The sequence below is a fragment of the Argiope bruennichi genome, chromosome 9 (assembly GCF_947563725.1).
Source record: "Argiope bruennichi chromosome 9, qqArgBrue1.1, whole genome shotgun sequence".
NCBI lineage: Eukaryota > Metazoa > Arthropoda > Arachnida > Araneae > Araneidae > Argiope > Argiope bruennichi.
This window is the reverse complement of record NC_079159.1, coordinates 107,658,986-107,908,903: the sequence shown is the minus strand read 5'-3', so window position 1 is coordinate 107,908,903 and position 249,918 is coordinate 107,658,986. Positions and strand designations below refer to the sequence as shown.

General features: G+C 29.0%; 1 protein-coding gene across 3 annotated transcripts; it reads left to right on the top strand.

Moving 5' to 3' along the window:
* The first annotated feature begins 17,541 nt into the window (after positions 1-17,541).
* Positions 17,542-245,831, top strand: LOC129985219 (uncharacterized). Of its 3 annotated transcripts, none has more exons than XM_056095160.1 (3): positions 56,362-56,400; positions 108,840-108,941; positions 243,310-245,831. In XM_056095160.1, the coding sequence occupies exon 3, from the start codon at positions 243,389-243,391 to the stop codon at positions 244,907-244,909; it is 1,521 nt and encodes a 506-aa protein (XP_055951135.1). In that variant the 5' UTR covers positions 56,362-56,400; positions 108,840-108,941; positions 243,310-243,388; the 3' UTR covers positions 244,910-245,831. The 3 variants fall into 3 exon arrangements, with proteins under 3 accessions (XP_055951133.1, XP_055951135.1, XP_055951134.1); XM_056095159.1 differs by lacking the exons at positions 56,362-56,400; positions 108,840-108,941 and adding exons at positions 172,213-172,256; positions 186,771-186,859; XM_056095158.1 differs by lacking the exons at positions 56,362-56,400; positions 108,840-108,941 and adding an exon at positions 17,542-17,711.
* Positions 245,832-249,918: the final 4,087 nt, after the last annotated feature.

Below are 249,918 nucleotides of genomic sequence, written 5' to 3'. Positions count from 1 at the left end.
TGGAATATTTTATCCCTTGTTTTATATAACCTGAGATATTGATAGGGAAAATATTTCCTCAAAGTGCTTATATACAATGAGATTTCAATAGGGATTTTCGCTACACGCGCCGAAGAGGCAGGGGAAACATTGGGACCTTTTAAATAGAATGCGCTTATTGGACATTTTTCTAGCCCTTCACGTGGAGTTTGGGAAAGTGAGGCTTTTATCCGATTCAGCAACTTTACAAAGTTTCTCTTGAATTAATTTAGAGAGACAGTGGAATTGGATCAGGAAATAAGAGAATATTTTAGAATGGAGTTACTATGGGCTAAATTAGGATAAAACCTTGGAAATTAAAATTTAAAATATCATTATATACAGGGGGTTATAATTAAAATTACGCTTTAAAATGGCCATAAAAGAGGAAAACTACTGGACCAAAAGTTGTCAATAGTTTAAAGAAAGTCGAGGGAATTTCTTTCCCGAAAAAAAAATTTAAAAATTTGCCATCAGGGGTGAAAGGCTGCTGCATGTAATATTGTTAAGCAAAATAGACATGAAGACACCGGTTAAAATGTGTTTAATCGTTTCTGAAACGTGTTACAAAGCTTGTTCAATGCGACGTCAGCCATTTTCTGAAAGCAAGTTAAATCGTACTATTGTATACTCAACAGTAACTCTTAACATATCAGGAGGCATGTTACGCTCATGTCGGTATATCGAATCTTTGCATACAGCGTCATTTCCCTCTCTAATGGTGAATTTTTTAACTTTTTTTGGAGGGGAGAGGAACAAATTCCTATGGCCTCCTTTAAACTATTACCGAGTTTGATAACATTTGATCCAGTAGTTTTCCTTTAATGACCGTTTCAAAGTGAAACTTTAATTATATCACCCTCTATATATAATATATGCAAGAGCTCTCGTGAAAGAAAGTTATTTTAATCAGTATCATTTTAACTGAAGCAACATTCTTAGTCTCTTTTAGATATTATATAAAATGTAATATCTAAATATTGAAAATTTATATTCTTAATGATATCAATTTTTATAAAACCTTAAAATTATCGATTTTTTAAATGTAAAATTACAGCTGATATTTTCAAGCTTTTGTTAATTAATTTTGTAGGAAGTTAAAAGAAATAGTAGTGAGAAATATTGCTTAAAATTTTCATAATTGTCTACCATCAACATTAAATTTACCCATAACCATTTATTACTCAGTATGTAATGTATATAGAGTATATTCCAAATTCTTTAATAGTAAATTACATGTATACTCTTTTATAGACACACCGTCTTCTCCAATTTGTTTACGCATTGTGCACAGTTCATAATAGTGATTTAACGCGAGAATTCCTGAAGGGAAATAAATTATTCACCAATAAAGGTTTTTTTTTTTTAAATTACATGGGGATTGGATATGGGGACCGCGGTGGCCTGGTGGTAAGGTCTCAGCTTCGGAACTGGAGGGTTTCACGTTCGTGACCCGATTCCACCGAAGAATCGTCTTGTAAGGGGGTCTGTTGCATGTTAAATCCATCATAACCAAACGTCCTCCCGCTGGCGTGGTGTGGTATGGAGAGGGGGGTGCTCATTCAGGTATCGTCCTCGTCATCTGACCGTGGTTCAAAATTACGAGGTCCGTTCCAAAATTGCCCTAGTGTTGCTTTAAACAGGATTTTAATATAACTAAACTAAACTAAAGGAGATATGATATGTAGTGCCCCAAAAAGATGGATTATAAAAATAAACCTAGATATTTTATTCTTTTACGTAACGGTTTCGATGATCTATTTTTTAAAACATCAACCAATTATATATATCCCACTCAGCTTCATAAATACAGTGTAACTTTTCTTGCAAGCTACAAAATATTGTCTAAGGATTTGGAGGTCATAATCTTCATGGCCCTCTCCCCCTCCCCCTTTTGTATTTACCCTTGATAATGGGAACAAAATCTCTCCTATCGGGGATTTTTAATGTATTTTTTTTTTCATACGAAATCCATCCCTCCATAAACTTGGTGTCATTCTCTTCATTATATTTAGTTGCTATCAATCAGATAATGTTATTTTTTGCCCACGCTGTAATATAGTTGAAATTCAGTTGTATTTGAAGGATGTTTATTAATTAATATAACAATTATTAAAGTTTCAGAATTTTTTCTATTATTAATGGCAAATATTTTGAAAATTTCAGCAGTTTTCCAGTCATATATTTTATATATAAGAAAATAAAAAGTCTGAAATACTTCAAATTTCAATAAAATGTAATAATCGAATCAACTATTGTTGAGACTTTCTGAATGTTTTTCCTTTAAATTATTAGCTAATTATACGTTCACTTAATGTTATTCATATCTTGAAGTTATAAGATAAATAATTAATCAGACACGCAGGGATAATTTCACATTTGGCAATATCTTATTATAATATTTTTAATTAACTGATTTTAATTTTCCAGTAATTTTTAACTTTTTCATTAAACGCACTTCAAGTTAAAAATTCATATTATTAAAATAAGTGAATATGGCTGACAATAACCCCTGTTATCAGTTGTCAGGAGACTTTCATGTCCTTGACATTCTGACAGCTTATTAATAAAGTCAATGTATGTCTGCTTGTTTTGCTACAACATAAAGTTTTTCTTAGTTATCATCACGTTTTTTGTTTCGAGTCTTCAGAAGTTGTCTTTGTAACTAACTACACTTCTAATATTTCTGTGATAATGATGTCAATCGAAGTTTTTTTCCTTTTATGTCAGAAACCTTCCAGGAAAGATGTTTGTAGACATGAGATGTTGACAGCTATTATATTTGTTTTGTACAGTTAAATCAAACTAACGTTTTTTTTTTTTACTTTTAATTAATTTGTTTTCTCTTATTTTCACAGTAAAGATAAAAATTATCCATTTATTGCTTGGTTTTAATTTGATTGTACATGTTATATTGAAGACAGTTTGAAGGAAAGAAATTATAAGTTTAAAAAATTATTAGCATAGATTGTTAAATATATAAAAGACTAGCCGCCTTTGGCGACCAGCCGGTTTGCCAATCATAATGTTCGTTTAAATTTTAATAATTAAATATTTTACGCAATTCCAACTTTAATAGATTCTTCATCAAAATATTTTTAAACTTCAAATTTTGATAGTCATATAATTCACTAATAATACTATAAAAGCCTTCAGTCATAACGTAATATGTATCTCTCTAATTTTCTGTTACCTCTCGTAGAATTTATGCTTTAAATTAAAGTGGAAAGAATTAATCTGCAATTAATATAATAATATTTTTTACTGAAACAAAGTATTTTTTTATAATATGATTACTGATAACAGAGTCACTGAGCGTTTAAACTTTATGGGCACTAAAGAATATCTTTCTTAATTTATATAATATCTCAAGAATTTGTCAACAAAATTTTCTCAGATTCATCATGAACAGATCGATTCATTAACAGCTTTTAATTTTAAATGCATCAAACACTAAGAAAATAAACATAATCGTTTGAAATAATCGGCCGAAAAATGTTAACCCTAGCCTCATTACTGTTGGGGAAAAAAAACTGAAGCCTTACTCATTTGGAGGTGGGGAAAATTGAAGTTTTTTTGGCGGGAAAGTTAGTTTTTGATTAATAATTAAAATTCTAATTAAAAATTCAAAAAAGGGACCCCAGGTGCACATTCCCGACCTCTAAGGTATACATGCACCAAATTTGGTAGCTGTAGGTCAAATGACCTGGCCTGTAGAGCGCCAACACACACACACATTAATCTTTATTTATAAGTATTGATTATAAGGCTAAAAATAATAAAAGCCATTTATCATTATAAATAGATGCAATTCAACAAACTATATTTCACTAAGTAAAACAAACTTCACTAAGTACTTTTGCACATTTGTTTGACTTTGAATGCAGTGTATTTTGGGTTCACAGCGGAAATGAATTAATTATACTAAAACTTGAGTCTAAATTTTTCGTTACATAGCATTTGCTTATCTGATCATAAAAACAAATTTATTCGATTTTCGAACTTTGAGCAGAGCAGACACCATGAAACGATGTCTCGTAGAAAAGGTCTAATCCCTGATGAAATTGCTCATTTATTGCGAGAGCTTACTGAGAATGAATCGGATGGTGGTGAGCTGTCTTGTTCTAATTTAGATTCCTATGAAGACATAAAATTGCGTGAAAGTGGCTGCGAAGAAACCAAAGAAAGTGCAGATGAAATTGGTAATATTATAATAATAAATACTGAATTTAAAGGATTTACAAATTCGCTAAAACGCAAAAAGTGCGAAATTAAAGAGTGTAATGGAAATGCAACTAAAAAAAAATGTGTGTGTCCTGCATGAAAATGGTGTGCGGAAAATGCACAGGAAAAATTGAATAACATTTTATCCGTTGCAAATGAGTCATGTACAAAACATAACTCATAGGTAATGATTAAAAAACTTGGATTCTCACAAAAATTACAATTTTGCTTATTATACTAATATATATGAATATTATTGTTTTATTTCATTTTACAAGATTAAGTAATTTGTTTTGTTAAGTTTTTATGATATACATGGTCATAATATATGATAATTACATGAAATAATAGTAAAAAATCTTAAAACTAAACCTTAATGAACAGTAGTACTGCAATTATTTAGCTATTACAATTATTTTATATATTTTATATCGTTGTGTCGAAACACCGGTTGATGTTTAAGGGTGATAGAAATTCCGGACGTTCTAGTGTTAATGTGCAAAATTCATTACTTTATAAAATGATTTGTCTTTAAGTGATATTAATTATATTTCTGAACATTTTTTTAAGTATATTCAATTTGTAAAATATTAAACATTTATTAACACACTTATTCTAGTTTATGCGTAATAAATGCTTTATAAATGATACATTATAATGATAAATATACTTTTGCGTTCATGTTATTGTTGATACAATTAAGCATATATTTTCCACTTATAAAAAAAAGACAGAGGACTCAATCTTCAAATGTTACATGCTAAGATGTTTTGGTAAATAAAGTTTAACCTTTCTTTTGTTTAAAAATATATTCCTGGATTTATACAAAAATCGGCATTTTTTTCACATCACTATATTAATGTATTTTTTTTAAATACTTCAAGTGTCGAATGACTCAGTTTTGAATTTATAAAATTTCTTATATATATTACATTTTAGGAATATTTTATATTTTAATATAAAAATAGCATAATATGTATATTAATGATCTATTTTAGAAACGTCTTTATGATTTTCCTCATCTGTTATTTTAAGGCAAATTTTAATTTCATTTTATTGAAGGTCCCTTGATTTTGAATCCTTGCCAGGTAGATAAGGTGAAATTTAAATTAATATCTTAATCTCCGAAATTCCCCACCATACCAACTTTGAGTGAAATGTTAGAGAAATAAACATTTCTAAACAAACTAATTCGAACACCATACTTTAAAAGGAGATCCTTGTCATAATCTATAAGAAAGTCGCCAAAATTAAACTTATATCGCCAAATTGATAGCGTTTTCAGGAAATAAATCTTCTTGCCATGATTGACAATATTTGGAGATAATTTAGAAATATTTGTATTTAAACAGGTCTGAAATATTTATTTTGCATATGATCCATGAAGTGGATATATCAGGTAGTTGGTTATTATGATGTATGATTATTATGATTATGATTTTGAGGGGAATTATAAATGATCCCAGCACCAAGAGATTTGGAGAGGTTATTTTTATTCTGGCTAATATTAAAGTTTGGCGTATTAAAAGTAGCAATTTATCATTAAAAGTACAAGAAGACATATGACAAGAACTAAATCTTATTGAAGTCCTCTAATCGGTACCCCAAACAATGAAATCCAAATAGCTAAACGAGTAGTAGCTGCTGAAGTACATGATGTAAAAATAAAACAAACAAGTCCATAAAAAATTTAAAGGTTCATTTTCTCTCATAAATTTCAAAATTAACTTGAACTATAAGCATTTAATCTTTAATGAATGTATTTAACTGATGTTTCTTCAGTAGAAATTTTACCGAGTAATGGCCTTCAACCAAACGAAAACTTGGATATGTAATAATTTTCATTTTTAATAACGTTTAAGAACATGAAACCTTTGTTGTTTTGGAATTGATTACTGTGAACATACCAGTTACAGAATAATTTTAATTTTCTAAAAGTTTCCTGTTCAGAATGGAAAATAAAGTTTAATTTTTTAAGAAACCTATTACTATTTTATTCCGCTTACATGAATTCACAAATTCTGAAAATATTAAAATATTTTTTTTTTCAATGTATGTCCATTATTTGATTTATCTTTTGATTATTTTAAGCACATAACCACCTTAAAAGTTCTGCTACAAGGTCTAAGTAAGCAAACTCTTATTAAACTGTAAATGTTCCTCCAAATGTTAAATAATGTCTTTTTTAGAAAGAATGTTTATTTTTCTCTTCGACAGGTTTCAGAGAGAATGTAATGTCTGTGCTGATGTCTCTTATGATGGATGGCCTGAAACTTTATGTCACATTTTCGCCCTTTCTCAGAGACATTAGGATTCACTGACCCTTTTTTTATTTCCGATATATATGAGGTTTTTGCTTTCTTGGAATTTTTTTTGCCATATCTATTATCTAGTTGAAAAAATATCTACTAAAATCGTCCCTAATAAAAAATATTAAAAGGAAAATACATTGTGCAGTTACAGTTTTTTTTTTCAACCTTCATTTTTGAGATTGCGATGTTTTGTTTCTTTGAGTTATGTTGCCATTAGTACCAAGATTACTAGTGGAAGTACAAATGAGTTAAATGCGTCTGTTGAATTCTTCATAGCAATCGGAAATTGAAAATTATTGCAAGTGTTTTATTTTTAATAAGACAGTATATCTGTTTTAATTTTATTTCTAATAGTACATCTTTTAGCAAAACAAAATCCACACTACTTCAGAATATTCGAAATAAAAATATTTGAATTCAATTTCAGAAGGAAACGGTTAATTTTGCAACCGCTAATCCCCCGGGGGAGGCACCTTGAAATGAGGATGAGATGCTTCCGATGTGGTGGTTGGATCTCGCCATCCTGGAGGGTATATGAAATATTGAGGATCTGGCTCCTCCCATTGATAATGGCACGTGCTTCTTTAGGGAAGGGTTGTACCGTGGCCGGTGATTGCCCTTAGGACTCAATCACAGTTCCCACCAGTGTTGTTGTTCCGGCGTCCGGTTATTCAGTTATTTTATCCGTGTGCCTTCAGGCAGGTTGGAGAGTCAGTGATATGACTTAATTAAACTGTAAATCAGGATTACATTATTTTATAATAATGCAATAACAAGTGATAGAATGATATTTAAGTAGCTTGAAAAATTTTAAAGCACTCAGCATCATTTATCTTTACTCGGAGCTTGTTTCTGATCTCATAATTTATTGAAAATAGTTAAAATAGTACTTGAAAAATTTCTTATCTCTTATTTTTTGACCAATCTTTCACTGCCAAATGAATTACTGGTCGAAAAACAGTTAATTTTGTATCTTTTCTTTGGAAATTTTGAAATAAGTTGGTACATTTGACGAAGGTAATGTAAATAATTGCAGCAAATTGCTGATTTATTCTATTAAGTTACTTCTTAAAATATTATAGTTGCCTCTTCGTTATTTTTCTCTACATTCTTACAGAAAATGAATTAAGATTTCTCTTTTAGAAAAATCGGTGAAATCTCAAATTTGTTTGCAATACAATACAGTTTGTCTAAAAATAACAATAAACTCCAATAAAAACAAAATTTTATAAAAAAAATTAAAAAAAACCTTGTAAAAATAAAAATAACTTTTGTTTATAATTATCATGTTTAAAATGGGATAAAGCGTGATAAGATTTATTTTTCTATTTACAAAGTGTTTCAAGATTTTTTTATTTAGTATTCCAGAATTAAAAAGATAAAGAAAATTTTGTGTTTATTTGCATAAATTAATTATATTATAAAATATTTATAAAAATAATTAAGATGTTAAAAGAACTTTATAAATCTTACTTTAAAACTCCATCAACAGTCTTTAATATATGTTCTATTTTTACTTCGACGATAATTAAAACGGCAACATGATGTATTCAATAACACTTAACTGGGGAGTGTGCTATCTCAGACCGCTAAGGATGGACTTTCGGTCACCTCTTTTTCTATTTCTAGCTCAATCGAATGAGTTGACCCTGTACCTTCTTATTTCGTTATCTTCACTGCTAGTGCACTTTTTCAACTAGTTTCAGCGCATGCTTTTAAAAATATTTCAGTCATTTCTTTGCGTGACGTCTGTTAGACCGCACCTCCCTTATTATTATTATACAATGTATAATAATAATGCACGAGTATTATACAAGGCTTAGCAGATGGTTATACAGATGATTGTACAGAAGATTTTTCCTACGAAAGTTCGCATTCGACTGATTCTGATATGTATGTTCAAATATAATTAATTTTTCTAGTGATATTGTATTTCGAGAAATTTCTAAAATATATTATTATATCAAGAGAAATATCTATAGAATTTACAGTCTGATTTTTATACTAGTACATAACCTATATGTTTAAAATGCCCTCTAAGACCGTGTTGCAAATTTTTACAAATTTCTGCGTAGAAATCATACTGATAAAAAAAGGGTAGATTTTACCCATTGTCACATTTTTCTTCTTCATATAATTGTTGAATTTTCCATTATTTATTTTTATATACCTTTATATATTGTAAAAATAAATATGATTTAAAAAGTAAAAAGTAATCTGGTTTTTTCTAGAATATTATTTGTTGTAACATATAATTTGAGAAGAAAATGTATGCTCATATGCTATCACTTTTTTCAATGATATTTTGAAAAATTTCTAAAACATACATATCCAGAGCATTTATATATCAAGAAAAATATCTGTAGAATATATTATCAGATTTTCATACTGATACTTTCATTAAAAAATTTAATTTGAGTGTAAACAAAATGCGGTATCGTAGACTGCACCTCCCTAGTAAAGTCCTAAATTTTCACCTCCCCATTTAAGGGTTAAAAAGATTTGCAACAAGAAAAATCTTTCCTACACCATATTGCCTTGAATAGTAAGTTCCACTAGTAATATATATATATATAATATAAAATCTAGACAGAAAGATTCAGTGGCATACGTTTCTACAGATAAACAGTTCAAAAAGAGCAGTTGGTGCTCACGATAATATACGCCACTGGAGAAACTGCCCTTTATTTTGTAGTATTATCATCCCTCCACAGCAGCAACACGGATCCTAAGCCCCCTATCATCTGCTGACGGCTACATCCAAAGAGAAGACTGCAAACACTGGAGTATTGACAAAAGGAAGTTGAGAGCGGAATTTTGAGAAGTATCTGCTTGACAGGCCGTGACAGAGTTCCCGGATGGAAATGTTTGTCCACGTGACAAAGCGGAGGACGGCTTGATAGTTATTGCCTGTCACATGATGGAGCGATATTAAGGTTATGTAATCTTTTAAATAGTTTTCGTATAAAACGTGTCAGATATGTATGACACGTCGTGGATTAGTTTATGTAAATTCTGTCGGCCTTGAATCCGCTTCGGAGACTAGAGATCTTTTTTGTATGATTATAAATATGGAACATTGTTTTCTATTAAATATCAAAGAGTATGGCGATGGAATTTTATTTTAGATGGCATATTTGATCATATTAGTGAAGAAAGTAAATACATTTTAGGAAAAATGATCATTAAATATTTATTACCACATGAAAATTGGTTAATTCATTAAAGGTAAAGTCTTTTTTTTTTAATTTTCTTGGATCTTTCAAAAATTTACTAAAACCATGGAGGTAAAAAATAAATATTTAAAAATAAAACCTTGGGAGCAATTGATGACATTGCCGTATTTAGTTAAATCTATTTAAGTCAGTAATATCGGAAAAGAATAAAAGGAAAGATTAATGTTTTCCTAATTTTATAAAGAATTTTCCAATTTCGTTTCTAAAATTATTTTTTAAATATTTTTTAGCAAATTAATTTATTATTATTTTGATAAGACAATAATAATATGTTAAAAAAGTTTTTCGATTAACATTTATGGCAAATTTTCGTAAACAGAAGTTCCATAGATTATCCGTGGGAAGACAGCAGAGATAAAACTGATTGCTCAAAAAACGCAAATGACTTTACAGCAGAAAAGTAGAAACATTAAAAAAAAGAATTCTTCATAAAACTTCTTAAAAAACTATACGTTAAATCATTATTACATGACAAATTAATAAAAACAGAATTAGCTTAGATTGATAATAATATTGTCCAATTCGCTAAAATTAATTTATTTGCCAGTAAATTACAGTAACAAATTTGGAAAATGAATAAAAAGCATTCACATTTTTTTTTTCAAATTACAAGTTATTACTTGATGAAAATGCTCAAATTTTAATTTTTTTTTCAAAAATATGAAAATAATAGTTGAAATGTTGTAATGTGCAAAATAAAAATATAAAATTTAACTTGTCAGAAAAATATATTTAATAGTTGATTTGTGAATGTTGTTTATCAACTAATATTTCCTGAAATGAACCAATGTGATTCACACATCAAAATGCGTTACTATTAAAAGAAAAGGGATTTTAGATGAATCTTATATTATGTTTAATTCTAGGAAATCTATCCATGAAGTTATTTATCGATAAAATATGATTAATTTATGAAAATTTTTGATGAAGTCCTTTTTAATAGCATAGAGAATATATGATTTTGCATCTTACAACAACACTCCAGCAACGTAAAAGTACATTATCAAAATGATAATTTCTTAATGGAACTAATAAGTAATATAATATGCAATTAAAAATTACATATTATGCAACTCATAGATTTTATATGCAATAAAATTAGTAAGATTGAACATGAAAGTTTACAAATGAAATATTTTTAGGAATTTACTTTTACTTTTATAGAAACTAATGGGGTGGGTTAGACGAAGAACTGAAAAAAGAGTTTAAATTCTGCTCTTATCAATTTATGAGTATTATATGTGTTCCGTGTGTCTGTCTTTCTTTATTTGGCCTTTCTCTCAGGGTTACCAAAAATGGATGAGTATGTCTGATTTGTGGAAACGCTTTTATATAAAGTCTTACAATATTAAACAATCGTGGGTTGTACACTCTTATCAAGACGAATATTGGGAGACAAGGTAGAAAATTGCATTACTGTAAAATAAACCTTCAATTGAACTTCACGTGAGCTGTCGAAAAGTTTATGCTCCTTTATAAATATATACTCATTTATTAGAAAATACGAAGAGGCGGAAGCTGGAGCATCAATATCCTCAGAAAAAAATCGACATCAACACTCAAATTAGATTACAGAAATCGTATTTATTCCTATATGGGGGGATAAAGCTGTAGAGACGAAAAACAACATAAAGAGACTAGAGTTACGAAAGTAGGTACAAATTACTTCTACAATTGAGTTCAAAGATGCTAAAAATAAGATGATATAAAAACAAAGAATGATTGAATTGAAATTGTGAAGCTGAACATTATTGATAGTCGGTTTTATCACAGTTGATGGCGCTATTTGTTAAATTTTCAAAAAAACTATCCTAAAACAAAGCATGTCGCCTTTCCTACATATATATAGTTCAAGCCAAAAACAAGATTTTTCCTACATTGAAAAGAATGTTAACTGCAAATTTTCTAACCTGCAAGATGCAATTAATTTCAATACGAAATCTAATTTTAAAAAATCTGTTGAAAATAAGTTTGCTGACTGGTATTTCTTGTGATAACCAACAAAGTGAATGGTTCAGCCTTTTTCTGCTTCGAAGACACACGCTATAATGTTTTAACCAAATTATAATATGAGAAAAAGAAGTTTGATCCTCAAAGAAGATATTAGGAGACCAGGATAGCCTGGTTGATTGGACGCGGGATTCGCATCCTGTAAGTTCGAACGCCACCTGGTAAAACTCTCCAGGTATATAGTGGCTGGTACACTCATAAATCTGCCGTAAACACAAAGTCCTCCAAGTCGAGACAATACCACTGGGCCACTGTATCAGAGGTGATAGTTCCCTGATTCAGGTCTAAATTGTTATTTGTGGATGAGTGAATGAAATGTAGGAATGAAGTCCGTCCCTAGTAAGACTAGTAGCTCAGACGTACTCTTGTTCCTAGAGGGCGCTAATGAAACAAGGGAGCTAAAATTCGGCTTAAAATCTCTTTCTTCGTCAACAGACTTATTTATGACAAGTGCCATAAACTACAATAACAACAGAATATATTAGAAGTGGCACATAAAGGAGTTAGAATTATTCGTCGAGATCTATGTCCTGTATTATGAGAGGAGGATAGTGGTCCTCATAAAACTAAATTGCTTTCTTATGTTTGCACCCATTTTCCTAGCTCAGTTTTTTTTTTTTTTTTTTTTTTGTTAAATGAAATCAACTTGAAAACTAGTGGTAGTGGTCCTCCCAAAACTTTCTCGCATACATAAAGTTTCGTATAAATATCAAGTGGCTTGCACGACTCATAGCCGGTAAATAAGGTGACGATTCGAAGTGAACAGTGAATTATACTGGTGGTTAACTTCTTTATTTACAATCCTTTTGAGATGAACAGTTCATATACAAGTGCAGGAATTGGAGTTGACATGAAATCATTAATACATGGCTGCTGCGGTATAGCATTGCGGTGGCTTTGTTAAGCCTAAAAAATGAAACCGTTTACAGCTTCTACAGTTGTTGTTGAGCCTATGCGGGTAAACGTTCTAATGAATCTCTGACAGACCCGACTTGGTAAGGCACGTGAAAAGGTTGCTGTAATTTTAAGATCGCCAAGTTTGGCGTTATGCTACGTTCTCAGTGAACATAAGGTAAAAGTAAAGATTACAAAGCAGACTTATTTATTAAGTCTAAAATATTGTAACTTAGTTAAATGAATAACAATAAGAGAGGCGCGTATAACATCTTATATCAAATCCCTTCAATACATCCGTCAGAGGTTTGATTTAAATAATGCACCCTGCTTATTATTATCGTAAGTCATGCATATGATACATGTGACAACGTTATTGTGCTTTTATGAATTTGAATTTCTTTAAACGCGTTGCACATTTAATCTAGTTTATCCAAGTTTTTCATTTAATTCCCTGCTAGTAGGTTTTGTGTCTATGAACCCAAGTTGTATTACTAAATGGCGTATTTCTGTATGCCCACTCAACCTATATTTACCCCATGAATTTAGAATTACCCTGTATGCTGATTATAGTAAAGGTTTATTTGAAACTATAAATTAGAAAGTAAATATTAATATATATTAGAGATCAAATCCATGTATATTAGGAAAAAATTAAATCTATGCTCTATCAGTGAGCAAGAAATGTCATAACAATTCAATATGTATTTATAAATGTGTGTTATAAATGCGTATTGCTAACAAATGTAAAAAAATGAAAATTATTTGAACTTTTGAATGAAAAATAAATTTCCATGGCAAAAAGGTAAAAGTGGAGTAGTGAGGATGCCCAGACGAGCAGGAATATTTATCACCGCCTTCATGAAAAACTGCCCAAAATCATCTATGCGTGAAGAAATGACCTTCGCCATAAATTTATTCTGATACTTTGAGGAGACTTTCGCACAGGCTCTCATATTTCTTGCTCCTAAAGTATCGCACTTATAAATTTCCCAAAAATTAAAAAAAAAAATTCCAAGAATATCTGAAATATTTTTACAGATAATCTGTGGAAAAGTCTTCTAGATTTATATTATAGCAATAATTTCTTTTCTTTTGTTTGCAATTTTCAAACACTTTAATTGTTGCTCTCTCTCTCTCTCTCTCTCTATATATATATATATATATATATATATATATATATATATATATATATATATATATATTACTTTCTCGTAAACGTAGTATAGAAACACTATAGTAATCATACAAAAAAAAATTTTTTTTAATAAATCTCCTCATTTCAATAAGTTCGAAAAACCTTTTTTTGGAAAATGTCTGTCAGTCTTCTTGTCTGCCTCTCTGTGACTAAGATAATATAGAAAGCTTTGGGCTGGACGGTTGAAATTTGGTATATGGTCTTTACACCAAATTTATAGATTTCTCTCAAATTCCGTGAAAAATCCGTTCCAAGAAAGTCTCTCTGTCCTTCCGCTCTAATATAAGTTAACGCTATAAAAACTAAATGGCAAGAGCTGGATAAATGAAATTTGGTACACCTACTTAACATCTCTACTGTATGCACCAATCAAATTTTGAGCCAAATTTAATAAAGGGTTACCCTCAGGAACATATAAACGCGTGAACACAAAAACGTAATGACTAAAATATATCAAATGTGGTGTATCATTTTGTGACTACAAGTTTTGTTCCGTGTTAAGTTTTTGCTTCAATCGGTTGGGAAAAACGCGTTTAAAAGATAAATTCATTTTTCGAATACAATTAACCGCATGGTTAGGAGAATTGCCAAAAAAATTCCCCAGTAACCCAGGATATATTAAATAAAAATTCTAAATTCACGACAATGGTTGATATTTCATAAGTATTGAACGCCAATGCCAAGCAAAGTGTTCACTGAGATATCACTTTTATTAGAGAATATGCGAGAAAGTTTTAGGAAAACCACTCCCGCTAATTATGTAGAAGAAAAAATGTGAAGTAAAATTTTGGCATCAATTTCTTCTAAATGACTGTCATTTAACTTTGTAGTGATCAAAATATTTATAAAAAAATATTATAAAAAAGGGGAACAATTGCTTCAAAAGTTCACTTAGAGGAAATAATCACTTGATAAAATACTTGTAGAAGAAAAAGAAATTACTTTGAATTTGAAATGTATCACTTTGTTGCAAATGTTAGAAGCAATTGAAACAATTTAAAGTAACAATTATCAATTAAAATGTATCAGTATTTATAAAATTGTATTAATTTCTTCTATCGATTGATGGGGAAGAATCGGAATTACTGATCTATTTAAATGTCGATGCTTTATTTATCCATGTTCTCAACAAAATAATCGTTTTTACTAATAATAAATTATGTAACTAGTACGATAATGGTGTAAACTGATGCAAATTAGAAGAGCCTTTTCCTATTTTCTTTATCGAAACCCTTCTAAATGGAATAATGTAAAGTTTAAAAATTCTTCCATGAATAGTCTTTTGGAATACTGTTTTTTGTATTGCCTGTGGTTTTTTAGCAACTTTTGAAGAATTATATATTGAATTAATTGTTAACTATATTGGTAAATTAACTAGAAAACAATTTGCTTTTAATCATTGAGTTGTTTTGATATCTACATCTGTTGTCGTTTTGTGGCGGATTTAGACAATTTCTGCCCCAGACCATGCGCATTATTAGATTCCTCTCTTAATTACTGTTGAATTTAATATTACATTTCAACGCATTTTAATTTTAAAATTATTTTGATCTCATTTTTTTATTTTACTAAATTTACAAATATATATAAATTTATATTTAATTTTTCATACGCATACCAAGAAAAAAAGTCAAAAATAATTAAACTATCAAAAATTAACAATTATTAATTCCTAATGGTTTTGCTAACTTTAAAATAAAAGCATTTAATAGTGACTGATGGATTGTAATGATATGATAAATATCAAATGAATTTAATATTAGAAATTATTTTTTTAAATATATGACAATTGCTATCTAATATAAGAAGTAAAATAATTAATATTTCAATCAATATATTTATTATACATTAACAATAATTCTTTAATTTAATTGCTAATAATTTTAATAACACAATGCAAAAATAAATTATGATCCTAATATTTTATAATTCGCATAATCTGTATTTTTTACATGTTTACTTATTTGAAAAATGGACTAATAGCACATTTAGTCGACTTAACTGAGCTTCTCTTTCATGCTCAGAAGCTTTGGAAAGATGCCAAATTCAGAAATCCTCCATTGGTTTTCATATTGACATATGAGATATTTATAAATTTCAAGTAATTTTTTGTCTCCACTTAAAACATCTTTGAATGATTTAATACTTTTTATAATAAAATAAAAATATTCATATTTCGATTTTCTCATGAAACTGGTTTTTAAAACTTAATGAACTTGACTTCAGTAATATATACTCCAATCAACGATTAATTTTATCATTTTTAAAAACTGAATTCAGACATTTTAGCTATTTATATTTTATCTTTATCAGTTTTATAAAAAAAATTGTGAAAAAAAAATGTTTTATAAAATAGTTCAAGATATTGAAGAAAGATAGTTTGGAAACTCTAATTCTGAACTTTCTCATTTTAATTAACTTTCTCATTATTTATGAATTTTCAAATTTCTTAAAAAAAATTTCTAAAACTCTTTGCTTCACCAAATAAAAAAAGGCACTAAATAAATACCTATTCATTTGTAATTAAATATATCATAATTAATAAAATTAAATACATCATCTATATCAAAATTATTTGAATAATGTCAAAAATGATAATAATACAAATATGAAGCACTATCCAATATAATTTATTGTCATTTTACAATGGAATTCAATCGGTCTTTTATGAATCATGCTGTGACCAACAAACCAATTTGATTTTAGAATCCATTATGAATCTCACAATAGATGAAGAGTATAACTTGATATTATAGTATTAGACAATCTGCAATTAGATGATACATGAAGTGACGCATGTGGCTTCGCATAAATTTATTTCGTTTATATATTTGAGATTGTTATTGGCGTAGCAAAAGTAAGTGGCGCCCAGGGCATAGTAAATTTTCTACCCTCTCATTATCATTGGTTTAGAAAGGATAAATAGTACTCGTGAAATGCAGTTATTTTTTCACCCCTTAGTCCATTTAGCTTTAAAAAATTGGTTTAAGCATGCTATTACTTCACGGCACTGCCACGCATTCACTCGGATGGCATTTCACTTTATGGACTTGATTAATTTTTGAGATATGTGATTTGCATGATAAAAGTAATCGTAATGTTTACAAATTAGATTTTATTTTTCGAAACATGAGACATTTTTCCGAATATCAGCGAATTCGAAGTTTTATGTGCCAGATAGGGAAAAAAAAAAAAAAAATCAACGATTTTATATTTTTCAGTCTTTATCATCTTTTATATCTTTGAATATGGAACACATATGAAAAGAAAGAAAAAAAAATTAACGAATAAATACACCACCACCAGGAAACAGACAGCATGTAAGTTAAATATAAAAAAAAAATAATAGATAAAATATTGCTCACTAGTCTACTGAACATGGAAGGGTGGGTAGCACAAAAGATCTCACAGCCCTATTTACTTAAAAATATAATCAAAAGAGCAGGAGTGAATACTCAGAAAGGAGCGAAAAAGAAAATTAAAAAAAAAATCAAAACTCCAACAACAATAAATCCCAATCCGTCAGGTCAGCTTTAAACTCTCCCCGCTTTTCATTGAGCGAATGAGCGGCGCATGCGTAAAGGGTGCGCTGCGCGGTGATCCGATTTGTGTCTGGAAGCAAAAGATTTCTCGTCTGCAGGCAGCCGCCATTGCCAGATGTTCGGCTGGGCAGCTAGCTGTAGATATTCGAAAGGGCAAAAACGCAAACAGAGGTGGTGTCTGCTACAGCATTATCGGCTGCTACTCATCCAGTAATCGTCTGCAGTTGAAGGAAGTTCATCTTCAGGATGCTAGCGCATAGGATCAAGAAATGAAAAGGTGAGTAGTTTCGCTCCTTTTTATCTCATGCATGGATATGCATTTTATTTTTTAGGGAAAAGGGTGATAATGAATAGGCAAGGAAAAAGTTCAATAGAGAGTCTATCAGCTGTTTGGGGTTGCCGTTAGTGTAAATAATTAGCAGGTGTTGTCGGTGATACTTGGGAGATAGTGGGATGGATGGGAAATTTTTGTTGTGTTTGACACGTGAAAGTCTCGTGTGTATAAAGTAATCTCAGGCTTCTCAAAAATGTAGCAACAACTTGGAATTCAAGCAAAAACTTAACTTTACGAAATGTTTGAGATGTTGCCTTAATATACGTGACATGTAATAATAAAAAGAAAACTCTTTTTTTTATATATATATCTGAACAAAATAATGTCGCAATATTTATCATTCTTATATGAATTTCATCAAATACTTTAATAAATTTTCAAAAAGGACGAAACTTAGTTCCAAGTTAATATTGATCTTAGTTATTTTAGAATATTTTTTTTTTTAAATTTTAAAATAGTTATTGATATATTTAAAGAAAACATTGCATGTACTTGTGCGGATTGAGGGTAATTAAAGTGTTAAAAAACTTGCATAACTTAGATTTTCAAAATGCAGCAATTAATCCCAGATAATTTAATTGATAAAGTTTTAATTTCTTTGAGGAAATTAGAAATTAAAATAGGAAAACGAAATTTATTTGTTTATTCCCATGAATAAATAAATGAATGATAGATTTTTTTTTTCTTGAAGTTGATGTATTTTTAGCAAAGCAAAGTTTTTTTGATTCGTCTCTAAACAATTTCAAAACTTAAAATATTAAATAAAAATAAATATATGGTATATAAACGGGCTTTGATTATGTTTACTATAAAACATATGATTATTTTTATTTTTGTTTCTGAAATTGTAATGTTATAAAGTTTATAAAACAATTTCTAATTCTTTTGAATTTTATGAAAATTTTTCAATATAATTATATTTTTCACCTGATTTCAATTTATTTTCAAAGATTATACATTTAAATTATAACCACTACTTATAAATAGATTTCAATAAAAAATTGTCGAAATAAGCGCATAACGAAATTAATATATCTTAAGTTTCACGAAAGTATGTTTGAATAAGTTTCAGAAGTTATGGATTTGCAGATAAAAAGACATACGACACTGAAAGTTTATCTTATTTATTGAATTATTTGAAATAATTTTTAATATTATAATCACCTATAACTTTTTTGATTTTTTAAACGTTAATATATTTAAATAAATATATCGGCATGTGAAAGCATAATTGCTTTATTTTGTTTTCAACATCATATTACAGTAAATAATTTTACTGTGCGCTATTCATATCATAATTTTTCATGCATCGTAACTAATCAAAGATATTTTTCATGCAGATTAAATTTTTCCGTCATATTGCTTTGATGATTTTATGTGTGTAAGTTTATGTTAATAAGTTTTTAATGCTACTCGATCTGTATTGATAAAGGAATGATTTTCATAATGGTTTAGAAGGCGAAGTGAAATGTTTGTTCATCAAAAAATTAATTATTAAATAATTTCCTAAATCTTTACTTATCAATCATCTGCCTTTTAGCGAATTAAAAATCATCTGCTTGTAAAAAGTAGCAGTAACCAAATATTTTATTCGGTCCGAAAATGAAAAATTTTTCTTCTTGTGAAAAAGTCATCAACTAATGTGTTTAGTATTTTTATTCCTAAAGCATATTCCTACTTATTCATTTATATGTATCTTACATAAGTCGATTCCTTTTTTGCTTATATTAAAGAAAAAAATTATCAAAATATTGTGTTTCTTTGAATAATCATGAAAAAAATGTAATGCAAATTATTGAAGTTCCTAAGTAGTTTGACATTTTTTCTATCCAATAAAATATTATGCTTCTTATTTTTTCTATCACTTTTTATTAAATACATGGTATTTATATTTTTATTTCTATGTATTTATCATCAAAATATGTTCTTAAAATAATAAGCATCAGAAATCTTTTCTTATTCATATGCATTGAATTTTTATTTGCGACTCAATCAAATCAGTAAGACTGAAATAGATATTTCATAGCTAAGCATTCATTAAGTAGTTATTGGAATTCATTTTATTTTTAAAGAAATGTTTAATATTGTAGATTAGTTTGATTTTTTTTTTGTGGATAGGCAAAGCATAGAAATTTTTGAAAATATTTTTTTTTTCTTTAACAACAAAATTTTAAAAGTTTTATAATTATAAAAACCAGAATAATAATAAACATAATATAATTATAAAAATAAAATTATAAATAATAATGAAACGAGGAATCCCGTCGTTCAGTTTCAGAGTAAATATGTCGATATGTTTTAAGAAATTTTTATAAATATTAGAGCATAATTATGGTACCTAGTCAACGATTCTATAACATGTTAATCCGAAATCCGAACAATTTTGGCTTTTCTTTATAAGCAATAAAAAATATATTGGATATATTTCTGTATAAATGCTTCGAATTTCAAAGTATATGAAAAGTTATTGCTTAATTTTATTCAATATTTTCTTAAGGTTTACGTACACATTTGAAATTTCGAAAATCGTCCAAAATATCGAATATTTTTTTTATTGCCTCAAAATGTTCTATGATCCTTTAGCTTTCAAACGATCCCAAAATGTTGTCAATATTCGGAATATTTCTCGAGTTATAATTATTTTTATTTAGGTACTTTCACTAAAAACTCTAGTTTCGTTTTTTTTTTTTTTTTTTTTTTTTTTTTTTTAACTCATTTTATGAAGAATGATATTTTTCCACTGTGTTGCTTCATTCTAACTATCATAACTCAACAAGAATTTAACAAAATACAATTATTTATAGATCAAAATAATCTGTATGAAATGGTGGATGTTTTGTGCCTCAATCAAAATTATATTTATAGAAATAAATTTTTAATAGCTATTTAAAAGTTAAAATTACGGAAAAAAATCTCGCTTTTTCTATTCATCATTGATGAAAAAATTGTTAAAAAACTATATATTTTTATAACTTGATTGAGGCAGACAACATGAAGACTAATTAGAATTTAAGATATCATGTTAAAAAAATATGCTAATTAGCTCATTAAATATTATTTAATTAATGAATAATTAGTGCAATATGGTTTTTTCTCACTGAAACGAGTTTAAATATATATTAATGATCTACTGTGAAAAAACTGGATTTTTAAAGTTAAAAAAAAATCTTCTAGTGTGTACGTACATCTTAAACACTTTTTTTTCTTATTCTTTAAAATAATAATTCCTTTGATTTAAATAATCTGTTTTAGACAATTATTTGTGGTTAAAGTGGAGGACATTTTAGACCAGGACGGACAAAATATTCCCAACTTTATCTTGAAGCCAAAGAGTGCGAAATGACAGAGGTGTCCACTAAACTTTCTCGCATACTTTCTAATGAAAGTATTATCAACCATTCTTCGCCAAAAAATTGTTGAGTTTGGTAAAGTAGAGAACGTCTTCATAGAATTGGCGTACAGCAGTTACAAAATGTGAGGTTTTGGCATTAATTTAGAATTTATACTGAAACTGTTGTGTCATTCTCGGAGAGTTTTTAGGGTATTAATCTCTGGCATTTGGTTAATAGTATCCGAAAATCGAATTTGTGTTTTAGTTACGTTTATTTCCTAAGCCAACATTTGGCGAAGAACTGCAATTGCAATCACAAAATCACATACCGAATTTGATATATTTAGGTCATTACATTTTTGTGTTGTCAAGTTTACTTGCTTCTAAGAGTAAAGTCCGACTGACGGTCAACCCCATGTTGGATTGGGCTTAAAATTTGTTAGGTATCTAAATATGTGCTAAATCTGTGTAGCGAAATTTATCGATCTAGCTCTTTATGCTTTTTAATCATTATTTTCACTTATACTCGAACAACCGGGCAGACAGATTTCCTCTGAACAGATTATGTTCAAACGTTGACAAAAATCTACGCAGGCAACATTGAATTGTCCATATGGAAGCATGATGACTCGAAGTAAAGTTTTGCCCATTAAAGAGGCCAACATTGGACCTTTTTAATTGTAATTGCGAAGGCAAATTTTATGGGCACATGAACCTTTCGAAGTGAAAAGAGACTTCTGATGATATTATAGGCATAATGTGACATGAAAATTTCTTCCGCTGTCTGATTTCATTGTAATACTTAGTTAAAATGGCATGCAGATGGATTTGTTTTATAATCAGACGTGTTCCATTGCATAATTATGGAAAATCCAGATTTCTAAACAGAGTTAAAGCGAATCCATATTTCAGCATTAGTTGATGCAGTGGAATATCAGGTGGTTCTAGTGAATTCAAGAATTTAACCAAATAATCGACGGCTTTCTTCTGATCTGTGTTTTGCCTGCATCTTGAGTTTGCTTACAGAATCAATTCAATTTATGCTGGTCTTGTAGTTAATTGAGATAAACTTATTTGTGTGTGAAGTTCCACAATAAAAATTTTTTTCGTACGCTCCAATTTCACATTCTTTTCAATATTTCTTTATTTCCGAAAATCAACTAATGATATCAGCAGAACCTTTTACCATAAAAATGTACAACAGCGGGATTTATACGATATAAAAGTGCGAGTACATATATATAAACGTTTTTTTATTGTCTAGTCACCTCTATTCTAGTCACCGTTAGTCACCAATGTCGTTATTTGTCAACGTTATTAGTCTTTTTATTTTAAGGGAGATTTACCAAGTGATTGTTTTTTTCAGGAGGGGGGGGGGGTATCAAAAATGTTGAATAAGATTATTTATTTAATGGATCAGCATATATAAGACGGGACCACTGAAGGATTTCACAATCACACTTTTGTGTGACTATTAAAATTAATGTTAACTTGATACAGCAGTAAATATGGAGATATTTCCAATAAATATAGATGTGTATAAAAAAGAATAAATAATTATCACAGAAGTAACATCAAATTCAAAGCAAATCGAATAAACAATTATCGCGGAAATAAAAATCAAATTCAAAGCAAATTATTGCAAATTCAATCAACGATAAAAAAAACTCAGAGCACCTTGATTGAGATAACGGCGGTTTTGATTGATTGGCAATCATTGCAGGGAAAAATACTTTCATATCCAATATCCTTCCAATATTTTTACTTTTTAAAAATTAAAATGAAATATGAGTTGAATCAAGCAATTTTTAAAATCGTGAAGTGTTAAATTTCTACAATTAATTAATATTTTAAATACTAATTATTTTTAAAAATGACAAAAAATTAAATTAAACCTTTCTATTGTGAATAAGAAAGCATATAAAGCAATGTTATTAATGTTATCAGAGTATTATCATTAAATAGGAATTTAAGGTTAAAAATAAGTGTTATTTTTCTACTAATACATGAATATATTTTCTATATTCTATATGAATATATATTCTACTAATCTACTAATATATTTATGATTTTTCATTTAGATAAAACTGTAAACACATTTTATATTGCATGCTGTAACATAAACGTTATATATAACATTTTATGTTACGAATAAGATATATTTTTTTTTGAAAGTAAAGCAAAAAAATGTTAACCTTACAAAATATGAGACGAAGATTTTAATCTTAATTTCACGTGCTTCAAATACGTTGCCTGAATTGCGCATGTACGATAGCAACTGATTACTAAAAAAATAATTATTTAATCAATTGCCATAAAATCTTCACTACTATTTCTTTATGTTTCCCAGTATTTAAGAACAAAATTTGAAGAAAATTGTTTTGATTTTTAAAGCTTTCTTTGTAAAAAAAAATCTTTTTCACGTTTTTTCATTTGGACACAAGTAATCCTTCCACTCACTCAACCGTCTCAATATTTAAATATACTTATTTGAAATCTATGCATAAAGAGTTTTAGAAAGAACTACGAGATCTCGACATTTAACTTTTTTTATTCCCAAAATGTATTTAAAATACCAGTTAATCATTAAAATAATGCTGTACTTGGGAAAATAAATTTTGGCTCCGCTATTTCTAGTCATCTTTAAGCAAATATGCCATTATCTAGAAATATTTATATTTTTTTTCCAGCCAAGCAGCAAACATAAGATTTGAATCTAATAATAAAAAATAATGGGAAATATGCTTCCATTATACCCATATTCATTATGAAATCAATTTAATAGTTCCTTCGCTTATAAATAAACTTCACAAATGGGAAAAAGTGAAAAAAAAATGAAAACGATTATAAACTTTAATTCCATATGTATTCAATCGATTGTCTGTCTAATGGAAATACCATTACAAATATATCCCCTAAAGATGCTAAGAAAAGAACATTACTATACGAAGAAAAAACGTTTTTATAATATTCCCAAAGTCTTTTAACGTTTTGAGTCGTTAAGTGTTTATGATCAAACGTGAAAATAACTAAAAAATAAATAAATAAAAACTATTTTCAGAAAGCATTAGTTACGAATTCCATTAAATAAATGCAGTTTTTACTTTCATAGCTGCCTCAATTTTATTGAATTTTATTCCGAATATCTCCATTAAATTCATTTTTCTCTTCTTGCGATAGATATATTTTCCATCATGCGTGAAATATTTTTCCATGAGCTGGAGAATAATCTTTAATTTAGCTTCTGTTTTGCTGAATATTCAGACATAATTTCAAGCTTATCTTTATCATATTTATATATCACTGATATTCTGCGAATACATGAATAATACATCAATCGAATTTAAAAGCAGAGCAAATAGCAAATAGCAGTATATTATTTGAACCCGTATTTTGATTCTACCCTAAAAATATCTAGATAGGACATACCTTCAATATTTTGATTTTAACTTTTAGGGAAAAATCAGAATATATCTAGAATTGTTCATGTTTCTTTTTGTGCTCTAAATAGAAGGCCAAAATTGAAAATTTTCAGTACGAAACTGAAGTATAGTAACCAAATAAACTCACGACATTATAGACAGCTTAATTTATTTTTATCAGCTCTTCAACTGAGAATTTATTTAAATCCCTAAGATTATATTTCATGTTATTTTCGTCTATATAGGGATAGAAAGGAATCAAAGACATTTAAATGCCTGATCAGTTTTTTAAAAACTTAATTGCTGTTTTCTATTAAATTCAGATTTAAATATTTAAAATTAATTACAAAGATGGACTTACCTGACATCGAAATTTCTGTACTAGGATTTAATATTCAGTCTTTTGATTGAGGCCACGGTGGCAAGTTCTCGGCTCATAAACCATAGGGTCTCAAGTTCAAGACCTTATTCCACCGAAGAACCGACGTGTAAGGGGATCTGTTGCATTTAAATCCGTCAGGGTCAAACGTTCTACCGATGGTGTAGTGTGGAGAGGGAGTGCTAGCTCAGGTGTCGTCCTCGTCATATGACCGCGGTTCAAAATTGCGAGGTCCTTCCCAAAATAGCCCCAGTGTTGCTTTAAAAAGGGGCGTTAATATAACTAAATTAAACTGATAATTTTTTGTTTGAGGACGAACCTCCTATATATGGGCTATGATCACAGGAAGTGAAAGACTTCAAGACGTAACTTTTGCAAAGCTCACATGCAAGGTGGAATTTCAGTAAAATATTTTCGAAATCCCACCAGTTCTCAATTTTGATCCTTCATATAGAAATTGAGAAATTACAACATTGCTAAATACTCATTGTAGCGGATTCATTAGTTCGAGTCAGAAACATTTTTCATGTATGATGATTTCACGAAACATACGCCATAGTTGTTCAGATACAATGAAATTATTGCCGTCTAAGATATTATACACCCCAGTAGCAGGCATATATTATACATTATTATATGCTACTATAAAATATTTAGAATATTTTCAAATATTGTTGAATATATGCTAATATAATATCGATATAATAATACTGTGGTATGCTAATATAATAATACTGTGCACTATTTTTTGTTATCTGGGCAATTCAGTTGTAATCTCTTATTGATACGCATGTAATCTGTATTTGTTTGTTCTTTTCAATGCGTTCTATGTTGAATTTTTCATAGGGAATCAGAATTAATATTTCCATTTGGACCGTTTTATCTAACTGTAAAGGAAGTATTATCAAAGTCATATGAACATTTCCGAATTAAGATTGGTTATTGTTGACTTCATTTATTGTTGTTGACCTGAAGTACGAAACCTATCATGTACTCAAAATTGATACGAAATAAGAGTATTAAGTGTACAAAATGGAGACAAAATAAAAGTACCAGGTACACAAAACTAGTACAGAATAAGAGAACCAGATACCCAAAACAGACATAGAATAAAAGCAGTCATATAAAATTGGTATTTGATAAGAAAATCAGGCACTATATATAATATTAGTTTGGTGTCTTATTGATAATATTCTTGACCTATTTTGTTTCTGATTGGGTGATAATATCTGATAAAAAGGCATTAGGTCGATATAGCCTACTTCACCGATACTACAGACTTATGTTTTCTTTTTAACTAAATTATTTCTTTCTACCCATTACTGCCCTAATTTCATGTACTGATGCCCATGAGACAGAATAATCCCACTTTAACTATACAAAATCCCTATATTAACTATATAATAAAAAAAAAACTTTCGTTTTCTCCTTTCATCTACCCATCAATCAGTGTCAAAATGAAGGCCATTGCACATTGCGAGTGAAACCAAAACCGAAAAAGCAAAATCCAATATGGAATCATATTCGTATCAGCTTCAGCTACTAGTTGGACTGAGATTGGTACTAATAATAATATCCAACCTGATATCATTCGAGATGTATCAGATACAACTGATACTGAAATTCGATATCTAGAGAGTAAGTACCCTGTTTAATTCAGACAAAAAAGGAATGGGCTACCGGCTGTATCAGGTGCCAAAATATCAAGTGCAATCAAATATAAGTATCAGTTTGGATCTGATATAGAAAAATTGTTACCAATCCAATTCTAATAGATTTCATTTTCGTGAGATACATTACGATAATTTTAAGATAAAAATTTTTAAGACTAATAGAAGAATGCAGTGATTATATTTTCTTATTTAAAACTAGAATTCTTTAGCTTTGTAAATGAGTTCGATGACAACTCAAGACAAAGGTTAAAAAACGAGACAATTCCCGTTTAATACGGGATTGCATTGATTTGTACATTTCCCTGCCTTAGAGTAGAAGGAATTCGGGCTCAAGAAGTAACTGAAAGATCTTATTGCTGTTCTTTCAGTTAGCTTAGTTCTTATCTCACCACTAAAATGGAAGTCAGCTTCCGGTAATGTGATTGATTTTCACTTCCTTGTTAGCTATAGAAATAGTGTGAAGTAGAGTTGCCCACTGACGATGGTGGGATATGCCTCCTCCGGGTGAGGTTACACCGTGGCTGGTGATAAACCTTAGGACTCAAACGTAGTTCCCGTCTAATACTGATGCTGTGTACTGATTTTCGATAGTTTAATATAACTTTAACTTTAAATGGTGTGGAGAAACTGTTCAATATATTCTTCTTTAGCTTGGTACAAATAAAATCTGATGTTGACCCTCAAACACCTTGTTTTTAGTGTAAACGTGAAATCGGAAATTATGAGATATAGATTGGGCAATGATAATGATAAAAGCAAAATGTCATGTTTGTCAAAATTTGAAATATTTCTTATCATCTAGTTTCAAATAAGTAGGATAATGGATATATTTAAATTAAACAGATCTAACCTATTTTTTACGTCTGGTCGTATTAGTGATGGTTTCAATGAAATTCCAAGATCCCCATTTGGAGATCTCAGAATTTTACGTACACCACTCGGGGCCAAAAATATATTTGGTGCAATTTATTTTCATTTTATATATATGAGTCAATATTCTGTATAGCAGAAATTGAGTATTCCGTTCTTCGTTTCTTTATAACGAGTGAACTAATTTGAAATTTGACTGTAAGTTAAACAGAACAGTGTCATTTTTGAAGCATTATATTTTAGATGCGGTTTTTATATTATTATGCATAAATATGTAATTTAGAGGTTATAGTAACGATATATTAGTTATTCAAATTACTACTTGCTAATTGCTTTTGTTTTTTATTGAAATAATTTGATTGAATATTTTATAAAGTTATCCTTTTTCAAAAATATTAAATATTTTCAAAACGAATCATCATTTGAATATAATTACACCATTACACAACTTTCAGTGCATATATAAAATTTATCCGGACAAAAAAATGCAAAAAAAAAAGAAGTTAAGAAAGTTGGCAGTTAAAGGGTTGATATCATTTTGTCTGAGTGTGGATAATCAAATGCAAAAGAAAAACTGAAATTCATATCAGTGATTTTAAAATGAAATCTGGCATTTCAAATATCATGTTATTCGAATGTAAACTGTATTTATTTTACTGCCTTTGTCCTATTTTTACAATTAAAAACTGATACCCTTCTCAAGACGGGTCAAATAACTTAAATTCAGAACCATCTCTAGTCGAAGTTTTAACACTAGGGTATTTTTTCCCCTTCTAGTACATGTAACATTAGTGGTTACTTGAAATATTATTGGTATTTGAGATGTACAAAGAGGTACAAATTTAAAACATTCAAAATGAATGCAAACGGATACTTTTTTTTAAACATTTTGTTTCAATATTTGTTATTCAGATGCGCAAATATTTTTTGGCTTTTTTAAATAATATACTGTAATTCAAGTAGCAAATTAGTTTTGAGAAATTCCATTTTACTGAAACATCGTGAATTTCAAAATATATAAATTACGCAATTTTTTTGCTACAAAGGAAATATAAATATTAGTATAGGGTGTTCATTAATTATTGTCGGGGTTTCCGTACCTCATAACTTTCAAATAAAAAATATTACACAAAAACCGATTACGTATTCGTAAATTACAACTCAAAGAATTTTACGTGGCAACAATGCGATCTTAGCGCATTTGCAGTCTGGGTAATTATGACGTAATAAATAAAAATGGCGACCGTGCAAGAAATAGATGTGTGTATTGTGGTTTTTCGAAACTAATTGAGTCCTAACTACTCAACGTCGCTTCAGGACCACGTACAAGAAAGATCCTCCTTCGGATAATTCTATCAGACGCTGGTTAACACAATTTCAGGAAACTGGTAGCGTTCTACACCGAAAGGGAGCGGGAAGACCGAGCACATACGATGATATGGAACGTTCTCCATAACCGCCTTCAACTGAATGCCTACAAAGTGCAAATTGTGCAAGCTTTACATTTTAGTATCATTAATAAAATTCTTTGAGTTGTAATTTACGAATATGTAATCGGTTTTTGCGTAATATTTTTTATTCGAAAGTTATGAAGTACGGAAACCCCGACAATAATTAATGAACACCATATATATTCTGGACAAAGTGATGCATCTTTTAGCCCCTTTCAACAAATCAAATTTATAAAAAAAGAAAATGCATGACACCTTTGCAATTTGAATTTGACTTTGGGTTTGCAATGAATGACTACAAACAGCGATATATTAGAAATTGGCTGCATGGAAACAGACTCAGCCATTGCATTATTAGTAACTATAACAATCAGCCACTTCTGAATTGCTGGGCACAATTTAAAGATATTTCTTTTTTATCTGTGCCATTATCGAATGCGTACATCCCAAGTTGTTTTAATGTAAAGCAATTCAGTGAGGTTTTATTTAAAGTTTAAGTTAACTAATTTATTTGCATGTGAATAAACCTAACCATGAATAGATAATACTATGCTGATTCATTATATTATATCTTCATGGATAGAACGCTGGTGTGGTGTGGAGAGGGGGTGCCAGCTCAGGTGTCGTCCTCGTCATCTGACCGTGGTTCAAAATTACGAGGTCCGTCCCAAAATAGCCTTAGTGTTGCTTCAAACGGGACGTTAATATAACCAAACCAAACCTTCATGGATAGAAGGGAAGGTTATCGCTAATATTTTCTTTCGACATTTATTTTATTTTGATTCGGCATTGCATTTTTCTCCTGTTTTTGAATCCCTATTTGTTCTCAATCCAATTTTAATTATTAGTTTTGGTATGAGTCTTCCTAAGCTCTATAAATAGAGAAGATAACATGTCAAGAGAGCAAAGCTTTTGTTATTAATATACAAGATTTTGTATATAAATTCGGGCAAACTATTCACAACAAGTAATATAAAAAAAAATAATATAATTCCTACTTAGGTCAACAAAATTTTCTTTATTTTAGTTACTTTTTATTAAATAATTATCAAAAAAAATTATTAAGTATCAAAAAATTTCATATTAAATTGAAAGCATCATTTAATAGAACCTATCGATTATTCTTTTATTGTAACCATAAAATTTCTAAAACTTTGGAAAGTACAAAAAAAAAAAAAAAAAAAAAAAAAAACACCTACTTTGAGAAACTTACAATTTATTTCCAAAAGTACTTTGGTATTATCCCGTTGACCTGTCAACACTCGCGAAAATGCGCCAATCCTTTGGCGCCATCATAATGATAAGTAATTTGTGGCTATTGGCGCAAATCTATTTTTTGGCGATAATATCGGGTTTGGTGCAAATGGTCGACGGAATCAATTAAATTTAATTAATGAATTAGTATTTGAATAAAAACTGTATTAACATCAAGTGTCATCCACTACAAGTTTAAAAAAAATGTATTTGAACTTGAGTGGATGAATAATAAAAAGTTTTTTTTATTAACGATTGAAAATTTGTACAAGATACATAAATAAATATATATATATATATATAGGGAGAGTGTGATCTAATAGTAGGAATTGAACAAAAGACAAAGAAAGATTGATAAACGGAAGATGAAATTCATAATAAATGATAGGAAAACACTTGGTTATGATGTAATAAAATAATTATGATAAGATAAAATAATATAAATTTTGTTGTAATTGATTTGATTATAATAAGATAACATCAGAGGGGCAGTGGATTTCTTTCCATGTTTAAAAAATTATTCCAAAAGTAACCGAAAGATGGCGTTCATACATCATACTGAGACTATGCAAATCGGACAAACACAAACAGACATTGGAACAAATGAAAATAGCACGACACTGTGAATTAATTATTAAATAAAAGTTGTTCGACATGATCATAATCAAAAGTTACAGAATAAGTGACGCGCTTCAGTAAGTCATTTGTAGCTTAGTGTAGCATGTGAGTTTCATTGGCATCTTTTCTTTTTCATCAAAGAGGTGAAGTGCTCCAGTTTCACCGAGACTTTAAGTAGACTTCACAATCAAAAATATGCCGTGGTCATATCTGGTGCATAGTGAGGGCCATTTAAACTTACAACATCGGCTTATCGTAAGATCTTCAGGAAAGGACCCGTCTGGAACATCTTGACTCACCGTTTGAAATGGGGAGGGGCATCATCCTGCATGAAAGTGACAACAGGTAGCGCAGACCTTTCTTGCTATGTAGACACAACACGGTCAAGCAAAAACATAACCTGCATGAAATTTTGCAACCTATGAAACGGACCCAAAGACAAATAAATCATTGCTTTTCATTCAAATTTTAAATGATCTTCTTTTCCTTTTGATTTATCTGATCTTCTTGTATTCACTGATCATATTTAATGGAAGTTTCCTGCATTCACCCAATAGTCTTAAAACGGAATCGCTTAATTCGAATGGTATGTTAATTATAAGTAAACTGTATTTATTTATTTATTTCATAATTCCTAGCCGCAGAATTAATACCAAATACTCATTTGGCAGATGCGTTTCAGGAATAACGTATGATATAAGGATTTATCTACACATAATTACAATGTGCCTCCATCCGAGAGCATTGGAAATGGCGAACGTTGAATCTATCATTTCGATTTAGCGACGCCACGCTGTTTCCGAATAATCCCCCTCCAGCCACAAGCTCGGAATTATAATATTAATTATGTCCTTCAAATTTTGCGAGATGATTTATTCTGTTGTATAATTAGTTTAAACCATAGGATGGGACTTATGCAATGAATAATACATACGAGATCAGTGCTATTTGTTAAACAATGTTGCCAATATGCACATGAAATACAACTATTTCAAGCTGGAGTCCACTTTTTTTTTCTTTTTATTGCCATTTTTTTCAGTATCGGTAATTTGTTCTTTATGACTTAATGGTTTAGTCACAAACAAAGCTATACCTTTTTCTCAGAACCAAAGTCAGAATGGTAAAAGGCTAGAACATCTGTTAATGGAAGATTTATTAAATAATGCTGGGGAAAATATATAAAATTACGAGAAAAGAAACAAATCCGAAAGGATTTAGAGCAATGATTCGGATTACTGTATCAGGATACCTTAATATGCATGATACGACCTTTTGAGAATGTTCTGACATTAGTCTTATTAGGGGAAGGGAACATACTGCTTTTAACTTAGTGGTAAAACGATTCGAGTTAGTATTTTGGACTTCGTACTGCCGATTTATTACAACCAAAAATTGATGTAAATCTACAATTCTAGCGTTAAGATCACGTATCAAATTTCATTTATTTATTATTTTTGCTTTTCAAATATTATCTTCACACTAGCATGAATGGATTATCCGTTCTCATGTTTACTCCAGAATTTGATGATGATCTTGCAATAAAACCATTCACCAAGTTTCATTTATCTGATTCGATGCATTTTTGAATTACTGTGTTCACAGTTACACATACTGATAGACCCCCCTCCCCACTTCCCCGAGAAGTATTTTGTTCATGATTTGAGAGAATTCTAATGCCTTGCTATAAAGATTGAGTACCAAATGTATCCATTTCACGATATTGCCATCATATTGACCAGCAAAGAGATATGATTCCAAGAAGATTTCGGATTCTAGATGTTTAAAGTAGTTAGGTTAATTAAATTCTTGAGATTAATTTTTCTAACGGTTTAAAAAAACACTCTCTACGAATTGTGTATTTCACAAAATAAGAAAACCAGAAATAAATAAAAAAGGCTATAAATATCCATAATATATGTATCTTGAACTAAATTCATTTTCACTGACATCAGTCATATCTACACACTACTAAACATTTTCAAGACAAATTTTGTTAAAATTGTTGTCAAATGTTTACGTATATATTTAATATTAATTAAGTAGCTTAAATTACTGATAATATTTAAAAATGTAATATCATTAGAAATGGAATTTTGAGTTTTCTATGGTTTCTGAGAGTATGGTTTCAAATTTCTTTGATAACAATTCATTACATTAAATTTCCGCTCATTTATATGAAAAATCTGAGAGGAATTTTATATTTAATGGCTTGTTATTCTTCGCAATAAAAAAGGTACTTGCAAGAAAATCTTTCATTTCTTTGATTCTTGAATGCTATTTTATGCATAATTTTTATTCCTTATTCAAAAGATGTAAAGAAATCTATTTCGTATACTAATAAATCTAATTAATTAGCAAATTAATTTTTTTATCTTTAATGATTTATAAAACGTACATCAAATACCGAGTAGAAAAAATATTTTGTACTTGAAATATTTCGCAAAATAGTAACTGCGTGTTCTTTACCGTGATGCTACTACCAATAAGAGAGAGATCATTTGTCTAAAGTATATAGATTATTGTGAACTTATTTTAATATTCAGTGCGTGGGTGGTTAGACGATATAGCATTTTGTCCATTTAAATAATCCTGAATACAATCCGAATATATTTTAAAATATTTTACACTAAGATTATTTATAAAGGAGATGTGAATTTTGAAACACAACTAATTTTTGGAGATAAAATCCAAGTGTATATCCACTGTCCGTTTCAGAATCCGGAGACTACCACTTTTCGAAGATACCACCTCGCTCTTGGGTGAGAAATGAATGCATTCCTGGAGTTTTTTAGTCTCTGATCTTTAGTTACACTCCATTAGGTTCTTTATTGTTCTGTTTTTTTTTTGCTTATGTGTGAGTGTCGTATTGTTTTATGATAGTACTATTTATCGTAATTCAAAATTGTGCATAGATTGCTTATATGGCTAGTTTAAGTGATAGAAAATTGTCAGACTAACACAAAAGTATTTAACGTAATATCATTAAAAGTGACTAAGATTATCTACCGTTGTTAATATCAAAAGGCTATAAAGAATTTTATGACAAATAGAAAAAAAAAAATGTTTTAAACTAAAAAAAAAAAAAAAAAATGTAAAATGTAAATATTTTATTTAAGAACTGAAGTTTTCCATTTATTCATCATAATTCAACCTTTAGAATCCTCATGGTATATAAAAGTTGATCTAAAATATTTTACAGTGAATTAGTATCTTTTTCCAAGACTAGGTGCTTCCACTTTTCCCGCCTTCTAAGTTGGAGTAAAATCCGAATTCACCTTATTGCTAAACGAAAACACCTTCTCTTTTCATCTTTCCTCTCATCCTATTTTGCCTAAATAAACACATCCTAGCGCATGCGCAAATACCCGAAGTGCTATAGAATTCGAGAATGAATATTTAGTTAGATTTATTGTATCTTAAGATGGCGGAAGGATACACTCAAGTAATTCAAATCCACATATATTCGCAGTTCATCATTCTTTTTAGACCTCTGGTTAGAAGTGCTGGAAAAGCGAATTGCTGTTTGTAGCTTCATAAAATTCATTCCACTTTGCGAATACAATAAATTTCCGCCTAGAATACCTAAGTTCTAAAAAAGAAACAACCTGAACTGTATTTAGATTGGTTGACGTGATCGTATTTACAAATACAAGTTTATTAACTGGGAATTTTTGAAATATCGTAAGAAAGTTATATGATACATTCGAGATAAAGGCAAAGAGTGTGTATTTTTCAATTTTATTAACATGTATAAATTGTCGAGTTTCGACGCATAATTCATTATAATAAGTCAATTTTGACCAATAAATTTATGTAGATCTGGTTTTCGACTAGATCATAGATTATCAATTTTGACCCAAAAATTATTGAATTCCATGGAATTATTTATATAATTATTATATTATGTCGACCATATCGTTGATTTAATGGAAAATATAAATATTTAATATGTAGGCGTAGGATATATAAATAACAAACAATACACTTTCTATATTTTGCTTTTATTACTATTTTTTTAAATTTAAGTTGAAGAATTCAAGTTGAAGAAATTTTCATATAAACATTAGAAACCTTTAAAGAGAGGATTGAAAAATGTGATTTTCCGCATTTGTTAGTTTGCACCTTTATGTTTTAATATACCATTCAAGGGTTGTTTGAACATTTGGAGCTACTGCGAAACAGTAACTTTCAGTTGTCACTCGCTAAAGATTATTTCCCTCATAAATTTCTTTTTGCTGAGATGTCGCAATGCTAAAAGTCATTGTGCTTTAACGCAGCTGCTATAACATGACAAATGTCGATAGAATAACTCCGCAAAGTGTAGAAATGTCACATTCGTGATATTTCACTCATTTTTATTGGCTTGTGGAATGACAGTGGATAATTCGGATAGTAGTATTAAGACATGATATAAAATATGCTCGCGCTCTAACCAGATGGTGTTATGAATTTTGATGAGAAACGAAATATATGTATTTTTATAGAGAATCGTTGAATAGGAAATATTTTACTGACAGTTGCATAGATTTGTATAAGTTTCTACATAATCGGCGCCATATTGAAATAGTAATCCTTATTCCGGAGCGTTTTTCATCATTGAATGAAAAGATGATTAGATAAGTTACTTATCGAGTGGTATAATAAAAGATATATAAGTTTTAATTTATTTTTCTTTTATGATTCGTTAATATGAATCAAATGAAATCTTATAATAAATATATTTTAATATTCATTATTAAGTGGAATCATTGATATAAAATCAAAATTTAATTCTATGAATCTATTATCAGTTAATTAACTTCTGACAAAATATGCATAGTGTACTAGAGCATCGAGAGCACAGAATATTCAATATTTCAGAAACAAGGAACATGAAAAAGTGAATTGCTGTTAACAAGCATGAAGCAAGGCAGATTAAAACTTTAAGAAAAAGCACATCAGATAAAGTATTATGTGTTTAGAATATTTTCTTATAAAATATTCATCGTTTAAGTAATGTGACAAAACATTTTGCATATTTAACATAAATGTTTATCCCATAATCTTAAATTATAAAACTTGTCACATAAATAACAGCCTAAACATCACCTTTCCCTCCTAATCCCTAAAAAGAAATTTACTTCGTATGAAAACCTTTACATTCGAACAAACCGCTTAAAGTCTACAAAATGTCTTTAAGACTTTCTTTTAGACGACGTGATTCCTAATTGCTGTGAGGGTCCAATTAAAGTTTAGTTGTTACTGATCCTTTGAGAAAAGAAAGAAAAAAAAAGAATTCAAGTAAAGAAACGTCCCCAGAAAAGTTTCTTGTAAATGAGAAAAACTTAGTAATCGAATTCAGGACAAGAGTTTTTATTTGGATGGTATTTTTTTTCTTTATGAATTATGCATAAATATGTAAAATGATAATTAATATTATTTTAAGAAGTGCTTATCATTTCCAAATTAGATCTCATGGGGGAATTATGAACTCCTAATTTATATACAATGAAATCCTAATTTTTACACGAAACAAGTCATATCAATCTCTATAAAAATGCAACAAAATACAGTAATGTGCTACTAGGAAAATAAATTTTCACTTAATAAAATTGCATGGGATTATAAAAATGTAATAAAAAGTGTAAAATATCATTCCCAATCAATTTTTTTATGAATTTAATATGATTTTATAAGTATACTATATATGATAATAATACTTAAAAAAATATCCTAAATTACTGATACTAGTGTCCAATTTATTATTGAAATGAACTGCGTAAAATGAATTTTACCATCTTAAAGAAGGTTAGGTGAGTATAACAATAATTTTAACCCTTAACCACTTATTACAAAATTATTTTTCTACTTAAGTTATGTGATCACGTTCGGTATAAATTTTTTGAAAAACGCACTAAAATTGTTATATTTTTAGAATTTTTTTTTTTTTTTTTTTGCATAAAAACATTGAAAAAAGAAACATCTTTGAAGAAAAAATGTACCGCTTAAGTTGCAAGAATTTAAAAAAAAAAGAAGGAAAGTCCTTTTTTGGCTAAATAGAAATATACAGCAAAAAATCTTCCAGTTTAGTGAATTATCAAATGATTTTCTTAAAATTTTGCAGATAGCTTACAATTATTTAAATTATTAAAATTATGATTTAGTTCATGAACTAAAAAATAATTCATTCTTTAAACAACGGATTTCAAGTGATAAATAACTAGATTTTTTTTTAATCTTTTCATATTTCGAAGTATTTAAAGAACTATAAAATATTTCCAAATGAATTGTTTACTTATTCAATAATTCAAAAACTACATAACATATTGAGAAGTTGCTAGATCACATTTGAACAAAGAATATGCATTGGATTTTAATTTGAGGATTTTTTTGTAAGAAAATGGTATAAAAGATTCGAATCTGAAAGAAAAAAAAAAACGTATGTAAAGATATAAATTAGCATTAAAACAAATGCAAATATAAAAATCAATGTAATTCCCTAAAGAACAGACTTATAAATAAAATTCAAACGGCTTTATAAAGAAACTTGCTCAAACATTAAATATATTATATGATTTTTTTTTTTTATAATTTCGCAAAACATCTACTTTTCAACGTAGTCACCTACATTAATAAATGAGGGCCAGGATAGCCTGGTTGGAAGGGTGTTGGATTCGCGTCACTTAGTTTGCGAGTTCAAACTCCACCAGCCGAAGATTCTCCGTGTGTGGTTGTAGCTGGCGCATAAATATGTCATGGTCACAAAGCCCTCCATGTCGAGAGTAATACCACTGGAGGTACTGGATCAGGGGTGGTCGTTCTATGATTCAGGTCTAAATTGCCATCTGTGGACGAGTGAATGAAGTCCGCCCATAGAAAAGGTTGTGACGTGTGTTAGCTAAGTCGTACACTTGGCTTTAGATGGCGCTACTGGAAAACAAGAGACGCACCCTTGGTTTAAAATCGCTGACTTCTAAAGTCAGTGGGCTTGTCTTTGACAAGTTAAACAACGACGTTATCGTTAATTTAGTTCATACAAACTATTTCCCTAAATTCGCATATTCTTAATTTTGGAGAAAGCTTAGACCGAATGTAATAAATTTATTTTCCTCTATTTAAGTGCTAGTCGGCTGTAGCGGCCTGCTGGTTCACCGGGAATATTGTTTAAATTTAATTTGAAATGAATCTCAAGATATTACTACTTGTTCATTATTTCGAAAAAAATGTTAAATCTTTAAAGCTGCGTTACATTAATTCCTTTACCTATGTTATGTTTATTGTGTGCAATCCCAAAAAATCATAACTCTATTACAAACATAAATGCCCGGTTCATCTATCTACCAAATATGGAAACTTTGCAACGGCATTTTTTATCTGTCTTGTAAATTACACAGATATAAAACAGAGTTACAATAAAGAAAATTATACGATTAAATATTTTGTAAAACAAATGAAACGGGTTTAAATTTCTGGAAAATAATATATTACATTGAAGAAATTATATATATATATATATATATATATATATATTCGTTAAAAATTGACGAATCAAGAAAATTCTGTTCCTTATTAAATATATATAATTAAATTAACATTTTTTAAAATTTTAAAACTATATAAAATTTATTTTTGAGCAATATTTTTTTTTTGAAATTCTCGAAGAAAACACTATAATTTGGCTCTAAGTCTTAATTAATTAAAATTATAATTAAAATTTCTAAACACTTGCTCCAAGGTGCAAATTTCCACTCTCCAAAGTACATTTGTACCAAATTTCGTTGTTATAGGTCAAAAGGTCCGACATGCAAAGCTTCAGACAGAAATCTCTATTATTAGCAAATATCTACGTACTGTTAAAAATTAGGGATTAAAATAACCATTCTGTGCATTTAATGAAAATTGTAACTAAGTCAGTAAACTTGAAACTTCCCTATAGAAATTGTAACTAAGTCAGTAAACTTGACACTTCCCTGTGAAAATTGTAACTAAGTCAGTAAACTTGTAACTATGAAAATTGAAACCAATTCTAATCCTTCATAGACTACTAAATAGCAGCAGAATTGCAAATTTAAAAATATTCGATATGCTAATCAACCGCTATTTTTTGTATTTGGTTACCAATTGCCATTATCATATTCAAATATCTGAATTTTGTTGAGAGATTGTACCACATTAGGAAGATCATATTTTATGTTTTGATTAATATTTTTCTTTCACTTACTTAAACTGGGTCAATCCTCTTAAAATTAGATAGCTGAACTTTTTTTTAATTGTTATTCCTACTTTTTCTACCAAGAATCTAAAAAAGAAAGAAAAACGAACCTATCAAAAATAAATATTTTCATAAGTAGGATTTAAAAATCACTTTCCATCCATTACAGTATTAACTCGTTTAATAACATTTTTTACTCACCACCACCTGAAGAGGCCTATAAGCCTGAATTCTGACATAAGCGGTCCTCAATATTACTCCAGAGACGAACAGACGCCTCTTGATCACTTAAGCAAACTTTCCGTATCGATTTAGAGCTTCTTTTTTGTGGCAGCGATGGATCAAATTAGTTTTCGCGCCTTCATGACGTCATTCTCTGCCAGACGATAATAATTTCGCAGGCTTTGCCAATGAGCATTTAAATAAATGAATATTAATAAGACAGAATGAAGATTAAATTAAAACCTGCTATGTAAATTTGCTTTCTAGAAAATCCTAGATTATTGAGTACCACCTCTAAGAGAAGTTTGGAATTAAAAATCCAATTTAAAGAATGTTGCGTTGCAGAATGAAGCGTAGGTTTAATTTCGTATCTTTCTGGAAGTGTATTTTGTTGCAAAGAGTGTTGCAACATTCCTGACCGCAAATCAGCTTCTAAAATATTATTCTTCATTTGCCTTTTAAAATAAAGAATATGTTGAGTTTTCAATTAAATACGCTTCATTCTGTTTGATATTTTTCTTAAACTCTTCAAACGTCATAATCAGGCTTATGAAATTGATATATATCGATGTATTTTTTGTTAAATTAATGAAAGAAAACAAACAAAGAATTTTCTAAAATCACTCATAAAACTATTTTTTAATAATTAGCTTATATATTTACTTATTTTATAAATGTGCAATAGATATGCTACATTTAACTGATACATATTATAACATAAACTATCTGCACAATATCTTGCATATAAAAGTCAAAAAAGCATGAGTAATCGTTGTATTTTTTCTATGCGAAAATTTAGAGAGTTCTAAAAATAACGCTAAAAGTCAATGTTTTACATTTTTTTATTATTGTTTTGAAAATTCGTCATATGAAATTATTTTTAATTTTTACAGTTAATTTTTTTATTTAATTAAATTTTGAGATTATATAATGAGCTCAGCGTCTTTTATTCGCACTACAGGGATTCCAATGAAAATTTTAAAAATTTCAAATAAGAAAACGCAAGAAAATTTAGAATTTACTTTACCTTTAATTAGGAGAATTGATACCACCAAAAGAACAAATGAAATTAAATAAGATTTAGATATTTAGACCAAAACATCTTACCTTGATAATGTTTTTTATCTAGATTCATCCGCATTTTTTTTCATATTCTCTTATATGTATAGTTGCGATGGCATGAATATAAAAAAAATTCAATCGTCAAAAATTTTCAAAACTTCGCGTGCCTATGAATATAAATCTTTTAATTAAAACAATAAATAATATTACAAATTATAAAAATTTTAATGTTTATTAAAGATTATATAAAAGAGAATATAAAAAGAGAAAAGAGAAATATATTAGAGAAAGATTACATAAAATTAAAATCGATATCACAGAAAAATTTTATTTTTTAATATTAAATTCATATAAAAATAGTTTTTGTGCAATAATATGCCTCAAAGTTGTTGTGTGTGTATTAACATTTAGCTTAAATTTCTAATAAAAATTTATCTATATATGTCTAAGAAATATATGAAAACACTTCCCTACGGAATATATATTATCCTAGCACTAACTTTCAGCCAAATTTAGCAGTCGTGCCCCTTGTTTTGAAAGAAATTTTATCTTTACATTACCCTACACATATCCGTATTATCCTGAATACTTATCCGTATATATCCGTATTTATCCTGAATCTGTATTTATCCTGAATCCGTATTTATCCTGAATCCGTATATATCCTGAATATTTATCCGTATATATCCGTATTTATCCTGAATCCGTATATATCCTGAATATTTATCCGTATATATCCGTATTTATCCTGAATATTTATCCGTATATATCCTGAATATATTATACTGTGTAGCACTATACAAATAGTACTGCGCTTTCTATATAGCAATATATAGATAGTGGCAACCTAGGAATAATACCGTAAAAAGAAAAAAAGTTAAAATTATATAAAAAGTATGAACAGACAGGAAATAAAAGCAATGGTTGGAACACGATGACCAATAATGCCTTACCAAATTTTCAATATTAGTTACTATCCATTCTTGGATAAGGAAACCTTCCTTGCTTTCGCGCATGTGTCAGGTGGTATTTATTTCTTCAAAAAAGGGATGAGAGGAAAGATGGAAGGAGGGGATGCTTACATTTAGCAAGGCTGAACTCAGATTATTGGCAGAATGATAACCGCTCATCTTTTAGAGTGCCCTCCTTTAATGAAGTATAATAATCGAAAAGGGTTAGTCTTAAGACCCAGTAACGACAGTATATAAATTCCGGTTTATGTGTAGTGGCCTGGTGGTAAGGCCGCGGCTTCGGAACCGGAGGGTTTCAGGTTCGTGACCCGATTTCACCGAAGAACCGTCGTGCAAAATCCGTCATGACCAAACGTCCTCCCGCTGGTGTGGTGTAGTGTGGAGAGAGGTGTGCCAGCTCAGGTGTCGTCCTCGTCATCTGACCATGGTTCAAAATGACGAAGGCCGTCCCAAAATAGCCCTAAGGTTGCTTCAAACGGCGCGTTAATATAACCAAACCAAACCAGTTTATGTGTAGAGAATATGCAAGTGTTCGCAAATCCTAAAAGGGATTATTATTGGGTTTAGAAATGCTAAATCCTGTACATTTTAAAACGAGTCTTAAAATTATATAGAGTGTAATTCCTTTGCACTCGGTAAAGTAATTCGATGCTTATTATTCACCTCATACAAAGACTTATTTATTAGTCCGGAAAATAAATATATATAATTGTTTTAAATTGAATTCTCTCGTTTCATTAAATTGCATCTTCTTACTACTCTGCATGTACTTTCATCACTCTCAACATTCAAAGAGTAATTTAATATATAACGTGAAAATACGAACAAAACATATAAAGGCACGAAAAATCTTTCTGTTTGACAGTGGGATATTTAACAAAGGGTACTATTGTGATAAACAACCTTGATGCACCTGCAGAAAAACAGTTTTCCTTTTTCCTCAAAGGTATTTATTCACACTACTTTTGTATGAGTTGTTGGTGAAATAAAATTGTGAACTCGGAAATGAACTCAAAATGCCAGCAACTTTCAACATATTTGCGAAAAGATCAATCAACCACAATATATTAAGTGGATAATTTTATAGGAACGCTACCTATTGTAATGTTCACAAAGCACTGCTGTGGGAAAATGTCTGTGGGTTTTACAATCAGAGTCCATCTTACACAAAACTGTACCTCGTTTAAGAGTTTTTATATGTATTGCTATAGTAAAATCTGTCAAGATCCGAGTTCAAAGCTTCGTGATAAATTTATATTTATTTTTGTATATACAAAAACACGAAAAATCAGTAACATAAAGCAGATAAAGTGTATATTTGCTGAAGTCAGTTTCATTCAAATAGCAAATCTTTAATAAACAATCAAGCGCAAAAACAAAAAGCGCTCAAAGACAACTCGCTGGAGTTCAATACTCCAGGGTTGTGGTAGCCTAGTGGTAAGGTCTCAGCTTCGGAAACGGGAGGGTTTCATTTTTGAGACCCGATTTCACCAAAGAACCGTCGTGTAAGCGGCTCTGTTGCACGTTAAATCTGTCGGAGCCAAACGTCCTCCCGATGGCGTAGTGTCGATATTTCGGAGAGGGAAGTGCCAGTTCAGGTGTAGTCCTAGTCATCTGACCGCGGCGCAAAATTATGAGGTTCTTTCCCAAATATCCCTAGTGTTGTATAAAAAAACGGGATGTTAATGTAACTAAATTAAACTAAAAACACTGGAGTTCACTATTCCAAGGACTCAATTACTGTTATATTTCCCCTATCAAATTTCATTTAAACTACTTATTTAAAAAAATTCCTTTTTCGTATATCAGATTAGGTAGAATTTTAAAGGTCAAAATAAAATCGTAAAACCTTAGGCACTGAAAACAATACGATAAAATTATTATCCCAATTTCGATATCGTAAACATGAAAATTCCTGAATATTTACTAAATATTAAAATGCATAATGTATTTTATTTATACTCCTATTTTATTTAAAGCATTTGCCACAGCTCTCCCTGCTTCTGTGTCTTCGTTTTGATGCCCAAATGTTTTATAAAACATAGCATTCTGCATTTTGATTACATTCATAAAAGCATTCTTTAAAAACCTTTTTTGTTTTTATATCTGTTACCAGATCACAGAAGTCATATCTTCCATTTGGGGGAGGAGAAAAAAAAAGAAAAAATGATATCACCAGAATTCCCATCTCTTCGGGAATCTTTTTTTTTTTTTCCTTCTTTTTTTTAAGAAGTGGTAACTCTTCTGTTTCTGGCCCAATACACCCCTCCCAATGGTGTGTAACGCGTATCATATATCACCACCTCTCTAGCCAATTGACCTTTACCTAGAATTCAAAATGTATTCGTCCAATATCCGCCTACACACAGGAATGAACTCAAAACTTCTTGCCTGAAAGGAACATACATCATCCTAACAAATAGTCAAAACGTGTTCCACGGAAATGTCCTCGATATGAATAACTGTCAAAGTTCGTCTGAATTCGATTTGCCCGACTGGAAAATATTACCTCCCTGATCGTTTGGTGGAATGTGTAAAACAACGAAGGGGTAGAGAAGTAGAAAGAAAAACAAATAAAAATAAAATAAAAACGATGACTTTTCGAAATCTGGACGTCGATACATGTGCTTTATGGGAATGTGTTTCAAAACCATAATGACAAAATAACGACCAGAACAGCTGAAGAATGTGAAAGGGACGGGGATGGGGGTGTGGGGTGGAAGAAGAGAGTGTAAAGTCAATCGATCGGGAATGGAAAGGGGTGGTGTTAAAAGAATCTGCCAGATTGACCGTGGTAATGGTCAGTTTGTGATCACGACTCATTTCGCTTTACAAAGTCAAAAATGACCCGTAAAACTGTATCATCATCTAGAAAATGTATCACATCACTGCAAAATTGTCTGCCGTCGATCGTTCTAATGTTCGAACTGAATTTGTAGGTTGAAACAACGCTGTAATTATTTAATGATAGATTTCTATTTTAACGAGAACATTACAATGAATTCGTCTATTTTAGCGAAAAGGTTACAGGGAAACATAAATGTGTATTGCTTTTTTTTCTCACTAGATTTATGCTCTGTTAAAAGACATAATTTCCTATCACTGCAGGAAATATTTTATTACAAATCTTCAACGTTAATATAAGTTATGACACGTTATTTTCATTTATAGAATCTCATTCACTTCCCTGACTTGCTGAAAAGTAGTGATAATGTCTTGGCTTTGAAGCTGAAACGCTCCGGGTTCGAAACTCGATTTCACTAACGATCCATTGTGGGTCCAAAATCCTTCCTTTGGTGTGATGCAGAAGTTTGGAAACAAGTTTCTATCTCAAGTTTTATTCTTGTTTTCTGATTTGGTTCAAAATTATGAGGACTTCTCCGAAATAACCTACGTGCTAATAAATTGCTTTTGTTGTTGTTTCTTATGGCACTTGGTAACAGTGGGTTTGCCATGGACAAGCCCGCTGTTACAAAGACAGCAATTTCAAGCCGGTGGGGGAGCGTCTCTTTGTTTTTTTAGTAGTGCCAACAAGGGCCAAGAGTACGACTTTGCTACTCACGCATCACTCATTTGCTTGCACAACCTCTTTTTACAGGAGGGCACTTTCACACACCTCATAGATAGAACAATTCGGCATGGATGAACAACCATGCCGAAATCGGGGACTCAAACCCAGGACGCTCAGATCACGGGAAAGGCGCGCTACCCCTATGCCAGGACGCCGGCGTTTTGCTTTTAAATGGGACGTTAATATAATTATGGAATCCTTACCAGGGAAGAAATAACTGTAATCCACTTTTTCCATTAAGTATGAAACATATTTAATAATTCTATATACAGTTTAATCAACTTTGACCTTATATGCATTATATTCCCCATTATATCATTATTTTACTTTGATATACATATATTGAACTTGCACTACTTTTTTATGATGATATTGAAATATAAATTGATTAACTACAACATTTCGATCTGACGAATATGTTATAAATTTATAATATTGCATTTATTCGTAGTTAATGTTACAGTGAAAATGAACTTTGCATATATATTAACGGATGCTCATTCAAGATGTCTTGGCGATAATTTAGTGAATTTGATAACACAAATGCGAAATTTGGCGCTCATTTTTGTGATATTTCTTTTAGAATCCAAGATACATGCTATCTCTATAAGCTTCAATGCCCTGTCAGGAATAGGTAAATAAGCGGAAATCCACACACGAGATGGTGTCGTCGAATGAATTCTCTCTTCTGAGTGTTGTACACCAGCGAGTTCTCCCTGACCGTTTTAGTCTATATCTGTTCTTTTACGGGCGATTTGGTTCTTGATGTTTAGCTCTTTTTCTTAGCTCTGTCTTTAAGCACGTTTCTGCTGTGTTTTGCTACATGTTTCCTATTTTCCTATGAAATAAAGCGTCTCTGTATATTTTCTAACATGCTGAAATTTTTATCGTGCACTCATCGGATGAGTTTTTCGTAACAGTAAATTTCAAGATAAGATTCTTAATCTTTATTTTTTCACAGACACCTTTCCAAGTTAAAATATTTCCACCCCCTAACTCTATCAGTTAGGAAAAGCCACGAACGCCTATTCAAGGAAGGTGCAAGAGCATGCTCGAGTCGCTTGGATATCATTGCCAATTCCTTCCCCTTTCGGTAAGTGTGAAACGGAACACCCGTGGGGGGTATATTGTTCGTTGCCGACGCTCGCCCAGAAGAATTTAGGAAACCGGGTTGTTTTGTAAAGCCTCTTTAAAACGATCTGTGCGCGTCTAGACACAAGCACATTTTCCCCTCTTTCCAAAACGAAACACTCGCTATAATAATTTTTAATGTCTCTTATGTGATTTTCCAACGTTAGGTCTTTTTTGTTTCCACATTTCCGTGGGTCCCCCCTTTTCATTTCCGATTTTGAATTGCAATTCCTGATATCACATTTTAACCCTTTTTAAATCTCTAGTATATATACTTGCTATCTGCGCTAGTTTTTTTCCCCCTAAATAGTCTTTAAGACTAAGATTATTTGATTCCCTAAAATAATCTTGTAAAACGCTAAGAAGGATAAATGGATGCTTGAAATTCAATAGAACAACAAGAATAACCTCTAAAAACACCAATTCCATCTTTTAATCGCAATCGAATTCCATTTTTTAATCGGAATCGAATTCCAAAGTGGTAAGAAGTAACCGTCCATAGAACGATTAATTTTCGAACCCACTTGGAGTGGAAATTGTTTTATTGGATCATGAATTACGAAGATCTTCTTGACTAATCAACATGTATGTACTTCGTTCTTTAAATCTTAAAAATTCTTATACCGTAATATCAGCACTTTTGACTGAACATATTTAATGCAAATTAAAATTTTATTTGTTTCAATACAAACTATGATGAAACATCTAGCCTGACCTTAAATTCGAAGCTTTTCTATTAAATATCTTAAGCCTACATCGATTTCATTTTAAACATATGCGATATTTAAATGATGTAGCTTGTGTTTTTATAATTTGTTTCTCAAAACAACTAATGGAAAAGATGTTATTATTAAGAATAAAACACATACACCAGTTATATAATATCCTAATTGTAATCTTACGCTTGTTTTTCCTTAAGTCTACTTTTTCACTCATCGTTTGATGAAATGCTTGCGTGTTTTACTATGCTGTGGTATAAGAGTATAATTCCAGGATTAAATTTTTAAAATAATTCAATTTTATCGATTTAATACATAATATGGAAATATTTGTTGCACTGTTTCACAAAGAGGTTATACATTTTCCTTTATTTCATGTTGTAATTTCTAAGTATTAGAGTATTTTGTAATAATTCTTGAATGCATTAATTTTTAATAACATCCTTGATCAAATCAGTTTACCTGCTTCGCAAAACATGACAGAAAGATGTATTTAACAGTGTGTTTGTGTTGTTTTATGACGAGAAGATATAATAATATATTACTAAACATAATAAGATTTGTTAGATTGTATAATCAGTATTTATATTGGCTAACAGTAATTTTTCATTCTTTGTGGGTATTTGTACCTGTAACTAAATTAATTATTGATGAGTGTTCGAACGAACAATGCGTCTCGTTCACTTATATATGTTTCATAGTATTTGCTCTTATTTTATGTCTTAATTATATGTTTTGTATTAGGTCAATATTTTTACTAAGCAATTATATAATTTTATTTTAAAAGAACTTAGTTTTCACCATTAACACTTTTAATTTAATGTTTACCTTTGTAATTTGAAAAAAATATAATAAAACTATACGAATACTTTTTCATGTGTAGTAATATGTTTCTCTTTGCTGACTAAATAACCTTCATTTTTCGTAGAGAAAATTTTTATTCGTATTTGAATAGTTTTTTAAGAATTTATATGGCTAAAATTTTTGTTTAGTCTCTTTTTTAAGTCTTTCAGACATAAGAATTTATGCAAAAATAAATCTAGGCCGAAATAAATACCTAGCTACACACGAATAAATTTTGTTATATTCCTTGAAAACATAATGTTTACACTCAGAAACACTATTTAACATATAGCTTTATAAATTAGTAAACTTTTTTGTTATATTTTTAAGGAGTGGTACACATTTAGTAGTGCAATATTTTTTTCTTCAGTTTTCTAATACTAATATAAATGTTTTTAATTATAATAAATTGACTAAAGTTTAAAAATTTAATATCAATTTTTTTAACTTTTGAAGCAAATTTAAGAGATAGGATTGAAATAAATAGAAAAAAAATTAGAATGATGAATTATAAAAGTAGATGATTTTAATTTTTTAATTAAACAATATTTTTAAATATTTCAAAATATTATTCTCGATACTTTATCACAAAATATTTTAAGGTATATAAAATACTTTTATAATGGGATTCACAGAATAAAATATCTTTAGGAAATGTATTTTCTTCATGAAATGTCCTAAAAATGAAACTAGCATGCATTAAATATTTCACTATAAAATGTTCAGGAAATAAATCGCCATGTTTGAAAGCATTAAACAGATTCTTTGAGATCTCAAACTAAAAATATGTAAAAAAGAAAATATAACTGAAATTTGGCGAGTTAATAACAGTCAGAACAAATGAATTCTGAATGAAAAGGAAATTTAAATAATTTTATTTAATATAATTAAGTTTTGATGCATCTTTGACCCTTTCTTCGATGACCACAAAAAGTGTTTGACGTGCTTTCTAAATAGGAATTCGAAAGACTGGTAATATCAGAATTTCTGCGCCAGCGCTAACATCACTTCGGTCGAAAACGATCGGTTAATTTTCGAATGGTGAATATTTCGACGAGTTCGACTTTCTGATTTGTGTAAACGTGACCGCCATCCATTTCAGCAGTCAAAATGAGATTTTCGACAGACAATTCTAGAGATTGCCCTTACTCTCCCTTCGTAATTTCCCTAGTGTGCTAAGGCCCTAAGATGACTTAAAAGATGCCCGAACATACATTTGCTTAATCGATATTATCTAAGCGACCTGTTTTGTGTAACAACCCCTTAAGAACATGGGTTGTCATTGCGATTTTTGAAGTGGATGGGGAATATTTCTTAACTTTGAAAGAGAAATTCACGTGTTTCAGTTTTCTTAGGTACTTGAAATAAATTATCTTAGGAATTAGAGGGTAGGCTAACGTCTGCATATTATGAAATACTGCTTAAGTTAATGCTGCCATTTCAAAGACCATGTTAATTATCCTAGCCACTAAATTCATTATTTTTTAAATGTTCATGGTAGTTGTATTTTTCCACTTTTGAATAGAGCTAATATATCTTTGCAACTACTTTAACACTATGAGAGCTAATATATCTTTACAACTATTTTAACACTATGGGCACTATAATGTAATTTATAACGTAATTTTAACAATCAAATTCATTATTAATGAAGCCGGCGTCCTGGCATAGGGGTAGCGCGTCTTCTCCGCGATCTGCACGTCCCAGATTCGAGTCCCGGTTTGGGCATGGTTGTTCTTCCGTTGTTCTATCTGTGAGATGTGTGAATGTGTCCTTCTGTGAAAAGGGGTTGTGCAAGCGAATGAGTGATGCGTGAGTAGCAAAGTCGTACTCTTGGCTCTAAGTGGCGCTACTAAAAAAAATAAGACGATTCCCCACCCGTTTAAATCGCTGTCTTCGTAACAGCGGGCTTGCCCGTGGCAAATGCCATAAGAAACAAGAACAACATTATTAATGAATCATTATTAAAATTATTATTTCAGAATGGTAATGTGTGAACACATACAATTTTTTAGGAAAATATAAGAGTAAGTTAAAAAAAATCGTTGAAACAAAAACATTATTGTTTCAATTTCTTACCTCATTTCATAACGAAAAACCATGAATTGTTAATTAATTAAACAAACGAATTAATTTGCTATCATAATTTTATGCAATAAGTTGAATGGATTTCTTTTCTTAAGTAAACCCTGATTCAAAAATTATTTTAATATATCAGTAATAGAAAAAAACCATCGTCTTTAAAAGGATCAAAAGTACGAAAAAATGTGTTATTGAAAGTAGTTTTGAAATATGCTGAAATGAAAAAAATTTAATCTAAATGAATTCGTTATATAATCGTATATATATATATATATATATATATATATAACATACATTTGCCATTAAATTAACTATGCGCATTTAGATCTATTTCCAAATTTCTTTAAATTTTGTACATGTAAAGTCTTTTTCCTCCAAACATGATTTAAATAAATAAAAGAAATCAATGTAGCTTTCTTTTTTTTTGAAAAATCTGTAATCTGAAAGATCATTTCGCAGTCAGTGTAGATGCACATAACTACGTCCATCAATTCATCGATTCTCTCCATATTTCTAGAAAGTTTAACATCTCCATGTTTGTATTCTCTTCCATACAACAAGAACGGCACTATCGGTAGTTTTGTCGTTTGGCACTTGAACAAGGAAATATCGCTAAGAGGTTATTTTTGGAATGATATTAAATATATATGTATCCAGAATTTATATGAAAAGATGAACATTGAGAAATGTCATAAATATGAAACAGTCATGAGAAAACTGGAAATCGTATAGACAATTGTAGAAGTGAATATTATTTATGGATAAATTCTTTGAATATGTGTATGTGTCAGTTTCTAACGTTGCTGAGTCGGAAATTCTGGACAAAAATATGAAAATACATTTCACGTTATTCAAAAACACGCACTTTCAAAAATTATTCTCCTAAATCATAAAACCTTTAAGCTTTTGCTGTCAACCGCGTGTCAGGATGATTTTTAACTGCAATAGAGAAGATATTACGACAAAAAAATTTATTATTCTGAAAATATATTTGAATCATTTCACAAGTGAGGGAAATATATTTTCAAATTATTTTTGTGTCAATCTTTTATGTACATCATTTCTTTCAATTCAGTGAAATATTTTTCAGTTAATAAGCTATTGCATCAATCATATAAATCTCGAAATTCATAAATATTTATTATTTTAATAAAAAAATATAGTTTCTTCCACCAAATATAGGTTAATATCATCTTTTAAAATTATTTCGTAATTATGACTTTTTTAAAATTCTGTAAATGGGGAAAGGTTGCAACGAAGACCATCCCAATGACCTGGATATGATTATCAAATTCTTTCCCCGTCTGTTGAGTGTGGTTGATTGAATTCCCATGGCGCGTGCTTTGTTCGTTAAAGACACTCGCACAGATTATTTAGGAACAAGGATGTTTTTTAAGAATACTCAACCCTGTATGAGCATACATTTGCTTAATAACTGTAAGCTAAATGGAGGCATCTTTTGTTTAAGGATCCCTTAAGAAGATGGGCTGCCGTTGAGATTTTTGAGGGGGGGGGGTTCTTATCTTTGAAAGAGAATCTCGGACATTCCTGTATTCCGAGGTTCTTGGATTAAAATGATCTTGAAATGAGAAGGTTAATGTAAAACATAATAACCAGTCTTAAAGTTTGAAGGAAAAAATGCAGCATTTAAATTATTCTGAGAGTGTAAATTCTCATTTTGATAGGAAAATACAATACTTTGAAAACATCAAACGACTTCTTGGCGTAACGTTTTTTCACTACGCCAAATTCAAATTTGAATTTGAATTTTAACGAATCGACTTTCCAATCTCATTAAAATGTCATCGAGAAGCATGAACCTTACATTACACTTGTAATTTTTTTCGATAAATCCACATTACTTGTTGACTATTTCATGAGTGATAAAGTAAATCAAAATATTGCATGTTTAGTGATATTTTATATATAATATTTCGAAAAAAAGCGTGTTGTGTTAGAAATTTTTATTAAAATCTGAAATTGTCCTTACTCAAACATCAATTGCAATAAATTTGTGGGGAGGATTTGTTTTAATCATAAGAATGCTGTGAATGATAAATGTGATTGTGGGGAGGATTTGTTTTAATCATAAGAATGCTGTGAATGATAGATGTGATTGTGGGGAGAATTTGTTTTAATCATAAGAATGCTGTGAATGATAGATTTGAAGTTGCACAGAACAATCACTAAAGATGACTTCAAATTAAACAGTGTTATTTCCCCTGAAAATAATGTCCATGCGACTTTTAAATTCAGAATCAACAAAAGTTCATTTCACACAATTTTGATTGTTAATCTGTAGAGCCATCATATAATTGCCGAATCTTTGTGATCTCTTGAGTGATGAGCGTGTCATCAATCAAGATTCATCAAGATTTTCTGTCTCTTTCAAATATGGATCGAAAACATGTCCTGTCATGTCATATTTCTTCCGATTTGATCCGTTGGTCTCTTTTTTGTTGTTGTTGTTGCTCTCGAAGGAAAATTCACTTGAAAAGTTAAAATTAGAAAATAGAGAAAAAGTTTTGCTGCGAGAATTTAGTCCTTCCCCTTTTCAAGCTAGAATCGCCAGGGTCTAATTCAATAGTGAATGACATATTGGAAAAATTGTATGCAGAAACGAGGAAAGTGTTTTAAGAAAGCCAAAGGGAAGTAAAAATCACTTTTATTGATACATTTTAATACTTTTTTCTTTTCGGCAATATTTCGTACACTTTTTTCAACCATTCTGTGAAGTTTGTACAAAAGGAGTATTAACAGTGCCATTGTGCAAACTTGAAAGAACAAAAAAACTTTTACTCTCTTCAAAAACATTTTTAAACAGAATTAAATTGCATACTTTTTTAAAAAAGCCGAAAACATTAAATTCTTCTTAGGATAAAAAATTTTCTTTCCATAAAATGTTACAATTTTTTATTTGTAAATAAATTTATTTCATCTTGGGAAAAAGAAATCCATTAATGGCAACATATGCTTTTATTCAAATAACGAAAGAGAGTTAAACTATTTCCAATAACTTTTTATTTAAAAATAAAAAAAACACCTTAAAAGGAGGAAAGACTACGTTTTACTAACAATTTTTTTTTCATAGTCAGCAATTTTGACGCAGCTGCCAACAAATAAAGTTTCATAATTTAAATAACTCAAATATGTTCACGTAATAAAAATATAGAAATGTATTGTAAATGTATAGAAAAGCGTAATTCTTTTTGTTTAAAAACTATTCTTATGCAGTATCTGCATGAAAAAAAAATCTCTTTTCGCTCCAGGTATTTGACTGTAATTGAAAATTTCACCGCTTGCGTCCTGTCACAAAGAAATATGTAAAAATAAATCCTTCTAAATTTAGTTGGATGAATGAATTATTTTCTGTTTGACTTGGAAAAGAAGTATAGGGAAAGGAAACATTCATTTTGATTTATAAAAATGCAATGTGGTTTCGAAATACCAGTCAGTATTGATTCGAGGTAATAAAAATAGTAAATTCTGTCCTAATTCAATAACTTTAAATAGCATTTTTACAAAGAATCTATAGTTTATTTAGAGGAAATTTATGCTTAGCAATATTTGTTTAAATACAAAAAAAAATTAAATTTTTCTGTAGCTTTTGTCATAATGTTAAATTTCGTTATATTAAATATGTGTTATATTAAGTATTAAAAAACAATTTTATATTTCGTTCAGCACTGATTATATTACGCTTTAAAAAAAGTGTTTTATTCATTACAATAATGAAAAAAATAATATAAATATAGTAAATAATATTTTGTTATGGAAATTCCGGAGTTCTTTCAAAATTTGTTGGTCGGTGAAGACACACAATCCTCTAGTAACGAACGACGACTTTTATTAACATTAATACGCAAACGACAGTTATACAACCGAGTCGAACAATACTGCACCACACTACAACAAACAATAGCCCGCAAGTAGTAATCGGTAGTAACAACCACAGCACAGAAAGCGGCCAGACAGAATTCATCAGAAGGAGGGAATAACGTAGCTTCATTCTACGTTCTCTCCAAATGTCTGCAATTCTCTGTCCCCGCGCTTTAGCTGTAGCCAACTGCCGACACACTACTACACGACTAACTACTACCACACACGACTGGATGCTTCTTCTGCACTAAACACTAGGACTCGGCACACAACCCAATTCAGCAATCGCTTGAATTCCACACAACGTTTGCTCTTCGCTATTGGCCTTTGACTCCACGATTCTGTACACGACTACGACTTCGGCTTGAGACAGCAGGCCTTTTATATTTCTCGGAGGCTGCCAGAAAATGTTCTGGAACAATCAGGCATATCTCAGTTCCTCATTGGCTCACTTGCTAAAATTCTGGAAGTTCCCAGTATTATCTATTTTGTCTCCAAAGTCGCCAAATAGTTGCCAAGTTTATCGCCAAGCCTTGATTCGGCATCCGATCAGCATCCAACAGAGCTGATCATAAAACGGTCTTTGCAGTGATTGAACTAAGCATGCTGAGAAGCAACATTACAGATTTGTAACAATATAAATAAAAATACTAATAAAATAATAATAATAAATAATTACGATAATAATGATTTATTTCCCCCTAATTACTACAGTTAGGGGAGGTTTGACTTTATTAAAGCTATTTGAAAAATAAATACGTATGCACTTGTTTCCCGCATTTAAAATGGTACGGCATTACACTGACCTTAAACCAATTTTTGCAAATATATATGTATTTTTTTTTTTTTTGCAATGGAGTAGAAAATGAAGATAATAGCTTTTGTATTAGACAAATCTATTCGATTTTTTAAAAAAATGCTTTGAATCCCCAGTGACTAGGACATGATGGCCAAATATACCCTTCCTCCACCAAGAAAACTACTTTTACTTAGAACTATTAAAGATTAATAAAGGTTAGTCTGATGTATATGTCCCGTTGGGAGTCAAAGGATTAAGAAAAGCAAATTTTCCTTATGATATTTTTATAACAAAGTTGTTCATAGAGTCGATTTCACTCAATTGGGACTTGGACATTATACGCTGTCTTATTAGCTTGTATTTTGACACTTGAATAATCACAGAATCTCCAATGAATGTTTTTTAAATTGACAGATCAAAACAATTTTACTTAAAAATGCAAATTCTTGATGTCATCTTGACAAATACTAAAAACTCATATATATATTTTTTATTATGTTATATAAGCGAAAGTGCATGATGATTGTGATAGGTTAAGCTTATTCTTGTTTTATCTACTTGCAGCAGAAATTAATCGACTAGGAATATCAAATAAAATATCTGAAAATATAGAAACATAACCTTGCTCATATGATCTGAATGTCTTGCCAAGTTATATAAAGTATGGCTTCAATATCGGTTTAAACTATCAGTAAATATGAACGTATCAGTTGAAATACTTCAACTACTAAGCCAATTAAGAGTCATTTTGTCCCAAACCTTTAAATAAGCATTTGATAATTAGTTCGGTTTCCATGGTAATTCCCAATTAAGATGCTACTTCAGTGAACTGAATTGGTATTGACTGTAATTTATATATTACACGCTGAATGACATTTTCGTCAAAATTAATCTAATTAATTTTCTAATGTAAAGGATATAACATATGTGTTTAATATTACAACAAAAATCTTATAAACAAACGATTTATACTCAGAAATTCAGATTGCCTCTTATTATTTGGAAAATGCACTTTTGATTTTATTTTTATTTTAAGCTCCATATTATTATTCAATGAATTATTGGAAGGAGCTTTTTAATAAGTTTACTAAAAAAATTTCATGACGGAAATTATCGTAGAAAATTCATTATTCATATTATGATTTCATTCTCACCATCTTTCTTGGGAATTTAATTTTTGAAGAAATATATTTTGTTTTATTCCTATTATTTTTGCAATTTCACTTTTCAGCGCTTATCTTATTGAAAACATATTAAAATACATTCTTTTACCTTATATGGTTTTCGAAAAATTTGTTCGAATTTCACGATTGAATAAAAAAACTTTACAAGTATAAAAATAACAATTTATAATATTATAATTATAAAAATATTATAATATTAAATATTGTAAAATAAAGAAGTGTATTGATTAAAAAAATTTAAGAACATTAATAAGAGTTCTATAAAAATATAAAAGAGCAAAAGATTATGTTCAATCTTTAATTGCCTTTTTCGAATCATAATAAAACGTCATCATCAATACATTTTTCAATATCGTTTTCTTTATTTGTTTGATTGAAGAATTTAGTCAAATTAATAAAGTCTGACAAGTTAAACAAAGTCAAACAATGAAAATTAGTCTGAATTTTCTAAACAGACTTTTAAAATTGCATATTTTTGGTGTTAATTATTATTTTCATTTGAAATGAATACCCTTATTTTCAGACTTTCAGAACTTTGTTCAAAGCGCCGTCTGTTTACATAATTTGACAATAAAGTTAATATATGTTGAATTGAATATTTATGAAAAAGAAATGAAACTCCTGTTGGAATAATAAGTCAGATACAATATTCTGCAATATTTTTGCACACGGATGTATGCATTCGTTCCATTACACAAATTCTTTCTACATGAAACGAAGAGGAAGTTCCATCAATTATTTCGAACTTTTTTAATTATTGCGTTCATTTCCCTGTCAGATAAAAACCGCTTCCGTCATGATGCGGCCGACATCCGGAAATCCTAAAAAAAATATTGCTTTCTTTATTTGTTTGACATCAGCTATGAGCGACTTGTGGATATGAGAAATGAGGATGCAAAAAAATGAGCACATGGATCTGAGAATATTCGATGATTTTTGCTCAGGGACCATTCAAGGAAAGGCATTAAAATTCGAGAAAGGTATGGTATTTTATGTATAAATGTCACAGCAATAGCGAGTCATTTTCCAATTTAAATTCTGAATACAACAATGAGCTATTCACTTATTTGATGCAAAAATGATATAGAAACGTATAAGAAAGACAAGCTCCTGACGTCACAATCACAAATCAGAATCAGTTTCTCATGTCTAGTTTTCATTTTGCACTTAAATGCATTGTGTTCCAAAATTAAATTTTCTTGATGTTTGTGATAAATATTTACATGCATAAATTAAATTCACTTTTAAGCTTTTTTACAGAAAAAATGTTTACTTACTTCAGCTTATACGTCATATTACTTCTCCATGACGTCAATCGTTAATTTAAATTTTCTTCAAAGTTCATCTAGTTCAAAATTCATCAACCAAAATAAATATGACTTTGAATAGTAATTATATTACATCCTTTTGACGTGAAATTTAATTTTGAGTTCAATTCGAAATAAAATACAAATATTCTCCTTTTTTTAAATCTCGTTGAATCACTTAATTAAATATTATATTTCTAAATTAAAAGAATGTCATTCAAAATTTGCATTTGCAATTTTTTGCGATTTTTGTATTTGAAAAAGATTAAAAATGTTCATTGGCGTTGTTTGCAATAAATTTAAAATGCCATATCTGCTAAAATATTTTATGATTAACACTAAGACAGAATTCGAAAATTTCTTCAAATACTATCTATGATTAAATATTGGTTATCCAACAAAGTTCCATAAAGGCATTTGAGTAGTTTCAAATAATTTGCTTTGTCAGAGATATATCGATTTTATACTTTAAAAAATAGAGATATTTCAAACTAAATATTTTATATGAGCTTTTCTGTGAATTCCTTCAACTTCCAAATATCGGCTTTTGATAGTTGAAATATTTATTTACACTCATTTACATTGAAAAATAAATTGCATTTACTTACCATTAATATTTCCAAATAAATCACAAATTGAAATGGTATTTTATGTTAGAAAAAATAATATACTTTCAAAAGTTTTAATAAAACTATTAAAATAACTCAAACGTAAAATATTTTTAAATTAAATTTATAGTATATTTATGGATATTATTAACTAAGCCTAAAGATCAACAATCGTTTTGTTGTCTAAAGGAATAAATATAACAAAGGCTATATACACAAATCCATCTAAATGAAATAAAATAATGTATATATTGAAGTAATTTTATCGAAAAATATTCGAAACTTCGTCTTATTCTAAGAGGCCATATAAAATATTTGTTTAAGCATTTTATTCAAGTATTAATATTTTATTTTTTAAGGTTTTCGAAAATCTTAATATAGTTCTCTTTATAATAATAAATAATCCTTAACTGTAAATTCTTGTTCAAACTATTAGGAACAATGCATTGAATAAATATGAGGTGAATTTTTACCGTCGATTAACCAAATCGACGTGAGAGAGATAATGCGTTTTTCAGTCTTGGTGAGATGATGAAAGCGGCATTGATTTGGTAGCTCTTTCTCTATCCCTCCTCCTTTTATCAGAGTTAGGACGTTAATTCAACGAATTTAATGCGCACCAGAATATATCTGCTCTGGAATCTGATTTCGGCCATAAAGCTTCGCCGGTCAGACTCCTAATACACAGGTAACGAAGGATTTGCTGTCTCTGTGGGTTAACATGGTCTAGTACCCAGACTGCACCACCAGTTAATGAAGACGCATCCGATGACGTCAAGTACAAGGTCTTTGGAAAGGTACATTGAAGCTATTGCGATTTTATTCGAAGGAAGTTGTGATTATTTGCTTTTCGATGTAAAATACATCATCTTATCTTCTCATTTTTTTATGCTGTCTCTTCGACAAAAATTTAATTATTCCTAAAGGTTTCAATTTGTCTGCCAAATGCTATAGTAACTAGTTAACTGTTTCTACCTCTTCGGAAAATGCGTATCTAAATTGTGTCTCAAAAATTTAGCGATGACGAGTATCGCTAAATTTTTTAATAAACTAAAATACACATACTCGTTAAATACAGAGTATGTGTAATATGAAATTATGTTGTAATGAAATGACTTTTATTTTGTATATTTCAATAATCACATTTATTTATTTATTTAAATTAACATGCAGTTTTTGCATATGAACGAAAAGAAACATAAAAAAAATTAATTTATTATTTTAATTTGCTGTTCAGAGTATTTTCATGGTATTGAACAAAGCATGGAACAACACATTATCTTTTATTTGTTCCTTTTGATTTAGACTTGGCCTCAAAATATTTTAAACATCTAGAAATTTACGAATATGTTTGAGTTTTTACTAAAATTATAATTCAAATTTCAAATTGTCACTACTTATTACTCCTGACGAATAAACTCGTTATAACACAAAATGTAGTGCTTTTTCCAAGACGAGTATACTCGTCAAAAACAGTTAACTGATTAAAACTTTTGAAAATCTTTTATCCTTTCGTTATGTTTTATGGTATTGATTCTACTTTCTTTATACTTTATTCAAAAGAAAGTTGATCTCCATACTATTATGTAAATTACTATAAGTTGTGAAACTATTCATTTTAATTTATCAATTATGTCCAAATTTAATTTATCAATTATGTTCCAATTATTGGCATATCAATTATGTCCAAAGTTTCAACAGACATCATACTGTGTGCATATTATGCCCAGGTTTACTATATGAAAGCCTGGGATAATCATTTCCTGAAACTTTAACTTGTCTATCGAGTCTATTGTCTATTCGATTACAGAGATTTTGTAGTCAGTATACCACCCCAATTTACTAAGCTAAATAAGATGGGTTATATCATTAATTATTTTGTACTATCGGAAACTGAATTCTACAAGGATGAGGGGTCTGTTTTACATGGGACAGAGATTAATTATGCAACGCTTAAGCCTATTTGCAAATGAATGCATCCTTTACTACATTTGCTGTTTCGCCCTATTGAAAATGCTTTCATTGGAACACCGCGAACTGTTTTGCTTTTTCTTTAGGACAACAATTAATCATGACAGGTATCTTTTAAGAGCGGAAGAATCTGTCTTTCTGTACAGGGAAAAGTAATTTCCTGGAAGAAACGACATGAAAGAACTTCTTCGCTTCGCTACAAGGAATAGTTGTAACATGGTAGCCGTTCGGAGACGTAAAGGATGTAAGCATGAATTAATGATAATAAAGTACTTTCAAATTAACTTTCTGAAAATAACGTTGTATATAGTCCATACCACGGAAGGGTGTTGAAAACTTTTGAATTATAAGATCGTATTTTTTATTAACGTAGTGACATTTCAGAAATTTATTTATGTAAGCAGGAATTAATGATAACAAAGTACTTTCAAATTAGTTTTCTGAGAACAACGTAGTATATAATCCATACTACAGAAAAGTGTTGAAATTTTTGAATTGCAAGACCGCATCGTGTATTAAATAGATTCAAATCAACAACGGCTGAAATATTATTTAATGAAGTAAAGGATTTTTCAGCCGATTTAGCTAAACGTATTAAAGTTATTCATATTGCTAAAGATTTGTTTTCATATTATAGGCATGACATATTTATTAAAACTTGTAGAAACATGAATAATTTATAAACTTTATAAATCCATTTTTATTCTTAATTATTCCCCATTTTCTATTTAAAGTAATCTAATATTAGCAAATCATTTTTTTTAAAATTGCATTAAAAAAATTGACTTTATAGAAATCCTTGAATGCTAACATTCGTTCCGTTACCACGACCAACTCTTTTTTAATGCATTAAAATAACACAGTCGCCGGCATCCTGGCATAGGGGTAGCGTATCTTCCCCGTGATCTGGGCGTACCGGGTTCGAATCCCGGTTCGGGCATGCTTGTTCTTCATCTGTGTTCTATCTGTGAGGTGTGTGAATGTGCCTCCCCCCCTGTAAAAAGGGGTTGTGTCAGCGAATGTGTGTGTGTCATCTTCATATGAGCTAGTAGTCAGACTTCTGCCCTTGGGTGCTCAGGGGTCTTTACCCTCAGGAGCTACTGCACTCCCTTTCCGAGGAAACGCGGACACATCATCATCATCAGTAACACAGTAGATGCTGCTTATAGTGATCACTTGAATTTAAGCCAAAATGATGAGTAACCCAAAATAGCTTTAAAATAATACAAATCTTTATGGAGATGATATACAAAGATAAGAGAACAAAATGGACCACACAACATCCCCCGCCTTTCTTATTAGTTCCAATTCCAAGTAGAAAATCGATATAATGAACATAATACGAAAAAAAAATATAAATGCATATTTAGTTTTTTATACTTACTTAAAAACGTTGCCGAGCCTAATCTGTTCTTTTAGCTATTAAGTATTCGATGAATGAATCTGTCCTACAAACAACACTAATTTAGAGATTCAATATGGCATTGCAGTGAGTTTCTTAAAGTATGTCATCTGATGACAGTTAGCTCGCTAAATGGAAAGCAAAATGCAATAGATGATAGAATAAGAGTTTTGAGCTCTATGGATATGATGATTAAAATAAATCAGATCTTTGTAATCTTTATTATTTCCGCGGGTTTCTTTTTTTTTTTTTTTTTTCTTCCTCCCGACCATTTAAAATTGATAGCAATTAGCAATTTACCAATCAGTAAGAATGGTGTTTTATTTAATGCACTTAGTTATGGAAGATCCATTTAATGGTATTTTGATCAGTGCAATCAATGGATCTTTATTTCCGAGATTAATAAAAGCGGAGAATACTTGTTGTTATCTGTGAATACTTTGTGTTGAAATTTAATTTTAATTAAAAAAAGTGCAAACAACATCAACGTTTATACATTAAGTATTATTGCAATCAGTGTTTAAACTAAAAATTTATAAGAAAAATGTAGCACTATATATTCCTGGGGGGGGGATTTTTTCTTCATTAAATTAGAAATACATTTATTACATACTTATTTCGAGTTTGCTATGATTAGAATTCTCTTGATATGTAATAGCGCATATTAGTTTTATAAAAATTCTAAAAATTCCAATAGAATAAGGAATGTGTTACACTCGTATTTTAAATTGAATTGTTTGTGAAAAATTATGTTTTAAAATTTGGGAATTAAACCAATACATGCCGTTTTGTCTCTGATGAAAGTATGTTACTGTTTTCTATTCTCTTTTATCATATATGTGTTTAATATGAGTTAATAATAATTTTTGTCATATATGTGATGATGTCATATATGCTATTTAATGGGTCATAAATATTATACAATAGCTTTTAAAATTATTTGCTGCAATTGAGAAACAAAAGCAAAGACTTAGAACTAGAAATAATTGGATTTGTTACCTCCTCATAACCAATTTTGATTTGTCCTCATAACCAATTATTGATTAATTAGCTAATTTTATAATTTAATTTTTTAGTAGTGCAGAAAGGTACGGATAATAATCCATTGAATTAGCTTATTTATGAAATAAATTGCATTCGCTGTCTGTCTTTTAAAATATTTTTCGAGCATGATATAGTAAAAATCAACCAAACCACCTCTTCTGTTTTTTTTTTCTTTAACTTCCAATAATTTAAATTTCAACTGTAAAAAGTTATTTAGAACTATGGCTTCTATTCAATAAAAAAATCATATAAAATAGAGGATTTCATAATATAGGAATTAAAAAAATATTTCCTTTCCTTTAAAGTTTTTCTTTATCTTTTAAAGTTTTGATTGATATAATCGAAATATATATAAAAAATATTTTCATGAGAACTTGGCATAAAATTAATTCGTTTGATTAAAAATAGATTTTTTTGTACAAATTATTGCAGTAGACGTAAAAGGTTTGATATATCTCTAAACAAAGTGGATTACATTTCAAAAAAGAAAAAATAATAATTATTTATTTATCTCATTACAAAATATCATTTTTTTCGGAATCATTTTTAACAGATGAAGTTATATAATATCCATACTCACAAAAATATTTTCGATGAATTATTATTTTTAAGAATTAAGTATTATGATTAAAAATTAAAAACTAATTTTCTTCCATCTAGTCGCAATAAAATATTGGCCCAAATGAAAGAAAAATTAGTAACTCTTTTATCTTTCAAGTTTCACAACAACATATTAATATTTTTCCCTTCGCTAAAATATTCGTTTCTTTAGAAGTTTAAAATTAATGATTCCCAAAATACAGAGATAGACGAGAAGTATTAAAAAAAAGCTCCGAATATCTCGTTCCAAAGTTGCGATAAGCACTCCATCACTTAGTTTCCGGTAAAACAAGACTAATTGCTTGCGTTGGCCTTATCACCCATAACTCATTGCATTCCGACGTCGCAGAGGTTGGGTGGAAAATTCTGGGAAAGCCTTAAATTTTAATCTCAAATGCAAAGAGTGATTTGAATATTCGAAAGTGTACAAAAGTAATGTCTGCTTTTAAAAGAGCTTATAAATTATATTTTTATCTCTAAATGTTGTAAAACTGATCATCCTCCAAATTTTATCATTTAAAAAAATACCTTGGGTTTTTTTTTTTCCATTTATTTCAAGACATTTTTCCTGTTTTCAATGTCATCTTTAAACTCAATCAAAAAAAGTATCAAATAAAAAAATATTGAGTTTTCTGCGGGAAATAACGTTTAATAAGTTTCCAGAAGTAATTAAATTTTCTCCACGATTTTTTTTTTACTAAGAAAAAGATAATAGATATTTTTTCCCTAAAATATAAGCTTAAACTTCTTTGAAATTTAATATTAAATTTTCATCCTTCGATGCTTTATTTTTCTAATTCACCGTATTTGAATCTATTAAATTAAACAAGGAAAAAAAAATACTTTTAAGATAAATAATGATTTTTTTTTTAGATAACCAGTTTATTTTGTCATAACCAGTTCATTCATTTTTTATCATTCTCCAGCGACGATAAATCAAAACTTATCCTTTATCATGGTTTCTTGGAATTTTGTTACTTTTTATAGTTCTTTAATTATTTTTCAATTTCTTTAATCTATTATTAATTAAAATTAAATTTTCTTTAATTCTGCTAATTTGAAAACTATCTGGATGGTAAAAGTTAATTTATTGATTTGAGGCAAAAGAACATTTTCTTCTCCTAAAAATGGATTTTCAAAACTGTTTCTGGTCGCGGTGGCATGGTGGTAAGGTCTCGTCTTTAGTACCCAAGGTTCCAGGTACGAAACTCAGTTCCGCCGAAGAACCGTCGTGTAAGCAGGTCTGGTTCACATAAAATTCGTCGGATCAAATGTCTTCCCTCTGGTAGGGTGTGAATGTGTTTAGAGGGAGTGCTTGTTCAGGTGTCGTAATCGTCATCTGACTGTGGTTCAAAATTAAGAGGTCCGTCCCCAAATATGATTGGCTTTAAAAACGGGATGTAAATATAATTAAATTCTAAACTGTTGTTGTTTGGTAAATATAGAATTTCAAAATATGTTACACATTATAATTGAATTCATTGTCTAATATTAATTGCTATATTAATGATGTTTTTTATTTATCATAAAACAATGTCAATTTTCAAAAAAAAAAAATGTATAAGATTAAGATATTAATTGTGCCATCAATCTACTCATGCCATTTTAATTCAAAAATATATTCTGTTGATCATTCTACTTATTTCATTTACTCAATATTTTTCATACAACCATTTCAACCAAAATTATTTTACACCCATAAATAATTGATGGTCGGCTATGATTATCTATTGCCGGAAACTATTGATTTCGAAGATTTAAACATTCATGCCACAGATGAACTTTATATTGCATTTAAATTTTTAATTTTCTATCAATCAATGGTTTTTATTGAACTTAAAGCATTTATCAACTCTCTAGTTTAAGTCTCCGAGTTATAATAGAATGATTATCGTTGTGACAGTGCTATGATACTGCTGATGAAGTAGTCATCATCGACTGTGACAAATCGTGGGGAGATAGGTTCCATCATCGGTGTGGGGGAAACTCGACTTCAAAACTTTATTATATAATCTAGAGAAAGAAAAACTTGTTTACGTATACTATATCTTTTTTCATATCTGACAGACTCCTAGTGGTACATATCTTTCATTGTTTAAATTAATTGAATAAATTTTAGAAATAAGAAGTGATTAATTTCTTACTTTTAAATGTTAATTGCGCATTGAAAATTCATATGTTTTTACTGTTATTTTTTTTTAAAAAAATGTACTGTTTTATTGCTTGTGAATTAACTTTCTTTTAAATATTTTCAGAAATAATTCTTTTATAACTAAAGTTTCTGGGCATGAGACAGTTTTTACTTATGGTCATCGACTAACAAGACCGACTTATGGTTCTAAGAAAAAGAAATTTAACAAGCATTTCACGTAACTCATAGTTAATATGCCAATAGATACGAAAAGCTACACATTTTGTGCTTTTTCTTCGAAGTATAGTTTACTGGGCATAAAGCCAATTCAGAATTCGAAAGATAAAAACAGAGATGTCTTATATTTAGAAAGGATACATCTATTGATTTTGAAATGTATTTTTAAAAGATGGAACTATTTGAATATTTAAAATTTAAAAAAAAATAAAATTTGAAAAAGTTAAGTGTATGAAAATGCATTTCCTTTTCTCTTATAAAAAAACTAATTAATTTAACATATGCTTGTTAAAGTAACGGATAAAAAAATACAACCATTATGGAATCTTATTTTTAATACTTGAATAAATCGCAAAAAAAAAGGAATAAAATTTAAAAAATTGGAAACTAATTTCATTAGATTTCCGTATATTCAAACAAGGGAAGGGCGAGTTTGAATGGCATGAATGAATTTATTAAACAGTACTTTCACTTTGTAGGATTAATAATTGTCAGACATCTTTACATAATTCTAGTTAATCTTTTATATGAATCATTTGTGGAAATTAAAAGCATAAATATTAACTTATTGATTTGCAAATGGTTATTGTAAATTAAGAGAAAAACTGTTAACTTTTTAAATCTTCCACGTTTTTTTAACAATTTTAAATTGGCGACTGCTTTAATAAATGTAACTTTACCAGCAAGCGATTAAAAAAAAACACGTAACAATAGTTCTTTACTCGAAATGGCAAATGGGATCTTGAGACAGTGAACAAACTCCAGCACGCTATCAAACCACTTTAATGGTTTTGTTCTTCACTAAAAGATAGAAAAGCAGATGTCCTTTTAACTCTTTTGAGCATTGAACATACTAGATTCACTCATCTTCATCTTTTACTCGAGTAACAATCACCAATGTATTCGCGATGCAACTATCAAATGGCTATCCACCACATTTTGCCTGAAGCTCATGTTTTAAGTGCTCCGCACCTACAATTTCTTTGTCAGCTTTACTTAACAAAATCCCTCATGTTAATATTTTTGAATTTTTAAAATCCAAAAAGTTTTATTTTCTCATTTAAAACGTGTTTACTTTTTGAGAAATTTCGTTTATAACCATTCTTAGTAAAATTTTTATACTCTGATATTAATATAATTTTATATTTCTGTTTGGCGAAGTATATTGTTACGGAATTTCCGGGGTTCGTTTGGATAGTGGGAGTTATATGGTGTGGAGAACACTCAATCAGTAGAAAATGAAACAACGACGTTTATTTACACGAAGACACACAGGACAACACAAAGACGACAACTATATACAGCACACACTTATCTTCAGCCGAGACGTGCAGACAACAGCACACAATAGACTCTAATGCAGACCGTAGCGCACAACTTAATTCAGCACTCACTTGACTCCGTCGCTGCTCCGCTAATCTCTGGAAGGCCAGTTCTTGCTGTCGATTCCGACTACTCTTCGACTCTACTGGTCCACGACTCAATTCACCGTCGGTTCACAACTACGACGACTCCACCGGTCCATGACCACTCTTCTCTGTCGCTTCAGACTACTCAATTGACCACTCGACTCACCACTGCCCGGCAGCTGCGGGTGCTTCCTTTTATAGGTCTCAGGAGGCGGGGTTAGAAGCCTCTCAACCAATCAGGAACGTTCGAGGCCTATCTCCATTCCTACTGGACGGTTCTGGAAAATTCTCGATGTTTCGGCTATAATCTATTTTGGCGCCGAAGTCGCCAAATTCGCCGCCGAGTCGCCAAATGCTTGCCAAGTTTGTCGCCAAGCTCTGGGACCTCCCATGGAACCGACTATGCTGGGAAGCCGCCTCACAGATTCGTAAAAATATTCAACATCTGGTTTTTGCAAATATCTAACAATTATTATTTTCCCCCTTATTTATTTACCGTTGATTATTGATTTTTTTTATATTTCAAGCATAGCTATCTGAAAGAAAAGAAATCCATATTTTCTGGCTTTTAAGTCTAGATTTGGCATTCTGCCTATACAATCTCTCAATACATGTGAAAAGAGCCCCCTTCTCCTGTTTTTGTTTTGTGATAAACGTGAGATGAATAAGAGAATCATTTTTTCATAATCAAAACTTTGTTTCGTTTATTACTGGCGCCAAGAATTTTGTCTGCCAATTATTATATCTTTACGGAAATAGAATTGAATAGGAATACTTATGATATTGTTTGCAACGAAAAATATATTCGTGAATTTTATAACACTAGTAAATATGCCTGGCATTGCCAGAAATGAAAATGTTTTCAGATCTTACATCAAATGTTATAACATACAAAATACTCTTATAATCTACAAATTAATTTAATTAAAAGTAGAATCTTATTTTATATTTAAACATTTCGAAACTTTTTTTTTATTTCATATCCTCTTGAAAAATTTCAGAGTGTACCAAGTATGCGTTGATGATGATGATGCTCTGTAGGGCAAATCATTGGTCCTAAAGCTAGGAAATATAAATAATACATACTTTGAAAGGTACAAATAAGATATCGAAGTCATTTTATTTAGTTTTTCAAAAATATTAATTAAATTACATTGAAATTTAGACATTTTTCCTTCATTATGATAAAAATATTATAAAATATTATAATACAGAATAGATTTTGACATCTGACAGTTTAAAAAATTATATATTATATTTATTTAATTGACATTCAATTATTTCTTACAATGCATTTAAAAATATTTTATGCTTGGTTTGCATGATATTTCTAATAATTTTTATAATGAATTTTAGATCGTTTCTGTTGTTAAACCGGTCATTTTACCACATTCTTCTTTCATTGTTGATAACCTCTGGTACAAAGAGTTGATTTATTTTCATATCTCACTATCATATAATTATTTAAACATTGCGTTCTTGTCGTTTGTGATTGGTAGAAGAGAGTTGTGACTTGTTTTGCTGTATTATTTGAAATATTTAATGAAAATTATTAGCAGTAAGTATTTTTATTACACTTGACGATTTATTGATGACAAAAAATGCAAAAGTAAAGCTTTAATTAACACCAAATTATTAGTAATTGAGTTTAAAATAATATTATTTGTTAATTCCACTTTTAGATGCGCCGTTTGTGGCAACACCAATAAATAGCTTTCCAATTTACCTTTTTCCAATAACGGAAAGTTTTTGCCTCTCTACTAGCATTCATCTGAATACTAAAGCACTATATGCGTTAAACCTGCATTGTTTTTTTTAAATAATAATGGGCTGTCCAGCAATATGAGATGAAGAAAATTGCGAGAAAAGATTGAGCGAGAATATGTGAATTTGAAAAGAACAGCTGATCGTGTAACTGCTATGTTGGCGGCAGAACCTGAAAAATTGAATCAACATTTATATAAACGCATATATATAAGCAAAGGATATTCTCATTTGAAGCGGGAGGGATTGAAAAACGTATGTTGTCGTCATGGAAAAATTAAGCTTCAAACGGTCAATGGAGTTTAAAAACTTACTAATTGGAACCGACGAACATCGGGTATAATATCCGGGATGGCGAGAGGAAACAAGCTAGGAACGAAGTCCCTTAGTTTAATATCCGAAAAATATTTATTAATTGACATAGCACTTTCATGACAACTTCTTTATAATTCATAGCATTTGTGAGCAAAATGTGAAGGTAATCTATTCAAACTGAATATATATTGTACAAATTATTAAAGGATTAACCCTTTGCGCTTGAGGCCAATTTACGCACGGACGAATCAGCAACTCGAGACATTTTGTAGTGTTTGAATTTCTTACTTCTAATTTAAAATGATTACACACCCAATTTAGAGTATAAAACTTTTATATTCACACACTTTATTAATCTATAAACCTACACTCGATATTTCAAATATATGCTGTTTTTTTAAAAAGAAACAATAGATATCGCCTCGAATCGAATTTCCGCACCAAACAAAGTGGTGAGCTCGAGTCACCTCTCGAGTTGCGCATTAAATCATGTGGTGAATGAGACATCTTTCGAGAGCAAACGATTAATATTTAAATAATACTCTTAGTATAAATACACTTTTAAACTTTTTTTTAACTGTAAGGAATTTTGTATATGCCTAAAACTTTAAGAACGATATATTTCTTTCCTATACTAGAAATACAATCGAATTTACTTGAAATTTATTACTTCATGAAAATTTATTCCAGTTTTATTTTATAGAATTTAAATTTTTATGTCCTAATGCAGAATCTCTGAAGAATAAAAATTGAATCTTTTACTCGACAGTTTGAAATTTCCTAGATGAACGTATATCAGAAGTTCTTTGTAAAACATAACCTGTTCTAAAAAATAAAATACGAAGACAAGTTCTCCAATAAATTTAGCCCTCTTTTCCTAAGATAATCTTTTAAAGTTACTTCGGAAAAAGAGAAGGCCCCTTTAAATGAAATAAAAAAATCTCTTAAAGCCAAGTTTTGAAAAATAATAAAATTTTGGAGTAATTCATTTTTACCACCCTGCGAAGATAAAAACCAAAATTAATAAACTCTTTCGTTGGAGGCTTGTTATTTTTATAACCTCTTACGTTGTTATCCGCACTTCATTTTTCGAGATTAACATTTTAAGGTTTTCCTTGGATTTTTGCGCATATACTGCGTAACGCGGGAACGAAATGAGTTATGGGTGATAAGGACAACGCTAGCAATTAGTCTTGTTTTACCGGAAACTAAGTGATGGAGTGCTTATCGCCGTTCCGGTACTAGATATTTGTTGCTTTTTTTATATTTTTCTTCTAATCTCTCTGTACTTGGTTCATTAATTTTAAACTTCTAAAGGAATAAAGATTTTAGTGAAAGGAAAAAATATTAATGCTTCGTGCAGTAACTTGGAAGATAAAAAGAGTTACCAATTTTTCATTTAATCATTCTAGTGTGGTTTATAAAAAGTAAATTGATATATAATTATTTTTCGTAGTTAAAAAATGAAATTAGAATTATATTATAATCGTTCAAAATTTTTTGAATAATAAATATTTTGAATTACTAAAAACGTGATGAGTTCAGTTTTGTTATAAATATGGTTTCGCTGCTGAATTATAATCTAAATAGCTCCTTATTTGAAAGTTTACAAACATGTCTTTAGTGTTACATCAAAGTGATAGTTTTAAATACTGTCCCTTTATAATCAATATCAGCTCTATTTTTCTTAAAAAATAATAATAATAATGTGTGTGTGTGTGTGTGTGTGTGTGTGTGTGTGTGTGTGTGTGTGTGTGTGTGTGTGTGTGTGTGTGTGTGTGTGTGTGTGTGTGTGTGTGTGTGTGTGTGTGTGTGTGTGTGTGTGTGTGTGTGTGTGTGTGTGTGTGTGTGTGTGTGTGTGTGTTGGCGTTCGCTCCCTGCCACAAACGCGCACCCTCTGAAAGTTGTTGGGCAAATAGTCTGGCCTTTTATACTTTGAACAGAGAGGTTTCTGATATTTTGATTGGAATTTTCATTAACTAAAAATTAAGTTGAAATTTGATGTTTTTCTGCAATTATTTCCAAAAATATTATTATATAAAAATGTGTTTTACACTATCTTGTCATTAATATATAAATTTAATAGTTATGATTTTTTTTTTCTTATGTTCGGTAATTTTTTTACAAAAAATATTTTTGTTTCATTTCGAACAATATAATATTACATTGTTGTTCTTAAAAAGAAACTATTATTATTACTTCATGAAAAATTTAATCACTTGATTTTCTTCCATTGTTGAAAGATAAAGATTGTATTTAATATCTGATGGTTACGAGGCAAATGAAGAAGTGAAATTACAATATCGTAACATTTTGAAGTCAGTCGATGAATAGCACATTTACGTTTTTAATAGTACTGTGATATCATATGACAGATATCACAGTACTATTATTAATTAAAAAATAATAGAACTATGATATCAGTGCTATTATTTTAAATTAATTGTAAATTGTATATATGAATTATTAAAAAGGTTCAATTATACAAAGAATAGAACAATTAAAATAGCGAATCTTTAATATCTCATAATTTGATCGAGAATAATGGATATCAAGTTATATTCAAGCAATTTAACTGAAAGTTAAAGGATGAGGATATAACCTATATCCTCAGAATTAGCAGATCGCGAAGGACGACTGCATAAAATATAAAAAACTTTTCTTCGTGATATTAAGCACTGTTTTTTCTCCACTGAAAAAATCTGTTTATCGTCTAATTTAGGAAAATTTACAATGAGAAATCTTCACGATGTTCATTAAATCTTTAAAAATAAATATAAAATGTATTTTTCATTAGAAAGAATGAATCTAATTTGTATTTTTGAATTTTGACATTTTTAACGATGTACATTTTCCCATTAATAAATATTGCTCGAAGTCTTTATGTGTGCATTTGTCAAAGATTTATCAACACGACTTTATTCCTTTGTGTGTGTTCCATATGTCACGGAACCATGAATTCACCACTGTAACAATAACAATCTACAAAAATAATCAGGTTTATATTAAATAACAGTACTTCGGAAAAATGGCATAATGTTATTCCTGAATTATTATTCTGGCATAATGTTATTCTCTGAGAAAAGTTGCTTTCCTGATCGAATTGAGATCTCGATTTTTATGCTATTGCCATTCACTGTAGAAGAGATATTGAAGTCAATTTGATACATCCAACAATTTCGTGTGATTCACATTCAAATTCTTATTATTCATTCATTTGCTATGCAACTTTATACTGCTAAATCACTGTCAATCAATTAATATCACTGATAATGAAATTCCCATATGTCTAAAACCATGCATAAAAAAAGCATACGAACTTCAGATGTTACAACTGGAATTATTATTAGGGGCATTTAGCATTTTGTCACTACATACAACAATCATTTATTATGAACAAATATTTAATGGATGATTAAGCTAAAATATAAAAGTGTTTTGCTTCAGTAAAATATATCATTTTTGTAAAATTTAACAGAGATCATTTTGATATTGTAGATCATTTGATATTGATTTGATTTGAGTGACTAATTCTAAAAATCTAGTTAGAATTAGTAATGTAACTGTAATTGTAACTTCCATCCAGTTCAGATAGCAGAACCTAAAATAAAAGTGAGATTTAGATAAATTACATATCAGAGAAATGTAAAAAAAAAAAAACATATTTTATAAATATGAAAATAATTACATGGCCTTAATCATTCTTAATAGATGTACTTTAATGCTTTTGTAATGAAAAAGTTAAGAACTTTCAACTTTTGTAATTAACTTTCAGTAGTTGGAAAATAATCAGCTTGTAGTATTTCTGAAATAAGTGTAATATTTATAATACGTCCTTTGTTAGTGCATTATTTTTATAAGTAGCCATTTTTCTTTGCCTGTGATTCCATCATATTTATTTTACGTATTAAAAAAATCATTACAGCGTCACTGTTTTTCAATAGTGCGTTGCTGCTTTGTCTGAATTTCCGAAACGTCGATTATTTATCTCGGAGCTCGAATATAAATGATTGTATATAATATTGGATATACCAGATTCTTTAGATGATTCAGATGATTAGTTTAAATCAGGTGATTTGGGTACTCTCCGTCCTGTAGAAAATGGTTACCAATATATAGGAGGAAGTGACACGCAAACGTCAGCTTGTCGCAAAGATGTAGATATCGTTACAATAAATATAAAATATAAATAAAACAAAAATGGGTATTGATTGATATGGTCGATTAAGAAATTTTATTAAATAAAAATAATGTAATTACTATTTAGTGTTGACCAATAATATAAAATTTTAAATTTTTCTAAAATCTGGCTATATTTTATAAATTATTAATGTTTTTAAATATTGTAATCACAATGATACTAATGATACTAATAAAATAAATTTAATAAAAGACAGCTTCTAAAAATATACTTTCATTAGTGTGCTATTTTTTTTTTTATTTTTTTATTATTTATATCTAATACTTAACTTCATAATTCACATGAAATCTTGCAATCAAGTTTTTACATCTTCACTAACATACATCAATGAGAATCATTTAATTATATTTGTGTATTGATTGATAGTTAAGTTCTGAAATTATTAAAATAAATTACTGTCACAGACAAGACATAAATGTGCAGATGTGAAAATCCCAGTACATAAGAAAGTGAGTGGAAAATCAATTTTAGACCTACCTTTAGGAAGATGAAACAAGTCGAATTAGTCATTAGAAGATATTGATTCTTAAATTTGATTAAATCATTCATTTATACTTTATAAGTAAATAATCGCATTTTGAATTCACACATTACTAGTACGTCGTTTAAGAACGATCTCTTAAATAGCATACTGTTGTTTAGTTGCTTTATACAGTTTTTTTTTTCGTTACATTTAAAGAATACTTTTCAATATAATGTCCTTAGTCTGCTGATTTGTAAATTATCTAATTTAAATATACCACTGGGGATCCCTGCAGGCAAGGCCACCTATACTAAATATTAAGGATTTAACTGAATTGAGAACCAATTAATTAGTTATATAAATTAGCTTAAATAAGGAAATATACATTAGGAAGTAATGAGATCCATACTAGAATCTTAATGGAACTTTGAATTTAATTCCTTACCAATGTTTCTAATTTCAGACCATTATTTGGTACGATTAAAATATTTCTGAAAATTTCTCGATTTCAGATGAAATTATACTTAAATTTTATTAGTTGCTTGATTATACTAAATTATCATTGTTTTTTTGGCATATTTATATCTTTAACTACTACTCTTCAATATTAATATAATTATCAGTGATGGAAAATAATAGTAAAAGGAAATGAATTTGAATAATTATGAGAATAAATAATAAAAAAATAAGTTTGTTGTACAATGAATTCGTAAAGAGTTAAAATGTAAATATGTGTGTTAATTGCTATTTATTTTGAATATACTAGAAAATAGAACAGAAAAGTCGAATGAAAAAAATATTAATTCAAATAAGACGAAAAATTCACTTTTCATGGATTTTAGGTCTTTAGTCTTTTACGATATCATTATTTGCATAGACATAAAATAATCGATACAATTATGCTGTACTTGTAATACTAATATATTTCTTCTCAAATTATAGATAACCTCTAATATTTTGAACTCTATTTTCTCCTCCTATTTCACAAATGGGAATAGAAACAACTGAACTGTGCTTTCAAATTCTTACAGGAAATTAGCTGTTCTTCAAGAATATTGCAATAAAAAAATCATAACAAAAAATAATAAGGCTCATTTAATAAAGCAATCTTTATAAGAATTCTTTTTCATATTTCACGGCAAGAAATAAGACTAAGAAGAAAACATAACTTTTCTTACGTAAAAATTCTTAATAAAGCATTCTTTCCTTGATTTACTTGTAGAAAATCAGAAGAATTTAAAACCAAATAAAATATTAATAAATGGATTCGTCGTTATTATTTTTTAATATTTTGTAGGGGCAATTTTAACAGCATTTAAAAAAAACAGCGGATATTTGATAAAACAATTGACATCATAAAATGTTTCTTTTATGAAATATTGAATTATATTTTAACGAAAAAAAATTAATTAATTAATTAAATATAGTAATCAGTAAAAATACGAAATAATTATAAAATCTTGAAACCCAAATTTAGTTATAGTATTAAAGAAAACACATGCTAAAAACTCTTTCATATCATAATTTTTAATTCTATTTATGCACGTAAAATGCACGAGTATTCTCGTTCACATGATATTCCAATATATATGTAACATTTTCATTTTAAAATTCCAATGATAGGAAAGACTAATAGCAATTGAAAATATTTTACGAAAGTCGATAACTGATTAATTTTGAAACCTTATTGAAATTCGAAGCAAACATATTTACTTTTATTTATGTTTAAACTTTTAAAACATCTTACAAATTTGTTCTGCCAGTGGTACTTATTCGATAAAAAAAAAGAAATTTTAAATATCGTCTGCTATCTTAATGCTACGAAATTTTAATAACTAATAAAAGATCAGAGAATTTCGGGTGGAAAATTAAAATGGCCAAGTGGGGCAAATATTTACTGCAGAAGATGATTTAGAACGAAAATACTTCCGGCGTAGCCTCGTAAGCTACGCCTCGAATTTCATTAAAATGAGGAGCAAATAAGTCAAACCAAATAAACGAAAAATGCGTTCCGTCGAGGAATGTGTATTTCATCTTATCTATTTCAGCTTCGCCTTTTAGAAATAGACTTCAAAAGCAAATCCAATCACTGAACTCATTTCTGAGTTGGGTGGGGGTAAAGTTTATGTTGGCGCTCCAAATGACTTCCTTTAGAACACGTAGGAAAAAAAAGTGATTCCATTTTGAATTTGAATAGATTTTATTAAACTCTATATTTATCTACTAAGCAGTTCTTTTGTTGAATATGCAATACGCAATTTGATATTAGTTTTGAAAGGAATGTAGTTTTGCCGAGAACATATTCGCAGGACTTACAGGAAATGAATTAGTTTATATTCACTTTATAAGTTTATAAAATGATTTAATAGCATATAATGATGAAATACTGACTGACCATAGTGCTGAATCAAATAATCAGAATAGCAAAGGTTACCAAACCTTTTTAATCAGAACTTATAAATAAAGTTTCATTTATTTAAAATGAACTTTCATTTTGAAGATCTGTAAGAGCTTACTTAGTAGGATGGATATCCTAATTTTTTCAATTGAACCTCATTGCATAAACATCCAAGGCCGAATTCTTCTATAAACGTCCTATCACACTGATGAAGATGTTGGATTTTCGAATGTGAGGTTTAAAGTGCGTATTCAGAACAGATCTTTGGTATTATCAGGCTTTAGGCCTAGGACTATTAAAACATGAAGAACAGTTGGACCATTATCACATATACAGCACACTCCCGATTATCCGCGGATAACAAAAATCGCGGATAATCCGAAAAAAGCTAAAAACGGGTATAGCAAAAGAAAAAACAGTCATTCCAACTTTGAAAAACGTTTTATGTACAATAAAACGTAAAATAAACAGCAGGAAATGTTTAACTAACGCTTAATATTTTAGTATATCACTCAAAACTAACCTAAAATGCATTTTGTTAATGAAAACAGAAAAGTGCTTCGTACTTACGAGAGGCGTCAAGGATACACAGAAAAATTAATACATATGTACTGTTTTAATACTGTAATGTATTATGTAATTACAAAAGCATAACTGTAAAACTACAGCTTTTTGAAGAAATCAGTCATTTGTGTTTGCTTCTTGCTTTGGAAGCATTTTCTCTTGGCTTGGAAGCAAAAACAAAGCTTAGTGCGGCAGACGCGGATAACCCGCGTCGTGAATTGAATATTTGATCCTCGAATTATTCAAACATGGAGACGAATTTTGACATCGGGACAAAGGTGTCCTCAGCACGGGATCAGGGCCGTGGTGGCCTGGTGGTAAGGTCTCGGCTTGTGAGCCGTAGGGTTTCAGGTTCGAGACCCAATTTCACCGAAGGACCGTCGTGTAAGAGGTCGTCGTGTCCTCCCGCTGGTGTGGTGTGGCGTGGAGAGGCGGGTGCTAGCTCAGTTGTCGTCCTCGTCATCTGACCGCGGTTCAAAATGACGAGGTCCGTCCCAAAATAGCCCTAGTGTTGCTTTACAACGGGACGTTAATATAACTAAACTAAATTCAGCACGGGATCCGGTAATTTTGAATCATGGCCTGATGATGAGAAAATATCTATGCTGGCGAAAATTCTGCAAACTAAAACACCTTATGATCGGATATGTGTCAGTCAGGCTGATTCAATAAGCAGAACTGCACCCCATCTCATACCACCGTGGTCACTGAACGGTTTGAGTGGTATATTACGGGAATTTAATTAAATACCAAAATATTTACAGCAGAAAAAACAAAAATAACTATGTGCAGAATTTACAAGCATACAAGAAATGACAATAAAATAAAACCATTTATAAAGATTTTCTACATTGAAAAATTATCTGGAATAATAATATGCAGAAAGATATTATATATTAAAAAACACGTGGATTATGTGTTCACTTGTTATCATGACATAATAGATAATGATGCAGTTATAAAAATCAAATAAAAAATAATTTGGCTAATGTTAATAAAGAAAATATTTACTTGAAACATATTTATGAATGCAAACGATAAGAGACTGCGGTGCTTTTTTATCCCCTAGTCCTTGTGAGTAGGACACTTGATGTCGAAAGTTAGGGAGACAAAAAAGATCTCTATTTTCACAGATAAATTTAATTATCCTATGGATTTTTTCCCTAGAGAGGAATTTACTGGCGATTCTTTCAGACATACTTGTTCTTGACTTGTTTAATGATTTTTTCATACACCCTATGCAATTTTTTTCATTAATCTCAAACCAGGTGGCCTATTAATGATCACTCGCCAAATTCGTTTTGTGGAAGAAAATGAACATTTCTTCCACAAAACGGAAGAAATGAAAATTTCAAACATTTTAACAAGAATTTATGATTTCTATTTTTAAAGAAATGAAAAATTAGAATTAGGGGAATATATTTTCTTATATCACTTTTTATTTGTGAAAGACCAAATTCCCACCTACATGTAAAAACATAATAAATAAAAAAAGAAAACAATGACATTCACATTCTTGAAATCTTGGCATATCCGCATGTTTAGTTTCCATGTCCTTCTTGCCCTTACATGCATGCATTTATTCACCTTCCTGGAAGAATTTAATTATGTATATAAACTTTCACAGATGTATTCATATGTGAAAGTACCAACTAATAAACACTGTTTACTTATATAATTTATTTTTTAATTTATTCAACTTCTTTCATGTATCTATTCTTCTTCCTTTATTATGCAAATATTATTATCGTTCATACCGTGCTGCATTTTGTTGAAGCTGCAAAATGAAGCATCTTGTTGAAGCTGCATAATAAAATATCTTTCTGAAGCTGCATATTATTCAAGGTGCTTGCTGAAGCTAATTTAATGCTACATCTAATGATAAATATAACGATGATTCCATTTTTAAAACTGAATAAATTGGTAAAATGTTTTTAAAAATTTTTCTTACATAGGTTTTTTATTGGTATTAAATATTTTTTACATATCAATGAAGCGCTAGAATGGAAAGTGAACTGAATTATTGACTTTATTTCGAACGGTATGCATTACAAGTATTTTACTGTGGGCACTCTACTATTTAAAAGAATTCGAAAACAATGCCAAATAGAAAGTAAAAAACGGACGTGGTATTGGCAGCGTTTCAATTCTGTACAAAATTTCCTCCATTTTTGTGTTATTTAAATATCTACCAGAACAAAAAGACTATAGATAAGGAAAGGGCTTTTCTGTTTAAAGGTTTATGCTATTTGTATTCCATGAAGACTCTATTTCTAATTCATATCATGGTATATTGGAATAAAATATAAAGTTCCACATGTATTTATTCAACTTGAATAAAAAATATTTGAATAAATTCTTTGACTTCGGACTGAAAAAATGAGAAAAAAAAATATTTTTTTCAAATATGTGTCAAAACCATACGATTCTCTTTTGTAAAATAGTATGAAAATTTAAAAGACAGACATTTTAATACTATAACGGATTATGAATATATTTATTCCATTTTTTTATTTATAATATCGCAAGAACACAATTTCCGAAATAAATCAAACATTAGACTGTTGAAAATAGGAGATATTTGAAAAATATTTTGCGAAGAAATACTTCCAATATCATATTAAATTATTACATAAAATAAATTGTATAAATGTTTGTTCTTTATTTATATTATACCGATATGTATTACAAGAATAAAATATGTTTTCAGTTGGCCGCCGGCAGGCCAAGGGGAGTAGATTAAATTGTTCACTGATGAAAAATTTAAGTATGTTTGTTTAGTACTTGCTGTTTTCTGACAGGCAAAATGGAGTAAAAGCAGACGATAATGTAATCTTGCTTATAAATATTTTGATACCAGACGATTATTCGAATGGAATTTATTTTGTAAACTCTGGTTGGAAAATCGAATTATATTACTTAAATAATATAGAATTCTGTGAATGATGGATTTTCTTATACAGCATGGCAACGGAACAAAAAAAATTAAAACCGGATTCGGAAGGAAAAGCAACCATTCTTTATGAACAAATTCTTACTTCTTTTTTTTTTTTTTTTTTTTTTTGTGGAAACACATATGTCAACCTACGTGTTTCGCCTCAAAAGCAACGAAGGCCAAGACTTGATTGCTCAACAGGAACTGTCTTCTCTAGAAAGCTCTTTTTTATTCGAATTTTTTCATCTTTTAGAAGAAAAAGAAGATATTTCTTTATCTTAGCTGTGCACGTGCTTGTAAAAAAATGTGGTACCAAGCTTTTCAAGTACCCAGAGTGAAATCTTCGTTTGTGAATCGAAGTATTGATTGGTTGCGAGGAATTTCGGTTGTTCTTTTTAAGTTTGAAAACAGTATGCAAAGCATTTCCACTTAGATAAGAGGTTTATCGCATTTGCTAGCTTCTTGGAAAAATTCCCAATACTCAGGTCCCAGAAATCTGAGAAATGTTTCTCCAAAGAATAAGATTAAAGCATTTCTCTACTGCTGACTGATGGTTGCATACAAAGCGAATCAAGAAAGGAATTTCGATATGTATATGTATTTTTCCCTTTCGTTTAATGAAAATGGAGATTTTTCCATTTAAGGATTCGATATCGGCATTGCTGAAATTGGAAAGAGTTTTTTGTTCCAGTAACTGTAACCGTTGTTTCGATTTCTGCATTTTTGATTATGCATGAGATGGATGTAAAATTCACGTGGGAGAACATAGGGGAGCGTTTTATTCGAAAGTGCTTTAAATTAATTCGTATTGATGGCATCTCTCCAGTAATTTTCAGCTGGATACAAACATCGCTCATGTTTTCAAATAATGAATTCATTCGAAAGTTGAAAAGATGAAACAAGCCTTTATGGCTAAGAATGAAAACCTTCCTCACGTTTGGATGATTCATTTAAGTAAAACTTTTAAATTAAGTTATAGTATTGTTCTAAAAATATTTATTTTCTTTAAACCTGAGGTAAATTTTTGAAGAAAATTCTCTAAGGAAATTTTGATTATTCGCAACTTTACGTGAAAGTGTTGAAGTATTTTGTTATTTCAGAGTATGAAAAATGCATGCACTTTGTTCGAAAGATTATGAAACTTATTTAATTACAGAAAAATTAATAATTGTAATATCTGTTTATTTGTGTTTCCTTAATAGTAATTATTCTTTGAAGCTATGACCTTTCCTTCATCGTTTGTACAAAAATATAAATGCTGATTATAAGCTTCTTTTTGACTGCATTTCAACTGTCATCACACTTCTTCGGAACTTGAGAATAGTTTCTACTTAAACATTCCATGCGAGGAAAACATTCATACATGACGAGATTAAGGGGAAAAGATGGCCGTATCAGTTGTCAATAAATGGGACTTGTACATCAGTTCTTTAACATGATTTACCTTCTGTGATTTCTTTCTGGAGACTAAATCGTGGCATTTAACCCGAATTAACGAAATCAGCAGCCATGTGTGAACACAATTCATTTCTAAATTGAATGAAGCCTATTCTGATTAGTCGGTCAAATGATGTATTTCAGCTTCAGCTATTTTGTGGGAAAAGACATCGATAATTTAACTATGGAAAACATTTAATGAGTTCTGGAGTTTTTTGAAAATAATAATGTTTTAAGTATTTTATACCTTTCGGCTTTTCACTATTTTGAATATATAGGTGGAATCGATAAATATTACATCAATAAATATCTTTCATCTTTTAGCATATTTAAAAATTCGTATATTGCGACGGAAAGTGAAACGATTACTATCGAAATAAAATAAATATACATACAAAATTATATTTATTGCATTACTAACTAATTATTACTACCTAATTATTGTATTAATACAAATTCCTTAAATAAAAATTGTGAAAAATTAACAGGAATGATTATCGAATTCTTTCATTTATGAAAGAAAAAGTTCTATTATAGTGACATAATATTAAAAAAAGTTACGAAATATTTATTTAAACTTTTTAAAAATAACCAATCCCATCGAATCAAATGATTGCCGAAGATAATTATGTTATTAATAAAACTGAATGTGTGTGTGTGTGTGTGTGTGTGTGTGTGTGTGTGTGTGTGTGTGTGTGTGTGTGTGTGTGTGTGTGTGTGTGTGTGTGTGTGTGTGTGTTCAAAAGACTACACTTCGAAAGATGTAAATATATATGAAGGAAAAGCAGTGTTTTAATTTTTTTTTGTTGGAAAAAAAGTGAAATCTTGATGTTTTGCACAAAGGTCCGTTTTTGTTGCTTTACTTTGAATAACTTATGTTTGTAAATATAGTTTGCAACAAATTTTCATTGTTGTTATAAAACTCAAATAATTTTTAATATTTGTCCCAATATTTTATATTATTTACTCTTCCATTATTGATGGCGAAGAATCAAGATTAAACTTATCTTCATACCTTCAGTAGGTTTCATTCAAATTAGCTGTGATAAAAGGTTTTTAAAATTCCTACATTCTGATGATCCTTCTAACATTATATAGGATCCTATTATAATATAATAAGTTCAGTCTGGATTATAACAACATTTTATAGCTGTTATTTTGCTGTTTTGTTCTTACTGTATTAGTATTATTATTTTAAGCGAAGAATTTTTTATTGAATAATTATCTGACATATTAGGTAATAATTTAAATATATTCTAAGTATATACACAACTTCAAAATCGAATGATATTTTTTCCTATCTTTATATTTTGATAGTACGTGCTTCGATTCAGCAAGCAGCTATTGGATGAGTTGAAGTTCAAACTCTTAGTGTTTAAAATTAGACCATCACATTTTCCGTGAAATAATAGAAAGTTAGAGAGGTATATAACAGAAGGAATATAAATATGTAAGATTTACGAAATAGTACGATTATTAAAATTTGAAGTTAAAAATAATGTATTGAGAATCCTATAAAAGTAAATAAAGTATAAAAGGTTCAGTTTAAATTTTTCTTAAACCAATATATCTCCAAGCCAGTTGGTTGTCAAAGGCAGCTTGTTTATAATAACAGGGCGAATGAATAGATAGTTAATAATCATTTGGGAAAAATATCCTGACGAATGGTTACTAAGAAAAATAGAGAAACATCAACATTAATAACAAACAATAGTGAAAAATAATAAACAATATTATAGACAAACATCAAAATTAATAACAAACAATAACGAAAAATAACAAACATCAACATATAACAAACAGCATCATAGACAAACATCAAATAATAACAAGCAAGATTATTGACAAACATCAACCATAATAACAAGCAAGATTATTGACAAACATGAACATTAATAACAAACAATAACGAAAAATAACAAATAAAATTAGTGACAAACTTTAATAACAAATAATAACGAAAAATAACAAACAAAATTAGTGACAAACATCAACATTAATAACAAACAATAACGAAAAATAACAAATAAAATTAGTGACAAACTTTAATAACAAATAATAACGAAAAATAACAAACAAAATTAGTGACAAACATCAACATTAATAACAAACAATAATGAAAAATAACAAACAAAATTAGCGACGACGATCAACATTAATAGCAAACAATAATGAAAAATAACAAACAAAATTAGTGACAAACATCAACATTAATAACAAACAATAATGAAAAATAACAAACAAAATTAGCTACGACGATCAACATTAATAACAAACAATAATGAAAAATAACAAGCAACATTAGTGACAAACATTAATATTAACATTAATAACAAACAACATTATAGACAAATATCATTGATATATGCTAATAAATTTTGCATCTTCGCTATCTAGTTTTGTATCTAATGAATCATTTTACAACACTTTCTTCGTGTATTGAAAAATGTATTATGCATATTTCATATTTCAATAATATAGGTACTCATAATAAAATTACAATTCTTCTAAAATACAATTTAAATTGTAATAAAATGCACGCTAAAATTGAAATAATTGCATTTTATATGTTGCTGTATTTTAAAGATTGGTAAATGCTATATTATATTTTAATAAATCAGTTCTAAAATACAGAATAAAATACTATTAGTTCATTTCAAATGTTTAAAGGAGAGTTTGATACTCTTAATTATGCCTAGTTTGGATTTTTTATTTCTCATAGAATTTTCTACGTTCTGGCGAAACAGTATTTTACCATTGTATCAACCAATGCATATATTCCAAATTTTTAACATATTTAATTGTTTTACATTTGTAATTCAAGAAAAGCCTCCAAAAATTACTTTACGACATGCAGCTGGATTTTATAGCATTTTCTAGTTTGCTTTAAATTACATTTTCCTTCGTTTTTTGCTAAAAGAGAAAGAATTTTCTCTCTTATGGCAATTGGTAAAAAGTAATAAAAAATTGCCTCATTTTGATTTTTTTTTTTTTTTTTTTTTGATGAGCTTACAGTTGGTAAAAAGTAGGCTTTTATAAGACGTTCAAATATAAAGACTCTGAAAGTATTAGAAGAGAAGTTTCAAAATGTGGACATTATAAAGAAATGACTAATGAGAGAAAAAAACATCAGTCATACTCGATTGAAACGTCACGGACATGTGGTTCTCGTTACTTCCCTTTTCTTTAAAAAGAATGTCAGCTTTTACTTAAAAAATGGATTTCTTGGATTGAAATACTGAGGGGTGGTATTTAATACGAAAACTTCATTTTTCTTGCTGAAGAATTTCATAAAGTCAGTCCCGTTTTATTTGTATCCTGTATACGCAATCTCAAACACTAAGTAGTTTCTTACATTTTTTTTCAAACTTTATATAAATCGATGTTTAATATAATTATCGATACACAGAATTAGATCTTGAATACTATTTGTATTGTATATAACTTGGCATACTTTCTGTAATTCGTATGATGAAAAAATTTCTCAAAACACATTCCATTGGAAACTGTCGAGTCTAAAGCCACCACATTTTACCCAAAGATATTTTGTGATGGTACATGTTTGCAAAATAAGATAGAAATGTCAATTTTTACTTTTTAATAATTTCGAAGTATGTTATTGCAGAAAACAAATATTTTTACACTATTTTCAAATTTAAAATATAGGGTTATTACTGATATTTCATCGTATATATGTTACTGAGAATTTTTATTTCCAAATATATTTTCTATAATTTTAAACTTTTTCCAATCATTTTTTTAAAATATATTTCGCAAAAATAATTTTCACTTTATTTTTACTTTTTTTTATGCACACACGCATAGTGACAATGTAAAATGCTATTTTTTTAGTTTACATGCTATCGTTTTTATACAAAAATAAATAAATAACATTTCACTAAACCATAATTGATTGTTTAAGCCATAAGAATTATCTCAGATATGGTTTTTTGTGTAGATGTTCGAATAAATTTTGAAAACAGTTCATTGAGATTGTTTGAAAATAAAACTTCACGGCCCATATTTTAAAAATCATTTATTTTATGTTATTCGATTTTTATGGCAACAATAATAGAAAAGATATAAAAACGTAATGAGATAAAAAATCGTTGGCGAAATATATATTTTAATTTTCGTTTTTTCCGATAACTAGACGCTTTAATTAAGGGCCTACTAATTACAAATTTTGTCCAAAAACTTTTTTAGCGGAACGTCATTTTAATAAATTTCTACGTTGTTTTTATTTATGTAATTTGAAAAGTAAATTACAAAAAAACGAATGCAGTTTTCATTAGAGAACTCACAATCTGGAAGCTCTGAGCCCAAAGTCTGCCATATAGAGCATTGTTTTCTGTGCCTCATATATCATGCAGTATACAGAATTTATGTTCGCCTAATTATATCTTACGTTATCGTGTCGAAAACAATGTTAATGCAGTGGGACGTATTTAGTTTTATCACTGCAGAGAGAAATATCAAAAATACATCTAAATGATCAGGAAAAAAAAGATTTTTTTAAAAAAGGAGAATCTTTTTTAATTAAGATGCCGCGGTGGCCAAGTGGTAAGGTTCTGATCTCAGAGCCGAAGGACACAAGGTTCAAAATCCTAGTTCACTAATGATCCCTAGTGTATGTGGGTTTCGTACCAAATCTAACCTTGTGGACCAAATGTCCGCCCTTTGGTGTGGCGTTGAAGTTTGGGCAGAGGAGAGCATCGTCTTCGTCAACTGACTAAGATTTCCAAAGGACGAGATAATTTCCAAAATAGCCCTAATATTGCTTTCAATGAGGACTCTAATACAACTAAACCCAAAAACATTTTAGTTAAAAAATGCTTCTTTTTATTTTGCATAAATTAGCGGAAGCAGTCTCCTAACCACTTTCTCACATCCCAGAGAACGCCTTGCATGGCACTGGTGTACAATAGTTACAAAATATTAAACCTTGGTTCACATTCACCATTTTTACTGAATATATCATGTAATACTTGGTGAGTTTTTTGGCTATTAATTATGGGTATACGGTTAATAGTACCCGAAAATCGAGTTTGTATTTTAAACACGTTGAGAAAACTCAACCGATGGGAGGAAAGTTTTGACAGAAAACTGCACTAGTAGTCACAAAATCACATACCATATTTGATGTATTTAAGTTAAGATTTTTTAATTATTTCTTTACATGTTACTCAAAGTACAGATCGGCAGACAACTTGTTGAATTTAGCACAAAATTTGATGAGAGGTTTGCACTAAAGATGTTAAATACCGACTGTATTGTTTACCGAATTTTATCCATCTAGCTCTCTTCGTATTGTAGCTATTGTGTTAAATTATAAATAATAAAACAGCTTGTCAGATAGACTTTCTCTGCCCAAATTTGGTTCTTTCTTTGCTCAAAGATTGTTTGAAATTTACGAATTTGCTATAAAAGTCATATGCAAAATTTTCAACTGCCAGCGACCTGGCCTAGGGGTAGCGCACCTTCCCCGTGATCTGGGCATCCCAGGTTCCAGTTTCGGTTCGGGCATGGTTGTTCTCTACCCTGTGTTCTATCTGTGAAGTGTATGAAAGAGCTCCCCTGTAAAAAGGAGTTGCGCAAACGAATGTGTGTGTTGTCTTCATATGAGCTAGAAGTCAGACTTCTACCCTCGGGTGCTCAGGGCCTTTGCTCTCAGAAGCTACTGCACACTCGGCTTAAATCACTAACAGTTCGGCAGCTGCCTTGTAAAGTGCCATAAGTAACAACAACAACAAATTTTCAACTACTTAGACCAAAAAGTTTTTTAGTTTTCTTTATCACAGACAGACAGACGGACGTTTTTCAAAATCGTTTTCGTGGAGGTCTGAAACTTGGAGATACGACAAAATTGAAAATTCGAATTTTGGATGATTATAATACTTTCTCTATACAGTTCAAACATGTTTTAATGCGGTAGATAGAGATCACATAAAATAAATTGCACAGGAATATTCTGAAAAATATATGAAGTATTGTTATTCATAAATAGCTATAACATATCTCTTTTATTATATTAAAGAAAAAAAAAATATGCGGATATGGACAACCGCATTAGAAAATCTCACTTAGAAAATCTACTGAAGATTTAGGAAACAATGAGAAAATACTTTCCAAATAAAATAAATAAATTACACATAGAACAATTAAAAAATAATAATTTTACCTTTTAAACGTGGAGGAATTTTCAAAGTATACATAATTCAATACTACTCAAAATCCGCCCCTTATTTTGATGAACTGGTTCAAAATCACTTTCATCGCTTGAGAATATTAGAATTGATTTATGTCTGGAATACATTATTTATTTTAGTATGGAATAAGAATGTAACATTCCATCCTGAGAACTTCGAGATGAAATGCTCTCACACAAAAATCTTCCCCTCAAACTTTCTTCTTGAGGACATAATTTCCCTCAAACAAGAATTCCAACCTACAAACAAGACGGATATTTTTACAGATGGGTCCAAAATCGAGGGGGAAACCGGCTTTGCCTACTGCGTATTCCAAAACGGACAAATTACTCATCAGTGGCTCGGCAAACTGAACGAAAATAATTCTGTCTTTCAGGCAGAGCTGCTGGCCATTAAGGAAGCATGTAAATGGGCTAGCAAATACGATCATAACGCTAAAATATGGAGTGATAGCGAGTCCAGCTTAAAAGCGATCAGTTCATTCTCCACCTCAAGCCCAATTGTTCAGGAAATTCAAGCCATTCTGCTCCTCCAACCTTCTATTAAGTTAGGATGGGTTAAAGCACATGTAGGCCACAACGGAAACGAGGTTGCAGATTCCTTAGCCAAACAGGCCATTTCTGCAGGTACGCCCGTTCAATACCCAGCTCCTAGAAGCCATCTGAAAAGTATTGTAAATGAATTGAGCGTACAGCGATGGCAAGAAGAATGGGATAATGGCTCAGCTGGCAGAAACATCCATCAAATCATCTCGAAAGTGTCCTTTAACCCATCATCTTGGAATAGGCTTGACATTATCTTTGCAACTGGCCATGGCCCTTTCCCTTCATATTTCAAGAGATTCCATATTAAAGGATCTGATCAATGTGGCTGCGGCGAAGTAGGCGATCCCCTTCATTATGCCACTAGTTGCCTTCTCACCACATCTTTTCATCTCAAAAAACCCATCCACGACCTAGAAAATATCTGGTGGACCAACGTTATGAGAAACAAGATGTCCAAGGTTAAAATTAGAAATCTTGTGCGGTTCCTACAAGAGAACGAGGAATTGATTTCTCCAGACCCAAGCATAGTATAAATTTTCGTTTCATTTCTCAACCAAGCTCTTCTCCAGAATATATTACCTTCAATAGATTTCATCTACTCATACTCCCCACCGAACACCTCCCTCATCATTATAATATTGTATATAGTTACTTTTTATGTGTATTGATGCCATTTTATGCCTTTTTATGTGTATATTGATATTTTATGTCTTTTTTTGTGTATATTGATTTTTTTGTCTTTTTATGTGTATTTCTTTTATCTTAATAAATACTCCCACGTATATCCTTTCAACCGACAGGGAATCCTAGAGATTCCAAGTTCGGGGATATTCTGTGGCGAAAGTGTAAAGTCGACGTGATACGTGCATACATTGTATAACTGTACTTACATACACTTATAGAAAGCATTACAGCGGTGTTATAAAGCGAATTTCGTTAGATTTTATATACCACATTAAAAGAAATCGCACAAAAAAAGGAAAAGGAAAAGCACTAAAAAGGATCTAAAAACAGAATTCTTAAAATGAAGTCATTGTTTTTACTCCGTAATAAAATCAATAACCAGTGAAATCGTATTTATTGCACCTGGAATGCGGAATTAAAAACTATTACATACAAAATTACCTGTTTTGATTTTGAAATTTATTCAATAAACTAAATTATACAATATCTGTAACGTGAATTGTCTACAGGAATTAATCTTAAACTAGCAAGCATTAAAAACATATCTACTATATTTAAACTATTCAGGTCATTGTATTCGATGGTTTGAAAGAATGGCTAACTATTACAAAAGAGCCATTATTTAAAAAAAATATATATCGTTTCTGAATACCATTTCTGTTGTGATTTGATGTATCTCATCAAACAAAAACTGCATTCTCAGGTTTTCATTTGGATGCCCAGCAGAAAAACCGTTAATGATTTTAATCATTCTAAAAAAGAGAGAGAGAGAGAGAGAAGAAAAAAAATTCTTTCAACATTTCCTCACAAAAGATTATCATTTAGATTCCTGCATCAAGAAAGATTTGTATCAAAATTGAATCTAAAATCCATTTATTTGTCGGAAATGCATTACGGAAATATCATTAGAGAGCAAAAAACATTCCATTCGTTCTTTTAACTAACGGTATTGAAAATTTTTTTTTAGATTCATTAAAGAGTTAGGTAAGAACGGAATCGTTTTTTCACCGTGTTTCACCTTTAGTTACTTCTGTAAGAAATTGTGGAATCGGGAGAAAGTATTCTGTAAACAATTATTAATATATTTGTCTAATTGGATCTTCAGGTATTTCATCTGAAAAATTGTTTGCTATATTTTATGTTTGCATTGAATTTTAAGCATAATAAATTTAAAGCTTTTGAAAAAAAATATTAATGGGTAAAGGACAAAAAAAAGTTTTTTTTTCCAATACTTGCGTTTTTTGCTTGAATTATCCAAGTAGAAAACTCATTAGAATTTTGGTGAACGATTAAATGAAGCTATAAAAATAATAGCCATTTAATGCTTTTTTGTACTGTTTCTGTAAATAATTATCTGCTCATTTAGTAAGAATTAAAAAAATATTCAAACGAAAATTAATTGCATGATATTTTAAATCATTATATAAAGTCGTTTGGTTCTAAATACTTATTTTAAATACAATTTTTAATTAATTAAATCCTAAAGATAATTTTTTAAGAATCCATTTTAAAAAAGATTTTTCTTAAATTAATGAATTCTTAGTTGCGCAGTGGATATGTGCCATAATTGAAAAAAAAAGGAAATTCCAATCTGAAAATGTTTTGATGCTACACTATGACACTGTACGCTTTTAGTAAACAACCGGAATTAAATTGTGTTACTTAAAAGAACATATCAATAGTTTTACGAAATAAATGCAATTCACTATTCAAATTTAAATGATATAGAGTCTTAAATAATTCAGCATTGAGGAGATTTAAAATCTCATTAGAAAATTTATTAAAATATTATTTTTTCTATAATTGACTTGCATAGTTACAAATTTTACAAGAGTTTTGAAATTATCAATCATTTAGGTGCTGTTTCAAATTTATTGTAATCTCGTGCAAGTTTTAAAATATCTCAAAGGAATAGTGAATTTTTTAAATGTATTTTTTTATTATTCTTATTTGCAAGCTTTAAATATTGGTAGTTTCTTTGTAAGTTGCCATTTCCTTTAAGATAATGGAATGATGTCGTTATGTACTTTAACTAATACTTCATAACTCAGGACTTTAGATACAGAAATAAAATAAAAAAATGAGCTTTATATTTTTATTGATGAATTTTCTTGTATTTGTTATAAAAGATTCTTCAGCTTAAAATGCAATAATTGTTCAACTTAAGCATTGCTAATTGCAAATCAAATCATAGCTTCTGATTTGATATCAACTCATTTTTTTTTTGTGAAAGGTATCGACTTTTTTCCCTCCTTGGTGTAACCATTTTTTAGATCTTAAAACTAATAAATAAAAAAGAACAGTTAGGTTAAATAAGGTAAGATCAATTCCTAAACTTGATTTATATCTAATATAAAAACAATTAAAAAGAAATGATGGACCATTCGATAAAAAAAGAAGCTCGTATTTTAAACAAACATCTATCAAATATAAAACGGTTAAAGCAACTATTCCTGTGCCATAACTATAAATAAAATGTTTTAAAGACTCATAAATGTCATTAAACATCATAATAGCGAATTGATTTCTATTTAAGAAAGAGTGAAATTGGAAGTCGAACCGGAATGACAGAAGCTTTCTTCATTAAATAAAAAAAATCATCCAGATATCGTTTTAAATAAACAAAATATTGTTTTAAATAAAAAGAACTGTTTTGTGCTCATAAAAAACGAATTCCATATTTTTGACTCCTCGCTTCGTGAAATTGTATAAAAACAATCTTTCTTTATAAACAACTGCATTTAAAAAAAATAAAATATTATAAAAAAAGTAAATTCTCCAATATATTGCCGCATTAGATTCGTTTCTTTTATTTTATAACTAGCCGCCTTTGGCGACCAGCCGGTTCGCCAATCTTAATGTTCGTTAAAATTTTAATAATTAAATATTTTATGCAATTCCAACTTTAATAGATTCTTCCGCAAAATATTTTAAAACTTCAAATTTTGATAGTCATATAATTCACTCATAATATTATAAAGGCCTTCAGTCATAACTTGATATGTATCTCTCTAATTTTCTGTTACCCCTCTGTAGAATTTATGCTTTAAATTAAAGTTTAAATGATTCATCTGCAATTAATATAATAATATTTTTTACTGAAACAAAGCATTTTTTTTAATAATATGATTACTGATAATAGAGTCACTGAGCGTTTAAACTTTATGGGCACTAAAGAATATCTTTCTTAATTTATGTAATATCTCAAGAATTTGTCAACAAAATTTTCCCAGATTCATCATGAACAGATCGATTAATGAACAATGTTTACTTTTAAATGCATCAAACACTAAGAAAATAAAATGAATCGTTTAAAATAATCGGTCTAAAACAGGTTTAAAAAAACTACTTAAAAAACGATGTACTTAAAACTATAAGCATATACAAAAAAATATATAACTAACATAAATACAATTTAATTACAAAAGCATGCAACTAACCTAAAAATAATTTAAATCATTGAAAACAGGTTTAAAAAAAACTACTTAAAAAACGATGTACTTAAAACTATAAGCACATACAAAAAATATATAACTAACATAAATACAATTTACTTACAAAAGCATGTAACTCACCTAAAAATAATTTAAATCGTCTGTTGAAAGTGGTTGTCATGACAACAATCAGAACAATGCGCATGCGTGAATTTTCTTCGGAAACTTCTTTTCCCTTTCCAGCTGTGTTGCCATAGAAACCGGCGCACAGCTGTTTACACGTTTATGTTTATCTATTCAGATTTTATAATATCTAATCAGAGTAACGGTGAATATCAGTGTGTTCGTGTTCGTCAATAAATGTTAATTTTATTAATAACATGATTAACGAAAACAGAGTCACTGAGCATTTAAACCTTATGGGAACTAAAAAATATCTTTCTTAATTTATGTAATATCTCAAGAATTTGTCGACCAACCGGTTCGCAAAATCTTAATGCTCATTAAAATTTTTATATTTAAATATTTTATGCAATTCCTACTTTAATAGCTTCTTCATCAAAAATTTTTAAAACTTCAAATTTTGATAGTCATATAATTCACTCATAATATTATAAAGGCCTTCAGTCATAACGTAATATGTATCTCTCTAATTTTCTGTTAACACCCGTAGAATTTATGCTTTAAATTAAAGTGGAAAGAATTAATCTGCAATTAATATAATAATATTTTTTACTGAAACAAAGAATTTTTTTATAATCTGATTAATGAAAATAGAGTCACTCAGCGTTTAAACTTTATGGGCACTAAAGAATATCCTTTTCAATTTACGTATTATCTCAAGAATTTGTCAACAAAATTTTCTTAGATTCATCATGAGCAGATCGATTCATTAACAATGTTTACTTTTAAATGCATCAAACACTGAAACGAATCGTTTAAAATAGACGGTTTAAAACAGGTTTTAAAAACTACTTAAAAAACGATGCACTTAAAACTATAAGCATATACAAAAAATATATAACTAACATAAATACATTTTAATTACAAAAACATGCAACGAACCTAAAAAAAATTTAAATCCAGTCCGCATCGGTTGATAATAATTCGTCAACACAATGCGGAATTCAGAACACAAAGCGCATGCGTGAATTTTTAACGCCAGTTACGTAACGCAAATACGTGATTTTTTTTCTACGCCAGTTGGGGTAACGGTATGCGGATTAGAAATTTTTAATTTCCTTTATTCTGTTTTATTTTTATTCAAAAGTTCTTCAGAATGAATCTGAAGGATCGATTAATTAACAATGTTTAATTTTAAATGCCTCAAACATTAAGAAAATAAACAGAATCGTTTGAAATAATCCGCCGAAAAATACTAACCCTAGCCTCATTACTGTTGGGAGAAAAAATAACTGAAGCCTTTCTCGTTTGGCGCTGGGGATAATGGAAGATTTTTTTGGCGAAAAAGTTGGCGGTGGGGAAAATGGAAGATTTTTTTGGCGGGAAAGTTAGTTTTTAATTAATAATTAAAATTCTAATTAAAATTTCAAAAAAAGGGACCCCAGGTGCACATTCCCGACCTCTAAGGTATACATGTACCAAATTTGATAGCTGTATGTCAAATGACCTGGCCTGTAGAGCGCCAACACACACACACACACACACATTGAGTTTTATTATAAGTATAGATAAGATGTGTTTTAAATCCCTTGTGATAACACGATCGTATCAAATGAAAATTACTTTTAGATGTATTTGCTTTCATAAATTTCTTTTTCCCTATGGTTTATGTTTAAATCTCATGTAACTAAATAGAAAGTCAAGATTTGTAATTTCATACAGAAAATTACTTTGAAAATGGAATTATGTTTATTTTTACTTAGAAAGAAGGAAAAGGTAATAGACGTGTATTAATTTTTTAGTGTTGTTTCAAGAGTTATATGTGAAATGTTACATAAAATATTTGGAAAGAATGTTCTTAATTCTTTTCATGCAATCAGATAGCAAAAATGAATTATGTTAGCAAAGCAGAAAGACACTCGAAATATTTTTGTTTGAGACGGTATAGTTAATAAATATATTGTTCCCTAATGTATTTCCAAAAATGGTTCTAAATTAGTTAATTTCTGTAATTTTATTTCCGTCAATTAAGTTTAAAATATAAAATGATATAATTCTACAATTTCCTTCTTTTTCCCTTACCATTTTTATAAAAGTAAATTTTTACTGCATTTATATGAAACTTTTATTTGGTAATTTATTAAAAAAATTATAAAACATCTTTCCAGTCAAAAATGTGAAATTCTTAATTCAAACATAAAGTATGGGAGATAGAATTGGATCAAGTTAATTTATTTTCTGTTTTATAAAATATTTATTTTCCATTATTTATATTTTTAACAGTCTTCATTTTCGAAGATTTTATTTCTCGAATCATTTCCTTTTTTCTTTAGTAAATTTTAAGACTAATATCGTTTGGCATCTGGCAGATTCTGCTAAGCAATTACGAATTTCGAAGCGATAACTTAAACAAAGTTGAAACATAATTAGTTTGAAGTATTTTCTTTCTTCAAACTTTTACAAAACGTAAAATGTTTCAAGGAGACTATGATGCGATAAAAAAAAGGGCACTAAGCCTTCACATTAAATACTTTTAAAGGTAATTGCATAAGGGTTGCATTAAAAGGAATTATTTGTTACTTGGTGCTTTTTTATAGCCCTCTCCTAACGTTTCCCATATAAAGACGTAGCCGTATTTCAGGTCGTATTTAGAGAACACTGAAACCTCATCTAATGACATACTTAAAAGCGATACCCGTGCAAGAGAAAATTGCTATAGCTTATGAGCGGTTATTTGGCTGAATCGTCGCCGTTAAGCAAGCCATTATTAAGCTAAAGCAAATGAGATCACAGAATAGAGAGTGCAGTAGAGAAAATAATGAAATATAGCTATCTTTTGCAGAAAAAATTTAAAATGTGTTGAAATGAGAATTTTTGCCTGAATAAAGAAGCCCCTTACAGCAAAAAAGCTGTAATAATATAACGGAATAGCAGCATCATGATTTCGAGTGTAATGTTCTGAAAAATATGTATTCATTTTTTTATGATGCTCATGACATAAAAGCTGCGCTAATGCTCGAATTCTTGAGAAGTTTCATTTATTTTCTTAAAACCTACTTATTACTTAAGAATATTTTGGACTAACATTCTTATAAAACATTTTCGAGTGAATTTTATTACACATTAAAAAATTTGAAAAAATGCTGCACCGAATTCATAGCTTTTTAATGGTTATTATAAAATAAAGATACATTATTTCGTTTGAAAAAGAAATGGTTTAATAAGTAGAATTACGAGTAAAGAGAAGAAAAACAAAAATCCTTTCCACTTTAATTTAAAGCATAAATTCTATGGGAGCTAACAGAAAATTAGAGAGATGCATATTACGTTATAACTGAAGGCCTTTATAATATTATGAGTGAATTATATGACTATCAAAATTTGAAGTTTTAAAATATTTTGACGAAGACGCTATTAAAGTAGGAATTGCATAAAATATTTAATTATTAAAATTTTAACGAACATTAAGAGTGGTCGCCAAAGGCGGCTAGTATGTATATATATATATATATATATATATATGTGTGTGTGTGCGTGTGCCATAAATTTATAAAAGGAATTATACCAATTAATACCCTATTTTTCACTGCAAGCTTTATATCAGATGAGAAAAAGGGATGTTAGCAAAAGATAATATATTGGATAAATTAATATATTATATTTGATATATTAAAAGAACAAACCCCTTCACATTTTACTCCATCAGGCTAAGATCATACTTTATCCAAAAGCGGAAATCCATGTATTGATTGCTTTCCATACACTTAGGCAGAAAAAAGTTTTCCAAGCGCACCAGCTGTGAGCAACCCCTATTCCATCACTCCTTCGAACCGACCTTTACAGATCCGGCCATCCTGTTGCAGAAGACGTTCAAAGGAATTAATCGAGCAGCCCGGACGCTTCGTAAATGGCGCTGGATCCTCTTGAAGGGCCGTGATCCGGAAAGAATTCCCCCTCTCTAATCCCCGATTGCACCATCTGAAGGAAAGTGGTCGTTTAGTGCATCGTTTTCATCTACCCCGCCGATGAATAGCTGCCTAATTTCGGCCAGAAATAATACAATGGAGCTATTTATGACTAACTGTTGGCCCTGCTTTTCTTGCCTTGTTTGTTAGTGGCTATACCATTGGTTGGATTGATTAGGGACATTAATTAGAGAGTGGTTAAAAATGCTTACAAGAGTGAAACCGGAGAATTTAAAATAAGTTGAACTGCACCCTTAAAAGTACACGGTTGAAATTCAAGTTCTTTAAATATAGGTTCAAATTTGTTTTATTTATTAATTTTTTACTTGTTTGAAATGTATTTGTTTGCACGCTATACTTACTTGTTTACCTTTTTGTTTAAATTTTTACAATACAAAGAGAAAGTGCTGTAGTTGCCAAACTGTCCGAACTAGAGATTTTTGACGAATCTTCAATTTTAAATCGCCCTAAATCCGAAAAGCAAAGCTTCCAAATTATGTTTCTCTATCTGTTGGTTAACACCTCGAAAACTTTAGCAATTAGAAATAGATGAAAGATTAAGAATATGATCTTTACGGCGAATTTGAAAATTTCTATCAAATTATGAATGAAATCCATTCGGAGGAAGTTTGTCTAATGGAGACTAAATAAAATGATAACTACCAAACACCAAGCGATAGATAAATAAAATTTGGTACTCATTTTTGAAGTCCAAAGTACAAATCTTTGGCACATTTAAAACTAAATCTGTCAATCGACATGGCCATCGGTTAGGTTATACATTCTCATACTTATAAAGACAATAGTTCAAAAATTGAATAGCATGGACAAATAAAATAGCATGTGATTTTATTACTAAAATGTAGTTGTATCAAATTTTTATTGGAATCGGTAGATAAAAAGAGATCAAAATTTATATTCGTTTTATTCACTATACTATGAAGCACAAAGCGTTTGTGTGCGGGAATTAATATAAAAATTAATTTGCAAATATAAAAATAAAATATTGTGTTCTGGAATGCGTATGTGTACAAAATTGCAAAACATTAGGTCGTGAGAAAATGAGCAAAAATTAAAAACAATATTCAATTTTTGCCAACAGGAAACAAGAAAAATTAAACAGAATTGTTTAAAAAGAGGTTTAGGTAGTCCGTCTAAAACTGATATGCTGAAAACAGAAACAATACCAACAGTGGAAAGTTCATTTTCTTCTGTTGTTAAGTCAAATAACGATAAAGACATTTTCCAATCTGCATATAGTTATACTACTGTTTTATCTAAAATATTAGACCAATGAGTCACTCTCCATTACATTTAACATACTGAGGTACTTTTTCGTCGTTTTCAGTAGAAATATCTATCAAATTAAACAATTTCGTTTTAATTATAGTTGGATTATCAACTGCTGATGTTTGACCTAAGTTCTCTTAAAATCATTAATTATTTTTTAACATATTCGAAAGAATACATTTATTTCACTAAAATTTATGAGTATGATTTTTAATTAATAAGGATTCTAAGTCAGATAAAGTTAAAATTTATTTAGTCGTTACTGGGCGCATAGACTTATATCAGATGTAAAATGGTTGCTTGTCACCGACAAGATCATAAAAATATTAACCAGTTAACTATTTCGACCTCTTCGGAAAATATGCGTTCAAATTGTCTTAAGCAATATATATATATATATATATATATATATAAAATAAATAATTAATTATAAATATAATAATTAAACAATTATTTTATAAATATAATAATTGTCATTTAATAAACTTATTATAACGCAAAATGTTGTTTTTACTAGTATAATATTCAAAAACATTTAACTGGTTAATAAACATTCCTTACAGGATAATGTTTGATTTATTTAGTTAGGATTAAATAAATAAGAGCACAAAATCTCAAAAAGTCTAAAATAAAGTGTGTTAGCGTTATTGTCAAGTTTGGTTAGAAAAAATATTATATCAAGAAATATCGTTTATATCTCAGTCAATTTAGACCTCCATTATCGGTTCTTCTGAAATCTAGCCCAAATATCAGTTGGAAAAAGAAAATTCCAAACGATTTTATTACCTCTAAAACTGGTTTTCTTATACTTATAAGAGGACCATTAATCCTTTAGAATGTCTTTATTTTAGTAAATATTGTGATTTTTGTTTTCTTTTGTACTAAAAATTCAATTATAAAAGAATATTTTTAATATAAAAACTTAGATTTGAAATAGAAAACAAGAAAAATCGGAAATTCTTTTTTTCAATATACGGTAAGAAACTATCATTAATTAAAAGTAGAAAGCAAAGAAGTGTGGGTTTATTTTCTTTAATTTTGGTTGTGTTTTTTGCTTCTTTTGTTGAGAATATCTGTCTAGAAAGTTTTTCCATTAAAATGATGAATTAAATCATGAGATATCTTTCTGTTCAACGGTACTCATTAATTTTACGTTTTGTTTGCTGCTGTTTAGGAGAAAAGTAATAAAATGCATAGCACAAAAGAAAAATAATAATGCGATAATTTTTAATAATGATTTAAAAATCGAAAATTGTTATCATGAAGAAAATGAAAACTCAATATTTGAGTTCAGAAAGTATAAAGAATAGAAACTGAAGTAATATCTCCTACACAAAAGAAAGGTCATTTTATAAATAAAATCCATCTTTGTTGTATTACAATCACACATATTTTGTATGTTTTTCCTGTTAATAAGTAGATAAAATGAACTCGCAATATTTGAGAAATTATAAACAATAGAAATTGAAGAAGCCTTTCCTACACAAACGAATTCTCAGCTTGTAAATAAAATCCATCTTTGTTTCCTTACAATCGCAAGATTTCTATGAATTTTTGCTGTTAATAAGTAGAAAGAATAAACTCGCAATATTGAAATATAGAAGATGCAACAAAACGGGAGAAACTAAAAAAGTATAACAATTTACTAATATCAACACGAAATAAATTTGGAAGGAAAGGATATAATTCTAAACACATAATATTTAACATATATCTAATGGTATAAGCCAATCAATGATTTTTAAGCTAAATTTCTCACTATAGTTTTTTTATAACTATTTCATTTTTTTGCATCTACTAATTTCTAATATAATTATTCATTATTTCAAATAATATATACTAAAGTTTGATGACATTAACAGTAGGAATGAGTAATTAATGACCGATTATAATTAAAATTCTGATTTAAAAATTCCATAAATTAAGAATTGCTTTTCAAAATCATTTGATATTTGATTTAATATATGTGATATAATGAGATTTTGTTTGCGGAAAAAAAGTATTTTTATAGGAAATTTACTAATAGTAGTACAGTTAGGACTTTCGAAAGTGTAAACAGTATTAAAAATATTGCCACATACGAATTTTGAAGTCATGGAATGCTGTCATCGAAGGAAAAAAATAGATTGCAAAGGGAAGATAAAAATTTAACTGTACAGATCTATTTAAACATGTCAATAGCGAGAAACTTCATTGTTGGCATGCTGTCAACAATAGAACGTGTCAAGAGTGACATTTTTGAAAATATCATATAAAGTTCTAAAACAAATATCAGCAATTTTCCCAAGAATGTGACAATATAAATTTCCCTTTTACAAAGTAATTTTGTTCTTTATCAAATAAAACTCTATTGTTCAAGAACATTCAGGTAGAATGTCAAGACGTTCTAAATCAGAAATTTTTAATTTGCTATGTCTTTAAGTTACAATTGCTATGATAATTTTGTTCTATGAAATAGAGAGGTATATTTTATTGAAAAAATTGCTGTGTCTTAAAAAATAAAGTATTGTGTTTTTCAGAAAGTGCAACTGAAACCACTATTCGTGTACATTCTAATCATTTTTTCAAAAAAAAAATCAAATTGTGATTTTATTTCATTTTACATTATTCGCATCATCTTATACCTAATTTTATAAGTCTTTTTGAATTTTTTAAATTTATTCTTTCTACATATTATAGAAACAAACCTGATGCTATTTCATAAATTAAAACCATAAAAAAGTTGTTTAACATAACTACTTTATTTAAATTCTAATCTGAGACAAACACCAAGAGACACATAAACTGTCTTAAGATAATGAACAATTTAAAACTGAAAATCAAATGCCTTCTTACTGCGAATGCTATCCTATTTAATATTCCTTACTAAACTCTTGTAATGGGTAAAAGAGTGTTCGAAAGCGTTGGCTTTCGGAAATTCGGAATGTGCAATAAAAGTCTCAAGTGTTATAGTGGAAGGAAACAAAGCATTCCACGCTAAATTACCAAAGTGGTCTTTCACTTGATTGCTTAAATGCAGTTTCACACTGAGTACCTCAGATTATTCATTTCTCCCATCCAAACTTAAAGAGCTTTAAATCCAAGGTTAATACCTCCACTTTATTAGAATTATTCGTTCGAGTTTAAACCCACATTAACTCGACTGATTATCAATGAAGATCTGATCTGTTCCACTTGCCTGTTTTGGCAAGCTTTGCATAACACTTTCCAATCTATAAATGATATCTGAAACGAATAAATCTGACACTCGTATATGAGCAATGGCATTTAAATAAATGCCGAGATCATTGTTAAAGGATTCATTAGCAGTCCTGAAGTTAGTTCTCCTTTCCAAACACGGAACTTATTCAACTACTATCGATAAGATAGAATGTGACATTAATTATCTTCTGCCCTATAACGCCAAATTACAGATTATCCTCGATGAGGAATGTCATCTCTTTTCCTATGTCCAGAGTGCCATTCGATCAGAGGAAAGATCGATCATTTTGGGACTCTGACAGTCTGGCAACCATTAGTCAAACGTAAATCTTGTGACGTATTTCCTGAGCCTAACTGTCGTGAAGGCATAATTAATCGTGCGACACTTCGCAGTGGTGCCATGTCGACATGGCAATCTTCCGAGTTGGGATCGGATATTTGCATAATTGTATTTTCCGGCATTGCGATTTCGGAAGGCGGACGATTTGGCAAGCGTTCGAGCAAACACCGATACTTTGGTTTCCAGGCAACTGCAGGACGTTATTAATCAGTGTGACAAAATATCGGCTTACCGTCAGTGTAATTCTGAAAGCCATTGTTCAATGGATTCTATTTTCATGATACATTACTAACATCATGCTTCATAGATGATCTGTATTATTATCCCATGCAAACGTAGTATAGATTTGGATTAGTTTAAAGTTATTAGAATAACATTTCCCTGGGATAGATCTCAAAAGTTTTAATCGTTCGCAACACCTTGACTCCATTCCCAATATACCCAGATCACATTTAGTTAACAAATTGTTAATATCTTTTACAAAGTGATGAGCTCCTGATCTGAAACATCGGATTCAGAACATACTAGGTACATTACATGTTGGATATTTTATACAAAAGATGATTAAACGTAGGATTTTCGCTCAAACCCCACTATACCATTAAGTTTTGAAAACAATGATATAATTTGGAAATGAATATATCTAATAATGACAATTTCTACCAATAAGCAAAGGTTTAAACGGTAATTATTTAAAATAAATGCTAATGGATTCAGTACTTGAATGTGCTACATTATTTCCCCAATAGATTAATCATTGTAATTAGCATTGATCTGCATATGTTATTTTTGTTAGTATTATGGCAAATTAACACATTAACACATTTTTAGCATTATTAACAAATTGACACATTAACACATTTTTAGTATTATTAGCAAATTGACACATTAACACATTTTTAGTATTATTAGCAAATTGACACATTAACGCATTTTTAGTAATATGGCAAATTAACCCATTTTAGTATTATTGCAAATTAATACATTAACACATTTTTTAGTATTATTGACAAATTAACACATTTTTAATAATATGGCAAATTAACACATTAACAGATTTTAGTATTATTGGCAAATTAACACATTAACACATTTTTAGTATTATTAGCAAATTGACACATTAACACATTTTTAGTATTATTAGCAAATTGGCACATTAACACATTTTTAGTAATATGGCAAATTAACACATTAACAGATTTTAGTATTATTGGCAAATTAACACATTAACACATTTTTAGTATTATTAGCAAATTGACACATTAACACATTTTTAATAATATGGTAAATTAACACATTAACACATTTTAGTATTATTGCAAATTAATACATTAACACACTTTTTAGTATTATTGACAAATTAACACACACACACACATTATTAATCATAATGTGTGTGATCATTTGCCAATGAAAAGGCTTTTTTTATTCGTACATTCATATCTGGAATATTTTACTGCCAATTAACAGACAGCACCTTTATCTTAATTATGTTTAAATTATTTACTTCTTCAATCTGTGTCCAACCCCAGAAAAACAATCTCTAAACCCTTTCCACGTATTGCTTCCAAGAATAAAAAATTAACAAACTCATGCATACATAACAAGCATTACTGTTGCTCAAAGGAATGTTTATTGACTCGCAGAAGATAAAATAAATTACAAACCCAAGTTTGGAGAAAACAGTATTGTGTAATTTGGGAGGGAACATTCCTCTCTGCATTATTTACAGCACCATGTATCATTAATGTAGTTCAGAACCTGAAACGCTTAGGACCTACAAACACTTTAACTTTTAAATTGCTTACTGGCACGATTATTGCTTACGGAACATATACCCAGTTGTTGTTTTAATTTAGATTCGTTGCAGCTTATTTGGAGTATAAGACTGATTATAAAGTGCATCTGAGGACACGCATAACATTTGTAAAAGCAATTTGTAAAGTTTGTTTGTGTGAAAATAGATTGATTTTCTTCTTTAGATTTCACGAGCTCTAATATAATTATAATTTTATATTTGTCACCGTAATATGTTAATTCCATGTTTATATAATATGTATTTATTATATATTATGTTTATATAATAATGTATATTAATGCCTACTCCATTCATTCCTTTACTGTTCAAAGAAATTCAGACGAAAACAATGCTAATTAAATTTCCGTAGCTACTATATATATATACATTGAAAGATATTTTCTTTGTCAATCGAAACATATGGACATCAGTTTGCTTGACACTTTTTAATTTTTCAATTTTATATGTTCTATAAAATGTTCTTAAATGTTCTTCTACTTTTATTGTAAGAAACCCCTTGTCATCGATCTAAAAAGATTTCTGTTACATAATATAAACAGTTGTACTTAGAATCAAATTTATGTGGATTAAGTGGAAATTTTATCTTTTCAACGGTCATTTTTTTTATCACTTTGGTTTCTCAGCAATCATAGAGATAAGCAGATCAAGGAAATTAGGCCGCATTATAAAAAGTCTAGTAAAAGGAACACATTTTAATAACAAAACATATTTACAGTACACAATCTACGGAATTTTACCTAGAATTATACACTATTTAACGAATATTACAAAATATATAATTTTGAGTCGTATTGCTTACATCGCATTTGCAGCCACATAAATCTATTTAAAGTGGCTTTTTTTCCCTTTAATTTCCTCATTTCTGGAAAACATTGCATTCTAAAGAGTCAGATTGGTACAGTGTGTGTGTGGGGGGGGGGTTACAGAAAAGTCTTCTATATTATATAGAAAAATTTGATAACATCAAATATTGTTTTAGATAGTAAGCTAAAATGAAAATTAGAATATATTTATCAGAGAAAAAGAATTGTTTTAGTTCATATTTTAGTTAAAATTTAAATCTGGATGTAATATTGTAGTTTTCTTTTAAATAAAATTTTTATTCATTTTTCAAATACTAATCTTTTATTTGTGTTTTTTTTTAAAGATTTGTTGAAATATAGTAAACACAGCTTTATAAGGAATTTAGTTAAACACACATTTTACATTGAAATATTTTTCCAATAAAGATAAATTTTAATATTTCACTTCGGCATTTGAATTTTAAAAGAAACTAAACAACTCAACGATATTGCATTGTTAATTTTGACATATGCATAATGATAATTATGCGTAAAATTTTTTAACTTATATTGAAAACTGAGAAGCATTTTAATATTCTAAAAGGATTAAAATAATAAAGGGCATATAGTGAAGGCCTTTATAGTTTCATTTAAAAAGACTTTTGTGTCATGTAGATATTTAAAACAAATTGACAAAACCAAATTACAAGCCCCCCAATTCCAACTACTGGTAACAATTTCCCAATTTTTATTTTATGTAGAAGTGTAAAATCTTTAGATTTGTCATCAGTAGTCGCCTGCTTCATACTATCCTTCATTTTCGAAAGATATAGCAACAACTTAATCGAATTCGACGCTTCAAAAATATGGAAAAGTAATCAGAGCTCTCAATATTTAATCCGAATGTATTATTTTAAATATTATTTTATTGTGCTAGTATTGTGATAAAATATTGTTGATAAAAAGTAGTTGGCATAACTAAAATTATCATTATGGTAAGTGAATAATCGCAAAAAAGGTCCAATCCCCCCCCCCAAAAAAAAATATTCACAATACGAACATAAAGGCGAAAATACAGATTTAATATTTTTGCATTAGTAAATAAATACAAATCTAAAAAAAAGCATGTCTGCATAAATGTGCAACACATTCTGGAATTTTCTTTTCTATGTGTCAGCTCCTGAGAAAAAGGAATTGAATCAGCACTTTAAGCAAAATAAGCGAAGCCCTGCTGAAGCAAAATAAAAATCACTAACTTTTCTTTCATTTTCTTATCATTCTAAAATTGAAGTACTTAAGAATGCTCTCCTTATCATTCTAACTCCACAACTATTATTGCAGAAAAGAACTTTCAGGAAATAATGTTTATCAGATTCAGTTAGTTCTCTACTACAAAGCCTTACTCACTATTTAAGTACAACAAATTTTACTTGATCTTCATCTTCGAGGCCTCTAGTGCACCGATAAGACTCACAAAGACTTGCAAACGATATTCGACTGCTACCATTCAAAAGAGAGAAATTCTAAAATTCGGTTAGAAAAGAGAAAGGCGAACGGAAAACGATGGTCGGATGCCGCTTCATTTTGGCCATTAGGAAACCGAAAGATGGAAATAGTGCGAAAATCAACAACGGCGCGAGCGGAACGAAAAATCTTATTCACTATGGTTTGAAATAAATGATGGGGAAATTCAAAGGATGAAACGTAAGTGATTCATTTTAGATAATGTATTTTTCAGTCTCTGAATAATATTTGCGGCGTCATTCTAAAATTCTCTGAATCGTTCATTGTGGGTTATTCTTTGAATTTATTTGCTTTGAAGATACAAGTATTTTTAAAAAAAGATTATGTTCTATTTCTTCTATGAAGGATACAGTTTTGAAAAGAATTAATTTGGGACAAGATCAATACTTGCAGTTTGTTATGAAAGCTTAGAAAAGATAACAAGCGGGAGTGGTCTTTCCGAAACTTTCTCGTATAGTCTAATAAATTAGTCATGTCAGAGAATGCCTTACATGGCACTGACGCACTTTAGGAAATATTAACTTTTGAGAGAATTATTTTTACTGAATCTATCCTGTCATTCTTGGCGAGTTATTTGGCGATTTAACTCCTGACATGCATGAATAGTATCCGAAAATTGAATTTGTGTTTTAGACGGGTTTTTCTCAAATAATTGAAACAAAAATTTGACACAAAACTGCACTAGTAGTCATAAAATCACAAATCAAATTTGATGCATTCAGTCACTGTGTTTTTTAATTATCGCGTTTACATATTTTTGAAAGTACAGTTCGACAAACAGTCAACTAGTAGTTGGATCAAAATTTGTCAGGCGTCTACACTATAGATGTTAAAGGTGTGTGCCAAATTTTATCTATCTAGCTCTCTTTGGTTTGTAGATATCATGTTAACTTGTATACGAACAGCCTGACACAAATACTTCCTTTTACCCAATCGGGTTCAAAATTTGATGGAAATCTATAAATTTAGTGTAAATATCTATACCAAATTTCATCGGTCTAGCTCATATCTTTTCTGAGTTATCTTTGCCACAAGTTGACAGACGGACAACAACACACATTCTGTAATTCATTTGCATGCATGTTTAATATATGGCTGCACATTAAGCATTACGTCTTGTATCTTTATTTCATCGGGATATATGGTAGACTATGTCTTTACGCCTTCTTTGCATACAAAACAGTAAGCTAAATAAGAATTTGCATAGATAATACTTCTCATGGTAGCGAAAGGCATTACCGTTTAAATGCTTTCGAAATGACCAAGGTAAGTCACATAGGTAATCATTAAATACACACATAGAACTTCATGCTTTCTTCGATTAGATTAAATTTTTCAATTCCTATGATAGTTTGCAAAAAAAAAAGTGATAGTCAATTGCTTTGTATAAATTTGTAATTAGATATAGTCACCGATTGCTTGGAAATGGTAATTCTGACTAAGGCTTGTTGTAATCTATGGTGAAAGCACTCTTAACTCTTAATTTTATTTCCTTCTTACAAATTTTCCTACTTTCTAAAAGCAATATATTCATTTTGAATTATGGTGTAGTGAGGTTATTTGAAAATGTTGTCTACCTGGGAATCGTATTTGTCATTCAAAATTATGAAAACCTTTAAACAATACTCGTTGCTTCAAATCCGTAGTTTAATCAAATGGGTTTATATTGAACCTAAGAACTTGGGTTTTTTTCGAGGAATTATAGTTATTTTGTTGTAACCGCGTTATATTTTCTTAAAAAAAATCAATCAATGGATTTTGTTTTACTTTCCCTTCCCTCCAAATGGATTTCCAGCTCACATCCACTGTATCCACATCAATATTATTAATTTTATAATAATGCCAATTACTACACTCAGAGCAATTTTATTAACACTGTACAAGTATACGAAATAAACTGATGAAAAACATTAGCATAATCGTTCTAATTGATGAAGATGGGAGACTTTTCAAAATTTTATTTTGCTATGTTTCTCGGAAATGGAAGACGGAAATGGAATTCCGGAAATTCTTAATAACATATCTAGGGGACATAAACATTCATATAAAACAAGTATTTTAAGATGTTTTATATAAACTTTTATAAGAGGCTGATTATATTTGTTTTTTCCAATTATTATAAATATATCGACTAAACATGATAAATTTGATTTATGTAGCCACATTGTTGATTAAATAGTCAGTTAACTTATAAAAATGTTCCACTTTGGAGCCATGCGAAGATTATTTTGCAACGGACTATACAAATTTAATCAAAAATGGCTCTTGCGCCAATCAACCTCACAACCGTAAGTTTGGAGCACGATTAAATGACGAGGACCGCACTTGAGCTTGCACCCACTTTCCAAACTTCTACAATACACATCAAGAAAAGGACTTAGAGGATTATGAGTCAGAATCGAGGCACGCAACAAAACATTGTCAGTAGAATCTGGTTCTAAGTTTGAATTTATCCACACCCGAGTCCAAGACTTCTAGCCCACCACTGCCTTTAAAATTTTGATGGACATGTGCCATTTATGCATATTTTTTATGGAACTAATTAAATTTTTGATACAAATAAAAGTTTTTTTTTTTTTTACAGATTTTCTTGCTTTCAGCTCCTGTTTAAGCAACTGAGATTTAAGTGAAATATTTCTGATTGATCATTATGCGAAAACTGAACAGGAAAAAAAAGTATTTTAAAAGATACGAATGAAATTTTTTGCTTGGATGCAACCATCCTTCATCTAAAAAACCTCTTTCCCATCCTTTGTCAGTCTATGCATACTGCTGAACAGAATCGTCCATCACGTACTGTTCTCCGCTGACAAGCAATTGAATTACAAAACAGATCAATCTTTTAAACTTGAAACACGACGCGGCCAGATGAATAAGGGGAATCAATCACTTCTTAAGTAGCAATCCGGCGACATTTGTATTCAGTCTGACAGCATGCAGGAAGCGATTTCATACATGTAAATGTTTTGTGAATTGAACATCGCAAGAAATGTTTCTCATAGAATGATTTATGTTGCATAGATGCAGAATCGTGTTCCTCTTTGATAAGAAGTTTGTTTTTTAAAAAATACTAGTATTTTCTAAACGGAATTTGGATAAGTTAAATTGCTGACTATAAATAACACACTGGAAAAATTAAACAATGTCTTCCTAAATAGTATGATGGCTAATAAAATGGGAAGCTATTTCACTGAGTTTATATCACATAATATATATATTAAAAATATTTGGAACACCAAGAAGATCTTGGTAGTTTTTTGTAAAGTCGTCTTCAGGAGAAAATATTTAGAAATGTATCACATACTGATATAAATATTTTTCAATTTTACCTATTTATGAACTGGTCATTTAAATAAAAAAAAATCATGAATGCACTTAATTTAACATGTTCTTCGAAACAATTGCTATATTACAGTATTCATTTTACAGTTTAACTACCTTTACTTACATTTTTGAACTTACACGCAGTGTTTTACCGTTATGAAATGGAGTCCGAGATGGCGCTACATGACATTGTCAGCATGAGATCAGATAGAAAGAGGCTCTAATAGTTATAAAAAAGTGTGTTTTTTTGGGGGGGGGGGTAAATACGTTTTTTTCAAGAAAGACACCTACATGGATAAACTTTAAAAGCAAAACCTTCTCTAAATATAAAATTTGGTCCAAATTGTTAGAACCGTTTCCGAGATACACGAAATAAATAAATTTATATATATACAAGAAATGCTCGTTTTAAATTGCAGTCTTTTTCAGCTACCAATAAAGTAACCTATTCTTGTCTTCTCACTTTAGTAATAACTTTAAATATCACTAATAGGATGGTAAAGTTCAAAAGAAGATTAAAACTAAGGTAACTGGATTTTTCAGGTACAATCCAGAATGCTGCCTTGGAGAAGGTTTCAGTGTATGGCCGAAATCCAAAAAATATGCAGATTAATAGAATTAAAGAAATCTGAAATAATGAAGTATTTAACGAGCTGAAATTCAGATTGATGTGATGAAAATAAGGAATTTTTATAGATTTATTTTGAAGCCATTAAACATAAACCTTTTCATTTTCAAAAATAATTAAAAGACGAGGGTGATAACTGAACTGTCTCAAACCCCAGTCATTTTTAACAAACTAGCATCGATCCCTCCTGGGGGGGGGGGTATCTCAGAAATGAGAAGCTCCTGTACGGTGGTTGGTTCTTGCCACCCTAATGGATACAGAAATGGGAGTCGGCTACCTCCTATCGATGACGGGAGGTACATCCTATGGGAAGGGTTGTGCCGTAGCTGGTGATGACCCTTTGGACTTAGCCATAGTTTTGCTCAGTGTTGCTGTCATGGCGGTCCGGTCATTCGGATTTTTTGTTGTGTCTACGAGCGGGTCGGAGTAGCCGGTTAGGATTACCATACCAGTATCAGAATATTTTAATGACAAAGAGATTTGACTCTATAGTGGCTGCCGATTGTTGTTAAGTAGGTTAGTCGGCAGTCCAGGATTTTTGCCAAGTGAATAGTTAATTTAAAGGACGTGCATGTTTTGAACAAATTAAAATAATTTAAAGGACGTGCATGTTTTGAACAAATTAAAATAATTTAAAGGACGTGCATGTTTTGAACAAATTAAAATAATTTAAAGGACGTGCATGTTTTGAACAAATTAAAATATAGTATTATTATATAATTATTTATTACTATGATATATTAATATATGCTTATTTTATTATAGGTATGTTATCTCGGCTACTAATTATGAAAATGTACTCATGCGGGAAAACATCTGTAAATCATCCAGATGATTTTTTTATCTTAGAAATTTGGAATGTTCAAAGTAAAATAAAAAGTTTTTTCTTATATACTTAAAAAAAATGCATATTTCACTTTAAACATTTAGCAAAATGTTGTTAATAAACTTATCGATTGCCTCTGATTTGTCAGTAACGACTTGCATGTTTTCATAAATATATCAAGAGATAACCAGGCCAGGGAACTATTAAATCAGACAAAAAAAAGGTTGAATCATAATATGCAGGATGTTTATAAAATATTTGCATAGATAGAGTAGCAAAACATTCACATAATAGAAAAAGAAAGCACTGTTCTTTCTATTTTTTCTTTTATAAGAAAGATGAAAGTCAATGTTGAATAGCACAATTTATTGATGCTTTAAAAAATACTGAAGTGATTAGATAACATTCTTGGACTTCATTGCATCGTCTGCACTTTCGATTCGAAGTTTATCGCACGTTTTGCAAAACTTCCATTATCGCTTGGATTTAGAAAAGCCACGAAATTTTCACAATGATATCCTTAACTGAATTTATAAAAGGGTAATATATCAGCTCTGTTATACGGTCACATTACAAATTAAGTTCTGTATTGGTCGTCAATAAGTTCTGTATCTGACAATGTGCATCCAAATGATATGTGAAAAGTGTGCTGTTACATCCTGGGGATAATCAGTTTTAAAAATTGTCTAATTGGCTTAAAAAAGCGGCTCTATGATGCGAAAACTAGATTTTAGCCTGTGGAGAGTAAAATACTTTGGAAAAATTCTTCTGTTCGCCTGCATAGAGTTCTTTAGATGTTCGAATAAAGATGAAGCTATTCTGAGGGGTGTGTGTCCTAAAAGTTTCAAGATTTGTTTTAAAAAAAAACCCTGTTTCAACATTTTATCTTTTTGACGTTTAAAGTTCCAGATTCTGTAAATATTCTGTAATTTATTCATAAATGAACATTCAATGTTTAAAGGTTTATTAAATGAAAAAAAAACAAAATGAATAACTTTTATTTTTTATTTTCATCAGAAATTAAAAATAACAGTTAAAAATTTAAATCTGCATATTCAATTTGCTTAAAAATATGAAAGATACTTTTTCATACTATCTCGATATCGTTCATATTTCTAGAAGGTTCGCATTGAACACTTATAACTCTGTTGAATTTATATTTTCAGCTGTTATTTTAAAATTTCTGATAAATAACAAAGCTTTTCTTTTGCTTTCTTTTAATAGTTCAGCAAAATCGGGATACTTATATTTTAACACCATATACTATGTTTCTGGCAATAGATTTCAAAGTATACGTCTCAGCTCTTTGGATTTCTGCACTAGAATACCAAAACATATATTTGTCATAAACTTATTTATCTTTTTATTTTGGTTTCATAGGTAGTAATTTTTTTTGCAGAATAATGCTTTTTACAAAATACATTTTATGTAGATCGAAAAATGTATTTTCAAAATGGCGAAATAGATAAAGTTGTGTGAATTCAAAATCCATTTAATGTCTCTGGTTCTTCTGCATTTATTGATGCAAAGGAGATAATTTCATCGAGTTGACTTAAAATAAAATTGGCAACGGGGGTGAGTAACTGGATTGTTCAAACAAAGAAAATGTTTACTCCTTTGTGAAATTCTGAAAATTTTGGGGAATTAAGAGATTATGAAAATTTTACCCATTCTCTGCTATTTACGGAATATCTCGTAGAAAATTAATGTAAAATTAAGCGTCTGTTAATTTCTCTGGCTGAGAATGGGTCAAGAGAATCGAAGAATGAGGGAATTTAATCTGTTAACTGTGGATGACAAAATATTTCAGTGCACGACGTGAATATACGTTAATTACCCGGTTAACAGGTTAAGAGAATTTTAGGGAATTATATATATTTATATAGAAAGTTCCAGCATTTGATTTGATGGAGATGAATCGTGTTTAAATTCTTCTTATTATTTTCAATCAAATTTATTACGCATATATTTATATAACTTAAAACTGTTTTGTTTATTCTAATCAACTATTACTATTACTATTTTACAAATTATGATTTTTTTTTCCACATTGAGTACCTTGAAAAAAAAATCTATATTCATCAAAACTGTAAAGAATCGTAGAAGTTTATGAACTGTTATTTTATGGAAAATATTTTTCATTTGGATATGCAATATTTGGCTTTTTTCTCATTGAAGACCACGGAAATCTCGAGTTTTACTGTTTCAACATATTGTTACGAATCTGCGATGCGGCTTCCCAGCATAGTTGGTTCCCAGAGCTTGGCGACAAACTTTGCGACGAATTTGGCGACTTTGGCGCCAAAATAGATTATACCCGAAACATCGATTATTTTCCCGATCCGTTCAGTAGAAACGGAGATACGCATCGAAAGTTCCTGATTGGTTGAGAGGCTTCTAGCCCCGCCTCCTGAGACCTATAAAAGGAAGCACCCGCAACTGCCGAGCAGCGGTAAATTGGGTTGCGAACCAGTGGAGTCGAAAGAGTAGTCGTCGTCGTGAATCCAGGGTCGTGAATTGAGTCGTAGACCAGTGGAGTCGAAGAGTAGTGGGAAGTGACGGTGAAGAACTCGTCTTCCAGGGACTAGCGGAGCAGGGACGGAGTAGAGCTGCTGTGTATGCTGCACGTCTCGGCTGAAGATAACCGTCTTCTGAGCTGTATATAGTTGTTGTCTTTGTGCTGTCCTGTGTGTCTTCGTGTAAATAAACGTCGTTGTTTTATTTTCTACTGCCGCCTGGTGATTGAGCGTTCTTCACACCATATAACCCCCACTATCCAAACGAACTCCAGAAAGTTTCGTAACAATATATAAAACAACAAAAATAATTATAGCAACAATAATAAATTTTAAATAACGCCTTTAAAACCTAATATTAAACAAACCTTTAAAATGCCATGATTTTAAAAATTTGTATCTTTTGTATATGAATAAACACACACGATTGCGTTTGAGTAATTTTAATATAAATCAAAGCGCCAGAAGGGAAAATGTAGAAAAAAGAACCTATGTTGTTGAAAACTGAGACAATTTTAAGAACATTAATTACTTTGTGATTAAACGAATGAATCTTATTTTATTTCAGTATAGGATTTTGTGAAGGGTAAATTCATGACGTAATTCATACCATTATTTTTTTAAATGAAAATAATTAAAAGTCCTCGAGCATAAAAACATCTGAGATATATAAGCAAATCAGAATACGATGTTCCTTTAAGCATGAATGCTTTGAAAAATGCACTCATATTGCATTCTGAATTTACAGTAAATGATTTAGTTAAATAATTACTTCTCTTTACCACCATTTTTTCTGTCTTTCATTAAGTTTATCCAAGTGTAATGAGATAATTACTTTTACAAAAAGTTCCCCAATCTAGATGTTTTTATAACTAATGCAGTACAATAAAAAACGATCTTATTTACTTAAGAATATATTTAGAATAGCAATTCTTGTTCTGCGATGTTTTTTCTGTCATATACTTCAGAAGTAGAAATAAGTTACTAATTAATTCTTGAATTAAATCTGGCGATATAATTTAAATATTTTAAAGGAAAAAAAATGTGTAAATATTTCAGGACACTATTTGAAAAGTGCTTTTGTGTCAATAATTTTCCTACCTTTGTTGTGAAATGATATGAATTATCCTCTTTCAAGTGACTGATTTTGAATGAAAAACATAAAAAATTATACGTAAAATTAAGCAAATGCTTTTTTATAATATACTTTATTTTAATTTGTTACTCTACGTGTAATTCGATCTTATATTTGTACATATCATAAGGACTTTTAATTAATTCAGCAGTTACATTGGCGTAAATATTTATTCAGTTTTTGTTGTTTCAATTTACTTATTAAATGCCAAAACAATTTTCATTTCTTTACTAAACGAAGTATAAACCTTCTCAAATATCCTTTTAATGATTCAATTATCGTTTTATTTATTATTATGGTAATTCCGTTTTATTATTGTTATGGTAGCTATAAACGCAATCTAGAACGAAATAATACTCCTTCTTTGGTAAAGTAAGACTAAGTAATTTTATGTTGCAGCAGAACAAAATCAATACTCATGTTTTCTGCAGTACATGCATTGGCAACATGCCTTCTATCCAGTCGCAAACTTCTTGGCTTGCATTCTACAAAGAAAAAAAATCTTATATCGACCAGATTTAATGACAGGAATAAAAAGTTCGTAAACTAAGCCAGCATAACGCTACAATTCCTGTTCGTGTAACCTCAGATTTTCTTTTCTCTATAAGCTATAAAATAAAACTGTAGGAAATATAATATAGAAAAATATAACATAAATTATCAAATTCGAAAATATTATAAATATATTATATTTATATATAAATATATAAATAAATTATCATATTCGAAATTGGTGATTTTAATTTTCTTTTCTTTATAAAATAAAGTACGTAGGTAATATAATGTAGAAAAATATAAAATAAATTATCATATTCGAAAGAGTTGAATCAATTTTTTTCTTCTTCAGAAAATAAAACTATAGGTAATACAATATAGAAAAATATAAAATAATAATATTCGAAAGTTATGATAACTAACGGAGCAAAATCGTGCATATATATGTAAAGTTTGTGACAATTTCAAATACAAAATTGCTAAACTATTTTGCGTTTACAAATATAAGACCCATTATATATTTATTATCTCTACAAACGACACATTAGCTTACTTCGTGCTGTGTTTTACTTTTCTTACACAGTTTGTATTCATTTTTTGTAATACTTACATAGCTAAATGAAAATAACCATCCAGTGTTGTGATCCTTTCAATTTTTCTGGTAATTTGTCGAACTTTTATCTATTCTGTCTATTTTAAAATCCTATGCTGAACTCTCTCATGCAGATAATCATTAGAATTCAATTCTTTCAATGTATTGTAATGTTTTCGAGTTTCGGTTTCAAAGATAAGAAAAATTCTCTCCCTTTTTTATAATTCTTTGATATGTGATCTTAATAGAGATTTATGGATATAAGTTAATTCATGATATGGCTTGTTAATTTCGCCTGAGGTCAAGATTCTAAAAAGAAATTGTTTTAATGCAAGTTTGGCCCTATTTTTTTTTTTTGTATTAACTCCGTTCAGAGAAGCCAAAATGCGTGTAATGTAGATTTCAGCGAAAAAGACAGTTTGCGGCAAAGGTAATTAATGTATTGTTTGAATAATCAGAATAAATAAATCACACAATGGAATTAAAGTTTGCAAAAACAAAACACCTAGATAGAACGCTGCGCTTCTGCCATTACAGTATACGAAGTTTGCACATGGTATGCAATTTGTTCTCCAGTACGTTATTCTATTTCCTCCAATGAACGTAAGACTTTCCTTTCTTAAAATGAAATCCTTTGCATTGCTTTTTCCCTTACATAATATTCTTGTTCCAGGTGAGAAATAATCTCGTTACAGATTTCTTCCTTACCAAAATGCATTTGAGCAATTCATCGTTAATTAACAGTATTTTAACAAGTATCACTACGTCAATAGTTGTATGAAAAATACTTCAAAATATTACAAATGATTTTCAAATTATGAAGTATTTTTATTAATAAGCAAAGAAACATATAACTGGAAATCAAAATTATCAAAAATAAATATTACTAAAACAATATAAAACATAGAAAAAGACTTAAATCCAAAATTTTTGTAAATAGATTGCAATTTTAAATATGCATACAAGAAAACTATCTTAACTTTCGAAATCTTTTTTTTTTATTTGATTTATAAATATTTTATATTGTTTCAATAGAAGCTCAAAAATAGAGCATCATTTTCATTTAGATATCTATTATGCATTACATAAGATACAAACCGATATTTGTATTGATTATTTTAGTATCTTAAATAAACAATGGTTGTTACGTTAATTTAATATGTCAACTTTTATCAAGCGGAAAGGTTGTGATGTCTTAAAGTAGTATAAAACATAATGCAATTATATATTAGATGACCTACGAAATATGTTAAATATATGTTTGTGATATTATGAAAATTAAATACACTGAAAACATTTTTGTTATTAATTTAAACAATTGCTTTAATACGTTGATATACTGTTCTATAAAAGAATTTTATTAATTTACCTAAAAAATATTATTTGTAAAATATACGCATAAATAACACACTATATCAATATTTTCTTTTTTATCGATTAGTTGGTTGAATATTAATTACTGTTCAGAGAAAATACCAATTATTAAATAGATCCTTTGTTTTTGGAAATAAACTCATTTTACGATTAATATTTTCTCCTTCAATGAGTCCCCGCTTTAATAAAAGAAAGGATTTTATTAGTTTTGTTTATTCTATTTAAAAATACTCTTTATGTTAATATTTGTTATTGCACACATCCATTATTTTAATAACAATTAATCAAATTAACCATTGTTTAATTTTAATTTTAGTTGATTAAAATAAATAAAACTGCTCTTTTTTATTTAGAACAATGAATTATATTTTAAATCTTTCCATTTCCCTAAATTGCCTATTTTAGTGTTTTAAATAAACAATACTTGTTAACAATATATTTTAACTTTTATCTGAAATGCTTAAAAGTAATCGTAAGGAATTTTTTATCCTTTACTGCTTATATTTGAATTCACAATTTTAATTAGTAACAAGTCATAAAGAAGAAGAATGAACAGAATGTTTGAATATCTTTTGTGAAAATTTTAAAATAAGAAGAGTTAATTTTAAACCTTTTTTTTTCCCCTCATAATTTTAGTATAACTCTTTTATATTTCTTAAATAGAAAGTAAATCTTCGGAAGTTTTGTTTCAAATCTAAAATTAAAATCTATTTTAAAAGGAACATTGTATGGCTGGTATAGCTCTTTAGAATAGTTATTTACTTCTTAGTAATTTAAAAGAAGAATAATGACTTTCTATTTTAGAAAACAAATGCTTAACTATTATTCTCGATACAATTTAGTTTTTATCAAACAATCGATGGGAAAAAAATTAATTGAACTCTGCAAACAAATATCTCTGCCAGATGTTAACAGAAAACTAAGTAATCTATTTTGCATTTTTGAAAGAATGGCATATTTCAAATATCGTCTGTTTATTTGTTTTCATGCATTTAATTCACTTGCTTTTATCAGTATTGTTATTTGTTTAAAAAGAAGTATTGAAAAGTCTATTCTGAACGGCCCGTTTCAGAAATATGCAAAGAATAATGATGGTTAATTTAAAAAAAGTCCTGTTCGATTATCTGACAGATAAATATCAATTTCATAGTTTGTTTTAGAAAAATAATATCCAATAGATGTTTTCGTGTAGTATTATTTTTATTTTCTTTTTGAATATGAAGAATATTATTGCAAAACAATTTTATCATTTCTAGATAGAAACAAAATTTTCAATTATTAATGTTACTAAACTTCTGGCAGCTTACTTCAGTTAAAGTTCGTGTAATCCCCCTTCAATATTTCTTTATGAACACGTATCCGAAAGCAATATCTGTCTAACAAATAATAACCTATTTTCTATTCACTATTTATCATTTATTTCTCTTTGAAATTCTAGTCTTATCGATTTTTATGTCCAATATTCAAACGAATAGAAACGCTTTTCCAATAAAGTATATTGTATTTACTTTTAAAAATACTATGCTTCACATCGGAACTCTAACTTTGAACATAGAACTTCATTATTGGTTCGAGCGAGTAGTTTTTGATTTTTTTTGCTTTCAGTAGCAATACTGTTTAAAAAGTTTTTTCTTTATCGTCTGCGAATACGTCAAACGAAATTAAACATTTTTCATCATTCAATTTCTTTAAGTATGCAGACAACTTTATGAAACTACAAGAGATGTATATTATTTATGAAAAATCTATTAAGACTAGTACTAAATACATTTTTTTTTACATTTATACATTGGTATAAGAAAAAAATTCCAAAGTATTAAAATGGTTATATCTGTATTGTATTTAGAATATTTGTAAAATATGATGATTATTGATTAATGAAGAAGCTATAGTTAGTTATTTTTTCATTAAATGATTTCCATTTTCTTTCGAATTCTTTTCAATAAAAAATTGTTCGCTCATAATTCAGTCCAAGCAATCCAACGCCCTGTTTTTAATAACTGCTTCTATTAGTGTCAATGAAATATCTTATAAGTAATGGATATCATTTTTGATTATTGTTTTTAAATATTTATTTTTTATTTAAGTAATCTACAGTTTTAGAATAAGCAATATTTCCAATCATATCTATAAAGTTTATTTTAATTACTGCAATTAATTTTATTTCCCCTTTTTTTATTAATAATGCTTGACGAGAAGCTTAACTTCGAATTTTGCCATGTTATTGTGACTTTTCTTAATTCAAATCTAGTTTATGATTCTCAGTGTTATTTAAGAGTATATGATGAAAAATTCTGAACTTCTTTGGAATCAAATCATCTTGTAATGTGAGCACATTTATAAACTTCAAGACTGGTTTTTATTAACATTCCTTTATAATAATGTACTATTTTAATTGTTTACACTTTTACATAGAGACACATAATTTTCTTTTACCTAATACATTATAATGACAATATAGAATGGTTAGCAACATTAATAAAATCTGGGGATTGAGATTGTTTTTCTTTTCTTATAATTACAAAATATTGATAGGGTTTTTTAAAAAAAATTTTGGTAGAATTCTATGATTTTTCGAATGATAAATTGTTATGCATTCAAAATATATATTTTGTAATCTATTTAAATTGAGTGAATGAATTTCATGAATTTTTTCGTTGCAATTTTATATGAAATAAATACCTATAGTTTACCAACCTATAGTATAATTTTATAGTAAACCAACCTATAGTTATTTTTTTCTAAAAGTACTTTAAAATTTTTAAAGAATCGACATTCTTTTTCATAAATTTAGAACAAAAATATTAAATTCTACTAATTAATAATTACTTTTGCCTTTTGTGGCAATGCCTTACTTTTGCCTTAATGGCATTTTGGCTCAAGAAATACGAATTAAAATTTAATTTTAGATTAAATGAAAAGTAATTTTGTAAATTGTTCATTTGACGTTAGTTCCAATGCATGATTTTTCTTAATTCTTTTTGTTAAATATTTTACAATTTTTTAAGCTTTATTAGAGGTTCAAGAAAATCTGAAATTAAAAGTGCCAGCTGAAAAATTTAATTAGTTTTCCGTTACCGTATTTGTCCGAAATCCATTATCATTCGCATATAAATTTCAAATAGTTCCATGAAATGATCGAAGAAGTCATTGAAGGAAGGAAATGGAATTAATTTCTTAAACAATGGACAAAATGTAATTACAAAGTCATTAAATTTTCAAACAGATGGAGATACTTCATCAAAACTAGTTAATTAATTTAAAATTACTTTGCATTAATAATTTCATTGGAAATAAATTTAAACATTGGGGCTGAAAACGAGATTGGACGTAGGATTGTTAAATTCATGAAATGACATTTATTAAATGAATATTTTTCTATTCGATAGAATCTTTGTCAAAACATTTTCATAAAGTAATTAATTCATTTAGATGTAGAACTTTTCTCTTTGATATAAAGTACTAGGAGAGCTAAATTGATTCAAATATAGCATCATTTTGAAATTGTATTATGACAAATTTAATACACATTCCTTAATCAAATAATCAAAATATATATTATGTAATCAGGTTATGAAATGAAAATAACAATATAATTCAGTACATACATAAATTTTGGTAAGATATCCAGGCAGAACTTTGATTATCCTTAGAAACATGTGAGAAAACCCTGAACTAATATTCCTTTGTTACCTCTTCCAAACCTTAAAATTGTATTCAGTAAATATACTCAGTTTCATCAATTTTAGATTTAAATAATTGCTTAGACTTCTGTATGTTGTCTTTCTATTTATTATCATGGCTTGGAATTTCATTTAAATGTATGCTTAAAATTCCAAAGATCATTAACTTCATGCGACATCTGTGGACATATGTACCATCAAAATTGCTTCCATGAAATCTTCGAGACAGTTTCTAAGTTATGATTTAAAACTAGAGTAGTGGCAGCTTAAAAGCACCTGAATAATTTATCTTAATCAAGTTATACTTAAATACTTGTTGGCAGTGGTATTCCCAGTTGGCAACACACATGTAGATCTCACCTGTAATGCTCACTAGACTTGCCTGCTCGTGTCAGTCTTGTTACTATTCTCTCCAAATGCATTGATGATCGACGATGATTGTCGTAATGATATAACTATGAAGAAGGATTATGTATTTTGATATAAAAGGCAGAATCGTCTTCTTAATTCTTTCCTGTTCTGAATTCCAATATTTCTGCCTGTTCTATAAGTATGCCGTCCAACTTTAATAAAATCGTTAGAATACTCAACCTGTGTTATCTCCAATCTTCCAGAGTAAATCTCCCTGTTCCATATGTTGTTGTTGTTTCTTATGGCACTTGCCACTGTCAAGCCCGCTGTTCGAAGACAGCCGATTTAAGACCGTGGGGGAGCGTCTCTTTTTTTATAGTAGTGCCAACTAGGGCCAAGAGTACGACTTTGCCCCTCACGCATCACTCATTCGCTTGCACAGCCTCTTTTTACAGGAGGGCACATTCACACATCTCACAGATAGAACAACGGAAGAACAACCATGCCCAAACCGGGACTCGAACCCGGGACGCCCAGATCACGGTGAAGACGCGCTACCGCTATGCCAGGACGCTGGCCCTGGCATAGCGGTAGCATTCCTTATGAATATCTAATACTGATATAGTCGAATTTCAATCTTCATTGACTTTTTAAATGCATCTATTCATTCTTCTTTTGGTAAATCTATTAATGTTTAATTACTATAGCCACGACACAATCCTTCTCATGGGAAGCAAATCCCGTCATCGATAATAGGTAGCTGACCTCCAGCACTTCTGTACCCACCCATATGGCAAGAATAAATCACCATGCTAGAAGCCTCTCCTCCTCACATCTGAGGTGGGAGTGATTCGATATATATAGTACATATTGAGCAGGTGTTCCGCAAGGTTGCTGACTATTATTAATATATTTAATTTGAAAGGTGCATAAAGAACCTAAAGTAGCGATAGATGTATTCATTGTATCGCGCTTCAAGTGCTTTTTTATACCTTGTAACGACAACAGGGACGTTAACTTTCAATTTTTTTGAATACTTAAGTTATAAACTATGGACTTCAACTTTTTCCTGGATTTGGACAAAGTTATATATCAAAATATGAGTAAATCAAAACAAATACTTAATTTTATACATTAAATCTACGATGTTTTTAAATTATGTGGTCATATATACATGGATGGGGAAAAACAATAAAAAAATTAAAGAACGTAATCCGAAATTTAATATAATATAATGTTTTGTTATAAGTACCGAAAATCCATTTTATTCTCTCAATTTATAGCATTTTTTAAAACTATCTTATCTACGGACAGACAATACCATAATTTTTCATTGGATTCCGTGGTTGGTTTGGTTTGGTTATATTAACGTCCTGTTTGAAGCAACACTAGGGCTATTTTTGGAACGGACCTCGTCATTTTGAACCAAGGTCAGATGGCGAGGACGACATCTGAGCTGGCACCCCCCTCTCCACACCACACCACACTAGCGGGAGGACGTTTGGTCATGACGTGCAACAGACCCCTTTAACGTGCAACAGACCCCTTTACACGACGGTTCTTCGGTGGAATCGGGTCACGAACCTGAAACCCTCTGGTTCCGAAGCCAAGACCTTACCACCAGGCCACCGCGGCCTATTGAATTCTGTGATGTTTAAAACACGTACATTTCCCAAATTCTGAAGATACGATCATATTTTAATAATTACAGTATTTTTTCTATGTTTATTTCATTTACCAGAAAATAAATATTCAATTTGAATAAATCTGCTGTTAATCAAAAATCGAAACAAATAATCCCATTTAAGATCAGATTCAATGTTGGGGAAAACATATAGCTACAAGAAAATCGTTACTTTTTAACAGAGGAAAAAAAGAATCGAATTGAGAATGTACGCCAATTTTTAAGTTTATTGTACTGAAAAAATCTACCTTTTTATCTGTAACAGCATCGTACAAAGGTAAAGAGCAGGAGATCCTGTAGAACTCGTTTGCATGGCAAGAGTTCGAAGCATTTTGCTTTCTCTGCCTTAAATTTAATGATGCATTTTTCCATATATCTGAAAACTATCACAAGAAAAGAAATTTTTTTTTCGTATTTATGCTTTCAATGCAGTTAAATACCATAAAAAAATAATGAGACTATGTTTTTTTTTAAATATAAGAAAATCTAAAACGTTACCAAAGAAGATACATATATATTTCCACAATAATAGTTTTTTCCAAGAAATCCTGACTTTTCGTTCGGTAATCCCAAAATCTGATATCTGCATATTCCGAAATATATTTCCTCTTAGTCTGTTCCCTTACTTTCTATAAGCTGCTGTATTCTTCCAGAAGTTTAGAATGTTTTAGGATCTCCCCGGCATGTAAAAATTTTAAAAATGCTTGTCTTGAGAAAGAAGAAAAGTACTCTTTTTTTTCAGACATAAGACGTTAAATCCGTTTTTGATTTCCAAAATAGAATTTGCATTGTTCTCGATTGTCTAGGTCCCAATAAAATTCGGTGCATGCAGTATGCTATATTAGAAACAAATAAAATTATCTAAAAATATGTTTTTTTTTCTAGTTTGTAGTATTTTTTATCTTATTTAAATCAAATAAAATATTATAATAACGTAATTGCTCTACTTATTTAAAAAATCGTCTTGATAACTATAAGAGCAGAATAAAAAAATCAATTATAAATAACAAATCTTCAAATTTAATTATTTAATTTGGTTGTACAAAAAAAATCTTTACGTTGCGTTTTTCCAAATTTAATCATTATTTTTATCAGTAATTTTGTCTCTGACAATTTGCAATCGGTTTCATTTTGAAAAGTGAATCTTTTGTATGACATAATATTTCAAATATCTATTACTTTAGAATATAAGCATCGCTATGCTCTTGCATCTAAATCAGTGAATAATACGTTTTGCACAGAAGAATAAATGTTATTTATCAGAGGAAAATTTTATTTTTTTAAAATTGTAGAAATTATAATTCATATGCAGTGAATTGACTTTTTTTTAACTCTATGTTAAATAATTATGAAAATCTGATAATAAGGAAAATTCAAAACTTCCGGTGTTATATTTTCAGCAAAAAACATCACCTTGAAAGATGTTTGCTTTCCCTATAGTGAAATTTCAATAAATTTAAAAGAAAATCTTTCATAAATTTCTTTTCAGTTTTAAACATTTTAAAGACACTGAAAAGATATTCGCGGTAAATTATTCCAGAGATATTAAAAATCATGGATTTGCATGACGAAAGGGCGAAAATTATAAGTTTGACATTCTTATTAAGTTAATTATAAAAATTTGGCTAATAATGACTGATATAATCTTATCGTTCTGTTTCCTTAACAATTTTTCTATAAATATAATTGAATAAATTTTTCTATAAAAATACTCAAGAAACTGTATTCAGTTATCCATAACTTATTTGTTTCATACCTGAAACAAAGTAAAATTTTAAGTGATTTTTCTTAAATTTTCTTGTTTGTCTGTGATGTAGCTTATATTGATTTTATTTTGTCGATGAAAAGACACTATTTTAATATTTCAGAAATTAATGATAAATTATTAATGATATTAATATTTGATAAATCTCCAAAGATGCAGCTCCCTTCTCCTATAGAGCTTGACATTCAAAGAATAATAAAATCTCAACTCAAAAAACAAGAAAAATCATTAAATTTAAAAGGATAACGCTGTTTGATACACTAATAAAAGATTATTTTAAAAACTTGAATTTTAATTACATTTATTTCACATCAAACTATCATTAATGAAAGATTTCATTTGAAGCTTACTGAGAATTCAGCATGTTGTTTCCACCTCAACAGTTTTTATTTTATTCATCTGTCTTAAATTTGCTTAAATCGTAAAATTTCCATATTTTTTGTTTGTCGTAGTAAATTTTATTACTCTCAGAACCTTCCAGTTTTTATTTAGTTATTCCCTTTTAATGAAAGCGGAAACTAAGTAGCTTTATTATTTCCAAGCCTTGGCGGAAACTTTTCTTTGCGCCTTAAAGAAAGGCTTGCTAAATCAAATCGCGAGGAAAAATCCCGAAAGTTTAGTGAAACTTTCTCTTTTTATTCATTTGAAATAAAAGCGACCGCCTCCACTGCAAAATGAAATGGATACAGACGGCAAAAGGATAATTCTTCAAAGAAAACTTCCTCAAAGGAACCCCCAGTCGAATTTCTATCTCTTCTTTCACCAAAGAATGTTTAAGTTTTCATTCATGCATGTTCTGAAAGAAGCAAACCGAATGTTGTTCTCTCAAAGAACGGCGTCTGCCGTTTTATTCGTCGATTCGCTTTTAAAACGCTGACGAAGAAATAAAATTGGGACGTTACTTCTTTATGATTGAGAGAGAAAACTGCTCATTTGGGGAAAAAAGACTTATCTATGTGTTACGTGTATTCGTTAAGAAAAATTCCTTCTAAATCGTTCAGATAATTAGAGTATGCCTTTAGACCATTAATTACTAATTATATATTATTAATTTAAACATTCGTGATGTCTTCAAACATTTATACATCGCGTGGAAACATTTATATTTTTTTTATTTAATGTAAAGAGTTATTCTACTTTTTAAAAGTTTAAAGAGATTTATTTTTTGTAAACTGATTTATTCTAAAATAGCTGCGATGGTTATTTGTGGTGTTATAGCATTATTTAAGGGGAATAAAATGTAATTTGGAATGTTTCTACAAATAAATAAATAAAATATCGTTAGTAATTGGAAGGAATTTGACAACGCTTATTTTATCAAAATTGCTTCGTGTATATAAAGGAATTTCAGTATCTATTTTTCATTCATGTGCTTTGAGTTGTTTCGAGTTTTTGAAAAAGTAAATTATTTTAATATTTTAGAATTTAATCATCAATTTAGTGATGAATTTAATTAAATTTTGGTTTCACGTTAGTAACACCACCTGCAAAAATAATTTCTTGTTTCTTGTTACTTACAGTAGTAAAATTTTAATCGAAGTCATAAAAGTAGATAATGCGTGAAATAAAGAAAAAAAATATCTGCTAATAATATTTTGTTGAGATTGTTTCTCATTAATTTTCCCGTCATATCCTGAAAATGTAAAGAAAATAAGGAAAGCACAAAGAAATATAATTGGATTTTCTATGAGAACATAGAGGGCCGATTGTCTGAAGAAAATGGAGATACTTTGGTTTTAATTTGATAACTTACAGAACCTTCTGAATATTTTGTGTAAATGAATCAAAATTAATTTGAGAATGAATTTGCATTAATGAATTACGAACTTTCAAAAGAGGTTCGATCCGGTTAAAGATTTCATTAGTTAAAAAAAATTAAATCAATCTTAATTGCCCCCAATCGAGGCAAAACGTATCAAAAATGCAAAAGTGACATCACCTTAGAAAAAGGCATATTGCTTTTTCTTTCTGCAGCGCCCATTATACGTCCTGGGAATACAAAGGAGAAAAAAAGGCGAACAAAAAGAAAAATGCATGATTTTGTTTGAGAAAAATGAGGCCAAATTGTCTCTAGAAAATAGAGCTATGCATTGTTTTTCTTTGGAAGATGCAGGTTATTCTAAATATATCATGTAAATGAAGGCCAAAATTTTAATAATGGGCATTGCTAAATTATGAACTAGCAAAGAAGTTTCTCTCCGTTTGGAGATTTAATAAGTCTTAGTTAAAAATAAACTAAATCTATCTCGATTTCCTCCAAGCTTTTTAATAAAATTTAAGCTACTTTCTCTCTTTCTCTCTCTCACTATATATAATATTATGAAAGAATAAATTTGATGCATATGAGGATGAATACCAATAATGAAGAGAAGGTGATCTCGCCTCTCTCGTGCATTGTCAAAATGACAGTAATCCAACCTCTAAGCCAAAGGTTCACAGTAAGAACAAGCCTAAAGCCTCTTAAGGTTTTTCTAACAATTCTCCCTTGCCCATCAATTCAATAATCAATACGGAAGTTCTCCATGGACAAAGACGGTTCATTAAAGTTAACAATAGTGCTATTAGCCCTTTTTTCATCAAACGACATCAGGGCTGGGAGAACGAGCATTTTTCACTGCGGCGTCCCCCACCCTTTGTTACTGAAGTTTCAACCCCCTCCTTTCTCCGTCAGATAGTAATGAAAGGTGCCTGCTTCCGTTTCAAAAAAACCAAAACATACCCTTTGGAAAAAAGGAACCTTTTCATCTTGGGTTCCTGTTTGAGGCACTACTATTATGTTTTGTCTGTTGCCCCCTCTTAGCTGATAACATTATTTAAGTTTGATTAAACTACATCATTAATTTCGTGAGTTGATAAAACTGATTGTGTGCAGGATTTGGGGGGGGGGGGGTTGATGGTGTGTAAGCCGTGAAATTAAAAGCCATTTGGGAAAAAGATAAATGTATTTTCGATGGGAGTAAATTAAGGCGATTAGCTGTACATTAATGACTAGTGGAATAATGTTATCAAGGAATTAATCGTGAAAGATGGACTGAAAAGAAAATGTGAGAAATGCGGTATTTTATGGATTTTGGTTTCATATTGTAGTTTCGACTTCAGAGAAAGGTATGCATTTACACGTTTCGTTTGTAAGTATTTATATGTTTCGTTTGTAAGTATATGCAAAGGAAAAATCTCTTGATTTATTTTTTAATTTTATTTTCTCATGCATTAAATGTACAAAAACTGTAAAATATAATAATTGGCAACAAATTCGAAATAGCAATTTTTTAATTAATCCACCATTACTTATATAAGTATCCCATTATTTATATGACCGGGTTGTAATACTCAGACTGAAACGCTAAAAATTACCAGATAAAATTAGCTATATTGTTTTCGTTTCCAAACCGTAAATTTATGTACAAAATACATCGCACAGAACTCATCCATTCGCGTCTAAACACATTGACTCTTTTACACGACATATTGTAAATATGTATCAAATTTTTGACAAAATCTGTCAAAAGGTAGTCTCTCTGTCTGTTCGTTCTAGATCTAGTCGACAGGATAATTCAAAAACTTGATAAAAATCTGTTCGTCATTGGGTTCATTAGAATATTTTCTCCTCTGAAAGTATATTTGAGACTCGCTTTTTAATTTTAATTCGTAATCGAATAATAAAGGTTGCACCTAAATAATTATGATATTGAAAATCGTCTTTTATCTTTTATATGAATTTAAAAAAGTAAATGAAAAAGAATTATAAGGCTTGCTCAGATTACGAATCTTGATGATAATTTCACATTTGAATATAATTATTTATAAGTATGAGCTTTCTGATATTATTATTATAATTTTTTCGATTCCATAATTTTAACACAATAATCCTTTGTTTAGCCTGGAAATATATTATAAATTAAAATAAAGTGATTTTTGAATGTTGAAGTGATATTTTGAATGTTAATATTCCTATTAATAAATAATACGTAATATGCATAATTTATATATAAATTTTTATTATTAACAAGATAAATTTTGTTAAGAAGTAGGGAAGTCGAGTCAATTCGTAATTTAAGCAATATTTATCCTTTGTCATTTACTTTTTGAATGTGATTAAATTACTGAAATATGATTTTCACTGTTTAAAATATTTCTGAACAATATTTTTATATTAAGAACAATTACAACAACCAAATAAAATGTTCTGCTAATTTTATAGCATTTATGCTATATTAATCAAATGAATAATTTAAAATTAATAAAGGAATAATTTGAAATATGTGCAAATTTATTAATTTAAAAAGAATATTTAAGACTTGAAGGAATAATTTAAAGAAAATTAAAAATAAACAAGTGCTTATTTTCTCCCAATAACTGTAGATTCTTCTCTTTGAATGAAAAGATAGCATCATGGCTCTTTCCCCCCTAAAACAGGAAATGTTAAACCTTATAAACTTTAATTACTTAGCAAATCTCACAATCTTCATCCGTTGACAGCATTTTAAAAATCAGATAAAAATTGGGGGGAAAACCCAAACGATTCTGTTTTTCAATAAAAGACATTCTTAAATATAAGTGAAAATTCAAACATTCTTTTCTAAAAGAAGCGAAACCATAATTTTGAAAGAGAAAACATTGGAAAAGTTTTCTTCGAAGAAACATCCTTTAGTCATCAGAGCCTTTTCCATTTTTTTTAATTTTTATTTTAAACTGAAACTATGAAATTTTTAATAATGCTTCTATATTTTACCTCCTGATTTTCATTTAATACCCAACTGTTTGAGGCAGCGGATGATATATTAATGGAGATTCGATACATTAGATTAATTAATCGTCATCTTCATTAAAATGGAGAAGAGAATGTTAAAAATGTTTATGATTTAAACAAGCATTGGAAATGTAAGAATGAAAGCCAATTTTCTAAGAAACAATACATTTCATGATCTTGAAATTTAAAATAAGATTTGTCTAAAATTTAATTTTAAATTGGCCTTATTTGCACACTAAATGAAGATATCCTTAAGGACATATTTGTATATTTTTCTACAAAATAATTCAAAAAGATAGATTCTTTTAAATAAAAAAAAGAATTAAATTTCAAAAAAAGATGCTTAAAATTAAATTTTACTTAAAAGTCAAATATTTTTAATTGAAAAAAATATGTCAATTTTTATAGTCAGTTTATAAATTTAAATTAGTTAAATTTTCGAAATTCTAACACTTTTTCGCTTTTTTTTGTATGATTAACTATGAAATAAAATTTTGTTTTAAGGAAAAGTTACAATACATTTGATATTAAAACTGATTATATAATGATTTTTAGAAACGTCGTCAGTTTAAGAGCAAAAAATATGATTTAATTATTATCATTTATAATGATTTTTTCTGAGAGTAGAGCAATTGTAGAAAGAAAATATAAATGAATACAAATTTTCAGCAATGGTGGAACATGGAGAGATTTTAAAATATCTATCTAGAAATGTCAAGCCGTATTATAATATGTTATTGGAGATGTATTTTTATAAATCAGACGATTATTACACTTAAAAAATATTAAAAAACTTTTTTCATGTTTGTAAGAACAGAATTTTTATTAGAACAGAATTGATATTTCACCCACTTACTAATATGGTGGAAATTTGAAATGCTGTATACTTGTGCATTCTCCAAGGTCAAAATACATTTTCATTATTTTTCAGAACTTAATCATTAAGTAATGATTAATAAGATTAAATTTGATTATATGTCAGTGGCTCCAGCTAGTGACCAACTTGTGAAACATTATAACTAATGATTAAAAAAATAGAAAATAATGTAAATAAAAAAAAAATCTGCCATTTAATGCACTCATAAAAGTGTATTTTAAAAAGTTGCTTTTGATTAAATTTATTGTAAATCATGTATTAGGAAATGGTTTTAAATGTTAAATTTTGACTGGTATTCCTTGGGTTACTACCCCCTTTGCCTGGTATAATAAGTAATTACATATACTGATAGTTTGAATCTTTATATTTAAACATATTAGGTGAAATATTGTTTCATTTATAATAATTTGCTTTATAATACCTACTGTACGTTTAAAAAATAATTTTGATAATATTAATATTATCAAAAAATCGATAAATATAATAAAATAAGGCTAATTTTAATAAAATATGAATTTTAAGTTTGAAATTTACTGACTTCGTTTAGAATAAATTGTAGTTACTATAAATAAACGATTCAAAGGCTTTCTAATTAATAATATGTACTAACCATTTCAATAGCAATCCTGTTTTAACCCTTTAAAGTACCATTTTTTTACCTAGTCATATTATGTTAAAATATTTTTAGGCTTGAAATTAGAATAAGAAAAGGGATTCGTTTAGCTTATTAGATAAATTTAATTTGTTTAATTAATTAATCTGGTTAATAAATAATTAAGTAACAAATCTAGACACATCATTTTGATTGAGATAAAGATCTAAAGCATCTAAATTTCTGTTTTTCTAAAAAAATTTGTCAGAACTTATGCCAACCTACAAAATTTCATACAAAGATCGATAAATTTGGCGGGAAGCATACTTCCCACGGCCCGAGAAAGGGTTAATTACGAGAAATTCATTCACTGGTTGTAAAATCCGCAAAATCCCAAACCTTTCCACCACTTTTAATAAAAAGACAATACAACCATTTCCTTAGTAACTGTTTTCTACTTATGAACATAGTTGTTTCTCTATTACAAGAATAGGTAGTTCATATTTTGTGTGATCAACATTTTAAAAGCAAAACTACAGAAAAAAATGACTGGCTTTAGTCTTCAAATTAACATTAAAATATTTCTTTCGGTATATGAATGAATCTTAAATTATTCCACACCAAAAATTGGGCAAGGAAAAAACAAAAAACAGTTGGAATTGAAAAAAGAATCTGAAGAATTACTCAAGGTCAATTTCTTTCCCTTTCAATGTGGAGGCGGTCTCTTTCACATGAAAATAAAAAAAAAGAGATATTTCGGCAAAGCTTCGGGATTTTTCCCCCAATTTCATTTAACAAGCCTTTGTTTCTGACGAACTAAAGAGTTTGGGCTGAGGCTTCAAAATAATAAAGTTACTTCGTCGGCGTTTTCATTAAAAGGTAGAAGGCGAATTTCACAGAGATCAGAGAGATCCGAAAGAAGGATAGAAAGAAAAAGAAAAATGTGCACCAAGAAAAAAATGAAATAGGAAAAATCGAGCTTTTAATTCTATATATCACTGTATGATATACTTACTTTAATCCATTTTATTTTATTTTAATCTATTTTATCTTATTTTTCCTTTTTTCCCCCTAACATTAATATCCTTGCAGATAAAACAACAGAAATTTATCAAATTATTCAGATTCGAATCAAATTCTTAATTAAGTGCAAATAAATTAACTATTAGGTGCCGGAGATGAAGGACCACTGAGTCCAGATACTCCGCCGAAATAATCATCACGTCGTCTGTATGATAATATTTCATGTATGATCCCTCGATCTAAATTTCATATTTAAAACTGGTTCTTAATTATATAATAGAATTAAGTGCATGCAAAAATTTATAATTAATCCGGGAGAGACTATAATGAATCTTAATTTCTAAAACAATCAAAAAGATTAATCAAAAGTATATTAGGAATGACTTAATTTTGTAAATATTATATTGAGGGAAATTAAATTGATTTTAAAATAGAGTAGAAATGGGTAGGAGAAGAAATCTTTATAGAGGAGAAATCTTTAAAATTTTATATTAAAGTCTAATTCAAGTATTGAAATACCCAAACAGGAAACCTCTTAGAGGCCATTTATTATTCAAAAAGCAGCTAGATGCATCTGGCAGCGTTTGGTTCAATAGCTTGTTTTATAGAGTAATAGAGTAGTTAGTTTATAGAGTAGAGTTTCCATAATAACTATCGTTATTAATGGAAAACATACCAGCCTACAAACATTATTATTTTAAAATTTAAATTCATCGTTTGTTTCTTCAACTATTTTAACAAGTAAGGGGGAAGCCAAAATTCATCATTAAAGTTTAAATTGAATTTCAAAGAGATTTTTATATGTTTCGTTATTTATTTTCAAGAGTGTACTTTTAAAAAGAAAAATTTCGATGCGTTTAAATCTAAAAATGCTAAGTATACTGATAGTGTTAATTTAATAAATAGATATTCATTAAATATTGATTACTTGAATGAATATAATCATTTAAGAAAATATAAATTGTAATACAATCTTATTTTTCCAAAACTGTAAGAATTCCAATAGAAATTTTTCAATTAACAAACATAAATATTTTTAAATTTCCAATTTTCAGAATTGTTACATGAAAAATTCCAAACTCATAATAAATTGCATCTTCGGCAACAGTGAAAGCTTTTGTCAAATGATTTTGAGCAATAAAAGCAGCACCACCTATGCTAGGAGTTACCAAATTCTAGACAGTTTTGTCAGATCTGTGACGCTCGGAAGAGCGCATGCGTCCACGTCCCTGTGTCACTTTGAAATTAACAAATGTATTTAATTTTTGTTTGTATAATTTTGCTTTGTGGATATATTTAAATGCTCTTACAAAAACTGAGCTTGTTTTCATAAGCTGTGAAATTTAAATTTTTATTATGAATTAAGGATCTATAATATAATGTTTCCATCAATCTAGAATTAAATTGTATACCGATATCAGATCGGATTTTTATCAGAATTATCTTTTTTCTGTTGGCATTATTTCATTTGCTAATAAAAAAGAATTTTTCCATCAACTTTTTTTTCCAAGTTCGATTAAGTTTTTATAATCAGTTATCACATTTTCATATTGGGAATAAAAATTTTAAAGTGACATTTTTTATATATATTTCTTACTTTATAAAAAAGGGAGATCTATTTAAAACATAAAGTAATAAATAATTTCTCAAATGAAATAACCTTACTAATGTTCATGCATTGTTTCATCTTTTAAACACTAATTTATTAGCTGTAACAAGATAAACAAATGTAGAAAATGCCGGGGAATAATAATTTCAAACGATTCTTCAGGAATAAAATTTACATTGTCATCAACTTTATGTACTTTCAAACATAATATAAATATATTATCTTAATTATTCACAAATATTTTAGAGCCCATGCCTTAAACAAAAATATATTTTCCTTCTCTTATACTTAATTATTTAACTATCACTAAAAAGAACGTTTCCAATCCTTATTGATTATCAACCTTTTTAAAGTGGCTTGAGGAATAAAATAACAGATGCTGCTCTTTAAAAGGAATAACATTCTGGTATTTTCTTTCGAAAGATGCATGGGTGATGACTTAAACGTTCATGGTTAAACGAGAGAAAAAGAAAAAGTGAGAGAGAGAAACACAAAAGGGTACCTTTTAGAAAATTTTCTTTGAAGAATTACCCTTTCGCTTGGTTTCTTCTTCAGGTTAATCTAGAAAGGGGGTTCCTTTTACTTCAAAATAAAAGAACGGTTTTTCGGAAAAGTTTCCAGATTTTCTTCGCAGTTTGACTTAATAGACTTTTGTTTGGAGCTCAAAGTAAAGTTAATACGTTGAGCTATTGAACTAATGAGTTTAATTCGTCGTCGTTTTCATTAAAAATAAAGACGCCAGGCTTCATAAAGACATCAAGGCGATAACATAAAGCAGAAAGTAAAAAAAAATATATATATTTATGGTCCAAGCTATAGAAAAATTGCTAGTGAACGACAAATTTAGTAGTAATTGATGGAAAGGATTAGTTCTTTTCAAGGATGGATTACCAAATTATATAATTAGGAATTAAAAAAGTTATTATTAAAGTCCAAATTAACCCTTTAAAGGGCCATTTTTTTCTAGTCATATTATATTAAACTATTTTTAGGCTTTTCAATTAGAATAAGAAAAGGGATTCATTTAGCTTATTAGATGAATTTAATTTGATTAATTAATTAATTTGGTTAATTAATAATTAAATAACAAATCAAGACACATCATTTTCTCTGAGATAAAGAACTGAAGCATCTAACTTACTAAAAAAATTTGTCAGAACTTATGCCAACGTACATAATTTAATACAAAGATTGATAAATTTGGTGGGAAGCATACTTCCCACGGCCCTAGAAAGGATTAACTAAGTTTCTAACAGCTTGATTTAAAAGAAAGATTAATAAGTTGCAAGTAATAATGAATGATTTTAAAAATTAATATTAATAACAACTTGTTTTTCTGCAACAAATATTTAAACTATTTTGACCTTATATCACCAACGGAATAATCTATCTCCCTGTCTCCTCTGTATGACTAAGTTCTGTATGAATTTTTTTTAAAACATTCGAAAATAAAAATAGAAAAACATCTATGGAACCTAAATAAACCAGTTAAGTGGCAAGTGTTTTTGTAAATGGAAAAAGGGGTCTATTTTTTTAGCTATAAAGAGGTATAAAGTACAAATCTTGCTGTTTAAAGGTTTGACAAACGATTTACTTAAAATTTCGCAGAAAACTTTAAAAAAAAATATTTATTTCCTGAACTAAAAAAAAATAAGCTATTTACTGATAAAATACACGAAATTTTCAATTTTATTTTCACATTGTTAAACACAAACAATTATAAAATATTTCTAATTGAATAGATTACTTATTTTTAGTTCATTAACTACAAAACATATTGAGAAATTATTATATAAAATTTCAACAAACAATATGCATTAGTTTATAATTTATGACGTATTTCGCAAGAAAATTCTATTAAAGATTAGAATTTAAGAAAATAGTGTCCAAAGATGTAAAATAACACTGAAACATATGCAAATGCAAGCATAAGAAAAAGTGTAACTCCTGAAAAAATATACTTAGAAACAAAATTCTAATGTTTTTATGAAGAAACCTATTCAAGCATTAAGAATATTAAATAAGAAAAATTCATAGTTTCTCTAATGTTTGATATTTTCGCATAGTCATCTACCTTAAAAGTCAATAAATATCAAAAATGAATTCATATCCCATTGACATAACTGTAAACGTAATATAATTTGGACAGTCTATTGTTCTGATGAGGTGACTGAAAAGTGAGGTATTGTGTAATATCAGACGTTCTTGTTTGTAAAGTTAATGAAAAACAGAACTTTAATTCTTGGAAATTTATTTTACTTTTCATAAATTCAACTGTCTCAGAAAAAGCACTCATCTATTTCAGGTCCAATATCAACCACAAATGTTGCCACAATGTTGAAGAATCAAAATTAGTTATAATAAAATTTTTTTATTTAATTAGTCTGACTGAGATGAATAATTTTATATATGAAATATTTTTTTTTAAAATTGTTTTTTTTATCACATGAGAACAAGGTGTTTGGTTTTTTTCAAGCCTCAAAATGCACGGGCAAAAAATTGGCGATGTATGAATGATTGGATATTGGATTTTTCGCTCTTAGGGTTATTAGAAAAAGCCAAAGAAGGTTGTCACATTTGTCGATTTATTGCCAACAAAAAGCTACAACTTGGCTCGAATGTCCGCTATGTTCCCGATTCTCCTGTCTGGCAAATAAATGGCAGGGTCGTAAGATGTTATCGCCCGAAGGAGCATAGAGAAGAAAATGGGAATGAACACGAATGAGCAAGGATAAGTTTCAAAAGTTATATAATGTGATTTTTTTTTTTTAATTTTCAATTTTTGTAGCTGGCAAGAAAATAAAATCGATTTTGAGACGGAGGGGGGAAACACTTCTTTTCGAAAAGATGACGATAGCGCAATACAATAGTCACGTGGTCATTTAAAATTAATTTAAACTAGATTTTCGCAAAAAAAAAATAAATAAATAAAAAATAAATCTTTTTTTTAAATATTTGCGGATGCGTAACCTGATAGTCAAGTGATTATTTAAAACCTTTTTAGACTGATTTCTCACGAAACAAAAATTTAGAACTCGATTGATTTTGAAATAGTCAAAAGCCATCGCTTTTCTACATGTTAGTGATTGCAAAATATGGTCATATGAGACCATGATGATTTTATGTCGGATTAATACCTTGCGACACACACACAAAATACTTATATGATAATCTGAAATTTGCGATGGTAGATTTCAATTGTTTATATTTTTTTACTATCTTTTTTTAACCAACAAATAATATTTCAAGCTTGAGATAATTAAATATGCCAAAAGACAAATTTTCTTAAATACTGTAAAGAACGATGGAGTCAGAGATTCGAAGGAAATAGGGAGTGAATTTTCCAAAACAAAGAATATTTCTCTTCGTATGCTTAATTATTTCGCTGAACGCCATTCCCAATTTTTATTCGCTGCCAACGTTTTAAAAGAGATTTCGCTTATAAAGCGACAGGCGCTCTTCTTTAAACGAGCAGCATTTTCGTTATTTTCTTTTCGAAAATACATGAACGATAACTTAAACATTCTTGGCTGAATGAGAAGGAAAAAAAAGAAAGGAAAAACTCGAAAGGGACCCTTTTAGAAAGTTTTCTTTGAAGAATTATCCTTTTGCCGTCAGTTTGTTTTTCATGTTCAGCTAAAAGTGGTCGCTTTTATTTAAAAATAAAAAGGACGATTTTTCGGCACTGTTTTAGGATTTTCCTCCTCGATTTGCTTTAACACGCCTTTGTTTGGGGCGCAAAGAAAAGTTTGAGTTGAGGCAACGAAATAATAAATTTAGTTCGTCACTGCTTTCATTAAAATAAAGAAACCAGTCGATTTAAAGAGTTCGAAAAGAGCAAATATAAAATTAGAAAGCAGGAAAAATTTTGTTATTTAAACAAACCACAGAAAATTGCTGATTATAATTAAAATTTTTGTCGAAGAAGGAATGCATTTAATTTTCTTTAAAAGCTCAAATTAGTATTCTTGAAAATGTTATAAAATATATCTTTACTTAATATTTTCTTTACAACAGGGCAACATTTTACTTTCGTTATAGATAAAAGGTTATTAAACTTTCTTTCCTCAGAATGGTTTTAACAAGCCTTACATGAAGATTTTAAACTAAGCGTATATTTTTTAATTGTATAAGTAGTATATGGGTCCATTATAAGAAACTAAAAAAAAATATTATAAAAATTCACTACAATCATATGAATTGTTGATAAACGCTTCACTTTTGAGTCACAAAGTCCTAAAAAACAGGAAAAACTTTGAAATTTTTTTCCCAATTATTTTCCAGTTTCATGAGGGCTTTGTGTCTCAGAAATGAGATGTTCTTCGACACTTCATATGATTTTTTGTGAATTTTTGTAATGTTTTTAGTGTCCTATAAACTAAAACTCAGTGGCATGACACATGTTTTTAGTGTCCGTGTGGGCCAAGGCCTACAGAGCCCATATCTGCTTTCTTGACCAAGGGCCCAGGGGTGCTAGGCTTATGTCCCGTTTAAGTAAGCAGTCTAACGCGGGACCCACTGTGTTTATTTCTCAAGTATGCTTGGTCCTCAGTTTATTAACCCACTGAAGAGATGAAAAACTGAGTCGACCTTGCCCAGCCCGAGGATTGGACCTGTGCCTTGAAAACCTCTACGCCACCGGGCTTTTTAGTATCCTATAAAGGCTCCCGTATACATCAAAACAGCCCTCTATAATTTTTTCATTAAAAATCTCGTTTATATAGCAAATTGATTCATTTTCGAGAAATATTGAGACCGAAATAACTTCAATTACCTAAGATTTTATAAAACTTCAGATCCAAATGTCTGCAAACTTTATAAGACATGAATGAAATAAAAAAAAATTGCAACGAGTAAAAACCGTTTTGAAACGGAAAAATTTTTGAAATTTCTTACAAAATTCTCTCCTTGTTTTGGGGGGCTTTGGATCCCAAAAATGAGGTATTTTTTGACATTTCATATGACTTTTGTGATTTTTTATAGTGTTTTCAGTGTCCTATAAAGGCCCCGCATACACTACTTGTATACATTTTAAATTTTATTAATTGATGCTTTATCTCATGTCTCTAAAATTTTATTTAGAGTATTTTATGGAAATTTTCCCTTATTCTTACAACAGACAATAGCAATTGCATATTTTATTTGAATATTTTATTATATATGCAATATTTGAATATTACATATTTTATAAAGAGTGATAAATTAGGAAAAGCGCAATGCTAATGAAAGTGCTGATATCTGTGACCGAAACGATTATGATTTAAAATACGATTCGCGATTCAAAAATTTAATATGGTTTAAGAAAAGCCTGAGAAATCTCTATTTATTGAGAACATTGTAGTTTCCGTTTTAAATTAGAGAATGATGAACTAGATAATGAGCGATATTCATGAAGATATTTATATTTGTGACAAAAACGATTATGATTAAAAATCGATTCTAATATCTTAAATTTAAGGTTGCTTAAGGAAAGCCTGAGAAATCTCTATTTATTGAGAAAAATTGTAGTTTCCGTTTTAAATTAGAGAATGATGAACTAGATAATGAGCGATATTCATGAAGATATTTATATTTGTGACAAAAACGATTATGATTAAAAATCGATTCTAATATCTTAAATTTAAGGTTGCTTAAGGAAAGCCTGAGAAATCTCTATTTATTGAGAACATTGTAGTTTCCGTTTTAAATTAGAGAATGATGAATTAATGAATTATGTGCGATATTCATGGAGATATTGATATTTGTGACAAAAACGATTATGATTTAAAATACGATTCGCGATTCAAAAATTTAAAATGGTTTAAGGAAAGCCTGAGAAATCTCTATTTATTGAGAAAAATTGTAGTTTCCGTTTTAAATTAGAGAATGATGAACTAGATAATGAGCGATATTCATGAAGATATTTATATTTGTGACAAAAACGATTATGATTAAAAATCGATTCTAATATCTTAAATTTAAGGTTGCTTAAGGAAAGCCTGAGAAATCTCTATTTATTGAGAACATTGTAGTTTCCGTTTTAAATTATAGAATGATGAATTAATGAATTATGTGCGATATTCATGGAGATATTGATATTTGTGACAAAAACGATTATGATTTAAAATATGATTCGCGATTCAAAAATTTAATGTGGTTTAAGAAAAGCCTGAGAAATCTCTATTTATTGAGAACATTGTAGTTTCCGTTTTAAATTAGAGAATGATGAACTAGATAATGAGCGATATTCATGAAGATATTTATATTTGTGACAAAAACGATTATGATTAAAAATCGATTCTAATATCTTAAATTTAAGGTTGCTTAAGGAAAGCCTGAGAAATCTCTATTTATTGAGAACATTGTAGTTTCCGTTTTAAATTAGAGAATGATGAATTAATGAATTATGTGCGATATTCATGGAGATATTGATATTTGTGACAAAAACGATTATGATTTAAAATACGATTCGCGATTCAAAAATTTAAAATGGTTTAAGGAAAGCCTGAGAAATCTCTATTTATTGAGAACATTGTAGTTTCCGTTTTAAATTAGAGAATGATGAACTAGATAATGAGCGATATTCATGAAAATATTGATATTTGTGACAAAAACGATTATGATTAAAAATCGATTCTAATATCTTAAATTTAAGGTGGCTTAAGGAAAGCCTGAGAAACCTATATTTATTGAGAACAATTTTGTGAATTCATGATTTATTTTCTTTCCATTTTGCTGCAACCGGCAAAATCTATGTGGAAAGAAGGGTAAAAAGAGATTGAAAAAAAAAAAAAAAGATGGAGTATAAAATCCCTCAGTCTCCAAATATATTTCTCTGAAAGTTGTATTTTTTATTCTTTTAGAAGAAAAGAGAAATACTTATTGATGTGTCACTCGTAGGACGAACGTGGCATCCCTGAATGTCCGAATAAAGAATCGTTTCTTTCAAAAAGCGACCAAAAACAATCATCAACTCTGGCATTTTGAAAAGAAAGTGTGTAAGCAATTCCTTTTCATGCCAAACTTCTTTTCTGTGTTATTTATTTTGTAATTTTACGTGAGTCGCCTTTTCTGGTTTTAGGTATTTCTGCATCAGCTAAAGCGTAAACAAATATATGGGTATTTTAATCACTTAAAATACATTAATTGAGAGTACTTTTAATATAAGAAAGAAATCCCGCCGTAACGCAAATACCTCAACGAAAAATATTGTTTTAAAATTTCAGTTGCCAATCCGGAAATCGATGGTAGATTCATTTTACACGCTGTTAACCCTTTCGATACTGATCCACTAAAACGGCAATATAAATTCTATACGTGCAGACTGATTCCTATTTTAAAAGAGGACTGTGGGACGTAAAATGTGTCATCATTAAAGATGTCCTAGCTTTACAACAGCTTATACCCATCTGTTTAAACTTACTTGCAGTGCCAGCCAATACCCCCCCCCAGGGGTGGCGAAAGAGAAGACTCCACAGTTCAGACTGGGTTCTCGTGTGACCTGGGCCAAAAGATACATGCTAAGATACTCTTATTAAGCAGGATATGAAATTATCTTATTATTGTTCACATTTAACTCCTATTAAGCGAGGATGTGATCTAATATTGTAATTTTACAATGCTCTAATAATTTAATTAGCATTAATCGAATCATAATTTTATATACCTTTCTAGAGTTCCACGAAAAAGCGTTTAAAGACCGCAGCCCACTTATTTTTATTGAGCTAGAGACACCCATTGTTTGAAACAGTAACTGGCCAGTATAGAATTTCCTCGGCCGTTTGAGCTGGATCAGTATCGAAGGAGTTAAGAGGAAAACGAGATCTCGCCATCTGCGCCTTTTTACTTCTCTAACCTCATAAATGTTGGAGCTATAAGGATTAAAAGGAAAGAAAGGCCTTGTAAATTATATGAAAAATTGTAGTAGTAAATCTTCTCACTATTAATTGAGCCATGCAAGCTCCATATTGATGAACCGGTGTCTGTTTCAATAAAGTCTTCAACATATATCACAAAGATATCCTTGGGAGAGAAACGTCAGATCCATACATGACAGTAAGAAATTGCTTTTCATCATGGAATGAATTCAGAAGTTTCTAGAAAGAATGCATTCAATTTGTACTTGTATTAACTTTCCAAATAATATTCTGAGATTATTTTACACTAGCCGCCTTTGGCGACCAGCCGGTTCGCCAATCTTAATGTTCGTTTAAATTTTAATAATTAAATAGGTTGAACCGGAGTTTAACCCCCTTCTTCGCCAAGTTGCGATAACGCTCCAAAGCTGGCAATCTTTATTATGCACTATAATTGAACATCTGCTTCTTTGCTTTTGAACATTTCGCAAGGTCGTTGTTGGCGATTTTTAAAAATTGCTCCAAGCAGGAGGTTAAACTCCGGTCGTACCATCAAATATTTTACGCAATTCCAACTTTAATAGATTCTTCGGCAAAATATTTTAAAACTTCAAATTTTGATAGTCATATAATTCACTCATAATATTATAAGGGCCTTCAGTCATAGCCTGATATGTATCTCTCTAATTTTCTGTTACCCCTCGTAGAAATTATGCTTTAAATTAAAGTGTAAATGATTAATCTGCAATTAATATAATAATATTTTTTACTGAAACAAAGCATTTTTTTAATACTATGATTACTAATAATAGAGTCACTGAGCGTTTAGACTTTATGGGCACTAAAGAATATCTTTCTTAATTTATGTAATATCTCAAGAATTTGTCAACAAAAATTTCTCAGATTCATCATGAACAGATCGATTCATTAACAATGTTTAATTTTAAATGCATCAAACACTAAAAAAATAAAATGAATCGTTTAAAATAATCGGTCGAAAACAGGTTTAAAAAAATACTTAAAAAACGATGTACTTAAAACTATAAGCATATACAAAAAAGTATATAACTAACATAAATACAATTTAATTACAAAAGCATCCAATTAACCTAAAAATAATTTAAATCATTGAAAATAGGTTAAAAAAAACTACTTAAAAAACGATGTACTTAAAACTATAAGCATATACAAAAAATATATAACTAACATAAATACAATTTACTTAAAAAAGCATGCAACTAACCTAAAAATAATTTAAATCATCCGTTGGTTGCCATGTCAATAGTCAGAAAACAATGCGCATGCGTGAATTTTCTTCGCCAGTTGGGGTAGCGCTATGCAGATTATACATTTTTAATTTCCTTTATTCTGTGTTATTTTAATTCAAAAGTACTTCAGAATGAATGTGAAACATGGATTAATTAACAATGTTTAATTTTAAATGCATAAAACATTAAGAAAATAAACAGAATCGTTTGAAATAATCCGCCGAAAAATGTTAACCCTAGCCTCAATTCTGTTGGGAGAAAAAAATAACTGAAAGTTGGCGGTGGGGAAAATGGAAGATTTTTTTGGCGGTGGGGAAAATGGAAGATTTTTTTGGCGGGAAAGTTAGTTTTTAACTAATAATTAAAATTCTAATTAAAATTTCAAAAAAAGGGACCCCAGATGCACATTCCCGACCTCTAAGGTATACATGTACCAAATTTGATAGCTGTATGTCAAATGACCTGACCTGTAGAGCGCCAACACACACACACACACACACATTGAGCTTTATTATAAGTATAGATGTATACATATTTTTTCATCTGTTAAATTCTGAATTTATTTGAAGAATAGAAATATTAAAATGTAAGAATAAGTCACAAAAAAAATCCTTTTTGAGGAACTTATTTACTAAAATTGATTTTGTAGCTCAAATATAAAGTGCCGTTTAGAGATTCTGTTGCAGCTTACCCACCTCTCATAGTGATAAAGAGGGCTGCATGGGGGAGGGGGGGGAGAGACGAGCCCATATCACACTCTACTCTACATATGCAAAAACATCCATATCAAATAGCATTTATGGTTTCATTATCTTCATAAATCAAAGGACGAAAGATTAAATATCATTTTCCTATTCATATCTTTTAAACAAATTATAGCTACGGAAAAGTATTGAGTACAAACATTGTTCGTTATGAAGATTCGCATAATTTAAATTTATTTTCTATGGTGAGTGAATTCAGAAAAAAAGAGCAATTTCATCTCTAACTGACACTAACATTCTTTTAGAGTATGGTTGCCAATCTATGAACTGGTCTAACATAGCAATCTTTGGTTGAAATGCAATTCATATTACTCTGGCCATTGTGTTCCCATTATAACAATGTGACAGAAATTCGATTAAAATTCCTACAAAGACTTTATCACAAATGCATATGAAGGAGTCACTCATATAGGGTAAAGTTCAAATGACAATCATTGCAATTTTATAAATCAAAAAGTTTTTATTAAATATGTGAAAATCATATACTAGATCATCAAATAGCTTTCTAACATTAATGCATAAGAAATCAAGATTTATATTATATATCTGTGTGTGTGTGTGCGCGCGTGTGTGTGCTTACTTGTATATATGCCAAATTTGGCAGCTCTAGTTGAATAGGTTGGCATGTAGTACGTCAACGAACACAAAAGCTCTTTTTCATCTTGAAATCTATTATTCAAAATTACTACGCCAGTCTGAAAGAGTAATGAGATTATAACATTAATGGTGATTAAATAATGATTAACTTCAGAATATAGTGAAATAGTATATCGTCGTTAAGTAAATAAAAGTGTTGCAATTTGTAATATCTACCCTATTTGAAATTGAATGAACAATCCATTATGAAATCATAAAACTTGTCAAATAAATATGTTTCAGAAAAAGAAGAAATAAATAAATAAAGAATAGAAGAGGGTAAATATATCATTCTGTTATAAAGTAAATACTTTAGTAAATTCTTTTACAAAATATAGCAGATTATCCGCAACCAGTTGTCCATCACTGTCAGCCCATGTAAATGAAAAATAAAGTATAGAATAGAAAAGAAAAACTGATTTGTAAAGAAGAAAATTGCTGTAGTGATGGAACCTCTGGAAATGTCGCTGACAGCTGCTGGCGCATTCTTCCTGCAGCTGCATGTAAAGCGTCATTCACTGCAGCTGCATGTAAAGCGTCATTCACTGCAGTTGTTGGTTTAAATCTGAAATTCTTTTCTTCGTCGTTAATGTCTTGGAAACTATAAAGTAAATGTTAAAGTTAATGAAAGATATCGGTCGAATTTCCTTAAATTAAAAACAAATATCGAAAATCAGAATTTAAAGCATTCATTCAATTTTTTATATATCATATACAAAGTTATATTGTATAATAAAGAATGCCTCAACCACTGAAATTAACAAAAATTCAGTGAAAGACTGAACATTTTCATTTTTTAAATAATAAAATTTGTATGGCGAACTTGCTTCCTTCTGATAAAACAGACGCGTCGATTTTATTATATTTTCGTTATATTCATTTAAAATAATATAAAATCGTTTTTAGTTCTTTTTAATCTTTTTAAATAGATTATTTGGAAGAAAAAGGAATTAAAAATCTTAAATAAGAACATAAATTTCCAACTGAATAAAATTTTTGTGAAAATATTCATAGAAGTAAACTGTATTTAATGGATTTATTTTTTATTTATTTATTTGATTTATACATTGTACATAAAACTAATTCAAATATAAGCTAACATAATAATATGCGAAAAAAGTAATAAATTCTCAGTGAAAAAAAGTTTAAGATTTCACATCTGCATTACGTTAGAAACTATTGGAAAATCGTTTTCAAAAATTATAATACCATTTTCATTCCTATGGCTACTTTTAAAATATTAATACGCATATTTACATAAATGAAGATTGTTTGTATTTTTATTTCGAATATTAAACTAGAAGAAATAATCAGCTGTATATATACAAACACATGCAATAAAATATATTGCATTTATTTAATGTAAAATTATTAAAGGTAAAAATCTCAAATGAAAAATTATATATCTAAATGCAGTAGTGGATATTTAAATAGACAGCTGCCTAGGACGGCTAGGTTAATAGGTTGATTATAAAGCTTTATTTTCCTAATAGCCAAATAAATAAGTTCGTAAAAAAGACGAAATTTTTGAATGATAAAATATTTAAATATTCTGAAAAATATATATTTAAGATTAGAAATATTAGGATGATGTTAAAACTTTATCAACTGTAACTGATCAAGTTTCTGAATGTTTCATAATATTATTTTATTAATTATTAGAATATTTATAGAACCGAACAGACGCTTCAACAATGCTGTGTACAAATGTCACTTCCGAACCACCAGGAGTCAAAATTGATCAATAAAAACAAATCGCATCCGCAAAATTACTAATGTAAAAATAATTAACCTGAAAAAAATCAGTAATGCGTTAAAAATGGCCTGAAATATTAAACTTAAAATTAATTACATTTGACGATGTAGTGATCACACTAAATTAATGTTTTTCTGTACATTTGAATGCGTCAGTTCAGAACTAGAGTATTTTGATAACATTAAGCGAATATAAGCCACGATCACATTAAATTGCAACCACTATAATTTCAAGAAAATAATTTTCTAGTGAAAATATCCATGTTCACAAGAAAAGAGTTGCACTTAATATAATAAAATAGCAAAAATAATCAATGCATAAATAGCATAAATCATCAATGATTTTATAAAGCAATAAAAGTTCGCTTATTTAGTTATGACTGATTAAAAGTAAGTTAATGCCTTTAACCGCAATTTAACTGACAGTGAAATTTAGTTCGAATTTAGTTTTAAAATCGGACAGTTTGAAGCTTCAGTATAAACTCTGAATCGAAATTCATATTTTGTTGGACTTCGATTGAACAGAACTAGAATTTAACAGCTATTTTAATGTAAACTATCTCAAATATTGAACTTATCCTCCACATACGAAGGAATTTCTTCTCTTTTTTATTTTGAGTTGATTCTAAATGACCCCGATAATCTTCTTAATGGAATTTAAATTTGACCATATTTTTTTCCCAAAACTGATAAAGAAACCTGTTGAATCTGCATTTATCATTATTATTTTTGAGTGAGGAGATTGGTATTTGATTTGATGTAACTTGATACAGTTTTACACTGTCTGGAATCACTTATCACCAAAATGACGAATTAGCAGAAATAAGGGTTATTTCAAGTCTGGCGGTTTTTTTGTTTTTTTTTTCAAATTTTTGTATTTGTATAAGAGATTGCTAAGCAAAGTAGATGCATTTCCGACAGTTTGAAGTCCATTGCGAACTCGCAAAAGTTCATTTTATTTAGAAGTTTATTACTCGTTTTATTTTCCACTGGTGTCATTTTATGATGTTTGATATTAAACTGCTTGGTTTCCCTATACTCACTAAGCTGCTGTCACAAGGTCACATCATAATTTTGTGCAATACGATGGCTGTTTTGGTATATCATTTTTATATTCTGTAAGTATTTTTTTATCATTTTTATAGGCAACTTAGATAACTGTTGAATTACTTTCTTTATCTGCAAAATATCTTTAGTGTAAAAAAAATCTTACGACACATAACACATATTATCTTTTCTTAAAACAATACGTCATGTAAGAAATTAATGTAAGAAACTTATCATTATCGATCTTATCGAGCTTTAAATAAAACTTTATATTTCAAACATCAATTAAATGACCTTCTGTATTATCACATGAAAGAAACGGAGATTTAGTGTAATAATATCTAACTTCGGTAGTTTGTTTGAATAGGACAGAGAAGTCGAAGCTCTAAAAATTCAATGAGTATGCGTTGAAGCTCCATAACATAATATTCTTACTTAGACATATTTCCCTTAATATTTACAATACTATGGAAATGTTAAGGGAAATCTGCATGCATTATTTCCTCTGCTGAATTCTACTGATTTTCTTTGAAATCTTTCTACCTTTTTTTATCAGATTTCTTTTTTTCCCAGTACATGCCCAATTAAAATATTATTACCCAAATGGAGTAGGAAGGAAATTGAAACATCTATATTCTCACAAATATGCACCCTTACTACATTAAGCAGTTTCATTTTTTTTATCTCATAAAGCCTAAATATCGGATATAAATTTAAACAAAAAAAAACTTTAAAATTCAATAATAACAAAAGTGTTATTATTTTTTAATATTTTTTGTAAACAGGACGAGAGAATTTATGTCTTGCAGGCTAAAACTATCAGATGGTTTCATATTGAACAAAGATTTTATAGTACTGACTTTTACACGTCGTACTAAAGAGGTTTATGGCGGTGGCATTTTATTTCAGTTCTATTATATTTACGTCCCTTTTAGGTAAAGCGAGGAATATTTTGAGACGTTGTTCGTAATTTTGAGCTTGAGTCAAATGACGAGGATTGTATCTGAGCTAACATCACTCTCTCTAAAATTTCGAGGGAACATCTGGACCCGACAGACTTAGTGCTTACACGACAGTTCTTTGACGGAAATGAGTTTTTAATGTTCTACTTACTGACATATGTATATTATTTTATAATTATAATATGTGTAGCTAATTTATATGACATTTGAATGCTATTGAATAATTTATATAGATAATTTTAACACAGATCTGTTGTGAAAGAATATTTTCTTTAATGGAACGAAAACAATCTTTTTGTAAGATTTTAGACTGTAAACCTATCTTGTTTCAAATCTTCACAAATTGTTGATACAATTTTCCTTTATTTGACTATATTTTATATAAATGTAATTTGGGTGTATTTTCATATTCCATTTGCTTATCTAAAAACTGTGTAGTGTTCAAGTTAACAACATCAATTTGAATTGGGATATTTCTGACTTATTAAAAAACAGTTCAAACATTTCCTTTATGCAAGCAATTTATATTTGTATAGCAGTATTTAATAAATCCTTGGTTACTTTTATTAAGAAAATTCTCTCAAAGAAAATCCGCCTAAAATATTTTTTTGTGTTTTATCTCTATTTAAAATTTCCAACAATGTATTCTAAATATAATCAGGTTCTGTTTAATGAAACATTTTGTCATCTTTTGTAGTCAAAAGACATTTGCATGGAAATTAAATTTCTTATGCTGAACTATCTTTGTTATTTAGCATCGTCTTAATATAGAGAAACTTATTAAATCACTTGATTTCCATTTTTACTCAAGGATGAGTTGTTTTCAAAGACATTTGTTTTTCTTAACATAACGTAACCCTCTAAAATTTCTGAATGCATTTAAAAGTATCTGTACTCGCAAATTTAATAAAAAGTAATCATTTTAATAAAAATCTTATTAAAGTTATTCAAAAGTTATCAAAATGATCCTTTTATTGTGCAAAAGTAATATAATTAAAAAATTCCTTTTTTTATGTAGTACTAGCTGATACCCGGCACGTTGCCGCAAAAAAAAATAATTTTGGAAATATTATTTGAAATTTGAAATAGCTATCCTTCTTAATTACGAATGACAGAGATAATTATATTTAATTTTTTATCGACAATGAATACATTCATTGCAATTCAATGATATAAAAAGGAGAAGTATAAATAGAATGAATTCTATTTTTTTACTTTATTATTCAAGCGCTTTAGGGTAGACAGTACTCTTAGTTTTTCCATCTTCAGCATAAACAAATAAATTTCTTGTCTGTCCGATTGTTCATCCAACATACAATTGGCCATGTGAAAAACATGTATTTTCTAGGTTCAATCCGCACACTTGAAGTGAAGCAAAATCGTACTCTTGGCCCTAGTTGTTGTTACTAAAATAAGAGACGCTCCCTATCTGCCTAAATCGCTGACTTCGAAACAGTGGACTTGTCCATGGCAAGTGCCATCATAAACAACAACAAATGACGGTTGAATTATATTCTTTCTCTGATACAAAAAAGATAATATTTTATAGCTGAAATATACCTACAAAGCTTTTTTTTATCCGTTTGACAATAATACTTTTTTCATGACAAACATAAATCTAAGTTTTTTTTTTTGTCTTCTAAAACTATAATTTCATTCGATGAAAAATAGAGTAAAGCTTTCACATAAGGAATCCATAAAAACATATAAATAACACGTTAGAATTTCACTTCTCGATATCAAACGATGAAATACTTCTCACTTTTCAACTTCTCACTGCTTTAGTGCTCTCAAAATTGAGATTGAATGTCAGAAACTTCACGTCGGGAACAAGCCCTTCTCTCGGATTCTCTTTTCACGATCGGTTAGAGATCACACAATGACGAAGTCAGGTCTTCCGTCTTGCCTCCACTTCTAAAAATATCCTTATCTTCAGCGATGTGAAATCATAAAACTTGGCACTTTCCAATATTTCTCAGTCTATAATGGAGCTACAAATATCAATTTCCCTAAAAAAGATTTACCGGAGAATCGAATAGTTTTTTTTTCCTTTTTCCAGATATTGAGGAGAGATACTTTGAAGCAAAATTTAAAGGAGGAATTGAATTGGAAGTTTTATAACTTAGGAGCGTTTAGTTCCAATTTAGATATCTAACCTGGTAGAAAGTTAGTTTGTTAAAATATTCATACTAAAGTCATATGAAGCGAATATATAAAACACTGCTTTGAAAACGTATGGGTGTCAGACGATAATATCGATCAACAAAGTATAATTTAATTTTGGCTGAAGTTATTTTAATGTAAACTTTGAATAATAATGTGAAAACAATAGTGCCACTTTCTTAATTATAGTTACAGTAATAATATTTTGAAAAAATTCAATGGCAACAACTCCAGCCCATTTAAAATGCAATTTTCATAGTTAAAAAAATCACAATGGCATCAGTTCGGTACCCAGAGCACAAGAAATGTTGCTGTCATGTGGGCACAAAGAAATATGTCCAGACAAACATCCGACATAAAACATTTCCACGTATCACAACATTTTCGAAAGTGAAATAATGTATGAAAGCAAAAATAGAATTGTTCAACTATAGTCTAGATATATATATCAACTATAGTCTAGATAACTATAGTACAGATAATAATAAATAATTGTATTTTCTGAAATAATGCGCTGTATTTTCTGAAAATACCGATAAAAAGTATGCATTATCATAACAAAATACATGTATTGATATATACCAAATATATACATTTATACAATAAAATTACTATTGCTTATTATTATATTTTTATTATATTTTTTAATATATTTTATTATGGAAATTTATGTTTCACCTTGGAAAAGTTAAAATAGAAATACGTGAATTGTTTGAAAAAGGTAATATGACTTAGTTGAATTCATTTAAAAAAGTTTACATCAATAATTGAAATTTTATTAAAAATATGATTTTAAACTAGAATGAAATGACATTATTAATTTTATATTTTATAAAATGGAAGAAAAATAACATTTATTCGAGTTCTTAATTTTATTTATTATTCAGAAGTTGAAAATTCATTTAATGTCTAACTTGCTCCAGAAGTATTTATCATAAAATATATACTAAAATAAATCATATAAAGATCTATATATTAAAGCAAGAAAGTAATTGGTAAATTTCTAGAATTCCAAAAGCATTCCATAGTGGAGATATCCTAATCAACTTTAGTTTATGCGATTCATTTTGTGAATAAGTAAATACTAGAAAACAAATAATTATCGTTACCGGATTCTTTTATAAGCCTTCCACTTTTCTCACGGAAAGCATAAAAAAAAACCCTTCCTTTTTCTAATTCTATTCCCTAATCAAGCAGCAAGGAACAATGTCTACCCATGTATCCGTGTGAAGATTCCTCTTCTTCTGAGGAAACGACACAGAATACCAATTTCCTTAATCTCCTTCGGTAACCTCGATTAGTGAAACGTCATTAAGACATGCCTTTGATCATCCAACAACAACAAAAAACGAATGTGAAAAAAAAAAGATTCTGTATTGCTCCAAGCGTGTTTGTTCCTTTCCCTAAAAAAGTATGCGAAGATGTTGCAGAAATGAACACGAAAAGAAAACAATTTATATCTAGAGAAGAAGTAGAAGTTCTTTTTTTCCTTCTTCTTCTTCTGACTGATAAACTATTTAGAGTTTTTCTGATCGTTTGGCCATTTGAGGTACGAGTAGAGATTACTCTGCTTGTGCATTGGGCAGGTAATCTTCTGTAATGGGATATGGAAAAGTTAATTGAGGAGTAGTTTGGTCTCGTTGTACAAAGGAAATACAGATTGGTTTTTGTCAAAGATAAAGATTCTTTTAGTTTTTGCCATTTATTCTTTACTTAGTATTAATTTTATTAATCGTTGCTTATAGGATAATGAGCTTCAGAACATTGGGAAATGTGGAAAGAATGTCACAGAATAATAATGTACGATTTGTTCGGTAAGAAAAGATTGTAACAAAATGCGTTAATTAATGCAATAATAAATTGTTCTATTTGTAACCAATTATCCAAACGTTTGTTTTTGAAACTGAAGAAAGTCTTTATTTCGGTTCTTTGAACAACATTTCTTTAAGGAAAAAACTATGTACTTTGACGCAAGATAGTTTGCTTTGTTAACGGCCAAATTGTTTGAATTCCTTGGGAAAAAAGGAATATCTAGGATTATGAAAATATATCTGAATTTGTATTATGTGTATTTATAATGATTATTATTCAATCTTTATATTTTAGAATACTAAATATTGGATTGCTAATTCAACTTTGTTGAGCGATAACTGAGATAGTTCTTATGATTTACATACTGTCCTTTAGCTTTATTCGCGTAAATAATAATATTCAATTCTTTAAAAAAATTATGTTCAAAGTAATTAGTAGCAATATCAGCAAAACTCAGAATATTACCAAAAAATATTATTATTATTTTGAGAAAAGTTATAATTGGTATATAGGAAACACTTATGAAGCAAAGTTTAATTTGGGATCTATTTTTCTTTATCTATTCGAACAAGGATCTTGATCGTTCAACAATCTGCATTTTTATTTCAGTCCTCAGTTGAGTTTCTTGTATGAAGAATAGACTGGGTCCATAATAACTCCTTTCAAGTATAAATTCTTTCTTTAAAAAATAATTTGCACCATATATATATATATATATATATATATATATATATATATATATATATATATATATATATATATATATATATATATATATATATATATATATGTTATTTTGTAGACATGGTTAGCTTAAGGTGTTTCCACGATCAACGTATGCCTCAAGAAAGATTGATGAGAAACATTACAGAAATTGTGACTCATGTTTCTCATTTCGCATTTCATGAGGCTCACTTCGAAATTACCTTGTTTTGTAAATTCGTCAGAGTAATCGCTTATTTTTAAAGATGAATTCGGGGGTAACTCGTGTATATAGTCATGCCATTATTAGTATAGGCATTCTATTAATAGTGCATAAAACCATATATATATATATATATATATATATATATATAATGTTACGGATTCCACTACTACTAAATCCGTAAAAGTCTCCGGGTTTGCTTATAGTGGGTGTATGGATTGAAAACACAATTAGCAGGCCTCAGTAGAAAACAACAACGGCGTTTATTAAACACAAAGACACAGACGAAGAATACAGAGACAACAAATATATACAGCCGAGACGAATACACAGCAACACACTATAACAGACAGCAGCCCACATGTTGTAATTCGGTAGTAACAACGACCTCAGCACACAAAGCGGCCAGATTGAATCCAGCAGGAGAGGGGATCCTCGGGATTTCGCTCTACGGTCTCTCCAAACGGCTGAAATTCTCCATTGTCTCCTCGCTTTACCTGTATCCAAATGCCAACTCACTAACACACGACTGGCTACTCTACACACGACACGGCGCTGCCACATTAGACAACAGAACTCGGCAAACAGCTCAGTTCAGCAATAGCTGGGACTCCACGCAACGCTGGCATTCCGCACTGCTTCGCTATCGTCTCGAAGACTCGAAACTTGACTCTGACTCCGACTGCGATTCATTGCAGCTTGAGACTGTCGGTCTTTTATAGTTCCCAGGAGGTGAGCCGAGAACCTTCTGGGCCAATCAGATATTATCTCAGTTCCTATTGGATGAATCGCTAAAATTCTCGAAATTTCCAGCATTATCTATTTTGTCGCCAAATTCTTCGCCAAGAGCCTTTAAATGGTCACCAAGTTTGTCGCCAAGCTCTGATAATATATATATATATATATATATATATATATATATATATATATATATATATATATATATATATATATATATATATAATATATAATATATGAGTAAGAGTATTACACTAGTATATAAGTTATTACAGCAGAAGATTCGTTAAAAGAAGCATGCTTCACTGAAGTATATGACTGACAAGAAGCATCACAGAGATTGTGATTCAAATAATGAATTCAAGACTCTGAATATTGATGCGTTGCAAATTTAATATTTTTTATCTTGTAAAGGACGCAAATGGTAAAAAATGATCCTTTTCCTGATATGAAAAGAAAGCGTCTGATAATATTTAGAAAAATTCATGTATGAAAAGATACGAAAAAGCCTGTTGATTCTTAGCCACTTCTAATGAACAGCATAGCACATGAATATCAGTTGAAGTGATCTAATATGCAGGTTGAAGGTACTTTAAAGGAAAATTGTTATAGAGCAAGAGATGGCGAGGAGCTTGATTATGTTGGAATTATAAGCGTTTATTGGATTGCTTTACAATAGGATGTAAATGTTCCAAGACTTGAAAACTGAATGGCCTATTTAATACATTGATTATTTCATAGTGCTCTTTTCAGCATAGTTTTACCATTTAATTTCAAATACTAGTTCATGTATGCTAAAAATAATTATTTCTGTTTGTTTCATGATTTTGCTATATCCGCTCAGTGTTATTTTCTAGATTTGTGTTTTCCTTTATTTTAATATTGTTATTTAATCTTATTTTGCTATTAAGCAAGAAATTGTCAAAAAGAGTTAATTATTAAATTAATACTTACTTAATTTAGAGGAATTAAGAATTATTTAATTTGTCTATCTGTTTTATGAAACAATTTATCTCCCTCCGGGGGGGGGGCACTTTAGATAAGGGAATGAAAATATCCCGAAATTGTGGTTAGATCTTACTGTCCTGCTTGTTACTGAAATAGTATGAATGGCTACTATATCCCTAAGGTATCGAGACGTGCGTCCTACAGGAGGGGTTATACCGCGATCGGTGATGGTGTTTGAACCAAGTACATCTTTGAAAATGGTATTCTGAGATTATCAACCAGCTTAAAAATGCTTTTCGATGTTTTTTGCATGCTGTTTCATCAACAGCAGTTTTTAATATTTTTGTCTTTCTTTTCTTTCTTCATTATCGTCTTTAGAATACGTCAACAATCTCATTCCTTTTTGTTCTCTACTTGTATTCGAATTGTCTTCCTTTTCACTAGTGATTTATGAGATATTTTCATAATTTCTATCAAATCTGTGCTCACTTTCGAAAGAATCACTCAATGCAATTTCACCTTCAGATTGACAGCTTTCATCAAATCCAGAGCTTCCTTAACATATTTTCTTTTTACAATAAGTCCTTTCTTCTTGAAATTCAGGGCAACCTTATATTTTAAAATACAAAATAAATAAATAAGATTACATTATCTACATTTTCCTAGAAAAATGAAATAAAGAAAAATAAATAACTACCCGTATTATAAACAGTTTTACTACTTACATACCTGCAATGATAATTTCAACGAATTGTTTTTCAAATTTTTAACGAATGAAAACAAAATTCACGTGTATTGATTCCATATATAGAATTGGGGAATAAAAACGCGTTATTCATTTTTTTAGATCTAGCCATTGTCCTGAATTGCAATAAAATGCAATATGGCTGATTCCTGGTTTTCTATTACAACTGGAACAGGTATTGTATAATCTGATTATTATTGATATATTACTACAAAATAGTGTTTATATTTATATGTAAAATGGTTTAAAATTAAACACTTCTAAAAATTCTATAAGGTGTGAAAAGTTACCTCATGGCAGTAATAGGCAACACGTGTGTAAGATTTTAGATCCAGGATAAGGCTGCATGACATTTTAAAACCCTTACTTCAAAATATAGGAATGAGTTGCCATTCTAGAATATTTTCAAGAGAAATTGTTTGACATTTGTCTTCCGTTCTTTGGGTAATTTCCATCACTCAGTTCGGACGATCCAGGATTCGTTGCTAAAGCGGAGAGTTTTTTAATCAATAGTATCATGTACAGAACCCATATCCTCCATTCTTCGATTCTTTCTCTTTGGCTTTAACTTAACCCGTGAGGTCGTTGATCAGTCTGTATATACTATCACCAAATAAATTTATTGTCTAACCTAATACCTCAAATTTCACTCTGGTGACCTACATTGAAAATAATGTTACTAAATGTTGTAAAGCGGATAATGCTAGTGTATGTCATAATTTTTACTCAACATGGCCATAATTTACTTTCGCCAATTGACAAAATATGAACCATAAAAATCCATCAACTAGAACTAAAATAACTTCTCAATAAGTCTTGTTATTATTACATACAGCAGTAATTCAAATTCTTAAGAAGTGATTATGACTTCAGTAAGGTTTAGCTGACAGAAAAATCTTCTTCCCATAAAAGCCTATTAATCGGAAAAAGCAATCCATTAAAACAACATACCTAACAACACGAGATATCTTGCTATCATTGTTTTTACAGAAGCCCGATTCTTAACGACGGGGTTGGGATGTAACATAATATAATAAACCACTCCCTCTCCGCCCCAAACAGCCAATGAATTGTGCTGCAGCTGGATTAGAGAACTTTTATCAGCAACTGTAAGAAAGTCAGCAGGGGGCGCTAAGCCGCGTGAAATTGTCTTCAGGGATTGCCAGTCTTCATGGGAGATGGAACTACTAACTCAGCATCAGATGGGATTATGAGAGAAGATAATACTCCGAGCAAAAAGGAAACTGACAGAAGAAAAGAAATAAATAAGGAGATCTAGGCGGCCGCTGTTGATATGGTAAAACTTCATCTTCTTGTCAGAGGGATTAGTGATTTGTTTCATTCCATCTCCTTCTGGAGGAATTGCAGTTATCACTGTTCGAAATAGTGGTGAAGAAAGCTGATCAATTATTGTAGAAAATCGAAACTTTGGAACGTGATGAGGTTTTCTTGTGTATTCAGTTTAAGTTGAATAGAAAATGTCTGCCAAATTCTCAAAAATTCTGATTAGTTTCATAAACTTTTTATTATTATATGAAATTTGTAAAATAGCGTTTAAAAGCCTTTTATTATTTGAGAATTAAATCTTAAGTCCCATATATACATGAGATTAAGGAATGTTGGAGAAATAAAATCATTTTCATCAAGAGAAATGAGTGGGTGTTTTGAAATGCAAAAATAGCAGGTTGCGCCTATTTATGATTAGATAAGCTGCAAAATTATCTACGAAAAGTATTTGCCGATTTTAGGGGAGTATCACGGAATACTTGAACTCAAGGTTCTTAACCTCCGGATATAACATGTAAATAGAGTAATAGCACGATAATGAGATTACTTAGTTAGTGAGTGTGCAAGATAAAATGAAGATTTACCTATAAGTTAACTATTAATTAATAAAACGAGAGAGAAAATTGTGGTGGTAACATTATAAGCCAGTTAACAACTTCCGGAGAAGAGTGTACACTTATGTCTAGTGGCTTTGTTACTCGGCTATGAACCCTAACGTTGCGAGTTCGAAACTCAACATGCACATTGGTGACCCTGGTTCTGAACAACCGCATCCTCCATTCAGCTGTCGTGGCTCCATCTACCGGCAGCAACCACTCACACACACTCGCCATCGCACGCCATAACACTTGGCGCGATAATCACGTTCGTCGCTCGCCATAACTGGCGCGGTAAACTCTACCGACTCACTGGTAGGGGACTGTTGTGGTGGTAATATTATAAGCCAAATAACAACTTCCGGAGAAGAGAGTACTCTTTTGTCTAGTGGTTATGTTACTCGGCTATGAACCCTAACGTTGCGAGTTCGAACCTCAACCCGCACAAAATAAACAAAGAAGAAATGAAAAATTTACATAAATGAATTTTGACAAATTCTGTCATAATCAAGTCGGTCGGTGGTAAAGCTAAGGTGATGTCCAAGGCATGTGGGAAATGGCGAGGTTGCTTAGCATTCTTTGGAAAAGATGGGTCGGATACTTCAATTTCTTTAAATGCGATGTTATCATGTCGATTTTTTCAAATAAGAGTGTTGGGCGAAGTCTTGCAAAGTTGCGACATTCAGATCTTTTTATATCTCTTCGTTCCTCACAAACTATGGCATGTTGCTAATTTGCCTAACCGTCACATTTTAAAGTCTTTCTGATGATATATGAATCCTGACGATGGCCATGGAAAGTTATTCAAAGATAAATTTATTAATAGAAAAAGCTTTCAAATCTCATAGTGTGATACTCTGTTAAAATGACACAGTGCATCCTATAGGTATTTAAGCTTTGAAAGATAAGTTTTCAAGAGCAATACGTTAAAACCTTCTTAAAGGAAAACAGATAATGCACAGTATTGGTTTAGGGCACTTTCTGCCTTTTTTCTTCTGGAAACAGAAAGAAGACTGACAACATTGTGATCTAAGATACAAAAGAATGGGATTCAAAGTCCAAGATGATTTTGTAACATGATTCCTTTTTCATGTAATTATAATTTTTCTTTTTGATTCATTTTACTTATCTTATTGTTGATAGCTAGGGAAAACTAAATCCGAAAAAATGCTACATAAAATAGCATAATTATATAAGAATGTAAATTTTTAAGTTTTAGTCGTACAGGGTGACCCTAAAATAATTTTCTCTCTTTCACGGCATCTGCAGCTAAAACAAATGAATGAAATGAAACCACATTTCATATACTGATTGTGGAAAGCATGGGAAAATGAATTCTGTAGGGAAAAAAATAGTACCTAAGTTGCAGATAGGGAAAATACTTGTATTGTAGGAGTACATTATGAATGAATTTTTAAAACTCGCAGAAAGTATTCTTTTATTCATCAACATTAGTGTCCCCTGGAATCCCTCCGATATTTTCTTTATGCTTAACCTTCCCTATGTACAACATACTGCATATGGTGTTTAATGTTCTATACTGCTGCGTGTAAACTGTCAGTCTCGATGTTCATAACAGCCCATCTTAAGTTCTGTTTCAAGACATGCAAGTTTGGAGCTCCACTAGCGTACACTACGGATTTTTGGTACCCTCACAACCAAAAGTTACTTGGGGGTGATATCCGGGGATGGAGCGGTCTTTCCGTCTGAAAATATTGACTTATAACTCTCTCAGTACCGAAATACTGCCGCTCAAGGCTCTGTAATGAACGATGAATATGTGGCCGTGTTCCATTTTGCAGAAAAAATATTGATTCCCAGCATTGTCCTTTCTGAAATTCCGGCATAACAAAAAAATGCAGCATTTGCACATACTTTTCGGTTTTAATGGTGCAGGTAATAGGAACCTGTTTGTTTGAGGAGATTCTCCATAAAAGACGGTTCCAATATGAAATTGGCCGTGGAACCGCACCACTCGGTGACATTTGAGAAATGCGATGGCATTTCTTGGATTTCACAGTTGGACATTCGCTCAGAACTGCCCAAATATGGCAGTTCTGAGTGTTGACAGACCCATTAAAATAAAAATGAGCCTTATCTCCCCACAATATTTTCCAAATCCAGTCAATACCGAACCCCATTCGAGCAAGAAACATTAAAGTGTAAGTGGGGCGCGATCCTCATTCGTACGTAACAGCAGCGCCCATGTTTCTCCTATCGATTCCTTTTGGTACTACAGTACACTCCCGATTATCCGCGGAATTGGGTGGCACGACCGCCGCGGATAACAAAAATCGCGGATAATGCGAAAAAAGCTAAAAACGGGTATAGCAAAAGAGAAAACAGTCATTCCAACTTTGAAAAATCGTTTTATGTACATTAAAACGTAAAATAAACAGCAGGAAATGTTTAACTAACGGTTAATATTTTAGTATATCACTCAAAACTAACCTAAAATGCATTTTGTTAATGAAAATAGAAAAGTGCTTTGTACTTACGAGAGGCGTCAAGGATCCACAGAAAAATGAATACATATGTACTGTTTTAATACTGCAATGTATTATGTAATTACAAAAGCATAACTGTAAAACTACACCTTTTTGAAGAAATCAGTCATTTGTGTTTGCTTCTTGCTTTGGAAGCATTTTCTCTTTGCTTGGAAGCAAAAACAAACACTTAGTGCGGCAGGCGCGGATAATCGGGAGTCTACTGTAATTATTTTTTCAGCAGAAATTCATCTTTCTCTACAGTATGTATACGAAAAATGTGGTTTAAAATAGTTCATTGGTTTCAACTGTAAATGCCGCCAAACAGGGAAAGTTATTTTATGGCCACCCCGTATAAAAGGAAAATAATTTAAAGTACAACAGTCTCTCCTATTGAGTGCCTCAAATTGAAATGAAGAAAATATGACGGTCCCGTTAAATAATTAATTTTAATTAAACTATACTTTTAATCCATTAAATAAAACATTATAGGAAAATTTCATTACATATTTGAAATTCTTTTTCCATGCGCGTCATTGAATTTCGGTATACACAAAATTAATTATCTGACTTAACAACTGCTTAAAGAGAATTTAAAAAATGAAGGAAGCGAAAATTTTAATTTATTATTCAAGAATGCGCTCTCTTTTATGATTCCATCGCTTTCCATTAATTTTAAATATTTCCCCAAAGGCTTAACTAGGGGATGTATTGAAACCCGTAAGTACAAGCAAGAAAATGATGAAATTCAAGAATCAAGTGCCGGCACTTAAGATTTTAAAGTCGCGTTCAATGCATGTTCCGAATGCATTCATTTTACTCCGACCATGCAATAACTTAGCATTTTAGAAAAATGTACATGTCAGCGAGAGTATTACTTCTCATTATTACTACGCTGCTTCAGCGATTTCAAATTTTAATAATCTCTCTCCCATAAATGCTTAGCTTCTTATTTTTCAAAGGATGCTTTAAAATCCCATGTTAAGCATCTTTCAACAGGTTTTGAAAGTTTATGTTTCACTCATTAAGCCTATTTTAATGTCAAGATTTCCGATTCCGCTCTAATGAGCTGTGTTGTACATTTCGGAACAACAAGTCATTTATGTTAAATTCCAGAAAGAGTTCAAAAGAGACATTTCATTTAGAGTAGAGATGAAGTGGTTAATGTTTTCATGAAATAATATAGTCGATGTTTATTAGAAATATTATTAGCTGAAGTATTAAAAAGGAAATGACTCGAAATTTATTTTGGTCATGGAATGTAAAAAGGAAGAATAAATATATGACTTTGTCGTAAAAAAAAAATTAAAGAATGTATTTAATAATTTAATTTTAATTATTTGCAATTCATTTTTTACTTACTCAGATATGATTATATATATTAGAGTAAATTTGATTAATCCAATGATTAGGTATAATCACCGGTGATTATTCACATTAAATGTGATAAATTATTGAATATTTATAGAATTTGCGGTTAGTTTATTAAATCCCCAACTCTTAATAAGGAATGTAATAAAATTAGAATTTTTTCGAGAATTTAAAGAATTTCTTAATTTCAATACATATACAGTACACTCTCGATTATCCGCGGAATTGGGTGGCGCAGCCGCCGCGGATAACAAAAATCGCGGATAATCCGAAAAAGGCTAAAAACGGGTATAGCAAAAAAGAAAACAGTCATTCCAACTTTGAAAAATCGTTTTATGTACAATAAAACGCAAAATAAACAGAAGGAAATGTTTAACTAACGCTTAATATTTTAGTATATCACTCAAAACTAATCTAAAATGCATTTTGTTAATGAAAACAGAAAAGTGCTTTGTTTTTACGAGATGCGTCAAGGATACACAGAAAAATTAATACATATGTACTGTTTTAATACTGTTATGTATTATGTAATTACAAAAGCATAACTGTAAAACTGCACCTTTATGTAAAAATCAGTCAAAAAAAAAAAAAAAAAAAGAACTTTGTGCGGCAGGCGCAGATAATCCGCACCGCGGATAATCGGGAGTCTACTGTATATATATTTCAAGAATTTTGTTGTTAAGGTTTAGATGTATGTCATGATGATTATAAAATCTTACAATAATATTACAGATTTAAAAATAAATAAAAATGGCGCTTTTATACTTTTATTAAATATTTTAGATAAGATGTATTAATTAATAGCATAATTTATATATGTCGTTGAAGGTATTGAGAAATATTGGTAAAAAAGTATATTGAAAAAATTATTTCAGCATATTCAGCTCCATTTAAGTAATAGTGAGACAATTCCAAATTCGGGTGTGCATTATTGCATTAATATTTGCTTAGGTGGAACCACAAAAACTCAGAAAAAAATGAGGTAAATGAATAAAAATTGGTATTCCACACTATAAATAAGAATAAAATAAAATTATTTTCGCTAGTACCTTGTCATTCAAATAAAAGTTATTGAGATTTTTAATCATTGTCAATGACTTGTCACTCAGTCAAATGAAAGAAATTAAAAAATATATTGTACGTGTTAGCAATGCCATAATTGAACTGAATTTCGAAATCTTTCTTTTTATTTTTAAATCTTAAGAATGTGTAAGATCTGTAAAGGAAGCAGCCATCAAAATAGAAAACTTGGAAATTTTTAGAAGATTTTTGGAACTAAATTTCCTATTTCTCAAATAATTCTATATTTGGTAACATGATATGAATGCCTACTTATGTGGAAATTAAAGTGAGAAGAAAAATAATCTCTCTTTTATTAAACGTATAAATATAATAAAAAATGTATTTTATAGCCGGTGTTTTATATTGCATATTAAAAAGTAGTTCGCCGGCGTCCTGGCATAGGGGTAGCGCGTCTTCCCCGTGATCTGGGCGTCCCGCGTTCGAATCCCGGTTTGGGCATGGTTGTTCTTCCGCTGTTCTATCTGTGAGATGAGTGAATGGGCCCTCCTGTAAAAAGGGGTTGTGCAAGCGAATGATTGATGCTTGAGTAGGAAAGTCGTACTCTTCTCCATAATTTTGCCCCAGTTGGCGCTATTGAAAAAAACAAGAGACGCTCCCCCACCGGCTTAAATCGCTGTCTTCGTAACAGCGGGCTTGTCTATGGCGCCATAAGAAACGACAACTACATGAATTCAAATTTAAATGGTCTAATGCATAATTCTGACATCTATTTGAAAATATTTCAATGTTTATGAAATTTCAAAAAGAAAATAATATGAAATATATCAGTTGTACAAAATATTATATATAAAATAGATAAATATTAAATAACGTACAACAATCGTATTAGTTGTAACTACGATTGTTGCCATAATTTTTTAAGAACTACTTTTTGTTTGTTGTTTGTTTTGTTTGTTCCTTATGGCACTTGCCACTGACAAGCCCGCTGTTACGAAGACAGCGATTTAAGCCTGAGGGGGACGTCTCTTATTTTTTAGAGCAGAGGCAACTAGGGCCAAGAGTACGACTTTGCCACTTCACGCATCATTCATTCGCTTGCACAACCCCTTTTTACAGGAGGGCACATTCACACATCTCACAGATAGAACAACAGAAGAACAACCATGCCCAAACCGGGACTCGAACCCGGGACGCCCAGATCACGGTGAAGACGCGCTACCCCTATGCCAGGACGCCGGCGAACTACTTTTTAATATGCAATATAAAAAATAAAGTTAATAAAGATAGGCTCTAAAAACAACTTTTTATTAAAATATCAAAAAGTAAAATGTTTAATTGAATTCTTTTCATATTTTTATTTTTTAATTTATAATTCCTTATGGTCTATACTATAAAATCTTGAAATCGATATTCCCGGAAAACCAATGATACTACATATATGAAATCAAAATGTAAGTAATTTATTAATTAAATAATTAGAAAATTCAAAAGTATTAAAATAATTTATTTTTAATGATAATCATACAAATAATTAAAATCCCTATCAAGAAGAGAGGGAAAAGTCGATTATAAATTTTCCTTTTCAATAAAATAATCAAAAAAATATATACAAAAATAGTTTATTACTATTACATTTTTAAAAATCACTGTTGTAGTTCATTTATATCAATAAAATAAATTAAATTCATCAGCATAAATAGCAACTTTTGGGAGGTAATTATTTATAATCATAGCAAAAGTATGAAACCGACCATTAGAAGAAATAGAATTTATGTCAAAATCACATGTATCATTTTAAGCGCTTGAATAAATAGAATTATAACTGTAAATTCTAGTCATTAATTTTTTTAAACTTAGGAGAAGGATAATATATTTTTCCAGATAAAATGAAAAACGGATTTTGTATAAAACACGAGATAGTAATATATCACCTATTAAAGAAAAGTTAACTCGATTTCGGAAACTTTTTCCATTTGAAAGCAAAATCAAACGAAACAAAAATTAGAAATTAAGAGTCTAAAGTTGCCAAGAAGAATTTTAAAGAACAAAAGAAGCGTATGAATAATTTAAAATTATCACTTTTTTTTACCAAAGAAGAACGACAGCCGACCTTTGATGAAGTAGAAAATAAATTAAATGATAAGAGCATTTTTTGAACAGGAAATTGAAACCAGAGACCGTAAGTAATTTAATTATGTAGCCCTAGAAGAAGTGAAGCAAAATCTAAAAATAAAAATATCATGGCTTTAGTGGCATTAAAAGAAAATTCGAGAACACTTCTAGATCGAATAAATAAATGATGAAAATTGATAAAAATTCGTTTGAGATAATGGAAAATAAAGATCTCTAACAAAATATGATAATCTCAGCCCATTTTGGAGATAAGTGTAAATTATGTAGACAAGTATCCCAAATAATGCCTTAATCTACTTATAAATACGACCGTCTTAAATGAAAACAAAGAAAAAAAATTGAATTTTAAGTATTAGGATGCTTGATAAATTATTAAACTAAATAAAGGGGTATTTACATAAAGTTTTTATTCCTTTTTTTTATTTAAAATGCTTTTAATCTTTAGCATTTTTTTTCGAAACGAGTGAATCATTATAATTCAGTGTCAACAAATTATAAGAGTTAAACCATAATTTCGTCTAAATTGCGAGCATTAATTTTTTGTTGTTTTCTTTTAGATAGATTCAAAATACAATGTTCTGGAAACTGAAAAAAGTTGAGTATAAAATTCTTACTTCGACGAACTTAATACATTGGTTTTTGTTGCTTTATCTTTCTCTTTGATAGAAGAAATTAATAATTTCTTTGTATTTTTTTATGAAATAGCAAATTTTCCTCAAATTCTTACTTTGAATGCAGCAGATTACAATATGTTTTATAATAATTAGTATAGTAAGCTGACATAAATAATAGAAAAATGTCAATGCACTGTATTAAATATAAAAAAAAAACATTTTTTTTTTCAATTCATACGGAGCGTGAAAAAAAAAAAAAACAGTTGAGAAAAATGAATTTTTTTTCGCCAAAATTCATGTGTAATTACTAGGGGTATTTTTAAAACGGGATTCGTAATTTTGAACCTCTGTCAGAAGACGAGGAGGCAACCTGAGCTTTCATCCTCTATCGAAATATCCGCACCAAACCAGGATGATTGACTGCTGGTCCCGATGGATTTAACGTGCATCAGACCCACTGACAGAACGAATTTTTGCTAGAATCAAGTCTCGATTCAGCAACAATCCATACCCAATGCGGAGACCTTAACACCAGGCCACCGTGGCCCTTCAAAAATGTATTCAATACTGTGTTCTTGTGAAATTATACTTCATATGTGTTACATACTTTATCTGTTTTATGCCTTCCGTTTACTTCTTTTTTTGGCTAAGAATCTTTTATAGCGATTATCGTTATAATTGCGATTCAATGCTGCATTGCAAATTTGTGAACCGTATGATATTTCTTTAAAATTTGCCAGGTGGAGCTCCAATCTACTCTATTCAGCATCATATCCTAAGAAATAAAAGTCCAAGTAATATTATAAAATTAATAAATTGACCTTAGATTTTTTTCTTATGTTACAAAATCATTTTCAAAAACTTATTACCAAATTTGAAAACAAATTTTTCATTTTATTTAATTTTTTCTCCTATTTTCTCCTCAAAGTCTGCATAAAAGTACCCCAATTTTCTTCGTCAGAAAAAAAAAAAAAACTCTCATTTTTTTATTTTTTTACTATTTATTTTATTTTATTGCAGAAAATTCTTTAAAAAGTCATGTAAATACTAGATAAGAAACGTCCCCTCTAGAGGGATCTTTAAAAGACGTATTCATACATAAAATATGGTGCCAAATATCCATCTTGTCAGGAAAACTCAATTTACTTCTTTTCACTTCATTCACCGTGAAATTTTATTTCGCCCTTAGAGAATTCGACTGGCGACTGCAAGCAATAAGTCAGGTATTTTATATTTTCTTTTTTCCTCGAAAAGTAGGGTTGGATTTGGAGACAGAAACAATACAATTTAAACTTGTCTGTGAATAGATATTACTGTTGTATATTAAGTATTAGAAATAGATTTTTCCTTTATTAAAAATCTTTAAAAAATTAATTCAGTCATTATAAGCAATTTATTTATTTTAAAAAAATCATTGTAAAGTGTACAAAATAATAATAAAAATAATGCTTTAAAAGCAAAAAAGTTTTCATTTAGTTAAATTACGATGCAAAACATAAAAGTCTTGATATGTTTAACGAAATATTAAAGAAACGAATAATATTTAACGAAGATTATCCGAAATAAATTTTATTTTTAATGATCTGGTTTTAAACGCTCTTTATTAACTAACAGTTGATTTTTCTTCTTTTAACAAACGTTTAAAATTCTAGTAATTTTTTTAAAGTTTATACAATCCGATTTCATTTATAAATGTAAAAGCATGGATCTTTTTTTTTAACTTTTCACTTAGAATACCATTTATAGGTATGCGCTGATATTTGCTATATTTCTTTTGTAAGCATTTCTCAATTGCGATTTGTTTATGCGTTAGTGATACATCTTCTTGATAAAAATGTATTCTAAATACATTTAATATCTGAGTGCAAAATTTAATATAAAATTGTTTATTTAACATTTGCATTTGGTTTTTAAATGTGCCGTTTAATTTTTCCAATATGTAATTAGGATTTGTTCGAAAGTTTTGAAAATAAATAAAATCAAACATTTATTAATGTAATAATAAGTAGATATTCTTTAGAAATGAATTATTTTCTACTTTTTCTTCTTTAATTTATAAATAACAATTTTTTAATCAGATTTGTTTAAAATCATTATCAGGTGGGAATTTCGAAATACAACTTATAAGTTTAAACTAGATTGAGATTAAGTTCCGAAAACATTAAAATAACATATTGCCATCCGGAAAACACGTAAACTCCAAATTCATCAAAGCATTATCATGGTCAAAAGATTCGAATTTCTTATACATTTCTTTAGTTTTTCTATTTCTGTATTTTATTTTGCATTAATAAAATTGTAAAATGAACCAAACTTATATTCCTATTAAATTTAAATAAGATCATTATTTACATTCCCGCATTCTTCTTTCATCTGTATCTGTTATGTTTCGAATTGATTTTAAGAGTACTGCAAATTAGTACAGCAATATTAAAAAAAAATGACATGATAATATTTCGGTTAAGAAATTTTATTCAAAAGAAATACATTTTCAATTATGAAAAGAGAAAAAAAAAATTAATCTTTATCTTCACTTTTTTAATGCACTTGAGTATAGTTAATAATTAATAAAACTGTTATGAATAAAAATCTTAATTTAAGAAATGAGACTTCAATTTAATTCGTACTCTTTCATGTTCTTAAAGATAGAATTTTCTAAATGATTTTTCTCTTACTTCATTATCTGCTAGACATCTGAAATTTTATAAGCATTTTCTTATACTGATAACAATACAGAAAAAATTGACAAGATATGTGAATATTTATAGTAATGAGTTATGAAATTCGTTAAAGGCAAAAAGGGTAAAAATAATTAAGATTAAGGTTTTTTTTCAAAACACACTTTTCTATACAAAATATCAACGGAAAGAAAATAATTTTTCAATATGAATCGTGAGAATGCCAAAGAAATAATGAGGCATTGGAAACAAACAAGTAAAAAAATTAAGCCACAACGAATGTCAAAAAAAAAAAAGTAAGCGAGTAGATATTAAATACAAATTAAAAATGTTTTATTAAAAATGATGAAAATTCCAATTTGCTTTCAATGTATCTATCATACTCCCAAGTGTAGGAAATTCACAACTATCCAAATCGAATAAATCAAGTATTACTTCCAAAATGTTTTAAAAAACGATTAAAATCAGCTGGATAAGGTTTAGAAATAATTTTTAATTTTTGTAAGGCTCAATATATTACTTCAAGTACAATCGATAGAAGTGATTAGAATTCTTGTTAAGTTAATTTTTCTAAAAAAAAGATTATTTGTATTGGTTTTCAGTTGTGTTAAAATACTTTTTCTGAAAAGAAGGTGAAATATTTTCAATATTTTGCGATTGAAAATCAAAGATAATCTAGACTTCATACTTAGTTTTCAGTTCTAATATTTTATTTTGAGTTTTCTTTATTATAAAATTATTTTCTTGTTTTCATTACACGAATAAATATATGTTTTTTAAAATTTTCAAAAAAAGGTATTTTTTTGCAACAGGTATTTTTTTATATATCAGGAGGATCTCGGCAACCATACAGTAAAGCTGAAAATATTGCTTCATGTACAATAGATATAAATGTATAGATTTTATGTCGGTTTAATTTTCTAAAAAATGGTAATTTTTCTTGGTTTTTAAATTCTGTTAAAATACATTTTTTACTGAAATTTTTTCAACAATATTTTGCGATTAACAACCACAAATAACCAAGACTTAATGCTTATCTTCACAATTTTTCTTTTTGTTTTCAATTTTTTAATAATAAAATTATTTTCCAATTCTAAAAGAGAATACAATACCAAGAAAGTACATGTTTTTAAAATTAAAAAAAAAATGTAACATGGCAAGTGGGGATTTTTTTATATTAGGAAGATTTCGGCAACCAAATTGCAAAACTAAACTTCCCGATAAACAAATATACTTCAAAAAATTTAGGGAACCAGGCCCTCAACCCTTTATTTAAAAAAAATATCCTCTTTGAGCGACAGTTGCGCCCAGCAGATTTTAATATCTGGGCTGGCAGCGAAGTTGTGACACATGCACTGAAAACTGGTCACGTCCCAAATTTATTTTCCACACTACTCAGCCTCTGCGCGATGGAATATTGACAAGAAATATAACTTCCAGTCAGGCCGGCACGGAATATTTTCCTTCTTTTTCCATTTCTTTTCTTTTCTTTCCTTTTTTTCTCTACGCTTTGACCGAGGAAAGAAGTGGAGATCTTTCGATCAAAGTTATGTCCTTTGGGTCCTTCGTTCAGCCAGCAAACCGAATTTCTAGGAGCGAACACTTTCGTCCGGTAAAAAGAACACAATAAAAAACCGATAAAAGTGGTGGATAATAAAAATAAGTGCGACTCTTGCAAGTGCAGGAAATGGCGTGATGCCCGGAATGGTCCTTCCTCCCTTCAATACCAATCGTTCCTTTTTATGTCGTTAGTCATCTGGAGTTTCATGTAATGAATTTCCGATCCTTAAATGAGAAGTAGAGATGTCTCTGTTCTCTTGAAATCTTGATTCGTCATATGCGGAGGGCAATGGAGTGAGATTCAGAACAGTTTTGTGCAATCGATTTCATGACGATTTCAGGCAGTCTTTTTTCCTATCTGCAAAATAATATTATGCATGCGAAAATGTCTAGAGTAAATGTCTACTGCTACCAGATGATTCCGTTTTAAGGTATGCTTAAATTGAAGTAAAGGTAAAGTTGAGGATACCTATCTTACCTCTAAGGTATGTGCCCTTAGAGTAAAGCAAAAGTATTTTTCGAAATGGTGGACAGCATGATTTAAATTAAAGGAGAAAAATATAATTTTAGTTCCTCAGTCCATATAAAAAAAGGAAAGGTTTTCAAATCCGAAAACCTGCTGGATACCAATGAAAACCGATTGAAAAGAACTCAATGCAGAAGCAATGAGATAGTTGATACCTTCCAAAAATATAGTATCTGTAGAAAAGAGCATATTTGGCTTAAGCTTGTATTTATAGCAAATATTTATAAGCCTGATACTGCTCTAAATATGATATTTTATTTCTTTATAGCATGCAATTCTATCATAAAAAGATCAAGGGCAGCAATGAAATGTCCTTCTTTTTCATATTTTAATATCATACTGAGTAGCTATTTGCTTTCATTATAAGTAAATGCGAAATTATATAAATGCTGCTTACATTGACTTATTTAGGTAAAGTTTCCTATGTTTTATTAAAAAAAGTATTTAAAATGTTTAACCATTTATAATTAATTTTGTAAGTTTATGTATTATATTGTACAATCACACCGGGGGAGACATCTCAGACTTGATGATGAGCTTCCTCTGCGGCGGTTGGTTCTCGCCACCCAGTTGATACACATATAGTGTGGGTCTTCTATCCCTATCAATAATAGGACGTACTTCCCAAGGGAGGGGTTGTATCGTGGCCGGTGATGGCCTTTAAGTTTCTGCCTTAGTCGCTGCCAATACTGTCGCAGTGGTTCGGTCATTCAGATTTATTCCGTATGCCTCAGGGGGAAGGGACTCGAAGTATCCAACTTGTGATATGACGCTTTACACAAAACACAAGAGACATGATTGCATAAACTGATAAGTATGAACAGATTATTAGTTGTAAAAATAAATAAACTGTTTACTAGGTTAATATATTACAAAATTATTATGATGGTGCTGTTTGAACCAATTATAATCAATTATTAAAATTCGAATAAAATAATAACAGAGATTTTTAATTTTTGTTCTTCAGAAAGGCATTCAAAATATAAATATTACCCCATCATTCAAGTAACAAAATGTTTAAGTATTTCGTATCTAGAAAAATCTTTTGGATTGATATACGCATTGTCAACATTATAAAACCGGTTATATACAAACCAATAATTTCTGTTTGCTTTTGCAACCAAACTTCACTTAATAAATGCTTATAAAAGTTCAGTACAACCAATGTTTCTTTAATGAAATTCTGTGTCAGATTTTCATTGAATTTTATGTATTACAAGTATCAAATACTTTATTTTGCTCTTGTATTTCTGCCGCCATGCATAATTGCTTTCATGGGTCGTTTTTAATATGATATGGAATTGCCATTGATACTAAATACTAAACTGCATGGCGATTTTCCTGGAAGTGCTGAGAAAAAGCAACATAGCTTTTTTGTATTGGCATAACTAGGGTTTTTATTTTAGCTTCGACCAAAATTTGGTCAACAATCAATGCCACACTTCCTTTTTATCATCAGCCCTTTATTCATAAACAATACCAGATATTATTACCGAAAATCTAAACATTCGTGCCAGGGTTATACGGTGGAAAAGTCCAATAAGCGCAAAAATGGATAATAGTACTCGACAAGAAAACACAAACTACACAGCTGATGTACACACAAGAACAGTATTTCCTGTACGAAACAGCACACAAAACAGAAAAATCGCTATTAAATAATAGCAACAGCACAAATAGCTTAAAGTGAATTCATATTCTTTTCCTTTACTCGACTACACTTGCGCTCAACTCAACTGACTCCTTTCAACTTTTTTGCTTTTTATAGGACAAAGAATTATCTGTTATTGTATCTACATTCCTAATAGATACATCGCCAAAGTTCAAGCGATTTCAGGAACTTTTGTTTTTGTCGCCAAAACCAGGAGTCATTTACTCGACATCCTTTCAGCAGCCTTTCAATAGTTTACCTGTTAAACTATCTTTCTTACCATGAGACTTACTGAATAGAGAAGTAATGTATCGATATGCTAGAGTAATATAAACTTGTATTAACTGTATAAGCATAGTATAATTCGTATCAGTATGTTAAATAAAATAAAACAGAACCACAACCAAAAAAAAATATTTTAATAAAAACCCAGATATTTTGGCGATTCAAAAGAATGTTACTGTTTAGAAATTAGCTGAACAATTGTTAACTATACTAACTTACAGAATTAATTATAATACTTAAACATTAATTACTTTAGTTGACTCGGAAACTTTTTACCAGTCTGCCATTTACAACGAAGTAATTATCTTTTTAATCAAAATACTACGAAGAATTGAATGAAATTCGTGTTTACTTTCCCGCCAATCAAATTTAACCAGACTGATTGCCTTGAGGGCAGTCGGAAATCAGGTAAAAATTCATTAATTTGTTGTCTGCTAAATTAGTTACTAATCAAAAGAATGTCATTTTTTTATTTGTTGCTCTCTCAAACTTGCTCATAAGAAATAAATAAACTGCCTAGAGGGATAAAAGTTTAGAGAAAACGATATTAGTTAGAGTAAGTATAAAATATCAATAACAGTGGGTTCTTTTCTTTCGTAGATTGAGAAATTTGAATTTTTATAAAAAATAAAGTTAAAGCAAGTGTTTACTTTTTAAACTTCACGCATATATACTCTAGAAAAGGTAAATATCAACCAAAAAGTATTTTCAATTTTAATATAAATCGGAGCATTCATACTTTCCCGATTCCAAAGACACATTTATTTATTTATTTTATTATTATTATAATTATTATTTTTACTTAGGTATAATTTTTGAATATGTCATTATTTCTATATGTTATTGCTGATCTAATATAGATATTCATTTTAAAAATTATTTTATTAAATTACTTGTAAAACTATTTTGAAAATAACGTATAACTGTATGATATTTCAGTTACTAAAATGACTGTTATGAGCCATCCATTTTCAGAAATACATTTTATCCAAACAGTTTTCACAATTTTGATTACTACTGCATATGGGTATTAAATGAGTAATTGTTAGATAGTCCCAATAGATCAAGATAAAGCGGTACTGTACGAAATGTGTCTTTGATTTTTTCTTTTTACTATATGATGAAACTAAACAAAAATGGTATCGTGTAGAAGGTGTATAAAAGAAAGTCGAAAGGATAATATTACCTGCAATATTCTAAATAAAAATATTATCTTTTACAAGAAAAAATGTTATTATGTTGCCATCTCATTCTAATAAAATATTTCCCATTTAGATATCTGGTTATATTAATATTCCTTCTAATTTATCTAATACATAAGTTAACAATTTTGATGTTTGATTAGCAATTTTGTAAATGAATTTCGGGATTAAAAAGATAATAGTAATTCGGGATTAAAAAGATAAAAGTAATAAACTTATAATAACTTAAATCAATTAATTCTCAAACAGCTTATTAATTATTAGATTTTATTTCAATTAAAATGCATTTAGGTTGAAATAATTTTACAGTGAGATGGAACGTGTCTTGCTTATAATTAAAACGAAAGAAATGAATGGAAAAACTATAGTATTCAAATGGACCAGAGACAATTCAGTTTAACTTAGAAACTTAGTGTAGTTGATGTTAAAACTTAGTATTAAAATCAATACTAAAAAAAGGTAAGGTAAATTAAAAAGGTAAAACTTAACAATTACAATTGTTCTGTAATGCAAATACAATTACAATTACTCGGATGTGTTTATTGGACGCATGTTTAGAAAGTAAATTATTTCCGTAAATCCTATTTTTATATATTCCAATACTTGTAAATGAAATTTATTACTTATACTCAAAGAAAATATTTTTATTTCCCATGACGCACCTAATAGTGAAACCATTCCTACAAATTATAGTATTGAAAAGTTCATTGTGTTTATCATCTCTCCACTTTTTTTAACATTATGAATATGTTGAAAAATGTAAAAATAAATATGCAATGAATAAATAAATAAAATTAATAAAGTTTTAGCTACGTTACTATCCCTTAGCAAATAATTTTGTTAAATTATTCTTTAAAGATTTTTATCAACTATATAGCAAACAATTTAACATGGATTTTTAACAATTCATTAATAAATAAGAAACAATAAAGGAAATTTTTCAAAGTAGAAGTCTAAAAGACATTATTTACATAGTATTGATAGTTAATATTTTTTTAAATATTACTCAAAGCATCATATGGTTTATAGTATAATTTCATTTTTTTAATATTTCAATTCATAATTAACTACTGCATAGGAACATAGATCAAAGAAGATTAAATTTTAAATATTTACCAGCTACAAAACAAAAGATAAATAATCACCAAAAAGTTACATGGGTCATTAAAAATCATTAATTAATATGACATTCTTCCACAGCATTGTGGAACTTTTAAAATTATCTCTTCCCAAACGCCATTTGGGCAAGAAAAGGTGCCATTAAGTCGTCTCGGCTTGTGGCCAGACGGCCATTACGCATTTTGCCGGCTCGCAATATGCGTTTTTGAATAGGCAACTGATTGATGGGGCATGGCGTCGTTTACCGGCCCGTTTCCCTAAATATCAAGTGCCAGGAAATCGAATGATTTATGACCGCCGGAGTGCTCTGTTGCTTTTCTGTAGGACGTTCCGCCTCCGTGGATAAGTTTCAACTGGCCGCAGATCATCATAAAAGCCAATAAAACATGGTGTTACCCACGACGAGGAGGATATCGCCGTTCAATAAATATTCTTTTTCTTCGCTCTACCCCGTTTTAGAATTGTGACATTGGAATGAGGCTGTTATGGAAATGGGCCATTTAAACAGGTTGGTGATGGGCCGGGTTGAGTTAACATAAATCTTCTGCTTGTATTTGTGAATGTTATGCGAAAGTAATAAACAAAAGAGAGGAAAGGGTCTCGGTTTATGTTTGAATGTGCTGCAGCTGAATACTAATGCGTATTCGTTATGACACCGTTTTGAGAGGAGAGTTAAGGGTGTCTTTTGATGTCTGACTCGTTATATTAGATGCTCTACTAACAGCTTCTATTAAAAAATAATTATCCACAGTAAAATGTGGAGCGCTCATTATTTTAAGAAGTAAGCATATATTTTAAGTTAATATGTTGTTTATTTTAAAAGTGTTTGCATTAGTAATGTATATTCACATATAAGTGTATACTTCACAGTGCTCTTGGTTTTATGTTTCCTGCTATTAAGTAAGAGAACATAAAATCAATCTTAAAATATCTACCGTATTTTTAGTTTTGGACTCCCTTTTCCTGTAATACATTTTTAAACTCTACGGACAGTACAAAATAAGCATTAATAAAACTTGCACTATGATGTCAGTGAATATGAATAAGACAGGATTTTGATATAAATGTTTGTTTGCTTTGATGCGATGTTTTAAATTTTGTGGTTGAGGTAGGATTGTAGAATTGCGGCTATTTTATAATCGATTTTTTTGGTTATTTAATCCATCCTACCATCTCATCAGGCCTAACATTTGGATATTTATCATGTGATTATAGTGAGATGTGTTATAATTTTTCATGGCGGAAATATAAAATTGCTCTCCTGAATTCCTCTACCATACTCTAAATAAAATGCCATCCTCCTCTTGTCCCCGAATAAAATTTGTAGACCTTTGTCAAGTTCGCAAACACAAAGAATGTTTAGAGTTTTTAAATTTTACTTTCAGAGTGCTACACATGAGCTTTTGTGCTTCGTCTTATAGTAAAAAAAAAAACTAAGTAAACATTTCCAGCTTTTTTTCTACTGATTAATACTAATATAGGAGATATAATTTTAACTTGAGTAAAAAATAATCACAAACTGAAGTGCATTTATCTGTTGCGGTTTCGAGTTACCGCGTTTATATGTTACCGCAGACTAATGTGTGGTTAACCCGTTAAGCAGTTCTGTTCTAAATTTGATACGGATCTATACTATAGATCTAAAACTGTGTACTAAATCTTATTCGCCTTTAAATTTGGTAGTTGCTGTGTTCACTTGGGCAAATTTCATGTGAATGTATAGATCCGCAAATTTGGCGTAAAGATCATATTCCGAATATCATAATTCTAGTTCAAAGCTCTATTTTCTCCATCGAGTTCACAGACAGACGTAAATATGTTATTCTGTTCAGGGAAATTTGAAACATGAAGATTCGTAAAAATATCAAACTCGAATATTTTCATCGGTTATAATGCCTTCTCTTTGTATGTTTCGTATACGAAAAGGTAAAAAACAATTATCTAACTGAAAAAAAAAATTGTTTTTTTTGGGGGGGATGGAGAGAACGTCTAAAGATATTCCCACCTCATATTCCATATCAAAGTCAAAACCTTTCTATTGCTTATTATTTTCATACCAATAAAATGAATTTAAGTTTCTAGATCGAGGAGCAACGAGTTTGAGATTCGTTCCCTGTTTCATCTTCAAAGGCGTTAAATTTGTCTAAAGCATTTTTGGAAATTAAACCATTTAAACTTTTTGAATCAATAATGGTGCTTTTCTTTCTAATTATCCTTAATCTAACCATTGAAGCGTTCAGTGAGTGTTGCTAACTCTCGAATTTCGATGAATGATAATAATATTGATATTTATGTAATATAGAGTGTAACTTACAGCAATCTATTATTTGTTTGCAATCTATTATTTGCGACGTAACAGGAAATGTTTGCATCAAATATTCAAACACTGCATTCATATAGTAACTTCCATTGTATTTCATAAGTGGTATCTTGTTTCTGGAACCACAGTGTTTTATTACATCAGCATTACTTTATAATATTTATATTTAAGAGATTAAATATCATAATATTTTTATAAAAACCTTTTTTTATCTGATTGGATTTGCATATATCTGTTACTCTTCCTAATCTTTCACGCTTTAGAATCGATTTTAATTATTTGAGCCATTTGCTAATTTAAGTAATCGCTTATTCGGCTCAAATGTGAAAGAACGGAAACCCAATCAATTTAGTAATGCAAGATTTAAATATTTAATCGAGACAAAGGCAGGCGCATTCCCGATTAAACTTTTACTGATTCTGTAGATAACGTTTATATGTAAGCGAAAATTGCATTTACTATGTTAAGATCTCTTAATGGATATTGCTAGATCCTTTCCTTTTCGCTTTTAAATAAGAAACGAAAGTAGTTTTAAGCTACTGTTTTTACAACTTTGTTTCAGGTGCAACATTATTATTATTATTTTGTAAAATTTATAGACTTCACCAAATTGCCTTTATGCTTTCAAATAAAATTGCTTTGCTGGATAAACTGAAACCCGGCAATTTGAAGCAATCCATTGTACTCTAGCTAAGCTAATTGATGAACAAAAATTCTACCATACTGTTAGAGGAAATGAAATCCGTGAAGATTGGCTGCCACAAAAAAGAGAAACTGCAAAATTATTCTGGGACTGCAAAAAATTCCTTTTTGCAGACTGGGAAACAAAGGTAGATAGATCCTTTGCATCCAAGTTAATATTTGGCAACATAAATTGTTGATGTTGGAAACAGTCATAATTAGGACTTGAAGATAACTTTTAAAATATTGCAGCTATCGAAAAACTTTAAATACAAAAGCTTTTCTTCTTAACGAGGCGATAATTTGGTTACTTGGATTTACTTTTCTCTCTTCAATATTTGGAAAGTTATACCTAAATGAAAATTTCAAATCCCACTATTGAGAAAGATGGCCATTTACGAACTTGTTCGAGATGTTTACATTTCTTACAACATATTCCAAGCCAGTTAAAATCCAAAAAAGATTACTCTGGTTATCCTGTACGCAAGATGACATGAGAAAAGCGTTATACGTCCATAGAGATATAAACTTTTGAAAGAAGATTGGTTTTTGGTTTTAAGGACCATGATAGGTAAAGAACTGAAGAAATTTTCCCGAAATCTTGTCATGGATACCGTTGCAATAGGTAGCCTTTCTATAGGAATGTACCTAAAACAAATTAAAAATAAAAGCACAACGATTCATACATGGCAGCTTTATTTTCTTATAATATATATTATCAATTGAGTAACATGAAAATAGAGAGGGAAAATGGCTCATTGTCCGGTTTTATATCATTTATTTTCAGCTGTTCAAATGAATCCAATTTTCTCCTTTTCAGTGTACTGCAATAAAGTTGAATCGACTGCTTTTATAAAAACAACCAATTCTAACTAAAATTTGTAGCACATTTAGAAATTCTAAGACGCCTTAATACAATATTCGACCTCATTTTACTCGATCTATGATTACACTTGTAGTAGAGCAATTTTCTTCTCGCCTTCCTGTTTGGGGGTGTGTGCCAATCAACTCCAACCCTACTCCAGATCGAATGTTTCTCTTCTCATATATTTCCGCCAATAACTCTTTCCTTCCCTCTTTGGCAAACGAAAAAGTTTTTCCCGAGTTGTTTTGCCTGCCTACTCTTTTTTCCCCCTCCTTCCCAGAGCAATAGTTTTCTGGAACTTTCTCTCCTACCGTCAGAATTTCTGAAATAAAGATTTTGCACTCTGGCACTTGCTTTTTTGCGAAAAAAAAAGAAAAAGAAAGAAAGTATCTTGAATGAAATTGGATATTCCTCCACTGAAAATTTTCTGAATGTCTCTACTAAGTCTAGAAAATAATTTCCGCATCCTATTTTCCAACATTTGCTTTGAAATTAGAGGAAACTGGATTTGGAAATATCTTTGTTGCTGATTTTATTTGTATTTTTGAGTCAATAGTTACTTCGATTCTAGCACTGAAATGGCAGACCAACTAATTTTGATGAAGAAATTACAACAAGATGAATTTAGAAATTAGTAATAAGCTAAGACTGATAGTTATTTGATAAAAATCCATTAATTTGATTTGATAGTTATTTCACTAAATTTGATAATATTACATTTGAACATGAAAGAATCTTTTCTCTTCAACTAGCCAGTATATTTCTACAAAATAAAAATTTTCTGTTTAACTTCGTCATGTAGTAGAGGCAATCAAATAGTGCAATTTCTAAATGTTGCCATTAAGCAGTAGAATCTAAATTTTAAAATAAGTCTGCAATTTAAGTATTAAAGTAATATTCAAAATTATATATTTCTTGTTTATTACGGTATTCAGAAACAATTAAAATTCCAGCTAGCAAAAATGGTTTCCAAGAAACTTTCGCATATATTCTCTAATAAAAATGATTGTCTATTATTAATTGTATGCCATTGGCTAGCAATACTTGCATAAGAGCCTAATAGCGCGCCATGTTTGTCGATGGATTAATGTTGAAATGCGGTTAATACACAATCATCAGAACTCCGAATATGTTTTTGGATGGCTTCTTTCCAAGCCATTGGAGCCAAAATTTGACGCAAAACTGCAACTGTATTCATACTTTTACCTTTCACATTTCATAATTGCGTTTTTGAATTGTCGCGTTTATTTGTTTGTGAAAGCTCACGTGGTCTATCCTTGACAGATAATCTCCAGGGAGGGCACCTCGAAATGAGGATGAGATGCTTCAGACGTGGTGGTTGGATCTCGCCACCCTGGAGGGTGCACTAATTGGTGGGGGGGGGATCTGACTCCTCCCGTCGATGACGGGACGTACTTCCTTCGGGGAGGGTTGTACCATGGCCGGTGATGGCCTTTAGGACTCAACCACAGTTCTTTCTAATGTTGCTGTTGCGGCGGTCCGGCCATTCAGTTTTATGGTTTAAATCCGTGTGCTTTTGTGGTGGGTCGGAGAGTCAGATGGCTGACTACCCTTGACAGATTTTATTCCAATTTGATAATAATCTATACTTTAACTGCTAAATTTGTGCACCAAATTTTATCCTTGTACACCACTTGGTTTTATAGTTAGTTATTGTTTTAACTTCTATTCGGTTTACCGAATGCACTTAGCACAGGATTTGACAGAGAGATACAAATTTGATGTAAAGATAGCATACCAGATTTACTTATTTTCACATTTTTTTTAAGTTTCGTGTTTAACAAATATAATTCTAAATATATGTATTTCGAACTTAGGGAGATCTAAAACGTGGAGATTCTTGAAAATCTTGAATTCAAATCTTTTCAAAGTTTCAAAACTTTGTAAACATCGTAAAGAGAAATTAAAAAGAAAAGGAAGTAAATTATTGCATTAGAATGTAATAATTTATCCTATATAGAATTGTTAAGAAATTAGATTGATATGCTATTTCGAAGTATTCGATTAATATCTTTCCTCCACTCGAAATTCGTCAAAATCGCGAGTTCGAATTTTTAGGCGATTACAATACTTTCTCTATACTTCGGTATAAGAAAGTAAAGACCCAAATAATAGCCATAGTTTCAAAACATTACAAAGAAGACGCGTTATTATTTGAAAAATAAATTTTATGCAAACTTTGCCAGATCTATCCGAAAACTAATGAATAAGCTATGTGTTTGGCAAAGTCAAATAATGTCGGGAATTATATATGGCGATGAATTTTTGAGACATTTACTCTGGTTATACACCGCGTTTATGAGTTACCATAAAAGCATAAAATAAATATCTCTTCCCTTCATATATCAGACATGAAAGCATGGAAATACCTCCTATTGGAATGCTTCATCAATAATGGACACTCTCCATCATGCATGAAAAGCGGAAAAATTGCCAAAATATCCTTCATTCCAATGAAATCTGCGTACTCAGAGACAGACGCCCAGACTAATGGACGGAATTGCATACCAAATGAAACCTCTCCTTCCCAAATAACGACGTCTTCCAAATATATATACACCCCTATTTCTTTCATTTTCTCTTTCGTCTCGACCTCCAGATCAATAGATTCATGAAGGGGCACGACTTAACCAGAAGGGGCGTCCATTTACCAAGTCTCCAGCTACATAATTCAGTAGAGCTGGCTGGGTTATTAAGGACCTGGACGTAGTTTTCCATCCGTTTTCGATAAATTGAAGGTTGCCAGTTGACATGCATCAAGGGCCGCTGGAACTCTTTCCCCTGGCGCGAGAAGATCTGCGTAATTCGGTGATTTGCACCGTCGCATCCTCTCCAGTAATAATTTAAGGCCTCCTGTTCCTAGATTTCGCAATCAGCGTTGTTACAAAAGCGATGAAGGCGTCGCTCGGCTGGCAGTGATTATTTTGGAGGGGGAGCTATTAAAACGATTAGAAGGGGTCTTGGAGATAGAATTAATGGTTGGATGTTCGAATAGCCCCTTCTGTGATGGCAATTTTGTGTCTTTGGGAGAACGAGTAATTATTTCGCTTTCTGCCTTGCGGTAAATGAAGTATTTTTGCAAAGCGGTCGCTGATAAATGGTTTTGTTTTGATGTTCCGCCGCATGCAGTTTCATCAAATTGAGGTTACCATTGTCGAGGCATTGGGTTACTGGAAATTGGTAACTGGTTTTGTAATTCGTGAGTATTTATTGCATTCTCTGGATCTGGCTACACCTTTAATTAAGAGGCTGAATTTCCAATATGCAAATGTCATTTCAGATTGCTATCTGCTTTATGTCTGTGGTGTTTTAGCAATTACGGTTCAATCAGATATCTACCTGCGCTTTAACAAAACAAGTAATTATGTGAGCCTTAGAAGCATTTTTCAGAGTGAAATAGTTGACGAGTCCCAGTATTTGAAGGATGTATATGTTTAATAATTTCCAACTAGAGACTATGTAAGTAATCACGTAATGTAACTTTTAAATTCATAATTCTGTCTGTAATGTGTATTCTTCTCATATTTAATACACTTTTAAATTAAGGGATTTATTCGATATGTTTTCTGCGTATATGCCCTTTTCGATATTCGCTTTGAAAATAATGTGCAACTTTTGCATTCTTCTTCTCATAATTAATACACTTTTAAATTAATGGGTTTTCTTTCATATGTTTTCTGCGTATATGCCCTTTTCGATATTTGCTTTGACAGTAATATGCAAATTTGATTGTATTTCTGATGGATATAAAGGTTTAATAATTACAAGGCATTCGAGTTTTCTTTAAAAAAAATTGCCATTTTATTCTTTGTCATTTTTAGAGTGTTTTATATAGTAATTACATCTAAAAAATTACTGCCAAAAACAGCAGCATGATTCTTAAAGAAAAAATTTGAATAAAAAAAATTTTAAATTAAAAAGAAAAAAAACTTTTAGATTGTAAAGGAGTTCTTCTCGGCAAGTTGGAATTTAAAAGTAGATTCTTTACACTTAGGTAACTATTTGTTGATGTTACAAACAGTCAAAATAAGGGCATGAAAATCACTTTTCAGAACCTAACTTCTAACATATTGCAGTTACCGAAAAACTTTAAATACAGAAGTTGTTCAACTTATTGACGCTCTAATTAGATTTATTTTTCTCTCTTCCATATTAAGAAATTTATAGCGAAATTACAAAACGTTTTAGCTAAAATTTCAATTCCCCGCACCATTTCCACCCTCTTTGATCTGAATGGACCATTTACGAACTCATCCGATATTTCTACATTTCTTACAACATATTCCAAGCCAGTTAAAATCCAAACAAAATTATTCTAGTTGTCCTGTTTTCAAGATAACATGGGCAAAGCGTTATACGTTCATATATATATATATATAAACTTTTGAACGAAGGGTGATTTTAGGTTCTGGAGAACAATGCCGGTGAAGAACTGAAGAAACTTTCCCGAAGTCATGAGAACCATTGCAATAAGTAGTCTTCCTTTAAGAATCTACTTAAAAAGAGATATCCACAAGCAAAATTTTACTGTTAAATAACTATATTGACAATTGATAATTTTGATTAGGATATAACTAATTTCTACAGATGTTCAAAGACATAATTTGCCAAAAAAATTCACAAAGGATCCAGTTGTGAACCCTCCAAAATCAGCTTTGCTTGATTTGAAACTTCTCAAAAAATTTTCATTTATTTTGACAATTAAGTAAAATTATTTAAATTATAAAGCTGCTGTGTGAAGAATTTATTTCATGAACATAATTTTAGTCGATTGACAAACCTATGTAATGTCATTTCTCTCCATGATTACTATATATTTCTGCACTTACACTAACTAGAAATTTTTTTATTTGATTGTATTTGATATTCCAAAGTTTTTAGATTCCTTTAAATTTTGAAGATTATAAGAAATGGACACCAACATTAAATCATAGAAATATGGGAATAAATGTCTAAATATATTGGGAAGCAAATATACCGTATTTTTCCTTCCTCGTGTTAAGGTTACATAATAGATAGAAAAGTCTATTTCTTTCTAGAACATTTTATAGACCATACTTTGCATGAGGTTTCATTTGTGATAAAAAAAAACAAATAACGGATTAAAAAAATGCTCACATTTAAATTTTTATATGTTATATTTATTTTTAATTAAGTTTTAAAATTGCGTCTTTTTTAGAATTTCACAAATGGCTCTAAGTAGTGGAAAGGTTTGTTTATATTTTAAATAAATTTCACTTGAAGTATCATAAGAAAAACACCTTATCAAATCCTAAGTAAGAATGTTTAGGATTTGTTTCTGTATTTATCATATATCCATGAATTGAATAATATTAATTGATGTTTCAAAATATTTCCATTCTATTTCCACCGTCTAACTACTAACATTTTTGTATTTATTTCTAATCTCTATTACTTTTATATTTATCTCTATTTCTATTTTTATATTTATTATCTAAAATAATATTTTTATATTAAAACATAAAATATTTGAGAAAAATATGTTCATAAAATCCAAGGGTGACAGGTTTATTTTTGAAAAATGAATATTTAAACTAATTTATTTTTACAAAAACTCTTGATCATTTATTAATAATTTATTTATTTGATACTTCAACTATTATATATTTACAGAAAATATAAAATGCTGCATTTTTTGTTACAAATTTTTTGACCGTCAAAAGCTATACTCCATTTCATGTATAAAGTTATCAAGAATTTGTCAAACTAATAATAGTTTAAAAATAAATTTAATTGTCCCTTGTTTAATACTTTAATGCATATAATATAGATAAATGCTCCATAAAAGTTTTGCCTGATTCACGTGACATTACACTAAATATTCACTAAGGAATATTCTATTAACCAAATGCAAAACAATGCCGAACATCGAATCAACTTGTTATCCGTCCATCCGATTCATAAATTAGAATTTCAACTGCATCTCATTAACAAAATCTTATGAAATCTATAACTACAGCTCAGCCATTGAATTGCCCTCTTAACAACGTCAATAACTGAATTAGGCTGCGTTCTCAGGGGGTATTCATAACAGGTTGTAAATACTTGCCGTTCTATCCACGTCCCCACCAGTACTGGGTGAATTCCGGCCCGAAGCAATTAATCCCCCCAGCGATATCAAGCCCCGACACTGGTTCGATTTATCGCACCCGGTAATTCGGTCAGACAGCGTAATAATATCTGGAGGATTGAGTTTGGGATGCAGTTAACTTAATTGTTCGGACAAGTTACTCGGTGTGTTAAAATCTTGACCTCGGATGAAGGGTCAAAATGGATTTCGAAAATCGGAAGAGTCGTGCACGCTTCATCGTTTTCAGTATATTAGCAAGTGGTACTAGAGTTCGTCCTCTAGCGTGGCTTGTTGATCGCTTGCAATATTTGATTGCTAGCTTTTCATAGTATTGGATTTCATAACCGGTGATCTGCAGATTTAAATCTTTATTTGATCGACAATCTGTTGTGTATGTAGAGTTATAGTTCATATAACTCTATAACTGATTTAATGACAATGCATTGATGTATTTTGATATTTTGATTTGATGCAATATCAATTTTGAAGCTGCTTTGGGAAGATTGGTAGAGTGATTTAATTTCGAGCCATATTCAGATTATGGAGATGAATCATGGGCCAGAATTTAAGACAGTATTACTCTGATAAATAAAGTTGGATTTGGAAATTTATGATACATAGAGTATTGAAGTGCTTGATAAACACCTCCAACATCATCACCAAATTGCTCCAGGTCAATATACAAGATAATTCTTCGAACGAACTGATCTGACCCTGAGTTCGTTTAATGTAAAAGCCATAGATCTGAATCTTGTTTTGTTCAACTTAGTTCTGCATTATACAAGGTTTGCGATAAATAGTGATCTTGGATTCAATAAATAAAGCCAACTGTAATCCATATATCAAAATAGTGATCGAACTCACAGTAAATTTAATTCCATTAAATTATTTTAATAGAACAAAAAATGATTTTTAATGATGTTTTTTTTTTCTACATACATTTAATAGTAATCTATTTGTTAATATAACATCAAGTCAACAAGGTTTTATTCGCCATTTTGGTATGCTTACACAAAAGTAGGACATCCTTTTCATTTCTCTATATAAGAGTCTGTGGAATAGGAATCAAGGATGGTGGCAAAGTCAACAAGTAGATTATATCCCAGGATAACTAAATGTGGTCACTGACTCACAAACAACAATATTCTCGCTCTTCCTTTTTTGGGGGTGGGTGGGTGTAATGACGCAATTTGGTTGTTCTATTTGTGTTTTACTGTAAAGTAAAGAAAATTACTTATGGATTTTAAAAATGTTCTTTTCAATAGAGTGGATCCAAAATTCGCAGATATATGTAGTTTTTATCAAAAACCTTGAATAACCAAGTTTAGTGACACAGGCATAGTTCCAAAAAATGTGCATTTAGAACTAATGTACTTAAAACTTGAAGATTTAAAAATCACGAAGTGAAAATGTTTAGTGATTGCTATATTTTCTCAATATATACTTCGTATATAAGAAAATAAAAGAAAAATGTTTCAATCAATTTTTCCTTTTTTTTACATTTATTGTATCTTTATAATATAATTACACAATAAATATATTAGAATCATCCTGAAAACACTTTTTTTTCATTACAAATGTATTTTTAGAAGTGAAATTTGAATATTCTGAGGAAAGAAATTTTGCTAGTAAATACTCCATTATAGAACACAAATGGAAATGTATATTTTCAATCTGATTGCACCACAATCAAAATCAAATTATCCAAAGGTTCGCATTAAAAAAAATGTGTTTAAAAATATATTCAGCGAAAAGAAACGATAAATTTTAATCTATCAGTCAAACTATATATATTAGATTTTAAAAAATGCAACAATTAATATATTTTGAATAAATTAACTCTGGGTAATTTTAATAAATGAAATGATAACATAAAGAGATATTAAAATGTTAAATTTAATAAAAAATACTGTTACAACAGTATATATCATCTTGAATACAAATTTTAAGCAATAAAATTTCATAGTGAGAAATCTTATTTTCATTTAAAGTGTTGAAAGCATCTTTAAAGATAAGATAATGTTTTAACGTTTTTTTTGTTGTTGTTGTTTGTTTGTTTTTGCTTAAATGCATTGTTATGTAAAGTAAATAAGAAAATAGTGGACGTTTTAAATTAGCGAAAACAATTCAAAATAGTGATAACATGTTGTGAATTTTAATTTCAATTTCCAAATTACTAAAATAAGATTGATTCATGGACAGTAATTTATTATTATATTTATAGGAAATCCTTAGAACAAGGAAAAATTCAACGAATTATATTTTCATTAAAATTTTTTCTATTGTATCGTTAGTTTTTTTTTTTTTTTTTTTTTTTGCCTTTATTTTGAAGAATATTTTTTTCGTTTATTTCTTTTCATAAACAAAACAAAAATATACATGGAATTAATTAAAGATACTATTTTATTTAGTAAGCTAATTACTTTAAATAAGAAGAAAATGCATTTGTTGTTTGAATTAATTTATGCTTTTATCTTCCACTTTAAATATTAAAAAAAAAAATATCTGACAACTTTCGAAAAGAATCTGGAAGACAAATAAACATTCAAAAATATCCCCAAGACATCATAAGTCCTCGAAAAATTTCAGAAGAATCCTCTCAAAGCCTTCATCAATAAACAACATCTGAAAATTGTCGATTCACCACACAAAAAATAAACTTTTTAACAGGTGAAATCTAGTCTTTGTTTCGAGACCGTTTCACCGCAGTACTTTCAAAAATCGCCCAAAACAAATATCCCAGGAAATCAAATTTGCATGAATTTGCATACGACTAGAAAAAAAAATGTTTTTTACATATCGAAAAAATACTTCCATAGCTTGAGGCCCTCATTTCAGCCAAAAAATGACTCCAAAAGAACACTTGATTAATCTCTATGCAGAGAATTTTTCTTTCTTTTTTTTCCTAGCCATCAGTCCAAAATGCAGTTCTTCATCGATTTCACATTCATAAGGCTGTGGGAGTATTTTTAGCTAAGAAAGATCGTCTTGCATACCTTCTGAATTTCTGGAATGATATGTATTTCTCAGAGATTCGGTTGCACTCATTCATCTTCGAATGATTTTTTTTCTCCCCTCCCATAAGTATTTAGAATATAAATCGATTCTTTCGCCATTATTTATCTATCCTTTTTTTAAATCCAGAAAAAAAATTTGTAGAATACATTTGATTCTTTTCGAATAAAGACAAGAATTTGTTTCAAGGTATTAATATAGAAAATATATTGGTTAAAGTCAATCGAATTTTTCGTTTGTCCTGTCAACTGAGTTTTTGAAGCAATAATTTAGGTATACAAATGTGTAAAACTTAGGATGAAATGACTCACAGTGGAATGATAATTTTTCATGTCTTTGACAAAATTAATTTTCGAATTTTCGTCGTGAAACTGACTTCGATCTAGATTTGTTAGGATTTCTTTTTGGCGATTAATCGCTGGTAATGCGAATAACACACAATTACTGAAAAATCGAATACTTATCTTTGCCACTTTTTCCTTACCTATTGAAAGCAAAATTTGATGTAGAATTCAAAGCATAATCACAAGATCACATACGAAATTTCAATTATTTAAGTCAATGCCTTTTTCAGATTTTATCCTTAAGTGCTTGCGAAAAGGCAGAACAAATTTGGTTTAAAATTTGATGAAAAAATCTACATTTTATAAACCAAAATTGTAACATTTTTATTATGTTTTGTAGCCTCACAACGGGGCAGATAGATTTCTTATGGATGGGTTTCAGTCAAATGTTGCCATAAATCTACAAATATGATTTAATAAGACGAATTGTATCCATCTAACTCAATATATTTCTGAATTATCATATTCATAGACATAACATGGGTGCTTTTGTGTGGTGATATGAGCATATGTAAAATTTCCTTAAATTACATATTTTTCATCTCCACACATAAATTGCATAACTATTAATTTCACTATGAAACGGCACAAATAGCACTGAAGAATATTCGGCCTTCTCCTATTCCAACTATATTAGCAAAGCTTTTCCTTTTCTCTTCTCAGACATCCGTCAATCACTATCAAAACCAAAGTCACCTCTTCAAAGTATCAAACTGATACTGCATCAACAGAAAACAGGATAATAATTGTGCAAAAATGAAGCATAGTCGGATCGTTACTGTATAATCTAATTCTATAGTCTATTCTATAATCTAACTATATTAGCAAAGGTTTTCCTTTTCTCTTCTCAGCCATCCGTCAATCACTATCAAAACCAAAGTCACCTCTTCAAAGTATCAAACTGATACTGCATCAACAGAAAACAGGATAATAATTGTACAAAAATGAAACATAGTCTGATCATTACTGCATAATCTAATTCTATACCATCGTTTACCAAAATTAAATATATTAGCAAAGTAAATAAACTGTATTAGCAAAGCTTCCCCTTTTCTCTTCTCAACAATCCGTCAATCATTGTCAAAATCAAGGTCACCGCCAGATTCTTGGAAAGCGAAGCAAAATTCTTTGGCACCTCTTCGACGAAGCAAAATTCTAATTTGTAATAATATTCGTATTAATATCAGCTACTAGTATCGGCTATGTTTGAGTGTTAGTATATGAACATGATACAAAGAATCAAATTGACACCGTAGCAATCTGATACAAAGTATCAAACTGATAATGTATCAATATGATACATAGGATCAGGATAATAATTGTACCAACACGTAACAGAGTCTGATTGGTACGCTCTGACCCAAACCTTGATCGTCATTTTACCTCCGCGATTTTTTATGCTTATGTTATATTTTCTAGCTAGAATTATATATCAATTTTTGCCTGAATTATTATCAATTTCCTGGGGTAAAAGTATTCCCAACGCATTGTATGTCAATCTGCTCCTGATACTGCTAAACCGAGAATCACCTCAACCCTGATCTTGACACAAGAATCGATCTTACCAAGAATTCAGTTCTCTTTTGACGGAAAAAGAATTCTTTACCGATTATATCATATGTAAAATTATCTGGTACAATTGATTATCAGTATCAACCTCTATCTGATACAGCAAAATTAGGTATATCAACAAAACCCTAGTATTTACATTTTCGCTCAAATTACAGAAATCGTCTTTTTAAAAATATTGGTTAAATTAAATTAATTTGCTAAAAAGATGTCTCTACAAAAAGTGCATTTTTTATTTGAAAAATTTTGTTCCTTGTGCTGTAAATATTTTACGTTATTTTATAGATGTTGAATTAAACTAAGAAAAATATCATAGTTTGATCAATGATTATAAAAACTTCATTTCATTTCTTATATATATATTCATTCTTGTATTTTTTTCTTTACAGGTATGCCATTCGATTATTTCACGCTGGATGAAAGTTCTGAAGTTTGCCCAAATTTATTTGCTTTTTAAAAAGAACAGTGAACACTAATGGTAAAACGTATAGTCATTCATTCATTCATTTAATACCATATTTCAGCTAATCATAATATAGATAATATGGTGGTAACTTCAATTTCTCTACACAGTTAATATTGCGAAGTTCTTAATGTTCCATACATTTTATTTGCTATATTGAAGTCTATATTAAAGCCCTTTTAGACTTACCGTCATATGACAGCTGTATCTAAATTTTAATATCATAAATTCAAATAAATTTCAACAGAAAAATAAATATTAAAACAAACGATTTTTATAAAAGCATGTAAATAATAATTAAAAATCAAAATCTATATAAATAATTAAACACTTTTGAAAACGATATTTTCCCATTAATTTCTTAATATTTTGCTTATAATTTCTCTTTCTTTTTTTTATGTACATCTCTATATTTTAAATTGGAAAATAAATTCTTTCGATAAAAAAATCAGTAAGGTTTAAAATTATCAAAATTTCTCGCTAATCTCTTCTACAGTTATTGAAAAACAAAACACATTTCAAAAATTGGATATGTTAGTTATTTTATATGTTTTGTATTTCCACAGAGTATAAATTTTTTTTCACAAGTTCAGTCATTAAACAATTCCATGCTAGAAAGTTTTGAAATAACTCCTACGAGTTTTATGTCATGCAAATTCAATAAAAACTTTTAAAGAGCGAAATAACATTTCATAAAATAACATAATAAGAATAACAAGAATAAAAGGACGTATATCAATTGACTTATTTTTATGTCCTTTACAAATTTAATTTATATAAAACATTACAATCGATGCTTGCGCTTAAACGTTTTCAACGTTCTTTCTAAATTTAGTCATGATTTCATTTTATTTTTAAAAAGAAAAAAAAAAACCTAAGTTGAGTAAATTAACTTAAGTAAAAAGCTGAGGAATTTTTGACTTCAAAGTTAAATTTGTGTATGGATTATTATTTTTTTATTTTTTTGGAAGCTATTTCAACAGTCATTATTATTAAAATTCCACCTTTATTTTCTTATTTACAATTTTTCAATTTAAATAATTTAGGTTCTTTTTTGATGTTTTCCAAATATTTATCTTTTTTAAACGGTTTTCCATTTCTCCGACTAAAAGAATATTCCATTCTAAGATGGAAACACATAGTGTTTAATATGGAAAATATATAAAACAGCATTATTTATTTTATGTTCCATTATCAATGAATAGCTAAAAGTTTTGAAATAAAATTGTTAATTTAACGAACTTTCTGGGTTTTTTTAGTAAACTTTTGAGTTTTAGTATGAAATAGCTGAAAGGAAATGTTCTATTAGCTCACAATAATCGAAGAAAAAAATGGCTCGTGAGACAAAATAATCCGATTAAAGTGAATTTCATAAAACAAAATACCTAAAATTTGTATTCTAATGCGAGTTAGCTCTTTATTTTCTGCACAAAGAAATAATTGAACTAGAATGAATTCTGTTTATGGTTAAATAGTTAATTTTTTTTCTTGTTTTCTGAAATGATTGTTTGAATAAGCGAAATGTTAAAAGCGATCGCTTAAATCCACGTTATTATTTCTAATTCATAAATTAAGTAAAAGAATGAAATGGGTAGTTGAGTTTTTATTCTTTTATTTCGGCATCATGAGTATTCCCAAAATATAATCGAAAACAACTAAATTTTTTTCATTTGATTGTGAAATGATGCAAAAGGCATTTTAAATCGAATCAGAGTCATATTTCAACCGATTTAATTCTTGAGTCGTCAAATAGAAATAAGAGAGTTTCTCCGCTAGCACTACTATCTAATTTCTATTTACTAGAAACTAATTAGTAGTTCACAATACAATAAAAGCATCATTGTTTTCAATTTCATTCTATTTTTCATTCTATTCGCTTTCGCAAGATATTTCATTCTTTAAATGAATTTTATGTTATAAACATAAATAAACACACTAGATAAAGTAAAATTTACCAGTCTGGTTTTTTTGGTGATTTGACGGAACTGATATGTCTTTCGCGGCAGTTCAAAGTTTCTTTACTTGATTGAAATTAAGATAAGGGAATTCTCACGTAAACATGGGGAACTCATTTAACAATTGTAACTTAATTAATGCCACGAACTTTTCAAGACTGAAACGATAGAAAAAAATCTTGAGCCGGTATTCCGGTTTTTTTTATTTACAAAGAGTAAGCCAACTTGCAAAAACTGCGGAGCAAAGTTCCGTAGCTTGCCATTTGATTTTTATTGGCGGTATAATTTGTTTATATTTATTTGGCGGTATTAAACATTGAGTAAAGAGTCGCTATTGTACAAGTTTTATGGAAGTATATATTTTGACAATGTAATCAATTTTATCTCTGAAACATAGCATTATTTGTCTGCTCTTTACCTTCTGGTATATGAAGTACATATATAAGGACATATTGTAAATATCAAAACATTCGTGACCGAAATTTTGTCGACTCTCCATGTTTCATACCTCTCAGATTTCGAAAAATATATTTTTGGCCTTATGTCTGTCTGTATGTGCAGAATAACTCAAAAACGCTTTCAATTAGACAGTTTGAATTTGATATATGATTTTTACACTAAACTGGTAGTTTCTGTTAGATTTGGAAAGAAATCCCTTCGTAGGCTGTCTGTCTGGTTATTCTAGTACAGGAAAATTGGATAACTACAAAACACAAAACGCTTGGTAGATAAAATTTGGTGCATAGATTCAACAAATCTGTCAAACGTCTGATAAACTGCCAAACTGTACTTCGCATGTATATAAACGCAATGGCTTAAATCAAGGAAATTTGGTATGTGAGTTTCTGATATGGAGTTTGTAGTTTTGTCTCCAATTTTGATGTCAATCAGCTGGCAATAAAATTTCCAAAATATAAATTATCCTGTTAGATTGAATTAAAATGCTAAATTCATGCCAAAGATCTCAATTTCGCAACTATCATTCACCAGTTCCATGCAAATTATTCGCAATTTTATCCAAAATCCATAATTTTGTGAGAGGAAGGGAAATGAGACCTTTATTGGAGATTGTACGAGAAAGTTTTGGAAAGAAAAGTGTTACCAGATTATTATTGTATTCCTATATACTAATATCAGTCTCATCGATATTTTAGAGAATATGCCGGACAGTTCTAGGATTTTCGAAAGCAGATTCTGCACTTGCAGAAGTAGACAGACCCTCGGAGTGGGAAATAAGCGTGGTGGGTCCACAGAACGTTCGGGCAACAATCGTCATCTTCTCTCATTTTTTGCACTGTTTTATGTTTTAATATAATCCCATGTCATTTCAAGCATGTGTATCAATTTTTACTTCTCTACCTAAATTATCAAATGTTAACGGCCTTTTGAATCACCCGGTAAATTTACTAAAGTGCTGATTATGTATAATTACCGGTGATTATTTGTAACCACTTTTTCGCAATTTTCTTAAAAAGTGATCAGGAATAATCACCGGTAATTGTATATAATCACCAAGTTGAATATTTTATGTACCAGTAAATATTGCTAGATATTCAATAATTTATCACATTTACCAAGTTTAATGATAATTATGAATATTCACCGAATTAACCATAACATGTAAATTAAAATTTCAAAACTATATGCGATAATAAGAACGCAACATCTTAAATCAACTTTATTCGTTTGCATAAAAGCACACAAATATAGCTTTTTGATAAGTTGCTAAACTCAATTTCGCTCTGAAATGAATGATGTCATTCAGTGTAACAAATGTTCCAATTCCTTCAATGCCAAGGCTTGCAGAATCTTTCAATCTACCCGCCTAACGCTAAACAAGAGCTATTTAAAGAACGAATCCCTTTGTTGTTTCTATTACATCCTTTTCATTCCCACCCCCCTCGCGAAGTTTCGGCAGAATGGAAGCAAACTAGTCGTGACCACCCTCACGGCACGGCCTTTCTCCTCTATTGTTCACCAGAGCTTTAATAACCTCTGCTGAATCCTCCTCATCCGAATAGGAGTTCATTATCTCTTTCAATTATTTGTCATTAGTGCTATCAGGGGGATGGGGTCTCCTTGCTTTGGTCCCCATTGGCGAACAAGAATGGGGAGGGGGTAGCTTCCAGTACTTTATCCCTTTCACATCTCGTTCCAAACAGTGGGACCGTTCGTGCCACCTAGGGATGCGTTAACTTTCACATTCTACCAGAAGACTGGATGCACTGACTATTCAAATCGTCTGCGCTGAGGTTTGGAATGGGAGAGTGAGTGATAAAGGATTCGTTTTAGTGCCCCCTTAAGTCTTCAAAGAAACTGATCCCGGAATAAAAGAATCTGTCGTCTATGTACTGTCAATGATGAGGTATTAATGGGTGAGAATCCTTTGTCAGATTTTAGAGAGATCATATCGTTTGCTGTGGGTGATTTCGAGAAAATAATATTCTAACATCCGTTAGTAATGCGTTCATCTCATGCTAAATCGATAGAAATCATTTACATTTAGTAATTATTTTTTGAAATATTGCAAGGAATAGCATATTTCATTTGCAGTTCGTATTTCCTTTATTGAAAAATAATTAATTCCGAACATTATATTCTACATTCTCATTAAATGCTGATGAATTGCAAAATACTCTATGTGCACACGATTTAAAATTCAGTAAGGGATATTTCCTTCGAAATAATATTTGAATTTACTGTTCTTTTATAAAGCATATTGGTATCAAATAGTAATCCTTCTTTTTTGGAATTACAAGAGAGCTTTTAAGTTTGTAAAGTTAAGTTATAATGTATTTTAAATCAGCAAGATTTCAACTGACAAATCATGCGATAAAACTAAAGAATGCTATACTCACTTTAACATGAATGAAATTCAATAACGAATATTAAGAAAGAAATGAGTAATCCAATGAAAATTAATTTTGAAACAACAGAAGCTTGTGAAAAGCTGAAATAAATTAGAATACTAAATTTGCATTATATATGTAATTTTCTCGATGAAATTTCAAAATTCGAAGTCATTACATCGGAAATTATATCTTTAGATTTACAGATACTCCTTGCAAGGGTTCTGGCATAGGGGTAGAGCGTCTCCCCCGTGATCAGGGCATCCTAGGTTTGAGTCGCGGTTTGGGCATGGTTGTTCTTCATCTGTTCTATCCGTGACATGTGTGAATGTTCCCCCCATGTAAAAAGGGGCTGTGAAAGCGAATGTGATGCACGAGTAGCAAAATCGTACTCTTGGCCCTAGTTCGCGTTACTAAAAAAAAAAAAACAAGATATGCTCTCTCTCGGCTTAAAATCGCTGACTTCGATCAGCGGGCTTGTCCATGTCAAGTGCCATCAGAAATAACAACAACATGGATACTCCTATTTAATATTTTTCTTATAGTAATACTACACAAAACCTTAAACATGTTATGTTCATTCAATATTTAAAGAAATACAGTTTGTTTCTTAATTAAAGAAAACTAAAAAGTTAAAGGTTCGAATCAAGTTCAAGTTTATTTGTGGATTAGTAAAATTATTCGCAATAGATTGGATTATTTATTCATAATACCTAATTAGTTTCATTAATAATGCCCAACTTTCTTTGAATAATCCAATCAATCAGTAATTTATAAAATTAATACCAGCTACAAAATTATTCTGCCTGCCATCAGAGAACGATTCTAGCATATTTTTGTGTGGGATTTTTGATAATTATATCAAGATACGGTATATTTGCTCGATATTCTTTCTGAATGCCGTAAAATACACTGGCAATATTGTTGGACATTTTACGGGACCTGTGAGCTAATATATATCTTTATTAGCTCACAGTTGTTTCTTTTTTAATCATATAAAAAAGTAATAATTATCTAAATAGAAAGGAATGCAGAGAAATTAATTCCTTACATGCATTTCAACGTCTCTAACGGTTTTGAATAGAAATGTCAAACAAGTGTCAAAAATGAATTATTTTGACAAAGCGGGTAGTAAAACAATAGCCGATGAATGCATTTGTTTTAGATGGTAGAAGTTCTACGACGTAATACTGTTTCCTTTTTGCTAGAAATAAAACCGTATGTATTCTTGTTCCTGGTTAGACATTAAATATCAATTAACCTGCTAAAAATGTAACAAATGAAAATTTTACTTTCAAGAGGATGTAAGTTGAAATTTATACCATATGGCCCCGTTCAATCTGAAATTTGTAATCTGTAAAAGTTTATAATTTCAAATTGTTACTGTTTAAGTCTGGTTAATTTCACTGCCTTTTTTAAGTTTGTGTAATCCAGCAAATATTTACGTGTTTGTTGGACTGTTGTTTTTTTAAAGTCGATTTTATGATTTTATGCTATCTTGTTATCTTAAATGTAATTGTTTTCGGACTACAACGAAACCAATATTCGTTTTTTGAGTGAAACAGAACTTTGCTTTGATTCAAGTTGCAACCTGCTTCATAATAAGAAATCATTCAGTTAACTGTAATGTTAATAATATTAAGTTTGCAATTAATATGTCGTTATATTACGTTTCGATTAATTTATAGCTTTAATTATTCCTTTTCAATAAATACCAATCAAGCATTAAGATCCATTTAGTCTGTATAAGCAATATTCAAAGCATATAATAAAGCATAGTCGTGACAAAATCATATATTTCATTAAAACCGTTTTATAAATAACATTGTAAAAATCAATTATAGTTTCTTTCAAATTACTGCATTCATTCCCCATAGCAGGAAAAGAAACATGAAATGAAATTAAACCTGGAATACGAATTAAGACAAGAATAGGACAGCCATTTTCACGTTTCTGCGAAGTTCCATTAACAAGGGAAAGTCACTGGCGCTAACGAACGCTTTTCGACGTGTCCAGCGTTCGAATGGGCCCTCGTGGAGCACAAATGGCAATATTATTCGACTCTAGAGGAAATCATTATCCTTCTTCGGAGACGTATGACAGAGAACAATGGATTGTAATAGAATATTTATCGGACGGAAACATTAATGAGAAACTAAATACTGATTGACGGCTGGCCATCAGCCTGACAGTTTCCGTTATAATGGACTCGTGATGTTCGGTAATGGGTCATAACTAGAGGTTCTTTTATGTTACGGCAATGATAATTCTGTAAGTCATAATCAATAACTTAAATCTACTAGGCATATAGATCTTTTAGTGACGCAAAGAAAATGATCTGTGAAAGTGGTCTCTTCAAAACTTTCTCGCATATTCTCTAATAAACTTGTCATGCCAAAGAACACCTTGCATAGAATTTGTGTACAATAGTTACGAAATATTAAATTTTGGAGTGGATTTAGAATTTTTACTTGATCTATCGTGTCATCCTTGGGGAATTTTTTTGTGCGATTAATATTTGGCATGCCGTTATCCAAAAATCGAATTTCTGCTTTAGACGCGTTATTCTCAGCCGATTAAAACTAAGATTTGACGCAAAATTGCACTTGCAGTCATAAAAACTCATACCAAACTTCATATATTTAAATTAATGCGCGTTTGAATTATCGCGTTAACATGTTTCTGAAACTACAGGCAGATAGATAATCAACCCGTTGATGGATTTGATTCAAAATTTGACAAGTGTCTGTACTATAGATGTTAAATTTGTATGCCGAATCTTATCTATCTAGCCCTCTTCGTTTTGTAGTTTATAGTGTTAACTTATAGTCGGACAGACGAACTTCCTCTGGATAGATATTATATATTACTTGATAGAAATCTGCAAATTTGTTGTAAAGATCGTTTACCCAAATTTTAAACGTTCCAATTCCATAAGTTTTTTGTTTTGTTTTTTTAAATCTATTTTTATCACAGACAGATATACATAATGCCAAAAGTGTGCTTTTTGAACTGAAGGCGGTATTAAACATGGAAATTAGTTAAAATCTCGAATTCAAATTTTTTTTGTCGATTAGTGTTTTTTTTTTTTTTTTTTTTTTTTTTTGTATACTACATATATGAGAAAGTAAAAAAAACAATCGTAAGTAATAAATCAATTTCAAAAATCAATCAAGTAAAAAATCCAGTTCTGAATCGTTTCTTTATGTTACATGGAAATTTCATGTACGCATGCTTTTATGAGTATAAAGTTTCTCAGTTTAAAACAAAAAACTTTTAAACTGATTGAATACAAAATCGCAATTTATTTTGAAGGCGTTTATTCAAACGGTATATTCAAAATCTTGTTTGTTTACTTGTTTCCATATACAAGAAATTTATTTCATAATTTACTTGTATATGGAAATTATACATTAAAATTACTAAATGTTTTCAATTATAATAATTATTACATCAATTATTTAAATAATTTAACAATAAAAATAAATTTTTGCTTTTACTTTTTGTGTAAAAATTTTATTTCCATCCTACAAATATATATACTCACTTTTAGACATATTATTTTTTAATTCAAACTTTTAAATAAATTTATTTTTTATTGTTATCTCTTCAACCTTTTATGGCCAAAACTCCGTCATAACTTTAATTCTAAGATCTTCCAATTCCTGTGAAAGTCACAAGAAAATTTCAAGGTTTAGAGAAACCGGGAAATTTCCAATTTCTGGGGCGCTTCAAAGAGAAAATAACAGTTTCAAGAATAATCACGAGTTTTAATTCACGGAGAGGCACATTAATGAACTCAAAGCAAGAAAACACTAATAGCTTTCCTCTTGCCCTAACAACCTGCAATTAGAATCGCACTTTCCTCGCGAATAAAATGGTTGAATTTAAGAGTTGAGAGCTCAATGGTCGTCAACACTCGTCAGCATTTCTTCTGAGGGACAATTTAATTATTATTTTTTTTTTTCGGGTTATTGCCAGGGTCTCAAAAAAATATCGTTTTTTTTTTCCAAGCATTATTAAAATAAAGGGAAAGAAGAGAGATAAATTGCTGGCCTGAAATGTCCATAAATGAAATATTTAACGAAAATGTTTTTAAATGATTATATTTATTTCCTTATGAAAAATGCACTTTTTAAGTGCTGTTAAGTGAAATTTCTAATGCACTTAACAAGCAATAAAGTGTAATAGCTTTTCACGCCGTTCGATTTTATGTTCAATTACTTTTACGGTTATAAATAATGAGAACGTATCAACTTTTAAGTGCCTTTTTCAAGTATTTATTTTGAAGCACCTAATAATAATAAGTCGAATTATTTTATTCCTTAGTATATTCTTTGATGTATTTTAATTGTAAATTGATGAAATAATTTTTATTGGAAAGAAATTTGCGTCAATTTGAAGGAAAGAATTTATTTTTGAGACGAAATTAAAAGACCTATCTTTTTTATATAAAAAAATAATATGGGTCATTATACGAAAAGTGGAATAGAAAATGGAGAACTAAAAATGAAGAATTTATGAAAAATTGTGACAAATTTATTTGTAATAAAATATTCAATACTTTTCATCATATTATTTTTTCCTCAAATAAAAATTTTTGATGATATAATTTTAATAAGAAGAATTTAGTTGGATGCAATTTTTATGCAAAAATTTTCTAATTATATTTCACAATCGACGTCACTGTTTAGTTACAAAATAATGCGCTCGAAGATCTTGACTATTTTAGAAAAGGATTTAAAATATTTAGAAGAAAACTTTAAATAAGTCTATTTAACGATCTATCAAACAATTTTTTTACTCACATTTCGTTTCGAAATCCCAGGTACTTTTTTCTCATCAAAAATTTTTATTTCATTTCTTTAATATTATTCTTACATTTTGATTTGAGCATACAATTATTTAAATTCATTATTCTAAAATTTATTTTTTCTCAAATTAGCTATTTTCTTAAATTGTTTTTTTTTAGATATTTATTAAAGCAATTTTTTATTTCATTTCTCAAATAAATATTTACCTTGTAAACTCATTAAAAATCCAACTGAGCAAACGATTTTCGATTTTGTTTTCCTAAAATGTTTATTATTATTATTAAACGATTTTTTTTAAATCTATTAAAACTGAGTTTGAATTATATAATTTCGGAATGATTTTTAAGGAAGGTAATTATAATAAATTCGTCTCAAGAAATAATTTAAAACAAGTAATATACAAAAAAAACAGTTTAAATAATAAACATTTAATTCAGAAATCCTTGCAACGAAAGAGTAGCTAATTAATCTGCAAATGAAAACAAAATCGAAATGACATCAGCTTTTAACATCACTTCCATTAAAGGAATAATATTTAATATCTATTTTTGTCAAGTTATTTCATAATTCGAATAGTGCATGAAACTAAACTCGTCATAAGTCGAGTAGTCTCCCAAAAACTTTCTCGCATGCTCTCTAATAAAGGTATCCCCGTAAGAACCTTGCTTAGTATTAGCATACAATAGTTACAAAATTTTAACCTTTGACATGAATTTAGAATTTTTTCTGAATCTATCGCGACTTCCTTGGCGAGTTATTTGGTGTTTATTTCCTGGCATGAAGTTAATAGTGTCCGGAAATCGAATTTGTGTTTTAGACGAGTTTTTCTTAACCGATTGAAATAAAAATTTGACACAAAATTACTTTTCTAATCACAAAATCATATACGAAATTTGGTATGTTTAAGACGCTGTGACTTTGAGTTATGCTGTTTATATGTTTCTAAACGTACAGACCGATAGACGGTCAATCCTTTGTTGGATTTGGCTCAAACTTTGGTAGATGCATAGACTATATATGTTAAACCTGTGTATAGAATTTTGTCTATCTAGCTCTCTTCTTTTGTGGTTATCATGTTAAACTATATACGAACAGCTGGACAGACAAACTTCCTCTAAGCAAATTTTGATCAAAATTTTGTTGAAATCTACAGATTTGGTCTAAAGGCTTTGTACCAAATTTCATCCGTCTAGGGAAAAGAACTTTTGAGTTATTTTTTCACAGACAGATAGAGGGACATTTACCAAAATTAGGTTTTTCGAACTCAGGAGGGTCTAAAGCTTGGAGATTTGTCAAAATCTGGAATTCGATTTTTTTTTTGAACAATTACTCTATATTATGTATACGATAAACTAACAAAGGAATTTAATGAAGGTAATAGGGAATTAACCTAATAAAGACCTTGCTGTAGAAGATTGTGTTGTGTTCGGGCATCAACAAAAATAAAATGCAGACAAACTTACGATAAAACTAAATCTTATTACATTATAGATAATATCAAATTTGCATCAACTTATTTTCATTCAAAATTCTAGAATCATTTTTAATACAACAAATTAAAAGTTCCAAAAATATCACTGTTGCCAATCTGAATTTTACAACTATTTACAAAATAAAATTTATAATTATTAAAATAATCGTTAGCTACTTTTAAATAAAATATTTACGATTTATGTCGCAACAATTGCATGGATCTTAGAAAAAGTGGTAATCACGAATCCAGCAAGGGAATGAACAGTTTTTAGATATTTATCCGAGAAAGAATTTTTGCCATTTTTTTTATTTTTTTATTCCGCTGAATTGACATGGGAATCGTAAAGGGGCGGCCCAAGACCAATGTCCCTTTCCTTCAGCGCACATCTCACTTTGAGACAAATGACACCAATCGCTCAGAGCGACAAATAGGTACTTTTCGAAGTTTTCTTTTTCACTTGTGAAGTTTGTTAGTTTGTCACATTTTTCCCCCTGGAAAGAATTCTCTTCGGCCATTATGTTGTCACCGTGTTTAAAGAGAAATCTTTTAAGCTTTAATAGAACATTCTGTTTTCGAAAAAAAGGTTAAAAAGAGGAGAATTCTGTGGCTAAAATATCGATGTTTCTCCATCTGTTTCTTTGAAGAATAAGTTTATTAGTTCGGTGTGGAATTTAAAGAGGAATGCGTGAAAGATAAATAAAAATATCCATAATTCACTTATAGAAGTTTAAAACAATGCAGTAAATGATTTACATTGCTTAAATACTTCTATTAAATTTGTTCCGGAGTGATTAGCTTAGATTTAATAATATTTTTATCTAATCAACTGAATCTCAGAATTCTATTCTCGTTTTATTAGAATTGAGCCTTTCTCGTTCATTTAGGGAGCATTCATAGAATCTTTATTTACAATTTATTGAAATTAAATAAGAAGTAATTCGAATAAAAATGTATTCTATATTAATAAAGAGAATAACAAATCCGCATTATTATGAAATACCAGTTGTAAAAGGAGGCTTCTATATTATAAATAAAAAAAAATCAATGCAAAAATAAATATTAAAATTAATTATTAACATCAAAATGAATTCCGACAGTTAATTAAATTCAACAATGCGAGTTGAATTTGAGAAACAATTTGGTGGCTTAAGATGCTTAGAAAACAAAGTTTTGCCAGCGATAATTTAAATAAATAGATTTTATCCATTTTCGAATTTATTTTTTAAATTTCGGTACAATTACTGTAATCTTAGGCCATAAGAGAATTCAATGCCAAAAAAATTAATGTTAAGAATATAGCTGTAAGTTTAAATTCTTCTTTAAAATAACATTAAGAATACGAAATATAACGAACATTTAAAAATTCGTATCGGTCATTACATAATCCGTCAATTATATAAATTTCAAAGTAGGAAGAAACATTAATGAAAAGATAATTTTCTAATGTTTAAGTATATAATATATTCTTTAAGGGGATAGTGGATTCTGTTGGACATTTTTGCGAATTATTCACTTAGAATAAGGAAATTTTTTTTGCATATGTATTAAAATATAAATACATCAAATTTCTTTAAAAAACTTCTAAAACTAAATATTTTTTTAAAAAATTAAAACATATATAATTTTTTAAAATTTCAAAATATTCCAAACGTTATTCAATTTTTAATTTCTTTTCTATTATTTTTTCCTTTTTGCCTAAAGTAAATTTATTTGGAATAAAACTATGCATTATTTTGTAATTTTAATTAACTGTTAATTTTTTAGAAATATTTTTATGTACAGTTAGTAAATTTTCATAAGAATTTTATATTTTTCAGAACTAAAATTGGCTTTTAAAATTACTGGAAAATACTCTAAAAATACTCGAAATGTAAAAGGCATACACTATTTTCTTTTAATATTTAATCGAAATTCTTATTATAAATTCTATTTAATTTCTTCAAAAATTAAGACATCTGGAACATTTTAAAGATATTTAAACCTAATTACAATATCATTTTGAGGAAAGTAATTCAAATGTGCTTTTTTCTCTAGGCCTTTGAAATATTCATTTTATTGAACATTATATCTTACAACACTATTCAAAATTCGTAAAGCACCACCTTTTAAGTTAACACTTTTTTCTACATAGGCTGCTATTCATTGATTTATACTTTTGCCTTAAATTTTATTAACTTACAACATTAATTATCAGATTACTTTAAACAGCATACATTTTCAATTCTCTTACTCGTTAAAGACTGCATTCAATTGATTGAAAATTGGACATTATTAGAATATTCCTTTCACTGAGAAAGAATTCATGCTGAATCAAAAACAACTGAACATTAATAGTTTACATTAATTTAAATATTAATAGGTAATACTAAATATTTAATTTCTTAAAAATTCAATAAAATCCTATCATAAAATATGCAATTATTTTGTTTAAAATAGATTTTATATGGAATTTGATAAATAGTAATATTATTAATAATATCAATTTAATCGCTAGGTTTAAAAAAAAAACGCGATCTAGCATACCTCCTTAACAGATTTAATTAGCATAAAATCAGAAAAATAAATATATTCTTCCTAATTTATGAAATTATTATTTTTAGTTTATGAATTTTTTTTATTTTGTCAATGTATTTATTTATTCCCAGTCATAAATTTTGTAAATATTAATTTTTCAGCTTCTTACGCTTTGCAGACGATAAAATATTCCAACACCCAATAAAATATTTATTTTAGAATCGCTTTCATTTTATAAAAAAAACAAACTTTTATTTTATTCAGTTATATTTCAGCTGCGCGTGTATTTATTTTATCTCATCTTATTTTTATTATTATTTAAAGAAACCATGTTCGTCTAAGGCGCTGTGGGTATTAATAATTCATACAGAAAGTAATAAAAAGGAAAATTACTCTCTTTTAAAACATTTTTTTCTTTTTAAAAACTTTCTAGAAAAATTAATAATATATAACTATTTATTGATTAATAATGTTGTGATAATTTAATGTTAATTATTATTAAATATAATTTTAATTAATATTAATATTTAATGTTAAATATTAAAATATTCTTCGGTTTAATTATTGCAATATTTTCTCAAATTTTTACCGTAAATGAAATAAATCAACATATTGAAACGAAATAATCGAAGGTATATATAAAATATGAGAAAATCTATTGCATATTACATTTGTTCTTATGGAACTGAGATATTTCCTAAACTGCAAAATCTTCTCAAAAATACTTCTTAACTTAATAAAATATATAAATCACAACCAAGCAAAAAAGTTTAAGATGCAAATTCTAAAGGAATTTAGTTGAACCTGGACAATGTTTCTCTTTATTTTGATTTAGTAGTATTTTGAAGAGTAAAGAAAAAAAATATGCTAGAACAAAAATATATCTTCTGATAGCAATTTTTATAAAGAAAAAAAAATTCCCTATAATTTTTACAATACATCATTACATTCTACACCATCTATTTATAAGAAATTACATACAAGAGAGAAATCGATTATTTTATAAAAATCGATATAAACGTGAATAAAGATGAAGAAAAGAAGATAGAAAGAAAAAAAAACAGATGAAAAAGATATAGATAAAAGAAAAATCGGTTCATAGAAATTAGGAGGAAAAAAGGAAATAATATGCACATAGCATACGCATAGCAAAAAAAAAAAAAAAAAAAAAAAAAACGGCTGACATCTGTTTTTGATATTTGCTCTTGAAATAATGAAAATGTTTGATAATCGCACAGATAATTAGTTTCTTTTATAATTAATTTTATTTTGAAAAATCGTTTTCGTTTGCAATTTAATTGTCTTTAACAGGTCAAAAAAATTCTTTATTTCAGATAAGTAAAAAGTGGTTTAAACTCTGTGTTTTATCTCTGAATGTGACATCTATTTGCATAAAAAAAGAAATGGCCTTTACACAATGTAAGCATATTTATATATTGTTGATAACTGTAGTTTTATCAAAGAAAAACTCTCTAAATGACTTCAGTTTTTTCAATTGCTTTTATTTCCTCTTAACAATAAATAGACTCAAATATATTGCATTTTTGTGTTTTATTATTAAAATTTGCAAAAAAATGGATAAAATTTGTTATTTATTTATTGATAAGTCTCAGAAAAATAATAAATTGCTTAAATTAAGAAAAGAAAAGATATTAATTTGGAAGCAAAAGAGAAAAAGTTGATCAAATATGATGTTATTCAACGTTTGAAATTACAAATGGGATTACAATTAATCTTCAGAAGGGATATTAAAATGTAGTTTTAATTAAATGTGCACTTTTTTATGAAAATTTAAGAAGTGTATTCGTTTATCTTCTTTATAATGAAAGGAGTACTGTCTTAGTGAAAATGTACGCTGTTTATTTCATTCATAAATAATTCCAGATAAAACAATATTAATTCTTTTTTTAATTAAAATTGATATTTCGTTATTATTTAATACTTTTGTTTTAGAACTTTCATTAGTTTTAGTGGGCATTTTGTTTTATTATGAAATTTTGTAGGGTATCCATTCGCATCGAAGAATTCCCATCATTTATTAAGTTATTAATTCTATACTGAGTTTATTTTTCTTTTCTTTTCTTTCATATTTACAGTCCGACAGACATAACTCCAAACACGGGTTTTATTCGATTCATTTAAGTGTAAGATGTGGAACATTAATAAAAAACCTCGAAGTTGACTACTATTATATTTTTCTCTACATACTTCGCAAAATAAAATACAAAAAAAAAAACATCACTCACAAATTAATGTTGTTTTCAGAGAACGTTTTCTTTGGAATATACTAATTAAAAATTATTTCAAAATGTCATGCCATTAAGAAATTACTGAAAATATTTACGACAACGCAAATAATAGAAATTTATTTCTTTTAATTGGTTCATTCCATATCAAATTTGGAGTACTTTCTGGTAAAAAAACGTTAACTTTAAAGCAAATAGTTTTATCGTGACTAAAAATAAAATGTTCACATCATTTAAATGATTATCACAAATTAAACAATTAATTGTTGAGCAAGATTCTGAACAATAGACTTTCTAGAAAATTGTTTTGTGTTCCTCATCTAAGTTTAAAGCTGTTTAATCCTAAAAGCCCTTATTTGGACCTATGCAGTTTGTTAAGGTTTTAAACATTATTTTGTCTCTTTTATTGGCTCTTCCTTAGAGACGCATTCTTCTGCTTTCATCAGATTTGTTTATAGTTTAAAACAAAAGTGGAGTAAACAGGATAGAATGAGAAAATTGCAAGAAAAGGGTGCCCCCCCCCCCGACTTAAGAGGAAGATGCACGCCCGCATAACAGAAAATAATTAGCTACGCCCTTGAGCTTTTCTGCTTCGCGTTGTCCCAGAAACCGAAGAAATGCGGGAGCTTACAAATTAAAAAATAAAAATGGAAAGTATCATCAAACGAACCGATAAGCTTTGTAAAGTTATTTAACTTTAAACTTTAGTCGGCGACTAAATTACTAAGTTTATTTTAAATTTGTTATTCTTAAAGACTGGTTGTTTTAGAATAACTAAGGTTTCCAATTTAAAAAAAAAAATGCTAATAAATTTAAAACGTATTTAATTAACGTCTTAACTTTAAATATTATTCCAGAAAAATTATCAACATTAATTCATAGTGAATGTTGAAAATTGTTATTTAATTCCAATGACTCATTTCTACCAATACACAAAGATTATAAATGCCCGTTCAACAAAGTTACAAAGCTTGTCCATGACAAGTGCTATTAGAAACAACAACAAAGAATTTTACAATATCGCATGGAAATAGAGCAAAGATAGGATTATGATGGTAAAAAATAATTATTGATTTTCATGAATTGAAAGTATTGTTACCGAAATCGTCCGGTGAGAGGTCCTACAAGCTCAATAATGGATAATGGTGGTTTATTGCTCAATTAAAACGCGATACATAAATAGCTTCCAAAGCCAGCGCTAGAGCAACATTTTCAGAAATCAGCAACATACACGCGAACAGAGGTATCATCATAATTCTTCTATTTTCTAGAACTTTTCTGTCTCTCTCCAAATTCTTTGTTAAAAGCTAACCAACTTTCCAGTATCCCTTCCATATGCATTTCTGCGCCGAAGCGCTTGTCGCCGAGAAATTCCTTTAGGTATTGGCACGTGAAAATGTTCGAAATGAAGTCTGTACAGAAAGATGAGTGATCAATCTGTTCATGTCCAAAAAATTTGTTCAGATTTCTTGATCGTTCTAGAAAACTCTCACTCACTCTACGCATTATATTGTCATTCATCTGATTGGGGTTATACACCTCCTTTATATATCGTTTGATTTCCGTTGATGCATCATTCCTTTCAATCAGAAACCGAATGTCTCATCATATTTTACAGTCTGCGGGTTTACCAATTGTTTTGAACATTTTGAACTGACTCTATAAATAGTACAATGTAAAAATACAAATGCGATTGACGTCATTTGACGAGCTGGAATCGATACGCATGCGTGTTCCATTGTTCGCACGATATTAGCAACTATTTGCTAAGCAAATTCAGACCTTACTTTCCGTATAGCCCTCGTGCATACATTTCAAACACCAAAGAAGTTTCTAATGCTCTTCCTTTCTGAAAAAAAAATAATAAATTTATATGTTCCATCGTTATATTTCTTATTTTGTGACAATAAAGGAGCTGCCATTTTAATACAAAATATCATTTCAACATCCATTGCTTTCGAAATAGATGAAACTCTTAATATTTCCCTTTCAATTAATTGATACTGAAAATTTCGAAACAATACAAAACCAATGGAAATATTTCTCCCTATGAACAAATCAGAAAAGATATATTAATAGTCTTTCGTCTATTAAAATAACTGTGTAAAATTTCTTCACTTCTCTCTGGCTTAACATCTGGAATCGTAACACTATTCGAAATTCTCTTGAAAATAGATTTTGGTGAGAAAAGCTATTATCTTCCAAAAAGAATGTCTCAAAATTCTGCAACTTGAAAGATTCTATCCTTTTCTGGAACAGATAACGCCATCAATCGCTTTGTTCTTTGATATTCTGCGGCGAGATTCATTTGCATATGGATAGGATTAAGCGGCGAAAGCAGATTTTGGAATGTTTTAAATTTTTGTTATTTTCGAAACCTCTTGGGCTTATGGCAACACTGAACATTCAAAACCGTGTCTGGAAATATTCTTTGTCTTTTGGTGCCTGAAATGATCGAAATATGTAGAAATGTGTTCGAAAGTCTCATCTTTTAGGACAATAAATAAAAGATAAAATAGTTTATTTAAAGCTCGGGAAGTGGAATGTGTTTTAAAGAATAGAGTGTACTGAGGTTTCTAAAATAAAAGACTTATAAGTGAAGAAAGTTAAGGAAGGAAAGTATTTATTTAGCTTTAAATTATTTTGTAACTTCAGAATATAATCATTTCGAACTAACATGATACACTTTAAGTGATACCCGGCATTTCAAATTTAGAATCCATTGAACATGAGCTGCTCATAAATATAGAAAAAAATTTTGCTACTTGAAAGAATGGTTTGCTTTTGATTTTCTTTTAGGTAATATAATTCTAGATCTTTCATTAAATCTTTAATCATTTCTTCTTCTTTTTTATCGCTGTTTAAACAATAATTCATTTCAGTTTTTTCTTTTTTTTTCAAAATTAATTATAGGTGTTACCTGTAGGATTATTAAGTGTAATTTAATCTTACATTGATATTTTTTAAATTTATTATATATCAAAATAATTTTTATTAAATTAATTAATACATTACCTGATAAATTATTGAATAAATACATTTACTAGTGTACTAGAAATTTTTATGTATGGATTAAAATAGAATACAGTTCTCGATTTTTTTAGTTTTACGGTTCTTTTCGTAATGAAGAACCGGGATTAAAAAGTATATCTCCTTTATTTGGGCTTACTGTACGCATGTAATGATGTTCACATTTGAACTTCTGTATAAAATAATCCTCCTCATTAGTGTACTTATATATAGATGTTCACAGCTGAACTTGCATATTAAAGAATCACCCTCAATCAATGTATTTATGTACGGATGTTTACATCTGAACTTTAGTATGAAACAATCCTCATCAGTCAATGTACGTAACGTAGGGTGTTCACATCTGAACTTTTGTATGAAATAACCCTCATCCGTCAGTATGCATACGTACAAATGTTCACATCTGAACTTTTGTATAAAACAATCCTCCTCATGCAGTGCACTTAAGTACGGATGTTCATATCTGAACTTCTGCATGAAACAATCCTCCTCTGTGAGTGTACTTACGCGCATATGCTTACATCTGAACTTTTGTATGAAATAACCCTCATCCGTCAGTATGCATACGTACAAATGTTCACATCTGAACTTTTGTATAAAACAATCCTCCTCATGCAGTGCACTTAAGTACGGATGTTCATATCTGAACTTCTGCATGAAACAATCCTCCTCTGTGAGTGTACTTACGCGCAGATGTTTACATCTGAACTTTTGTATGAAATAACCCTCATCCGTCAGTATGCATACGTACAAATGTTCACATCTGAACTTTTGTATAAAAAAATCCTCTTCATGCAGTGCACTTAAGTACGGATGTTCATATCTGAACTTCTGCATGAAACAATCCTCCTCTGTGAGTGTACTTACGTACAAATGTTCACATCTGAACTTTTGTATAAAACAATCCTCCTCATGCAGTGCACTTAAGTACGGATGTTCATATCTGAACTTCTGCATGAAAAAATCCTCCTCTGTGAGTGTACTTACGTACAAATGTTCACATCTGAACTTTTGTATAAAACAACCCTCCTCATGCAGTGCACTTAAGTACGGATGTTCATATCTGAACTTCTGCATGAAACAATCCTCCTCTGTGAGTGTACTTACGTACAAATGTTCACATCTGAACTTTTGTATAAAACAATCCTCCTCATGCAGTGCACTTAAGTACGGATGTTCATATCTGAACTTCTGCATGAAAAAATCCTCCTCTGTGAGTGTACTTACGCTCAGATGTTTACATCTGAACTTTTGTATGAAATAACCCTCATCCGTCAGTATGCATACGTACAAATGTTCACATCTGAACTTTTGTATGAAACAACCACTTCAATCAGGACGTATTGAAGCACAATTTATACATTTCAGCGAAATTGCTGTATTCTAGGCTTAAAGTTCCTCATATTTTCATAGTCTTTTGAAAATTCAGAATTGCTAAATGGATATTTGACAAAGATATCCAAGCGATTAGAGAGGTTTTCTATTGCATTAAAACAGATAGAAAGATGGAAATAAGCATTTATTTCAAAATAGTTGCACAAAATGCAAACACATCGCCGTAGTACAACATTTCTAATAATAGTTCTTAAAAAAAGGACTACTGATTACATGTTCCAATGAGATGATTTCATGGAAATTTTTTAACAGCTTCTCCGATTATGGTCTCTATAATTCAAAGCTCCCCTTCGTTTATAAGTTTACAGAGTCCATAACTGTTAATCCATACATGAAAATGACCAGAGTAGAATGGGTCAACCGCTAAACATTTGGTTCAATATGTTTTAGCATGAATAGAGAAATTTCAATCAGTGAAGAAAATATTGAATTGAGTTTGAAATGTTCTCTCAAGCGCGCAGAGGCCATTCATGTTGAAAGAGGCGGAAACAGTTAGGGTTAAAATTTTCGTTTTCCCATAACTTATTATTATTGAAAACTGCAGAACAGTTTGAATTAGGCAAATAATCCCTTAATAAAATGTTTTGTAAAAGGATTTCAGATCAGCGTGCTATGGCAATATTTAATACACGCTATGAGTGTTTTTATTTAACAAACGGATCGATTTAGTTTTATATTCCAACGCACTTTTTTAACTTAATCAATTTGTTTTTGATTTAAGTTAATCTTTTATCTTAATAACTTCCTCAAAATGAGTGTATCTATTTACTTTTTATGACACATAAAACCACATATGTACACAATTTATATTTAAACAAATTCTTACTGTTTATAATTACTGCCATAACTAAGTAACAATGATACAACATGCAAGAATTTGATCAAATATATATGGCATTATTTTAATATTGTGCTAGTATTTTATAATTCATAGATTTTGAATTTTTTTGAAATTTATTTATTTATTGACATTTTCTTAATTCACCTACCTGCGGCCCTCCTCTCAGCGGCCTTAATTTGTCTATTTCGATATCTGCCGGTGCTTTCAATAGATACAATCTCTTAAGGACTGAAAAATGATTTCTAAGAATTGATATTGATTGCTTTTTAATTTAACCGCATGTTGCTTCATTCGGGAGCTTTTACAAACTGACTACTCTTCGATAAGCTTTCGCCTTCATAGTTCTAATCCGTATAAAATTAGAAGAGAAAATTACGGAAGAGATATATTTTTTCCATTATATTTCCTGACAAAAAAATGTCACTTCACCGTTTAATCTGCCTGTAGGAATTTTTTAAAATACCAAGAAACCAACTTAGCTCAGTTTGAAATTTTGAAATGTGTTGGCTCTATCGCAAATATTGAAAAGAATTTACAAATTTTTAAAATTTATTTTAACAATTTTTGCATCAATCCTTTTTGCCAGTGCTACCAAAAAAAACAACAACTTTATTTCCCTTCCAATCTCGACAGCTCTGTCTTCTTTTTCTCCCAAAAAATCACGTTATATTTATGCCTGACAAAATTTATTGATAGACTACTGCATCTTCTAAATTTATGTATACATTGTTTGTTATGATACCCGCTCTCCTCCTAACCTAATGGAAACAGCCTCCTCATAAATATGAAATGCTTCACAAACAGTGTCAGCAGTACCCCCTGGGGTGTATTTAAGATTGCGGTAAGGCTTCCGGCAACACGAAACAACCATTTCTTTGTCCTGTATATCTGGAATATTTTTGCAATGCAGTTTGTTTATAAGCCGACAAGTCACATTCAGAGATGCATAGGATCTCATATAAATATAAAATTATAAATGCCACTAAAAATGAATGGTAAAATTATTATACATATGTAAGCTCATTTTAAAAAAAACAGCATGAAATCACAGCAAGATAATAGCAAAATTATCCTAATATAAATTTACTTTTATTGAATTCGACTTGTTTCGTGTTTTCAATGATATTTTCAATAATTAATTTTTTTCGCTCACTTCTTAAAATAATTTAGATTTACAATCTGCCTTATTATAACTACTTGTAGCCTATTTATTCTCTATAACAATACGCTATCTCGGTACTTAAATATCGCCTAATTAATTAATTAAATTTTTATTCCCTATTAATGACGCTATTTTGTAGATCATTTGAATAAAAATTCATTTCAAGACTCCATAATGTTTATAGCAATGAATTGTGAATTATATACTAGAAAATAATTAAAATATAAAAAAAAAATCAACTTTTTAGTAAATTAAAGAAATTGATTTTTTTAAATGTTATATTTATTTTTTCCACTTATTTAAGCAATTACAATTCATGATTTAGTTTTAATATTGTTTTTAACAAAATACTTCTTGTTTACCACCAGCTACATATTTTTCTTATTTATCTTCTTATAAACAGTCATTCTATATAGAAAGAAATATATTTTCTTGAAAAAAAAAAAACAGTTTGGTGTTTATTTTAAGAACTTGGTTCTGCGTAAACATACAATAAAATTTAAATTGCGCAAGTCTTAAATTATACAATGTTTTTCAGTGCTGTTTTAGTGAAGAAAAATTTACATTTGCCCTTCATAGTCAGAATTTTCTTTAGATGTTTTGCAGAACATAAAAAAAAAAAAAAAACATCTTTCACAACAAGCTGGTTTCTAAAATTGATAGTTTATGTTTAACTCTCTGTTACAAACATGCACTGACCCACGTTTATTGCTCTGAAAGCTGACTGACTTGACATTTGTATTTCTAAAACTTCAGTTTTTCCTGGAAAAGTTGGCATTTTTTGATAGGTTATGTTACTGCTATTATTCGATAATACGTATTACATGCAGAGCTAATTTTTAGATCATTATCGACACGCACACTCCCGTCCCATAAGTTGTAAATCTAACTTAACTATCACAACTTTGAACTTTAATATGATTTATCTCGTTAAGATCAGTAAATGGTTTACGAGAAAGTCTCACGGGTGCAGTTAACACAGCTGTTCGAGCGTGATCTCTCTGAGGACACGTCTTTTTGCGGTTTGGTTTTCCGGAAAATTGCTTTTCAGGAACTTATTTGTTGAATGTAGGTGGATATATTCATTTCAGTCCTTTATACAAAGGTGCTGATTATATAATAATGTTGTTTTATATATTTTATATAATTATTTTGCATATATGTTTTTTATTTAATAATTTTTATATATTTACTAAGTTATTTACTATTTCATATTCATAAAAATGGAGTTTTCCCCGATTTTTGGCCCGCTTCTTGATCTGGTAGAGTTTCAGAATTTTGTACATTAGTATGTTCTCGATGACAATGCATTAATTTAATATTCTCAGATCTTAGTTATTTGTAATCTGATTAATTTAATTGTATTTCACTTCAATACGAAATGCGCATTTTAGAAGTGAATTTAAAAAATAATTAATTTTAAGATGTTTATAATGATGATTATAAATTAAAAAACTACAGATGGAGTTTTAAAAAAAATTCTTTTTATTACATTAATAAAAAACTATTTTTGATTCTTTTTTTTTTACTTTAACATTTCTTGTTTTGTTACAATATTTTTTAGTAAATTTATTTTAGAAATTTTGTTCGTTTTCTATAAAATCGTAAAAATTATGTAGATTTTAATTTTTTAAAAATTTATTTTGCATTAATAAGTTTTATAGATGTTTATATATTTTTTTCTTTTCATATTGAATCGACCAAAGAAGATATTATATCTTATTTTATAATTTTTTTAATTATTATTTGAAGACCTGAGAATTTGGTTTAAATAATTTAGTTTAGAAAGTATTAGTGAAAACTTAGATTCAGTTCTAGAAATAAGAATAAATAAAATATACTTAGGAAATGCAGTATTTATATTTTCTTCAAAAACTATGAAATATAATATAAAAATTAATTATAACTAAACTATAAAACATCATAAATTCTTATATTAAATTTTTCTGACGAAATAAGGTCAAAAATATTTTAAATAATTTTATTAAAAAAATAATATTTTAATGAATATTTTTTTGGCTACATGGAAGAAAATAAATTTTCTGAAATAACTTCCGATTTTGAATTAATTATAACTTCAGTTATAATTCTTTTCTTTCCATGCTCGAATTGCGCCAGTTCTTTTTTAACTGAATTGTAGCGCCATCTATTGAGGCAAAAGTCAACTATTTCTTAATCCCTTCTGGAAAAAGCACATTTTTCTTGCTTATTATAAGTTTAATCAAAATAAATAATTTTCAATACATTTTCTGTATATGTCGCAAATAATCAATAAAAATAAAAGACAAAGCAAACATTAGATTAAAATTCCTATTTTTAATTATTGATATTCGGCATAGTTTTCTGCAAATGAGGAATAATTTTCCTTGCGATTTCTGGATTTGCTGGATTTTTTTAAAGAAGGCTAAAACCCATCGCTCTGCAATCGTAGACTTTTTATTCTGAGGTATATCTTTTTACATCGATTTTATCATTTTACAACAACCATCAAAATAGGCGTTATTTATTTTTGAAATATTATGTCTATATTTTACACACACATACATATATTACATACTGTTTAACGTACATAATTTCAATTGTGATAGTTTTTTTTAATGACACGGAAGAAATAGAAAATTTATAGAATTCTGATCTCACCATTCTTTAATTATCAGCCAAACTATTCCACCATATTAGTCAGGACAAATGGAAATCTGTTGAATTTTTAAAGCAACTTAAGGAAATATATTATTTAATTTTGTATTTTTATTTAACTTTATGAAATATATGTTTCTGATGCCAATGAAATTGTTAAAAAATGCTTATGCATAATTTTTTTATCTTATTAATTTGTAGTTTATAATTACTATCTCGCTTTCTTGTTTTTAATTTATATAACTCAAGCATTTTTTTGTTCAAGAAAAATTAGAAACAAACAACTTCTCTTTTAAAAGATAACACTTTTGTTAGTTCTTGAAAGGCTGAAAATGCGTAAATATTTTAAATTTGCATCGTTGGATTGCAAACAGTAAAATCTTCATGGCGCCATTGAGTTGCACTCAAAATTTTCCTTTTTGCCCGACCTGAAATACAATTTGGATGTATTATATGATGAAACACTTTCTTTTTTCTTCTATATTTTTGAAGTTAAGACTCTGGAATGATAGTCACCAAGACTTAAATCCAATCTCCCCATGTGCCTTTTTTTTTTTTTTTCTTATGATGTGTCTCAAGAGATGCTATTTCATTCGGTTCTAATCCAAGTGGTCGTACTTTTTACGATGTTTTGCGACAGATCTTATTATGGACCACTCTATATATTATGTGGTAGGTCTTTTCTCACTTGGTATCATCTTTCTTTTCTTTGTATTATTTGAGGGATAGTCATGTTTAGTAGTCTTCAGAATTATTTCCAATTTCAGTATGTACGTAAAAATGTGATTATTGATAATATTTCTATATTATATTTTTATTTTTATACGTAATATTCTGTAATTAAAATACTATTGTAATTCAAAGAATTATTGAATGTAGATAAATCAATCATTTAAAAAATATTGAAATTTATTGTCAAATTTCGAATCTGTGATTTTTTATTTATAAATACTTTGCTTTTGATATACGATAAAGCACTATTTTTCGTTTCGCTTTTGTATGTTTGTTTGTTTTCCGAAGTCTTGCTTGTTCGTAACCATTATGAAAGTAAAATTCTTTGTTTATACGATGCAAAGGATCAAAGCTTCGATTATACAGCTTTTTGCATATTAAAAAAGATAGAATCTCCAACTAGCAAAAGTTCCCTTCGAAGGAGTATATGAATTATAACGTCAATGTTTTTCAAGCCTTTGATTATTCAAAATTGACGAATCATTAGAAGACATATTTTTTAGAGTTAATTTAAATACTGATAAAAGAGAATATAAAGTAATCTTCTTCACGTTCTTATAAAAGCGCAACAAATTCCATTAAAAATATGGAACAGTTAAAATTTCACAAAACAATGATGAAAAAACATTCATTGAGCTTAAATAGATTCCTAGTGTTATATTTAGTGTTAGTAGCCAACACATCAAAGGAAGATTTAAGTTTTTTTTTTTTAAATTTAAATTTGCCTGCATGCATATAGATTGTAAAAAAACAGGAAATGTCTGACTAATATATGACGTGTAAAATCATGGATTTTAATACTTTTATGATGAATTTTTAATCTTAAATATTGTTTATTGTAACCATGTTCTAGTATTATATTTAAAATTATAACATTTAAACAAATTTAAATTAAAAGCATTAAATTTGTCATAATTAAAATTATTAGTTAAAATTTTGATTAGATATCACTTTATTTGAGTCAATGTTTTGAAAAACATACAAACTGTGATTTATATTCAAGAAAATAGCAAGTTTATTTACTAGAATGAATAAATAAAGCTTAATTTTTATAAGTATATGAAAGAATTTCAAAGAAAAAAAGAAGGCAACTATAATTATGACGAATCGGAACATCAGCAAAATGTCATTTTGATTTGTTATCTTCTTGAATCTTTCCAGAATTTAATATTATAGTGAAAAATGCTAGCTCTTCTTTATAGCTGTATATACTGTATATACTACGAGATATCAGTTAAAATGGAACTGAATAACTATTTGAAAATAAACGATTAAAATGGAACTGATAACAATACGAAAACAATAAGTTAAAATGGAACTAATAACAATTTGAAAACAATCAGTTGAAATGGAACTGTAACAATCTGAAAACAATTTCTAGATTAGTAAATATCACAAAATTTTATTATTGTGAGTTTAGAAATTCTCGCTCAATTTAACCAAGAATAACGAAAAGATTAAAAAAAAAGAAAACAAAGATTGAAAAAAGAAATTATATTCAGCCACCATGATTTTTTTTGTTCTATGAGCAAAATAACAAACAGCTTCTTTAAAGATATGTTTCTGGAAAAGATTTATGAATTAAAGCTAATAAATTAGAAAAATGTTGCATTAATTCATACTAAAACTTCCTTGGTAGTCAAGAAAACAAAAACGAAAGAGAAATCTTCGCTTTTGGTACCTACTTTCGTTTATTTTTGAACATCGAAAAACGTATCCACGATAAATGGAATTTATCCAACCTGAATTTATTAGATGGTAAGATTAATATCTTCTATCAATACCATTATTTAAGAAAATTGTGGAAGATGTTCTTCATTCTCGACTGTTAAGACGCTAGAGATACGAATTTACATGTAACATAGATCAAGAAGAAAAAATGTCTCACGTGATTTTTTTTTTTTTTTTTTTTTTTTTTTGGAAAATTAGAAAGAGTTTTTTTTTTCTGGATTTTAGATAGTGTAGTCTTGAAGAAATAAAAGAGTTGGAAGCCAGTTTTAGAGAAAGATAATTTGCATTTGAAATGTTCAGACGATTTTTTCCCTTTAACTTAATGCTTCTACTACTTCAGAATAGAACAAATTCTTTTGGCAGGAAAGTAATTGAAAAATGTGTTTTATGAACTGAAAAATGGAATTGTCTGAAAATTTGTCATTGTAATGACAAAATTCGACTTCTAGCGAAGTTATTTAAAAACTAATGACTTTTCCCATATGGTAGATATACATTTATGAACTGGAAGCATAATAAATCAGTTTAAATACATCTAGTTAAATTCGATGTCAAGCTAAAATTGGTTTTATTCTTTTTATTCAAGATAGAAATAAAGCAAATGATCCCAAAAGAACAGTGAAGAGAATGTAAGTTTAATGAACTGAACAAAAAGAATCATTTGAAAATTTGTAATATGATGCTGAAATTCATGTCCCGTAAAAATAAAAGAGTAATTTCGAATGAAAGAAATTGTTTGAGTTCATAAACCTATTTCATTAATAAAGGGCATTTAATATAATTCTAATAAAAAAGGAAATAAATTCATTTTCATTCATGAATTACTTCATGTCAATACAATTAAAAGAAGTTATAAAAATTTCTTTCTGTTCAGTCGAGGTGAAGCCAGAAATAAATCGCATAATAAATTGAAAAATTAATGATGTTTTTGTACACCTTAATGTTAAAGCTGATATGTTCAATACCAAATAAATGTTAAAGCTGATATGTTCATTGAATTATTATTCATCATTTTTTGCAATTATTTACAATGCACGTTAGTACAAATATTAATTAAGCTGAGCTAAGAATTGTTTTTCATTAAGCTTACTATTTTTGCATAATTCAGGTCGCTTAACTACTTAGAGTAATGGACATAATTTCAAAACCATAACCTCTATTCTACATCATATGAAAAGTATTCTTTTATTAAAACTTCCAGGATTTATTCCAGGTATAAATATATACAAGCTGTTTCCAACATATTCTGCTGATTTTCATTTAAGTGTTCGAAGCAAACGATTTTTAAATAAAAAAAATATATTTTTAATGTTCGTGATCAAATTCCTTCAACTAGAAATCATTTTATTTTTATAATTAATTTATAAGAAAAACCAAAACAAAAAAGAGCAATGAAAAGAATCTAATATATTTAATTATACTCACATCTCAAATTAGTTTTTGTTTTTTTAACACTTTTATGTATTTATGCTTTTATTATTAAAAGAATATTTTATTCAAACGCTGCATTTTAAAAATTATAGTGTGAAAAACAATCAAATAACATTATAATGTTTCACTTCAGATAATTAATATGAAAAGACCATTACAAAGTTATTGGAATATTTTAATGGTTCATTAAGTTGATGTTTCTCGAAATAGATTGCTCCTATTTGCTTATTTAGTGTTTTTAATTACTGAAATGTTAGTTGCATATCTTTTCTAAAACAAATATTTAAAAATTATGTAAAAAATAATTTATAATTAAAAGAGATTATTTTCAATAAAAATAATCAGTTATTAGCAATTTTGCATTCTGTGAGTACCATTAAAATGATCTCATTAAAAAGATAGCCAATAATTTTTCAGAAAAGTAATTTTCTAAATTAACTACCAAAATAAGATTTCAAGGAATAATTAACTTAATTATAGGAATAATTAACTTAATTATAGGAATAATTAACTAAAATATAAAACTTTATTATTTTCATGACTTGAAAGAAATAAATATTTTCATATAAATAGTATTTCAAACAATTAATTCCATTTCATTCAAATTTCATTTTTTAAAAATTGCTGTATAATAATATACAAAGATCCATTTAAATTTCTCTCGCCATTTTTATTACTTAAATTAAATATTACTTGCGTAAAATTTAATTAAATAATCGAAAGTAAATATTCTTTAATATTTCACATTGTTTGCCATTTCTGACTTATGGGGTTGTCAATGTTATGAATTAAAAAAAAAAAAAATACAATAATCTGAAAATAAGATAATGATAGTTTTAAATAATAATAGGTTTATGAGTGTTATTGTTTTTCTTAATCATGAAATTTCAAATAAAGGAGATAAATTAATTTTGGTTATAGCAATTAAATTAGCAATTTATATGCACAGGAACTTAAATATTGTAATCGTCAAAAAATTAAAACTCTTTGACGAATTTCCACCTTTTAGACTTTCTTAAGACCGAAAAATAAATTTTTGGCTTTATATCTGTTTATTTATAAATACAATTCTTCTAAAACGCTGGGAACCAGACGAATAAGATTTAATAGATGGTAGACTAAATTTGTAGATTTCTATGAAATTATATAAGAAATCTGTATTTCCGGCTTTTGAAATACAAGCAAATTCTATAATTACAAAACTAAAGGTGCTATATAGATAAAATTTAGCACATATATTTAGCATGTAATATGTAGATTTCTTTCAAATTTTAAACGAAATCTGTCAAAGAATTAACTGTCTCCCTCTATGTATTTTCTCATATATGTAAACCCAATAATTTAAAAATGCAATGCCTTAAATATATAAAAGTTGTCATGCCATCATGTGATTACAAAAGAAGTTCTATTTGGGTTTCAGTTGACGGAAAAATAAGGCATCCAAAATAAGGCAGTTGTATATATACCAAACTGCAGGATTTAATTGCCAATGATCGTACGACCAATTCAGTAAAAATATAAAATTCGCAGTGCAAATCTATATTTTGTAACTATCGTCTGCCAGTGCCATGCAAGGAATTTATGGTCTAATCTATTATTCACAGTTTTATGCAGAGGATGTAGATAACAGCAATATTAGAGAGTATTCTAGAAAGTTTTTAGGGGAATGTTCCTGTTGGTTAAAGAGAAAGAATAACCAGATCTTCTTGTATTAGTGGTTGCATGATATAAAGTTCTAATGCTGAAACTGTTATATGCCTTATAAATTATTTTCTAGTTAGTTTCTTCGTTACGTAAAAAAATATATATTCTTTAACTTAATTTTATTCTTACGACAGTTTTCTTATATGTATTCGAAACATAAAAATAAATCTGCAATTTGTAATAAGAAAATGGAAGTCAATACTTAGTTTTTCTTGTATGAAATTACTGAAACTGAATAAAACATATGCATTTTAAGTTTTCTGAAATTATTCAAGGTCCAGATTTAAAAAAAGGTTTAGTATATGCTAATTAAATTTTCTTAAAATATTTGAATTATATCTCATGAATAAAAGTTTAGGGAGCTTGCCTTTATCGAATTTGTTTTTGAAAAGTTTATAAAAATCGAAATAATTTATTAAGGAATTTAAAATGCGATTTCTTGCATTTATAAAAAAATGCTCATAAAAAGGGGATAAAATGACAATACATTTTTAAGAAATTTAATTACGATATCTTGCATAAATTAAATTATTGCAGCTACTTTTTTACATAGATAGAACAAAATTCAACGAATGGTGACTGAAAGAGAATAATTTTCAACGTTTTACAATTAATCCCTAAGCGATTAGAGCATTATAACTAATGGCTTCCATTTGCGCCCACAATGGCACCGCTAATAGCTTTCAATTATATGACTAAACGCTTAATTAACGCTTCAAAAATGTCAAACCACACAAAATAGTAGTTCTCTCCTAACCGTAAAGCTTTAAGACGCATTTTTGTGTCAGAAAAGTTAATTAAGTCTTTAATTTAATCAAATATAATGTTTCCGTTTCATTAAATTGAGACAGGAAATTATCTTTTAATATAGATTCCATAATAGTTTCCTTATTAACTATATTCTGGTAAAATATTTAACATTCTTTAAATTTTTGGAGCTTGTTGGTTTATAAATTAACTTAAAATACTTCAAAGAAAGGAACGAATTCAATTTAAATATTTATAAAAATAAGAGTGATTTCAAACCAATAGCAAAATTTCATCATTTATAATGCTTATATATGTCTTAAAGCATCCATTATAACTTCTCTAGCTCTGAGTAATTGACAAATGAACTTAAAATGTATAATATTTAATTATCTTTTTCCGATTCACATATTTCTAAATTCAATATACAGTAAAATTTTATATACAGCTGATTAAGAAAATACTTCTTTTCAAAAGTTGAAGAACATAAAATATAAAAAAAAACACTCCTTGCAGTATTTATGTTTCAGTAAATTTTAAATAATAAAAATCAAATAAAAATGCTTTTATTAATTAAAATAATCTTAATCTAAATTCTAAATTAACTCAAAAACAATTTTTTATTCTTCGTTTACTGTGTTAATATAATATAATACTCTTATGTTATGAGCTAACTCACTGATTAAGGAAGGGAACATTCTACAAAAGGTCATAAATTACGAATGAAGTAAAAAAAAATAATAATTAACGCATAATAATTTTTTTAAATTTGAACTTCAAATACAGGAAAATTAGTTAACTTCCGCGTTCTTCTTTATTTTTTTTATGAAAACGATTCTGTTATAAAATAATCAACTTTTAAGAACTTTCCAGCAGCAAAAAAAGTTTATTACTATATTAAATTTCCACTTGAAAGTAATTAAATAATAAGCACCTCGTTAAGAAGTAAGAAAGTATATTTACATTGATTAAAAAATGGCGGGAATAAGATTATGATTCATATTATTATTATTATTCTTTGAAGATTGCGAAACAGCATATGAAAAAAAAATTAAAAAACAAATGGCTGCATAAAAAAAATTAAATCTTTTTCCTAAACATAATATTGAACTAAAAAATAATATTTATTTATAATTACGAATAAATTTATTTTTAATTTCAAATCAATGTTCTTTATAAAGACAAAAGAATTTATTCGGAATGAATATTTATATGAAACAGATTTATTGACAATGTTTTATGCATTTAAAATATGCTGCTAAAATATATATAAATGAAAGTATAGCATTTTATTAGTAATTTATTATTAGTATTAGTAATTTTATTAGCTTAGTTAATAAAAATTAGTGACGAAATACAATTTTTAAGTAAAAGAATTTATCTTTTAAGTTTCTGGATGAATACAATTTCTTTATAATGGTTGCAATTTTAGGTTCCTTAATTTTAAATATAAGAGTTTAAGTTTGTTTATAGTTTGTTTATTTTCTCGTTTTCTTATTTATTTCTTATTTTATTTATCTATAATAAGATAAAAAAGATTAAGGAATTCACTTTCAAAGTGCATTAAATCGATTACTTTCATGCAAAATACAATAATAAAGTTCATTTATCGATTCATTCTATTGTTTCATCTTAAAACATTTGCCCTGTAACATAAAAATATTTGAAAAATGATTTATTTTTACAAGAACACAAATATTTTCTTTCATTTATAATTTAGCTTAGCGTTTTCGATTTTATGAAGAAAATATTATTACTTTCTATTGGAATATGGATGTTTATATGGACTTTTATTCAAAAGGTATATACATAAATTGGAGTTTGATAAAACTGTATGATACTACAATTATAAAAAAAATATATAAAAATAAAAAAAATTATATAAAAAAAATCCGACATCCAAGCAATTATTAATGTGTCTAATGAACCATTTCACTTAAAAAGTGTTACCGTTATCATACCAGTGCAAACGGAAGATTTTAATTTTAATTTATTTCATTTCTTACTTCCAGGATCGTTTGGTATTTGTTTCATTTTAGCTGAATTAAAAAAAAATATCATTATATCGTATTTGTTTTTATATAGTTATATAGAAATGTGTAAAAAAATGCTACACTTTAATTTTGTATATTACTTGACTTAGATAATGATTCAGTACTAATGCCACAGAACGTTTCCACAACTTCAGTGTAAAATGAGATTCTTTGAAAACCTTAGAAGTCATAAAGGTTATTTCCTGTATGACTCATGAACCTTATGGAATAAATTTCAGGGATGAATTAAAAAACGTTTGCGATTTTATAAGTTTCAATAAAGACTTCAAATAAGAAAATTTGATTCTGTTTTACTTCAGATTAGAAGAGGTTAAAGTTAAAAAAAACAAAAACATTATGGTCTTCTATGGGTTTGCATTTTATTTTCATTGTAAACAAAAATATTTGATGGCTTGATGTTTTTCAAGTCGTTATGGATTGGCATTTTCTTTTTCTCGAACCATGATATATTTGCCGTGACTCGTATAATTTATTCTGTAAACTTTTCTAATTTTCTTTCTGTGGAATTTTGTTGAAAGTCTACTTTTTTACTCCGTTGGAAAAGGTAGACGGAGGTTTAGTAGGGGGGTTTAGTACGGAATAAAATAAAGTTGTATAGCAAAATTTTATTATTTAATGAGAGTGCTTGTTGATGAAAAGAATGATTAAATGGACTTCCTTCCAAAATTCATCAGCACTACCACTGATAATTATCTAATGTTAAGATTCTCCAAAATATTTTTTAATACACATTATCAGCGAATATACTAATAGCGAAATAAAAGATGAAAGAGAGTGAAAGTAAAGAATATAAAAGAAGTGGAGAGAGAAATTTTAAAAAAAACTTTGTAATTCTAACTATTCATACATTTTTTTATTTTGTCGTTCATGGCCATCGCATGCGACGTAATTATAACTTTTCCTACAGATATAGAATGCAGTGGATTACAATTTCTTTACATATCATTGTTGTTAAATTAATTGTTTATTAGAATAATATCTGGTTTGAAAATGAATTACTGACTCCTTATTAAATCAAACAGTGTTTCTTTCACACAAATAAAATGATGATATGATTTTAAACAATCAGGACTTGTCTATCCGAAGCATTCTAGTATACTCTGAAATATTCTTATATATTATTATCTTTATGACATGGTGACGAACAGTTATGAAATAACCTAATAGAGTACAAACTTTTGGCGATTTTTTTGGTGATTAATCATTAAAATGTGGTTAATACAAAAATATCAGAAAGACGAATGTGCATTGTTAACAATTTTTTGAATTTGTTAAAATCAAAATTTGACACATAAATAAGATTGGGGTCACAAAATCGCATACAGAAGTTCACATATTTAAATCATTGTGTTTTTAGTTATGAATTGAATTTTGAGTTGCTTATAAAAGTATTTACTGACAGACTGTAAGCCCCTGATGAATTTCGTATCAAACTAGATAAATATTTACTATTTACATGATAAATCTGTAGATTAAATTTTATTCATCTAATTTTCTTTCGTAATTATCGCGTTAAATTCATTTAAACTGATAGACTTTCTTTGAATGGATTTCTTTAAAAATATGATAAAAAAACCTAAAATTCTGGATTACAGAGTATAAACTATTTCATCCATCTAGCCATTCGCCTTTACAGAAAGAAAGACATAACTCCAAATGTTTTTAGACTCCAGGAAGTCTGAAATGTAAACAATCTTCAAAATGTGAAATTCTATTTTTTTTTTTACAATTATATTAATTTATAACTGTATGCTTCATATACGAGAAAGAAAAAGTATCTAAAGTTAAGCAACACAGCTCGTTTCAGTAGTAGAAAAAAATGGAATTTTATAGCATTTCAGATTTAATATTTATTGTTCTATTTTGTCGTGAATGCCAATCGTAATTTGCTTGGAAATATTACAATATTCTGTATTTACTGGTTTTATTTAAAAGAAATTTTTAAAAGAAAAAAAAGATGGATGGATAAAAAAGAGAAACGTGAAAATCGTTTGCAGAAACTTATAAGACAATTCTTTATTTACTTTAAAAAAAGAAATTTGCCGAAAATGATATAACTTAACGCCCAAAAGTGAAATTAATTTAAAAACAATCTTCTAAGTTTTTCCTTTTATTTATTCATTACTTTTCAATAAAAAAATTTTCGTGAAAAGTAAAAAAACAAATTATTTCTTCGAATAAAGTCCGAATGCAAGCATTTCGCGATTTCAACATCGAAACAAAACATTTTTAACTTGCCATGGTTCAGTTATATTTTGACATTGAACAGTTAAGAAATAGTCAAAAAATATGTATGTAACGAAAAGAATATATTCCATTCTGAAATGGGAAAAAAAGTCATTTCTTTGAAAAACAGCCATATTTTTACGGGGCTAAAGACTATTTTCTGACAAAGAGCATATTTGTTTCACCTAAAATATCCTATCTTAAATATCGTTTTCCAATCGTAATAACCATGCGTCATCCCATAATTCCATCGTATGATTCTTATTTTTATCATTGATATAAAAAGAGGGGGAAACGATGCAATATTCACATTTCGTATTTAGATATACATTTTATTGCTCGTCAGTGGGAAATAAGACAGAAGGCATTTATAAACATAAGATAAATTTAGCATTCTATTTATAGTGAGAATTCTAATTTAAGTTTCTTCCCTTCAGGGCTGAAAAACAAATTGTTTCTAGATCGTTTCTTTTCGGAACAGTTTATAAGAAGCATTGCGGAGATTCAGCGTTCCCAGTTTCTTCCAATATATAAATTTAATGAGCTATTTATCTTTGCGAGTAATATTTAAATTCTTCAACATTTTTAATGCATTTTTTTAAGTGTTTTCATTCATTCAGGCGATGTTTCTTTTCTTTGAGAAGTCAGTTTTTGAAGGACCGAATTTGAATTAAATATCAGTTAGTAAAATTGGTGTACAAAGCAGTAACATGGCTGCATTACATAACATTGTAAATTAATATAAATAATGTCTGTTATTGTACATTATATTAGGTATCCTAATTTATGGTGTCCAGTTCATTTATTACTTCCAGCGTTAATATTTCAATAGTTTATTGTAATACACATTTGAATGACCGTTTATTGGGAATAAGTGAAGATTGCAATGCATTGTTATGAATTTGTAATATTCCCAGTATGAATGATTCCATTGTAAGAAATACCGTTTTACGATCATATCTATTCGATGCTGATCGGATGCCGTTCAATGACCCCAGACTTTGCGACCATTTGGCAATTTGGCGATGAATTTTGTGAATTTGGCGACAAAATAGATGATACTGGGATATTTCAGAATTTTGGCTATATAGCCAATAGGAACCGAGGTATGCCTGATTGTTCCCGAACCTTCTCTGCCCGCCACAGGGAACTATAAAAAGCAGGCAGTCTAAGCTGAAGACATTCGCAGAAAGAGTCGTCGGAAGGTTTAAAATTTCGTCTGTCCAGCTCGAAGCGTTTATAAGTTATTGCGTGAAGATTCGCTAAAATCTTGAATTTAAATTTTTTGTCGATTACTATACTTTCTAAATATTTCTTTTAAAATAAAGTAAAAAGGCTCCAAAATGCATATTGGCGCGACAGATTCAGTAAAAATGTTAAATTCAAGCCAAATAATTATCTATATTTTGTAATACTTTTCGCCAATGCCTTTCAAAGCATTCGCGCCTTTACCCACGTTTTGCAATTTTCGACAGGTGGAAGGGGATAAAAAGTTTATTGGAGATTATGTGAATAAGTTACGTGTTACATGATGAAAAAACACATTTTATTTTCACTTCTTACCTCTGTACACTATTTATTCTTTTTTAATTTAAAATGAAAAATTTCAGCATTAAAACAGGAAAAAAAACTGGCGTTTCTTCATTACATTTTTATTGAAAGTGAGTGTAGAAAAAAATCATTTCTCACTTTAGCAGATTTTGTGAAAGTACCATTCCTATTTATTTATTAGAGAAAAAATTTTCAAAAGTGAATGTTGTCTTATCTTTTAGCTTCATTTTGATATTTCTCGAATGCGTTTTCATGGCTTTAAGCTATTTTCTCCTAAATTATGGTATAAATAGAAGGAAAAAAACTGCTCCAATTCCAATTTTTTTTCTTTCATAATTCCAGCTTACTTGTGAATTAATGACCATTCCGTGTCTATTGTAATGAACGGGAGTTTTTCCACTTCTGTGCAAAAGCTCTTCCGGCGAAATTAAACATTTCTCAAACTTTTTTTTTTTTTTTTTGCTTTATTTTTTTTTTTTTTTTTGAAATACTTATGGAAAGCTAATGTCTTGGTAGATATCGGAAAAACAAAAATAATATTTCATTGAAATAAAACTTGTATCGTGAAATTTTCAAATAATTTAACTCTTGGAATAAAATTAACTAGGGGGAGTCATAAAAATTTTTCAGATTTCCAATCTTTGATAATTAGTGAATTAAAATTACTGATGTTTTGAGATTATGAAAATAAATTCTCATTGTCGCTGCATACTGTATTTGTTTTTAATATAATACCAAAAAAGAAATGCACCTTCTCTTGATAGAGAATTATGTTTCCTATGAGTAAAAATAGGCAACAGATCATCAAATTTTCAAAAATTTTAAATGTCAAAAACGGTATAATAAAGTAAACTTTAAGCTCCCTAAATAGAATAAAACCTAAAATCGGAAATATGCCGATTCATAAGAAAGAATGTCGCAAATTCCAAAACATTTGTTGAAAAATAATGCTAATAATCATAAGACCTAAAGAATCGGCATGCAGCAAAATAATAAATGTGACAATTATTGTTTGTTTTTTGTAGACTGTTCGTTTATTCCGTCTTACTTTAATAAAGGAGATGCATTCCATAAAACAACAACTATACAATTAAGTCAAAAGAAATTCCCTTCTGACAGAATAAAAAAATAATTAATCAGTATGGCATGAATTTAATATTTTGCATATTCTGATTTTGAAAGCCATCATAATACGAATAACTGGAATTATTCATTTTCGTTTGGATATCAGAATTTCATTTTAATTCCATACTATTTCTTTCAATACTATAGTTACTATCTCTGCTTTTCATTTGCTGAAAAAATATAATTGATAACCCATTTATTTCGGCCTTCTGAGACTCAATAAAAATAAATTTTAATTAGTCAGAAATGCAAATATAGATCTACAATTCCATTCCATATATCCTGTGCAAGGAAACTTTTGATGTCAGAATTGTTGAGTCTTACAATTTTGCCCTGAAATAATCCAGTAGAAATTTAGATCTCAGTATGATAAGATCATTTAATGTTCGAAAAAGTGAAAAAGAACAGTTAATTTTTTTCATTTACAGTAATGTTTTGTAATTATTTATTTAGAATCTTTCAATTTCTCCTCAATACTGTTTATTAGCATTGAAAAATTTCATATTCCATCAAAAAATGCAAATTAGATGAAACTTAATCTTTAAAAATTAGCATATCTGAATAATATAATTAATGTAAATTGAAAATGATGCCAAATAAATTGAACAAAATTTGAGAACTTTTAAAAAAAAGCCAAAAATTTATTAGATTTTTTAATAGAAGAATTAAAGTTTTATTATTAAATATCTATGTATTAAAGCACATAAGTTGCTTCAGATGACAAAATAGTTGCAATTGCATTATGCGTAATAGAATCTGAATTATTATAAACGCGGTTCATTTCCAGTTATCATGTGAAGATAGAATCCACTATATTTAAATATTATTTTTTTTCCATGTTAATAAACCAATTTAAATTATCATATTGTAGGAATACCTCAAACGCGATTTTATTTTTTGAATTATAACAGTCACAAAGAAAATAATAACTTACATTTTATTCAAAAAAGCTGCCTAGATAACAAGCATAATTTCACAGCACAATGTATGATGCTAATGGGCATCCTACTTTGTCGAACTTTGCAATATACAGTTACATATTTATATCACAAGGACATAATGGAGTTTATTAGATTAATTTCAAATCATTAACAAAAAATAATCATTGTAGCAGAATTAGCTCAATTTAATAATATAAAAGATGAAATAAATCGTTATTCATAGTTTATAACTGGCAGCTGAATTTATTACTAAAATAGGATAATAAAATAATTATTCTTCCAATAAATAAGAAATACCAATTTTAAAACGATAGGATTAAAATGAGTGAAGAAATTTAATATTTTTTTAAGCAAACGATTTTTTTAGTTTGTTTTAAGAAACATCTGATGTTGCTTTATATATTCAGTAAACGAAAAGATCAGAATATCCAACGATAAGAAACCAGCTGGATGGAACAGTAAGGTTTTATGATCTGCAACCTAAAAAACTGTTTTCAAAACGAAACGTCTGTAATAAAATGGCAGTCTGTGAGTCATAGAATTATTTTTTTTAAAAAAAATTCCGTCTGTTTGAGAGATCTCAAGGCAGAGCATAACTAGTTCTATTCCGAAAAACACTTCTTTCAAATGAACTCGAACTTTTTTTCTTCCAGTAAAATGATTCTTAAATAAAACGTGGAAGAACATCATGCATATGATTTCAGGCAAGTAAATATTTTTTAAAAAATCTTCTTTAAAAAGGAAAATTGTCCAGATGTTTTTCTTCCAGAATTCGTCTTGGACGAAATGGAGGGGCTGCACATTGTATATGGAACTTTCGGATCATCCTACACACATCTCATTTTTTGAAGCACTGAAATTTTTCACATGGAAATCCGAAACGACATTTTTCTATGTGAAATAAGGGGGATTTTTTGCAGACGATTCGAGTTCTGATGAGTAACTTTTTTTTCATTAGGAAAAACGATTCTTTTCTCTTGTTCTGTTAAGTTCATTTTTAAAAGATTACTCTGTTGATTTCATTAATTCTTTCTTTCTTTCTACCATTTTCTATTCGTGGTCCAGTGCTATCGCATTTTATTTTATCTCGTTTTACCTCATTTCTTTTAACCCTGTTTCTTTCAGCTGCAGACTTAAAAACACATTAGGGTAAAAGGGATTTAAAATAATTTTTAAATTTAAATTATTTATTTTTATAAATTTGAAATAATATTTCATTGAAAAACAGTTATCTTGAATTATTCGAAGCAATTAATTTTGTGGGAGGAAATTAATTCAAAAATTTAAAAAGATTCTGAAAAAATTACTGAATTATGAGAAAGGAGAATTTTGAAATTGTTTCTCATTTATATTGGTATATTTTATAACTCTCACTAGAATAATCTAAACCTAAAAATGCCAAGTTATAAATTTCAGATGCATATTAATAGTACTTTGCTAAACAAAAGAAATTGAATTGTTTTGCTTTATATCGTTATTCTTATTGTCTCTTTTATGATTCACTTATGTTTACATCAAGATTAACAGAAAAATTCCTTTATCTTACTTTGAAACTCAAGCATATTTTTACAAGTTAAAACTCGATCAGAAAATAGAATTCTATTGTTGTAATTCTTGCAGTTCGTTTGAAACAACTTTTAGCTTTCTTTTAGAAATGCAATGTACGAATTCCACTTGTATTGGTATCTATTATATTAGTGTAGGAAATTAGGAATATAAAGGAATAAAAAAAACTTTCTTCCAAACAAATTTAATTAGGGAATCTTGATTTTTGTTTCATATAATACTATTTAGAAACAATTGACCGAAGATTTTTTTTATATCTGTGTTTGGAATGTGAAATTTTATTCTTTTCTCTGTTATAATAAATTTCATGATGGAGTGGTTACATAACTCTAATACATTCTCTTTTGATACAACAGATGGCGTTGCCTTATTAACATCAAGATATATTTTCCACGATACTTCTTGAGGGTCGTTATTAGATTGTATTCTAAGTGAGTGTCGTCTATTTTCGTGTTTGTTTTGTCTTGTGAAATGTGGAACTTAGAAAATAATTAAATAACCGTTCCTGAAACTCATCTATTATTTTCATCTACTTCATAATGAATTTATAAAGAGTCTCGTTCCTCTACAGTTATAATTTTCATTGTTGTAGTAATAATTTTTTTTCAGAATAATTAAGAAATGGAAATGGAAATTCATTTTTTCATTATTCCTTCAAATGTACTGGGTAAAACATATAAATGCAATTCTTTATTTTTATTTTGCCTATTCAGTTTTATGAAACGTTTTTATGTTAGAATAGTTAGATAGGCTTTCTCAATGTATTTCATAATTTTAAATTGAATGTTTAAGATGAAATTATATACTTATGTCATAAATTAAGCTCACAAAATGTCCAAAGCATAATGATGCGATTCTTCCTGCGGATTCGCGGTTTTTTGAATTTCTAATCATTTTCTTTGTATTTTTACCAAAAAAAAATAATCTGTAATTTATGAAAGAGAAATTAGAAGTTATTTCTAGCTTGCTTCACGTCCCTCCACCTCCTATCGGACAAAGCTGCCAAATTGCAGAGAAATATTCAAAAATTATTTCCATATCTGAATTTGCTATACAGAATAACACTGAGATTAAAAAGCAAACACTAAAATACCTATTGATTCATGGCATAAAAAGACCCTTAAAAATGAAAAGCTCTTAATGTATCCGAGATATGCCGTAAATGTCCTTTGAGAAGTCTTATATGTTCGGCACTGATAACGGCGCTTTATTCCGCAAAAAATACCCGAAACACAGGAAATAAAGCAGAACCTAATTGCGTATAAAGCGAGCATTTTCAATAATCAGAAATATACAAAAGTAGCAAATCTTTACTAAACAAAAGCCACACTACAAAGTTCTAAAAAAAACACTCTCTCCGGGATCAACATTACAAATTATGAATTTAATAGGCTATTGCTTATCCTGTGTGCACCTCCGTTTATATATTTTCCGTAACTGGGTATGGAAGGTTATAAAAAGTACTCGAAACCTGATTTCTATAGGAGATATCGCTAAAACTCGTAAACTTTTTTAGAATAAATTTTTTGCAAAATTTGCTGCCAAGTCGGCATCAGTTGCTAATTTTTCGCTATTAAAGTATTTGCAAATATCTCTATTTCACTATGAAACAGTCTTCACAATATTATAGATTCGTTGCATTATTTATATGTACGCATATTAAATCTGTCTTATTAATTCAATTGAATTTAAAGTTTTGAAACAATACAAACAACTGGAACAGCGATAGCTTGAACAAAAATATACATTACAAGTTTCCATCACACCATATTACATTTGGTTGTTTTAAATCTCATCTCATTTCATTTTTTCAGAAATCAATATGAATAAAACATATATTAAATAAATATTAAGTATAAATAGAAATTATTATAAAATATAACATTTGAAACAACAAGATAAAAATAGGAATACAATAGAAAAATAAAACATCAGTTTCGCAGGATTTTTTTTTTTTTTTTGTATATTTTTATATTTTTAGTTAAGAAAAATGCAACTTCAAACGGCTTGAATCCAGATGGACAAAGAAATAAAGTTTTATATTCCTGCTCCTTTAAAGATACTTTCAAAACAAAAAATTAGAAATAAATCATAGAAATAAATTATGAGTTATTAAGAGCATGAGTTATTAAATTATGAGTTATTATGAGTTAAATAATGAGTTATTAATTATGAGTTATTTATTTTTGTAAAAATCCACCCTTTTGAGAGACTGCAAAACAGAAGATCCTTTTTTATCTTGAAAAACATTTCCTTTAAATGAGCACAATATCTATATATTGCAAACTCGTACTTAAAGAAAAACGATGGGGAATATCGTTTTTATGACCGGAAGCAAAAAAAAAAATTTCAAAAAAAATCCTGTTCAACTGTTAAAACTGGAAAACCTTTCAGACGTGCTTCTGCTTGAGTCATTCTTGCATGAAATGGACGAGCAACAAACACATCATATTTGAAACTCCGTTCCGCTCTGTATGTGCATGTCGTTGCTACTCTCATATTTTGTTGCACTCTGAAATTTCCTGTCCTGAGCTTTGAAACGACATTTTTTTTCTAGTGAAATGAAATTTGGTTTATTATTGTTATTACTTTTTTCATAAGAACCTGAGGAATCCAGAAACGATTTTTTTTTCCTTCAGGAAAACGATTCTTTTCTCTTATTTTGCTAGGTTCTTTTTTAAAGCATTATTCCTTTTATTCTAGTTTCTTCCTTTTTGTCATATTTTTTTTTCTTTTTATTCTTCTGGTGGTTGAATGTTTTAGCATATGTGTGTGTGTGTGTGTAAACTTTTTAAATCGACAATTTTTTCCAGGATTTTTGATATTCCTTCTACTTCTTACTTATTCTCAGCATTTAATTATAAGTATATCAAATTTTACATTTGAATTAGTCTTAAATATTTATTTCCTTGGATGTAATATGAATTATGTTTATTGGATATAAAATTAGAATAATAATATTTGTCTATGAAAATAAAGTAATCCGCCTTAATAACTGCCTAATGCCAGATTAGATTACTTCTAAGGAAAAAGTAAAACGTTCTATTGAATATATAAATATTTTACATTTCAAGACTTTATAATCGAAATATGTTATAATTAATTTTTTTACAAAAATTCTCGGAGATTCTCGTTTATGAATTTTAGGAAAATGTGGAAATTTAGGACATTTCTTAACGAATGAGCCCCACTTTCCTCTTGAATTAACGAAACGTGTAGTCTGCGCCATTTTCATTACTTGCAGAATCTTTGTCTGCCATTTTGGTTAACTAGTTTTCTATTGCCAGGTTTTCCTATCCAAAACTCATCAGTAGAACTAATTAGAGGAATGACGATACGGTCTAAGTAAAAGCGGTTCTTTCTCTCTTAATGGGGTTACAAAAGTACAAATACATTAAATCCAGAGGAAATTCAATTTCACAAATTAATTCCTTGTAAAGAGGTTGCTATGAAGATATTTGTAATGTGTTGTAATTTTTGAAAATAATCTGTTGGCATTTTTTAATAAATATGTTTAATAACTGAAATTCATATTATAAGTAGACAGCTCTAGGAAATAAATTAATCTACTAATCAGAAGTTTTTATCAAAATAAATTATTGGTAAACATCTAAAAATAATTATTTCCAAAACTTATCTTACTGATGGTATATTAAGATCTTAAATAATATTTCAAAATATTCAAATTCATAGGTAGTACAAAAAATATTTGTTATAACTTTTTTAAGTGAAAGAAATGTCTAATTGAATATCTACATTCATTATATTCTAATTTCTTTTCAAAATACATGTTAAACTAAACACTGAAATTTATTTTTACAGAAACCAATTTATTTTATAATGAAAACTAATGCTAAATTCACATCAAGATTCTGTATGCAGTACTTATATTTAACAATTTTTACAGCATTGTTTATTTTTTCAGTAATTGAAAGTACAACGTATACTGTCTGTTGCAAAATTTACAATTCTAATGTTCATAAAAACTAAAATATTCATTTTACACTAATTTAATTTCATTAAAAGGTACTAACAAGTTTTTTTAATTATTATTATTATTTCACATGAATTCCAAGATTCATTTGAAAATTATTTTCACTTTAAAACTAAAATGTAGATATATTTTTGTCCGAAAATGAAAACAAATAAAACACAAATGACCTGAATACAATATTCTTAAAACAACATTTTATAATGTTTCAAATAACAACAGAAAAAAATGCTTCTTCTACAACTGTGCTGAATGGAATTTATTTAAAACCTTTTATGTTATCGTAAGTTTTGTTCATCGTTTTGTTTACTTCTGTTAACATTAAAGCAAAACTTGTAACTAAAAAGCAATTATTTTTTAATATTTATTTTAGAAAACGAGATTGAATAGATAGATAGATATCTTATGATTTTATGAACTTTAAACATAAACAAATATTTGAAAATATTTATTCCTAGAAAAGAGCGGATCTGATTATAGAAAATAGCAGAACTTCTTCTTACCTTTTATTTAAATACAAATATGGTTTTCGTATACGCATTCAGATATTCAGCTATTTAAATATATACTTTTTGAATGCTTGTTTTTCCTTTGCCATGGGTTCTTATTTTCCGTTCACTGGTACCGAGACATATAAACAGCGGCACCATTTTACTACAGCAAATTCTAAATAGAATGTAGGCAATATTTTTTTACACTTGGAGTGACTTCTTATCTCTTGAGGAGTAAAAATGTTAAACCTCAGCAATAATTCCAAACATTTCGAATTTTTTTTTCTTTGCTTGGCATTATTATTATTATTTTACAAAGAACCTAAGGACACAAATGCAGAAAAAGACCTTCTGAATCACAATTGGAAGCGAAAATCTTTGTTGATTCGCGAATCATCTGTGCAGATTATATACTGCAATTCTAACTACTAGAGTCTCAAATAACTTTCGTATTTATTGAAAACACAAAGTAAAAAAAAATGATACATTTATGAGAAGTCAAGTAGAATTTGGAGCTCAATAAAATTCTATTTGATAAAAATCCTAAATTGGCATTCTGCCAATCTTCATTATCCGTTCCACTGTAGCGCTTCTGTGAAAAAAATATTCTTTCTGAAGTTTTTCAACTTTATTTTGTCTTTCAAGTTACCTATTCGTTTGCAAGAAGGAAGACTTTTGATTGTATTTTATTCAATTTTATTTTGATATTTATTTCTATGCAATTATTCAGCCAAAGATAAATCATTATTCAAAATGATAATAATATTTCACTTGAACTGAGATCAGGGATCAGTAATTCATTTATATCTCCTAAGTAATATATTTTTATTAATATAAAATAAAATAAAATTGAAATAATAATGATACTCGTTTTAATATAACTGTATTTATTCTACTTTTTTTATTGTTAGAATACTCAAAATTTAATTTCTTATATTGAAAACAATATTTTTTTCTTTATTAAGAAAAGATTATTTAAGATGTATTTTAACTCTTCGGGAAATATCTTCTAAGTCATGACTCATTTCTTAGTTCACGAACATGGATGCTTTTTATAGAATAAAAGCAAAGAAGCAAATCTGAGCAAGAGTTCAAGAAATAAAATTCAAAGTATTAATTAGTTACATTGTAAATATATTAGAAAAAAATCTTGTGATTCAAATTCATAGCTATCAAATTTATTTTAACCAGATACAATCACAATAGTTTTTTTAAAAGTTTTTTTTCTGTTTTCTTTATGAGGCTGCCAAATAATGAGTATAGTTTCTCTAGTGAAATTTTAATAATAAAAGTATGTTAAAATTTACAATTGAATTCATGACAAATCAGATTGAATGCTGTATTTTATATTCATGCCCATTCATAAAGCTATAAATGGAGTAATCTAAATACTTTTATGTGTTTAAATTATCTTCAATAGGTGTTTTTTTTTTCTTTTTTGCAAATTTTTTTCTGTTTGTTCTATGCTTGTTAAAAGATATTAAAATATATCCTTCGCTAATATTTCAATGGATAAATTTGTGATTTCATTGCCTTATATATTTAAATTTCAAAACTAAATTTGTTTTTTAAATCGAGTTTACATCAGAAAATAATTTGCGTCATTAATCCAATGGAAGTTAAAACTGACAATACCACCAGTATAAATATTGTAAATAATGTTATTTGTATGAGAGTTCTTCATTAATCCATTCTGTTTCTATCTGTCACAAGGAACTACATTTCTTAAAATCAGATGTAACATACTTATGATGCAATAATTTTTCTTAATGTTATTCTGTAAAATCCATTAGATATTTAAAATGAAATTCTAGATTTTTTTGATTTAACGGAAAAGTAGCTTTTCGAATTTAAAATAATATTAATTACTTTACAGACGTAATTGAAGGTAACACATTTTTGGAATTAATTTATTCCTTTCTATCCATAAAATGTATTTAAGAAGTCTTAAAGTACATTATACAAGAAAAAAAAACACAAATTAATAATATTTCTATTTCTTAGAAAAAAATTTAATTACTTTATTTGAAAAAATTACGCAGAGCACTTTAGCTGATATAAATATTATTTAGATTAGTTTATAATTTATTTATTTCTAATATAAATATTATTTTTGTCCCCTTTCTAATATATAATGCTCCATATATCTTATGTAATTATTAATATATGGAAACATTAATTTCATTTTGAGTCAAACTTCTTTTAAATAAGGTAATACAAATTTAGTTTTAATTACTCTAATGTAAGAAAGAAAATCTTTTTACAAACTTTATTCATAGCTTATAATGGAAGCACTTAAATATAGATAGAATTAGAAATATCCATATACAAAAAGCAAATGAAACTATGCTGAAAAGATTTGATTTCCTTTATTTTATCCAACGTTCGATTGTTTTGTATTAAACTCTTCTATTAATAGACACTAAAGTAACTAAAATACTTTCATATTTTCGTACACTTCTTTTAACACCTTCTTTGACAGAGTAAACACTATAACTAAAATCTTGTTTCTGAGAGTATTAGGAAAATTTGACAACTGGCGAAAGTTGAAAGGAACTTTCCCACTCTTTAATTAACAATTATGAAGAAAATTTATTTCATTTTTCGTCTGCGCTAAGTGCTCTTTTGTGTTTATTCTTAATCGCATTAATTTTCTGGGCGACATGAATTCCATTAAGTAAATAATTAATGTTCTATTCAATGCTTACTGTTCGTATATATGATTTATCTATTTTTTGATTCGGTTATTTATAAAATTTAACTTTTTTATTTTTACATTCTCAAAAATTCTTACTTAATTCGTAAGAAATATTAACTATCCGTCATTTTGTAAGAAAAATAGGAGATATGAAGAAAGATTGCTGATTGGTCGCTTTTTGAAAGAAGTCTAGAGGTGGGAATTCAATCTTGAGATCTTGTTAGATTAATCTTTTACTCAAGATAAATGATAGCTATGGAACTGGAAAAGCTTTTAGCAATTTTCTGAACATGAATTTTAAGAACAGCATGAAATTTCATAATCTACTTATTAAATTTCTATATAACTGCTAAAATCATGTCGTCAGATAAATTGCCAACATTTAATTTGAATGATATTCATAACAAGAACATTCAAAATGTAGTAATGCTTTTGAAATTTCATTCGCTGCAATGTATTTCGGTGAAGTAATAATTTTGACGAATGCTATATTTTTTATATTAACTTTGATGACACAAATTTAATAAATTTTTCGATATAATTTAGCTATGTTAAAGAATACAGGTTTTTACATTGCTATATACGTCAAATGTTTCAGATACTTGAGAATTTTATTTTAGCCCATAATTCAATTGGATAATAATTCTTATTACAAATATTGAAAACTTCGTTATATGGCTTAGAAGAAAGGCAAATATGCAATAATATATTAACAATACTTTAAGACATATTTCATAATAAATGAAAAGAAAATATTCAGTTACCCTTATGTAACATTTAAAGTAATTTATGTGTCTATTGGTATGACTTAATTGATTGCATCAACATTTAATAGACTGTCTAAATAAAAATGTCTATAGTAAATAATTATTGCATGCCAGTTCTAAGTTGTATTTTTATAGTAGAACTATATTTAACATAATAAACATCGTTTAGAAAAGTAATAATTTATAAATGATAATGATACTCTTTGAAGCTGTTTTCAAACTTATGACGTAGACTTTGTTCTAAAATGAGTTTTTAAGAAATTTAAAAAATTTATCAGCCTTAAATATATATCAGTTTCGTTTACCAGTGCTTTAACATCATAAAAACTATTATCGTTGTTTTTATTGCAGCTGTAAAATTTATACTTGATATTTTTTTAAAAATTAATAAAATTTTAAATACAGTAGGAATAGTTTTTAATGTATATTTATTTCTCTATAGTTTTCTTCTTTTTTTGAATGCAGCAAATGTTTGCTATTACAACTGATTTATTTATTAATAATAAATTTATTATTTTGTAGAAGATGCTTACAAAAAGGTGGTAAAATATTCTGATGACAGAATTTTTTAAAATTTAGTAAATAAGCATTGGAATTCCTTAAAATGAATAAAAAATGTCAGAAATATTTTTAAAAATTAAACCTAGCTCAATCATGGCGTACCTATAAAGTTCCCATTTTTCCGTGTATTTATTTATTCATTGAATTCTGAATATTTAATTAAAATTAAAGGAAAATTTTCAGATAAATAATATTAATATTTTTGAAAAAGCAAAATTTTTAATTTTAAAATGGATAAAAATATTTTTAGTGGGATTATTTGTTTTGAAGTTATTATGGAAAATGGCAAATTTTCCAGTCATTTCCAAGTCATTTAATTTCTGCTCTTTGAAAAACTCAAAATATTCTTTCTTCTTTCTTAAGAAGTATGCAAAATTTGTTCAATTTGGTCCAGCTTTTTAAGGGGATATATGAAACATACATAAATAATGCAATACTTTTTTTATTTATGCCGCAATGCTTTTTATTTGTATTAAGATTGTGAATAATTAAATATGACTTACTTCATACGGGGATTTAAAGTTTTTCTCTTTTAATCTTTTCATATTTGTCTATTTTTTTTTATCGTTTGTTTTGCTATAAATATCGGTTTAGTATAATTGTTCTTTGATGATTTTTCCCATTTCAGTGTGCATTTTTTTCCCTTTGTCATGGGTGTTTTCTGATTTTTCTTTCCTTATATTGTATTGCTCTGTTTTCCTGTTGTTTATTCAATAACTCAATTGGTGCTTGTGCTTCCACTATATTGCAAAAACTTTTTTTTATCGTTCCTGAGTTCAGAATAAGTTTTTTTTTTTTTAATTCTGTTTCATAATTTTTCAGTTAAATTCTCTGAGAAAATATTATGTCCCTTTAAACTAATTTTTATTGAATCATGGTAAGCAAAATTTATTATTATGCTATGGTTTATTCTATATTTATTTATTTAATTTTAGTTTTCAAAACAATTTTATTTTTCATTTTTGTTTGAAATTTTTCTTGTGTTTTATTAGTAACCATTAAATATAATAACTGAATTACAGCTGTTTCCATAAATTAATATTTCTACTCCCTTTTTTTCTGATATCGGTTATTATTTTTTAATTTTATTTTCTTTTATTTTTATAGTTTATTTACTTAAACTGTTGAGAGGTTTTGCTTGAATTTAATTGATTACAAATTTGCTTGATAATTTCCTTTTGAGGCAATTGTTTCTGGTTATTTCACATTGATCGCAATTGCAAAGAAATTAAAACGTTTTCAGTTTAGAACAGAATGTGCAGAACATGGTTAATTGTTGTGTTTGAAAAATTAATAGCTCGGGAAATTGTTGATGAATTCGCTTATGATATTGGAATAAAAAATGCTCTCAATAATTATTATCCTTATATTTTTTTGGTTTTGAATGATTGTACTATTAAACAGTATGCGATAGATTCGTAAATATTATAACGGAATACAAAGATTTGATTTTGTATCTTTTTTGACTGACTTGACTTTTTTCCTTGTTTTTTCCTGTTAATGTTCAACGTTTGACTTTCATAGATTCTCACATAGAACAGATTATTAGTCACGTATTTTAACTTTTTTACTAATGTAGTCTTTCTGAATTTCGATTCTCCAATCCCAGTAATACCGATCTTAATATTGTTTTATTTATTTATTTATTATCTTAATATTTACATTTTCACAAGACTCTTAACAGAAGAAACCGATTATTGAATTTTAAAAACTGATTTTATTAAAAAAAATATTGGATTTTTATTAATTAGATCTTATTTATTTATTTATTGTTCTTTGGTGAATAAAATTAGTTTATTTCCTCTAAATAATGCCTATAATTTTCTGGAAAATAGTAGAAATACAATTCATAAATAATCTTCATTTAAGTAAGAAAAGATTGATTTGCTTTATAGTAAACACAGAACTTTCAATCAATGTTTTCTTCAAATATTTTGATACTATTAACAAGCAAATCACTCAGCTAATATTACTGAATCTAGTTAAAATATTTATAATCATTATCTATCGTTCCAACATAAGATTTTAATTTCAATTTTCCCCCTTTTTTTCAATATATTATAAGCATTTTTTTCTTCTTCGTTTTTAATTGAAAAAAAAAAAATGCTTGGAAAAAATAAAAGAAAATTTCAATTTTTTAATCACTATATTTATGCCATTTTTAATTTTTATTATTTTTTATTGATATAAAAAAACATTTTATCGTTTTTTATCAACATTTTCATTTTTCAAAAACAGAAATTCGTCGCCAGAGTAGCAAAAAAAAAAAAAAAAAAAACCTTCAGAACTTTCCACCGACATAATAGTGTATATTTTATTCAGATTGAATAGATTTTATTTCCAATGAAAGTAGATTACTGAAATATTTCTTATAAAGAATTGCAAACAGTTCTTTAGGTATGTATTTTCCTTTTTATGTAATGACGTCTCAAGAATATTGTCCGCAAATCTGGTCTTATTTAATTTATTGTCGTCTTATTTAAGGTAACTATAATCTATAAATATATTATCATGTTTTCCACTTTTTTGTGCATTGTAATTTTTTGTAATGAAGTTATAAGTTGAATTGGTCTGATTTCGAAGGCTTATTGAAAACAATTAATTACTTACTTTTTAGATTAAAGCTAAATTTAATTACTTCCCAAAAATTCTAACAACTAAACATTGTGCCCTATGGTCACGGCCGAGTATTCCATAAAATAATTGGAATAACAAAGCTTTCAACACGTTTCATTTATGTATATATGTAAATATAATTATTTCACGTTGAGATGACTTTTGTAGATTAGGGTGAGTATATATTTTAAGCGTATCTCTTGCTTACCATTATAATTATTGCGAAGGAAGTTATAGAAGGTAGCAAATTACCATTTAAATGTGTCAACAGGGTCAGTAAGAGTGACCAAATGGGATGGTCATCAAAAGCATTATGAAGTGACCTGTATTAAAATTTTACAAAAAAAGGGACTTTTAAAATGTTTATAATTATCCTCCACAGTATACTTATTTCTGAGAATTCTTTTAAATAAGCTTGAAAACAGAGTTTGTTTTTAACGTGTTTAAATAAACGCAATTACATTTTAATGCATTTTTTGAAGAATAATTATTTTATTATGATTGATTCCAGGAAAACATGATATTTCAAACCAATTCAATAAAGTTTAATGAAATCTGACATGCATATGTACAAAATGCTTGCGATTGTTATGGACCTCAGATTTTAAAATAGCTTAATTTAGCCATGTTTTACATCTACTTTCAATCCAAAACATTGAGAAATTTCGATAAAAAATTATTAGAATTATTAGAGACAACAGTAAATGTTCTTAAAATAATTCTTTAATAGAATAATTTTTTTCTAATTGTTTATTCCATTAGAGATATTTTGAGAAATATACATGGAAAATAAAAAATAAATATTTTAATTGAAAATTTTGCTAAAATTTTATTAAACAAGCAGTTTATTTTTTTTAAAAACAATATTTTTTTTTCTTTCTAATTGAGATCATTTCAGCTATTTGACATTATAAAATTTTGTTTAATATTATTTTAAAAAGTAATTAGCTCTCCGAATTTAGTCAGATATTTTAATATAACAAAAAATAATAATGTTTGACATTACAAAGGATTTTTTATAAATCATCTAAAAAAATTTCTTGAAACCTAATCGAGTATCTTAATATAGTAAGGGTTTCTAAAGGGTGGCACCGTAAAGAATTTTTATATATATTTTCAAAAAAGAAATTAATCTCCGAACCTAATCAGATCTCTTAACTTAGCAAAAGAAACAATCCATTGATATCGTGAGTACTGCTTCTTTTTTAAGTTGTTGCTTCACTGCTGAAATGCATCAACTCTGTTCTTAAATCTAAAGCACATAGATACTACTTATATGAAATCAAAAGATTCAAGCTTCTCGCAAAAATCACTGAAAGATTTACGCATTTTCTGTGGATTATATTCGATCTGAAAAGCATTGCCTTCTGTTTATCACGCAGCATTTCCCCCAATAATAAAAAAAAGAAAAAGAAAAATCGCATCCCTATCAAAGCAGGGAGGACCACCACGAATTTTGCCCTTACATTCAGGCATAACATCTTTGACACGCTATCATTCTCCTGCGATTCGACTTTAGAGGCACCGCTGGGACACTGGCACGCAGAAACAAGCAGCAAAGAATGGCACAGCCACGCAATATCTCCGAATCAATCTAACGGGGGATCAAAAAATATGAGTTATTGGAAACACAACGCTACCAGACAAGCACTTTTCTTTTCAGACCTTTTGATCCTCCAAGAAGAAATAAATAAATAAAGTACCAAAAAATGGCTACCGAGAGAATAAAAGAATATATACATTTTTTTTTTCTTTCTGAATGAATGGCAGCAACAAAGACTGCTTTTCTTATTGGATGGAAACCGTGCTATGTCCAGTAGTAGAAAAATGGCAATAAACGCTTTTGAAATGGTATAACTTATCGTAGATGGAACGTGGCATTATTGGAGTTTAGGACCGTTGCTCGAAATGCCATCGATTATTCTTAAATTCTTTCTTTAGAATTGGGTTTTGATAGCGTATTTTTTCCACAAAATCCAATCCATCTCGTGTTTAATCTCTCTCTACTTACGTAATTCAAATAATTTTGATTAGTTTAGGTAATATTGCTAATTGCATTTCGTTCTTTTGTGATATAATTTCAGTATTAAATGAAATGTGAGACTTTGAATATATTAGTTACTTTGCTCAAATAACAGTAACCTTTAAAAAGTGATAAATCGTTGCCTAGATGTATAAAGACATTTTTTTTCTGGTTTAGAAGTCACAGCTTCAAATTTGTTATCATATATTCATTACTAATTTTTAGACACAAAAATTAAGAAATTTGGATGAAATATTTAATGACCTATATTATATGCACTTAAGATTATAAGACTATACAAAAAGTATTCGCCATATATATATAAATCTATAAAGATGTTAATTTGCCCTTATAAACGTTCGCTTTTTTAAATAAATGATTATACTCTATGAATTTAATAAATTAGTAATCATCAGAATCATTGTCTTCCTTAATATTTTTTATATATCTCTTTGAATACATCCTATTCTTTAATAATTATTCTTATTCATTATATTAAAGAATCTTCCCTTTTACCATTGCTGCTGTAATTATTTAATAAATTACTAAGAATAAAAGAATCATCTATCCAATGTTAATGCACGTAAATTTTAAAAATTCCTTTTTTATAATATGCAGTGCATTAAAGAAATTCATTAGTGAAAGAAAATATATTACTCCAATGTAGTTTTATGTAATTTTAATCATTTTGGTATTTTTCTTTTTTTGGTATTAACTTTATGTATACTTAATTTTATGTTGTATTTCGAAATTATTTAAAATCAAGAAGCAGTTAAATCTATGTAATGTTCATTTTAAAAGTCTTGTTTTGTTTTACTCATAAGCCGATAGAATGACTGCAGAGCTTAGAATGAAAGGGTTCAAGAAATAATATCATTTGACTGATTTGCTTGTTATTATTACAAAATTGTTTGAAATAAATGCTGATTAAAAGTTGCTTGTTTTCTTCTTTAAAAGAAATTTACTTAGCAGCTTTTATTTTCTACCAAGCATTCGCTACAGGAAATAAATAAATTCTACTCACTAAAAAGAAGAAAATAATCTAAGTAATGAAAATCCAACTTTTATAACTGGTTTCTTCAACTTAGTATCTTTAATCGGTTTCTTTAATTATGTTTTTGTTAAATATAAATATTAAGGAAACCAACAAATAAATCAGCTGTAATAAAAGCTAAATTAAAATCATGATTAAGCTAAAAATTCGTATTAGAAAATCAAGAAAAACCAGAAAGATTATATTAATAAAAGAATATACTTATAGCAATTTACTTAAAGCTAATATCTGAGAGACAAATGCTTAACGTTAATAGTCAAATACAATTTTTGTTTTAAAAGAGAACAGTGCCTATTTATTTCTAGTTTTTCATATAACAGCATTTAAAAAAATAATGTTTGATTGTTGAAACGAAGATATGTTATCTACTCCCACAGATGAGTATGAAAGTATTTTAATTCGTCCTATTGAAATCTGTATTGAAATATAAAAATGTTATAAATCTTTTAATAAATAATTTTATTTTTTCTGGTTACATAAAAATTTATATTCATCTATTATTCACTCACGGAATCGTATGGCTCAGGATGCGTTAATGTAGTCAAAATAAGGATGAGAGGAAAGATGAAAGGACACTTTTACATCTAACAATAGGTGAACTCGGATTTTACGTGGACTTAGTAGACGTAACATTATTCTTCTTGTGTAGAGCCGACCACCCCGCCACCACTGAAGAAGCAGAATTGACAGAAATTGTTGTGGCCGACTGCCATCTTCAGCATCGGCCGTCCATAACGCCGATCGATTCACCGAGGCGGTTGCTGCCCATTCACAAAGTGGTCAATAACTGACCTTGCCAGTAATATTGTTGAGGAAAGATACTAATTCACAATAAAATATTTAAAAGCAATTTATATTTACTGGAAGGAGTCTAAACATTAAGGTATGGTGAATAAATGGAAGATTTATGTTCTTATAATTAGGTAATTCACCTTTTTTACAAAATAATAATAATTCTTTGGACTAAAGCATTTCTTTCTTTTATTGAATTTTTTATAAGATTTTGAGTTAATAACTGTAGATTATCTAGTTAATATTTAATAATATTCCACAGAATATTCTTTGTGCCAATCCTGAAAGTCTTCTTGTCATTTGAACTAGCCATCTAGTTCAAATAGCAAAACGACACGACACTCACATATACGTGGAAAAAAAAACTGGATGAAAAAATATCCATAATGGTGTAAAAATCAATATCAAAGAATGACCAATAGTTCCGTTAATGTGATCATCCTTCCGCTTCTCATTCCTTATCGAGGTAGAATCGTTGAAAAGTGGTAATCTCAGGATCTGAAACGAAAACTTATTATTTTACGATTACGGCAGCTGAATTTTGTTCACTCTTTTGGTACACTAAATGTTAATCAAATATATTCGATTCCTTTATAATGCTTGTGATTAAGGTATAACTTATGTGACATATTATGTAAACTAATTAGAATAATTACTAAATTGTAATTCTTCAACATAAATTGTATCAAATTGAGTGACATAAAACTGGTTTTCAACTGGTATCACTTTTTTTTCATTTCTTTACAGAATTAACCTGAACAGAAGAAAGAATGCTCGTCTTCCAACCCAAACGAATGGAGAATCGAACGTGTGGTAACGGCTGACAATGAAGAAGAAACGCTCCGCGATCCGATTGGCGAAGATCGCTGCCCTGAAGCGAGCCAGCGACAGGCGAGCCAAGTCCTGCTTCCTAGTGGTCATCTTTTTCGCCATCTTTGCCTGCATGCTCGTCACGGAGGTCTTCTACGTCGAAGAGGAGAGATGGCGAGAAGAGAAGTTCCTCTCCATGTTCAGCTTCGGCGATGATTCATCCCCAAGTTCTCTCAGCAGGTTTGCAGTCATGGATCCCATATCTTCCAGGGTTGCCAGGGAACTAGCAAGGGTAAAAGACGAGGACTGGTCAAACTCCAATGAATCTAAGAAGCTTGACCTGATAGCAGGTGGCCGCTATTCACCTCTGATGGATATCGATGATTTCTGGCAAAGAGTTCCAAACACCAAAGATAAGTTTTTCGTCTATTCCGCCTATTACGATGACAGACGGAGCAAGTGGGTGAGAGTCATAGCTGCAGCCAGAACCCGATTAGCAGACAAAGTCATTTGCCAGTTCACGTATAATGATGGCAGGGAACCTTTTGCTGTCACTGGAATCAATCGCTTGATTCGAGAAAATTGGAATCTCAAGTTCAGTGCTTATTTCATCCTGTGTCCTATCAAACAGCAGAATGTTCCAGTACCTAGTCACGTATCGATCATCCGACAAGGTAGCACAGATATAGGGAATAAGATTGTCGTGCATGACAACAAGAAGATGTTTAAGAAACCAGATGGAATCGCTGTGTGCATCAAGCCTCTACACTACGAATATAATAAAGTGAAAAACTTGATTGAGTTCATAGAACTCAACAGAATTTTGGGAGTGTCCCACTTTGTGTTGTATAATCATACAGTAGGTACTGAAGTAGGATGCATTCTTCAGAAATATATGAGTGAAGGGATTGTCACTGTGCTTCCATGGCAACTAGATATCGTCTCCCAAAAAGAGATCCGCACAGAAGGTCTCTTTGCTGCACTAAACGACTGTCTGTATCGAACAATGTACAGATTTCAGTATGTTCTAATGATAGATTTGGACGAGTATATCATTCCACACAAAAATCTCTCCTTGGCAATATTGCTAGCGCATCTCATCAAAAAGAATCCAGATCGAACTGGTGCTTTCTCGTTCCAAAATGCTTTCTTTTATTTACAATGGCCCAACGACACGGCATCGTTGAGCTTGCCTTATAAGCTTCTGACACTTCAAAAGACCATCAGAAAATCTAAGTTCCACGCACATAAGCAGCGGTCGAAGTGTATTGTTCTACCAGAGCGTGTGGTAGAAATGGGGAATCATTTCGTCTGGGAATTCTTAGCTGGAAAGACAATGATGAATATTCCACCTGACATGGGATTTCTCCACCACTACAGGGTATGCGAGTTTGGTGGCAATGATTGCATCAATACAACACACGTTGTCGATCGTCGTACATATGTATGGCGGGATTCCTTGATAGAAGCCGTAGCTCTGCGTCTTAGACTGTTGCAACCTGTATGCCAAAATATTCTTCCCTTTCTCATAGAATGAGAGACCAATAAAATGCAATTGTTCAGTTCGTCTGAGACTGACTGGAGATGTTGATCTTTTGAGAATACATTCTGTCTTGTGAGGTTACAGAATGTGACACAGCACGACAAGGTCTGTTAAAGACATGTTTTCCTTCTGGAAATAAAAACTTCAATTGAGTTCTAAAATTGAAAGGAACATGAAGTTCCTTTTCAACGAATGGATCGTTTTAATGTATGCGCAAGGTCACGTAATCATAATAATTCTTGGCTCATTATGAAATTCTTTTTATTAAGGTTTATTCAAATTACTAAATGACAAAAAAGTGTCGACGTTTAAGATCTCATATTTGCCGATATAACTGAACCTGAAATGCGTATGTTTGGTGGTGAAAAAAAAAGGTGCTTATGTTTGTTTTATGTTGCTCTTATTTAATTTTTTATTTTTTCAGAAGATTTTATTCCATACATTAATTATTTAAAATTCGATTATATATTCTCATATTTTTTATTGAATTCTCATACTTATTTAATTAAAATACGTGAGTTTATCTTTATAAGTAATTCTACATAAAGGAAACCACTTCAATACTGTGTTTAAATCTGTACAATGCATCTATTTGCAAATCTAAACTTTAAAAAATACAATTTATATTTATGGAATTTGATTCTAGTCGTTTATAATACAACTTATGACAACAAATGTACAGGAATCTAGTTTTGAAATTATTGAGAAAGGTTTGGAATCTAGTCAGTATATTTTAATCTGTGCCTAGATCTAGTCATAAACTCCTCAGTTTGTAAATATTCATTCTTTTGGAAAATCTGATCAATGTACCAAACTCCATTGTAATGTATTTCAAATTGTAATGTTAAAAAAATTGCTTTGTGTATTATTAGGTATGACAATATAAAAATTATCATTTGATACTTAATTGTCAACACTGCAGCTAAAATAAAAAAAAAGATTTTTTATTATGTCTCTTGTGATTATTTATTCTATAGAGCAAACTTTAATTTTTATGTATAAAAGTAATATTTATTTTTTCAATGTGTATTTGGAAGGCCAGTTTAAAATACCCCAATGCAAATTATGATGTAGATTTGAAAACAGTAGTTAAAATTTGCACAAATCTAATCTTAACTCTCAGGATTATTAAGGTGGACGTACACACTTGAAACTTCAAAAATCGTTCAAAATATCGAATATTATTTTACTGCTTCAAAATGTTCTCTGATCCTTTAGCTTTCAAACGATACCAAAATGTTGTCAATATTCGAAATATTTCTTGAGTTATAATTATTTTTCTTGAGGTACTTTACTAAAAACTATAGTTCCGGTTTTTTTAAAACTCATTTTATGAAGAATGATATTTTTCCACTATGTTGCTTCATTCAAACAATCGTAACTCAACAAGAAATTAGCCAAATACAATTATTTATATATCAAAATAACCTGTACAAAACAGTGGATATTTCGTGCTTCAATCAAAGTTATATTTTTAGAAATAAATTTTTAATAGCTATTTAAAAGTTAAAATTACAGAACAAATATCGCTTTTTCTATTCATCGTTGATGAAAAAATTGTTAAAAAAAACTATATATTTTTATAACTTGATTGAGGCAGGCAACGTGAAGACTAACATCCGGCATAATTACCAACTAGAATTGTGTGTCTATATAAATTGGAATTTAAGATATCATGTTTCAAAAAATATGCTAATTAGCTCATTAAATATTATTTAATTGATTAATAATTAGTGTAATATGACTTTTTTTCACTGAAATGAGTTTAAATATATATTAATGACCTATTGTGAAAAAACTGTATTTTTGAAGTTAAAATTTTTAAAATATCTTCTAGTGTGTTCGTACACCTAAAATGAAAACTTGGGTAAAAAAACTTTTAAAAGACATTTCATAGGATAGTTCCCTTTTTGTTTTAGAAATTCAAAAATAGTATGAACAAAAATATTTCTTTTCCTATTCAAAAATCTGCACAAAATAAAACAATGCAAAATTGAAATGTACAAATCTCAGCCTAAAAAAAATTTTGTTGATGATTTTTTTTTCTGAAAACCTTTATCCAGACAAATATGTTGACATCAACATGCATACATTCTGGAAGATGTCTCTGTCTATCTATAAAAAAAAAATCCAATTTAACAATTGTTTATTATCTAGAACATCCGTAGATTTGCAAATTAATCTCTTCGATGTTTTTATAACATAAAAAATCTTTTCACAGCAAATTTTTCTTTAACCGTAAATTTATGGGGAGGATGACCTCAATTTTACATACATCGCGAAATATTATGCAGATTTCAAATGAAAATATTTGTAGACTCGAGTGATAAAATTCATCAGTTGTAATTACTTTCTCAATTGCTACGTTGTAAATGTAGCTGTTTTAGAAGGAAAAAAAGGAACGCGAAAAAAATTATGCGAGGTATATCAAGGTAAATTTTATTATTTTTATATTCGTATATTCAGCAATATAATGCTTAATGGAAAAATTATCAGCTGTATCTTGAAATAACATTAACAAGAAACTATTGAAAATTTTATTTGGTATCAGCAATATGATCTGTATTTACTGATTTAAAGATATTTATATAAAGCACCAAATATCTGTTTGCTTTTAACCATGTTGTTACTGAATCAATTGTAGTTGAATTCAATGAATTTTAGGAAAAAATTTGAATCCATTGAAGATTCTTCTTAATAAATTAGAAAACATAAATTAATTTATTAATGAATGTGAATTTATGAATTTTATTTTTCCACTGTGAAGTTGTTCTTTTTTATCCTTTGCTAAGCCTTTTATCAGTTTTCTGTAAAGCAAATATTTAAACCAGTAAAAATATTAACGCAGAGTTACACTTTTTGAGTAAAGTGTACAACTATTTGATCCATTATTTTGCTTTAGGTTCATTAAAGCATTCTTTGTATAGTAATTATTATATATAATTACAAATACTTCATTCCCAATCCTCGAAATGCTTTTTTATTCTCATGTTATTATGCCCATAGTTTCAACTGTTCTTCTTTAACTTCTATTCTAGTAAGCGAAAAATAAGACGATACACCCTCTCAGTTTGACGCCCATGGAATCGATGCATAAACTATTCATAAAAATTATATAAGCCTGATTCAACTATCTGACTGCTCTCCTAACCATCTTCTATAATTGAATTAGGATTATTTCTCCAGGGTTATTAAAAGAACGCTATAAACATTTGTCGCCCATATCCAAGTCACAGAAATCCGGAGTTAATTCCGACACAGGGCAATTCATTCCCTGAGCGATATGAAAGATCAACAGAATCATCGCTAATTCGATTTAGGGTATTGTATAAATTGATAATTGTATGAGTTATAATATCATGAGAATTTAATTTAAGATGCAATTAACTTAATTGTTCGAACAGTTTTATGTGTTAAGATCTTGGCCTCGAATTTTTCTGTTCCTTCTGTATAGCTGACTAACCACCACCACTGAACGAATCAGTATCGACAGGATTTGTTTGTGAGCGACAGGTGCTTTTATCATAATTCTACCATATCACTGGCCAGTTCACCAAACTGGCATATTCTTTCAGGTGGTTGTCCCCTAGCCCCAATCCCTGGCCTTCTTCCTCATCTTCCCTTAAACTTATTATCCTGTTTAACAAGAAGCAAGCCACCATTTTCAAGAAAATATCCTCAAAATTCTCTATATCCCTTCAAATGTTCGTTCCACAACAAAATATAGGAAAACACTTTTAAACTTTTAAACAGTGTGCAAAAAACTGTCCATTTTCAACATGATATATTTCAGTGTTTTTAGATTTTTTGATACCATTAAAACTACGCTTAAATCATTATTTTCTTTTAGATTCCTTCTTGGTTCCGAGACTTCCACTCTATCCTTTAAAAGGATAAATTATTCCAATTCCACCAAAGATGGAATTATTTTCCTGCATTCTTCCAAATATATTGATATATGCGGGGGATCTCCGTTGTTATGATTTAATTTCGATTATTAGTGAATGGTATTTTCTTATTTTTAATTCTAGGTTAAAAATAAAGTCACAAATAACTCTTTCCTCCCCCCCCCCCCTTTTTTTTGACTGTACCATCTGCCAAACCATTGCAGCTTTATTCTTTATTCCTTCTCTTAATTCTCATTTTAAGATATCACTTGATTTGGGTACAATTATATTCAATACTCTCTTTCTGTGCTGCTGACTTTACAAATTAATACAATTTATCTTTATTATATATTCCATTGGGGGCCTTAATCTAATTCAACTCTATACACTTGTTTCTTGTCATCGGATTAAAGAGAAAAGGAACTATGGAAATCAGGATGAGGGATTTTGTGCGCTTCGTTGGTTTCAGGATATTAAAAAAGGAAAATGTAGAGTAGTGTGAGGATCCACGGAATTTCATCATATATATTTAGACTCATGCTTTAATTTCTTCCTATTTTATACTTGTATCTGTTCCTTTACTGCAAATGCTTCAGTTCAGCACGTTCACGTAAAAAAAATTGAAACTCTGTATTAATATTTCACTTTCATAAACTGAAGATCTTCTGTATGTCACATTGAAGATGCTCGAATTTTAAATTTCCGAATAATAATTAGCGCCCGTTTTGATGATATATGACAGCTAGAGTGGCCACTTCAAAAAAATCAGTTTGGCAATTCCAGTTTTATGATGTCTGTTTAAGCTTGCATTATTTTTTTTATAGACAAGCAAAATCTCCAGATGGAACAATGTCTTCATCATAGAATGCAGTTAGTCAGTCAAAAGATTGACATAGTCATTTCTAGTGCCCTGTCCGTGCAAGGTAATAAGGGAACCTACTCCAAACCACGAGAAGAGGCCTCAAACCATTAGTGAACCACCCCAATACTTTACTGTGGGAAGGACACAATCTAAGTTGTAAGCTTCTGGAAGGTGGCCATACGTAAACCCATCCTTGATGGAGAATAGGGAGAAACTGGATTCATTGGAAAACAAGACATGTTTCCATTGATTTA

Excerpts from the sequence above, each read along its gene's own strand:
- LOC129985219 (XM_056095158.1), top strand. The coding sequence starts at position 243,389 with ATGAAGAAGAAACGCTCCGCGATCCGATTGGCGAAGATCGCTGCCCTG.